The 288358-nt window shown below is 44.1% G+C and overlaps 3 protein-coding genes across 18 annotated transcripts; all 3 read right to left on the bottom strand.

Moving 5' to 3' along the window:
• Positions 1–69518: 69518 nt before the first annotated feature.
• Positions 69519–173222, bottom strand: NFATC2 (nuclear factor of activated T cells 2). Of its 7 annotated transcripts, XM_072879231.1 has the most exons (11): positions 164624–165145; positions 155084–156110; positions 153536–153704; positions 136165–136367; positions 133836–134008; positions 123182–123322; positions 108013–108068; positions 106954–107080; positions 104694–105389; positions 80066–80153; positions 69519–75659 (listed from the first exon to the last, which is right to left on the bottom strand). In XM_072879231.1, the coding sequence occupies exons 1-10, from the start codon at positions 164766–164768 to the stop codon at positions 80110–80112; spliced, it is 2781 nt and encodes a 926-aa protein (XP_072735332.1). In that variant the 5' UTR covers positions 164769–165145; the 3' UTR covers positions 69519–75659; positions 80066–80109. The 7 variants fall into 7 exon arrangements, with proteins under 7 accessions (XP_072735332.1, XP_072735333.1, XP_072735336.1 ...); XM_072879232.1 differs by lacking the exons at positions 80066–80153; positions 164624–165145 and adding an exon at positions 172935–173222; XM_072879235.1 differs by lacking the exons at positions 80066–80153; positions 164624–165145 and adding an exon at positions 172935–173222 and having other exon boundaries at positions 155084–155593.
• Positions 173223–186833: 13611 nt separating this feature from the next.
• On the bottom strand, positions 186834–251961 carry ATP9A (ATPase phospholipid transporting 9A (putative)). 3 transcript variants are annotated; one of them, XR_012045092.1, is made up of 29 exons: positions 251754–251959; positions 240437–240581; positions 239994–240107; positions 236462–236570; positions 229525–229583; positions 228870–228921; positions 228200–228294; positions 226870–226950; positions 225425–225500; positions 222204–222280; positions 221441–221601; positions 220530–220672; positions 219630–219742; positions 216623–216835; positions 211054–211215; positions 204952–205044; positions 204036–204119; positions 202977–203147; positions 200938–201036; positions 200564–200653; positions 200272–200416; positions 199691–199755; positions 198760–198915; positions 197232–197296; positions 196298–196406; positions 194959–195016; positions 192821–193024; positions 187883–191540; positions 186834–187743 (listed from the first exon to the last, which is right to left on the bottom strand). XR_012045092.1 is itself a non-coding variant. In XM_072878839.1 (28 exons), exons 1-28 carry the CDS (start codon positions 251819–251821, stop codon positions 191404–191406), a joined length of 3144 nt encoding a protein of 1047 aa, XP_072734940.1. In that variant the 5' UTR covers positions 251822–251959; the 3' UTR covers positions 186834–191403. The 3 variants fall into 3 exon arrangements, 1 of the variants encoding a protein (XP_072734940.1); XM_072878839.1 differs by having other exon boundaries at positions 186834–191540; XR_012045093.1 differs by lacking the exons at positions 186834–187743; positions 187883–191540; positions 192821–193024; positions 197232–197296 and adding an exon at positions 197388–197409 and having other exon boundaries at positions 194956–195016; positions 251754–251961.
• Positions 251962–263936: 11975 nt separating this feature from the next.
• SALL4 (spalt like transcription factor 4) lies at positions 263937–279270 on the bottom strand. 8 transcript variants are annotated; one of them, XM_072879521.1, is made up of 5 exons: positions 278929–279270; positions 268170–270704; positions 267197–267504; positions 265982–266080; positions 263937–265001 (listed from the first exon to the last, which is right to left on the bottom strand). In XM_072879521.1, exons 1-5 carry the CDS (start codon positions 278996–278998, stop codon positions 264942–264944), a joined length of 3072 nt encoding a protein of 1023 aa, XP_072735622.1. In that variant the 5' UTR covers positions 278999–279270; the 3' UTR covers positions 263937–264941. The 8 variants fall into 8 exon arrangements, with proteins under 8 accessions (XP_072735622.1, XP_072735623.1, XP_072735616.1 ...); XM_072879522.1 differs by having other exon boundaries at positions 263937–264502; XM_072879515.1 differs by having other exon boundaries at positions 263937–266080; positions 278929–279269.
• Positions 279271–288358: the final 9088 nt, after the last annotated feature.

The following is a 288358-nucleotide window of genomic DNA, read 5'->3' as shown; positions in this document are numbered from 1 at the left end:
TTTTTCTCCATGTCTTCATTCTTTCTCAGCCTCTTGTTCCCCTTTTTTGCTGCTCTTCTGCTTCCTCCAACTCAATTAAATGATTGGATTAAACAGGTCATCATTTTTAAAGCCTTCATTTTATTCTGAGGATTCTCTTGCATTACAGAATTTTGAACTTTTGGTGCAGAAAAAAATAAAGTACTGCCTGTTAGGAACAGGAATTGTGGTATTAATGATGGTAGAGAATTGAGTACTGCTACTTTCATTCTTGTGGAGCTCCTTCTATGTTACCCTCTGTGATGTGCTTTGAAAATATTGACAGTATTCCTCTAAGACAGCTAAACATGATCCTCATTTTACTGAGAAGTGACTTAGCCAAGTCACTGAGTCAGCCAGGCAAAGGACCACTGCAATCTTTTTTCTCAGCCTGTAGTTTTAACCCCTCTTTTCATGTGCTCTGCCTGCCTGGCTCTTCTTAATAGCATAATTAAAGCTCTCTGCTTCTAAAATGCAACTTTTTGTGGCTTTCTGTAGATATATTTTAATTAATATCTTTTTCTTCTCAGTAAAGGGCCAGATGAAGACTCAGACTATGGAATTTCTAGCTGTCTTTTTTCATGCTTGAACACTTCTGAATTCATAAGGCTGTTGGGAAACAGAGGCAATATTACCCTGATGTTAAGTCTGTCTCATCCTCCTGCGTGATTTGCCATCTTTTCTGCCAAAAAAGAAGCTGCTCTTGCCTCCTCAGCTTGTGACTGTGTGTGTATTTGTACGCAGCTGGGTCAGTCAGCTGCAGTAAACAGAACTAAGTACACTAGAAAGCACTGACACCTAGTGCTTTGGATAAAACAAGTTAATTCTTTGGCACCTTAGGCTTTGGAAAATGTTTTGTCTGAAGTGGTATGTGTCTTGAGTGGTTTACTCACTAAAACCTCCCTGGTTTAGAGGAGGGTTGTACACAGGTGAGCAAGGAAGAGCAGCAGAGATGAGATGAGAGGAGGAGAGTGTGAACTCCATGAGTGTGAACTCCTGGCTTGGAAAAAGCAACATGACCCAAAGTGAGACGCTGCCATACTCCACATCTACCTGTAGCCTGTGATGATCCTATTAATACATTAGTGAGGTGGCTGTCATTGCAGGATTGCTTTCTAAAACTCTGTTTCTTCTCCTTTTTTTGTTTGTGAGTCCTATCTGGACATACCTGGGCTTTAGATGGAAATTCTAATGAATCCCGTCTCTTTGTCATTGACATATTTGGTTTTCTTCCCTCATTCACTTGGAAGATGAAACCCAAAATTTGCTTTTAAGGGCAATCATAGTGAGAACTTGTGAAGTAGCTAAAAGCTGGGGGTTTGTAGTGCTGGAAACTTGCCTTCCTTTCATACATGCACTCCATTCAGAGAGTATTTCACTGTTTCTCTTAGAAGGCATCCTTTATATCTCTTACAGTTTTCCTCACTTCTCGATGAAGTCCCTTCTGCTAGTGCTCATCCTCTTTTAGCGGCCGTGTCCATACAGCCTGTTCTCCCCTGTGCGTCCCAGCTGAACCTCCCTCAGTGGGTATGAGTAAGCCGTAATTGCACTTCCCGGAGCTGCATCGTTCAGCTCCAGATAAAGATCCTCTTACTTCTCGCTTGAAAGATCATGAGATCAGTCCTCGCTCTGAGCAAGATAAAACCCAGCACATCTTTGTAAGTGCAGTGTCTGAATGCTGGGTGGGATGAATTTGAGTGAACGCAGCCTGCGCTGCAGACACACGGTTTTAAGTTGCTTCTCTGTTTTCTTGAGCGTCCACTTCTTGATACGTCAGAGCCAAGCTGTAACTAGACTTGCACTAATTGGGGATGAGAACTAGTTGGGCATCTGAAATGCTCAATGTATATTTACTGTGAATTCCTGACTAGGTGCTATGCCATTTATTTATTTATTGCTTTTTAAACTGCTGTACAGACAAGCTAATTCTTTCATCACCTCCCATGCCATGTGGCACAGGTAGAGAAACTGAGGCAAAGGCTGTTCAGGTGACGGGTCCAAAGCCAAAGAATGAGTCAGTGCGACCAAAATGTTAGTGATCAGAGCTCCCCACCAGGCACCAAACCCACTAGTTCACACTGCTGTTTGCTGAATTTATTCTAAGATATGTAGCAGAACTTCACATAGAATTGTATGTTGAAAAGTGTCAACAGTAAGTTGCATTACTTGCATAATTCTGAAGTATAATGTTAAAGGGTCAGATAATGAAGTGCTTAGTCAGGAAAAGTCTCCATTGGCATTTACTGCAATTTTGACTGAAGAAAACACTAAGAGAGGACCACAGGACAGGGTTTGGCAACATGTATGATTTTTATTGGAGAAATGAATGTGACACAGTAGGAGCTGAACTGGATCCTTCTGCAGCTTGCAAATGTTGTTAATCATAGTAACAAAAAGCCATAGCATTGACTAATTTGAAATATCCTGCCCACTGGCCCTGTGGTATACCATGTAATGGGTCTAGTGCTGTCAGATAATGACTGTGATGAATACAGTATTTAATATTTTACTTGCTGAGCTTTTTAAGAGATTTATAATGAATTCACTTCCTGCCCTAGGAGTTAACAATCTATACAGGGATGCTTATGCAGATGAAGCATCATCAGATCTATACTGATTTATCCAATTCTACTGGGCAGATGGAATGGTATAGCTTTAGGAGAGGTGAACTTAAGCAGACCACTCTGAATTAACAAGAAACCTATCAGCAACCTTTGGGGTTTTTTAGGTTTATAGACCACCTTTGAATATCTAGCAGCAGTGGAAATTGTTTATAATGCTAAAGATGCTGAAATCAGCATGCTGAATTTCATCCTACACTCTCCCTAGACTGGAGTCTTTTTGACATATGACTCATTCGCAGCCCTCAACATTCAATCTCCTTTGGTTTTGTTTTGTTTTAAATCTTCTAATTGTAAATCCAACTTCCAACTCTGAAATACGTGGTTGCTTTCTCATCTGCTTCTTGTTCAAGTGAAAATTCCTGTTCATGCACTTGGGCTACCAAGTGAGTGATCTTACCTGGAGGGTGGTTCAGACTCCTGTCACTTGTAAACTTCATGATATTGACTGTCATCTGGATGTAATACATTTTACTCTTGTAATGCTAGTTATTGGTGCTGCTTGGCTTTAGATTACATGGTATTTTAAAACTAAGAAATATGATTATGGACAGCCAACTTAAAAAAATTCCAGTCTTTTAAATAAACAACAAAAATTCTCACAAGACCCAAAACCTCAGGGGCTTCTCATACATTTTCTGGGTGCTCTGAGTGCCTTCACGTGCTTCTGTCTAATTTTTTAAAAACTTTATTTTGGGATTTTAGGTGCAAAATTATTTATCTAATAATTATGTCTATGCTGATCTATTTTGTCCCATTCAATTGCCAACATGAATGACTAGTTAGTTCTTTGACTAACAGGTAGCATACTAGGTAATCCTTTCTCTTACCTCTTGCCAGAGGGAGTTAGATTTTCAAAAGCATTTTTTAGACTGTGCCTCAGGTGCCATATCGTGAAGAAAGATTTACAGTTATTTCCTGAAATGTGCACGTACATTCAGGTGATTGCATTTTTTGGAAACTCGGGATTCAGTGAATGTGCAGCTTGATTTGTGCCCAGTGGCTGGAGCTGTGTGTGCAAACCAGTGCACGTATCTTCATAGAAACAGTTGACTACTCACTCCAACTCACCCAGCCACCATCGAGACACAAGTTGTCCCAGCTAAGCTGGGTTTGGGTACCCTCTATAGGCTACACTGAGAAGTTAAGTCTCCACAGGCTGATCCATCTACCTGTCTTAGGAAAAGACGAATTACCCTTCCAATGCACCTATTTTTCTTTTTTGAATGCAGAGGGAGCTTAGGCTCACTGCCAACCCTAGATGAGGTGTCTAACTTGTCGATGGGTGAAGAACGGTAAGATGTAGCCAGGCCTTGACTCTTTGAAGCTGAGGCCCTTGTAAAAAGTGCCCAAAGCACTTTTCTCTCAACTCTGCTGGAGGAAGAGAGGGAAAAGAGAGAAGGGGGGGAAAAAAACCCAGCAATATGTGTGTGGGTCAAATCAGGCTTGTGGTTCACTGCAGAGGTCTAATGGTCTGTAAGATGAAAAGCCTGTCCGAGGCTGGCAGTTAAATGAATGTTGATGGATATGAAGTGCTCATAAATTCTATGAAGCGGTCTGGGCAAACTGATGAAAAAGTTTCTAATGATGAATTAAAATGTTTCCCATTTTGGAAATCCTGTTTTTCACTACTAAATCTGATGATTTGCTGTGTGCTGGCATATACGAGGTATAGTTTAGAGAGGATTTTTGAAGCCTGTTAGGTCTGAATGAAAAAGGCAGCTCATTCTTTCTGCTTTTGAGAGACTTCCAATAGCTGAGAATTTATCTTGGTGTAATCCCTTCTGTTTTCTGTGGAGAAGTGGTTACAACTGGAACTGAGTATATTTGGCTAGAAGGGGTTGCAAATGAAATAGTGACCGGACCATCCTAGTCCTCAGTGGAGTGTGCCTCCTTGCTTCCAGGTACCTGCTGAATGTCCTAAGGCCAGGCAGAGGCAGAAGCCCATCAGCAGTCACTACCAATTAGTCTTTCACCGGTCAAAACAGCCTGAGGAAAGTCTGGAAAGAACAAACCTAATGTGTGCTGGTGCTATAGTAATGAACCAAGACACAATAATAAATAATCAAGCTCACAACGTATTGAGGCATTGGCAGACTTGGGTTTAGTATTCGATTGTCTAGGGCTGTCTTGCATTTTGTGGATGATTACAAAAAATGTATAATGGATGGGAGGGCTTGGAGCCTGCCTTTTTCTAACCAGAGTTAGATACAAACAAAGTATGGACTCTATGCAATGTATTGTTTTTAAAAATTACTAAAACATAAGGAACAAAGGCTATGAAAGCCTCTGATGACCTTGGAGAGGTACAAGGTATGTACAACCCACCATTAGGAATGTGTTTCTGTTGAGGGCGATGGTTTAAAACCACAGTCACATTCTTAAAGAAGAGAGTTATGAGCCCAGCTGGAATATAAAAGGTAATGAAAGCTTAGAGGGAATAGCATATGGAAGGTATAAGTGAAGCAATTTGGTATGAACTATGAAAAATAAGTCCAAATTATTAATGAAGCTTTAACTGTGTTGGGTTCCCATTCCTGTTAAAACAACTAATTGAAGGACACTGGAGTTGCTCATGGAAGTAGAAGTCTGATCATTAACAAATGAATCCTCTTTATTATTACTCATACACATGTAAAAAAACTGAGATGTAGGCAAAGAAGAAAAATAGATCAGGCCTGTGTCTCATATATTGCATTTATTGAAACCTCATCTCTGCGGGTACAGCAAACAGCTCCATCTTTCAAATGAAATATGCTCCTGTGGCTGTGCAGCTGATCGGTATTCATCAAACAGCAAGGGAATGTAGCTCGTATACAGAAATGTGCACCCTGGCTCCTTAGATCATCTCAGACAACTATTGGGCCGAGCTAAGTCTTTAAATTCATGTTTGCTTTGGAGTTTCTGTTTTATGCGTGCCACTGGACACCTAGAACAGAGTCACAGTCTTAACACCTCATTTGTCTGGAGTGGGGGTATGATCATGTACTGTGTGACCAAGAGGTCTCTGTGACTTTTGTGCTCTTACTGTACGATTATACTGTGAAGTGTCGTGATGCATTTCAGGAATTCATGAAAATATCATTCCATCTTCTCTAGCGAAAGCCATACTGTCTGTGTTTTTTTAGGGGGAGGAGGGCTTTTGGCTCTATGCTGAAATGGACTTTCTCTTTCTTGTTTTCCTTTTTCCCGATACCAGATTGCACTACATTTTAAAAATAATCTTTTGAAGGAGCATATGAAAGGAAAAGAGATGAGGCTGTGCAGAGAATTCTGCAAGGAACAGTGCTCATTCCCGTTCAGAATTACAATGAGGAAATGTCTCCGATACAGCTAATGATGTATAGAAAAGAAAAAAGCCAATGTCACCCCCTTACCCAAACCTTTAAACACAGACAAGGCCCTTCTAATTTACAAGTGCTTTTGTCAGAAAATCATGTATTTTAGGAAAGGTCACTGTCTGAACTTCAGAAGTTGTGGTTAATCCTTAGTTATAAGTGACATCCAACAGTTTTCTCTATACCCTGAGGTACCAGCATCACTAAGGGAGGGGAAGGGGGACCAGTGAGACAGACAAGCAGCTCTTTCTTTTTACATCTGGCGTTCCTGGATGTGCTTCCTGTAAGTTGTCACAACCAATAACCCTAAAGCCTCAGCTCTTGTGAACAGCCGTGCACAGTCCTTCATGTCCTAGAAAGTGTTCGGAGCCTCGCAGGGCCAAGCCTTTTGGCACGGTGTTAACGGCTGAGGCAATGAAGCCACGGCAGCTCGGCGGCAGAGAGGCGGTTGTGCTCAGGGGCTGCCGTGCGCGAGTACCGCAGGCTCTGCTTTTTGGCTGGTGGATTTTAGGCTAATTCTTGGATATGAAGGATCAGAAATATGGCAGCCAATATACAAAACTGGTTAATTGCCAGAGTACAGGCTGTAACTTCATGTAATCTAACACTCCCCAGGGGTTGGGTTTGAATAAAATAAGAACTGATGACTCATCCCTTCGTCTCAAACTCTGAATGAACCTAAGCATGAAATTAAAACATGAGTAGCTTTTTCCTCTAGTTTAATTATTTCCATATTTCTCTGTGAACCCCAATTCCTACCCAAGCTGGAAGTGGAGATTCTCTTAACATAGCAAAAACTGTGCTCCCAATCTAGCTGGAAGCAGACAATTCATAAAACTTGATAAGAAAGTCTGTTCTCAGGAGAATACTGCTCCGTTTATGTAGGCACCAGTGTCCATTTTCCTCTTCCATATGTAACTCCACTGTTCTAAGTGATTAATCCCAGAAGTGCTGAAAAGTTGATTTTTAAAAGGACTGGGTCATTTAGTGCCCCTGCTCTTAACAAATATAGCAAATATACTTATTTAAATACAATATGCATGGTGTGACAGTGGAAATGCAGCTGGAGGGACCTCAAGCAGTGCATACATGGGACGGCATGGTTAATTGTGTGTGTTTCAGAACAAAGAACTCAGATCATAGCCGTGCTGAGTAACTTCACCTTGGAACGAGCCTAAGCTAATTCTGAGGCCTGCCTGGAAAAGGTGAGTATTTGAAACCTAAGCTTTTCAGATGTGCCTGGATTTCGATGGGTTTGAAATCTCCATCTTCATGGTACAATGACTCTGTCACTGGGTTGAGTTCAATGCAAAAAAAATTCTATTCCAGACCACTGCAAATTATTGTTGCTTTGAAAAGGGAACAGCCACAATGAACCAGTCTCCGGGATGAAAACTCCAGGCATTGAGGAAATTTTTGGAAGTGTTTCTTGTGATCTGTGGTAGGAGTACACTGTATTTTGCACAGAAATATGTCTGTCTAATAAAAGAGTGAGATCTCTCGTAGTAGGTTACCAGAAATGTAATGTCATTTTGAATTTGATTTATGAAAGCAATAAAATGTTGCATTAGGGATATTTTATCATTTCAAATCATGAATATAATGCATCAATGCCAACACAGAATGGATTTATCATAATATTTCTTGCAGTGTTATGTTGGAAAGTATGTGATTTAGCTCCTGACATACCATAGAAAGATTCAGACAGCAGGAGGCTGCAGTGGATTTTGTATCAAATCTTCAACAAAGAAAAGAAATTTCTAAACTTTAACTACAGCTTGTTTAACCTAGGTGCTATTCTGTTTACCTGGAAGCCTAGTGAAGGTCTTATTGATTACACTTGTCACTTTGCTGGTCAAATTACGCTTTTCAAATTGTGTGCTCCACTTTTGTTCTTTTTGTCTTGTAAAAAGTTGATGAGGGCCAGTCAAAAATATTTCCTTACTGTTTTCTGTTGATATTTTGCAGGCTTAATTAATCGATTGCTGTTTCAACAGAGTTTCCAAACCTGTTTGAGATTGACAGTTTATGGTTAGCAGTGATTTTGTAGTTAAAATGGATAAAGGTAGCTACTAAAACCACATGGATTATTATACTTGATATTATTAGAAGCTGATCAGGATTTGCCCATCATTTTTAATAATGTAGTGCTGCAAAAATCTCCAATCGCATCTCAAGAGTTATTCAAACAATATTTCTTCTGATTTCATCGACTGTGTTTTCCTGATGAGTTTTGATTAAGGAACTTGGGGATTAACTTCAGTGATTGCAAGTGTGGAAGTATTACAGAAGTACTATCTGCTTTTCTGGCCTCCTCCCTCTTAGAACTTGATAGGGTATGCATGTGTTAATACTGCAGCTGTGATTTATCTTTTATAATTATTTGGAATTAAATGAAGTTTTCTGTGAATGGAAGCCATCCATGCAATTACTGAGTACAGTGTAATCTCCTTCAGAGGATGATTAGACTAAAAGCACAGTTTTACTGTCTGCCCACTTCTTGCTGCTGTTCTTGACTTCTTTCCTTTCCTTTGCCAGTAGTGCTCAGCTCTGAACATCTTGCTGTCCTAAATTCCTACCTCCAGTATGTCCTGGACAGAGATTTAGTTGTGTCTAAGGACATTGCCAATGAGTATTAGTGCCTAATTGAAAACTCATGCCTTTCTCCACACACTTCATGTCACCCCTTCCATTATGGGCATGCCATAGGGATGCAGGCACATCCTTCTCTAGGCTTTCCTTTCATCCCCGAGTTACCCTGGCCATAGTGCTTGTCTGTATAGCTTGTGATTTTTTGCCTGCACTGCTCTACTCTACTGTAAGATTTAGACAAGAACCTTCTCCTCAGCAATTTCTGACGTGCAGGGTAGTTCCTTTCCATGGAAATGCCTTCCTGGCACTGCTTTTGATTCCAAATCTCATCTGAAAACTTCTTTTATTACCTGTTTCATTTCCTTTTTTTTCTTTTTCCCTCTCACCCTCTTTTGCTACTATTATGCTGACTTTGTAACTCTATTATTTAAGCGTGAGGAGCATTTTAGGTAGAATTTTATGAAGGACATTCCTTGACATGCTTATAAAAAAATGCAACTTCCAAACAAGATTTGTAATCTTTGTATGCCATATCATATACACTGCATCGAGATTTCAAATAAGACTATGAACATCAAAATGAACAGGAGCCAGAAGGTGCCAGAGGGAAAGAACGGAAACCCAGCATTGAGAGGAAAGTGTGAAGTTCATAATGAGAGCAAAACTTTAAGCCTGTGAACATGTTTGTTATTTCTGCTCCGGCTTTGCCCAGTTTAATAAAATCTTGGAGAACTTTCAACCCTGCACAACTCCTGATTTTTAATGAAAACTGATGAAAGAGATTAGAGATCTATGCGCTTCTAATCTCTTTTGTAAAGTGAATAGTTTTCTACACATCAGAAACTGCTCCTGCATAAAAATGCCTATGAAAGGCAATTTTTAAAGAAATCCCCATAATATTTATTCTTGTTTTATTGGATATGAAGCTGCTAAATCTAATACTCTCTGGTTGTTCTTGGATTCATGTTTACACTGGAAAACAGAGATTGTCAAGGCATTTATCTTCATTTTCTGACTGCTATTGACCTGCTGTGGGCAAGTCACTGTCATGTCCCCCTGCTATGAGAACAGCATTACCTCTGTGTGCCGTGTAGTTTGAGTCTCTATAGCACCGCGATACTATTCAGCTATCGCACAGCATGTTGCAGCCAGGGGTGCTCAAGTCTGTGAAGCACTTTGAGCTCTGCAGATTTCAAATGGGTCCGTGGTACGAAGTTACTAGTGTCTCTTTTGCAAATAGGTGTTGGTTTGAAGAGGACAGGGAAGTCAGACTGTGGTGTAGTCAGTGGTATAAACATATTTTTCCCGCTTGTAGATTGGGAAAAGTAGTGTTTATTTAGTCCTCAGTGCCCCATCAATGGTGCTTAGCGATGTCCCTGGGAAGCCCCCTGACCCCGTGCCTGCCCATGCAGTACTGCCTGTTCCTACCGAAACTTCCCTGCTGCACTCTGAGCTCCACAGAGACCTCAGATACCTCACTCCTTTCCTGTCCTTGAGGCTGTGGAACTCCAGGGCCACCTCCCTTTTCTGCAGGCTGCACAGCGGCCTTGGCTTCCCCTGTGCAGTGAGTCCATGTGCTCTTGCACACGTTGCAGCTACTTGCAGCAAGGCTTTGCTTTAGCTGGTGTACGGCAAATCTGGACATGTGCACCAAAAAGCACCAGAGACACTGCTCCTGCAGCAGCCTGGGGTTAGAAATGGGCCGTACGCAGTATGGTGACCTGCCTTACGACAAGGTGACCCGCCTAGTGGATGAGGGAAAGGCTGTGGATGTTGTCTATCTAGACTTCAGTAAAGCCTTTGACACCGTTCCCCACAGCATTCTCCTGGAGAAACTGGCTGCTCATGGCTTGGACGGGTGTACTCCTCACAGGGTAAACAACTGGCTGGATGGCCAGGCCCAAAGAGTGGTGGTGAATGGAGTTTACTCCAGTTGGTGGCCGGTCACAAGCGGTGTTCCCCAGGGCTCTGTGTTGGGGCCAGTTCTGTTTACTATCTTTATCAAGGATCTGGACGAGGGGATTGAGTGCACCCTCAGTAAGTTTGCAGATGACACCAAGCTGGGTGGGAGTGTTGATCTGCTTGAGGGTAGGAAGGCTCTGCAGAGGGACCTGGACAGGCTGGATCAATGGGCTGTGGCCAATTGTATGGGGTTCAACAAGACTCAGTGCAAGGTCCTGCACTTGGGCCACAGCAACCCCATGCAACGCTACAGGCTTGGGGAAGAGTGGCTGGAAAGCTGCCCAGCAGAGAAGGACCTGGGGGTGTTGGTCGACAGCTGTCTGAATATGAGCCAGCAGTGTGCCCAGGTGGCCAAGAAGGCCAATGGCATCCTGGCTTGTATCAAAAATAGCGTGGCCAGCAGGACTAGGGAAGTGATCGTGCCCCTGTACTCGGCCCTGGTGAGGCCGCACCTCGAATACTGTGTTCAGTTTTGGGCCCCTCACTACAAGAGAGACATTGAGGTGCTGGAGCGTGTCCAGAGAAGGGCAACGAAGCTGGTGAAGGGTCTGGAGCACAAGGCTGATGGGGAGCAGCTGAGGGAACTGGGGTTGTTTAGCCTGGAGAAAAGGAGGCTGAGGGGAGACCTTATTGCTCTCTACAACTACCTGAAAGGAGGTTGTAGCCAGGTGGGGGTTGGTCTCTTCTCCCAGGTAACAAGTGATAGGACGAGAGGAAATGGCCTCAAGTTGTGCCAGGGGAGGTTTAGACTGGATATTGGGAAATTTTACTTCACTGAAAGGGTTGTCAAGCATTGGAACAGGCTGCCCAGGGAAGTGGTTGAGTCGCCAACCCTGGAGGTATTTAAAAGACGTTTGGATGAGGTGCTTAGGGACAGGGTGTAGTGGTGGTCTTGGTAGTGTTAGGTTTACGGTTGGACTTGATGATCTTAAAGGTCTTTTCCAACCTATACGATTCTGTGATTTCCAGCCTCCCAATTTCCAGTTCTGTTACTTCCGACAGCTCCAACATCCCAAAGGCAGCCGCAATGTGAAGGTGGCTGTTTCTTGACAGTTTCCCAATATGTACAGCAAATTTCTGTCTTTTGTGAAATCTTACTGTAGTTGTAGGCTTAAAAATACATATTGAGTCAACTGATCTTAGCGTAGGCTGAGCTCCTGTGATGTCTCCATGAGGTACTGCTCTGTATGGGCATTCAAACTTGGCTATTTGTGGAGTGCTTCCTCAGCACGTGAAGGCTACTGCACAGAGGCAAGGGTTCACCGGGAGATGTGACCTCCCAGATGAACCATCTCCAGTGACGTGTCTCTGCTCATTGCTGCTGTCCGTACCCAAAGCCCCAGAAGGCTGGAGGTGAGTTCCCATCTCTGTTGGAGTCAGTGGGAATTCTGTCATTGACTCCATCATCTTCTGTGGAGAAGGACATTTAGCTGCTGTAGTAATGACAAAATACATGTCAGAGGCCCTGTTTCATCTCCTTCAATATCTAAGAGGGTGTATATATCCCCAACAGGGCAACGACTCCTGGAACAAGATGTTAGTCAGAGTGAGGATGGCAGGCTGAAACCTTACATCATTTCACACTGCCTGATATTGGTGCTCATGGCTGGCCATCACGTTTAATTGAAAGCACTTGGCACACTCCTAAATAAAATATTAAAGCTTAAGGCTGAGAGGCAGAAGCACATAAGTGATGTATGAAAATGTTGATTGCCAATTTCCATGTTCCAGGTGTGATTCATGGGGATGCTGCCTGGGAAGCATTTATATCCAACCGTAACAAACATAAACAGAATGACACAGTTTATTAAGCCAGAGGCAAATGTAAATGATGAAAGGCTGCTGTGTGAAACTGCATTAAACATGTCCCATTACATGATGTAAACCACATTTTGTTGCTGCTTAAACATAATGCTCCTTTCATTCCTCTAATTCCTTAGTGACTTAAATTTCTATATTTTATGAGATAGGAAAATAATAAAATATGAATTATACTTGTGCATGCTAATGTTCTGTTATCAATATAAAAATAAGAGATAAAATCACATCACTGGGAGGGTGTAGACCTCTAAATATCTATTGTCAGGAAGGGAGAATCATTTTGCACCCGCAGCTGAATGAGGGGGACTAACCGCACCTTCCTGCTTGTAGATGCAATCACACACAGGCTTCTCGGGACTGAGGCACAAATGTGGACAGAGAGGGTAAAACTGCACCAGCAGAAGACTGGGACGCTGGAAGGTCAAAAATACAGCTCAAACTAAACCCTTGCTAGCGCGTTGCAGGTTTTTGTATTCTGAGGTAGTGTTATTGCCTGCAGTAAGAGAAGAGGAAAGGAGGCTGTTACCAGGTACCAGTTGAGCTGACAAGAATGATCGTGCAGTTGTTTTGTAAGAAGTGCACAAGAGATATCTTTGAACTTCTACAGATGCATGTAGTTTCAATAACATAAACTATTGATCACCCATCATGGACACAGCTATTGTTTTCCTAGGGTGGACTGGGCAGCCCAGCGGAATTCACCGTGCCAGATCTGTGTTTAGGGGTTTCTTTCTAAGCAGTCTTGCTGTTGAAAGTCCCTGGACCTGTTTTGACGTGCACCAACTCACAATTTGTTGGTGGACACATGCGATACCAAATGCAGAGCGTGACCTTGTACTGTTCTCTGTGGCTTGCCATATCAGTCCTACCTGAAAGTTTAATGCTATAGACACAGAAATGTGAGAAATGCTCAGAGTCCCTTGCTTTTTAGCAGAGTAATTTCAGTCTTCTGGCATGTAAGGGTTATTGAAAATCTTTTGCGGAGAGGATTCATATTTCCTGATACAAGGGAACTTAAATGCATTTAACAATTCACTGAGCTTCCACTGATGTTGCGTGAAGGGCATGCATTAGCTTTGTTCCACAAACCTTGCTTTCTTAAAGAAATGTTTTTTTCTAGTTTATGGAGATCTGACAATTTGGGATCAGATTTTTTCAAAATGTAATGCACAATTCTGAATGCAGAAATCATTCCTGTAGCGTGCACGGGCCACTGCCAGGCACCCGCTGTATGTGCCAGTGGGCCTGGTTTGGGTGGGATTGACGGCCTTCTGGGTTCCTCCATGCAAGGCAGTGAGGGGTGGTTTAGCTTTCTCTACTGCCTTGCTCTCTTCTTGTAGGCAGCTGGCTGGGCTGTTGTAGAAACCAGAAGAGTCTTGTGCCATTACCATGTTATTTCTCATTTTTTATGCATATCTGAATGGCAGTTATTACAAGATGCAGAGGAAGAGAATCCTCTAAAAGCATGAAGGAAGCGTTTAGTAGGTGGGTTTGTTCTGACTTGCTGTTTAAAAATGGAGCTGGGAAGGAAATTGATTTCCTGTCCTGAAAAATATTTTCACTGTGGCATAAAAAAATGTTTGAGCTGTGCTGTAGAGTGAGGCTGAAAGCCTTTCAAAACTTTGATGGAGGCCTACTTGCTTGGCAAAAGGCAGCTTCCCAGAGTGTAGAGCACTCATTTAGGTTGATCCAGAGAGGAAAGGAATCTAGATCTGTGTTCCAGACACCTCTGGCCAGCAGAGCAAACATTTCTCACTCCTGGGTTTCTCTGAAAGTCCTCCCAGGGTCTAAAATGTTTCCAGATGAAACATTTTCAAAATTTGATACATTACTCTGTTTTTTGAGAAACTGGCATTTTCTAAGGGTTTTTTTTTCTTACAGATAGGCTGAAGACAATCAAATTCTGTTGTCAAGCCACAGAGAAGAGAGACTCATTTTGGAGAAAGATATATTACTTCTGCAGTGAAAAGTATTCCCATTTATTCTACAGTATTTACTGTACTCTCATATCCCAGTTCTTGTTACTAGTGTGCATTCAGTGGAAACCATCAGCCAGTTTCAGTGATAAACTACTGATTTCAAAATATATGCAGTGCACAGCACAAGCAGCATAATTCATAGCACCAATTAAAAATATTTACAGTACTATATTTCCTATACAAATTTTGAACATAGCTTTTTCGTCTTTTTAGAATTGTGTTTTGCATAAATTTGATTACAATTTGCAGTTCACAAACGTGGGGAACAGCAATGTTGTCTAGAATGTGATATAAGAGATTTGGAGGCATCACAGATCGCCACTACTCAATTGCCCAAATCTGTTCTTACCCCAGGCTCTTATTTTTCAAGCATTTGGGCTCTTTTTGTAAGTAAACGCTGTCAGATGTGGTGGGAAGGACCCATCCCACCGAGCAATGCACTTGCTGATTACCAGGGTCGTGCTTGCTTTCTTCATGCATGAGAAAGAATTAGGTGGAGTTCAGGAATGGCAGAGGAGCGACTGAAGGAGAACAGGGTGCACCATCTCTCCCTGTTGTGGGAAGCCCTGTTGGGCCTCATGACAAAATGGCTTTTAAAGAGAGTTGTCTCAGAAACGGAAGAATTAAGTGCATCACAGACAAAGGTGCTGCAGCCTTAGAGAAGACCACCACATTCGTGGTACTTGCAGCTCATGTTTTAAACCAAGGCTATTTTCTCAAGGATTAATAGAGGGGGGGCTTTTCTCTCAAGTGTCCCCCTCTCTGACTGCTAAAGAGAAAGTATTCTCAGCCACTCGTGAGTCCTGACACGAGCAGAAACATTTAGGACAAAGCCAGTCAATGAGATTTCAGATTCATGCACCTTTGCATTTTAAGAGTTCTTCTTTTAAGATTTCAGTCCAAAATGTCGGAAGTGTTTCCAAGAACAGCTAACCTGAAGAGGTTTTCATAACCTTGGATGATACAAATCGTAACAGAAATTTCCTAGGATTTATAGCAAGAGCTAAACAAACCTAACAGCAATGCTTCTTACAGCATTTTCATAGAATCATAGAATAGTTTGGGTTGGAAGGGACCTTTAAAGGTCATCTAGTCCAGTCCTGCTGCAATGAGCAGGGACATCTTCCACTAGATCAGGTTGCTCAGAGCTCCATCCAACCTGACCTTGAATGTTTCCAGGGATGGGGCATCTACCACCTCTCTGGGCAACCTGTTCTGGTGTTTCATCACCCTCATTGTAAAAAATGTCTTCCTTATATCTAGTCTAAATCTACCATTACCCTTAAAACCATTACCCGTTGTCCTATCGCAACAGGCCCTGCTAAAAAGTTTGTCCTCATCTTTCTTATAAGCCCCCTTTAAGTACTGAAAGGCCACAATAAGGTCTCCCCGCAGCCTTCTCTTCTCCAGGCTGAACAACCCCAACTGTCTCAGCCTTTCTTCATAGCAGAGGTGTTCAATCCCTCTGATCATTTTTGTGGCCCTCCTCTGGACCTCCTCCAACAGGTCCAGGTCTAGGTCTTTCCTGTGCTGGGGACCAGTACTTTCCAGAGCTGGACGCAGTACTGCAGGTGGGGTCTCACCAGAGTAGAGTGGCAGAATCTCCTCCCTGGACCTTCTGGCCACGCTTCTTTTGATGCAGCCCAGGATACGGTTGGCTTTCTGGGCTGCGAGCGCACATTGTCAGCTCATGTCCAGCTTTTCATCCACCAATGCCCCCAAGTCCTTCTCCTCAGGGCTGCTCTCAATCCCTTCATCCCCTAGCCTGTATTGATACCGGGGGTTGCCCCAACCCAGGTGCAGGACTCTGCACTTGGCCTTGTTGAACCTCATGAGGTTCACATGGGCCCACTTCTTGAGCTTGTCCAGATCCCTCTGGATGGCATCCCATCCCTCAGGTATGTCAACCGCACTAACGTCAGCTTGGTGTCATCTGCAAACTTGCTACATCTAGATCAGAGCTGGAAAATAAACTTACTTTCACTTTAATCCCCTTACAATTTATGGTTGCAAATCCTTTTTAGGTCCTTTTAAGGGTAAATGGTCTTCCTCTCAGAAGTAATTGCACTTTAACACAGTGTAAAACACAGGCTTACACTTGTCCTTTCATAAGCCTGTCCCTCTTACTATGCGAGTCACACGCTCGGGTATTTCATTCATGGTTGTGCAGCACCTCTCCTGGCACCTGCCTCGCTTGGCTTTGTGGGGCTGGTGAGCATCTCAGAGGAGAGGCAGTGATACCAGCTGTAGGAGAATATTGCTGCCTCGGTGACTTCTTTGCTATCTTTGCCCACGAGACGTAATGAAGGGTCCAGGAGATGTTACGTTTGGAGAAATTTTCAGAAGCTGATTTTGCTCGGCTTCTTTTTCAGTGAGTATTTTTATGCACCTCCCATTATAGTCATTAGACTTGTGTGGCTGTTCAACCCCTACATGCTCCACATTTGTGTTTTCCTCCTACCTTTTTAAAAATAGATATTTCAGCGTTCTGCAGCATCACATTTGTTGCTGTGGAGACGATTGTGATGTTGCCAATGGAGATATGACTTCACTGACAACCTCTGAAGAAGGACAGAAACACAAAGACGCAGTGTGGCTTTATTTCTCTCCTGCTGCCTCTTTCCCAAGAACCCTGTTCTGCCATTGTCTCTTCCCCGTGCTTCTGTATGCTGCATCCCGAACTTCAACTGATGCACAAATCTCTTTTCTTTCTTAACCTGAGCTATATTTTGGCATAAATATAGACATGTAGTGGATGTAAATTGCCTATAATTAGAGGTAGGACACAGTACTGGTGTAATGATTTGTTGATTCTTGCGACACTCCCAGTCTCAGCTGTGTGGCCGTCTCTGCCTACCAACACCCTTTGGGCTATAATTCTGTAGGAAGAATCCACTGAAAGTACACGCATGGAGAAATTGTCTAATATTCAGGGAAAATGAAAGTAATTTCCTAGTTCTTTGCGTGGGCAATCCCAAAGAAAAGTGACAGGTTGGAGGGAGGGAAGGAAAAAGAGATGGGCAGAGTGACAAGCCATTATAGCTCACGCTGCTTATGCTGAATGTCTGGCAAAAATATAAACGTTGTTCCCCACCCTGCTGCTACCTCATGGTGTTTCTAAAGAAAATTGGTGGGAGAACAGGTTTGACTTGAAAAATGAGAGAAAGCCAGGAGAGAGTAGGATTTAGATCTGCAGGGTACGGGTAGGGGGTAGGGCCATGTGGGTTCTTCTACTGCAGGAGGCCAGCGGCAAGCTTCCCGTGGTGGAAAGATTTATATTTTGGTGATGCTGCAACATAGTGCCATGGTCAATGTCAAATTAAAGTTCTCTGAAGAGGAAAAATCCAGCTCCATTGAGTAGTCCGGGCCCTGTATAATTGTCCATGTAGTTTTTAGTTGTACAAAGTTTTGTAGAAAATTCCCAAACTGTGTAAACAAATGAGTCGTATTTGCCACTGGGGAAAATCAGTGCGTTAGAAATACAGAAGTATTTCTTCCTGGCAGTCTGAGAGTCCGCATCAGAAGTGGTTTGTGCTGTGATGGTAATTGGGTTTCAGCTGATTGCAGCAAAACTATGAATCAACTGCAGCCCATTTTTAATAATGAAGAACTGAAACATAATCAGAAATATAGTTACAGCACTACAGCTTTCAGTGATTACATGCAGCAACTGGTGCCTGCAGCCTCTCTTTGGACTCAGATTCTCTCTCTTGCCTTTTTTTTTTAGTTTAAGCATTAGAAAAAAATCCAATATTTAGAGCAGTTGATTTGGCATGAGATGAAACAGAATGCAATAATTAATATTGCTCTTTTCTGTGCTCCAGTGCAGTCTTATTTCTGATGTCCTGTTGGAGGAGAGCTTCCTTTCTCCGCTCCTACCCCAGGCCAAAATAATCAGCAGGCATCACCGGTAGCGCAGAATTTGGCAACCCATGATGTGCTCTTGAAATCACTTGTGAAAATGGTGCAGTAAACTTGAGTGCTGATAGTGGAAAAACAGTATTTTATCTCTCTTGAATAAAGGATGATATCATGTAGTATTAACAGAAGGATAAGTTACTATGGTGATGGAGGCTATATAAATAGATGGAAATAAATATATATATAGTGCCTTTTAGGTATGATCTGACAAGAAGATTGTGACCTGTTTCCATAGGACTTTATGGAGCAATGGTGTGTGTTCATATTGATACATTATGGAAGTTAGAAGTGATATATGAGAGACTTTATTTTCTATCAGAAAATACACAGCAAGGACTTTGTGTGGGAGAGCAGCACCTACTGAATCTCAAATTTCTCCCATATTTGCTGCAGGCCTTGTACCCCCTCACCTCCAGTTCTGAGGGCTGTGGTTATGGTATTAACAATTCCCCCGTCCTTTTTTCATCTTCTGCCTGTAGACACTGGGCTTTGCTCAGGTCAGCTCAGCTTAATAGGGTTCTTCCCTCTGCGACCTTCTTCCTGAGTTATTGCAGACAAAGCTCCAAAACTGATAAATTTCTGGCCTTTGTCCTTCTCGGTTCCTGCTATTTCTTTTGTTTTGACTCTGCTGTACGATGTTCCTCTGATTAGGATGCAAAGTTGTCTCGACTGTAAGCAGGAGGATATGATATGCTATTACCAAGAGCTGGGAAGCAGTGGATGTTTCTGATATAGAGGCTCCTGCAGAAGAGTGAGGCCATGCCAAAACCCTGCATAAAATCATGTCCTGGGCTGCAGCTGGATTTGTAACCACAGCTTTGCAGACTCTCAGGGGCTCTGGGTATAGCTTACTTAGCAGGCCAAATAAATGCCATGAAAATAGAAAGGGGGGGGGGGGGGGGGGGCGGGGGCGACATCTTTTATCCAAAAAAATGCAACCTTGAATTTTTATGGTTTGCTATTTTTCCCCTCTGCCCCTCCTTGTTTGGATGCTTAGGTTTCAAGGTAGACAAACATTTTCTGGGGAAAAAAGTATTCATTCTTTTTCCCCTACTTTCCCCACCTCTCCCTTCCTCGAGGTCACCGGATCATTTTCAGCTAACCCTCAGTATTGTTTTGCTTTTCTCCTCCCATATCCCCACCTATAGGCTAAGGTAGCTTGGCCAGTTGGACTCTTTATGTCCCTTATCTTTCTCTGTAAAATGCCAAAGTGAGTTATAGGAAGGATTTAGGCAGCACTGATGGTAATGTGATGATTACTTAGATTAATTTTAAAGCCTTTTTGGCTTTCAGAATTTTGCTCATGACTCATGTCTGTTCACAACATATGATTATAGAAGTTTTTAGAGCAATGGCGTGTGTGCAGCTTTGGAAGGCCTCTTGTGTTGATTTAAAGGAGACCTCTCAAATGAGGAGGTAAAAATCAAGCCTCAGATGAGACATCAGGACTTGATTTTTCTACCAGCTGGTATTTGTTTGTCTGCATCTGCCATTCCTCAGAAAAAGCTACTGGCAACGAGAGCTGTGCTGCGTCTTCGTGATGCATGCAGGGGAATCTGCTCCCTGTGTTGGTTCTGCAGTGCTGAGAAGGTGGAAAACTTGCTTTTGTCAATAAAATAAAAAGATATGACTCAAAGAGCAAAACAGGAGCTGAGTAAAGCTGTTCTGCCCTACCACTGTCAGAGAAAGATTTAAAGTGGGTTGTGAAAGAACAGTGAGCGACTGCCATGCACCCTCGCACCCCAGTCCACTGCCACTCACCCCACTTGCCCACTTGGTTTTCCACAGCTCCCCATGGGAAAAACAACCACGGGTCACTTTTCCAAAAAGTGGATGGTTGAAAGGGGACACATCAGCTCCTAAAGTGGCTGAACTCCAGCCCTGCTAATCTGAGTCCAACATGCCATCTAAGGGCACATATTTATCTGTGGATATAATCCCTGTTGTATTTCCCCATTCAGAGTTTTTGTTCTCTCAGAAATGCTCCCGGTGTGCTGTGCAACCAACTTTTTATTTGTGTGCTTCAGCCTCACTGAAGGCACCTTCTGCCTTAGCTGGGTAGCTGGTGGCATCCGCTATCTTTCGACTCACACCCAGCTATTCTGGGATCGCCAGCAGAGGTTGGTTTTCACATCTCGCTTCCTGCCAGTGTCTGACTCCTGATAGACGCGCTATCTTCACTCATTTTCATGCAAGACTCCTGAATGCCAGATGGGTTCTCACCAGCCCCGTGCTGAACCTTGGCAAACTGTTTCGTGAACCCAAGGTAAGATTTTGATTTAAGAGAGAAGACAGTACCAGGCATATTCAGCTTTCTTTTTCAATAGTACAGAGCCTGATTTGATAAAAGGTGTTTATTCAGTTGTGCATGCAGCTGGTGTGAATATGTACATGGACTGGTCAACAGTCAGTGTTTTGGCTACCTTGCAGCTGCTTTGGCCTTAGCCAACTAGCAGATTTATTCCTGCGCCGGCAGTCACTGGACATATGAATCAGACGTATATTTGCATTTCCTAAATTTAGCATATGCATCTCTGTATCCAGTCTGTGTGCACAATTTGGGCATGTTTTCATTTGCATTTTATCACATTTAACTGAGGGAGGTTTAGATCCTTTTGAGTTGAGCAGGACCTCTAGTGGACTGCTATGTCAAAACACTGGTATTTCTATAGTCTTCAACCGTCCTTGGAGGGGTTGCCTGCAAGGGAAGACTTCTCCAGTTATGCAAATAAAATTAAACAAGTCCACGAAAATACCTCTATTACATGGAGGTTTATACGTCAGGTATCCTCGTCGAAGGCTACTCTGGTGTAATCATATTGTCTTGAATACACAAACCAACTTAACCAATATAGTTTCCCCTGTAAGTAGCCTTTAGATATCTCTGATACTGTGTTTCCAAAATATCTATCAGTAGTTTGTTCCCATATCTTCTATTAAATGTACTTACTCAATATCAGACAGACTATATATTATGTAGGCATCAAGTGTCCTCCTATGGAGCCACCCATGTACGTTGAGAGGTCTGGACCAATGCTGTACCTGCACTGATGAACCCTGCCACAAGCACATTGGTTTTTCTTGCCATACACTTTTGATGTTCCCATCCCTGCTCAGGTCCCAGGGCCATAACCCCACCGTTCATTGCTGTGCTCCCATGCAGTGGAGCCGAATTTGGCCTTCGTGCTGTAAGCACAAGCGGTGCCCAGAAGAAAAGCAGAACAAGGTGGGAGCAGTCAAATACTGGAGCTCTTGTCTCATATTTCCATTTTTGCAAAGTTTTTTCTCAGTATCTGATTTCATTTACGCTCCTGAGAGTGGAAGAAAGCTCATAGGGGTCTGGATTGTTTTTGAGGAAGTTAATGCACAATTTCATCCACATTCACTGCAGTGGAAGCTATTTAAGCAAAGGCAGAATAAATGGCAATGTTTGGGTTCATCAGGAATTTACTCTGCTAAAATGAAAGCTAGCCTTTGGGGTTTAGTTCCAAATCGGAGCAAAGCAAGTTATGTTACCACTGTTGGCTTTTGATGCTTGTTGTATTTCTCTGTTTTATTCCCTGACAGAAGGAACTACGGAGTGGCGGGGTGTTTGGCACATGTCTAGGAGCTTGGGAAGCATCACTCTATCGTGCTACTGAGGCACTAGACCTTAAAGAAGATGCTAATGAAGCTTGAAATCACATTTGTGTTGCAAATGACACAATTTGTTCTGCCTTTATATAGAATTAATTTGAACTGTTTGTTGTTTTGTTCCAATTGTGCAGCTGAATAATGCTGCTGCTTTAGGTGGCTCAGTGCCGTGAAGATCTTATTCATAAACAAGGCAGGGTAAATTAAAAAATGCTATGTTGGAGGGATCATCTATTCAACTTTCTGACATTCATTTGTCAGCCATCTTCAAATTATCAAGCAACAAGGGAGTCCTGTTCTCCCTCGAAGCCTGAAGTATTGATGCTGATTTGTTCAGTTACAGGCAGATTTTTAATTACAACTACTTTAGATGATTACCTAAAGGGTTAAACCACCTCTTAAAGTTACTTCATTGGTTCTTTCGAGTAAACAGAACATAGGAAAGGGTGGGTTTTATTTAGTAACTGATTAACAACAAGTAAAGTGGCAGGCCTTAGAAGAAACAAGCCTAGGGTTCGTAGCAACCCCTTTCAGGACTTCCTGATTGCTTTGGCCACCTCGGCAAGAGTTTTTGAAGACCTTTTTTGTAGCGACAGCAGGCAGCCAGGCCTATATTTAGTTAGCCCAGAGGGAAGAAGAGAGTCCATCCACGTCCAGTGACCTTGTTACAAGTCTGACTGAGAATCACACAATGTCCCCATCACCTCGCTGAGCCTATGAATCTACGAGCAAAGCTTTTATGTGCTGGAGAGCCACAAGATGCGTGCTCAGGTATATCCAACAGCTGGGAGACCACAGCATCTCTCTGGGGTCTCACACTGGGTGGTTAACAAGGTCATAGAATCATAGAATACCAGGTTGGAAGGGCCCTCAAGGATCATCTGGTCCAACCTTTCTTGGCAAAAGCATGGTCTAGACAAGATGGCCCAGCACCCTGTCCAGCTGAATCTTAGAAGTGTCCAATGTTGGGGAATCCACCACTTCCTGGGGAGATTATTCCAATGACTGGTTGTTCTCACTGTGAAAAATTTTCCTCTTGTGTCCAATTGGAATCTCCCCAGGAGTAACTTGTACCCATCACCTCTCTTCTTTTCCACGTGACTCCTTGTAAAAAGGGAGTCTCCATCTTTTTTGTAGCCACCCTTTAAATACTGGAACACGATGATAAGGTCTCCCCTAAGCCTTTTCTCAAGGCTGAACAAACCCAGTTCTCTCAGCCTTGACTCACATAGCAGGCTTCCCAGTCCTTTGCTCATCTTTGTGGCCCTTCTCTGGACCCTGTTCACATCTTTTTGGCATAGTGGGGGCCAAAGCTGAACACAGTATTCCAGGTGTGGCCTGACAAGCACTGAGTAGAGTGGGATAATGACTTCTTTATCTCTGCTGGTGATGCTCTTGTTGATGCAACTCAGCATCCTGTTGGCTTTTCTTTGCTGCAGGTCATGGGCAAACAGGTAGTTTTACCTTGGCAGCTATGTCCGCTGTGAACGTGTTTCCTTGCATGGCTGAGGGCTGGGATTACTGAGCGGTCCCCGTGTCAGCATCACCTTGCTGCTGGTTTCAGGCTGTAGCCCCCTGCAAGAGCTGCACACAGCTCATGAATCCCAGGCTGCGTATCACAGCTGTGCTACCTTAGTGTCTCCCAGCCAGGTTTAGTCCAGTTCATTTGAAGGGAGGACTGGTGTAATTAGAATGTAATTTCTTTGTATGTGAGTCCACGGACAGGGAAAGCCCTGCAAACTGGCCTCTAAACACTATTAGCCCCTGTGTGACAGCATGTGAATATTGCGAGGCAGAGGTGTTTGAGCAGGTTTCCCTCATGCAGTGCATGAAGAAAGCAGCTCCTGTCTGGTTCTTCTCAAAGACCGTAACTTCGTGACAAATATCTTTCTAGGCATGTAGAAAAACTAAGATGATTTTTTTGTCATTTCACCTTATGTTGCTGAAAAAGTAGCAAGTCTTGGAAACACAACTGCTCTTCTGCACAGTGAAATCTTAGGTGAGTGTGGGTGAAAAGACAGGTTGGAAACCCAGGATCAAATCCTGATCCTGTTGCTTTTATTTCAGAATATATTTGAAATCTGAAGATCATGTTTTCTAGGCCTACAGTGTTTACGCATCTGTTTGGATGCAGTATTTGTGTGGCAGTGATGAAACCTGTAGCTGAAGTCCTTTATGGGTCGTTTACTGTCCAAACAGCAGTAAGTGTAAGTGGCCTGGTCAGAGGAACAGAACAAAACCAAGACTTGATGCATTATCGGTGTTTGAGGATCCCTCTGAATCACGGAGAGATGATTCTCCCCAGTGGTAGATTTAGGAGGCACACTTTAGTTGCGATTAGTTGCCTCTGACTTTATCTTACACAAACTAGACATCTCCTAGACAGTAGTCTTGTATCCTTTGATCAAAGCCAGATGAGCTCCAGAAGGACAAGGCATGAACAGCTTATTACCAGGTTGGGTCTAGTTCTAACAGATGTTAAACATCCACAAACACAGGTTTAGTCTGAGGTCGTGTTCCTTGGCCAAAGCAGCCTTGCTCTGGAACAGTCAGAAAAACTGGAGCTGGTTTTTATCAGCTAGGGAAACACTTAAGGCCCATTAGCACAGGTATTTGTGGGTCACTTGTTTTAATTCAGCTAAATGGTCTTAGTCTCAGAGTTGAATTTTAAAAGATTATTCATGACGATTTAGGAGCCAGTTCCCATTTTTAATGATAATGGATGTAACTACTTGAGGCATATTTCACAAACTTTTGAAAAAGGGATGTAAGTTTAGATCCTAAAATAGTGACAGCTCTATCTTCCTTCTGTATCTCACCACTTGTGATGAGCTAGAGAGGTCTTCAGATATGAGCAAGGTACAGCTGAAACTCTCTCCCCATGAGCACTCGCTGCAGGCAGTCGTTCTCACATCCACCAGAAGAGTGGATCCTGCCTTAGTCCAGCCAGAAGAAAAGCATCTCAGATGATGCTCACAAGTCAGCATCTGGCCTATGGAGAAGATTACCTTGCATTTTGCTGTGATCAGAGCTAAGCTGACAACACCAGGCGTCATACGTTGGAGGGTTGTGGGGTTTTTTTGTTGAGTGTCTTTTTTGCTTTTAATTGTATTTCTTATATGCTTGCTTTAAAGTTAGACCTCTGTGCTGCCTCCAGCCTGACATGAGAAATACCTTAAGGCTTTACTATTATACAGTTGGATAACAGCATGATACAGTAGCTAAATGCTTGAAGAGAAGTTTTCAAAAGGTTGGAAAGAAAATATACGTTTCATTTACTTATGCAGTAGGTAGATGATACACAGAGATTCAGATATTGGTAGCCTTCACATTGGATGTCCAGATGCTATTTGACAGTTTGAGATAAGCTCTTACATACTACAAAGTTTCAAGCAGACATGTATGCATACTGAGATTTCTGCTGCATGCACATAAGAAGGTGGGGGGTTTTGTGTGAGTTGTTTGGGTTTTTTTTTACTTTTTCACACAAAACAAGTTTTGCATGTCCTTGAAGAAGGGAACTATTTAAATTTCTCTGTGGTGGATTACAGCTTTTTTTCTCAATGAAAAACATTAAATAACAAAACTTAACACAAACTAAAGAATTACAGTACTCTAAAATGAAGTTACTTTGATTTATTTTCGAAGAAAGATCATTAGCTTACCTCCTTAAATATTATATTTGGACAAGGGATCATCCATTTATTTTTCTTGTATAGTTGCAATAACTTTAGTCCACCTCTTAATGCTGTTTTATACTCTCCTCATAACTTCAGATATCTTCATCCATTTGCACATGTAACAAGAACATATCCTTAGACAGTGACCTTCCTAAATGTGGTGCATATCTGGCTCAATTGGTATTTCCCGTACTTTCTGAAGAGATTTTCGGGTAAGTGTAGAGTGGTTCAGCTTCATCTGTGTACAGAGACATATCTTTTTTTGGCGCTCTGCAACCAGACGCTTCAGAACAGTCACATCTACAAATTATTTAACTTTCAAATGCTCATTAAATCTTTGGCTCTTTCTGCAGGCTGTGCAAGTGCCATGTACAAAATTCTAGAAGCAAGGTAGGAGGAGGAACTGGATAAAAATTGCTTTTCCTTCACCTTGTTATACCCTGCGATGCATTACTCCCTGGCCATGCACTGTCACTCATCTGAAGTGTCCTGTGCAGTTCCCAGGGAGTGCTGTAGCATGTAACAGCACCCTGTAATTAAGTTCATAACAAAGCTTGACTAGCAGAAAGGTTGGGCAACACTAATGAGGAATTCTCATTCAACTTCATAAGTTTTGTTTGCATCAGAGCAGTCTGAAAGGAGGCAGATGCCTTAATATGCTTGTGTGCCTCACATGGCTAAAGCAAGGAGAATTAGTGCGGTGTCTGATTTAAACCACAATTTTCACCGTCTAAATCTTTTTTTATTCCCGCTGCATAGTTTTAGCAAGAAAAGCGAGTGAAAAATTGCTGTCATAAAAGACTCATCTGCTTTCCATTATACTGACATTTAAGGATTGCACACATTAAAATGCTCCTATGTGCTACAGAGAGCGACAGAAAAAACAGGAGGTTGAAATTTATAACAAATGGGAGATTTTGTAATTCAGCCGCCCTGGGGTGGGCGTGGAACCAGGACTGGGAAACGATAAGATCTCCCGGCACCTAACCCTTCCCATCCCTGCTTACATCTGCACGTCAGGGAATTAAATTGCCAGTGCATAGGAAAATATTTTCTCAAAACACCCTTTACCCTCTGTCTCCTTCAGATTAAAAAAAAAAAAAAAAAAAAAGAAGTATTGATATTTTCAGCCCAAAGTCAGTGTGTTGTACTCCCTGCAGGCATAACCCTGAAGTCAGTGATTTAATGTGATCTGGTTTATCAGTGGCTTTTGGTCGGTACTGGAACGCAATTGTTAAGAAACTTTTTCTTTGAATTAGGAAAGCCAATTCCTCCTTTCCTTCTGGGCAGCTTCCAGCCGCTGATATCTTTTGGTTTTTCACAAGTTGAGGAGCAGCATTTTTTGTGAGTGAGATTTCTAAAAATACTGGTTGTTTTATAAGCGAGTGGCAGACAAACAGCTCTGCGTTCCTCTCCATGGCAGAGCTGAGGGGTGTCTCTCTGGGTACAGGAGCATTAGCATGGAGTAAAATGTGGTCTTACAAACCTGCCTTCCCAGATATCTTCAGATGACCCCACGAAACCACAAGCAAAGTTTGAAAATCTTGGTTTTATAACAACATCTCACATTTGTCTTGGCATTTGAACCACATAGTACAAGTCTGGGCCTGACAGTTTTGATTGCAATTCTGAGTGATTTTCCTTCAGATCTCTTTCTCAAAGTTTCAGATAACCATAAAACATCTAAAACCTATTTTTAAAAAGTTTATTATGGTCAAAACACAGAGTGTAAAAGCACCAACACTAGGCTTCTGTCTCTTATTCCCCAGCTACCACTTCTGTATCAAATCTATTCAGTTTACAAGTCAAAACCAGTTTTTTTTCCATCTCTATGACTTCCTGCTCAGCCTGTTTCTTGTAACTCAAGCTGTGTTTGCTCTGTTTCATGTAACTCTCCTGCCAGCAGTGAACCTGGGCTGGGGCTGTGCCTGGCTTGGGGGTAGCGCGGCATGAGAGTGAAGAGAAATGCTTGCTCTCCTACTAGTATATCACTTGTCTTTCCAAGGAGAGTAAAACCTTAGCTTTGTTAGTAAATTATATGTTTTATCTTAAGAGGGAAACTAAAAAGAGACACTAACAGGTTTTATAGGATTCAGCTTGCACTGTTTTTTCTGACCCCCGATCTTTAGCATCAGTCTAGCTTTGTATCAAATCCTCATCTTTGGTGTTTGGCAGTTACCCAACCTCAAGCTGCGAGAAGTTTATTGCTTTGTAGCAAAGAACAAAATAACTAAATACCCACATTTGAAAGTAAATATTTCAGCTTCTCATAGAAATAGAGCTGTGTGGTTCTGATTTCCGGCTCCTATCTGCTTTTCAGAGTTGAACATCCCTATCCATGCTAAGGCACACTGCAGTAAAGAAATGAATTTTCGTAGGCTCTCTGAAGAGAGTCGCTCGTTGACCCATAAAATTGTCAAGTCTAAAGGCTGAGGGGAGCTGATTCACCCTCAAAGTAACTTCAAATAATATATGATATAAAGCAGAAATTAGACAAAGTTCTGCATAGCAGGATCAAATACCAAACCCCAGCCTACATTTTTGTGGGTGAACTTTTGCCTCTGCAAATGATGATGCCCCAAATTATCACCCCGTATAAATGATGGGTTCAAACACATACCACTGAGTTTATGGCTCTGAAAGCCTTAACAGTGGGTAGCAGGAGGAAGTGGAGGAGGGGAAAGGAAGATGCTCACAGGGAATAAAAGTGAAAGGAATGAACACTTTCACTGAACCACAAATTGTTGGCCCTTTATGTCTTGCTGATGCATTAACGATCAATACCAGCTTCCTCCCTATAGCATGTATTGCTCTATGCTGTTGCCTATTGCTTTGCTTGCCCTGTTTTCTGAGGCTGCATGACAGGAGCTCCTGACAAGGACACAGGGAACCAGAATCAAAATTGAGCCGCAGTGTAAGTTGTGGCAATCTAGAAGAGGGTGAGTGGCAAGCTATAACATTTTCATTGTAAAAAAAAAAAAAAAAAAGACAAACAGTTCTATTTCAGCAAAGCATTTATCGTATGAGTCTCATTACACACAGAGGTAGGTTTCTTGGCTTCTGTGTTTAATATTTTAAGCCCATGCCTAACTTGGATGTACCTGGGCACAAAGAGACAAGAAGTGAAAATATCTTTGGAGTATCTTTACTGCCATTAATCTTTATAAACAGCATAATAAGACCTCATACTTACACAGATAAATGAAGAAAATCAGACAGGAAAAAGAGCATGTGGTTAAGTGTGCTACAAAAAAAAAAGTATTGTTTTTCTAGTTTGGGGTGAGTCCAGGTGAAACTTGATATGTAGCTAGTGTTTAAACTGCACAGGAGATCAAGGGTCCTAATTCTAAGTTTGGGTGTAATATCAATGAATTAATGCAGTGTAAGCCTGATGTGGGATGAGAGGTGTAGATTTAAGTTATTTCGTGCTTGAAGAGGTATTTGGTGAAGGAAGTGCTACTTTAACTGTTTGACAGAGACTGTGCTAGCAGATTTTGCAGGTTTAATGAGTTTCTCCAACGAGTATGTTCTCAAAAATATTTTTTCTGAACCCTGACTTTGCCTCTCCAGAAGACTTTCCCTCTGGGGACTGTCAGAGGAAAAACGAGGAGCTGTCCTGGCATTCGTTAGTGAAACACTCTGGCCCTTCTGTGAGTGGGGTCATTTGCAATTCCCCTGGTTTACAGGTTGCATTTGTTGCCCAGAAGTTGCCCAGAACATCACTTTCTGAGCTCTGAGTGGGTATGCTTCCCAGCAAAGCAGGATGTTTTGGAAATCGTTTATCTTCCTCAGATTCTCTCTTTCCCTACCAGCAATGCTTGCTGCATCATTGCAGTGGATATTGCTTGTTCTAAATGAGTTAGTTATAGAGGCAGGATAGACTCTCTTCTGGCCTTTTTGCTGTAACAAGTTCATCTTGTATCCCTGTCATCACAGGGCTCAATATTGGCAATCTAATGTAGCCTGTATATAAAATTCAAATATATATGGAAATTATATAACTCTCAAACACATGGACATCAGCTTTCAGGGTTTCGGACATGGGATGGCTTGGAATAAATAACATCGGTGTTCTCCACAGAAAGGTATTTTAAATATTTTATTTATGTTTTTATCCAGTCCCTCAAGGTTACAAAAAGATTTTTATAGGAAAACTATCCTATGTTAAAGGTTTGAAGATACCTGAAGGCTTCACAGTAAGTAATAGTGTGCATATTGCTACTGCTATTTAAATACTAATTGCTAAGGTTTATTGCAGAAATGTAAATGTTAAAGGCCAAATTTGTCCTGTCTCATACCATGCAAGTCTCATTAAATCTGTGATCAGAATCTGACCCCATAAAAAGGCTTTTGTTTAGTGATCCTAACCTCAACTTTTAAGACAATTAACTTGGCTCAGTATTCTGATTTGATCTGAAACAGGAACCATATTCCTTTGAAAAGGATTTATTGTATCCATTTGAATCAATAATGCTGTTAAAATAACAGTGGGAAAGAAAACTGAAAATATGATATGAGGTAAATCAATGAAAAAAGATAGTAAATTTTATAGAAAAAAAAATAGGAGGCAAAATTGACAGTCAAAATATTAGCCAAGGACTCAGTTCTGGTGCAGAGATGGATAGTGTAAGTATTTAATCAAAGTGGCTGAAAATCTCCTGCAAGACATAGATCACAGTCAAGTCTGAGAGGAGGCAGTGAGGGGAAGGAAATCTCTTGACAGCTTCTGAATGCCTTTAAGTGCACTGTATGGTAATAGTCTCACTGCTTAAAATATTTATAAAATGTGATACTGAAGGTTTGAGAACAGAGGCTTCCACGGCAGATAGACACATCCTCTTTTGGATCCTGTCTCGCCGGTGGAAGAGGTGACGGTCCCCGGTGCTTGTCACTGCCTCTCGCTGCCAGTCCTGTCCCCGTGGCTCCCCGCTGAGCCCTGGGCGAAGGGCTCCTGGGCAGCACCAGCCGGTCGAGCTTGTGCATCCGATGCGCAGGACTGGGCTCACCTGGCTGCCCCCAGCCGAAGCACACGGATTGCTTCAACCACGGATCAGCAAGAGGGAAGAGATCAAAAGGGAGGGAAAGGAGGAAAAACTCTCCTAGGCGACAGCAACAGGCAGCTCAGGTATGTCTACACAGAGGGATAATCATGGTTAGAGGTATAACCTTAAAAGGAGGACGCATGGTTTAGTAATGCCAGTCTGGGGCTTTGCCTTTAGCTCTGCTGCTGACAACTAGATGGGCAAATTATTTCACCTAGCAGCGAAATTTTCCTACTCCTTGAAAATGTTAGTAATAATCGTGACTAGTGCGTGGAGTTGTTTAAACTGTGGATGAAAAGCCTCATATATGAGCTGTGAGATGGCGTTATTTTTTATTATTAATAATTACACGTCAGAGTGATCACTTGACATCACTTATTACTAACAGCCACTTGGACCCAAAGTCCTTTTCCATGTGTATGCCTGCTCTGCAAGGTTCCGCTGTAATGAAGCAAATCTTGGCGACTTCCTGCATGCTCTTGCCAAACTCCAGCTCATAGGGAAGAGGCACCAAACAGGATAAAACCTCCAAGATTTGGTTCAGTAATAAAGTTTTGCAATTCCCTAGCTCCATGGATCCAAAGGCTTCGCAGTGCTTGAGTGTTTGGGTTTGAAAACCCTCTGGATTCAATTGAAGTCCTCTTGATTTCCTTAGCTTATAATTCTGAGCACGTCGGAGGGGCAGGGAACCGTGAGTGGACTGTGTGCAGAGCCTGGCTGGCGGCGGTGGCCTCTTCATTAGGAGAAGAGGGATGTGTAACGTCTCAGAGTACTTAACTCCAATTAATTGATTAGCTTGAGGTAAAATCCTAGCAAACACAAGGCTGTTTGCTGTTTTGAAGTCAAACACTGCCAGCTGTCTTCTGTTTGGAATACAAACTGTCTTAGGGGTTTTTTGGTGTAGTTTTTGGGATGGCTAAGGAGGAACTCCTGCGTTCAGCCTGGCCAGGGCACCACGTGCTCTGGGTTGTGTCCAGGGAAGCTGCTGCACTAGAAGTGACAGCAGATCTGTGGGTGCCAGATTCCCACCTTGCGGTGCCTTGTGTGCCTGAGGGTGGGTACATAACTCAAGGGAGCTCAAAGGGCCTTCTCTTGTGTTCAGAAGAAAAAAGCTGGAAAAAGAAAACAAGCCTAGTTGGACTTCGTGCCTGGCTATGCCACAGACCTCTCATTTGACTCCAGATGGGAATATTGTAATTTCAGGCTATAAGGTATTAAATTAAAGCTGCAAAGACCATCATTCTGATCTTTGTTCTCTTTTTTTTTTTTTAAACTCCTGAGGTTGTGACTGTGCAACATTGTCATCCAGCTCAGCTGTTTTGCAGTTCAAAATGTCCCTACACATACATTTGTACTCACTCATGTGTATTATTAGTAAAAACTGTTGCTCGTTTTGATACACAGAGATAGACTATGCAACTACTTCTACCAAAGCGTTAATATGATAGGACTAAATTCTGTCTCTAAAGGTAAATATCACATCTCCTGTTAACTTCACGAGCATGGCTTGTGAGCCTCTGGATGAGATCCACAGCATGGAATTAATGTACTGTAGGCAAAGGATCATTTTTACAGTATTAATTTCACCTGAGTAGGTAACTGATCAAATTCAAGTGTTTCTGTCAGTTTTTTCAATCACCTATTTTGTTTCCCTACTCTGTTCTCAGTTTTTTCCCATTTTTCCTACCAGATTGCACGGGGCTGTTAGTATGGAAAATATCCTTAATGCTGTTAGTGTCCTGTATTGCTGCTGTGCATTATGTATGCAGGGTGGGGGCACCTGCAGCCTGCTGCGCACACCTTTGCTGCATCCCTGCTTTCTTAGTGAGCTAAAATAAAGCCACCTCCCTTTCATCAGAGGAACGCTTGCCTTCGTGTGAACTCTTGCAAAGGCAGCAAGAAAAAGCAACAGCTAATTTCTGTGGATGGCGGTTTTCCAATTAGTCAGTGTTTCAGACGGCAGGCTGTGCAGCGCAGTCCTGCGGGTGAACAAGGTGATAATAATGTTTTTTCCATGCAGCAGTTTCACTGTCGGAGGGGAGCGTGGGGATGGGAGGGCAGGTCAGGACGCAGGCGTTCCCGCAGAGCCCTCGGCGGGACGGTCCCCCCGCTCCCTTGCTCCCGTGCTCACGCAGACTGACACCACCCAGGCAGTACCCACCTACTCTGCGTCGTGGCCTGAAATCCTCTGTATGTCTGCAGCTCTCTCTGAGGCTGGTATTATTTTTTTTTATGAAGAGCGAATTAATTCAGAAAGATAAAAAGAATGGAATTGGGTACGAATATGCCAATTTATGCATTTAGCACTCTCCCCAGCATTTTTGTTTTTATTATTCTTCTTTCCCCCACCCCCTCGAGCAACTCACGGTTGTAATGTTTCATTAATAGTTCAAATGGATGGCAAATTCTTCTAGTAGAATGGCCTCACAAATTCTAATTTCGTTCTTCCTAGGTACAACTGGTTTTTAAGTGCAGTATATGGGTTGATCCTTATTTAACCACCCATCTCACAATTTTTGATCTCTGAAGGTTGAGTTTTTGATATTAAGTATGATTATAAACCCTTGTTTTTATGAGGTTTCAAAAGCCCCAAAATATTTTTTGCCGTAATGTTCATTGCATTGAGATCTACAACTTCCTAACAGCCTATGACAAAATGCATGCTTGCAAATGGTAATTAGAGGCACAGTTTTATTTTATGAGCTACATGAATTCAAATGTCTGTGCTTACACCAACCCCTGAGTCACCGAGCAGCGAAGGGTTGGTGATAGCCTCTGATTAATCCCAGCCGGGCTGCCAGCCAGCGGCAACGTGGGCCTGGAAGCTCCATCTGCAATTTCCAGCCCGCTCAGCCGTGCAGGACCCCGGGGATTTCGCTCTGGGGGTCTGTTATTCCTAGGCAGAAGGCAAAGCAACCCATTGATTGCATACTGGTCTAGGGTCCTTTGTGTTTTTATGTTCCCAAATAAAATACTGTCCAAGTATGGATATTATTTAAACAGTTTTTAAGCACAAAAAGAGATCTGCTGTTTTTTCTTTGTTTTGTCTAATCTGCCTCACAAATGAGAAATTCTGGAGATCACAGTCCTTTCTGAAGATCATCTCACTTCTGACATCTAAGAATGTTGCTTGACCAGTTCTTTCAGACTGGTTCTTTCATAAAACTTTATTTCTAGAATCTTTTTTTCACCTTGAATCCTAGTAAGATGTTTTAGGCAGCTGCATTTTAATCTTTAGCATTAATTAATTTGGTAAAGTATAAAGTAGCAGAAGCATGGATGACAATATTAATGAAAGTAATAAAAACAGATTAATGACTAAATCCAAAGAAACAGAACCCCAGCCTCCCCGCAGACATGGATATTAATGAGATTTCCTTTGTTTCTCTCTGAGGGTGGGCAGTTTCTCCCACCTCACCAATCTCTGCAAGTGCCAAAGAGTTTGTTTACTTTGTGCCTGCTTCCAGTTAGAGCCGCAGGCAGAATCTGGTAAATACAGTGAAATATTGTTAGAAGCAGGAATTTCTGACCTGACAGTAAATGTGACAAACCAGTAATCTTTATAGGACTTTTTTACTCGGGGTGACCAAAGAGGAGAGAGTAGCAGCTTTGCTTTTGAGTATTTATGTAAACTGAAGCTCTGAGATTGCTTTGCTTGGGTAGGAAAGAGAGGCATACAGTTTTCTAGTGTCTGCCCAACTTATTAGGGGAATTTAAATATATGGAAATGGACAAAGGGAAGGAGGTGAGATAGGGAGATTCTGCCACACCAGCTGCTGGCCTGTTTGTCTGCTCAAATAAATAGGACCAACAAATGTCTTGAGGGCAAATTAAATAGAATCTCATTGCTCATGTTAGCAATGCATGGAAACATCTACTGGGTATTTGGCACTCTGGTTTTTCCTAATGTCTCATAGTTTGTGTTGAGTGCACCCTTCCCTCACTTGATTTCAAAACAGAGACAAGTCGCAGCCTTTCACAGTGATGGTGGGGCATAACACCTCAATGTTGGTCTGCCCGGAGCCTTTGTCCAGGGAAAGAAAGTGATGATGGACTGAAAATTTAAAAAAACCCCACTGTAGTATACATTTCTGTGTCCTACTTAGGGAAGCGGAGAAGGTTGATTTGCAAATTCCTTCTGTTAAGGACTTGTGATCCTGCAGCAAACTCAATTTGTATCCATAATGAAACCTTATAATGTTAGTGGCAGTATTAATATCAGTGTAATTAATAATACTATTTATATCATCAAGAGACAGTCACTAATTATGCAGAAGGATTGATATCTAACAGCAGATTAACTTCCTCTCACTAGGCAACGGCTTGAACTTGTTTTTACCCAAGTAACTCATTAAGGGAGATGCTCTGAAGCATTGCCATGGAGGGGAGAGAGCTGCTACAGGAGAGCAACCGAAATCTGGTCATCATCAACTGCAGCATTGCGGGCTGTGCAAAGTCTTATGGCCAAGGTTTCTGTAGTTGAAGTTAAATAAAGTTACACTTCTCAATAAAGCTCTCTCATGCCTCTGAAAGGGGACCTGGTTCTCAGGAGTGTATCAGTGTGACCAGCACATTTATATCCAAAACAGTTCTTTCCATTTGAGTTTGTCTGGAGCTGGATCACTCCTCAGTTATCTCATATGTAAGTCAAGTCCCTTCACTTGGTTGTAGGAAATAGTGGGTACCGTGGTAAAGAAAAAATGCCATTTGTAAAACCAGGAACAGAAGAGGTTCAGTCATTCCTAGCAAAGATATTTCTCTTGACAAGGTGGACTCCACATGGGTGAAAAAAGTGTGAACATTTTTGATTTTTTAAAAAATTTCATTACTACTTTATGATACTTATTTAAAGAAGCCTCAAACATTTTAACTTGTTAAATTCCTTCACTTTGTGTTTTTTTTTATATCAGGTGCTTTCTGCCTAGATGACTGGAGAACCGGTAGGGTGAGGAAGCAAGAAAAACTGTGCAAATACAGGCTGATCCACGGTGAGGATGAGAACTTTTTTCAAACTACTTGGAGCTCTTTGGTTTTTCTTAGTGCTACTTTAACTCAGGCTTCTGAGAAACTCTGAGGCATAAGAAGTCTTTGTTAAAATTCATTACTTCTTTGCCTTTATTTAAAGAAGGAGAAATAAGAGTCTGAATCACAGACTGCTGATGAGTTATATGGGAAGGTCAGAATTCATAGCAGCTGTAAAGAAGAACAAAACCGCTTTAAAACCTCATCCCATTCTGGTGATAAATAAAGAACATGATCTCAGTTATTTTTCTCTTCTATGGACCCGTTTCAAGTGAAGGTTTTTTGTTATATGCAGTTTCTTCTCTGAAAACAAAGTACACGGGTAATAAAAAATAGTCCTTCCTTTGGGTAAGCTTTAATCCATGAATTCTGACAACCCAGCAATCAAGGCTTCTTTCTTCATCCACAGGCTTATAGTTTATACCACACAAAGAGTTGTACATGTGCAGTGCACAGCCAGAACGATGTCTCATGCCCATTTGCTATATGCTAAAATGATGTTGCGGTAAGAAGACAACGGGGTTCCCAATAAGAGGTTGGAATGCTGTCAAAACGGCTGCTGAGTCAGCTTTTGCGAGGAGCTGGCGTTCTAAAGATTGCTTAAACTACTTCAGATAATTTATGCTCTTGAAATTTCAGACAGTGAAAACTAGAATTCTCAGATATTTCACCACTGACAGCCAGCCATGCCTTACCTTGGTCTTTCTAGTAACAGCAGTGTGTATTAGAAGGTAATGGGCTTTGGATTAGATAGTCATGGTGGAGGCAGTATCACCTGAAACCTGTCACAGCTTGATTCAGACTCTTGTGGAGACGTCTAGTGTAGTGCTACATCAGCACTCGGTGCTCTATAGATAATAGCCTTGTACAAAGGCAGAGCGATAGATGAATATCCCATTGTATCCCTTCTGGTACTACATGTTCTCTGATTTTTTTACTGAACTTATAAAATGTTATGGCAACATAACTGCTCTCTGACTCCGCAGCTTTGGGAGGGCGGGGGGAAGTGGGAGGAGAGAGAAAAGCTGTCCTTAAAATCAAGAGATTGAATTGTAAGTAGAATAAAGGGATATAATATCCAGATACTCACACTAGAGCTCTTGAGCAACCAGCAGATAATCCCACTACAGGGACACGCAGGGGCATAGCTGGAGTGAAAACACTAAAGGCCAAATTCAGCCCCGATACAACCAGAGGCAGCAAATTCGTGCCTGAAGCCTGGCGCCCTCCTAAACCTGTCGAGAGGGTAACAGTCTCTTGCTCTGCCACGTTAACCTCTGCCCCTGGCTCCACGGAGGACGGATGGGTGGGAGGCAGATTGTCCCACCCGTGACCCAGCTACTGGGGACAGTGCAGAGCTTCAAGTGCTTCCCAAGGACCGGCGGCAGCTCTCAGCCGAGCGGCAGGGCAGTACCTGCCAGCCCCTGCTGCTCCTCTGCTTCGCGGGAGCCTGCTCAAGTAGTGCTTGATTTGATTTGAAGGTTTCAATTTTCAAGGAAAATAGACTACTCTTTTGTAGCTGGAAAGAAACAGGTTTGCAGTGTGACTAGTACCCAGCACAGGATCAGCTCTTGCTGCTCTTCATCCTGAGAGACTGAGTTTAGGCTTGTTCAGAAACATGGGCATGATTCCAGGAATATGAATGTCAAGCTGGGCCGCCTTCTATTCAGAAAATAAAGACATATCTGAGTTCCAGTCTATTTATTGAATTAGAAAAACAATATAGCTCACACTTGCCTTCCTTCTTTAATGTTTCATGTTTCCTACTCACATCTTGGAGCGTGTTTCATCTCTCATCTCAGGCCTTAGTTTCACATTCTCCTGGGCAGCCGGTAGTCACCATTTAATCCTCCTTCACCTCCCTTTAGATGAGGGTATTGGCCCTGCAGCTGGGAAGGCTGGCACAGACCGTCAGCGCTGCCTGCTAGATGGAGTTAGGCAGGAATTACCTGAGGCTTCCTACAACAAGCGGATGTTTTTTTAAAAAAAGGTGAGTTTACAGATGATAGCAGAGTAACGCTTCTGTTTCTAGTTCCCAGCCTTGCAAAGCTCCCTCTGACCTGAACCTCATGTTTTGGGTTTGAGCCTGTGCCGGTTTTAGCTGAACATTAGCCTTCCTTTGCCACCCACCTTCTCTCCAAAGGGCCACCCTAGCACCTTCGTGGGGCCCAGGACAGGCACAGAATTTGCCAGCCAATGCTGCCAGCAAAGGCCACGGTGCCTCCTTTGGTCATGCTGGGGCTTAGCGTCTGGGAGCTGCTCCGCAGCCGTGCTCAGCTGAGGGCTGGTCCAAGCTCTCTGCGGTCAACAGAGACATTTAGGTGACCCTGGTGGGTACGGATCCAGCCCTGACTCATTAACTCTCAACAAGAGAAAAACACCTGCTCGTTCCTGTAGGTAAGCCCAAGTCTCGCTCACCACATAATTAACCTGGCCACGTAAGAGAAGAAGAACATACACAATAAACTGCTAAGGTTTAATAGCAGACATGACATTTGAGCCTACAATTAATGAGCTCCCGGTCTACTGCAAGCCCATCCTTTGTCACCAAAGATTTGCCTTCAAATTATTTGGCCTTTCCACAGAAGCCCATGGATTCCCCCAGTGACCATAATGCGCTGAGTAACGGCGCGGGTTTTACACACGCTCTCACACGAGGGAGGAAAAGCACTGCAGACTTCTATATAAATTAATTTTTCATGTAAATGCCTAGAACAATGAGTCTTCACCATGCCTATATAAATAATTAGTGCTGTTATAAGTTGGCTGGTTTCTTTTTAGTTGACTGTATGTATGTATTTATTGACTTTGAAAATGATGCCAAACTTTTCTGCGGAACCCAAGGAGCTGACTTTCCCTCTTGCAATGGGTTCCATGTGGCGAGGAGTTTATGAACAGGCTTTCCCCGAGTTACAGAAGGAAAAGGCTCCCCTCTTGTGGCTGCGAAGGAAAATTACATTTTTTGCACTGTATTCTCCCCTTTCTTAGTTATAGAGAAATATAAATAAGTTATAAAATTCCAGGCATCTTCACCTCATGCCCCAGCACAGAGCTTTGCCACTTCTGGTGTGCTGCAGCAGTGTTTGAGCTGCCTCTTCAATAGCTGCCGTGTTTGCTTCGGGGTAAAGGGAAATATTGGGGGGGAATTGATTTAAGTTATTTGAATTATAACTAAAAGTCATGATCTATATCAACAGTTAGAAACATTAGATTTAAAGAAAAGCTGGTTTGCATTCATAATTTTAAAATACTTTCTTAGTAACTGTTGATTTTTATCTGTTGGATTTATTTTGCCTGTTCTGTCTGCGCTCAGAGAGAAGAGTTTATAGATAAATGTTTAAGCCATTCTGTAACTCAGTAGGCATTCATTCAGATTATCAGGTTTCCTATTTTTATTATGTTAGAAATGGTGACAAGCATATATGATTTACAGGATGGCTGATTTCATTTCCAGTTTTTTGTGAAACTGCTTTTGAATAAAAACTTGAAATTTAATTTAAAAACCAAAAAAGCAGCAGCTCAAAATTATTAGTTAAAAGCTGTCTTTAAATACTTTAGACACATCAGAAATAAAAGAAGTAAGTTTAGCCAAGCATGTTCGACAATTAAAATGAATGCATTTATGAACGAAGGGAAGTAAACCGAAGCGCTTGTTTCTTGTCAATGTATCTGCCAAAGTTTGGGAGCTCAGGGGTCTCAGCCCTGCACTCCTCCGTTGTATGTATAAATTGAAAGAAGAAAACAAACTTTCTTGCTTTTTCAGCTCCTAGCTGGTTTCTCAATATTGAATTACCCACTCATTGGACACAGATAGACTGAAACTCAAATACACTGAATTTTCTTTTCTCTGTGTTCCTACAGAAGAAACGCTTACTACCCAAAGTAGAGCTCATTTACTCATTTAACTGTCCAGCTTCTGGGAGAATAAATTCCTTCAGGCCACTTGCTTGATTTTATTTACAATATCAGCAGCAAAGTTGTGCTATTTGAAAAGTATATAAATAATTTATACAAAATTTAAAATAGCTGATATTAAATTTATGCCTCAATTTAAGTGGTTATTATTTCAGATTTACTTTTAAAATTTGTTTATTTTTAAAAGACACACGCCTTAAATAATCTGCTTTTTTCCTTAGATCTGTATTTCATCTATTGTAGAGACACTTAAATTCCAGGAAATAATTTGATCCTGGGATTTGAACTGGACCTACAAGAAAACAGTAAAAGTTTCGGATTCAAGGCTATGATCTTGGACAACTCTCAAAAGGAAATATAGAAAAATGTAGCTCAGGAAAAAGGCAGCCTGAAATTAGAACTGTTGTTAATACAAATATAATAGAACAGATTTAGATTTTAGTTTTAACCCTGGTGCTATTTTTATACTATAAAGAAGCTAAAATGGGAAGTCTTTTATGTAATGAAAATCCAAATATAAACAATTCCTTTTTGATTTCTAAAGTAGACTTTTATGTTGAGGAGAACTTATGATTTTCAAATTTGCTGCATCTCTATTATTATTATTATTATTATTATTATTATTATTATTATTATTGTCATGAATTATCTTTAAAATGAGATGCATTTGGCCCAATACTTTGGCACATATAGTAGAACTGTTCACTTTTAATTATTAGTCTGTGGAACTAAACCCTGTCATTTTCCCTGTGTTGAGTAGATCTATTCAAAAAGACCTGAAAATGGGGTGGAGATGGTATTGATCCGTGGGTCAGGGCAAGAACAGAAGAAGTCACAGCGCTTGTGTGAGCATCAGTTCTCGTATCTGATGAGAACATGGGGTGCTGTATTTTTGTGTCCTGTTTGGCAACGTTCTGCACAGTACCATTTTGTACCATCGACACCATTTGGACTTCCCTCGGTGTCTTTCTGGAGCTGAGCTACCTTCGCAGGGCAGTGCCACCAGGGAACTGAGCATTCCTGTTCATTTACAAAACAGAAAAAATCTGCAGCTTTTGGAGCTGGAAATATCCCCAAATCTGTATGAAGTGTTTAGTCCACATGCATTATGCCCATCCTTAGCTACACTCAGGGCTTCTCAGGAGATCAGGAGATGCAGCTATAACCACAGTGTAGCCAGCTATTTATTCTTCCCTCTGATAAACAGATTCCAGAGAAGGCAATTTCAGCCTGCTGCCTGTGGCCTCTCAGCCTGATCTGCGCAAACACTCCACGAGGAGTGAAGGACACTTGAGGGCTCTGTCTGTGCGGTTTGCAGCTCACCACGGAGAGCTGCAAAGTTCCCGTGTTAATCCCCTGCCATCCAGATTAAGAGCTTTTCAGATCCTTTGCAGGTTTTATTTTTTTTAAGAAGTAACTTGTAGAGTTCTCTAATCACCACTGAAAATAGAAAACAGCAGCCTTTGGTGACGTGAGAGGTTAAAATGAGGGCCGTGCTCTTTCTTTGCTCTGTGCAGGGAAGAGCTGATGCACAGACCACCCGTGCAGAGCAGATCCCTCCCCACCCGTTCCTGCAGCTCAGCATCCACTTCAAAAGCTCTTTTTGGGTAAGCTGATGTATTTAAACCTTCCAGCTTGGAAGTTTGGTCTATACCATTTCTGTAAGTTAGTGGATTCTGAAGAAACTTCCAGACAATTGATATGCAAGGATGCGGGAGGTGATGGCAGCTGCATGATAACCTTTGTCTCTCCCCATCATATCCTGCCTACGTGTTGCTCTTGCTTTGACCCGGCGGTGCTGCTCCCAGCACGCATCGGGCCTTAGCACGAGCTGTGCGTTAGCCAAAACCTGAGCAGGAGTTGGGTGAACGGACACCGAGGTGCCTGTGGCTTCAGTGAAACTGCTGCCTGGGACTGCAGGGACACCTGGGGCTGGCATGGTTTGTGGAGTTCTGCATTGTATTTGCCTCTTCATGCTTTGTAAAGAGTGAAAACCATGCATGCTTGCTATCTCATTAGTGTACATAAGATAACCAGGGCTCCTCTGGGTTAAATGAGCTTCAGAAATGCATGCTTCTTTTCTGCTCTACATTTAAGCAATAATAATTTATGAATCTAATTAGGCTCTGGTTTGCAAGAATGATGAATATTCACATTCTAAATAGCTGAGAAATATTAAAAATGTATGACAGCTTTATTTGTTCCAGCTCTGAGGATTATGGGTGGACATTTTCCTGAATGTGCTGAGCTTTCTCAGCATCATTCAAGTGCTGAACTAGGGAAAAAGGGCATTCAGCCTGAAGGAGGGCTGCACCTCCCAGGCAGACCTGTCTGCAGTGCCCTGCAAATGCAGTCCATGCACCCGTTCCAAAAGCAGCAGCGACAGAATTGTGGCACTGTGGGTTTTAGAGTCTCTGTGACAACTTGTTTCATTGCCATAGCTAATATCCAAGTCATTTTCTAGTACGTGTATTTTTAGGAACTGGATTTCTTAAAAGCGAAGTTAAGGATAATGTTTTCCTAATAACCTCCCTCTATTTCTTATCTTACTGGTAACTTTGGAATTTGTGTATTTGAGCTGGAAGGATTTGATAACTCCTTTTGCATTTCACCTTTAATTTTATACCTTTTGCTCTGGATTCCTCTGCAGTAATGAAAGCAGATGGCTAGAAGTCTTGCTGCCCTTAATAAGGTGTTTAATTTACAAATTCTAAGTTGCCTACAGAGCTTCACATTGTAGGGAAAGTATGTAATTTATTTTTTTAATCTCCTTCTAATTACTTTTTATATTTTGCTTTGTTAGCAGAAGGGTACAGTGTTTGATTTGCTTGTGTTGCAGCGATCTTTACATAAGACCAAAACATAATTTTACCATCTAAATGACCAGTCAAGACTAAATTAATACCATCAGTTGAACACTGGGCTGTTGTAGAGCCCATTATACGAGAATTTAATTTGAAATGCATGTTTGTATGGGGGGGGCTGTTGGTAGTTTTCTTTTGTGTGCTTTTTTTGTTGATATCAATATAAGTATCATCAGGCTCAAGGAACTGAGAAACAGAGACAGAAACATCTTCTGAAGTCTATTGTTCTGTAGGGATCACTCTTTTTTTTTACATTGGTATTGAGTTTGGGGCACAGCTCACACTGAGGTCTCATTATCTCATGCTGAATTACCAAGTAATGTGTCTGTGGTCAGCCAGGATATAAAAGTCTCTATGTCATGATGCAGGTTTCTTTGGATTGGATTTGGTTTCCAGAAATCTCTTACGTACATACAAAATGAAAACAAATATTTCTGCCTTGTAGCTTATCGGCTGGGCAGTACAGAATCAGCATCCCGGGAGCTCTGAGCCTACTATTTATGAATGAAAATTAGGTCAGGCAACCTAGAACTCAGCATTTATAAATTTCAAATACCTTGGACTAAAAAATTGACAGTCATGGAAACTACCTATCTGCAACTTGAAAACAGAAGAAAAAAAAAAAAGTCCTTTTACCCTGTTTTTTTGTATGTTTATTATACACAGGGATGAGGTTCTGGATAAATTTAAGAAAATCTTATATTTTATTGGCTTTGTCCATTGTACGAACAACAGCTATTTCCTCACACTATGGCAGCTTGACTTTGATGCTCTGGTAGAGATGCAGCAGTGTTCCCATTAGAAACTGCCTTTCCAGCATGACACAACTGGTAGCAAGCCCTTTGCATGACAAAGCTTGGTTTACAGGGTCTCAAACTGGAGACCCAGTTTAGGAGACCCTAAACTGGAGCAAGATGTTGCCTCCAAAAGGGTTGAGCAATCTCTGAAAAGCATGTTATGTTGGACAAATCATGTTGACACCAAGTTCCGAGCTGACCAGGTCCCACTCGGCTGGCCAACACTGGCTGGCTAGCGTCTGTGAAAGGACAGGCTCTGATTTGATTAATTTTTCACCTAACTGGATCAGACAGACAAAATGGGAGCGTGAGGTAGGGTCATTATCCCTGTTCCATGGACTGGGAAATGGAAGACAGTTACTCATTGAAAGTCACACAATAGATGCATGGGTGCCAGATGCTGTAGATGCCAGAGATGGGATTTAAACCCAGATGTCCTGCATGCCAGCCCAGCGCACTAAATTCATAGTTATCCATCCTCTCAAAAATCCAAGAAAGCTTTCTGATTCATTCAGTATTTAGAAAATTTTGACTGCCATAAAGTGATACTTCAGACAACCCTACAATTTACTGATGTAAAATACTATTTTTACTACCCCGTTCATCTCCTTTAGGAATGAATGAGTTTAGCATTCTATGAGGTAAGTGAATAACAATTAGAGCAACTTTTCAGAAGTGGATGTTACAGCACATGTCTGAAGTGACTTGCCAATAACACCTAAGTCTATGTTAGAAGAAATAACTTCGATTCCACTCTGTACTGCAGTGATTTTCAGATATCCTTCATTAATATTTTGTTCCTCAGTTTTCCTCTGCTCTTTGATGCATTTTTTAACTTTGCACATCATTAAAATTGTATCATTTTCAGATTGATAAAAACATTTCCTTATGCCAGAATAAATGGAGCATCTCTGGTGCATACGGTTGAATTGATTTACTAGCAAATCAAGCACTAAAGGAATACAGCTTAACAAGGAAGCCACCACCTTCAAAAAAATGGGGGAAAAGAAAATCTGTAATTCTGAAGACTGCAAGTTTTGGAGCATAAATGACAATGGAAGTTTATGGAGCCTTTTGGATTAAACCAAAGGCCAGCTCCATTAAACCAAATGGAGCATTCCTAATCTAACATGTTGACAAGGACTCCCCTGCCTATTCCAAAAGGGAGTTTCAAATGAATCCAGATTTATCTTATGTTCCCAACAGGGGCTGGTCTGTCTCCAAAGGAAGTTATCCAGGCCAAAAATAAACAAGATACACATGAAGCAGTTTGTGCCACCAGGAAATCTTCCACGGAATATGTGGAGAGGAGAAGGAAAGCCAGCAGAATCATGGCTTAAGATGTCTTTCCTCTCTCCTCATTATGTTCTATCTGTATTTCTTCAGAGAATGTAAATCAAAGTTTCTTCCCCATAAGACCCCTTCCCCTTCTATTTACTTTCCTCGTCCTTGCTTCCCGAGAAGAGGGCTCCATGTGCTGCCTCTCCCCAACACTCAACTCCCTGTCCTGCAGTTGCAAGGAAGCAGCCACAGAGATGCTCAGTGCTGAAGTGCTGATCCTGCATCTGCTAATATTCATACTTGGTTATTGACTTCTGCAAGAGCAGGCTGAAGCTGAACAGCCATGCTTTTCCCAGGAGCGTGTGTGTATAAGTTGAATTATGTAATTCTAAAAAGCAAATTTAGCCTTTTCTGAGTGCTTTTACTGTGGCAGACACATAGTCACAGTAACTGCAACTACTGGGACAAGCACCTTTTGCATTTACATTTTGTCAAACTGGGACCAACCTTTTAATTTGCTAAGAGAGCCCAAGAGAGCTGTCCTGGTGGCATACGTTGTTCACTGCACCATGTCTGATCAGAGTCTGACATGGGCTTTATAATTTGCTGGAGCAGAGTCACTAAATTACATGCTGCTATGAGATATATAACCCTACGAGACATAGAACAGCTCCTTGATACAACAGCCTTCGAAGAGGCATGAGCTCAAATACCACTGCAGAGAACAAAGCTTCCCAGTGTTAGATAGGATATTAGAAGTTCTACCTCGTGAAACATTATAGACTCCATTTTCAAAGGAAATCCAAGTTTGTGCCCATAATAATAGCGTGTTCAGAACTTCCTGCCAGAGAGAAAGTCTGTCTAGCTACGTACAGACAAGCATCAGTGCACGCAAAAAGGAAGGCTGCAGAGTGTCTACTTTACAAATGCAACTCTAGGGTTTCAGAAGTGCATGCTATACACATGCAGGATGGAGACAGTTATGAGATGTTTGGCAGTGAGGGCCAGGGTATAAAATATGAGTCTCAGAAGGTTGTTTTATAGCCTGAACTGTAGATTTTGCAGCAGCCTTAGTATTCGGTTAGCTATATTTTGGAAATCAGAAATCTGCTCCAGAGATGTGTGTTGCCTTCCATCCAGTATTAACATTTAAATTTTGCGTGTGAATCTCTTGTTATTAACAAGATAGCAGTCCTGTTTGTCCATGAATCGTGTCATTTACTATCCCCAGTGATAACTGGATGATAATGGCCATATTCTTGTAGAGTTTGATACTTGAAGGAAATACGCTAACAGAATTAAATGTGAACAACAGATTACTATTGTGCACCAGTGAAAACTTTTGCAGAGAGATGATGTAGTATATTGCTACAGTGTAGCAAATTGTTGAAACACTGCACATAAAATAGGTAAATGATGACCAATGAGTCACTGATTAGAGTCACGTTGACTTTAACAGCAGTTGTATGTACACAGCCAAGGAAGAGTTTTTATCATATATATAAATATAAAGAGATACATTTACGTATCTCTATCTATCTATATGAATAGATAGATGTGTGTGCATTTATGTATAAAACCACACAAAACCACAGCTGCTTGGTCTTGTCCTTTTGCTATAACGTTTAACAAGACTGGTAGAGATTTTTATTCTGATATTACAGCATATTTGCTACATGTACCAAGGGGTTTTTTGTTTGGGGTTTTTTGTAGGTACCAGGAAGGTAATAGGTAGCTGCGTTTGGGGGTTCAAGGAGATGCAAAAATCTGAGGCTGGCCTGATCAAGACTTCAGCTTGAGAAAAAATATATAGCTGGATCACTCCAGCAGTTCTAGTGCAATGATTTTGCTCTTGTCTGTCTGTAAGATGTCTTTCGACTTGCTCTTGATCTTGGCAAGAAGCTCACATTTGAGGCTTTGTCTCTCCTTCCAAGGAGGAATATTTAGGCCAATACGGACACTTGAATCTCCCAGCCCTCATAGGAACTGATAAAATTATTGGCAAGTTCCATTACATGATACTGGAGAGGTTTGTTTTTAAAATTATTTAGAACTAGGTCATGCACGTGGGACTCAGGCTGGGTATCCCAGAGGGGAATAAGGAGCTTGTGTGCCTGGGTGAGTGAGCTACCTGCTGGATTGGAGATGGGGGGACACCACCCCTACACGCGCTGTCCACAGCCCAGGGTTTACAAACTGTTGCTCGCTTTGGCCAGCAGCACATTAGCCTCTCCCTGGGGAGGGATGATGACTCAGAGGGGTGTCTGAATCATCGGGGCTTCCCCTGGGCAAGGCAGGACTCGGGCACACCGCCCTGCCGCGTGTCCGGGCGGGGGGGATGGATGGGGAAGGAGCTGCTAGCTCCATAGACCTGCAGCCCCAGGAGCAATGTCCCTCCTGAAGGACCTTACACCTGCAGAGTGACCACAGGTGAGAAACAGGATGAAGGTGACACATGGCATTTGTAAGAGTTGTTCCTATGACTTTTTTTGGTGTATTTGCTTTCAGGGTCTATTTTCAGTTCACCGGGGCTGCAAACTACGGCAGCTTCTCTGCAAAGTCTGCAATAATGTGAAAACAGAAACAAGCAGTGAGTGGCTGCTGCAAACTACACTGGCCTCCTGGCATTTTCGGCTGTTTTCCACCCACCCTTGAAGATCATCTCTGGCCCAGAATGGAACTGTGAGCTGTACCACATGCTCTAAATGAAGTGCTAATTAAATACTTTTACTTAATGTAGACAACATTTCTTTGAAAAGACTGTAACATATTGCAGATGTCATGAACTCTCTTAGAGAATGATGAAGGGAGCAACGTACACATTGCATCCCTCTCTAGGAGGTAGGGATGTAACCGGGGACGTTACCACTGATAAGGCCTAATGCTGAAACAGCACTCGTCTGATCCAAATTCCCACACTTGTTCTCTCACAGGGACCTTGGTATCAGGAATACTGCAGGTCCTTCCACCTGGATGCACATTTTGACACATGGGAGATAACTGGTGGAGCTGTAGAGCTTGATAGATGCTCGGAGTCTAAAAGAAAACAGGTAAGAACTGGCAGATGTTGCAGAAAAGGACCTAAATCTCTGTGGGTGGAGGCCTCAGCCATGCTAGAGGAGCTGGCAAGTGGTTTCTGGCTCAGGCTGTCCCAGTGCAGGACAGAGCTCCACAGCAAAGTAACTGAAAGGCTCTGGGTTTAGCACATGCACTAACGTCCTTTCTGGCAACAGGAGAAAGGCTGAAAATCCAGGTCCAGAGTAGCTGGAAGGCTCTGCTAAAGTTATTGCCATTGAAATCATGGTCGATCTTCAGGTTTCAGGGTCAACAGGCATCAAGCTCAGAAGAGCCAGATCACCCAGCTTTTGGGATATGCTTATGCTGTTAATGGACCATATGTTCAAGTCCATTTCCAAGTCCAGACTTGCCCATGAGCAGCTTGCTTTCATGCAAGCTCTGGCGCAGGCTCAAGTCCAGCGCTAGCTCTGTCCTGAGGGAAGAGTTTGAGCAAAATGGGTGTCTTTGTACAGACCCAGGCTCTCACCAGTGCAGTCTGGGTGGATTAGACAAAAGCAGGGCTGTGCATACAGGGGTTCAGTTTTCCAGCATGAATCCCAAACTTGGATTGAAACACTTGATATGTATACCAGACCCAGATTACCACCAGACCCAAATTACCACCAGGCCAATAGCTAGCCAAAGAGACAGAAGCCTGTCACGGAGCTTGTCCCCACGTGCATGTGCTCATCACAGACATGGCTTCTCTCCTCATGCAGGCTCCAACATCAAGCTCTTCTGGGTCATCTTTTGGGGGAGGAGATTTTTCTCATAATCCATAGGACTAGAAATCCAGATTGTCCTTTCTATGGCAGTTAAAACCTTTGGGTATCTGAGGCGCTGCTACCTGTGAGACACTGGCACTTTGCCTGAGCTTGAGCACCAGGGATGGGGCAGAGAGAGGCCCCCACTGCGTGCAGAGGGGGCAGGAAAGGGAGCTTTTGGAGTATTTCAACTGCAATGGTCTGAATACACCCCACACACAAACAAAGCAAACAGGACGTAAAGAATAAACTAGGAAATCCAGTTTTCATGCAGTTACGGTTACTCACAGGGTTGGGAAAGATCTTTGATACTCCAATGTCAGGATGGGGGAAAGAACCTGATTAGGCAGAGATTCCAGTTGGGAGAGGAAGGAGTGTGAGTCAGGACTCCTGGCTTTAATTAGTTTGTGCTAATGAGCCTTGTTCGTGGCTTGCCTACTGGTACACCAGTTTGCTCTTCAAAATGGATGGTACTATCCTATCTCGTTGAGATCAAATAACTAAGGTGTGTTAGTGCAGGTGAAATAATATTTGTGTAGGACTTCGAGGCCCACAGATGAATGTTGCAATAGTGCCTATGTTTTGGGGTGTCATTGATGATGAATTAAATCTTACATTAGCACTGGATATGTGCAAGTTTGTAAGTGCAAATTGGAGAAGGAGCTCAGCACTTACAGGTTAACAGGTGAAAAAAAAGTCCAGTTCTTTCTGTTTTCATTCTGACACATTTTGCTTTGAACTGCAGCCAGCATGAACGACGTCCACCCTGATCCAGCAGCACCTCCCCACTGCACTCACAGTTTTGCCGCCGAGACTGTGTCCTGCAGGTCTCCCCAGCAGAAACGAAACTGAGTATTCATAGATCCCTAATTGCAAATTGGACTCCCTCTCTTTTTCTTTTGAAGATTGCAGGCTTGTAAAGATCTGAAGCTGGTTTAGCAACTGTTCCCTGCGGCAGGATTGTGCCTATTGTGCGATGTTAAAACAGTTATTTTTATTAAAAGAGTGAAGCCAGCATGTTTCCTGGCTGGTGGAAGGACCAGTGTGGACCGTAGTATACTGAGTTTCTGCCTGCAGTGCCCAAAGTCTGCAAGCAAAATTGAGTCGAAGGGTGCCGAGAAGGACATCTGGTCACCCTGGCAGCACTGCTCCAGTCACCCTCCACACGCTGTCCCTGGCCTGTCCCCACCTCAGCAGCTCTTCCACACCAGACAGTTACGTCTCAGCTATCTCCATGTCCACTTTCACCTTCTCATTCCCAGGTACCATGTGGGGAAAGGTGTGTCCTTGTGCCATTGACAGCAGCTGGTAGAAGGCATGGACACTCTGGCACCCCAATGCCAGGACCAAACCTACCTCAGGCAGCCCCATACTTGGGGCACAGGGAGCAAATTGATCCTTCACAGGAGATCTGGGGATCTGGACAGTTTCCAAACAAGTGACTTGCAAGGTGCCTGGGGGCTCTAAGTGAAGAATTAAGGGTACTGCCACTGTAATCAATATTTTGGAGTAGCACAATTCATTTATTAATCACCTCTTGTGGGTGGGAAGGAAGTTTTAAGGTGGGATTCGAGCGCACAGAGGGGTCAGAGTTGCTTTGGTAGCTGCAGTAGGCACCAGGACGAGCCCGCAGGGAGCTGGGGCTCTTGCAGTTCTACTGTGTGAAGATAATCCAGGAGATACCAGAGTCAAAAGCAGAGAAAATCTTCATTTTCAGAGTGACACAGCAATTAATTAGCGCTGTCTTTGCTCTCCTTTTGCTGGGGCTGATAACAGTCATGGCTGAACAATATGGAGATAGCTTCAAAGAATGTATCATAAGAAATATGCAGCATCTTACTGTGTAGAGAATGAAAGCTGCTCCTGTAAAAATGCATAGAATATTTCCACATTTCTTTCAAGATGGTTCTGCAATGTTGTGAGTGCTTTTTGGGGTTGGATGCTCTCTTGGGAGAAAAAGGAGGTAGGAATCCAAGATGATGAAGAAACAAGAAAAAGGGGGAAGAGAAAGCAGATGGCTAGGTGGAGAGCTTTCCTTAATAAAGTATTATACATTGAGGATGTGAATTCAATTCCCTGTTGCTATTTATCATGACCACATAAAATTCAAAGTACTTTGGTATTTAAATAGTTACAGATTCAGAGATGACTCATGAAGCAGAGCTGATATTTTATCCGTGGCCATGTTGGTGAATGGTTTTCTAATGCAAGGATCTTATTTCCACTCTCTCTACATTAATGGTATTCAGTTCACAGATTATTTTGTTGTAGATAAACGGGACAAAATGAAGAAAACTAGTGCTTCTGGGGCTATCTATTATTCCAAACGTAATTATTGTTGATTAAAAAACACACTGCTATACAGTATTGTAGAGATATTCCAAGTTCTCACTCTCCAGAGAGAATTAATCAAGAAAGATACCTTCTGGCTCTGCTTCAGTAGGAAACTTTGAGAGGAATTTTTGCTGCTGTTGGTGAGCAGGTCTCTGAGTCAAGTCTCATTTTGCGCATCTTTTTGCCAAGAGACAATGTGTCATTTGTGGGATAGCCACTGCAAGCATCCTGCACAAGGGAGGGAGTGTTTGGGAGTGCAGGGGAGTGTATCTAGTGGCATGAACTTAAAAAAAAAGAATCCTGCAAAGTTCAATTCTGCATGTGGAAATGGATATGATTTTCAATTTTTCAAGTTTAATTCTGGGTGTGGTAGGCTAGAATAGGCTGAAATTTGTATAATAAATAGGATCATTCACATGAAATTTTTTTGATACAAAATGTTCTCTCTTGCCCTGAAGACAACTAGCTACTCAAGCAGCCCCTCCACCCCTAAAGGAATTTGCAATGGTGCAGTGGTAGTTTTCTCTTCCCCTGAAAAAAGAGTTAAGTTTGAGTGAAGACAGATCCTTGTCCCAAGGAAAGTATTGCTGATGTTAGAGTCAGAGACCCCAAACAGAGGCTGCTTTTGGAAGATGCATGTTGAGGATTGTTAATGCTGGAGAGGGAACTGACTCATCACATCATCAATTCGGCTCCTCTGCCAGTACAGCACAAAACATCTTTTATCATCACACTCTCTCTTTCTTCTTCATTTCTTTTTTAAAGGAGTTTAAAACTGTTCAGCGTTCTTGTCTTCCCCTTTTCCAGCCTGTTGCTGTTCTCTGGCTGGTGGTTACAGTTTGGGGTGATGGACCCCCCATTTGCCCTGTGCAGGAGGACTCTTCCCATCCAGGCATTGTCAGGGACAAGCCAGAGGATGAATTTCTTGGCTTGGGCTTTCACTCCTAGCACTGAGCTGCGCACATACCCCTTAGCTGTAAGAAAACGAAGCTTTCCCATCTGAGTCCTTTTTTCTTTTTGCTTGCCTTAATCCCTCCTTTCTCTTTGTTGCAGAAAGCACTGTTTATCTTAATGGGGACAGCAAGAACGCTCTGGCCCCATAATTGCCACGAAGGCTACGGCGTGGTCCAGACGGTACCAGTTTGCACTGATATTCTTCTGGAGCATGCCAACAACAAGCGGCTGCTGTGAGAGCTGTAATTGCTGCTTTTTTCTGTTCACATCTGCATTTGATTTTCAATCAAGACTTGGTTGGTGAAAAGCCAACTAATCTACAGTGCTTAGGGGGTTTTTGTTTGTTTTTAAGGGGCTAGTTTGAGCCAAGTTTAGTACCACAGAACTAGTTTTTAATAGATTTTTTTTCCCCCGGAATTATAAGTACTTTTGGAGATACAGACTATTTCAAATGGATCTTATGGGGAAATTATTATTCACTATTAGTTCTTTGTATTAGTATCTTGTGTATGACTGTTATGAAGGGCCAAGCCCTTTCTGTGCCAGGTGCATTACGGCACACAACAAAATGGCAAATCACGTTCCCAGGCCCCGGTGGTGTCAGGGAAGCTGCTGGGGAGATGGGTGCCTCCAGCTTCGGGCTCCGGAGCCAGGCAATCAGAAAAGTTTGACTTTTGTGAGAACTAGGGGAGGAATTTCCACAGGTTTTGCATGAGGTGCCTGGCATTTTGTTTGGGCTGGTGTCACATCCTCTTCCATTTGCTGCTGTTGTGGCAGATGAAGAATTGGTTTTGCATTGAAGACACATGAAAAGTCACTGTTTAATCAGAAACTTCAAAGGAGGTGGAAAAGGATCCATCTGTGATTCAACCATCTTAAGCTTTGGGGAACAAAAAGAGGAAAATATCTTGGATCACAGTTTTTTCACTTTTTAATGGCAATTTTTCTGTGAATTACAGTAACAGAAAGGACTGACCTGTGACTAACCCAGTCTACACAAGAACTTCTAGTATTGCTTGCTGTCCTTTATTTATCCAAGGCTCCACTTGATACATCACACACTTTGAATAGAATTTTTTCAGTTGAACATACAGTTACTGTTGAAAGGTGCTGAACTAATAACCCTCTGAAACTACAGTTTCCTCTTATATGGGGAAAATTTGCTGGGGGCACTGGCTGGCTGAGGAAGAAGGCAAATTAATCATACTGACAAAGGAAAAACAAAAGGTAAAAGCAACTAAGATAATACAACAGTAGTGCTGGGAACCATTAACACTCACACCTCAGTGCTTTGTACCTGTATTTGAATGGGTGCTAGTGCAAAATCAGCGTAAAAATCTACCTCGGTCAGACTGTTTGTGTATTATACCCATACAGGCTGCGCTGACCGACTGACAGACACCCATACGGGCTGCGCTCACTGACTGACAGACACCCATATGGGCTGTGCTGGGGGACTGACAGACACCCGTATGGGCTGTGCTGACCGACTGACAGACACCCATACGGGCTGTGCTGGCTGACTGACAGACACCCGTATGGGCTGTGCTGACCGACTGACAGACACCCGTATGGGCTGCGCTGGCTGACTGACAGACACCCATACAGGCTGCACTGGCTGACTGACAGACACCCGTATGGGCTGCGCTGGCTGACTGACAGACACCCGTATGGGCTGTGCTGGCTGACATCCCAATGGGCCTGCTCCCTCTACCGGCGCCTGTTCCATGGGATGATTGTGACCTTTCAGCCTGTAGGAGTTTTACTCCTTTTTTATTATTTTTTTTTTATTTTTTAATGCAGATTTTGTGTAGCTGGTGATTTGTGGACTAACAGCGCAGGCTTTAGTGATGAAAATCCACGCATCCCATCCCCGCGCTGCCTTCCTCTGCTAGCAGGCGTGATGGGCTTGCTGCAATAGTTTTGGTTTGTTAGAGAACCGGTTTAAATAGTTGAAAATACTAAATGACTGTATGGTTGTACGGCAAAGTACAACCTTCAGCAGTCTATGCTTTCTTCTGCTATATGGCAAAAGCTTGAAAGGTCCCTTAATAATGGACAGCCCAGAGCTAAAATCTGGCATTCTTTTCTGGTTAGTTGTCTTTTAGCCAGCAAAGGTATTAACTACAGTCTCTGTATGGAAAACCTGCTAATTTCCCACCTACCTTCAGTTTTCTGGGTCAGTCCCAGTGGATGTATATTTAAAAATATGTAATAGTTGGAGGATGAGCATGCGGCTGCAGCGTTTGTGTTTAGCCAGCCAACTGATGAAAGTGGGCAGCTTTGTTTGTGTGGGGTATTAAGCACCGAGGGGAGCTGGATGCGCCCATCGGTGCTGCCAACAGCAGTGGCTGTGCGTGCGTGCCTGTCGCTGACACCGTCCTGCTGAGTGACAGGCTCTTCTCTGCCTTACGTGGAAAGGAGAACACACAGAATTTCAAGTCTCTACCTGTTTCAGTCTTTGGGGGACATTTTTAGGGAGCTTGGATAGCTTGATCTGCCTTCTGCAGTGCACATGGTGCCATCTATTGCTGCCTTCCTTGCAGCACCTAAAAACCTTCCTCTTGATATCGTTTGTGCTTATGTCCAGTATATTCGCCTGCATATCTGACCAAGGCACCAATGTAGGATGAGCAATTTTACGTTTTGAATTGAAATTTCTTTCCTTCCTCCATGCTTGGCCTTCAGAAAATGGTTTTCTTTTTTTTATTTTTTGGAAGGAAGGAAGGAAGGAAAAGCGTTGAACTTCTGTTTACCTCATTTTGTTTGAACAGAGCCCTGTGTGTTAACCCTCCTCCGCACAATGAAACTCTGTACAGTGAAAATTGGCTAAGTGGGTCCTTATTCAGGATCATTCATCACCATGGCACGGCCTCGTGCATACATGGCAGATTTACATCAGTGAAACTGAGGAAGAAAAACAAAAGGCCCATGATCTGAAGGAAGGGCTGGCATTATTTATGAAGCGCCAGTAATGTGCTGAGGATTAGATGAAGATCTAATCAGCCTCGCTTTGCAAGGGTGCTGGTGGCAGGGTGACATGCCACCCAATGCTGCAGCAAGGAGGACAACGTGTTCAGCAACGTGGGGCTCCTTAAAGGCATGTTGTGGTATGCACTTTGCACACTAGACTCTACCCTCCAGAAGATGGGGCATGCGTATAGGGAGTAAGTCTAATGGTGAGTACAGACACTAAAATTAGTTAAAGGAAATAGTGTTCCTGTTGCACTTGCTTATCTGAAGCCTCAGGACCTTCACCAGGCCAGGAAGCCACAGTGATAGCTTCAGATCCCACTTTGCTCGTTTTGTCCAAGCAAAATAAATGCCAACAAACGTCAGAGGGGATGCAGAGATGAATGGAGAACGTGCTGCTTGGAGTCAGCAATTCATCCTCCTTGAGGGGCTCAAATATATACCTTCCCTGTTGTGTCTCTGCTGTATTTCAGTGAGGGACCAGCAGCAGCTCTGAAGTTGTTACCCAGGAGCCCAAACCCACAAGCCGGGCTCAGACCGACTTCATCAAGAGCGTCGTTAGGATGCTGCTGGGCTGGGTGCAGGGTGCCTGGTGTCAGCTGGCACCCACTGCTCATTCACAAATTCTCAGCTTTTTCATAGCAATGGCAATACTTGCTCAAGAGCCAATTGCCAGGCCGTGAGGAAGCCTTCTCCCACTCCCTGTATCCTGGTGGTTTTTGTTAAAGGAGAAATTGCATCTCTTGGCACTGGGCGAGATGAGAGTTATTCTGGTTTCCGAGGCATTGCTTTTCGGTGAGTGTCTCCAGCTGCTGCACTCCCCTTCACTCAGGGCACTGACTCATGCTTTTTGCCATCACAATAAGTCTGTTTTCATAAACAAAATTAAAAGTGCACTGTGTTTATTCATTAGGGAGATTTGAAGTCTCTCAGCAACCAAGAAATATGCTTCGTGGGATGAACTCTCCCTCCCTCTTCCCCCCTTTTCTCTTTTAACAGCTAAGGGAAAGAAAAGGTTTGGGAAAACACTGGCTCGATGCTATCAGCGGGCTGATTCTGTGCTTGCTGATGTGCAACACCACGACTGAGGAGATGGTATTGACTATTCAGCCAGGGTTTGTACATCTCAGAGACTCGGTGCTCTAGAGAGGGATATTGTAAATTGCAGAAAGATGAACAGGAAAAAAATGGGACAGGTTAATAAACTAGGCTTTAAACAACGCTTCAGGTAAGCACAGCACAGATGAGGGGTCCCCGCTTGACAGCCAGAGAGAGAAGCTTGTCTGGCATGTGGATGGCTCTGTGCCAGCGGCTCTCTTACGGATGGTTTTGGGCAGGACTGGGCATGGGCATGGGCAAAGCCAAGCAAGGCAGGTTGCCCAGTGCCCTGTGCCAGAGTCCCGGTGGCACGGCCGGCTCTGCTGCTGTTCTCCCTGTCGTGTCCATCCCGACTCCAGCCTTCTCCTCTCCTTCCCACAGTGGGAACACAGCTGGACCCAGCCCCTTATCCTAAGTGGGACAAAATTCAATTTCCCTACAGTGCTGATAAGTTTTCAGTTGGATCTGCAGCAAGGTGAGAGGCTCGTGCAGCCTCACCATGCCGAGACTGCCCACTTTTGGGTGTCACTCCTCCCTGCTGCCAAGGCTCCTGCAATTGCTGCCATCTGGGATTACTGATGTATTGGTGACATTGATGTTTCTTCATTAAGGACTGGACTAATGCCCACAATATAATCTGAGAGAAAAGAAAAATCTTCAAATGGTTAAGCCTGAAATAAAATTAAATCAGATGGAAACCGTATGAGTGAGTTCATGGCAACAGGATGGGTAAAATGTTGGGACTGAAACAATCCCTGTGCTCTCACTTAGAACAAGTGTAAAGGCAAATAGCAACCGAGAGATGGCATTAAGCACGTGAAGAGTCAGAATCCAATTAAACTAGTAAATAAGCCCCTGTAATTCATATGAGTTTTAACTCAAGCATCCAGATCAACAGATTCTGCCCCTTGGTCAGCTGCAGTACTGCAGAGGGAGAAGTCCAAAATGCCAAGTTATGGAGCATTATTAAGATAGATAAATTCTAATGCGAGCTAAAGAAAATGAACTGGGTCAGAATCAGCAAGTCTGTGTAAGGACATGTCTTGCTCATATCAGCCCACCAATATAAATTTACTCCCTAATGTATGTTGCCTATTACTGTATGTTTTCCAGCATGCCAGCATGATGGAGTACCCGCTGCTCCTTTTGAAATTTGGTTTATGTTATGGAACCCAAATTAGAGACTTGCAAAGCATTTCCCATACTGAGTTCATGCTTCCATTCAGGTAGCTTTAATCCTGCAGAAGAGAATTTAGAAGAAATAAGTAACCCCCAAACCAGAGTGGAGCAGCGAGGGAAGCAATTCAATCGGCCAAGTATAATGTCAATATACACGGAGTGTAATCCCAGCCTCTAAAATAGCGAGATCTGGGTTTGAAAATTGATTAATAAAACCATGTTATTACAGGGTGGAAAATATACCTTGAATTTCTACTCATAACAACTACCCAGTGACTTCTTTATTAGTATGCAAATTTTGTACCCATAAAAGAGGAAATAAACGTGGAATTTGCTGTCTTTGCCCATTTTGGCCATTCTTGAAATCCCACTTTCTACCACATACCATAAATGAAGTGAATACCTTTCACTTGTGCTTTAGAGGGATCCATAAATCAGAAACAAAGGACAGCAGAATAACAGAGTGGTGTTTCTTCTTCTGGTATACCAGGTACCCTGTGCCAACAGCAACAATGTCAACGTGATCTGCGGTTTCCGTGCCAGACGATTCTATGGGACTTGAGTGCGCAGAGCCAGCCCTCACTTGCCAGCGCCCAGTCTTCCTCAGGGGTCATTCCTCAGTAAGAGATGCTGGCAGCTACCTCAAACTTCATGAATTTGGGGGAGTGGGAGCATGGATATTAGTCTGGGCTCAGACTTTTGATAACTGGATTCTGTCCCCAGTTATTATCACAGTTGCTGGAGCTGGGACTTTGGATGAGTCCCTTCCCCGTGCCTCAGTTTCGCCATCTGTACAAACAAGGTTATAATATTTCCTTGAGAAATTTGTGCTGTGTGGGTGAAAAAACACTGGATAAAACCAAGGAATTTTGTAATTTAAAATATTTAAAATTTTGGAATGGCTTGATTTCTGTGTGATTGACAGCAAGCACAGGGGGTCTTCTGGCTTAAGTTCCCACGTGAAAAACTGGATACACTGATGTGTGTAGGAGTTTATTGGCTAGAAAAGAGCCATGTCTTCAAAAGCATAACCCGATGGACTGTCCTGCTAAATAGTCACAAGCATGTGACTGTGAATGATTCTTCAAAGGAGACATCTTAACCTGCAGCCATCCTCTCATTGGTGTGTCTACAAATACTATTTCAGTACTCTTCTGTTTCTCTTGCTCTTGGATTCTTTTGCCACTGAAGAATGCTCTGGGTAAAGTGATGGCTAGGCAGAATAGGTAAGCCTAATTTCCAGCTCCTGCCGGGTTAGCCTCAGGCTCTGATTGATTATAAAACACCTGACAGGTGAATCTCATGCAGAATTGAGCTGTCCTCTTCATCACCTTCAGGTGGTTCTGCTCCTCAACCCCTACATCTTCCTGAGCCACCATCGGGTGCTGCTCTTTGCAAACTAGAGGTGTGTGGGTCTCAAAGGACTCTAAAACCTCTTCTAAAAAGTCCTGGCTTGTTTCAAATCTGCTTATTTCAGAAACTGAAAAAAAAACCCCAGATATAGAAGATACCTCATCGAACATATGAGGGGCTCCAAGTTCACAAATGGGTCTGCATCTGTGTTAGGGGTAGGTTCAAAGGTTTCCACCAGCCAAAGCTTCCAGCACATTTAGATGCGGTGCCTTGGAGTGTCAGTCTAAAAAATTCACATTCAAGCTCAAACCTATGTGTCACGTATTTGAACCACCCAGGTTTGGAGCAGGGAGAAGCCTCATGGTTATTTCTGTCGCTGCATTTTTTCCCTACTGAGTCATGATGCTTATCAGGCATCATTGCTCAAAAAAAAAAACCAAAACCACAACCAAAACACCCTTGTCCTCAGATTTTCTTTTCATCCACCAAATCCCTCTTATTTCCTTAAGTTCTCCTGATGGAGAGCTCACTATGGGTAAGAAAAATAAAACAACTACCCCTTTACCATTCATCTTATTTCAGAGGGCTTCAGGTTGGCCAGAAAGATCTGGGTTTGTCTGATATAACTTTAGGAAAGTGGATTAGTCCTGGACTGCAACCAACACAAAATGGATCTTGTTTAGATGTAGCTCCTTAGTTATAAAAAATACATATTTAGCTTAACCTGTTTCTAAAGAATGGAGGGATATTTAAAAAAAATAGTTAATTGTTGCTGAACCCACTCCCTGTTGTGTGAACCAGAGAAACTGTGGTCAGAGACTGTCAATTTGTGTAGGGTACAACAACTCCATCCTTGCTCTGGATTCCATACCACCTCTGGAGGCTGTGGCTGGTCCCCAGCCGCTTGGCCATCTGCTCTTTGCCAGGTAGGTTTGGTGTGGTTTTCCCAGCTGTGAAATGGGGCGATTGGCTCTTGGAGACTAACGGGTGTGCCATGTTGGGGAACAAAGAAAAAGGCCAGGAAGTCGCGTAGCCAATGCAGCAACTGCGCAAACACTGTTTTAATACGGAGCTGCTGCAATTAATAGAAATCTAATTAATAATCATCTATGATCATCACCTGCTGTCTGGTGCATGAAACACGATGGCAGAGATCAGCCCAGCAAAACCCCCGGCTTTCTATGAGGGAGCTAAGCAGCACAAGGTGAACTAAGCTGCATGGAAGCCTGGAGAAACACGGGTTGCCAGACAAAACAGTTTTCACAATCATGAAACACTTCCTAGTCATGAAACAATCAATCATGAAACACTTAAACCCCAGCGACAGGCACTGCAGCTGAACCAGAGAACCAACCTGTGCCAGTATCAGTCACTCCCATACACAAGAAGAAATCTTGGAAGTGAAAGTCAGCTCGTTCAGTAAGGGATGCAGAAGCTTCTCCAAAGAGGGAGCCAGAGGAAGAAGCATACTGCACCGGCAGTGAGGAGGCAGACTAAAACAGGGCCATCACGAGAAGAGGAGGAGGAAGAGGAAGAATTCCCTGCTTCCCCCCAAGAATGAACTCGGCAGAATGGTTCCTCCTCTTCCTCGAAGGGAGAGGAAGAACTCATAAAAGAGACGTTAACTACCCGATCTCTATCCCTGAGTGAGCTGCAAGATATGTGAAAGGATTTCAGCCATCATCCAGGTGAGCACATCGTCACCTGGCTGCTCCGATGCTGGGATAACAGGGCCAGCAGCCTGGAATTAGAGGGTAGGGAAGCCAAGCAGCTGGGATCCCTTTCTAGGACAGGGGGCATTGACAAAGCAATTGGAAAATGGGCACAAGTCCTCAGCCTCTGGGGATGACTCCTGTCAGGTGTGAAGGAAAGATATCCCTTCAAGGAAGATATTATATGTCATCCAGGCAAGTGGACCACTATGGAGAGAGTACCTGAGGGAATTAGCTGTGCTGCAGGTGATTTATGATGACCCGGACAGAAAGCAGTTATCCAAAGATCCAGATGAAGTCCTGTGCACATGATCCATGTGGCAGAAGGTTGTATGGAGTGCACCATCACTGTATGCCAACTCATTGGCAGTAATGACCTGGAAAGACGGAGCAGGACAAACAGTGGATGAATTGCCTGGCCACCTGCGGCAATATGAAGAAAGTGTCTCTTCCTCCCTTGTCTCGGCTGTGGAGAAACTGTCCCGGGAGGTGCAGCAACTCAAAGAGGATAGGTCCTACTTTCCACTTGTACAGACCAGTATCTCAGCTATTAGGAGTCAGCGTTCTTCTGCTCAAGAGAGAGGATATAGAGGGTACACACCACGGGGCACCCTATGGTTTTACCTGTGTGACCATGGAGAGGACATGAGGAAGTGGGATGGAAAAATCTACCTTGACCCTAGAGGCACGGGTATGTGAGTTGCAAGGAAAAACAATCACACAAGGGGGTTCTTCCAGGAAAATTGCTGCTCCAGTTTCCAGTGGGCAGTTCCCCAGACAGAGGAAAAGGGCTGATCTTACTCCTGATTTTAATGAAGGAACTCCTGACTCGTATTTACAGAAGTGGGTAACGAATACTATGACCAGAACTAGAGGGGCCCTGCCTCCAGCCAGGTGGAGGAAAGGGACAACTGGGTTTACTAGACTGTGTGGATCTGATGGCCTGGCACATCAGACCCACAGGAGTATAAGGCTCTAGTAGACACTGGTGCACAGTGTACCCTAATGCCATCAAGGCAGGATCAGAACCCATCTGTATTTCTGGAGTGACAGGGAGATCCCAACAGTTAACTGTATTGGGAGCTGAAGTGAGCCTAACTGGGAATGAGTGGCAAAAGCACCCCATTGTGACTGGCCCAGAGGCTCCATGCATCCTTGGCATAGACTACCTCAGGAGAGGGTATTTTAAAGACCCAGTAAAATAAAAGGGTCCTAAAAAGGGTACTGGTGGGCTTTTGGTATAGCTGCCTTGGAGACAGAGGAAATTAAACAGCTGTCCACCTTCCCCGGTCTCTTGGAGGACCCTTCTGTTGTGGGGTGCTGAGGGTCGAAGAACAAGAGGTACCAATCACTACCACAACAGGTGCCAATCACTACCACTACCACATTGCACTGGCGGCAATGTCGTACCAACTGAGATTCCCTGATTCCCATCCACAAGCTGATTCGTTGACTGGAGGGCCAAGGAGCAATCAGCAAGACTCGCTCACCCTTTAACAGTCTTATATGGCCAGTGCGAAAGTCTAATGGAGAGTGGAGACCAACAGTAGACTGTCATGGCCTGAATGAAGTCACACCACCGCTGAGTGCTGCCATGCTGGACATGCTGGAACTTCAATATGAACCGGAGTCAAAGGCAGCCAAGCGGTATGCCACAACTGATATCGCTAATGCGTCTTCTCAATCCCTTTGGCAGCAGAGTGCAGGCCACAGTTTGCTTTCACTTGGAGGGGCATCCAGTACACCTGGAATCGACTGCCCCAGGGGTGGAAACACAGCCCCACCATTTGCCATGGACTGATCCAGACGGCACTGGAACAGGGTGAGGCTCCGGAACACTTGTGATACATTGATGACATCATCGTGTGGGGCAATACAGCAGAAGAGGTTTTTGAGAAAGGGAAAAAAATAGTCCAAATCCTTCTGAAAGCCGGTTTTGCCATAAAACAAAGTAAGGTCAAGGGACCTGCACAGGAGATCCAGTTTTTAGGAATAAAATGGCAAGATGGACGTCATCAGATCCCAATGGATGTGATCAACAAAATAACAGCTATGTCCCTACCAACTAGTAAAAAGGAAACACAAGCTTTCTTAGGCATTGTGGGTTTTCGGAGAATGCATATTGCAAATTAGAGTTTGATCGTAAGCCCTTTCTATCAAGTGACCCGGAAGAAGAACGATTTCAAAAGGGGCCCTGAGCAACGACAAACCTTTGAACAAATGAAACAGGAGATATTTCATGTAGTAGCCCTTGGGCCAGTCTGGGCAGGACAAGATGTAAAAAATGTGCTCTACACCGCAGCCGGGGAGAATGGCCCTACCTGGAGCCTCTGGCAGAAAGCACCAGGGGACACTCGAGGTCGACCCCTCGGGTTTTGGAGTCGTGGATACGGAGGATCCTAGACCTGCTATACTCCAACTGAGAAAGAGATATTGGCAGCATATGAAGGGGTTTGAGCTGCTTCGGAAGTTGTTGGTACTGAAGCACAACTCCTCTTGGCACCCCGACTGCCAGTGCTGGGCTGGATGTTCAGAGGGAGGGTCCCCTCTACACGTCACGCAACTGATGCTATGTGGAGTAAGTGGGTTGCACTAATCACACAACGGGCTTGAACAGGAAACCCCAATCGCCCAGGAATCTTGGAAGTGATCATGGACTGGCCAGAAGACAAGGATTTCAGAATATCTCCAGAGGAAGAGGTGACACATGCTGAAGAGGCCCCACTGTACAATAAACTACCAGAAAATGAGAAGCAATATGCCCTGTTCACTGATGGGTCCTGTTGCCTTGTGGGAAAGCATTGGAGGTGGAAGGCTGCTGTATGGAGTCCTACATGGCAAGTCGCAGAAACTGCTGAAGGAGAAGGGGAATCAAGTCAGTTTGCAGAGGTGAAAGCCATCCAGCTGGCTTTAGACACTGCTGAACGAGAAAAGTGGCCAGTGCTCTATCTCTATACTGACTCATGGATGGCGGGAAATGCCCCGTGGGGGGTGGGTGGTTGCAGCAATGGAAGCAGAGCAACTGACAGCGCAGAGGTAAATCCATCTGGGCTGCTGCATTGTGGCAAGATAGAGAACCTGGTTGTAAAAGTATATGTCACATAGATGCTCATGTACCCAAGGGTCAGGCCACTGAAGAACATCAAAACAACCAGCAGGTGGATCAGGCTGCTCAGATGGAAGAGGCTCAGGTGAATCTGGACTGGCAACATAAGGGCGAATTATTTATAGCTTGGTGGGCCCGTGACACCTCAGGCCGTCAAGGAAGAGATGCAACATATAGATGGGCTCGTGATCGAGGGGTGGACTTGACCATGGACACTATTGCACAGGTTATGCATGAATGTGAAACGTGCACTGCAATTAAACAAGCCAAGCAGTTAAAGCCTCTCTGGTATGGAGGGCAATGGTTGAAATATGGGGGAGGCCTGGCAGACTGATTATATCACACTCACACAAACCCACCAAGGCAAGCGCCATATGCTTACAATGGTGGAAGCAACCAGCGGATGGCTGGAAACATATCCTGTGCCCCGTCCCACCGCCTGGAACACTATCCTGGGCCTTGAAAAGCAAGTCCTGTGGCAACATGGCACCCCAGAAAGAATTGAGTCAGACAACAGGACTCATTTCTGAAACAACCTCATAGACACCTGGGCCAAAGAGCATGGCATTGAGTGGGCATCTCACATCTCCTCTCTGCACCAGCCTCCAGGAAAAACCATACAATGGACTGTTAAAGACTACACTGCAAGCAACGGGTGCTGGGACATTCAAACATTGGGATATGCATTTAGCAAAGGCCACCAGGTTAGTCAACTCTAGGGGATCTAGCAGTCAAGCTGGCTCTGCCCAGTCAAAACTCTTACGTACTGTAGAAGGGGATAAAGCCCCTGTAGTGCACATAGAAGATACGCTGGGGAAGACAGTCTGGGTTACTCCTGCCTCAGGCAAAGGAAAACCCATCAGTGGGATTGCTTTGGCTCAAGGACCTGGTTGCACTTGGTGGGGGATACATAAGGATGGGGAAGTCTGCTGTGTACCTCAAGGGGATTTGATTTTGGGTGAAAATAGCCAATGAACTGAATGGTATGTTGTTAATTGCTATACAATACTGTATGTCATCACTTCTATGGTTACTATATGCCATATCAACAGTATTACAGTAAGAACCACCCAGTTTAATGAAGAATGAACTTTGATGAAACCAAGCAAAGTGCAGCAGTGATGGAACCAGAACTGGCTTCAGCCAACACCAACACCACACACCATCTCTCCTGCTCTGAAAGACTATTATGACAGATGGAGCTCAAAGTCATGGACTAAATGAACTCAATGGACATTTTAGAAGGATGGCCCATAGACTAAGGGAATGATATCTGTGTGTATATATCAAAAGACAGGGAAAGTGGTGGTGATTAATTGGAATATATTGGAAAGGGTAGGACCTGGGCATGACATAGATGGTATAGAATAAGGGGTGGATACTGTCCTGGTTTCAACTGGGATAGAGTTAATTTTCTTCCTAGTAGCTGGTACAGTGCTGTGTTTTGGATTTAGGATGAGAATAATGTTGATAGCACACTGATGTTTTAGTTGTTGCTAAGCCATGCTTACACCAGTCAAGGACTTTTCAGCTTCCCCTGCTCTGCTGGGTGCGCAAGAAGCTGGGAGGGGGCACAGCCAGACTGGCCCAAGGGCTATTCCATACCATAGGGCGTCACGCTCAGTACATAAACTGGGGGGAGTTGGCTGGGGGGCAGCGATCGCTGCTCGGGGATGGGCTGGGTGTTGGTCAGCAGGTAGTGAGCAATTGCATTGTGCATCACTTGTTTTGTGCGTTCTTTTATCGTTATTATTATCATTTTCTCTTCCTCTGCCATCCTGTTAAACTGTCTTTAGCGCAACGCATAGGTTTTAATTTTTTTTCCGATTCTCTCCCCATCCCACCGGCGGGGGGATGGGCGAGCGGCTGGGTGGGGCTTAGTTGCCGCCCGGGGTGAAAGCAGGCCGAGCGTGCCGGGGGCCGTGTGGGAGGGCGCAGCGTGTGCCGGTGCACCGGGGCTGCTGCCAGCAGGGCCCCTGCCTCCCTCTGCCCTGACTGCTGAACCCCCGGGCCTGTTTGCCGTGGCCGGACGCTGAGCCTCCGGCTGGCGCTGCAGCCCTGCGGCCGGCGCGGGGCTCCCCGCGGGGTGGGCTCCCCCGGGGCCGGGGGGAGGTTTGCCGGCCCCCTGCGGCAGCGGCGAGGGCTCGTCCCCTGCAGAGGGCAGCGGCATGCTGTGCTGCAGCAAACCTGCGCTCCCTCCCCCCGCAGCTGTTTTCTTGCTAAGGGAAAAAAAAAAAACAAACCACCAACCCTTCATGCAGCCTTAAGAGCAAATTTTATATAGACTTTGCCTCGGCCCCAGCCTGCAGCCTAGAGGGAGCAGCGCTATTGTGAGGCAAAGTATCACATAGCCCGTTCCCATATAAGAGCCTAGAAAATGTAAGATATGTGAGCATGGTTCAATTATATTTATGCCTTCCATTTATTTCTTATGTTATATGGCCTTTTTAAAGGTAAATGAAGCCAATACGGTTTCTTGCAAGAGCCCTTTATACATAGCCAGCACGAATCCTGATTTATAGACCTGTTTGAGTTTAGAGTTGGGAAAAAGAAAAAGCGCAAGGAAAGAAAGGCACTCCTGCGCTAATGGTAGACTGAGCTACTCACTGGAGACTTCAACTCAAAAAAGAAAAGTCTCTCTCCCCCCCACCTTTTCCTTTAGTGAAGCCTAACATGGAAAAGCTTAGAAATTAAACATCTGCTGGGCTGCGATTTCAGTGGCTTGCTTGTGCTGATATAATCAGGCATCTGAGAAGGCTTTCATCATACTACTCATCTTTCAGTAAGGTTATATAAAGGGTCCATGAAAAATTTACTCAGGCCAACCTAAACCTTCAGGACTTGTCTCACCAGTGATCTAGCCTTACTAAGCATTTGATATATTAAGTGTCCACAGGGAGCAGGTCAAAGCTGAGACCTTACTATCACTCTAAGAAAAATAACCTGCCAGTCAACAAAGCTTCACTTTGACTGAATCATAGCCAGTGGCATAGAAAATACATAAATTCCCATCACTGTCACATTCGTGTACTCTTACCGAGCACGGCGCAGAGATAGTATGGCCGATCTGTCACACTTTGTGCAGCCCACCGGCTGTGCTGGTGTTGAGGTCCCCGTACAACACCTGGGCAGACTGCTGTGCTGCTGGCTGGAGACACTAGAAATGCCTGTGCTGTGAAGCCACTTTATAAATAAGCCTGGGAAGTTTTGGGAATTAACAGTAACACTCCATGGCTCTCATGGTATGTAAATGAGGCCCCATTTCCCATGGATGTTTTTCTTATGCTGGAAACCCTTTAATTTCAATTTGGGATGGGGAAAGTTTGCTGGTAGTTGCAGTAAGCCTGCAACACGTACTCATCCTTCCTGCACACGCTTCCCAGAGAACGGATGAAAACTTAGTCCAGCTCCATCACTTGCCATGCAGCACGTGTGAGGTCATCACCACTGACTCCCATCCTTCCCCAGCCAGTTTGTAATTTTTCTTTCAGCTAGAAGCAGGTATGTGTTTTGGTATATAAAGGGCAGTGTTAAAGCAAGTGGCTTCAGATGCTGTAATACAGATTAGGGCAAACTTTGCAAGGAATCAGGCAGTAAGATGTGAGGAGGTCTGTTGTCTGTTTGAGTCGGGGGACACACACATAATTCTGAATATTTGATGGCTTTTGATGCCTCAAGTTCACCTGGTGTGAAAAGTTAAGGCACATGGGTTTGTGACAATTTCTGACATTGCAAAAAACTGTAAATCAGGGAGGGGGAAGCATGTAGCTGGCAAAAAAGTCATTGATATTATCTGTCAAAACTAATACAACTCAAACTTGACTCCTTCTGTGATTATTCCTAGGCTATCATTAAAGGCCTGCCACAAAATCACCGCATTCATCTCTGTTCTGCTCTGCAGGCACAAAGGCTGTAATATGTTCCCCTTGGCTGCGCTGCTCACTGCTACGCCGATGGCTCCCACCAAGGGCCGGGAGGGCACGTCGGTGCAGGCAGTCACTGCGGCTTTGCTGGAGGGATGTTTCCGAAAGCTGCTGTCCTAATCCACTTTAAAACTTCAGCAGTATTTTGGAATAGGCATTCTTGGTTGCTGCTCTCAGCTAGAGGTGGTGGATGGACTGGACTTTCCCGGGGGGATCTTTGAGTCATATTTCCTCTGCTCTTTCCTTGCGGCGCTGCTGGAGGAGAGGGCTCAGGGCAGCGGCAGGGCTCCCTGCACAGGGCCAGCACTGACCCGGCTGTGTCTCACCTCTGCCAGAGGCAGCGAGCCAGGGTACATGCTGCTGTCAAGCCCAGAGGTCCAAGGAGTTAAGCTGCAGTTTCTTACTATCTGAGGCCCAAGGCGCAGCCTAGCCCTTAGAGCGCCCTTAGAGCAGTTAATATTGCCTAGAAATAACTTCTCTAGTTGCACATACTCCCACAGTTGTGCGTAAATGCTGCAGCTGGCCGAGGAAGGTTTGTTACGTTTTTAGCTTGGTTTCTGAAGAAAACAAGGCTGGCATGGTGAATGCTGGCTGCTTGCCCCCTACCCCATCCCTGGCCTGAAAGTCCGCATCATCCAAAATAGCTGAGCAGAGCTGAGCTTTCACAGGTAGTTAGACAGCTAATAGACTGCAGTGCTCAAAAAAATATATCCTTTTACTAGTTATATTTCTCTATATCTGAGCAACAGATAATGTTTTTATTTTACGTGCTTGCCTTCCTTGCTCTGGTCTGCCTCTGTGCTCTCCCGCTTGATTTCAGCCACAATTTCGGTCCTACCGTCTACTGAATAAAGAGGTGCCTTTGTGCTGCAGTCACCTCTAGTGCCTGGATTTGGCCAATTCATGTGCAGTGCAGCTCCTGCCAGCCTCTCCCGCCTCCCCTTCCCCCCGGGCTTTTGGGTTAAGTGGTTCCTCACAACCTCAGCAATTTTGCTGTGCCAGCAGTCTTGCCCTTCAGTTTAGTAGGAGCTCAAATCCTGTGCTGTGGCCTTCCCTCCCCTAAATAAAAAGAATTCAAGCCCCTCTACAACATGAGCTCACTGAGATGATAGCTGCTCGCAGGAGCAGACGGTTCAACTAAGGCACAGGGGGTGAGCAGAGATAGGGAAGACGAGGACAGTGTTGGGTGGGGAGCTCATCTTTCCTGCAAAGCTCTCTTAGCAGAAGCCTGGTTAAGCATGGCCACCTGAGCAAGACAGTGATGATGTATTTCGAAAAGAATCTGGTATGGAGCTGAAAGGCAGCTTCTTAAATTGAGTAAATTACATTTGTATTTAAAAAAAAAAAAAAAAGAACTTGTAAATCGCATATTTACACAACAGAGCACGCGAGCAAGCGAGTTCTCACACGAAACCCAGATGTTCATTAGAAACATGAATTTTTCTTCCTTGCTGCTACCATGAGAAGTAAAACTGGGAATAAAGTCAGCTATGTTGAAGGGATATAAAGGAGTAAGTTAAGTCTACAAAACCCAGGAAATTTCCCGTTAAGACTAAAAATCTGGGGTACTGTTGTAGTCTTTTAATTTGGACCCAAGATATAAATTAAAGCCAGAGTATCAGGTCAGGTGCTCAAGTTCTCAGCCCTTCGCTGTGGAATTTCCAGGTTAAGTTACTTAAATTTTCCTGTTGCTGAATAAAGCTAAAATCCTGTGTGCCATATATTTGCTCATCATAAAATGTTCTCTCCTAGCCAGTAACAGCTTCTTTGTTGGCGAAGCCTGTCTGGTTTATGAGCTTCCCAGCCTTTGTACAGTGTACTGGGAGTTAAGAACTTCCACATGGCGCTTGCTCTGAGGCTTTTGTGAATAAGCAAAGCAAAGCGCTTGCTCTATATCCAACAAATGCATCAAATATGGTTTGAATTCTCTGTTTTTAAATGCAAAGGATAATATTGATTTTGTTAAGGTAAATGTCTTTAATTGTACGCTATATAAACTCTACTCTTACTGAGACATAATGGGCTCTGGGCATTCTTCCAGCACGGCAGTATGAAAATGTATCTTTTAGTGTCTCCAGTAGAGAAATGCAGAATTAAGATATAGATGAACAAAAATTAAATGGAGTACATCCCCAGTCTCTAAAAAGCATATACTGATGCAGAAGGACATTTACACAGATGGAAATTAATGCTATATTAAGGTCAAAACTCTGGAGTGCTTGTTGATGTGGATTGTTTAGTACTTCTTATCGGGATGGTGCTGGTGGGAATAGAAAATTAAATGAGGGAAAAACAGACAATAAGAGAAAATGAAGAAGTTCATAAAATTGTCACTGTATGAATCAATCTCTCTCATCTACAGAAACGGAATGGGCTCTTGATGCAAAGGGGTACTGGGCATCTCATTAACAAAGAAATACTCCATACTCTGAAATCCTTATGCACGTCCCATTTGTGAGTACTTAGGAGGGTGATGAGGACAAGAAGACTTATCAAGTGGGTGACTCACCCACTTCATATTAGTTTATCGAAGGCAATAAAGATGTTTAAGAATAGACTAAACACTCATGCAGCAGATGATATCCTTTCATTTATTGTTAAACTACCATAGTACAGGCAATATATAAAAATACTTTACAGATAGCAAAAAATCATTACATTGGAGGTTAACAATGTTGTTGTAGGAATGTGAATGATATAAACCCCTTTTGAATTCTTAAAGTTAGGCTTTTCAACACACAGTTTGATTAAAAAGACATCTGTTTGGATGATTTGAGTGACAATTGCTCACTCGTGTATCTATTAACATATGGTTTCACCTGAACATACAGGGTAGGGCTTCAGCAAGGAGGCTTGAACTTCAGGAAGGGGGGGATCACTTCATAATTACACACACTCACACACAGACACACACACAAATATGTAAGTCCCAATTAGGCCACCATTATTAAGACTGAGCTGTACCTTGATTCTCTGTTCCCAGGTCTCACACACTACTTGTGTAGTAAGGTACTGATCAGCATCAGTAAAATGACGGCAGTTTAATCCTGGAATAACTGATAATTCCAACAACACATCTGTGGATTTCTGAGCTATTACAAACACGTAAATCATTATTCATTTTTGTGACTCAGTCATTCCAGAACTTTCTACCCAATTTTGCTATTTTATGAGAGTTATTGAAAAGAAACTCAAAATACTAACTTTTCCCCAGATAACTACTCGTTTGCAGCCTGTATGATCTTTCACAGTACCAGCACCTTCCTTTGAAATTTATTGCAATGGGGGTCAGGTACCAATTTATTTTTTTTTTGTACACCAGGAACAATGAAAATGGCTAAACAAATCTTAAACAGACCATAGTAGATCAGATACTGACTGGTAGTTAAACCAATTGCTATCAGCTGTCACCCGCTGCAGTTATAAAGTAGCAGATATTAAAAAAGACAGATGTCAATCTTATGTCAAACGTTCAAAAAGGTCGATTATTCATTCTGAACTGAGATGAATAAAGAATTATAACTTTCCACGTGTGATGGCAGATAGATGCCTTACATTTACAGGTAAGAAATCGCTGCAATGTAAACGATGAGGAAAACAGTTGATTTCTGGAGAATTTGCAATTCACCTATTCTAAACCCAACATTGACATCTCTTCCTATTGCACAGGAATACGTAATATAAATAACAAACACTCAGAATTGCAGCTAAACTGGAACATCAGATGATTTTAAGTGGTGCAAAATTTATGAAGATCTGAATCAATTTAAGATTTGAAATTAAGACAATCATTTTCTTGAATCCCATCTGGAAGATAATTGTTCCCTATTAAGTAGCAATTTGGAAAGAAATGCAGGGGAAAAAGTCAGATTGAAATATTTAGAAACATATTTCTGAAGTGTTTAAAGCTGTCTTTGAAGTCTTTGGAAAATTTATCCAATACATCTTTTTTAGGACAATAACAATTCAACAACAATTGCATAGAAAATTAATACACTCAGAAAATGAAAATTGATCCTTTATAAATACTACCCTTAATCCAAAAGGTGTTGCATATTTGGTCAGACAAAAAGCATAGACACTTTTTTGTAAAGAAATGGATTACAAAATATACTTTAAAAAACATGCTAGCTAATTTGAGAACTGTTTTAGATATGTTATTAAGCAGCAGCATTTTATACAATAGAGAATAACATAGTGCTGGTTTTGGAAATATTCTACATTCAGAAAATGCTGTATTCCTACAAGAAGAATGGAAGTGATACATATTTACATGGATACAAATAAAGCAAGTGCAAAACCCATGGCTCTTCTACATTCTTTCTACCAATAAAAACACATACATTAGACACTTTCATTCCATCGCTGTTGTTCAGGTCTTACATTTTGCTCATTCTCATGGAGAAAAACAAAAACGGGACTTCATAATTCATTGCAAGTATCTTCACGAGCAATTACTCTCCTGGCAAACTGTACTTCCAACACTCATAACTGACAAAAAAAATCTTCCTGATATCTGTCCACTCCCATTCCACTCTCAGACTGTTTACATATCATGAATGATGATTTTATTCTACGTATTCATATATTTGATGCAGAAGTTTATAGAAGCTCATCCTGTATTTGCAGCCAAAGCTTGGACGGAAAAATGGAAGTAAAAAAAAAATGCACACACGCACAAAAATGAAAGAGATGAACTTTGAGTTCCAACAAGCCCCATGTACTTCGCATGGTATAACTTTGATGGAAAATGCATTAGAGTTGTTCACCCTGTAGACAATGTATTTGGAGGCCTTTGGTACAATGGCAGGAAGGCACTGTGGTGAAACATTCAGATAACTGAGGAAAGACAGAATTTCCTCATGTGCAAATATGGCTATCTTCCAGATAAAGTGAGAACAAATTACTCACAAAATGGTATTAACTCTTCCAAGACTAAGCTAATGCTTCTACAGAAAGAGAGCAAGTTGCATTAAGTAACAAAATATTAATACCAGAAAAACACTGCTCAGCAAGAACAGGAAATAATTTAGTACTGTATATTTTGAAGTTCTTCAGCCTAGCTATATAATTTTAACATATCGGTTTTCTTTTTAAAAAGAGACAACAATGCGTAACGTTATGTCTGAGGATACTCCTTTTTCTCCGGAAATAAATATAAAGTTGGTTAAAGCTGTATTATTTAGCTAACAGTTGCATGTAAAAGCGGATAGAGTAGCACAGCCTGACCTCATGTAGCTGTAAATAAAACCACTAAAATGTAGTCTATATTATATACATCTTATGAACCCTCGATCCAGTAACTGGCTTCATGTGCCTGCATAGGTCTGGCTGACTGCAGCCAATTATAGGATCGTGACCCAAGTTTGTCATGGGGTGTGTGTGTGTGTTCATATAGAATCATATGTATATAATATATCCATATATATATGGTTATATTATATAAAGATACATGTATATGCACCTACACAAACACACATTAATATCTATGCATTAAAAATGAGGAAGAAATACAGCTAATGCAAGCATGAGTAAAGCACTTGTAGCACACTAAAAAAAATCCTCTCCCCCTCTCTATAGCAAAGTGCCCGGCAGAACACATAAGAGCAGTGGAAATCTTATCCTTCAGTGAAAGAGCGGATGTTTCATGGGTGCATCCTGCAAAGTAGCTTCAATGGAGCATTGTAGGGGCTCAGGGGTTTGCCTGCCTGCGTCCCTTTGAAGGTTGAAAAACTTTTGCTATATGTGTCCACATTTTTCTTGTCTGCTTTATACATTTATGCGTTATAGTAAAAAGGGGAGAAAGATGCTTAAATGATCAGTGGGGGACAGCAAGAAAAAATAAAAATACAAATAAAAATGAGTCCACATCGTGAACATGCATACTGCAATGGCTCATTGCAGGAGAAGGTTGCTAGTGGATTAGGTGCGCAGTTATCTGACTTTGAGATCAGCCATTCATCTATATACAGAGGACTATTGACAAGCAGTTGCTATGGTCAATCACCAAATAAGCAGCAATATTTTTAGACTACGTCAGTGAGTCTACAGATTTGAAAAGAAGTTCATCTTCTTCTTTGATATTCTATTTAAAATCCAGCAAGATAAAAGTTTCTGTCAGTTATTTGGGAATTTTTGGTTTTCTGTGAATGGGGTTTTGGTTTGTTTTTTAAATTTCTCCTATACTTTACAGGTTGGATCAGGGAAAATAGTCATTTTTGATACTTCCAAGTGTGAATTCTGTGAAACCGGGAGACACGTTTGGTCTGTTCTTTTACTCAGCTGCAGCGAAGCACTTCTGACAGGCAACTTTTGGCCTGAGGAATTTTTCAAAATTGTCCAAAACATCAGGCTGCATTAAAAATCCAAAATATATGTCAGATTCTGGCAAACTGGCAGTTTTAAAACAATCCAGAATAGCTTATTTGAGGCATGTCAGCCAGCTGAAGTACTATACAAGTGGTGTTGAACGATCAGTAATTCCCCTGTGCAGAAGTCATTTCAGCTAGTCCAAGCCTCAGTTTTGTTTCTGTAAAAGTCAAGAATAAAAAAGGCCATTTTCACCTCTGCAGGTAACAGGCTGAGGCTTGGCTATCTCGATATTCATCCTGATGCAAGATGTGGAGCTCACAATATGAGCACCAGAATGAGGCATCCTCAGCCAGCGACTTTCTGGTGTTGCTAAAATAGGATACAGGGGACTCATTTTGTGACAAAAGATTTGGATTTCACTAAGTGGGCTACCGCCTGCTACCACTTGCCATCTTACACTAGCACTGCTGGTGTGTGTTAGCAGTACTTCAAGGGGAAAAAGAAACAAACTCCCCAAGCTGTGTTACTAATGCCAGTTTGGGATTTGCCATCGGGAAGAGCTCTGCTCTGGTTCTGGACCTAGGCTTGGTTGAATCCAGAGCTCAGAGCTGCTCCTGTGAAATTCAGATTTCAGTTTAAGATCCAAGATTATAGGTGAGACCTAGGTCAGGTGTTCTGGAAAGTCTAATGCTTCTATCTCTAACTCTAAAACTGAAGATCTTGCAGAGTTTAAGTGCCAGCTTTTATTGCCAGAAAATATGTTCTTCTCAATACTCCTGAAAAGACTGTGCTGAACCGAGCACATACTCTGCAGGGTTTGTGCAAGATCTTTCTTACACTATTGGGAAATCAATTATACAGCTGCTCTGCTGGTCTGCTGTATTCATATAACCTAATTCCTGCCATGAGCACGTGGACACATTGGTATTCAGCAAAGTTTACTGTGAAACAACTGAGAACAGGATAGATTCACTGTGTTTTCTAGAATAGAGCTCAGGCTCTGCACTCTTAAAAATATCAGCGTTCCTCATTTACAAAACCAGAAAAGATTACTACGTATTTCCTACAATATTATGGCTATCTTTTACTGTACATTGATTATCCACTCATGATGCCTTTTTATCACACTGTGGTAGCAATGACACACCAAAATGTTATAAACTTGCTAGCTGTACAACTGCAGATGGCAGCAGTTATCTCTTATTGTGATAAGCCTGTGTCAGTACAGTATATTCTAACACATGAAGCAAAACATAACAAACATACTAACTCACGTGGAAATTTAACCTTTCCAGAAATTGCTGGTAGCTTTGCAAAGCTAAAGAGACAAGGTGAATATAAGTAAGTGTATACTTTTTGTGGAACATATACCTTCTGTAAGATGCAATTATTTTCCTCTGCAGCTTGTGTGGTTAAATGTTACAGCTGCTAAATGAGACAAGTTATGAGCCAATAGCAGGTTCTATATGAAAAGAAACAGCAACAATTTATTAGAGAGAAAATATCTAAGATGTGTTCATACACTGCCTAAATATTAATAAGGATCAATCATTAAATCTTTGGATTTACTGTGACTCCTATATATTAATCTCTGTTTTATCTGGGTTTATTTTACCTTCGGACAGGTGTTACAACTGCTGAATTGCTCTTTTCACTGGTTCTCTGTGAGCATCCTTCTCCTTCAAATTCCTATCCAGTCTGACAAGAAAAATGAAGAAAACTCCTGGATTCAGCTGACATCTACTGTTTGAAATACTGATCACAGTGCTCAGAGTCAGAAAAAAATGGCTTTTGATCCCAGGTCGGATAAAGGCTGAGCAAGCTTGGGTTGCCTCAGTTTCCTACAACAATAAAATTTCTCAAAAGGGCTTTGAGACCTGGAGGGCAAGTCATTGTTAGTGAACTGCAAAATGTCATTATTCTTTTATGGAATATATTACTCTTTCTTCCCCCATTTCCCACCCCACCCAAATAAGCACTAATATATAACCTCCCTTGCTTTGTGCGGTGTTCAGGAGTGACATCTCCCTTCTCCCTTATTACTAAGATAGATCGATACATAGATAGATATTTTGCAGCAGGCTTGAAGAGTTTCCTCAGACAGATACTCTGTTATACAAGAACAATATGATCTTTGGACAAAAGGAAGGGTGTCCTTCGTGATGTTTACAGAGAGAGGTGGTGAGTTGCTTAATTAAGGCTGTCAGCTTGATGCCAATACATTGTTCCTTGCATTGAACTGGTGCCTTGAGATGAACAGTTAAGGAAGCAGGAGGTTGCAGGGGCATTGGAAGGATCTAAGAGGTCAGTTACGGAAGGATTCGGTAAAAGTTGTCTCACAAATCTCCTCTTCTATGTCTGATTTCTGGCAGGGAGTCCAGAAAATTCCTTCCTGATAATTTCGTTAACTGTGAAATAAAAGAAAGAGGAAGAAATGTTAGAGCAAGTTCAAAATCACAAGAAATAAAAGCAATCCTTGGGCAGTTTGCTATTAAACTGAAAATATCCCCTCTGTATTCACAACATAATTTTATTAGAACTTAAAACTTTTAGTCTTAATTACCCAGACTACATATTTTTGGAAGACCAGGGGGAAGGAGCAGAGAGAGGGGGTTTACGCTGTGTTCAGCATGCTTCAAGTACCATGAAAACACAACTGAGAAGCTGTACCATGTGTCCAGTACCTGCTACATCCCTTATGTACACAACACTTGCCCTCTTTCACAGACAGTTCCTTTACCCGAGGTAAAAAAAAAAAAATCTGTAAGTATCTGTGCATTTTAACATTTTCACTAGGCTGAAATAAGAATATTCTGAAAAGAGAAAGGCCAGACTTGGAGGAAATATAGTGGACAGTGCTGAAAACAGAGATTGCAATTCAGGTGAAAAAGTGTTGGGTTTTTTGTGGTTTTGTCATTTGTTTTTTTTTTAATCTCACTGTAGACCCTGTTTGCTCTACATTTTTGTTACCGTTTCTTTGTAGATTATAGCATAAGCAAACTTCCATGCACCACTATGATACTCTAAGAGGCTGGGACAGGCTTGTTAATAAAGCTCAAGAGATGACACTGAAGAACTTTGTTCTCTGTTTAAAAAAACAGAACAATATTACGTGTTATATACAACAGACATTCTCTCCTCTGTACCTTTCACACTTATTTGCCTAAAGCACCCTTTGGTACCTCCTGGAACAACATTTCTTTCTCTAGGCAGCGATTTCATTAGGAGAGACATGAGTGTTTTGGTGCAAAACTCCAGAACTGCCTGTTTTGGGGCTCCATTTCACATGCAGCTCCTTGGTGCTGTATTCACCAAGGCGGTCGACAGTTCGGAAACTACTTTGACAAATTGGCCTTAAAACCAAAAGACCAAATTTTCTAAGGTTTCAGAACCCAGATCTAAATGATTTCTCCCTGTTGATATTTAAGGGCTAAGTCAAGGACTAATTCAAACCAGAGAAGACCCTCACCCAAGACTGATTAATCCTCAGGTATGCAGCTGTAAGACTCCCCCATATTTAGGCCGATTTCTAACAAATGTTTATGAAAAATTTTAATTAACATAGTATTTCACCACTTCCCAACAATTAAAAAAAATGGTGCCCGATCACTTATTGTCTCTGGGAAGGGGAACACATGTATTAATTTTTAGTAGTTATGACTACTAGTTTGAAAGCTCCCTCCACTCTACATGCAATGGAATTTATCTCTGAGAAAGTACAAGATCTATGTTTTACGCAAAGCTCCATGTTATTACTGTACAGATGTCTGCTGCAGTCAGCTATGCTCCTCAAGGACTAAGTATTTGCACAGAGCACAGCACAGGTGCTTGACGGGAGGAGCAGGGAGCCAGCCCTCCGCATTTCCAGGTACAGTAAACTCTCTTGAAGGGACCCCATAGCCTGTGCCACACAAGGCAGTTTCCATCCCTCTGTGCTCAAAAATCCCACTGTTAACAGCCCAGAGTTTAGCTCTTCCTAATTCCAGCCAGGAAATGCCTGATATCTGTCAGATTAGTGCCTCTTAGAGAGGACATGGGCAAAACCAGCATGGCTGACAGCAGAACTCCTGTCCTCTCCTGCTGCCCAACCTTCTACCTGCCACCGTCACCTGCTGGCTTCGGCCAGCCGTTTGGGTGAATTCTTGCAAATAAAGCACGTATGTGGGGTGCTTGGTGTGTTGCTGCTCTGCAGTGCAAGGAAGCAACCAGTGGGAGGTGAGGTTGGTCCACTTTCACGGAGAAAAACCTCCTTCAGCTCAGCTAAAAGAGCTTCCTGTTTGCTCTACCCAGGAAATGAGAGGAGCAGGTCTTCAATGGAAATTTTTCACAGCCTCAGCTAAAAATAGCAGTGAGGTAAAAGAAGTGGGCACCCACTCTTACAGGGTCATTTCCTTTCTAAAAACAAGTGGGCTGAGACTGCAGGCCGATTTATTTATCGACACGTTTGTTTGAGCAGCCAGCATACCAAAAATACCGTGTATGAGTTTCCTTTCATTTAATACAGCCACCACTTATGGAAATATCGGAGTCAACAGTCGTCTTCGTCTAGGAAGGGTTAAATATTAAGTGAAAAATGAGCAGGTAATTAAAGGGAGTTTACTAAACCTACAGTCTTTTGAAGGGTCCGGTTTTCGTTCTGTTTGCCAGCCTGAGCTTTAGGCAAAGTGAAATCCATCGTGCAGCACCAGCAGACCACGAGCCCAGAGCTTGGCCAGTGTGGGGACCGCCGCTTGCCGGCTCCGGGCAGGTTGGACAGTGCAGTAAAGGGCTTACTCAGCCTGCAAACTTCACTTTCCCTTCTGTGCGCTTCTTGAGAAGTCAGCAGTGGGTTTTGCGGGCTGTGGTTATGGGGGGACTACAATCTGTAAAGAGCTAAAAAGTTGCAGGGGAATAGTATGATACATTAACCCCATAGACGGGCTGCAGGACCATGCTTGGGTGCAGCTGGACACTCTCTGTGCAAGCTCTTACAGGTGGCAAACTGGATTTTTCTTGTAAGCATCTGAATGACAAGGGAGCTTCCTGTTATCAGTTGGCCTGAATGTCCTGTAGTCACCCTGAATTTCACCTAAATCCATGTGGCGACGGGAGTTAGGTGCAGTTTAAGCTGGGCAATGCTAGTCTGGGAGCTCTAAGGAAAGGATGTCTAAGTCAATGGTTGTCCCAGCACAAAAAGTCCTAATCTACAACCAGAGCCCCTAAATCTAATGAATATATGAACCTAACAGGAATGGATCCCAAGGCGAGTACCTCTCTTCCAGCTTGGAGTCACCTCCAGACTGAGTCTAGAGAAATCACACATCTTTGGTGATCTGCTCCAGATTTGGGAGCACATGGATCCAGATCCAGGTGTAATCTCAGTGAGACTTGGGTTTCAATAGTAGCTTGAACAAAATCAGCAAACTGAGACATATCTAAACTTCAGAGGAAGCTGAGATCATGTGCTGAACTTGCTATTCTGAACTCCCATCTATCTTTTTTTGGTAGCGTGGTTAAAATGTATCTCAAGTATCGGTTCTCATTATTTGCTCATTTCTAGCCGAGAGGAAATGGAGATGATGTGATTAATAAATAAAATATTGTTATTTAAGGTGCCTGGCATGTGGCAACTCTGGAGCACACTGCTATTGATCCATTTAATGACAAAGAACTGATTAAATGGGGCAATGAGGACATATGCAAAGATAATGAAAGATTAAATAATTAAAAAAAAAGATATTGAAATTACAGCCGACGTCAGCCATCCAGACCAAGGAAATGCCTAGTTAGGCCTGAATCCCTTCAGCATATCTTCTGTTAGATACTGCTGTTCTAAGAGTCTTACAACAGCCTCGGTGCTTGGAGATCCCCAAGTTAGCTGAATACGAGAGGCTGGCTGAAATCATGGGACAAATGTCTGCGTTCTTCTAATCACTCAGCTTTGATGGGTTAGAGTCAGTCTCTTAAGCTTCAGGCCTCAAAGACATTTAAGACTCTAATTCACATCCTCTCAGATAGAAATCTGGAGTGTATTCACTTGCGGGATGATAGTGGGTTGTATTAAATACTGAGTTTCAACTAGTAGTCCAGAGACAGAAAACAGTCTCCAATTTTAGCTGGCAATGAGTCAGGCTCCTTGTAATTGATTATATACACGCACACACACTCATATGCATGCGTGTGCACACACTCACACACGCATCGGAGTAACTTTACTAGCGCTATTCCATGTATATGTCTGGAATAACACCGATGAAGTCAATGCTGTCACAGCACTATACCCGTGGCAGTGACTGGGGTCTTGTGCCCTTTGGGGATCCTGCAAGAGTGAGGGTCTCATCAGAGGAGGCCAAGCTCAGCTCCAGTGGGCTCCTCCCTGCACTGGATCCTGGACATTCCGTGTTTGCTCCGCTGACGCTGCCAAGAGGCAGTTTACATGCAAAGCCAACACAAGACACACAGGGAGGAACTGATGGCCTATCAGGGACTGAGAAGGAAAGTTGAACCCTGAATTTTTAGGGTGCCCTCAAAACGTCTCCAGGCAAACCATGGTCCTAACGTGGTTCTAGCTGCTGCCTTGGAATGACAGGATGCTTTAGCCCAGCATGCACAACCCCATCTCTCCTTCCCTGCCCACCAGGCCCCACCTACTTCAGGACAGCTCTGTGGTACACAAGTGGGGAAGAAAAAGAGTGAAAAAAAATGAAATTAAATAAGTAAGATTTTAAACCCTCTAAGCCAAATAAAAAGGGGCATGACTTTTTAATTGAAAAAAAAATAAATAAAGGTTAAGAGAAACACACAGCTGGAGAAAAGGCAGAAAAATACCAATTACCTTTCTTTTTGATTGCTTGGATCAAAGATCACAGTCATTCTTTTTCATATAATGTTTTGTATCCAGCTAAGGTGTGTATCTATCAGCTCTGAAAAAGATTTGCAAAACCATTTTTGAGAAAAAAAAGTAACCTTTGACCTGTGTTGCAAGGCCAAATGTTACAGTTTTCAGCTACTCTTTCATTTTGTGGTTTAATTTATTAAAAGGACATTTCAGCATATACAATACATAAGGCAGAACCTAACCGCTGACCTTTCTGTTTGCTCAGATCCAGCACTAGATTTTACTTTTTTCCCCTCTTTTCTCAACTGATATTATCTAAAAATAAGTATGCAAAAAATTACACTCCTAAATTGATCACAAAACATATGCGAAATGCTGGTAATTTGATCTGAGACTTCAGAGGCACAGGAGGTCCATGTGTCTTGTAAGTCAGGTCAAAGACTAGTCACTGCCTTTTGCAAAATTCAGTTATATTATCATCTTAGTGGCCCAAATAAAACATGACACATTTATGCCAGATCAAAAGTCAGTCCCTTTTAAATAAGAGATCTAACCACAGTGGCTGTGTAAATTAGACTTTGCCTTAATTGTGAAGAACAGGAAAGATATGCGCAAAGTAATTATGGAGGTTACAGTCTTTGCTTCAAACACAAATAAGGTGAAATTTTTTTCTCATAAAATGGCAATATTTAAAATTCTGTTTCATTTTTTTTCTGTCTGATCTTTTTAGATTTCTTTTGAATTCATGAAAGCATTTGGCACTTCTGCAAAACCATGTGGAAATAAAAAAAAATAATTGCAATATTAAGGAGGAAAAAGTGCTTCTTAAAAACTAAGTTACTTTTGAGTGCAACATTCAGAAGTGTCTTTGCTGCTGGATTTCAGGTGACTATATATAGAAAAGAAATATTTTACTTGGCTCCCAGAGATTGTGCAGCCACGTATCATACACTGGAACCTACCACTCAGTACACAGCTTATTTTATATTCTGCATTCTGGAAAATCAGCTTTTGCACATGCAAGCAGAGCAACTAATTGACTGGTAAATACAAACTTAGGTGTATCAGGCACAAGGAGCCCAAACCCAACAAACTGTGTTGGGGAAAAAATACTGGGTGTGCGTGGGGGGTTGTTTTATAAATCAACAGCAATGAAAGGCTTTTTTTTCTGGAAAATGGGAACGTATAACTACTAAGAGGTTCTTAGCTGTAAAGCTTTACTTTAATTACATGTCAGAAAAAGGTTTTACTCCTTAATGAAATAATGCCAATAGATGCACCCTGCAACTTTTCTTCCTTGTCCTGCTTGTAATCTATGTAGTCTATGTAAACTATAAACCTCTTCAACACCATCCAGCCCAACAGCAATCAGGTCACCTTCATTAATTAAGCAAACTCTTGGAAGAAGTTACTGATCTCAAACTAAGTGGCAATTCAAGTCCCATGATGCATTTTTGCTATAATAGTTTCAACAGACTCAAAACCCATCGGCATCTTTTCATTAATTTAACATCATAATATAGATATCTGATGGAAAACAGAATCTAAATAAAATGCATATTTTTGGCTAAAGCCTGTCCCAACTGAAATCAATATCTAAACTCCTCATGATTCACAGGATCTGGATTTCACTCATGACATTTAAATACCCTTCCCTTATATTTCAATATAGTTCCAGAGTGAGACGCAAAACTAAAACAATCAGTATCTATGGTACTATCCTACCCAAAATCTTTAACAGGAAGCTGGGTTTGCCTGTAAGAAAAGAACAGAAAATAAAGATAGCACTTCTGCTAAAAAAAAATTTCAGTGTCCTAAACGCACGGTACATCAAAACAAGAAGGAAATACTCAAAACACAAATCTGTCTGTGACACTACCCCGGAAATTTTAAGGATTTTCTAAGTACTTTCATTATTGTCAGTGTGCTTCCAGAAAAGATCAACAGCCTACCACTACAAAACAACTGCATTCAAACTGTCAGGAAAAAGCGTGACCTAGTGGTTAGAGCAGAAGACTGGACAGTGGGACTCCAGAGCTTGGACTTCTGCTATATCATCATCCTGCCATATGGCCCTGGCCAAGTCCAAAGTATCTCTGAAGGACCATATTTATTATAGGTTTGCTTTGGTCTTAAAAATGCAGAGACTGTGAAGGCCACACTCAGGGAACTTAAATAATACATGCCTAGCTAACAGAAAAAAGCCTGAAGTGATGATGACCTGCACAGAACAAGCCTATGCTAAGCGTGTGGATGTAGTAGAGAGCAATCATTTTCAAAAGTCCCTACACGCATGTTTTAAAGTCCTTAGGTAGTTGAGATCCCAAACTACCAAAGACATGAGGTGCTGAGCTCACTTAGGCACTCTAAAAATTCTAATAGGCAACAATTTAAGTTACCAACCTAACATCTTTAAACCCACAGATGCCAGTCAATGTTGGAGTGCTCAATACCTCTAAAAATTAGGTCCTAAGTATTTCTATTAGGAAATTGAGCCAACATAGGCAACAGAGAGCGCTTTGAAGACAGTGACCTGTTCTGACTGTATGGCATCTAAAGTCAGGAGAATAAGGAGCATCCCTCAGCCCTGGGGATGCCTTGTCCTGGGAGACACTGGGGTACCACTTGTGAGAAGCTGCACGGATGCTCTCTTCACTGACTGTGCAGGAAGTCTGGGACCGGTATCCCAAGACGGTTTGTAGCCTGAATAATTTATTTTAGATAAGCAACCTTTGATTTTGTTTATTCATGCATACTCCTCAGACAGAAGTTGTTATTCTGCAAACTGTTTCCTCCAGCTGAGTTCTCCTCAGTGTTACAAAGCAAAGTGGCCAGATACAAGGGAAGGAAAACAGAGCAGATTCCAGCAGCAGAGATAATGTGAAACCTGCGCTGCTCTCCCTGTACTACCCGCCGTGCATGAAGCTGTTGGGTGCCTGTCCTACTTTGCCATGCCTCGCTTCAGCTTGTTACACAAATGGTTACAATCTTGTAAATCAGTAATAAGTTGCACCTGAGCCTGTAAGTGATTAGTTAAAAATCATTACACTTCCATGGCCAGAGGACTTTCACACAGTTAATCAGTTAAGAAAAGAACTGGGTGTTAACTGTTTGTTTAATTCCCTGGAAGGCCAGTTTATTGAGACCCTGTAGCAAGAGGACTGAAATCTCATGTGCAAACAATATATGGGAGAATTATATTGCTTACAAACGACATACTCTCCTGGAGAAACAGGTGCCAAATGTTGCCCTGAAGTGAGCTGAATGGAGAAACTCTAAGGCTGCGCAGGTGCCATTTGTGGTGCTTTCAGTTATTTAATCTGTTTGATCCCTGTTTGAATCTATTGGAAATCAAAGAGTTAAGTTTTCTAGGTACCTTCTCCATGAACCAGGAAACTGGGCTTATGTGATATTTGCCGGACATACATGCACACACGCACGAGCTTTCTCATCCTGGGTTGTTAACTGGAACAGCAAGAGAAAGAGCAATTTTTGCTCCGGAGTGTGATTTCCTGTTTGCTTGATGGATTTCAGTATTTAGTCGTCAATTTTTTATCAGAAGATTCTAAGATAGGTGCAAACCCTGCCTACACATCGACTGGAGGAAGAATTCACATCAGCTGGCAATCTGGAAAGTGCACCTTCAGGCACAATTTCATGCCATCTCCTTCCTGCCTGGTTAGGCTTCAGCATATCACTGCGGGAAGCTGTTGCAGCTCATCTGCAGGCTCAGTCCCCCTGGTATAAAAATCCCCAAATTTAGAGGAGCTGCATCTTAGTCACTGCATGACTATAATGGGAAGAGGCACCCCATCAAGCTGGGGTGTTTCTTTAAATCTCATTCTCAGCACCCTTTTTCTGCCTGGTCCACAGCGCTGCATTTACTGAAACTGAACCTGAGGGATGGCGTTCAGGGTGGCACCCAGTGCCAGGCGCTGCCAATCTCATTCATGGGTTACCTGACCAAGGACTGGCTCTGAATATTAATGCCGACACTGCCAGGAACTATATGAATATGAAGCAAAAACGCTTGTAATATCAAATTTGCTAAGACTATGATAAATATCCTGTTTATTTATTAGATAAATGCTTTAAGTCTGTTTAGTCACTACACGTAAGGCATAAAGGGACTGGAATAAGATCTGATAGCTTTGTGCAGTTCTTCTACAAGTGTCAGCAGCCACTCTGGGAAGCGTACCTTGCAAGTGGAAAACTAGATCAGCCTGGGTGCAATGAGGAACTCCAGGCCACCGTGGATTTGGTTTGTAGTAGCTTTCCATAACAAAGTCTTTCTTTAACTGACTTTCTTTCTGCTCACATATATTTAGATATGACTTTCATTCTGCAGTACTCTGATGCCAGATAGTTTTGGCTGAAATTGTAAGGGAAGGGACACATGTTTGAGTCATGCAGTTGGCTCTCTCTAGTTGATGGTTAGCAAGTTACTGAGAAAAGATGAAGTGTGTATTTAGTTTTAGTTAACATGCAATGAGATCAAGTAAAATATTCCAAGTAGAATATGCACATAATAAATAAATATACAAAAACTTATACCAATAGGGGATGGAGTTCATTTTCTTAAACCGCATTAGTTGGCTAAACCAATACAGAAATATTAGGCTGATGGACTGAAGCTTAAGAAACACAAGGCAAGAGTCTTCATTTTGCCACTCCTAACTCTTGATCTAACTCTGTGGCAGCTGCTGCTGCTGCTGCTGCAAAGCACAAGGGTGAACTGCGCTCACATCTATTTTTGTGTGCGTGGTTTGGACCTTATGAATTTGCTACATAACTGCTGAGATAAGCAATGCCATTTGGCATTAAGACATATTTCTTTTAGATTAAAACCAGCAAAACCAAAGGAGGTTGGTGGTGATTTTTTCTACAGTAGCTTGCACCTCATGGTTTAAAAGCTGATGAAATTGGTAATAGATACCACAATGCCTCTAAAATAGTAACTGCCGTCAGGAAAGGCACACAAGCGATAGCACTATTTATTCACATGTCACTTTGCAGTTTCATCATTCTCCTAGACTTAACATATTTACTAAGAGGCAATATGAGTCATTCAGCAAAGTGTTTCAAAAACAGAGAGAGAAAAGCGAATGGATGGGAGAAAGCTATTTTTTACAAGAAATAATTGGGGGGTAGGAACCGAAGAACAGTTACAGCATGTTCAGGATTAGCTGAAAGTAACAAGAATAGGCAATGCTGCTGCTTTTTTTATTTCTGTCACAAAGGAACTACTAGAACAAATATTTAATTGAGGGGAAACAAACCATTTAACAAATATTTAATTAAGGGGAAACAAACCATATAACCCTTCCCTTCGGGCAGTTTTGCAGGGGATGAACAGTCAATAATGTAATCTATTTTCCTCCCTTTGAGCACTAGCGCTTATGTCTATTAATCCACAAAACTATTTACTGGCTCTAATTCTCTGGCATCTTATCTTCTGCTGTGTCTTAACTTTGCAAGCATCCCTGCTGAAGGACTTGTGGATTCTTGCAGAACCCGGGGCTCCCCAGCAAACCAGGTTTCCCTCTGAACATGTCTGAACTGAATTTTGAGCCTGGTTCTCAGGAGAAAACAGCCAGCAGAAAATCACTGTCCCAAGGTAACAGGGAAGATGCACAAGTGGCCTATGAACAATTTTGCCAGACAAACCAAGCTCTCCTCTGGAACAGACATGCAAATAACCTTCTGCTTGCAATTACTCTGCTTTCACAAACAACTTCAGAACAGCGAGTGCGAAGAAGGCATATGTTTCTTATGTGCCTTATTTTAAAGAGGATTATGGGCAGTAGGCACACTGTTTGTAGTGAAAAACACTGAGCAGGGGAACACATGAAATCACTTTTGCGTACAGATTATTTTTCTATCATGACTCCATATCCTTCAGCAAATGAATGTTTGGGGCCAGATTCTTCCCCCCCTTTGCCTTAGGCACTGAATGGTGAGCGCTGTTTTAGGAGCCCTGGTATCAGGACTTGCCTCTGCAGGCGATGGAAAGCCACAGGCACCGCTAGAGAGGTCTGTGGGTCTTGGCAACGGGAGTCCAGGACAGCTGAGTGCCTAACTTCGGGACTACAATTACAAGTCCCAGGTTAGCTGGAAAGAATCCAGACCATTAAATATTTAAGTAGTTATTGACAGAGTGTTACAATTCACATATAACAATGTCAAGGAGGTGCCACATACAAGATACTGTGTGTCTGCCCACATCCATCTGTTTGCTTTTATTTTGCACTTTGACTGCAACTCCTTTGAGGCAGGAACTGCCTTTTTTCCTTTGGAGTCAACACAGCATCTGCCACAATGGAGTTCTCATCCATGCGGGGGTTTCTAACATAAAATAATGTAACAATCCATAATACTGTGGAGTATATGTATAAATCAGAGACCATTATGAACCGAAAAGGAGAGCTAATTATAAGAGACACCTATAACTACAAAAAGGAATGCAAAAGGCTATGGGGAGCAGATACTGTAACTGTCTTTGCATCTCACCTCAAGGAGGCCAGCAACCTCTGACAGTAAATAGCTTGAGAGAATAAGAAAAATGTATATGCATCATCCATAGACTTAAAACTTTCAGTTTGACTCAATGGCACAAACGATAAAACTTTTCTTCTCAGTATGAAAAGAAAAGGGGGGATATAAATTACCAGAAATAGAACTGAACTCCTCGATGTCCAATAGCTGTTGAGGTGACTATCTTTAGCTGAAGTGCAGCTGGTGCTATTGAGGTTGGGCAATTCCCAACCTCACCACAATAGCAATAACCTACATTTGTTCAGAAATTAGCCCTCAATTATTTGCAGACCTCCCATCCCAATTCCAGACCAAGATGTAGGAACAACCACCCAAAGAGACTGCCCCAGGGAATCCTTCCCAGGATTTAATGAGCCATCCCAAGTTTTCCAACTGTGAGGTCCGAGAGCTGTGTGTATCCCCATGCAATCCAGGCAGGGGGCGAAATGCTATGCTCATTGCAGCATGCTGCAAGACACTGCAAGTACCTAGCAAGACCATCCTAATCACTCCTAAGTTCTCATCAGCTGTATGACAACATTCTCCTTTATACATGAGTTTGCACAGCCAGCTCACAAGCTCTGCATTTGTAGGTCATATTGAACCTATTAGTTTGTATTTAACCATCCATTGCTACACTTCCTGGGTGAATTCCAATCAAGCAACGAAGGCTTTGGAACCACATCACGATAAAACACCCTTTTGCCTAAAATAAAGATAAAACTTGCTTACGTTTGATATGATCTCATCTGACTACAGAACACATTCAGAAGCAATTGGCAGGCCGTCCCCTCGGCTAGGAACGCGGATTGAATGGGAATACTGTTTGTCCTGCAGTTGGGGAACTAGCCACAGACAGCTGGAAGACACAGTAGTAGCAAAGTTGAAGGCCAAGATCACCATAAACCTTTCTGAGCGGTCTTGGAAGGAGAGCGACTGCCAACACGAATTAAATGCCCCAGCTAACGGCCAGTATAATGAAACTGTATGAAGCCACCGGATATCTTCTGCAAAGCCAGATTTTTAAAGGTATTTTGGTAGCTAACTCCCAACTAAATCACAGTGGATTAGACATCTAGCCACTTTTAAAAAAATCAAATACACAAAGAGACAAGCGTGCACCACCTCTCAGAATCTGGCCTAGACTGTACTCAACATTTCCCTGACAGATGAGGTGGAACAAGTGTTGGGGAACACCAATAGAGGATGGCCTGCGATAGGAACTGGGGGTTGTCCTTCGCAATGCCAAGTAGAGATGGGAAGGTTTTTGTACTAGTAAGAGCTGACTCACTGGTGGGGAGGTAGTGCTGACTCCTTGAATGCTTCTTGCAGCCTCATCGTGAGGAAGGCTCACAGCATGTCTATGCAGTACCATGATGTGAATTCACCATCATCACCACCATGGAGCAACACTGCACAGCGTTGCCATAATCTCTTCTCTAGGACGTGGGCACTGCTCTGATGGCTGACTACCACCAGCTGCTGTGCTCTGCCCCAGGCTCAATGTGGAGGGGAAGGACAGCGGAGCAGCCATGGTGGGGAGAAACCCAGATGAAGCAACAGGATGTCTGTCCATCCTAACCCGTGCTCCCCCATAACTTGTGAGGCTTGGAGACTTGGCTGCGGGCTGTAGCATGCGCTATAGAGCCTGTCCCAGCCAGCTCCGTCTCCCGCGGTGTTCCTCGGCACTGCAGGACTGCCTGGCAGTGAGTGCAGGTGTAACACTTCGACCCACACAGGAATTGCCTGCTGGCCACAACATTGCTGAGCCCAGCAGCAGCAAAACAGGTAGGTGCCTGGTAAAGGGGAGGGAATATTCTAGGTACTACAAAAATGCCACATCAAGAAAGTTAAAAATTAAAGTAATTCACTGGTGGGAAAAGATAAACTAGCCAAGAGACTGGATCTTCCCCCTTTTCAGCCAAGAAGTTAAAATGCGCTCAAGTTTAAGTGGGTGGTTAAGCCATGGTGACTTCAGAGCAGGCTCATGCTACAGTGGGTGCTGGGAGAGGGCAGAAGGAGCATCGCAGAACTTAAAACTCCCCTGTTTTGTACTGACAGCAACCAGTGACCTTGGGAGAGCCCCATCAAGCAGAGATCAGTTACGTCTCACAGCCAAGCCAGCAGCCAACATCCCTGCAGGGCCTGTTGGCATGGAGGGTGGGGAGGGAGCGCACTCTGCTCCACCTGTGCCACGGGTCACACAACGGGGCTTTCCTCTCAGGGGGTCCCCTTGACATGACTGTAATCAACACTAAAAATAATAGCGCGGTTTATATTTGGGCTGCAAATCACCACTGTTAATAGTGACAGCCAGCAGACCCTCCAGAGAGGGCTTGGTCACTGCTGACCCTGGCTGAGATCTGAAGGATGATGAGGACAGAGAGCGCTGCAGCCTTTCAGCCATAAAGACAGAGGCAATTGTTATGGTTCAAGAGGATGACCATGTCCAGTGGGCACTCCCCACCTTCTCATCACCTGTGCTAGGTGCCCCAGAAACATCCCCCAGTTGCATTTCTTCGCCTGCTTGTGCGAGGCACTGAGCCTGGCCCTGCTGCTGCATGGGGGCAGCATCAGAAGGGGGGCAGAGAGCAACACGAGAGCGGCTGGTTTGGTTTGGGCTTTTTTTTCTTTTTCTTGATTCAGAAATGTCATCTGCATCCAGCTGTTCATATTTTGGAAATCTGCTGGGTTTTGTTTTCCTCGTATGATTCAGCATGGCTGATCCTCCAGCTGCAAAAGCCTCAGCAGACAGTGAGCTTGCTTAAAGCAACTATACATGAAAGCCCACGTCCTGGCCAGCACTTTCACTGCTGGGAGCACGCTGGGACTCCTGTCCAGTCCTGGGGACAGCTTCCTCATCACTCTAATGGGAACGGTGCTTGACTCCATCACAACCATACCAGATGAGAGTGTGGTGATCAGGAACTGTACAAATAGGTACCTACATCAAATGATGTGGCAAAGAAAATATTTTAGTTACAGCCAACAGCATCCTGACCCCAACTTCTGCTCCTTCTGAAAGCATGGCAATGCTTAAACCCTGAACTGCAGCATAATAAATACACTGTAAACGGATAAACTTCCAAAACACTATGGCGTTGCTATCCACTTTCACATTTTCTGCTTTTTTGTAGAGTTTGTTTTTTAAAATCCCATATCGTCATGAGTATAATCCATGTTATCTATAAAAAGACCATGATTCAGCAACAGGGCAGGTTATACATGAATGAGGGTAATGCCTTTACCCCTGCACCTTTTCCTTCCAGTATGCTTCTCCCATGCCCACTTCAGTTGCCTGCTCTCTCTCGAGGCCACAATAATCCCCTCTTCTGACCCCCTATACCAGAGCAGATGCCGCTGCTAGAGGTGGAAAACTGCCAGATCCAGAGTGCCTTGAAAGAGCAGGAGAGACTGCAGCATGTTATGAGGAGGTGGGAGTTTGCTGAAACTACTTATTTCCAAGGAACAAACTTTTAATGGGGTGTAGGTTACACATGTGAAAACATGGTGATTAAGTGAAGTTAAGGGACAGGGCTTTATTACTTAAATAATTCTTCCATTTGACAGCTGAATCCCAAGTCCCCCATTTTTATCCACACAACTCTAATTCCATGCTCAGTTAACTCAGTGACACAGACAAAATCATCCATTACTGAATAGTCAGGTAAATACAAACCACCACTAAATGTAGCCTGATCACGTAATTGGCCTTTACATGTCTTTCCCCTCCCGGGCAATGATGGTAACAAAGTTGGGTGATTAATAATCCCTAATGATTATATTTACCAAGTAAGCTATAGAAGAAAGTATAAGCGATACAAAAGTGTATTTGCTGCAGCAGAGGTGTTCAGTGATGTGCTGGGGGGTGCTTCCCTGGCAGGGGTAGGACGGTCCCGTGAGGCAGTGATGCAGTGCAGGGCCGTGCTCCTGCGACCCAGCCTCTGTGTGCCCAAAGCCCTGGGGGGAAAGGGGTAGACAAAAACCTCTTTAGAGAATCCCTAACTCCTGCAGATGATAAGCACATTGTAGCTGAAGTTAAACAAAGAAGAAAAGAAAATACATAGTGTGGGCTGCTTGTAAGGTCACTAAACCAGTGGAGAAGGGATTATTTTAATTTCCCTTTTACCTGGAAAGAAAAATAAACTGAAAAAACAAAATAACCCCACCACCTCTTTAAAGGGTTGGAAAAAAACCTGTCTGAGAAGGGATATAGTTGAAAACGCCTCGTTGAACGCGTGCTGTTTTCCATCCCCCATAAGCAGGCCTTAGTGTGTCTTTTACCATGGCTGGCCTGGATGCAGGCGTTTCACAGCGTGGGAGAGGCGGGGCGAGGAGCAAGAGGACGTGAAGTTTGCTGTGCTGTCCAGAAGATGAAAACACTAGTGCTGTTTATAGAGGGAAACCCAATTCGTCAGCCCAAATGAATTCCTGTGCTAATCCATGCAGGCTTCATGTTTTCCACCAGCCCCAGCCACTGTAAAGACTATCTTTAGGAGGCACAGTGTGTTTGGAAAGGAGCAGCTGGAAAGAGGGGACGTTTATGCCAGTTTGGAAGGCTTTCTGGTATGGAAAAAGAGGAATGCTCTCTTGGGTCTCCCCACAAAATTAAAGCATCTTCATCCAGAGCAAAACGATGCCAAGCACAACAAACAAAAGCGGCTTTCCCCAACTCTCCTGGGCAGCCTCACTCCAGGGTTCACAATGGTTTCCATAGAACTTGTTTTGCTATCATAACAAATTCGATCAATCCAGGCGTGATGGCGCGCACTGTTTTCTAAAGACAAGAAAATTAATTTCCTTGCTTATTTGTCTGCCAAAGCATTTTTGTCTAGGTGCCACAGACAGGGACTCCCCAGATAACTAGTGCATCTGCCTGTCGGCTGAATGCAGCATACATCTTGAAAAGAAAAATCCTCGAGAGGTTTTGGTCCCTGTGGCATGATGCGAGTTACCTTTGCTGCGGAGGCTGGGGGAGAGGCTGCCCTTGGCTAATCACTCTCATTCCTCGGCCTCGGCCTCTAGCACAGTGCGCCTGTGTGCGGCAACATGAGCTTCCTGTAATAAACCAGCCATCAACTGTGTGCATCTCTCGTTGCACACACACAGGAGGAAATGAATGTCTTGTTATATTGACCACAATCTGTTGAAATGCTAGTAAATATTACAGTCTAACTGTGATTAAGGGCTAGACCATTTGCACGGCCGGGGTACGCTCCTGACAGCAAGAGCTGCACTGGAATGTCACACGCGGGAGAGGTTTCTTCCAGCCTTTCCGCAGAGACACTTGCACTCAGCAGTGGTTTTTGAAAAGCAGAGATGTTTTTCTGCATGACAGAAAAAGTTGGAGGAGCATTTAATGCTACATGTAAACCAAGACCATTATCAGACAGCCTGAATTTTTGGAAAGTCTTAATCTTGATCTAAAACTTTCACTAGTTTTGAAGATGAGAAGAGCTATGAAATGTAATCAAGTATAAAACAAAGGTCCACAGATATTAATTTCTAAACCAGACATAATAGTAGTTTTGTGTGCTTTTTATTTTAATAATAGCCTATAAAATTTACACTGAAGATAAATTTGTATTAAAATCAATGGCACTTTTTTAAAAAGGAAACATGTCTGAAAACATAGTAGAAGTTATTTGAAGACATGAAGCTGCAGGATGACCTCAGGAGAAGAGCTCTCATGTAACCCAGCCTACGTAGCTGAAAATCTCACCCTAGGTTTGCTTGCTGGAAATCAGTATCTTGGGATGCTTTCCAAGGAAGAAGACAGCACCCCACTCAAAGAAAATGAACATGTGTGAAGAAGAAACCAGACAAGAAAAAATTAAATGTAATTTTAAGGAAAAAACACCCATAAAGCACAATGTAATTAAAAAATACAGCTGCTAAAAGTCCTCCTCCGATTTGCCTCAGCTCTGGTTTAAACTAAGCCAGTTTGCTCACTGGACCTGCCCAATGCCTAGAGTGGCCAGTGTTTGCAGACTATTTCCAGTTTTTGCAAACATCAATTTGGACAAAATTATAATTACTTCATATCCAGTGACTTGAACTGGGGGTCCCCAGGTCCTAAGGACAGATTCCTAGGTTGGTGACCATTTACCTATAGAAGTGCTGGGCCTTCTTTTTAAGTGGCTTTGGCAGACCCGTGAAACGTGATTAAAGCACAGGTACGGCGGTGCCCTGCGTGCCCTCAGCAGTGCCCTTCCCTTGGAAAGCAGTGGCCGAAGGCACTGCCTGTGGGCAAGTTGGATGCACCACAAGCACAGAGAGCATCTGAGGACAGGTGCCTTTCAAAGTCAGGACCTTCACAGACGCTTTCGGAGAACAGCCCTGCTGCCTCCTGGTAAGCATCGGAAACCCAAAAGTAGCTGATAAAGACCCAGCACGAGCACCAGGAGGTATTTGACCATAAAGGGAATGCAATGTCTGGTACATCATCCAGCTTCCTCTGGCCTTGTGGCTACGGAATCTCCTGGAACTGAGCTCTTACAAAATAACCGACACTGTGTTGCTCATAATGACAGATATTTAACCCAGGGAGGTTTAACTGTCACAATACCTTCACCATTGACTCCCATACTTCTGAAGTGGCTCCCCCTTCATTTAGTCATTCTCACTCTTTCCAAAGAAACTTAGAAACCACCTAAATAAACGAGCACCGATTGAGACACTGCAAATGTCATAAGAGTCATTCATGTGTCTCACTATTTGTCCTACATTTGACTCAATTCATTCACAGATGATGAAGTCATTCATCATTAAGAAACCAAACCAAACCACACCACAATTTGGGAATCTTTGACTAGACTCCCCTGGCAGAGATGATCAGAGGGAATGATTGCAAACTCACACTCCTCTAATTTACTGCTGCTTTCGCCCTGGCCCAAATTATTCTTTGCATGTTAAAAGCGAAGGTGCAGAGTCCTTGCACAAAGGCAGAGCAAGTCAACACATAAGCATTGAAAAAGGACTAAACTATGCTGTCACTTTGCTGTCACTTTGCTGTGATGTTATCTGACTATTTCTGCAGGGCCTCAAGGTTTTCTGGTCATGTGGTGCACACTGCTTTGGTGCACAAACAGGTCTGGCACACGACTGCCTCACTGCCAGCACCCTCCCACCACCCACGAGTCAAAGCGTGCCCAAATGCACACAGCTGGGTGGCAGCAAGGGACAGTCGCTTTGACCTTTACTTCCACACCTGACAATTATCCATGCGGAAAAATTCTCCCTCAGATGTAAACCCATCACTCACTTCAACATCCACAGGCAGAAGTCAATAATACTTTTCTCACTAAATCTAGTTCAACTACGATCTCACTCTAAAGAAATCGTGTTTGTTCAGCTGAGGGCAGAGTTTAGCCTATGTTTTGGAGTGCAAAGTTTCCAAATTAAAAAACCCAGAAAAGGACATGGCTTGATTAAAATGGGAACTGTGTGGATTAGGAGAACCTGAAGGAAGATGGGGAGTATGAGACCAGTTTCTCACTGAGTGAATTACTGTTGCTTTGCTGAGTCACATGGGCATCACTACTGAAGCCCTTTGATCCTCAGTGGTTTTACTCTAGTTAACAATAGCTGAAGATTTAACTCTTTTATACCTAACACTGGTTGAATCCAACTCAAGATCAAGTTTTCAAAGTCATTGTTTTCAGATCATTAGTCACGTGAATATAGAGAGATTAGAGTTTTAATTGCCAAACAGACTGTAGTATTTCTAGTAGACGTGCACCTAAACTGGAGAATATGAATGTTTGCGAAGTTGGGAGTACTTGGATTTAGGGGTTTTGTGCAGACCCCTTTTAGAGAGAGGATCCATCTGTGAAATTCACAGCTAGATGTATGCCCAGATTTCTGTGCTTGCAAAATTGAAGCATGGGGACTTGGAGTGATGATTCAGACAAAACTGCATTGTTTATACATTTTAGGCTGGCTTTTACCTTCCTCTGGTTTCTTCTTGGTAAACACAGAAAAAGTTATATTACAGAATGAGAAAGAGAACGAGTGTATAAGCCAGCAGCTGGTGGAAAATTCAAATTAGGAGCTAATATGCTGAGAAGGGAGTTTTACAGTCTTCAAGTATTTGCTCTTCTTCCCCTATCTGACTCTCCTGCTGGCACAACTACAGATGTGCTGCTTGTTTTTCAAATCAGAGAAGTAGGAATGACCTATTAGGTCATCTAGTACCTCTCGTAGCCAGTGCAGGATTGTCTTCTACATTTGTCAAGTCTGCTTTTAAAATTCCCCTAAAAACATACTGCCTCCAAATTAGAGCACAGAAGCCTCTTGGAACTGGTGAGTAAGCAGCACTATAAAATGACCAGGGAGTGTAAGGCCATACCAGCTTCTGCTGGGCAGAAAAGTAGCTCTCACTACTTAGAGTTCTCGTAAGAAAACTAACTTTGATGGAAAATTCAGATGATTCATCCTCAACTTTTTATTTTAAAATGGCCAGGGATTTATAAATAACAATAATTATCTTTTCATAAGAAACAAAGTATGAAAAGTAGGTGGAAGACAAATGGATTTTAAATTAATCACTTACAGGTCTTCATTCTTGTGAGAGAAAAGATCTATACAGACAAAAAGTCCCCCATCAACTACCCATGCTGCCTGGCAGGATGTGACCTTAACTGGAAAAGTTCTGCTTGTGAGAATAATGCTGAGAATCCAGCCATTTTTCTATAGTAGAAGACTTTATAACTGGCTTTCAGTTTGCACCATAAAGAGACTGTATATCTTTAAGATGGTTATTCTTGCCAGGCATTTTATTTCACAATAGTTAAAGAAATGTGCAGATGTTGTCCAAACTTTTCAAAGCAGCAGGGCTCTGCAGCTGCTTGCAAGATTTCAGAAGTACAGTTCAAAAATGGCTCAAGCTGCCTTTTCGCTAGCCATCGCAGGAGGAGCTGAATCCTCCCATGTATTATATTGTGCTTTAAGAGAAGAAAAGACCCCTACCCTTTTCCCACCTTTGCACATTCTTAACATTACCAAAATTTGTAACAAATGAAACTGTGAAAAGCAGCAATGCCAAACCCAGGCGTTCAGGGTTCATGAGTCAGGCCTCTAATAACCATAAGACTGGTTTTAAAATCATGCAATCAATCCCCCGCCCCCAAAGTTGCGTCATTTTTGTCTGCCTGGATTTTGAAAGACCAAAACACCAAGGTTCATATTTTTAATGGTTTGGTTTTTCTTGGATCGGACTTGAAAAGATCACTAAGAAAAAAATAACTCTCGTATTTTGCTGCAGTCACCTGCACAGGGACTTTTAAATCACTATAAATATTCCAAGACTCACAATGAAATTGCAAAGAATTAGCAAAAGCTTCAAGCTGCCATGTGGATGTAAGCCAGTTCACTGGCTATACTTACTCAATTACATTGTGCTAATTTTAAAGGGGAGATAACAGGATAAACTGTGAGGACAAATACATACCTACCTGCAGGTTCCTTATATAGCTGTCAGGGAGGGTACGGAGTTGTACCCTCTGAGGGGAGTTCCTCAGCAAAGCATCTTTCTAATAAATGAATCCAGCCCATCGCATCATCTTTCCTGGAAGTTACTAACACTAGGGTTCATTTTGAGGTGGTCAACATACAAAGCAAGCAGGCTGAGCTCGTGCAATTATTGCCCATGTGAAAATCCCTTATATTACATAGCTGTAGCTACCGCTACAAGTTTAGCCTGCTTAGCAGCACTGGCATTGCTGGTGAAACCCTTCTTCCAATGCAGACATAGTCATTCCAGTACAAAAGCCTTTCAGTGAAACAGCTGCTGGTGGTTCCCTGACTTGGCATAAGCTGTGCTGATTCCAGTGTTTTTACACCAACAGAGCTGTGTCTATACAAGAGCTTTTACCATAATAGCTGTGTTAGCAAAATAAAAAAAAAAAATCAACCACCTTAACCAGCACAGTTACGTGGTAAGCTGCCTAAGTGTAAAACAAGCCTTGTTAAAGGTTTCCAGAGAGCGCTTCTTGGGTTCAATGCAAAATGGTGAATTTAGCTCTAGAAGGAGTTAACCTCCTTTCCTGCTTTGCAGTTTAGTTATAAGCCATTTCCTATCTGCACATTTCTTGCTTCTCATCTCCAAAGCCCCCATTTTTAAAAAATGTTGTCAAAACAGTTATGATTTTGACTGAACTGAAAGAATTTCTGCGTAAAACACCCAGTGTCACCCCTCGCTGGCAGGAAGACCACTGATCCATTTTCCTTACATCCTGTACTTGCTCATACGACAGCTTTGCTCTGTCTCCAGACACTGCCCTAACAAATGAGGATGTTTCTAATAGACACACCTGTTCTCGGTGACAGGTAGCATATTATTTGCCAGCAATCAATCACTCACTTCTAGGAAGCAGGCAGTATTCTTTGATACATACAGTATGAAAGGAGTGAGTCTGGTGGAAAGACAGAAAAAGGAGAGAGTAACTCTACCAATCCCTCCCTTTAATGCAACACGTATTTTAACCACCTACAGCATAGCCAGCGCTGCCCCAGCTCTTGCATACCTGGGCAACAGCCTCACGTCCCTTTGGTACCCCCATGTCTGTACGAGGGATGCAGCTGGGGGGACCTGGCAGCCTGGGATCCCCTAGACAAGTTACAGTTTTACCAGTGACTTTTTGCATCACCTGGGGCAAGTCACTTAAAAGCTCTGTGCCCCGCTTCGTCCATCTGTAAGAGCTGGGGAAAAAGCTCATCTGCTTCTTTCATTACTAGAATTTGTGTTTCTGGTGCAGTTTCTCTGCACTAGATGAATAGTGTCACTGGACTGAAAACTGTTATTGTTGTTATCCCTTTAAATTGAAAGTGGATTGAAGGAATAAACGTAAATGTATGGTCTATTTTGGCAGATGTCTTCCAACAGATGGGTGTCTATGGTCTTCTTTATAAGAGCTGTCTGCTGTCTGTGATTCAGACCATCTAAGGAATGCCATGAGCGTGGAGTAAATGGACAGCAAGTCTGGGAAAGGACTTTATTGTGGTTTAGAAGCTTTCAATTCCCAACTGCATGAACAAGTTCTTTTTTTCAAGTAACTCTTTGCCAGTATTTCAAAACTATCATTGAAAATTGCTTGATGCCTTCTGAAAACTGAGTGCTTTCTGCTGATAACAGTCCACTGGTTTAGCCTTCAAACAGTGGCATGCCTTCCACCAGCAAATCACTAGAATTGGGGTTTATTGTCTTGGTGCATCAGTTCGTGGTGGGACCCTGACCATCAAGGCATGGAGAGAGCGTTCACGTACCCATCCTGCAGTGTCAGTTCTTGGCGGCAGTGCCCGTGGTCTCCTAATGGAGTCTGCATGTTCTTTTGAACAGGAAACGCTTTGTAATACAACTTGCCTGTGGGCACTTACTGCACCAATTAAAGATTCCTGAGCTCGAGAACAAAGAGGTGCCAGTGGAACTATGGTTTTAATCACTTGATTTATTTTCTTCCTTCCTCCACTGCTGATTTTGGATGTATGGGTTTTTCTTTTTCTCGCTTTGTTTTGTTTTGCATGTTTTTAGGCAGCAGGACGGCCGCTCAGAAAGACTGCTGGGGAAAGAGCAGTCTTGAAAAGGGGCTGGATTAGTCTGAATTTTCAAATAGCAAATTGTTTCTAGAGGTGAAGAAGAACATCAGATGCCAGCCTGCCATAACAATACAAATACTTAGTTCTTATTCAGGGATGCAGCTTTTTTTTCTGAGAATCCATGTGAGTTTTAGTAACATGAATGAATTCAGTGCTTAACTGTACTAGAGGGAAGGATAACAAGATACTTTTTAATAACAGTAAACTGAAGTACAGGGAAGTTAAATACTTTGCTGAAAGGCCAAGCTCAGACACAACCCAGGAGACCTTCCTCCTGATATACTGATCTTTCTACTTCCTGCCAACAGACTACAGGTTTTTGGGAGCAGAACCACCTTTTTGTTCTCTTTTCATACTGCCTCTAGAAAAGCAAGACTCTGGCATATTCCTTATAGCAGCCTTCCAGCACCTGAAGGGGCCTACAAGAAAGCTGGAGAGGGACTTTTTACAAGGGCACGTAGTGATAGGACAAGGGGTAATGGCTTTAAACTGAAAGAGCGTAGATTTAGATTAGATACAAGGAAGAAATTCTTCACTATGAGGGTGGTGAGGCACTGGAACAGGTTGCCCAGAGAAGTTGTGGATGCCCCATCCCTGGAAGTGTTCAAGGCCAGGTTGGATGGGGCTTTGAGCACCCTGGTCTAGGGGAAGGTGTCCCTGCCTATGGCAGGGGCGTTGGAACTAGCTGATCTTTAAGGTCCCTTCCAACCCAAACCATTCTATGATATGACTGGGGCACTGAGATCCTAACACGACACAAACCCACAATAGCAGTGATCCAAAAATAAAGCATGTAGTATACCCACGGAGTGCTGTAAAGTCCCAACAGAGAACAGAAAATCTGGAATAAAGTGAATCAGAGCTTCAAGAATGAGTCTGATGAATACATAGATTTGCTCGAGTGCTTGAGCAAAATGTTTTGTAGAACGTACATGCTTCACTCTTAGTAAAACTCTGCCTGAGCAGAAATGACCACACCTTCTATGAAAAGTAGTTCTAATTAAAAACAGAGAATGGCTTTTTTTGATGCAAATTGTTGCTCTAACTGAACCACAGCCCATTTGCAACTTTCAAATTCACTCCCGTCTAAAATGCCAGGAAACAGGAACAATTCACCCTCTACCCTGTATTGCTATTTTACTCTGTGCATGGACACATGATGAAAACGACTACAAACCAAACTAAAACATGCTCCTAAAGCCACCATCTTCTGTGCTTTCTGGGGATGAAATCAATACAGTGTTAAGGGAGAAAAGCAGCTTCTCTACAGCCAGGCAGGCGGCCGGACCCCTGGCCCTGCTAGTGTGGCTCCACTGCTTTAATGCACGGAGGGCTTAAAACTGCCTTCACCGTGCAGCTGAGGTTCTCCCGGCACAGGGAAATCCCCAGCTGGCAGCAAGCTGACAGAGCTGGCTTCGTGCCACCCCCTCCTCCCTCTGCTGTGCAGGGGCTGGGGAGGGCAAGCAGGATGCTCACAACATGCTAGCACCCCAGCCAAAGCCCTAAGGACCACGCTGGCTGCGAGAGGGGGCCCTCTGTCCTGCCTTCCCTCCTGGCTGTACTGACCCTCTCCTTTCATCCGCACATGCACGCCAGTCTCCCTGAGGAGCACACGGGACCAGCGCAGATGCAGTGGGCTGCTGTGTGCTGCAGAGAGGGTGGTGAGAGACCAAAGCCATCAGCAAAGAGCTCGGTCCCCAACTGCCGCTTACTCAGGGCTCACACAGTAGCTTTGCTTCTCAGGTCCCTGGGAGACCTGGGATTTCCTGGAGGTACACCCTGCTCAGGATTATGCCTAACAGCTACTGGCCTAAGGAGAAAAAAGCTGGTCAAAAAATAAAGGTTATTCCTGAACATGCAGGAAAGAAGGGATTTGAATTTAATTTCATGCCACTGTGGGGACAGACTGTGGATTTTCTTGTTGTCAAATGAAAGAACACAAAAAGAAAATGTAGGCACCTAACACACTTCGAATGGTCTTGGATGAGACCCCTGGTTAGGGCAATGGTTACTGCGGTGGAGAGCAAAACTGCACAAATTAACACATTGCTCGAGTGAAGGTGATTGAAAGTGTTGGGTGATTTACAAGCACCACATTGCACACCCTGCAGATCCATTTTCTAAAGAAATATCTGCTGTGTCTGAAATTTTGTGTGAAATACATGAGTTATAATAAAACATGTCTGCTGATCGGCAGTCTGATAAACCACTATGCAAGCATCTGCCTTGCTTTTCTCCTCCCCATTAAAGATTACTGGTGCACCAAAAATAATTTAGAGCTGTTGTATCAAGCAGACAGTTCTGAGCGTCAGATGTGGTTAGATAGTTACTATTTGAATAATGACAATCATTTTTCTTTGTAAAGTAAAAAGCATACAACACGACAGCTGAACAGAAAAGAACTAAATCTAAGGCAGGCAAGTTGGTAACATTCAAGACAACAGCTACACATCCCTTATTTGTATATGGAAAGAGCCTAACACCATACTTGACAATCTCAACAAGGCACTTCTAGATCGTGTCGCATCTGAGTACTTTAGGGTCTGTGATGCATTTATCCTCCTATTGCTCTTGTCACACAATCCTCGTATCTCTGTGTCACAGATGGGGAACTGTGGCATGTGGCAGCTGAGTGGCTTCCCCAGGGCTATGCAGGAAACCTCTGGCTCTGCAGCGTAAGCATGGGCAGCCCAGGGTCACTCTCTTTCTTGATCCTGCCCCACCAAGAGATTTTGGATGGTGCTGCAAATAACTAATTTTTTAACTGGGTTTGTGCTTTAAATAGCTAATCTGATTGCTGTGAAGGTCCTGGAACAACTAAGTTCTATTTGTCAACGTATTTCTGTGGTTGTTTGTGTAACTTTTACCATTGTTGGTGGTTTTGGTTATGAACAATATTAAGATGAGGCCTTGGCTGAAACATGCTGAGCACTCTCTCATCCTATGGCTTTCACTTGCATTTGAAGCTAATCACTGCTTGCCAGCATTAGCCTGGACACCAGATGGGTCCTGAAGGATCTCCTGACCATGGCTTATCTTCAGTCCCAAAGTCTTTCCAACAGTAATGAATCTCTGAGGCAGAGGTGTATAACAAAGGTTTCTCTGCCAATTTTTCATTAATAGTCCCTTCCTCTGGGGATTAATCTTTACACTATTTGGTATCAAAAAGTTATGGGTATGTGGTTTTTTTGACAGAGAAATATGGAGGTATATGGAGGAATATGTATATGAAGGTATACATATGTGTGGCAATGTCTAACCTGCATCAGTCTCCCTAATGGCTGCATTTCCAAATCCAACCTATATGACCTGATAGCTAGAGCCTTCCTTCCAGTAACCACGCATTTTTTAATTCTGTCTGGGAGGAGAAAGCTGAGAAGTTGCAGGGGGGCTGCATAGGCTGGACTGGGCACCTCTTGCTCTGGGGTAGCACCAGTAAGAGGAGAATAGGGGCAAATGGCTCCTTCTAAGAAAGCACATGGCAGGTCTCTACATCTGCAGTACGGTCAGAAATGAGCTACAGACATGCTGAAGTTACCATTAAGGTAACCAGTATGGATGGTACCGGTTGTGCAGCTACTGCACAAAGAGGTCCTCGCACTTGGCAAAACCCACCTGAGAAGATAGGCAAATACTTGCCATCACCTGCCTTAAGGTACACGCTGTTTTGGCTACACCGCTGGTGCTATTCAACCTCAAGAGCTTACAGCTTTGTGAGCTGTGGTCACACATTTGACTGTAATCCTCCTGTGGAGGTGGAACCAGTTCTTATCTTTACAAGGCAGGAGGTAAAGAGAGATTAAGTGTGCTAAGTCCCCAGTACTATGTGCCCTGTGGAGCAGTGAAAGCTCTGAGCAAAGAACAAACCATGGTCTCAGGAAGAAGGACAAATACTTCTTTTTTACAGCATGGAAGATAAGAAAATAATGAAGGGTCCTGCCAGTGGTGGCAGCAGGAAGTTGGAAGAGGTAAAGAGAAATAGCAATTGTCTTAGCTATGAGATGTTCTCTGGTCACTTCCAAGACAGCTCAAGAACTGGGACAGCATACCCACTGTGAGAGGCAACAGCTTCAGGAATGAGGAACCGACAGAGCGGGGCTTGTCCCAGGTCACTCAAGAAGTTCGTGGCAAAGCTCAGAATAGAAGCAAAGTCCAGAACACCAAGGCTGTGCATTAACCATGAAGGCAGAGGACAAGAGTTGACAAAAGGAGGTCACAACCATAGAAAGGGATGAAAGCTGGATGTCAGCAGAAATATGGAGAAAGAAGAACAAAGAAGAGGGAGGAGGAAGATGGGGGAAGGGAAGAAGAGCGAAGGGAAGCGAGAGACACTGAAACAGTGATTGCCTAAGAGTCTGTGCATCAGCGGCAGTGCAGCGCAGTCATGCCAAGCCTGGCTGGGGAACCATCATCTCAGTATCCATCCATGAAAAATCACAGCAAGACCTAACAGCTCACTTTATCACAGAAGAGCTTTCTGGATAAAAGGGATTTTAGGGTAAAGCCTCCATAATCCTTTGGGTTTGCTTTCTTTTAATACTATAAAGCACAAAAATAAACTTTCTAGTCAGGAAAAATATGGCTTTTGTTATGTTCTGAGTCACTTTTCCCCAGCAGCAAACAAAGTGGCTTTTCAATTCAAGTCCTGAACATTTCAGAATGAAATGTTTTGCAAAGTCCTAAAGGAAATCACAGTTCTCCAAGTCACACTTCTAACTAATGTAAACTCACTGAGGTCAATAAAGGGGCTGCATGTGGCCAATCTCGCCTGGCCTGACTTGGGTGGCATAATTGATAAATTAATCTCTAGTTGAAATCAATTCAGGATGATCCAGTCAGCCAAGCAGAAGCCTGGAATTTCATTACTAACTTGCTGCTACTCTGGCTAATGGCTCCTCTTAGCACGGAGGTCGAGTGCATCCCTTGTGAGCTATGCTATAGTCAGATGTTACTGGCCTGATTCAAAACCCAGTGAAATTAATTTTGCATCCATTTTGGGAGTTCATTTAAGTGGACTTTGGCTCAACTCTGAAGTTTGCTAGCTTTAACTTCAAGATTCTTTCTTTTTTATTTCTTTTACAAGGTTTGTACCAAGTATTTTTAGAAACATGGAAGAATCTCTCAGCTTCTCATATTAAAAGTACCTTAAAACACAGTGTTCAATTTTACTATTAGAAATATTATCTTGCTTTGTTGTCATGTCCCATTCCCTGAATGGGAAGTGGATTTTACTAGCTATTTTCTTGCAGATCCAGCAAATGTCCTAAATCAAATTCACTGTTAAAACCCAATTCAACACTCCTCTTCAGACAAGGGGACCAGTAAAAACTCTCCAGATTTTACTGTGATGGCACCAAAGCTATATCAACCACATTTCAAACACAGACTAATGGAGAAAACCATCCAAACTCTACTCTGCCCACAAAAGCAGCAATGAAGGCTGTACATGATACAGCCACAGAGCATACAGCCACAGAGCACTCGCTACCTAAGTCGAAGAAAGTAAAACTTTCATGGGCACAATTTCACAACTCTAGGTGAGTAACTGCAGTAAAAATCCCAAACTACTGGGTGCTTACAAAGCACATAACGGTGCACATTCACAAGATCAAGCCATGCATGCAATTGCCTAGACTGAGAGGACAGCAGCAGTGAATATATGTGAAAATCAGGTCTGTACTTCATGCATAAGAACACCCTATATTTGCAGCAATACATCCAGCAACCTCACTCTGCTCGACTAAAGTCAATGTCAGTTTTGCTACTGGCCTTTATGACTGCAGCGTCCAGCTGCACTATTAACTTTGCATTGATTTCCTCTTGCAGGGAACATACTTTAATAAAAGAACCAATCAACCCAATTGCCAATAGCTGCCTACCTAAGAATAAGCAGGATATGTTCAAAGAAAGCTTTACTCTAACTTATATTCATTCCTAAAGGCTAAATCTGCTGGGCTCACAACAAAGAAACAGCATTGTTTTACTTATCAATGTCCTACTGTTCATCTAGAACATCTGCAATAGTTTTGCCTGCAGCACTACCCCATTCATTACAGGCCTTGATAGACTGTTCAATGGGCTTTTTTTTTTGGTACAAAATGTACAAAAGCATTTTACAAAGTGGACTTTGCCCTGATATGAATAATAAAAAAATAATTTAAAAGTGCATTTTGTTTCAGATTCTCCATTTTCCAAACTAACGTTTGGCAAATGGAAACAAAATGGCAACAGCTTGAAACCTGACAGCTCACTCCATGGCACGAAGCAAGACAGAGGGCTTCTGCACAACACTTATGTTTTTTTTCTCCGTTGCCAAAGTGCATTGCCATCTACCAAAAATGCAGTTGATGAAAGACATGATCAAACAGCAAATATCCACACCCATCAAAAGGGGGCCATGTTGGTTTTGTGCAGAGGAACAGGTGGGATTTATAAGTCCTAAACTTCCTCCCTCCCTCCAACAAACCAACCCATACAAGAGAAGAGCGGTGCTTACCGTCATCCAGATATGCTTGGTCCAGATTCTGTTCCTGTTTAATAGTGACTCCAGCTGGTAACACTTCTTTCTGGTCACTAACCGGTGGTCCATTTTTTGCTGCTCGCTGGCCTGAGGCTGCCTGCTGCTGAATCACGGTAGGATATGAACTCGGACTTAACCTTTGTGCTTGACTGACCTGGGGCTGGCTGGATCTCGCAACGTTGGACGTAAAATTTTCGCAGCACATGATGTGCTGAAATTCTTGGTGACTTCCACACCTCAGCTGCTGGTTGGTTGGAGAATAGTGAATCACTGGAGAAGACTGCTGGTTGCCTGGAGAGTGGTGGAGCACTGCTGACGTTTGGCCTGGAGAACCAGCGTGCACCAGCACTGACCTATGGGCATCTGAAATAGCAACCGGTGTAGCCATCAAATTGGATTGCTGGTAGCCCAGTTGGCTCGGGCTAAGACTCTTGCTTCTTTGGTATATTACAGCGGCCGGATTCTGCTGATGGTATCGAGAATCAGGAGAAGAAAGGCCTGAGCGCAACTGCTGGCAAGGAGCCATAGGGGCCACAAGACAGGAAGGGGATTCGGTGACCATTGTATGCTGTGAATAGTAAGGCTGTGTTACTGTTCCCAGACCACTGTGTACTGTATTGCAGATTAAGGCTGGATCATAGTCATCAATGGGCTCTGTTTTGATTGATGGTACTAGAATAAAGCATGTAAAGGACATTATTCGTAACAAGCTGATGAGAAACAGAGAGGTTTTCCTTGAAGTAGTAAGAGATTTAAGCCATTTACAAGATTTGCATGTGCGAGCTCATATCTCGCAGGCATTGAGTTTAATAAATCATGTATATGCAATCATAGCAGAGTCTCTCTCAAAAGCACTCTCTACTAAGATGTTCATTAAAATCTTTAACCGTCTATTTAACCACGAATTTCTGAAAATTGAAAAAATCAATACTTCAGCTCATTCTGGAGCATAAGCAAAATAAGAAGCCATAGACAGGTGTTTCTTGTAGTACTTCTATCTCAAAGGAAGACTGAATAACTAGAAATCCTATGACATACACAACTTCTCTTTTTCTGACAAACATTTAACTAGTGACCAAAGGCACAGTTGAACTATTTTAGGGCTTTCTTTTTAGTTCCTTTGCTGCATGTAACTTCCCCAGTACTGAGAGCTGAAGTTCCTTCTGACACCATCATTTAAAAGACCACGATTTTAGTGAGAGTTGTGTGAATCTTGGTGTGGATAAATGATGGTCCTCTACAGACAAATTCTCACACTTCTAATGCGTTTTTTGTCAAATCCTCCCCAAAAACTCAGTACGGAAATACCATACAATGGAGAGCGTATAATGGTCATGCAACCGGGTAATTTTTTGGAAGTATAAGGTTTCCTTCTCTGAAGTGGTCTATTTCAGGGATCATATTGAGATACTATTGTACTTCTAAATAGTATTCCATAACAGAACAATTTAGCAACTATATGAAACCTTCACACTGGTGATAACCTATGCAGTTTATAAACTCATGGAGAGGACCAGGGATTTTCAGCCTGGAGGAAACTGAAATAAGAATGAGAATGAATGTTTGCCCATCCTTAGAAACCAGTCAAATTAAGACATCATTTTGAAGCTCGCAAAAAATCTGGTACTGTTATTTTATGCTTTCTGGTTTCCGCAAACACAATACTCTGATTTTCTCACAATATTTTTCTCCCAGCCAAAGCTGAGAAATTCTGGGAATCTCATTAGTAATCCTATTGCATTTATTGTGACATGACTCACCAATTCCCAAGAGGAAGAACATCAGAAAAGCATTTATGTTTTTCTCAGCCAGCCTCATTCTGAAGAATATATATTGCTCGTCTTCCTCCATACCAAGCCCTTGTTACTTTCCCAGATCTGATGTTATCTTACTGTCGTACACATCAGCTGGGGAAGGCAATGCTCATGGTTTTCACAGGGTCACATCATGTCACAGACTGAGTCTGCTCCCACTGAGGCTGTTGGCAAACTTCCATCAAGTGAATGGGGCAGCATCAACCCATTGCCAAGATAACTGTCTCCTTAAATTTATGGGAAATTCCTGATCATAAATCACACGCATCCTTTAAACCAAACAGTTGTTGAGTGCTTAGCTGCACTCAGCTGAATTAAATTAGTAAAGTTTAGATCCTCAAATAATGGCAAGAAAACAACATAGCAGAAAATAAAATCTTGCTCATGAGAACTAGGCAACTTGTTCTGTCCCTGAGAATTACCTGGGTGATAGGTAAAATGCTGGGGTTGGCTTCTTTTTCTTTTCCCATTGATGACATAAAAATTCACCTTCACAGCTGTGCGAATGTGCTTGTTACGGTACTCTGGTACTTCTACAAAAAGCATGCTCTGAAACAATGAAAGGTGACAATATAGAATTAGTAACTGAGGCTGACCGCAGATTCTTGGATGCATCTCCCCTATTACGCATCCAGGCATAAAGGAAGAGAAATCTTCCTGTTCATCCCTATAAAGAAGGGTATGAAAAGAAGAAAGTTAAAAAAGGGCAGATGGTGAAAGACTAGAAGATTTTTGGTACTAGGAAGCTGGTTTCTATGTACTGTATTCTCTCTGGTACTTGATGTTGTCCTGAACTTGGAGAAAGAAGTCTCAGCTACAAATAAAACACACAGAACGGTGATAAATATGGCAGCACTGTTAATCACACCGTGCTTGATAAACAACTATGTCTTGCAGAATTCCCTCTTTTTGTTAGAATAAACTTGATTATTCTATAGGCTTTTTACTTATACACAGCTGGATACCGCTTCCATGGAAATTAACAGCGAGTCTCCCGTTCTCTTCCGCAAGGGCAGGCATCGCCCATGGCAATGTAAGTGCTAGCTCCTAAATGCACTGAACTACTACAGTAAGGTCCCATTAAGCAAAGTGAACAAAGAGGCTCATTCCCTTGAAAGATCAATGTTCATTTTAAATACTATAGTACAAATCCTGTCCTGCAAAGTACAGAGCACCCAAGACTTCCATACAGGCGAAAGGAAGTCAGGACAGCCAGCATCCTGCAGAGGACGGGGCTGATACAATAGAGTCTTCTGCAAGAACACAAAATCTAGCACTTATTCAATTTGCTGTGGGTTACTGCTAAATGAATAGTTTCTTTTTGCAACACATTTACTGCTGAAGCATTTGACATTTGTTCATCACAGCAGTAAGATAGCTGCTCTTTCTGCTTTTGAGACGCTCTTTGAAAACTATCTCTTGAATACAACTTGCTGTCTGAGAAGCCCAAGGAGAGGACATCCAATGTTTTGCATACTTACAGGCTGGCTCTTATCTTTGTCCACTGTTGCCTCCATTTCCCAGATCTGCTGCCCATCTAGAAGAATATCACAATATTAATCTCACTGTATTTTTTTTAAATCATGAAGCTTGACTTAAAAAAAGGAGACAAATTAAGGGCATCAAGTTAGCAAAGCTCTCAAAATGGACTTAATTTCAAGCACCTTCCCAGTCCTAACCCAAAGCAACAGCATTTAATTTAAACACATCATTGAACACTTCTCTTGCCAGGAAAAGGCTTACATACATATTAAAATTAAATGTTTATGTAGAAATTAGCCAAACTGAGGAATGAAATATTTAGCACAGGTGCAACATCTGCTTTTTACCAGACTTGATTTCAGCCAGCTTGACTGATGGAGGGCACCAGAAGGTCAGATAACTCATTAATGGTCCCATTCCGTCAGCAGCTCAGCAAACTTTCTGCTATTTTAAGCTAAGATCACATGGCTCCCCACCAGTGTGGTAAGTGGTGGAATGGGTGAGGAGGTGGAGGAAGGACTAGCAAAAAATCCGGATCTCGTATGGAGTGCATGGAGATGGAAGCAAGCAAACTGAGCCACTTCAGGGCTGATTTTTAGAGGTGCTGCACAGTGAAACTGGCAGATGCTCTGAATTCTCACGGGAGCGTAGGTTTTTCTAGAAGTAGTTCAACAGGGACAGATTCTTACCATAATTGGGAAACCAGCTATATAGGGTGCTTTATTTCTGTTATGCATGCCCTCTTACTATTTATACTCATTTCTTCTATATGCAATATGAAACCTCAGCACATGATATCTAGCAATACATCTCCTCTGAACGAGGAACAAGCCCAACATCTCCGACAGCGGATCCGCACCTCTGCACTGCCAGCACTGCGGGCTGTGAGGGAGCATCACTGGCAGTCCTGCCTGAAGTCACTATAAAGCACCAAATATTCACCAGACTCAGTGTAAAAGCACCTCACTGTGTGTGCAACAACCTCTACCTCTCAACCACTGGAAGGCTTTCTGCTCTTAATTGCATCCATGCAGCTCGTCTCCATTCTGAGTTACACACAATTGTATTTATAGAGGAAAATAAAATTTGATCCCCTTGTATGGAATACCATCAAAGTAGCCCCCATGCTATAAGAATACATCAGTAGTGATGGGACATTTGTACACAGACTGGGTGCTTCATCTGGCTACAAATATTTCTTAAATCTCCTGTCGCCCACACTTCCCAGAAACATCTTTTAGCAATGCCTTCCTTTTTTTTTTTTTTTTTTTTTTTTTAGATTTTAATCTCTACCCCTTTGATTTTTATATTCTGCTGAGCCTTTTAGCCAAACAATTTGCAGAAGAAAAATACTGATGGGAAAAAAAATTGCCTCATACCTTTCTGAAAGCTTGATTTTAAAAAGAATAGGGGACACGTATCCAAACGAACCGACGTGACTTGAAATACTCCAGCCACAAGGCTGGTGTTTGCTTTAGAGAGGGAGAGGCAGCTCCCGGGTGCGTTTCTGCGGGGGTTCCCCAGACTGCATGCCCAGGTCTGGCAGGACAGGGGTGGAAGTCTCCTAAAAACAGTCCTTCTCACAGGACTTTTTATTTTTCCCAATTCTTGGAAATTCTGCAAGAGCTGCTTTTGTCCTCTGTTATTTAAGTACTTCTGCTTCTGGCAAAAAGGGAAATGAAAGAGTATTTTTAAATGCATTTTGCATTTTTTCTGTTGTTTTCCTCTTTGTTCTCTGCTCTGCACAGACAATAAGCTGACAGATGTGCTCGGCTCTCTGGGCAGCCTCTCCCCGAGAGGGACTCGAGCTGCTGCTCCGTGGCCGGGCCGGGCCCGCAGCCCCAGGGAGGGCCCTGCCTGCCCCGGCTCCGCGTCCTGTCAGCCCGGGGGTCCCTCCCAGCGTGCCCACTGCACCAGGCAGGACCTCGCCGCCCCAGCACCCTACACCTGCGACACCTCTGCTGTGTTTTGGCCCCTAAACACGCACGAGAGAGAGAAGGGTTTACCCTGAGTCCATCGCCAACAGCGTGCCCCTTCCTCCCTCAGGACAGGCTGGCTCCCCAGGGTGTTTCGGCAGGGTGCCCAGCTTGTGGTGGGGCAGGAGGGCATGCAGCGCTGGCTGGGCCTCCTCACCCCGCCTCCCCGATCCTGCCCGATGGGAAAGTGGAGGCAACCAGGGAATAGCTGGAAGTTTGGCTCCGTCCGCCATTTACCTGTGAGGAACAGCCTCACGGGGGGAGAGAGGGGAGAGAGAGCCCGGGCCTCCAGACACGTCATGCCACTACTGCCACAGCATACTGGTGCAAGCAGAAAATACTAAATAATCCTGAGTTTTTTCTTTGTTTTTAAGTGTTTCAAGTTCCTCCACAGCGAGTCAGTAGTCTTTTCCACGCTAACACATGGATTAGCGATGGACTGCCAGAGCGGAGATGGCCTAAGCTGTGTAATTAGAGCCGGCAAGGCTCTCGCCCGATGTGCTGTTTAGCCCTCACATCCCAAAGGACCGCTGTGCAAAGGAATGGAAAATAGTCCATTATTTAACAATAAGCATTTGCTTTGACCACTGCTCTGGACTGTTGCAGGTTAAATCTATACCCCTATTAATGCAGCTAATGCTTCACCCTGGTTGAAATGGTAAACATCTTGGGGAAGGGGGAAGCGGGAAGCCAGCAAATACTAAATGCATCGTCTGATGACAAGGCAGTAAATACTTAATGGGGGGATTCCTCTTCTAGGTGATCTTTGTGAAAAGAAACCATTATAGTATGTGTTAAGGAACTTCCCACATCCCCCAAAAAAACCCAAAAGATAATTTTTTATAGTTCTTTGAGGAAAAGAGGAAGGAAAAGGAAACAACAAAATATGTCATAAAATAAGAGCTCTGATAGAGACACACATCAGGAACTGTCTAAGCAATGCAATATGAAGATGTCCTGACAACAAGGACAGCCAAGCGGGAATATTTGACTCTGGTTTTCCTCCAGGCAGAATGTTTTCATCTTTGTTTCTGTACTGCTAAATTCAAACAGTCTGTGCAGATACAACAGCACTAACTTCATAAAGAAGGTAGAAATCCAAAGGATTTGTTGGTCCAAAATGCATAAAATAAAGGAGAAACGGGCCTCCAAGTCATCTGCCGTATTGAAGAGGCCTGTGAAACATATGCAACCACAATCACAGTGGATTTGATTTAGTAACTGAGCCACTGAAATTGCACTAAAAGCTAATGAAGCCAACCATAAAAATCAAATGATGTTTCGGCTGAGTCCAAAGTCTGTGGGGACTAAGAGTAAGAATGAGAATAAGCCCAACCAAACAAGAAATAAATGTATTTGGGGTTATCATTCTAATGATGATAGATGCTTCTGTTTGGATATATTCATGCTCATGGCAGCTAAACAGGTTTCTAACAAATCTGTCAGCAGCAGCAATCCCTGTTCTTTAAGCACTGTTGAATATAACCACTCTGCAGCTCACTCCCTGACCTTTATGCTTAAATACCATGATGTGGCTCCATCTGTCTCACTGCTTCACTTTTATAGTTGTGAATGTACAAACTTTAGTTCGAGACAATCAATATTTGCTTTTCCTTTAACCCCTCTGGATACGCACATTATGGTGAGCTTTTGGCAGAAGGATGAGGGAGGCTGTGAATAAAATGAAAAATACAACTGCATTCAGAAACCTCTCTACTTTAACCTATCCTTTTTGCTGGTAATGAAAAGAAATCTTTTGATTATGTGCAGTCAGAGAGTTAATGGAGAGCAGGAGGACTAAACTGAGAAGTCTAAGGCCCATCTGTAGGACAATTTGAGCAAATTTTGAACAGAGAAAACTTGCACCAAACTGTCAACACTTTTATCATCTTTAGAACGTGCATAAATGAGAATTTTTTTAGGAGGACATTAAAGTGGATGTCTGAAGAAAGTCATCAGCAAAAATGGGATATTTATTGTAAGGATGTGCTAAAAATCATAATGCTGAGATGATGGAAGAGCACAGCCCCCAGTACAAAACATGTGTCACGACCTGGGCACTCAGAAGCAGGCCCTTTTCTCCAGTGCCAGTGTTGCAATCCAGGTGGTGCCTAAACACTACGGATGCATTTTGCTTTGAGCAGGAGGTTGGGCTCAATGACCTCCCGAGGTCCCTTCTTGGCCTTAATTACCTTGTAATTCTGTCACGCCACAGACGGGACAAATGACTGGTCCCCTCCTTGCTTGCAAACCCAGAAGATCAAGCCCCAGCTTGACTGATAAATTAATCTAAAGTCTCCAAGTACAGATAGCTGTTTATTGCATATAATTAAACCTGCATTGACAGTGGAGAGTTAAGAAAACTGCAAAAGAGCAACAGCATCATTTTTGCTGCAGTATTGTAAGAATATGAGCACACAGATGCAGAGAGCGTGTGCTCTGCAAGTCGCAGTCAGCGCTGGGCTGTCCCCACAGCCATACGTGCCAGCCAGAGCACTGCAAGGATGTCCCAGTACATGCATGGATCATACTGGAGATTGGTGCCAGGTCCGTGTGTGTGGTGTATCTCAAATTGTACCTCCACCACGGGGAATTCAATCCACGCCCCTGAAAAGAGCAGTAGTTCCACTAAAGATGATAAAATATTTTTGGATTTAGACCCTGAGGGCTTACCAGCCATGGCTGCTTCATGCAATATTTTTACTGTTGTGGTTCCCTGCTCATTTAATGGTTTGTCTTAGTTGGCAAGTCTTTAACACCACAGGTCAGTGAAATGTTCAGGAAATAGAGATTTTTGTGCTGCTTCAGGGCTATGAGACTTAGCATTAAACCCTGATGAGAGATCTGATTGTGTCAGCACTCTTTGGAGGAATGAATGAGTTGTTGGAAGAAAGTAATTCTACCCTCTCTAACTCAAACTGTGATCATACCAAAAGTCTTGCTTCAAACTTTGGGGAAAATCAAAACGTCAGTCTGCATTAGGAACATTTTGGGTGATTCTCTGCAGCCCCTTATAGGGCTTTTTTTAATTAGCCAATTAAAGGTTTTCTGAACCCGTTACAGCCTTTACACATTATTCACGATCCCTTACTCATGACTCTGGGGTCAGTAACTAGCAGAGAAACAAACTTACTGCTTTATTTGAACAAGCATGACTGATGGACTGAGAGGTTCAGGAAATTTTCTTTGCAGTTCTCTCCAGCTGAAGACTAAGTATACTATTGTGCCGATTCTGTATGTGATTCTGTGCCTGCATGTGATTTTATGCTTGAAAATGTACATTGCTTTTCAGTCAAGCATTACACAAATTACTTAATGAACAACCTGTTACCTTTTTCCCAGGCAGCAAACCATGCTAGTTCCCCAAAGAAACTGAGCGTGGTAGCTAGTGGGACAGCTGCCCCGACTACACGTTTCTGTAGAGTTCCCTTTGGGCTTGCAATGAATTGTCCCTATTCACTGTGTTTCTTGGAAGGTCTTCCAAAAAAGCACAACGATTATCACTGTCAGCTTTTATCAGTAGATGACGGGCCTCTCTGGAAAACAGTCAAGGTTTTTTAGAGCCACCCCAAGAACAAAGTAAACAACAATGAATGCTTTCTAGCAGAACAGACACCACTTCTAGGATGCGGAAACCTTATGGGCAGGGGAACACTCACACAAAGTCTCTGCTGCTCTTTTCAGGGACAAATTCTGATTTCAGCTGGGAACTTACTCTGCTTCATGCCAGTGCAAGGTTGCTCAGCACCTGGTCCTAAGCAGTTGTCTCCTCCTAATCTTTTACTTCAGAACAGTTTTCAAACTTTAGCGCAAACACAGCATGAATGAATTTACAACTCACAAAAGTAGAGCTATTGAATTTTTCACTGAGCTTGATTTCCATGGATTTCTTTTTCTTTCTGAAGCAAGACTGCCCACTGCAGTTAATGAAGCTCTGTTTATGATAAGCTGAGCCCAGTGCCTTCATTTATTTCACTGAGGACATAAGTTTGAGTCACCAAGGCCAAAGATACAAGTCAAGGTCTGGGAGGTAAAAGGCCAATGGATTAGTCATCCGCCATCCAGCCCAGCCCCAAATCTGACATTTTGCACAGTGAGAACAAGTCTAGAGGAGATTTCTCCCCATTTATTGTTGAGGAATTCAATTCACGCTAAAATAAAACACAAATATCAGTAGTTGAGTAGTGAAGCAGCAGGGGCAGTCTGTCATTCCAGAGCTCTTCCAAAAGATTCCTGATGCCAATTCATCAAAATAGATTTGTTGTTTTTTTAAGATTATACGTGTGTTTGTGTGTGTGTGTGTATAAATTATTAAACAAAAGCTCCTCTCAAAATAAAACCACTGGGAACCTCCATGTAATAAAATGAGTCACACCAGGATGCGATGACTAAGTGGGAGAATAGGGAATTCCACTCCTCATGCCAGCTTTCTACATGATCAATTTTCTGTCAACAGGTGATGGGAGCTCGTCTCTCTGACTTTTGTTTATTCCAAGAATTATTATTATTTTTTAATATTCTCTTTAAACAATTAAGATCCAAAGCTGAATAATCAGGACCAGGCATACTTCCACTAGGCGCCCCCATAGTAAACAGTGAGCCAGGGAATCCAGGCCAGTAGTGGCTGCCTGTGTTAATAAGGATTTACCAGCTGTAAAATTCCAAAATCTTGTGTCATACGGGGAAACCTTCCAAAACACTGGATTCCACCCTGTCTCGCTGAGTCTCTAACAGCTATGGCAACTCCGTTTCTGCAGCCACACTCTTTTGCATTTTTGTGTGTGTGATCCTTAGATTTTTTCCTGTTTTGCAGTGTTTTTCTGGGATCCCCAGTTTCATGTCTGACAATTGCCCTGTGGGATTACAAGAACACCTGGGGCAGGCAGCACATTTCAGCCAGGAGGTAAACCTGTGGGGAGAAAGGTTTGCCAGGTTTTCAGCAGCTATAAATAATAGCAAGGAAAAGCAGAGGGTGTCCCATTTACCCTGAAACTTTCTAATTTGCACTGCAAAAAAGCGCAAGCTCTAATCCTCCTGATTAATACTTGTTACTCTTCAGTGTTCACAAATGGTGGGATTTGCTGACGCACCTTCCTCTTTTGCTTAGAAAGAACAAACAAAACAGAAACTCAAAGAGAACAAAACCTCCCTGACGCTCCCCAGTTCTGACATCTTTTGCAGAGAGAACTACCAAGCAGGCCCTGTGCTCCACTTTGCTGCCGCCTTACTTTGGTGCACTGCAAGGCATGAGGAGGGGAGATTAACCTGGAAAGTGATCACCTTTAGCTAATGCAAAAATCAGGTGGGCCTCCTGACAGAGATATCTGTAATTTAGTCCCCTGGTTCATCCCATCACTCTGCAGGTTTAGAGTGAGAAGATATGCATCCAGCTTTAAATGCTGGACTCCAGCCACAGACTCCGTGGAGCAGAGAAAGCGCTCTTTCTAAACTATCACGAAAATAGCAAGACAGCAAATTTATTTCATATACCTTCTGTAGAACCTCACATGTTGCAAACAAATTGAATAATTTAAGATTACAGTACCACTCTCAGTTTTGCTAACTCTATAACTATTCCCAGATATTTGTGCTTTTTTCCTTAGCCTTTCCCATTAAAAAAATCAAACAATAGTTTGGGTTCTTTTCCCCAGATGCTGGGATTTTGTCTCAGGTTAAGATGCCTTAAAACCCTACATTGTAATACATGTTCAGCAGTGGATTGCGTCTGTGACCGAGTTATGAACCTAGTTCTAAGATATGTCCCGTTCCTCTCAATTCTCCATAATTTAAACCCTCTATTTCAGTTCATTAATTCAGAAATTCAGTGAGAGAACTGGAGCTTGGAGCTTACATTAAATATTTAAAGTTGTTTACTGGGGTTAGATAGCAAACATCTCTTTTGGATGGATCTAGGGGGAAAAATGAAAGTTTTTAAAAAACTTTTTGGTGTCTTTTTTATCTTTAAGTTGCCAGAGAAAATTGCATCATTAATTTTGCATCATTAAGTTCAAAGAGATAATTGTTGCGAATAGTTTGCTATTTTTTGCATTTCCCGGGAGTTTTTTGATCATTCATGAAACTGTCAGACTACTAACAGGCATTTAGTTCCCTGTTTGGGGCACAGTGAGAAATTTCAGACTTGACACAACGGAAGACAGGAACATTGCTGTAGACAGTCTTATAATTTCCTTTCATATCTCCCACAAAGGACCATGATCTTCAGCCCTGGTTCCTCACTACCATCAAAACCAATATACCAGCCACCTTCTGTTCACATTATACATGCCATAACGCCATCCCATCACAGTTTGCTACAGTGAATTGCCCTGGCCAGAAGACTGTTCCATGTTTCAAGTCATTTGGCTGATTTTGAGCAGGTACATATCAACTTATACAATTACAACACATATGGGCTGCATAGAAGAGCACTTGCAATAGTGGCTTTACTTACGATAAAACGTCAGCCAGTACGTGACTCGGGATCCATGGGTCTGGGGCAACACTTACTGTGGACTCAGCCTCCCCAGGAGCTTCGGCTCAAAGTACAACATCACCCCTTCTAACTCCTTGCTTGTCAAGGCTGCCCCACTCTTCCCGTTGTGGCCTGGCAGTGTGTAGCTGTTCATTGCTCCAGAACTGATTGCTGAGGACTCCCATACCCCTTTAACAAAGGATTTACCCCATTTCACTGAACTCTCTGGATGCTTTTATCCCATACCCAAACACCCAGAAGTACTGAGCTCTCGCTGCAGCTGCAGGCCAGAAGGGAGTGATATAAGAAACTATAAATTCTTCAAACTTTTATATTTTTTAAATCTATTGTGCAATTTGACTGTATCTAAATATATCTTTAAAAAATCTTCACTCTCCCTAGCTATAAGTTGTGAATATAAAACCTTTCTGGGGAGCTGTGATTTCCTTTTAACTTTTGGAGGGAGAGGTACAGGAAGATTGATAGCGTCATTGGGCCCAACTTACTGTGCTTTATAAACAAGACTTTTTCTAGAAAGTGGAAATTCCAAAACCAGAAAGCACTGCTGTGCTTATTTGCTAGCTTGTGATGCAGCAGGAATACTGAAAAGTGCAAGTTTGAGAGCAAAATCCCTATGAAGCCTGCGTGTTTGCTTCTAAAAGTGAAAGCAATATGTTTCGAAGAAATTAAATTACTTGCCCAGAGTTAAAATAAAGCACGCGTCCACAATGAGAGTAGTACAAAAGTGCTGGAAATCAGAGAGACACTGTGAAGTAGTACAGCTATCATCAGAATAGTTATTATCATTATTGCTATTCCAGAGATAGGCAAGCCATTGCAAGGGATGTAAATGAATATACCGGGATAAAACAGGTACATGTGGCCATGGGCGCTTCTGAACACACAAGCCACTGCAGTTAGCATAGCTGGATGCGCAATGAGAGCTCATCTCCTACAGCGATCCCCGACAAGAGAGCAACACATAAATAGAGAAGCAGAGAGCCCCCAACCTCAAAGAGGATGGGCACGGGTTGGTGGCCTGATGCACACCTCAAGCAGCATGATGCTGCTCCTGCTGTGCACGAAGGCGTGAATGCTACTGCCGTACCTGAAGCAACAAACTCTGTGAATCATATTTCAGATATTTTAGTAAAGCTGCCAGGTACACCAAAGGGGGCACAGGATGGAGCCAGAGGAGGTACAAGATGGAACGAGAAGGAGGAAGGGAGGAAGAAAGGCTCGTGGGTCTTGGTATCCTGGGCACTGGCACAGGCCCTGCGGTTTGTTTCTGGGGTACGGAGGCAAGTGCCTCCGTTCAGGCACAGCATTTTGGGCACCATGCAGATGAAAGCCTCAACTCGCCACCAACACACTGAACACAATGGCCCTGATCCTGCCCTGTGGTGAGCTCTCCTGAAACCAGCAGACATTCAAGTATGGTCAAGCTCACCTGCTCTAGCTATTAGCATCCACTATTAGGAAACCACTGTCACAGAAATATCACCGAGGTGACAGACATGCAGGAACTCAAGAGAAAAAGAAACTAGAACTCCATTGCTTGAATCTGGAGCTGAATCTAGAATCTAGATTTACTTTTGTCAAATGGACTTTGAGTGTCCATGCTTCAGAGGCCTTGACAGCTGCATCAGTTCAAAAGGACCAAGAGAGCACCACCTCCTCTCTTTACACTGCATGGCCGAATTGAAAGATTTATGGTGGATCTACTCCAAAGATGTACGCTTTCTGTTTGGGTTGTTCCTCCACCACCCACATTGTCCTAGCGATGATTCATGATGTCCATGTGGCCACCATAAGAGTTTGGCAGGGGAAAGCACAGTCCGTTTGCACTTTTCTCCCAGAGAAACACGGAACTCGTCTATCGCTCACAGCAAAGCAGCAGTAACCAGTACACAAATGGGAGTAAACACAATGCAATCAACAACATCTGACTTGTAAATTATTACATGACAATTAAAACAAATAAAAGGGGGAATTCCAAACCTTTTCTTTTTTTAACTGCTTTGTAAGATCTGGGCCCCAACCAAACGCTAACACCCTTGACCTTTAGCATATTCCAAATCCTTGATAGCCGTAAGACTGCTTTTCAAGCTCTCTCTTCCAGATCAAAATTAAAAGAATACGTGCACTTCAAAAACTTCTATCTGTACAATCCGATCGAGTTGCTTCCCCTGACCTATTTTTATTTAGCTGGGCTCAGTTATGTGTCTTTGAGTTCAGATCTTAAAACTCGTTCAGCCAAACTCTGCTTTTGTGTGCTGGACTGACTCTACCGAATTCATGAGTTCCCCTGGCTTACAGCAGCTACGGATTACAATCTTTCATCAGGAAGAGATAACCTTAAAAAGAACTCAAAGCTATACTGCTTGCATGTTGGTAAACCTTATCATTAAGAAAATGAATGCTAGTTATGCATCAGCATTTCAAACACAAGTACCTTATCCCCTTGCTCGCACACAGAGCACTGAGCTCCGGGCCCTTCAGTTCGCTTCCTGCTGCCATTTCCTGTCGCAAGCCTAAAATGAGAGACTTTTACAGACTTCTCATTGGCGAGCTCATTGCAATAGTTCGTAGTTTGCGTAATACAACAAGGCACTTATTTTCATAATGACATCCCAGCATAATTTGGGGAATATTCTTCATTTTCTAGGTATTTCTAGGGGAAAATATACATATCTGTAGTGCTGTGTAACAGAGAGGTAAAAGCTGTTCATTATTGTTCTTAGAAGCATGTTGTATTTCAGTCACAAATATGAACAGTTCTATGTTTCTCTGCGTTGCTAGCAATGAGTGAAGAATTGCCTACAAGATCCAGAGGTAATTGAAATAGGTTTTGAGCGTCCGCCTGAGGGACAAAACCTAATTTACAATTGTGAGCCCCAAGAGCAGTTTCCTCAGCTTTGTAAGACACGCCAACTGCTACCTTCTCAGCACCCACTTCATTGCAGACACTGATCCAGACCCCAGACCCAAGGTACACCCAGATGTTGGAGCCTATGAAACAATTAACAGGAGAATGTTCTCACTGCACAAAGATACTTGCACAAAGGTTTTGGGGGAAAAAAGAGTCTTGCTACTCTCATCTTAAATGCTGGACAAAGTCAAGGAGCTCTACGGAGTATGACATGCCGAAAGCTATTAGATGCTTATCTACACTGCTGCTCTCACCCTTGTCATTACTAGTAGAGCTAAAAGTGCTGGCAAAAGTGGGAAATCAAATACCACTTCCTAGCACAGACAAGGCTTGTGAGCTGTTAAAATGAAACTCAAAGAAAACCATGTTTCCCCTTTGAGCTGATATATCTTCCTGCCTTTACAAAGGTGCGATTCTTTCACAGGGTCCCCGGGGCAGCGTCGCGCTCTGGAAGAGGGCGCAGCAATGACAGGGCCACGCCAGCGATGCACTATCCACCCACCGGGATGTTTATTGTGGCTTACTTTGCTTCTAGCAGCTTATCAGCGCTTTTTGCAAGGTGCTGCGCAGATCGGATCTGCAGCGAGCAAGCTCCCCGAGGCGAGCGCAGGATCCACCTCCTCCTTCCACCCAGTGACATTTCTAATTGATAAATCAGGCTGCAGAACTGGGCCTTTTTGTTCTGTGTTCATGCAGCCTAATGCAACGACAACTAAGCATGGACATGGTAATGATAATTAAAATTGTCTACAGGAAGCTGAAAGTCACAGGTGCATAAGATCCTAATTTTCAGGCAGGCTGGGACACTCATTAACCTCTGACAACCCAAGCACAAACACTTAATTCTCAATCTACTGCAGTCAGACAGAGTCAGATCAGCCCCTGCATGATTTGCATATCCAGCTCAGCTTCTTAACCTTCCTCACCTTAAGACGTACCTATTAAAGAAAGCAGTCTTCACCTTAAGAGTACTTCAGGGCATAACTGTAAGAGGTATTGCTGCATTATAAAACAGTGCATGGATACATAGAGAACAAGCTCGCCTCCAGCACGGAGCAGAGTCCCCCAGATAACCCATTGCAAACTACACAGACTTCTGATTCAGACCAAAGATTTGACTCTGGGCCTCCCATCCTCTAAATTACCTCTCTGCCAACCATTTATTCAAAGTCCAGCAGACTGAGACTGCCTGCAGAGGCCGAGGGGCGGCGGGGGAGGCAGGATATGGAACACCAGCGTGCAAATCCCTGCTCCAGACTGGGCACTGCCGCTGGGATAAGTCATGCCTCTCCACTACCAGGAGGTAAAAAAAGAAGAAAAAAAAAAAAGCAGTTTCCCCAGCAGTGAAGAAAAGCTTTAGATTTAGTGTGGAAACTGTTGTTGTTCTTTTTACTTTCTAACATCTATTCCAGCCAGGGCCTTCTCTGCTCTTATATGGAAATAGGGGCATGGCGTTTTCGATGTTTCCTCGAAATGGCATTAAGAGCTACCTCCTTTTAGTGTATCATCTCCTTTAGTTACTGCAAAACATTCTTGGGACAGGTACTGTCGCAGGCTGCCAAGCATGTTCCCATGCACCTTCATGATTCGCTGACATCGACGGAACAGTGGCAGCACAGTGGGAAGGAATTAATACACGGGCTTAAAAGGAAATACAGGGTGCCAAGAAAATTGCTCTGGCTGCACAGGCTCATCTGAACCTTCACAGTTCAGAGGCCCAGAGCCTTTCATTCTTGCTCTAAAATAGCATGTCTTGCTGGTGGTGTGGGAAGAAACTGGGACCCACAGCATGCTTTTTTCCCCCCATGTTACCAGCTGATGCCCGCAAACATTAATTTTTGGCATGATTCTTACTTTTTGCCAAAGGCATTACCCCATAAATCATGCACATGCTGTTCACTTGGGCGCTGCAATTTCTTAAATCCCTTGCAAGTCACTGGATATATCTCTTAAGCTGCCTCTACCTTAGTTTACCAACAGAAAACTTAGGATCAACATGTTTTCTTAACAGCACAAAGGGACTGTGAAGTTTACATGAAACAGGCTGCTGCTTTTTTGTACTGCAGAGTCCTTTGTCATGCTGAAATCAACAGGAGTAAAGGATGGCAGAGTCTGGCCCTTCATATTAGCAAAGTGCTTTTTTGATCCCTGGACATTGTTATTATCCTTGCAAAGCAAATTATTTACAATACAAAAATCAAGCCTAATGAAGGTTAAGTTAAACAAGTCCAGACCATTTAAAAAGAAACAAATGTCCATTTGCAAAAGCCTTAGAAAATCCAATAAAATACACATACTGCTTAGTGAGGTGAGATGAAATGCCTGCGTGCGTATATTAGAAAAGAAACAATTCAGCTCTGAAAAAACAGGTAACTAACTACAACAGAATGCATTTGTTTGCGTTTCCTCCTGTAAACAAGAAAACCTGGATTTCTGCTGCCCACCTTAACCATTAGATCATGCTAAGCATATTTTCTGGGGTCAGGTATTCTTTGAGTTAGAAATCAAGTGATGTTTATTATAGCATGCCATTATGAAAACACAATACAGAAAGCTTAGCAAAGGCAGTAAAGATGATGCTAGGCAACTAAATAACTCCCAGTAACCATTCTTTATTCCTATTACTTATATTCATCCAACACCAGTCAAGGCTTGGGACCATCCTGTACTGGTTCTGTGCAAGTTGAACAAATAAGTAGACAAGATGAGAAGAAAGAGAATCTACAATCTGCCACTCATTCCCCCCTTCATGGTTGCTCAAGAGCTAGCAGGGTTACCTGAAAACTTTGGCAAAACATGTTTTAAAACAAGCAGCTCTACTGGAAAAAAGTAGCATTGGGCTGTAACGGGGGACTTATCTCTTTGAATTGAATTTGATTTGTTTTGCTGCAGTCTGAGCCTTCCTTTTGTGGATTCCTCTCTCGAGGACCCACTTGGGACTGATTGTATACGGCTGTGCGGGGAGAGCTGGTGACTGCCCGCTCGGACAGCAGGACAGATGCATGCGTATGCACAGGCTTAGGCAGCTGCACGATTTAAACTGAGGCCTCAGCTTGTAATGGTAACGCTGGGGAGATGCAAACCCGCACGCAATGAAGCAGGGCAAATTTCAATGCTATGTTGCAGGGGTATGTGGTAAAGTTAGAGACAAATCCTTCAGAGAGCTAAGCAGCTTAAAACTGTTTTTTCTAAGAAGCAATATGGAAAACATCAATGTAAAAATATCTGAAAAATATAGAAGATGAAGTGATATATTATTGTAACTCAATATGTGTATAAAAATAATTTTACTTTGATACAAAAATACACATTATGCACATTTTTCCTCAAAGACTTCTAAAAGGGAAGCAAATGCAACCTTTGCCTATAGTTCACGTCAATAAAAAATGTTCATTTCAATTATGATTTCTACAGCAGCATTCACTAAACACGAGATTGAACAAGCATAGAGGAACACGTAAGGGTCATCTCATTTCTTTGATAACATATCCTGTTCCTGCTGGTTCCCAGTGTCTATATTCTTGTGAACCTTCCCCGTGACATGGCTTTGATTTACTCTTCAACAGTGCCTAAAAGGCCAATAATGCAAATATTTTCTCACAAGTCTAATTTTACTCACATGGTTAAGTCAAGCGATTTGGTTTTACTTACATGAACTTGATTGGATGGGATTACTCACTTGAGTAGAGTTACTCATAAGCACAAATCTTAGGATGAGACACGAGACACAACAGCACGACAGATTTGCCTTATCCCATTAGGGCCAGTTAGAAAAAAATCTGCCTTACCTGATGTTTTCTCTGTGAACACCACCTTGGACTCTGCCGTGAAATTTTGTCCAGTCAGGATCATCTGTTGTCCTCCATAAACGAGGCAGCTGTCAATATCTTGTCTTTCAACCATTGGAAGTTCATGAGCAGACCTTTGGGCTGTGGACAAATTGCAGACATGAATGAAACCAACTCTGTTTTACCAGGACTTTCCAAATCTTCCCAGAACTATCCACAGATCGATCTTGTCATCGTTACCATCCGTTGACTGCCAAAGCAGCTTCTCCAGGGTGCTAAATTTAGGTTTGAGAGGGAAAAATAAACTTACTCAAGGCATTTTATTTGGAAATATTCAGGAGCTGGCTGCAGCTTTTCAGCTGTGCTGGCCTTACTCCTTGTCCTTGAGAAAGGACAGCTTGGATGAATGAGCTGGAACTTGCCCATCTCTGTTTCCAAATAAATGGCCAAATTTTCAAGTGCAGGCACACTACAGTCCTGGAGCCCAAAAATTCCACCTGCAGAGAGGATTCCACTGAATAACACTGAATTCCTTCAGAAAAAAAATAAAAATAAACCTGTTCTACAAAAGCCCACCACTTCCTACAGAACAGGGACTATGCTGGGCCTGGAACAGTCTGTTTGCCAACAAAAGCACTGTCTCCATGCGCAGGCTCCAAGCCTTGTGCACACAACAAGAGGGGCAATCATGAAGCCGCATTCGCGACGGCGAGCAGGAGGGGTCACACCAGGACTCTGCTGCAGCCTGGGCTTTTTGCAAGCATGTTTTGCAGAAGCCTGAACATCTGAGGAGCAGGGCCCTGTGTTGCAGACTGAGTTTGATTATAAAAGGCAAGGAAGGAAAAGGTAGGGTGGAATCCACATGGGCATGTACGTGATCAAGGATTTCTAAGGTCTTTACTGTTCTTGGCCATGAACTTGGAGTGTGACTTTGGCACGTTATTCTCTCTTTCCCCAGCCAGAAAACCAGGATAGCACCATCTCTCCACCTACTTTCCTCTCATGCCATTAAAACAGCCATTTGCACAGTCAGAAAAGCTTCGGAGAATCCTGGTCACCATCCCTGCAAGCCCATTCCAACTTTTGGTAACAAGTGGCAGGAGCCGAAGAAAGTGAAGATGCAAGAATTGTTCCCTACAATGCAGACAGCTGGAAAATATCATGAGCTTCCCTGTGACCCGACCAGGTGGGCAGCAGTTTGGGTCTGGTGAACTGCGAGTTCATGACCTGCACTCAAACTCCTCCAGATTCATCCACCCCAACTGGAAAGGCCTCTAGAGGATGGCCGCTCATCTATTTAACAGCTGCCTTGGCTGGATTTTAACTTTCTCTGACAAAGAGCCTGCTCCCAAGAGATCCTGAGCACTTGTGTCTTCCCTTCACTGAACACCGTTGGCTGCTGAGCCAAAAATAAGGAAATGTTATCCTGTATGTTCAGCGCTGGTCCTCCCCTCGCACACAGGCAAGGCTGCGCTTTCTGTGACCTGGTCCCAGCACCCTTTTACTGCTGTGCAACCTTCAGAAAGCCAAAAACCCAACAGCTCTTGGCCGCGGTGAGAGCTGTACAGATTCTCTCACCGCATGAAGAAAATGCTATGCGGTGGGAAAACACAAGCATTAAACCTTTCAGACAGGTGTCCGTAGAAGAGGGGAGCAACTTCTCTAGCAAGGACAAGCTCAGCTGAACCCTTTCTGCCAGTCATGACATAGAGTTTTTGCTCTTGTTAAAAATACAGATAATTCAATATTTATAACTTTCTTGTGCCACTTGAGAGGCGTTTTTTAAAGTCTATTTAAAACAACCTTATGACTCATTGTTCCCTTCAAATATATAACAACAGCTGGGCTAAGATACTGCCAATTAAGAATATATATTCAGATTATTTTCACAGAAGCTGCTAATTTCTTTCACATGGCTGTATGATTAATTCCTTTCCCTAAATACTCAAATTTTTGATGAGTTCATAATTGGATTTATCACAAAGACAGATTTGTAACCTCAAAGGCTTAAGAGTAAATAGCCATCATCAAAAACATGTCTACAATAGTCAAGAGAAAATGTATTTAAGCTTTGCCCTGGACACTGTTTATTCCTATTCAATCCCCAAATTTCATTTCCAAAGCATCCCAAATCATCAAATTCCAGATTAACCTATGTCTCCTTCAGACTTCAGTGTGTTAATTGTGAGCTTTGTACCTGACATCCCACAGATCAGTGGTTCTCAAGGCTTTTTCAGGACGAGGAAGGGCAAATTTTAGCCTGGAAATAACCGTCTGACTCATCTTAATTACATTTGGATCTCGGCAAGTTGGAAATCGCTGCTGAAGACCAAGCCTCTGTCCAACTTCCATAGAGCGCAGTGTTTGTGTACGCTGCGACCTACCAGGGAGCCGGGGAGGACAGCTGGTTCACCGGGAATGTGCATCCCAGCTCGCAGGAAATGCCAAAAACCCTTCTGCCATCCTCAGCTGAGCTGGGGCAGCCTCAGCAGCACTGCCTGGAAGCCTGCAATGGGCAGAGGTGTTCTGCGGGCACCCCGATGCAGCTCCGTGCTGCCACGGCCCCGCGGCCAGCAGCAGCCAGGCTGGCGCAGAGCTATGTTCAGGCATGGCTACAGCACGAGCAGGCTACGGGCATCTCCAAAACGGCTTTCGTCCTGACCCCGACTTAGTCACCCCTGTAGGTGTAGAAAACCCATGTGTGCTTTATACGTGCTGCAGAATAATACCATTTGGAAGTGTTTCAGTTGAGTTTCTCAATGCAGATAGCGTGCTAAAGGGAAAGGTGGAGGAATACAGGTACCTACTGAGCGCTGGGTTTCCTCTGCCCCACTCTGCCTGCACTCTTCTCCTCCCACTAGGTGGTTTGCAAAGCCTTTTCTAAAAAAAAAACACTTTTCATTTTCCAAGATCTTTCCTTTTTTTACCCAGGCCTATAAGAAGGTTTCACCCCATTCCCCATTTCCACCAGTAAGGAGGCTTGAGGTTCAGTGTGGAGCTGCCTCAATAGGATTACTTTTTTTGCCTCTGCAAGAAATATTAATTGCCAATAAATCCCCTTCCTCTAAGGCTCATGAGGGGTGGACTGCATGCAATAATTTCACACTACTCCTTCTCTTCCCCCAGGGGCTGGCACTTCATAAAGTGACCTACAGCTACTGGAGTTTATGAGCTTTGAATAAACAAAACACTGTTGATTTAACCAGTTGGGGTGTTTACTTTCAATAGCAACAGTTACTGACATAAGGCAGCAAAGCAAATGCTATAGAAATACTCACACTTGGCCTGAAGCAGTGTGTCAACCTATTAACGGGGGACATTATTTTTCTATTTTATTTGACTGTCTGCAAATCAAGATGTCATGGATACACGGTGCCAAGAAATACAATGCACGCAGCGACACAAGAGAGAAAGGGAGCTGCTGTCTCGGAGCGCTGCACCACCTCCAGCAGCCTCAGCCTGGGAGGGAAGCAGCCCCCCTGCTGCCTCCCCTGCCCGTACCGTCCGGCAGGCCTGCTGCTGCCCACAGCCCACCCAGGCTCATGTGCACCCACTGCAGGGGCACAGGGTGCTTGTCGGGGGGTCAGCCTTTATCCCTTTCCCTATGCCAGCAGGTAGAGGAAAGGTTAAGACGGCCTAAACCTCTGGGCCGGCAGGCTGAATGCTTCATAGGGGATGCACAAGCCTGGAGGCTGACCGTAAGGAAGCGTGCCAAAGCAGGGCAAAGCTGTTTGTTGCTTCCCCACCTGCCCGCAGCATCCATAACTGTTCCTTTTTCGGCAGAGAGGCTATTTGGCTTCTAGAAAAAAAAAGGGGTATTTTGAGACAACTGACTACCTGGATAAATCTGTTGCAGCTCCAGATCTCCCCTAGGAGTGTTGCCCATCGCTGCTAGCAGATTCCAAGTGACAACCTCAGTTGTATTCCCTAACGTGCTCCGTAGGTGATCCCAGCTCCAGCTGAGAGCCTTTCCCTCCACACCACCCCGCTCTCCCCATCAGCACTCCTCCTGCGTGTATCTCCTGGGACAAGCAGTTCTAGCCCGGAGTATCAAGTTTCCTTCCACTGGCTTGGAAAGCTTCCAAGCGCTGCCTTGTCTTGCCCAAAAGCTGACTCGTTTTATGAGGAGCCTTAACTGAAGCTAAATATCTCTTAACAGCCTCCGGAGAGGAACTGTCTCGGCAATCTCTCTCCCTGCGTGTGCAAAAGAGAGAAGGCTGGATCAGGTAATGTAGGCAAAGCAAAAACACTAACGTGATCTGCCTCTCGTGAGGAACAGGCTTGTGAACTCGGCGCAGAGCAGCACGGGTCTGACCATCACTTCCCGAGCGAAGATACTCTACAGCCTCTGTGTATCAGCACACTATCCCAGTGCCTTCTTCTGCACAGTGGCTGGAGGCCTCCATGCAAATGTCTGCACAAACGGAGGCCAAAGAATCGCTGCTAGAGTGAAATCTGCCCCACGTCATCTTTCTGCCACCTGCAACACTAGATCCAGAGCTTAGGTTTCTGTTGTCCCTGTTACCAGTTCAGGAGAGATCTTATCCTGGGCGATCACAAGGAGGAGAAGTGAGGCTCACCTGCAGCTAGCGTCATCTCTGATTACCTCTAACTTCCATCACAGGCCAAGTGAACTAAAAAGTGTGGCTACTTAAAAGAGGTGGGGTCACGACCTGCACTCCCAGTGCAGCAGTCTCCCCAGGACAAATGCCCAGGTCCCTCTTTGGACACCCCTGTCCTTACCCTGCCCAGGGCAGTCCCAGCTCACCCCAGTTTGCTGGAAGCCTTCAAGCCATGACTCGCCACTCCTGACATGCCTTTCCAAACCCCCAAAGGCTCTTGGCTCCAGCCACTGATTTCTGTTGGATTTGAGAAGAGCAGATAGAGCTGCGTGTCTGATGTTGTGGGATCAATTCTTCCACCTCAGTGCAAACCTTAATGACCCAAGTCCATATCTCATTCCTCCTGTCACGCTGTGTTTATTTACTACGAGCTGCCTGCCTGAGGTAGGACTGATAGGAGCAGAGCTCCTGTGCCCAGTGCTTATCCAACGCATTAATGTCCTGAGAGACTTTGATCCCATTCATCACACACTGAAGCACCCTGAGCTCTCTGGTGGGAGGAGAGGCAAAGGCTGGGCAGCTGCAGTATGGGAGCCAGGGGAGGACCAAGTGCAGGAGACATCTCTAGCAGGCAGGTAGATATCAGTAAGGCACCCTAGAGAGCAGCAACCTTCTAATCGGAGGGATGGGATGAATTACCTCCTGGTAGGAGTATGGGGCAGTGGAAGGCTTAAGCGAGCATCAAGTAAATAAAGCAAATTTCCAACCCTCTTGATTAGATAGGAAACCTTAAAAATGGGATCTAACCGCTATGAAAAGAAGAACCCAGTAGGAATGACAACAGTTTCCAATTGGTTGCCAGCAAGACTTAATCAGCAGTTTCTGCAGAGCCATCCAAGAGAAAAGCACAAAAAATAGAGGGCTTTTCTCCACCTCCTTCTCTTCACATAATTTATTTTATTATGTCTTTGCAAAGGAGAAGTGACAAGCACTGATGGCAGCAGTGTCAGATAAGTATGATACTTTCTATGAACTGCAGCCAGCTCACCAAACCAGCGTGTGATTAATGACAGGAAAGCCATGGCCTCGGTTCACTTCTCTGTCGATCATCTCTGCGGGTATGCACAGCATTTCCCTTTAATCCCTTGTGGAGGAGATCTGCTGAGCTTAAATTATGCTCAGAAATCCATGCGCTGCATAATACGCTGGGGCACTTGCTTTTCCCAACAGCAGTATTGCAAAGACAGAAAGTAAACAGGAGTTTATCCTCATAGCAAGGCTTGCAGCCTGCAAAAAGGGCAGGCATTTTCCTTCTGTCTGACTCAGACTTTCCAGACTGAAATCTTTTGGTTGCACCTTAAAAGTGGCAAATGTTCTCAGAATTAACGTTTAAATTCTGTGCTTTAGGAGAGAGAAAAATTTTACTTTAGAAAAAGCAGCAGTTTTGGGGTCAGCTGTTTTTATGGCAAACTATGTGACTGTCTTGAAGTCAAAATGAAAGGGGGGAAAAATTCCTTTAATTCAACTGCTACTCTCATAATAATCATAGTTATGGTTAAACTTGCAAACGGGTATCTCCCAAGTGCAGAGAGACCATTAGTTTCTGCTTTTTTATCTCAATACACTAGGGCTCCTTCTTGCCTGCCATTGTATTCCAACCAGCACAGCTCCTGGCCAAGGAAAAGCTGTCGCTGGTTTGCCAAGACAACATTCTTTTACATGACTAGCTCTTTCCTCTGTAGTTATTAATGTGTCACATATCATAGGCTCAGATTGTCTAATATTATGGGAAAATCTACTAGAAGGAGAGAAAAATAAAGGAAACTTCCAGGGAAATTGATTAAAGGGAAATAAGATATTTGACCCAATTTAGTGGAACAAAATACGGTCAATAATAGAAACTATTTAAATTCCTCAGATGGACACACAGTTCTTTAGTAATAAGTTTTGTTTGTTTTGTTTTTTACCACCTCAGAATGTCTATTATAAGAACAAGATTTCAGACGACTCCTCTTGTGCCAAGTGCATTTTAAGGGATTCATGAGCACAGCTTAGTTTCAGCAAACATGGATTATACGAAACAAGAACTGTGAGACACTTTGGGAAGGTTTAACCAGGATCCATTAGAATAAAAACTGTGACACAGTGTGGATGATACTAAACCTTACACTCACATCTCACAGACACTTGCATAAAGCAGTTTTTGGATGCTGACAGCATGGAGCAAACCAAGCTGCCTCGCAGGTGCTTATGTGGCTACGCTGAACTCCCTTCAATGCCGCTCCTCTGCTCCATGGATGCTTCAGCCGAGGAGTAGAAACACAACTCCAGAGATCAATCACTCACCAAGAAATGAGTTTCAGCTCATCGTGAAAGGTAAATCATAGCAAATTAATAGAACTAATGTTACAGAAAATGCCTTAAAGGTTCGAAAATAATGATCAGGTCTGCAAATACCAAAGCTCTCCACGGGCAATTTGCCGAGTGGCTTGTTGTTATTAGGGCTGTATTTGAAGGGACAAGTTAACTCGGTAACCCTTCACGCCTGCGATTTCACCACCTTCTGTGATAGCCCTGCCTGACCCAGCAAGAGCTCACCTACACGAGCTGGTTTATGCCTGCGCCTAAAGCACAGACCTGCACAAGCAGGGATGGACACTCGGGCACGCACAACTGCAGCACGACTAACGGCACCGAGGTGTGCAGAGGTGTGCAGGCAGGGAGCCGGGCCAAGCAGCACGCTGCTGCAGGGACCCATCGGCTCTGGATCCCGGGGATGTCTCACGTAGCGCCTGTGGGGCTTGCTGCCATTTTGTGGACTCGGTGTGGAGCAAACCCAGGAGAAGGGATTTTTCTCACCTTTCCCACACCACACCTACAAGACAGTGGCTTTCTATCCCTAACTAAGTGATGGCCTGTTGCTACAATTATCAGAGGGCTTTCAAATGCCTTTGCCTCCTCAGTGGCTTCAGAACGAATCAACAGGCAACAGGATAAAAAAGCTGCAAGCTGCTGAATGTGCAGGCTTGTCTCCATACGAGGTCCGTTTTAAGGCATAACTGATCATTTAACAACATATCACCTCCTTGGTCCTCCCACACAGCTGCCTGGGGAGGAACTTGCTCCGGATGATGCTTTGAACCTGTGAAATCCCCTCCTAAAACCTGTCAAGTGCTGAATGTGTCACAGATGAGGTGGAACCAAATTGCCCCGTGAAGAGCAGATACTTCACAGTTCTTGCTTCATTGCAGCTAATGATCTGCTGACACCGGTGGGAGTTTTTAGCCGGGACCAGCTTCTGCTGAGGAGAGCGCTCAGATATTCTGTTGGTAGCAACAGCGCTCTCGGGGGAACCCCACTGGTAGGGAAACGGCCAGTTATCTTAAAGCTGCTACTTACTAAGGCTTTCCCGGCGGGATATTATTCACAGCTACCAGACAGGAGACATCTTACGGGAGAGCCCCTGAGGACATGGGTTCCCCGGTGGCCATGTCAAAAAAATGGAAAGCAAACAAAGGAAAAAAAAAAAAAGAGAATCCTAGCAGCACACCAAGGTGGGAGGTGGGACACAAGGAGAAAACGTCACGGAGCCCCAGCGTGCCCCTTCTCGGCAGGTCACCTGAGCTTACCTGAGACTGAGCTCTGCAACATGTGCAGATCGTCTGGGAGAAACAGATTATCACCTCGAGTGTGACTTAGCCTGCATTACTAATGCTGGCTGAACCAACTAATGTTTTTAACCATCTTCCCAGAACTGGGCTGAGATCAGGAAGTGCTACTGAGTTGCAAAAATGGAGCTAAATATGCAACATACATTCTAAATGGAAGAGGCTTATTACTCCAGATCACTTTATACTCTATTTCCATGAGTTCAGAAAAGCACAGTCCTTAACATATCTCTCCAAATTGCCAGTATATCCAATACTCCAAAAATAAAGCTTTCTTTTTTTTTTTCCCTTGGGGTACAAATACAACTTTTCTTGTAGGACGTTTGCTGTCTGCTATGCAGCCAACATTTTCATATTTTAATTATAAAAAAACCAGAAAAATAAGCCACTTATACTGGTATCTCCACTCCTGGCTTTTTTATGCCCCTAAGACTCATCAAAGCAAACACATCGCAGTATAAATGCCTAGACATCTTAAACAAGCCATTGCAAATAGCAGTCATTGCACAGGCAAATTAGGTGTGCCCATACAATTCGGAAAAATGCGATCTTATTCTGTAAACTGTGACCAGATTTCTGCTTGAACGCTCTTTGATGATGGGCACAAATACAATGTGCAATTGTGGAAGGGTCTTAGAAATGCCTGACTAACTCATATTTGCTTTTCCTGTAGGAGAATTTGAATAAGTGGGGTGTGATCTGGGGGGCTCCCTGCATGACCCAGGGACCATCCACCCGCTGCTCTGGGCTCGTGCTGTTCTTCTGTACCGTGGATGTACGAGTTACACCTGGAGTTTCCCCACCCGAGTAGCTCCCCATTGCAGGCAGGAATGGGCTGTTTCCACTCGGAAAAGAAGTTGAAGGAGAAGCCAGGTGATCCTTTGCCGCAATTCCCTTCCTATCCACAGAAGCTGCAGTTTGCTGAATGTTTCCTTTAGCAAATGGGCCTTTGTTTCAGCAGGGACACGTCTGGGGTGGAGGCCACTATTGTTTCAGCCATCTGGTCCCATAAAGGATTGTAACCATTTCCTATGGAGAAAGGTGGTGGCTACTCCCACTATTCTCCCTTCCCCATCACGGTGCACAGAGACTTCACTCAGCTGCTAAAATGCTCTGATAGGTGGTATCTTCTCATAAACATTGCCAAGAGATCATACGTACCCATCATCCTCTCCTTAGCGTTGCCTTGTTTATTCATTTCTACTGTTTTAAAAAGCTGCCATCAGTAATTCACTAGTCACCATTTCTCTTGATTTCCCATCCAAAATTGTCTCCTCTCTTATTCTAAGCAGTTGTTATTTAAGTAAAGCCTGCATCTCAATAAATAACTCACACATGAGAAACTCTTCAATGACTTTCTTCACATGACTTATGGCAAGACAGGTTCTGCTAAAGGGGTGAGTCATTCAGCAAAGGGAGAGGAAAACTGTTCATTATGTATTTGTGAAATCCCCAAACCACTGAAAAGGTACCATTTACCAACAAAAAGCATCACAGGATGCACATGAACCAGCAAAGTGGGTGGAGCCCTTCCAGAAATGACTGCGACACGGGGGGCACCTCATCGGAGGCCTCTCTTTCTCAGGATCCAGTACGTTAAAATGAGTGGGAGGTGCAGGTTTCTCAGCTTACATGCTTATAGGATTTGCCCCCTAGAAACCAAAACTGCAAGTTTTCTTCTGTCCCTCAGGGGAATACCAGAACAACCCGGGCTTTCCCTGCTTCAGCTGCAGCCTCCTGAGCTGCACACCCCTCAGCACTGACATCTAGAAAAAACAATAACCAGGATGCACCTGAGCCTCAAAATCTATCCTGTTTCTCCATTTCAGTTGTGTTCCTGCCACAGCTCAGATCAGAAGACTGTGGTCACTCCTTCAGCAGACAGGACTGGCCACAGTGCTAGGATCTGGCCCAGGTTTGAATTCAAAACCTCCGACCACCTGCCAGCTTGTGGATAACAAGTTCTGGTTGTGCCTCCACTCAAAATAAAACCACTCCAAGGAAGGCAGGCAGCTTGCACACTCATGCACAAACAGGGAGAATGTATATACGCCCCTATACGCACATCCACACTGGCTCCCTGCTCCCAGAAAAGACCTGCTACCCAGAAAGATCCAGCAGCAACACGCTAACAAATAGATTTGCAAAAGCCCCGGAGTCCCTCGCTGACCTCACAAGCTCTAAGCACCGTGAAGAGCCAGCTGCTGCCAAAGCTTGTTTCAGGAAAGGGAGTGCATATAGCTAAGAGCCGCAGGTCACTCAAACAGTGGCACAGACCTATCCAGCGCAGGAAGAGCAGAGCAGCTTGTGTTTGCCTATCTGAGTACGTCGGGTTTTTTCCCCTCAGTGCTAGCCGAGAGCAAAGGGACAAGATGATTATTGTTGCAAGAGACAGAGAAGGAGCAAATCTCAGGGGATACTTACAGCATTCGATGGGGTTCGATGCTGCTTGCAGAGAAATGATCCTGCCATTGGACTCGGGGATGTGCACACGGAAGACGAGCCGGACACGGGTGTTCTTCCTGCCAATGTCCGTCTCTCCCTTGCGCAGCTCGATGTCTGCGTTCCTCAGCTTCAAAATCCCCGCGCAGTCAATGCTGCCAAACAGACACGCCATTTAGCTTAACATTTCTGCTCTCAAACAGCTTGGAAATAGGTGACAGGCAAGAGGATTAAGCTGGTTTGCTCCTCGATCTCTGGGTTAAGAGCAGCTCCAAATACTTGTTCTGCTTATGATCCAGATATTGCCATTTCAGCAGTTACAGAGGAAGAAATCCCAGACACGCAGTGAGCGAGGGATGCTGCTGGACCCCTCCCCAAAGAGTCTGGGCCCGGTGGCTCAGCATGCTCCAGGCATGTCGCAGCCGAGGGCTAGGGGTGGCCTTTACTCTGGGGACAGCCGAAGCTACTCTCCAGACGTTAGAACCCTGAGTTTTATTTCCCTCCTGTGCTAAGCACAAGAGTGCTCATGGGAACGCCTGCCCCAGCCCCCAGGGCAGGGAGAGTGAACCAGAACAAGAAGTGCACACCGGGGCAGGCAATAAGCTGAGCCTGTGCCGGAGCTCTCCATGAGCTAGAGAGCATTAAAGCCTCCACCGCCAGCTCTCCAAACAGCTCAGTGCCCAGAGACTGCACAGCAACTATTGCCTGCACGTGGGCAAATTAGTTCAGCTCCACGGGGAATCACAGCAGTTGAACCAGGTAATTGCATGCACCATCCAGGCACGTTTTCCCCACAGTTTGTACAGGCAAGCATTGAAATCAACTCCAAAAGCAGGAACTCTCCCCTCCTTTTGGACAAGGTAGGTGCTTCTGCTAGAACTGGGCTCTCCAGCCCTGGCCCCAGGTCACCGTATCATCCTCCAAAGCCCTGGGATGTTGTTCCCAGCCAAGGCAATAGCCTGGCAATGCAGAAAATGGTTCTCTGCTCCCATTCACCATGTCCCTCCACAAAGGGAGGATGTAGGGAGCAGGATGGGGCTGAGTGGCAACAAAAGGATTAGGATTGCTTAAACCAGCATTGCAACTTAATATTGGTATAAGTGCAGGTTAACTTCTTAAGAGTTCAGTGTAACCTAGCAAACATGCCTGTCTACATTAAATGAATGTTCCAACTAATATTTACAGAATCTGAGATCTTCAGCTCAGCAATAGTCCTCAGAGGGTGCACTGTTATTACACAGGCACTGCCAAGTCATTTTGATATCAGTTTTAAAGACATACCATTTTTCTTCTTTTGATACGAATTAAAATCACATTTTGGGAGGCATAAACCCCAAGTTGTTTCCTGCACCCACACTGTTCCTTGCCATTGCATGTGTGCAGGGGTTTACTACTCTAGGGTTACTCGTTAGGAACAGACAGTCATGCTCCATTCAGCACTTGGCTGCTTAAGTTTGAGATGTGGACTTTTATTTATCTCCTTGGGTGCAGAGGGAAGGAGAGGCTTGAAGTAAAGGGAGGAATGAGGTATATTTTCTGAAAAAAGATATTAAAGAAAGAATGTGGATTTTGCGATGAAGTAGGGGGGCTTAAAAACATAGCTGCTCTGCCAGTTTTGTCAGTATCCTCCGACGGATGGAGATGCAGCTCTTCCCTCTGCAGAGCAATCACTCTCATGCTGCCTGGCACACATTCAAGCCATTCAAGCCTTTTCAGACTGGTGCCCACTTTATCCCTCTGCCTCCATAAAACTGGAAGAGTAATACAGAAAAGATGTGCCTGTACTTGCTTTTCTGTTAACCTATTACAACAGGAGAATGCGATTTCATTGCCAGAGCACTTGGCTGAATTCAGGAGAGATGTTTTCTATTCCATTAAATGTTGTAAAATGAACCGTAGACCTTTCCTCCGCTGTCCACTGCTCCTTGCTTCTTATTGCATCACTGCGGCATAAGGACTTGAGATTCGAGTCTCATTTTCCTTAGTGCCCTACAAAACCATTCTGACTTGGAAGATGACAGATGATTACAATATAGTCACCGCAGCAGTTGGGGTACAGAGCAAAAATGCCTGCACAGTCAGCTGATGGATGGTAAGTCTTTAAGCAGCTTTAACCCAAGTGCTTGTAACTCCTGCCCATGCTTTTGTAAAAAGGGTCTTACACTCATATATCATCCCAATGCTTTGGAAAGGGGAGTCCCTCCAGAGCAGACTTCGTTATTCATTTAAGTGACTCCTTTCCACAGGAGAAAGAACTTCACATGCCAATTTAATCCTCCTCAACTTTGCTAATAAAAAGAAATATGCTTACGTTGCTTTCATGTTGTTTTTGGGTTCCAATGGGATCTCTAAAACTTTGGTGTTGCCAATGATTTTTTCATAGCTGGTGGTGGTGACAGTTTTTCCGGTAATGCGATGGACTTGATAGAAAGCATGAGGTTTAAGTATCCGTTCGTCTGCTGTCCCAATGAAGATCTGAAGACCCAAGGGTTTGTTCTCCATGTAACCGTGAAGCTGGCAAGACATTAAAAATCTATTATCACACACAGGGCTTGCAATGCCTTCATGTCAGGAAACCAAACAGATCTACGGACATATATACAGATATGGACACATACAGAGACATAAAGATATGTGTAGTACAGACTTTCCTACTCTCAGAGATAGACATCCTCTTAAGAGTATTTGCTGAAGTCCTTGATACATAGGGAAGGGAGCTAATGGAAACCATGTCATTAATGGTTATAATACTAAATATATCAAGAAGAAAAAAAGAATGTGTCAAGAAGAAAAAATTCCAGACAAGCTCTCCATTACCAGAAATGTGTTGGTTGTCTCCAAAACAGACTGATAAATCCCCTCAAAAGGTATATTTTTGAGTACACTTGTTTAATTTGCAGTGATGGATTCCTAAATGAGGTTCAAAAGATTTTTCTCTGTGGGGTGGATAAAGCTGCAAAGCAGAGCTGACTGCCCGCACCTGCAGCCCTGGGCAGCGCTTCCTGCTTCCTGTCAGCAGGAAACACAGTAAGGACAGAAGAAAGTCTCTCACTTGCATTTATATACATGTTATATATGTGGTACTCCCATATGCGCCTTCTCCAGACCTTATCAAAGCTAATGGAAGATGCCCATTGACATAGGGGGCTTTAAATCAGTCCCTATGTGACATCCAACTTGCAAACCCTAGTTTCTATCCAGCCTAACGTTCAGTAAAATGACTTTGCCTCAGCTCAGCTTGTGATTCCTACTTCAACTGCAGTTAAAAAGTAAGGTTTTTCCCCCCTAAACAGGAAGTATCGAGCAAATGTGTCGCGATTTCGAGAACTGAAATGTTAAACGATGTATAAACATTTCAGAAATTGATGATCCCTGCCACATCCCTTTCTCTGGCCTTGGCACGTGCAGTCTTGCTCCAGCTCACATCCATTTCAAACCCAGCTGGAAGGACTGTCCTTCCAACCTCTCACTTTGCTCAAGTCACCCTGAGCTTCACACCTCTCCAGCTTCCCCTCTCTCCCTCATACCAGACGTAAGCTGCCTGCCTTCATCTTCAAAGCTCTGCTGTTCTCTTTGCCCTCTCACCTCTCATTTTCCACCCAGTTATCAACACCTATTCCCAAACTTCCCAAATCCAGCCCCAGACACCAGCATCAACTTCTTAAATACTCACAGCATTGCATTTTCTGCCCGTCAGTCTCCTCCTCCAGGGAGGACGCTCCCTTTTAATATCTACATCTCCACCCTACAAATTTCCCTCTCTGCAGAATTCTTAAATAGTCTTAAAAGAAAATATGTTCTTGTTCTCCTGAAATCACTTATGGGGACCATCGTTGATTCACTGCTCTTTCAAACTCATCCTTCCCCTAGTTGTTGGTTCACCTTCAGCCATTCCTCTTGCATTGCATTAAAATACTATCTGTACAGGTAGAGATGGCATTTTTGGTCTGTGACTGTACAGTACCTGGCACAAGGAGGTCATAGTTGACCTTGGAGACTGGGGCCTCTGGAGTTCAAGGACATAAACAGACTCTTCTGTACGAAATAACATTTTTATAAACAGCATTTGCTGCGAGAGAAGCAAGGAAGCCAGAATGCCTCCATAGGCCAGGAGACGAGGAAATTTCTCCTTCTTTATTAACATTCAAAATTACAAATCAAACCATTCTAAATTTCTCACATAACCAAAAATGAAAACCAGACATTTATCTACCGCATAGCCAGTGATCTAGCTGAAAGGGAACTTTATGGTCTGAGACATGCTAAATTTGTTTTCAATTATTCTGTCCACATACAAAACCTTGATGAAGCCATACAAAGCAAATAGTACGGGAAGATCAGAGAAAAGGAAGATTAAGCTAATGGTATTCATGGCCAAACCGTTTTTTTTTCTTTTTTCTTTTCACCAGTCAGCAGGAGGTATCTTTGCATAGAAAGATTAATTCCCCCCCTGGAAGGGGACCACATGCAGCATCAATGCAATCCTGGCAACCTTCCTTCAGTATGGCAAATGTAAAGCGACACTCACTCTTCTGAGCTATCGTTACTCATCTAGCACATATTTGCAAGGCATACAAAGACAGGGTCTATGCCCCAGAGACCTTACAACCCAAGGGCCCGAATTTGCAGCCTCCGCTTACATGAATAGCTCCATTGAAGTCAACAGGCCTTAAGTAGGGGTTGTGCAAGAATGAATTACAGAATCCAGCCCAGCCACAGCTCAGACACCTACGATAGCTCACTCGCACAAGCGCTTCGGGAGATTGGGAGGAAGGAAAATAGGGTACGAGGCTTTGTGCAAACATGCCAGTTGGCTCTGGGAGTGAGGTGGAGAAGGAGTGGAGCTGGACTCCAAGCACAAGGGTTGGTACTGGAGAAGCAGCGTTGCCAAGAATGTGATAAATATGATGGCAGCCATGGGGGGATTTAGAAATATATAGAGTGTATAGAAGATTAAAGGCGACAGAGGCCAAAATGATAGATCTACTGGGACAGGGATGAATGTAGGACTCGCCCCCTGTTTATCCTTGGAGGCCCATTAAGCCCAGGACCTCTGGGAGCCATACTGAAACTCATCCTAAGTATGGTACTTTCAAAATCCAAGATTTCCTGGTCTTCAATGAAAAGCCATTGTATGACCAAAAGCCATCTTGTCTTTACAAGGGGAGAAGGAGAAGAGTAGTTTTTAAGCACTGAGCATGTTTATTGTCATGCCTGACAGAGTAATTCTTTGTGGATCCAGCTAAGATGATGAGAGGATCCTTTGGACTGGAACAGTTATTACAGTGACAGCAAAGCAGCTTTTGCTCTACCCTCTGTCCTGGCAGAACAAAATCCCAGAGTTATAGGTGGGAGACTAGAACGGAGGAAAACAGATAATAAATTACAAAAGGAAATTTGCCCCCAGTGAGCACAGTCAGTAGCAGCTGTAACAGAACTGGCTACGTACACAGTTTTTAATACCGGCCACCTTTAAAAGTAATTTTAAGTGGTGTTTGCTCATGCACAGAATGAGTTCCCAAGGCAAAACTATTCATGGTCTTCTAATAATATGTATGTCTGTGGGTGCGTGTCTGTATAAGTGTATACATACTTAAAGAAGAGAGGAATTGATTGCCTGTTCATATGGCAAAGTTTGTATCATCTGCTGGACGAGAGGGTATAAAACACGTAGTAAAAGGCCTTCTGGTCCTCCACAGGACCATATTTTAAACCAATTGTTGGATCAGTGGAAGAAAGTAACATAATTATTTGGTAATTTATGGCATTATGGCAATGCTTTGGGATGACATCACTGTAAAATCAAAATAGCATTATAAAATGCAAATACAAAGAGAAAAATATATGTAAAAGGGTCAAGTATCCCCGTTTAAAAGGCTGTGTCCTTATCTTGAGTTAATTGATCACGTTTCAAAGGATAATATAGGTGATCATTTACCATAAGCATTTCCATCTACCTTTCACTTGCTAAGAACACATCAGGATGACTTAGGAGCAAAAAAATGAAGATGGACAACCCACAGAAATGCTCCAGGAACTTTAAAATCAGAGTTTTACACCCAGCTGTGCCACCAATTTACTACATAGCTTCGGTCACGTCATATAACCTCTCTGTTTATCTGTAACAGCGGAACAGTGATGCTAACCCTACTTTGCAAGGACAGAAAGGAGTTAATATTTTGTGCTGCATTTTTATGTAGAAAAAGTCGTCGTGAGCTAGAATGAAAGAACACATTAAAGCTATGTTTCAAATATATGTCTCTCCTCAAAAATGAACTACAAGAGACCATTACTCTCAATAAACACTCACCTCCACTATGCTAGGCAGCTGCTTTAGTATTTAACTGTAACACTGCTCTTTTCTTTGGCGGAGCAAAGAAGGAGTAAAAGTGACCCTTAAAGAACCTACAGAGAAGTGAAGACTTAAAACATTTTTTTAAATAATAACTTTGAAATTCATTTTTTCCTCCCTTAGCAGCACCCAAGCCGCTCAAAAGTCTCTGTTTTTCAGTCCTACTCTTCTGCTCATCACGCGGGAAGGGAGACGGCAGCTCGCCCTGCGGCTGCCCGAGGGGAAGGCGCAATGCCCTGCCACGGGAGCTTCGGCAGAGACCAGGACAGAGGAGCAGCCCCGCGCCAAGGTGTTCCCTTACTCTTCTTTCCGTGAAGAAAACAAAATCATCTGGATTTCAGTTTCAAGAGAGTGAGACTTGAGAAAGATTTATGAATACGGAACTCTGGAAGGAAATATTTTTGTGTATTATAAGGTGACCTATTCACAATAAAACTCCCCCAAACTGTATACAGATCGAGCTGGAAAAAACCCAACTCCTTTGAGTCACATTTGCCACAAGGGGAAAGAGAAGCCAGACATGATGTGTACCTTTCCATATTCTATTTTGGGATTTTAAGCTCCTATTTCTTTCAGTTGAAAGATTTTTCTTAAACTTTGCTTTTGCATAACTCTTATAATATTAACATAGCCAGACATGGGCTGGTCTGTGACGTGAGGAAATGCAAAGCACTTTGGCAGATAAACAAATAACATCATTCAGAAAACAAGGAGACTTTTCTTGTTTGGTTTGCTGCTATGATTGGGTTTCTAAACAAAATGGAAATGTGTGGCATGATTAAAATCATCGGCTCATCTCTGCATAAATAAAATTCATTCGTTCTGCACTCCATCCGTGGATCAATACCAGTCAAATTTGGGAGAGGGGGGTATTTAAGTGCCATTTTTGGGAAGGCACGTGTGTAATTCTGCACGCAAAAAGTGCCTTTAGCTGCTGAGTATCGGCAGCCCAGTTACCCGCCTGAACACAATTCCTGTGACAGTACCAGCAACCGCAGCCATCGAGACCACACATTAGGCATATGAAACAACACCTTTTTTTCCTGCACTATTTCAAAACTCAGGTCTTCTTACAAACTGAGCCCCCAGATCCAAATGTACAAGCACTTAAAGCGGGAGTTTGAAATTCAAATCTAAATCAGTCCCTACCCCAGTGTTCAGACAAACCAAACGCTGCATCTGTGCAGTTGACATTGCCTCTGGCTGTGGAGATTTAAAAACACAGGTTCACCTTTGCTGTGCTGCATGAATAGCAAATCTCTTTGCACAAGTGAAGCCTGCAACACTGCTTAGTTATGCTGTCTGGTAACCAAGTGATCAACTGAGAGCAGAGTCAGAAAGAAATCCAGTTCCTTAAAGATTCTGTAGGTGGTCACCTATAGATACAACATATGGATATACAGAGGGAATTTAGTAAAACCTTGGGAATTTAGATCTTTAAATCTTGGACATGTTTACTTGAGTTTAAATATTATTATATTTTATACAGACTTATATTATTAGCAAGAAGGAGGAGGATTCCCAGGAGATAAGTATGATAACTTTTTTATTCTTAAATGGGGAAGCCAGGGCAGAGAGGTGCAGTGATTTGCTGGGTCCTGCAGGGGACGAGCAGCCAAAGTGCAGTGAGAAACCCGAGGTCCCCATCCCCCTGCGCTCTGCCTTGCTGCAGGGGTTGCCAACCTCGTTCTGCAAATGGCACAAACATGTGGTAACACCGCTCACAGACCGCAGCACCTCGGTTTCCACTAGCATTGCAAGCTTCTGCCTTTGCCCTTTTAATTGATGGGTTTCAGAGCCAAATTTTCTTGGGGATTTCTAGTTTGTGTATTGCACATCTGAAAGTCTGCATGCAAACAGTGATGGGCTTTGCGAGACAAAAGCAGGAGCACCTGCAAATCTTACGGGCACCTTTGAAGAGCCCCAGCGAGAACCTTGCCCTGTGCGATACAGATGCCGATTGCCTTAGAGAGTAGAAGGGAATAATTTGTTTTCCATTCATCCCAACAGAGCTTTGCTTGTCAGGAATTTAGGTCTTTCTCCCCTGGGAAGTATAAAGCTGCATCTTTAAAGCTGATTGCACACATCTTCCTGTCTAGACAACGCAAGCTACTGCCAGAAGGAAAGTATAAAATTGGGGAATGAATTCACTAGTCTTGGTGATTTTATTTGCTTGAAAGTAATCATCTCTCTTGCTTGTTTTAGCTCACTGTAACATGAGGCTTAGTCCATTAACCGCTGCATATTACTTGCTATCTCCCTGTGGAAGTCACTCCAGCTTCCCCCTGAACGGGGTGTGCATGTGTGTGGTCAGCTTTGAGAACAGTGCCGGAATGATTCAGATAGACCATCCCCGGCTGGTAGTGAAAAGTGGGAAAACAGAGCTCGACTGGCAACATTTAATTAGAAGCAAATACAAAGCCGCGTGAGAAATCGCTTCCTCCTACTGCTTCCCTTTTCCTGCTGTACACAAGAAGATAAGAAAGCACTGAACGGCTTGCCAGGAGCGGCACGTGGTTGCGGCACCGGCTGCCCTAGGATGGAGCCCCAGCTCGCCCAACTCCCACCTTCCTCTAGAAACAGCGAGGGGCTGCAGAGTTAAAGCTGTCTCTCAAAGCTTTTGACACCACAAACGATTCCCCTGCCCAAACTCTTCATCAGGCCCGAGGCGGGTTTCCGTGCCAGCAAGCATTTTCGGGCACTCTGCAGTGGACAAGAGGAAGATGTGCTGCTTGTCGGAAGAGCCCCTGCTTGGCACAGCGTTACTGTCGCACCTATTCAGCTCCCTTCCTGGTGGAAGGAACTTTGCATCTTGGATTTGATCATTAATTCTCATCATTATTACCCTTTGACTACAACAATTTCAAGGATTTTTTGGAGGGTTTTTACTCAACAATACTCCTACCAAGACAGAAAATTTCACTGTATTGTCTCGGAGAGAGTGGCATATCAATAGCTGTCGGTAATTAAGACAAAGACCTCATCCAGACACCGTATCGTGTAGCGGCTTGCCTGCCTGCTTCAGTTAGAGCTGACATTGAGCAACAAAGTTGAATCTTGTCACATGTTTTTGTTCAATTTAATGTACTTGGGACATAGCAAAAGAATGCAAACCAGAAGGAAATCTCTGCCTTGGTTCTTTTTGCTCCTTACCAAAGCAGTCTAAAAAGGCCTCCAAAGATAATCCTGTGAACATCTGATTCTGCTAAATGATGAGTTTTTATTATACTCAATTTTAAGTGTTTCTTATTTTGGTGACAATTTTGTCAAAATTCCAAGGACTGAATCTCATTTGCTCTGCTGCTCCTTACAGTAAATGACAACCAGACTCCCAGTGTCTAACTAGGATTTTTGCTTTCACATGGGGTTAAAATACAGGTCTGGGACAGAGACAGCAGCTCTTGGGAGAAAGCAGTTGGGGGGGTTTGTTCCTGACTGTCCTGACACTGACCTTACATTGCAATGTAAGCAAGTTGTTTCCTCTCTGTGCCTCAGTTTCCCTACCCCTATGAAGAGCTGATCCTGTTTTTGAGACACTTTGACTATGTCGGCTGAAAGTTTAAAAGAAGAGGCACTACACATCTGCCTACTGCGCATGTACAGATATGGGGATTTGGAGATCAGATTTTCATAGCTGGGTGAAGATATGAATTTTTTGCTACTAAGAAAGCCAGCTGTGTAATTAAAGAGCTTCCGTGCACATTCATGACAAAAGATTTAAACTTCCGCCAGCACGACAAAACTCTCTGCCACAAGTAAATCAGAGGGTGCGAATCTGCTGATTTCGATAGAATCGCACTGAGAGAGTTTCTCGGCACAGGGCTCTGCCACCAGTTAGCAAAGTCGTTCCCTCGCCAGCTGTTGGAGGCACTGTGGGAACTGGCCTCAGCCCAGCTGGAGCAGAATGGAGGGTGGCAAGCAGAGCTGCTTTCTTATCACCTAACCTTGCAGCTTCCTCTGCCACAGGCAGTTCATCCTTCCCGCAGACAGGCAAGGCAGCGATGCTTCAGGTGCAGCCCCGGGAGCATCACGCTGTGCAACCGAGATGTGGCACAAAGCTTGAGAGCAACCGTGCTGAGAAGGGGGAAGGTGGGACAGGGGTAGCAGCAAGAGCATCTTGGAGTTACTCAGTTCGGCCTGAGATGATTGATTTGACTGCATTGAACCAAATACCCAGAGCTCAGCCCTCTGCCAGGGCTTAGTGCTGGGCCTCCTGTGAGGCAGATTTGGGGTCCAGGAGCCATACCATGGCCTTTGCTCAGGCACTGGCTATTTGACTGAATGTCAGCCAGATTTTGGAAAGGATCTTGGCCAAAAAGCATTTTTTGGGGGAAAAAAAAAGAAAGGGGAAAAAAAAAGAAGAAATAAAAGCAAGCCCCAGGAGCCTCTCTCCTCCCCTATTTTTTTCTCATGATGAAGCTCACAACAGGAGGCATGCTCAGAGAGAGAATAACTCAGGTCCGCTGGAAGCATCGGGGTTTCAACAGTTGTTTCAGAATGAAATAGAGACCCTAGAAAATTTTCACCGAGCAGCAGCAGGCAGGAGGAGCCCAGTCTCTCTCCCCCAAACAGCCCTTAGCCCAGCGAGCACAATGCTCCCCCGGACACGGGAGACCCAGGTGCGAGTACTCGCTTGGCGCGAGGCTCTTCCAATTAAATAGACATTGGTCTTGAGAGAGGAAGGGAGGAACTAGAGGCTTAGCTGGATGGTGAAGCCCGTGAACAGCGAGCTCAGATGTGAGTTTACAGGATGCTATCCACCCTGCAAGAACTTCTCCTGTGGACACCTGAGCATGCCCTGAACAGGATGAGTTACGTAGGCGTTACTGCTGTGCTGGAAGTGTCCACATTCATGGCAAACAGCCATAAATTTGAACTCTGGTTTACTGCACACTGACTCCCCCATGTACAGTCCTGCAGGGAGATCACACATGAAAGAGTAGCCTAAATCTTGCATCTGCCTAATCCAGGCATATTTCTAATCCAAGGAATAACCCAGGCTGCCTGCATCTCACAGGCGTCACTCTCAAACCGGTTGGTATACTCTCCTTCCCCTCACCTCTGCCAAAATTATGTTCCATCAAAAGCAATGTATTTTTAATTGGGCTCAAAAGTTTCAGTGAGAACTTTTCATTCATTTTTAACTCAAAGCAGGTTGGCCCATGGGAGTATCCCCCAGCTCCCTCGAGGTACAGGGTTCACTGATCATCTGCCCTGCACCTCTGCACCCCAGCTGCATCCCAACTGTACCATGGAGCGATCCTGCCTGTCCTTCTCTTAGGGGCAAGCTGCACTCGCTCAGCCATAACATCTGGGTGACAGCTTCCCTTTCACACGGGGGGATGCAGACCCAGTTTAAAGACTTTAAGTTGCATCCTCTGTTGCTTATCTCTGGTTAAATTCTCCCAGTAGCTAATTATCCTCACTGTTATCCAGCAGTTCTCTTCTTGCATCAGTTAAGAGAAAGCATATAGGTCAGCTCTTCCTCTAATCTTGGTTTATTAGCTATCATATTTGATATTCCCTGTTTTTCAGTCCAGTCTCACATCTAAACAAAAGCAAATTTCAGGCTCGTGCCTGTTTTCCTACACTACTTTTGATTTATCTAGCAATTTCATTTCCTCAATGGCTCCACTGAGCTTTCAGATAGATGGATCGCAAGGTACAGCCGCACTACCAGTATGCTAGCAGTGCAGTGCGAATGGTACTGACTGACCTGCCCTTGCATTTGATGGGATATTAGTTTTGAAGAGGATTTCCCAGATGTACCTAAAATCTGCGTTTTCAGAATTGCACGTCTATCCCTGCAACAACACATGTAACCACAACAAATATATCCACGACCCAACAGCTCAAAGCTCAAGAGGCACCTACAATCATCACAGTTGTGCAAACAAGCCCAGTAGTCCTGCAGGTAAATCAGGCATGAAACATGCAGGCAATCTGCCATACGCTGTTCTCGACTTGGGGGCAGAAATCCCTGCAAGAGCCAAAAGCCGCCGAGAGCCTGCGCAAGGCTCCCGCTCGCTAGAAAAGGGAAGTGAAGGCCACAGGAATGGTACAAAGATGTTGCACAGCACGAGTCCAGCACAGCCTGCCCACATGCAGGGCTTCATCCCGGACCTCGGACTTCCCCTTCGCTGAACAGGGGGAGTTGGGAAGATGGGCAGAAAAGGACAAACTCAACTCCTCCGACATGCCCTCAACAGTAAATCTTCCTGGGCAGGCTGGTTTGGGTTTCAGCAGGAGCACGTCTCCAACCTAGCCCTACTTGTGAGAGTGTGAATCACGGTATCAAACTGTGATTTGGTTTTGAGTTTCCATCAAAGATTCTGGTTTCACTAATACGCAGAGGAATTAATTGAATGTTAGAAGTCACATACAGTTAAAAATCAGGGCCCCATGGGAGGCCTAGGCTAGAAAACAATGTCGCCTTTGACTTAGAAACCACAAGAAAACACATACGCAAAATTCAAATATAAAAGGAAAGTGGAACATACGTTTGTTATTGTAAAGCAGCTCCTGTGTGCTCCATTAACTACTCTACCATTCCAACTTCTTTTTAATTTAAAAGGGGGGGGGGGGGGCAGTGAAAATCATCACAATTTTAAAAGTTAAAACCCAGGGGAAGGTTGGGTCAGCTGTGCTGAACAAGAGCCCCCCTCCGTACAGCTTTCCTGCATTAAAGAGGAGAAGCGAGGAGGAGACCAGCACATGCAGGTGTGTGATGGGTCAGGGGTACCCTGTGCCCTCCACTGCCCTCCATTTGTAGACCTGGTCTATTTTTGGATGTTGTACTAAGTTAACGAGTTGGGGAATGTATTTAATTTTTACCATTACAATCAAGCCAGTAAAGGAGATGTAATTATGGCTGTAGGATGATAGCTCATAGCAGATTTACCCCCTCCCCTTTGCCTCTGAAATTAAGCCCACAGGGGGACATCCTTTCCCGTGTTGCCTGCTGCCAGCTGAAGGCTGACTTGTGCCCTTCACTTGCCCGTTACTGCCATGCTGGAGGTTACTCCTCCTGAACCTCCATTACAGGAACTGGCAGCAGCTTTTGATGTCGTGCGTGCCAAGAACAGAAGAGACTGAAGACGTTGGCGATGTCCAAGACATCGGCATTGGCAGGGCTTTTGCTAAATAAATATAACTCCCAGGTGATTTTGGGATAGCGGCAGCAGGCAGGGACTCAAGTCTCAGTCGACTTGAGATTTCTCCTCCTCCTGCTGCGGGGAGAGATGGGGAAGGAGGAGTCCCTGATGCTCTGACTTGAAGGAGATATTCCCTCCTCTCTCCCAGCCCAGTCTAACCCACTGCGTTTGACTAAACGAAGACCCCAGAATTCAGCAGCAGCCGAGGCAGGTCGCGGGGATGTCGCCTTCCTGTCTGCAGGGGACCGGGGCTCTGGCGCGGGCAGAGAAAGCTGCCGCCCATCAGTGCACGGCGGCTGGGGAGCCTGTGCGAAGCCACAGGCTGAGCCCTGCCGGCGGCCGAGGGCCCGAGAGCTGGGCTCCCGCTTCCTGGGGAAGTGCCCAAACCGTCGAGGTGTTAAAGGTGGGTGGCAGCGGCCCCACCAGCCGCTCCAGCCACCGAGACTGCTCTCTGCAAAGGTCCCGAACAGTGCTTGCCCCGGACCCAGGCTCAGCCGGCTCAGTGCCCGTCTGCCCAAGCAGCTGAAACCTCTGGCTGCAGGAAAGTGCAGACTTTCTGGCTGAAGAGTGAGTCTGAACGCCCCCGAGTCGGGGACCACTGATGCAGGGTGTGCTCTGGGCAAGGTGCTGCCTTGCAAAACTGGGGCCTGAGTGACCAATGTCCTCAGCTGCTTTTGAACCCTGCAGCCTCAGGGTGTGCTGAACGGATTCGATTATCTGACACAAGCAGTGGAAAAAAGCAGGTTTGTTGATGAAGAACTGAGTTAATAATGCGGTGGAAGTGAGAGAAACAAAGTGAGACATGCAAATGAGTTACTGATTACTTATGGGCTGCTTTTCATTCAGAAGTATTTGAGCCTTTTGTAAAGATAAATTAGACAGGCAATACATCAGGGGAAGGATTTGCTAAGATGGCAATAAAAAAAACCCAAAATGCCAGAGTTAGGCACACTCCTTTGAGAAAATGACTACAAATTACTATGCTGAAGAGCCATGTAAAAAACCAGGTTCCCCAAGGATTGTTTACAGCAAGGTAAGTCCACAACACACAGATGCTTGGGGAGAAAAATAGAACTAATAACCAAAAAAAAAGAAGGAAAAAGGCTTATATTTACTCTTTGACCCCAAGACTAAGCTGAGTTCTCATAAACAGATTTTTAACAAAATAATATACCTCAGCCTCTCTACAGTCCATGGCAGATGCACATCTGAAATTGATGCCCCGTGTCACTGCTCTCAATTCTATGAGGTGAATGCAGCAGTAAATCACCTGTTTATCTAGCACCGATTACCTCCAAGGACCCCAGAGGACTGCAGAATGTGGGAAGATTATGATGTGAAATAGGTTTGTCTCATTTATACCCATGGGCTGCAACACGGGTAAATGCAACCACTTCTAATGAAACAAATACAGATCAGCTATCCACATAGAGAATATGTGGACAATAGTTTACATAAATCACCTGATCATCTTCCCTAAAAGTTTTTCCTTTCCCTTCTGCTTCCCTTGAAAGAAGGACAAGGGCTCTGCTTAGAACTCCCTGAAATATCACACAATCATGCAAAATATCATTTCCATCTTGAAAAAAAAATCTGGCTTCATGCAAAGCAGTAGGACAAAACCAGAACCACTAAGTTTAATGAATATCTTCAAAATAATATTTTTATGGCTTTTAAGAGATCATAGACTCTGCTTGATCATGGGGTGAAGCTCATCCAAACCCAGCCTTTGCTACTGAAAAGGCCTTTCCTTCTCATCACTGCCTTAAACAGTTCAAAGACAGGACAACCTTTGCTGAAGAACTGAAAATCTGTCTCCTCCTGAAGCAGAGAGGTTCTTATTGCCACTGTGGACAGTAGGTGAAAGACACCTATGCCAGCATCCAGTGCTACCACATGCCCTGTTTCCCCTTGACAACAGGATAGCGAGCAATGCCAACAACCCAAAATATTGAATTTCCTCTAAGAGGTGGGAGTTCCTAGAAGGATTATTGAAAACAATGCTGGGAGAGATCTCAAGGAATCACCTAGTTCATCTCTCCTGTCCCAAGTAGAATTCAAATATATCCACATCCTTCCTAGCAGATGTTTGCCTAAAAGCATGCAAAGATGGAGATTTTTACCCCTCTAGGCAGGGCATGCTGCCGCGGGGTGAACTTGGACAGAGCTACGTTTGTGTTTGGATGGCCACTTCTATCCCAATCACATCCATAAGCTCTTTGCACGGAAGCAGTCACTGCCTTTCCTAATGGACAGTCTCTTCCAAAGCCTTGACTGGAGCAGTTGGGTACAAATAAGCAGTTGTCCCTCAACATCAGTAACAAAGAGTTGGAAAAGAGGAAAACAATCATGCCTACCCCTCGTCTGCAGTCTCAGCAACCTGATGGACCTGCAAGACAGTAGGTGCATGCAAACTTCAGCTTTGTCCTTGCCACACAGGATTTCCTCACTGTCCTCAGTGACTTAACATCGAGGTTATACTCACACTGGCATTCAACTTACATCCCTAAAATAGAAGCCCGAGTTTCTCTATAGTTAATAGCAAGCTGCAGTTTCCTCCCAAGAGTGACTCAGAACACCTAAACTGGGAGCCTACGCTTCTCCGTGTCTAGATGGTCTCTGAAGTTAGATGGTGTGAACATTACATGAGATGCATGGCTTCTCTCTTCCTCCCCCAGGCAAACAAAGTAAATGCCTTCTTCCACGTGGCCCATCTAGCCAGAGGTTTTGATTAACCAGACTCTTCTCCTGCCATACTTGGAGTGCACAACTGGTGCAGAGTCTTGTGCACGAACTCTCAGGGCTAGACACGTGAAGAAGAGGAAGCAGAATCAGAAAGATAAACCACAAGATAAGGCCTGGAGGATATGAGATCTGCTGGTCTGTAGCTTCAGAGCACCCAAAAGAAGAAACTTGCATGCAAAATGCAGTTTTAAAAAAATAAATATTTCAGGCCAACACCATGCTGCGAAAACTAGCCAACACCTCTTCGTCCAGAAGGTTCAGGTGGACAATTAGTCACATGGAGGGTTAATTTAATGGGAAATTAGAAAATTCAGAAAAAAATGTAAAACCACATTATATTTTAGAAAAGGTAATCAAAATAGTGGAATAGCAGTCTATCGAAAGTGTTTGTAAAATGTACAGGACATAAATGAGACATTCAGCCTCAGTATAAATCCCACCGCTTTGGTGGGCCACTCCCACTCAGGGCAAGCTTGGCTTCTCAGTATTTAAGTCCAAGTGTTTGAGAGACAGCACTGGATTCAGAAAAGTTGCTATGGAGGGGTCCTAGTGCTCCAGAAAAATCCCAAGGGCGGTGCGTTCCAGTCTGTCATTTGAAAAGTGCTGTGGGTCCCCAGCGCCAGGTCTGCAGCCGGCAGGAAAACCCCAGCCCTGTCACCCCTGGGTCAACACTGCCATTCCTGCTGTGGGGCCAAACACAGATAGCACTTGTTGAAAACTAATTTAATTTAATTTCCTTACAACCAGTTGCCTTTAACTCATGCAAACTTTCCTCAACACAGCATCTACCTTTTAAAAATCTCTCCTGTTTCATTTTCTCTGTTTCTGTACTGTTTGCATCTGACAAGAACACGAAAGTTAAAATTCACTGAGGGGAAAAAAGAAAAAAAAAAACAAAAAAACTTTGAAGACAAATAACTTATGACATGAAAGCTTTGGATTTTACTAGCCTTCCCAAGTTTCAGTTGTCATAAACCATACAGGTGCAACTATCTCATTGCTCTGCACCCATATGAACCTTGTTATGTTAAAGTGAACGCAAACCCAACAAATACTTCCAGGTTTATAAAGAAACTGTCCATATTTTCCCCATATGCAGGCACAGCTGTGCAAAGGCACATCTGCTTGGGAAACTACCATGGATCTTTGAATTTATAGTTTAAGCCTGATGGCAAATTATGATAAAACTAGGAATATCAGTTCCTGTCTCCAACAGAAAATATAAATCCCTCTTTGATTGATATTGATTACAGGAAGGAAACAAAGCACTTATATTTCCTCATGTCACGAGAAACTCCTTCATTGCAATAAACATCCGGTTGATAGGAATATCTTGGGATGGTAAATGATACTATATTTGTAAGCAAACTGAGAAAAGAGCAAGTGCTGATTGGCCATATAGTTCATACATCCATGTAGCTTCAAACACACCACAGCAGGCTGTGAGTTTGTCAGACTCATAAACTAAAAAGATTGCATATATTAAGGTATGTCAAATGTGATTGCTTTTTATTATTACCCTGCACCCTTTACTCAAATATCCAGTCCATACATGTAAGTCCAGCTCAACCGAAGTAAACAAATGCATTGATTTAACAATTTATGGCTTGATTTTAAAAGGGGCTGAGCCTGCAGGGGAATATCCAACATATGTTTGAAGTTAAGCACAAGCCAACCCAGTGAAATTAGCGGTATTGATCACATGCTTAAAATCAAGCATAAACTTCAACATTTTCCTGGTTCATGCTTGCCATAGCAAGTCCTGAGTGCGACAGGAACACCTGTAGGATGCACCCCAACTTTGTCTAGCGAAAGCTGTAGCTGTGGCTGCTCCGTGCAGTTGCCGTGCCTCATTACCAGCAATATCACCTTGACACCTTGCAACCCCCACCAAAAGCCTGGCTTTCCTTCCTGAATGGTGCTGGCTGAAACTGGGAGGAAATCAGTGAGAAGACTGAAGTGGCCCCGAATGGCTCCAGTGCAGCTACTCAGCCGTTATTTTACATTAACCTTTGAAAAGTGAAGGAAAAGCCTTTCACCCTCCACAACAGAATAAGGGTTCAGCTCATCCACCTTCCAGGTCAGCAAGGGGCCAAATTTTGTTACCTCCATCACTGTCAGCTTGGATTTCATTCACTGATTTCAGCAGGGTGACTTCCCGTCTCACAAGCACAGCTAGGACCAGAACTGGACTCTCTAGAGCAACAGAAATGATCCCTCAAAATATAAAATTTTGTTTCTCTAGTGACATCAGCCCAAATCATAGGGGAGCTCCTGCCTAAACTCATTCACCCTTTCTCTGTAAAATTACAAAGCCGATAAACATGTCCCCTCTATATCTACAGCTTTATAGAGGCCAAACTTTTTCTTGAAATCGTCCCCACTGCTATGTAATTATCTTGCTCTGCTGTCTCCTTATCACACGGCTACTACAGCTAGTACTGGTTTCCCGTGGTGGTGTCCATCCAGGACAAAAAGAAGGCAGCGTTACCACAGATGATAAGCAGAACCTCGTGCAAGGTGGGACACGGCATCAGCAAGTTACATATAAACCAGGCACTAGATTGAAATGGATGTACTGAGTGCTTCAATTACACACGGGTAAAATTCTCTGAGCTAAATTTAAACGGGCTTAAAATTAGAAGTTCTACCACGTAACCAGAGGACAGAAAAAAGAGAGTAAAATTGCTAAGGAAAAAGCAAATGCATGAAAGACATTTTTAGCAAAAGGCAGCTGTTAACTCTGGGGAAACTCCAGTTTAACATCCATCGAGGTTAACAAAGGTTGCTTTGCCTTTCTTTAAACTTCAAGTGAATGTGTAGGAGTCGTGTACAGTTTGGCTGCACGGAGCGGCCAGGCGCCGAGGTTAGATACAGCCAGAAGCACAGGTACCAGCTCTGCCACATGGACTTGCTCTGCGGGAGCATGGCTCCAAAGCCCTCCCTCACCGCTGGCAGGAGGACGTGGTGCTGCAGATCCAACGCGATCTGCTAGTTATTTTAAATCTGAGTTTGGTAGGTCACTGAGCTACACTGAGATTGAAAGCCAGGCTTGATGTTTGTACATTCTGAACCTCACAAAAAGCCCTAGCTGACACAGACGAGTCTGTTCTCAAGATAAAACAGGCTCAGCTGGAATTCAGGACAGCTGGACATCTTCTGATGGAGCTGGGTCACAGGAGGGTTAACATATAGCCCAGAAAAGGTGGCAAATATTTTGCCTAAGTTTCTGAGCTTTCACAAGCTAATCCAAACCAACTTTACAAAACTCTAGGACTTCACCACAGTTCAACTTCAGACACTTTATGCACATCTACAAGCACACCCAGGTTCACATGGTCCTCCTCTTTCAGGGTCAGCCCCCAGCACGACTTTAAAAAATGAACTCATCCCCCACTTTTCCTCGACAGAGCTGTTCTCCAGTCCCTTACCTGGACAACGGGGTGGCCTCCAGTCGGCGCCTTGACGGCCCCTCGGCTTCCCTCCGTCTCGTAGTGCGCCCGGTGGTGCGGCTTCGGCTGTACCTCGATCCGCAGCTCGTAGGAGCCAGACTGGCTGGAGAGCGGCCACTCGAGGGGCGGGAGCGACTGGACGGGCAAACTGGGCAGAGAGAGACCACACCAGCTGAAACTCTTTAGCACTTTGTTTCTCAAAGCCCTGATCCTTTTTTCCTCTATGTACCCCACTGGGGCTGCTCTCACTGAAACATTTAGGAGTCTGCTATTAATTGCAATGAGAATAAGCTGTCCTGCTCACGTTTGATTACAAACTCTGCTGAACTTCAGGATGAACACCATAATTTCTGTGGGCCCATCTCCTTGCAGAAGAGAATAGAATATTTCTACTTCTTAAACAGAAATATCTGTAGCAGTTATATTTTTTCAAAGATCCCCCTCTTTTATCTAGCTTTTGCTGTGCATCTTAAACTTTGATCACAGAACATATATTGTGAAATATTAACTCCATTTACCATTACTTACCAGTTGCGTAAATTAATAATATTTATAATTTCCATAAATACTAAAATGCACACAAATAAAATGCTAAATATTTTTACCTGATACTAGTTTTCCTGTTATCAAAATACACAAGGGTTTATAACATGAAATCAATACACTGAAATGTACAACTAGAGCTTGCACTGGATTTTAAACAACTCTTATTTTGTTAGTACAAACTGCTGCCAGGACCCATCCAACAAGCCAAGGCAAGTCACAGCCCCTGTTCTCTCACTCGCAATTTGCGTTTAGCAGGTCGGGAGCAGCAGGGGATAACGTCAGCGTGGGGACAACCTTGCTGCCGAGCGGGATGGCAGGGCTGACAGGGTGCCAGTGGTGACTGCAAGTGGAGTCACACATTTGGCAGCCTCCATCCTGGCAGATACGCACCGCTCAGGGTCCAGACCTGCGTGCCGCCAGCGCCAGACAATGGAGGGAGTTGATGAGGGTAGCGCCAACGACTGAGATTTGGGTTAAACGACAATTAACAAATTAACAACCAACAATAAGTCACTTGGGGTTGACCAAATGCTCAGACTGACTTGGAGCAGCGTGCTCTATTTTGAATCAGGAAATATTTAAAGCATTTTCATCCTTGACGGAAATTTGTAAGTGAGACATTCCCTGAATTTAGAAGGGCAATCAAACCATTTTCTTTAAAAGCAGCAGGATGGAACGAGAGTGTTTAGCCTTTGTCAAAGGCTGTTTGCAATCTGCTTTTTAGACAAATAATTTGGAAAATTGAATTTGTCATATGCTGTCCTACCAATGAACCACTTTGATGATGTTTCTTCCAAACCCGGATTTTTTCACCTCTCGGAATCATAATGGATTGTGCTCCCATTAACCAGTGCTGTCCCTGAGCACTTAGCTCTGGTCTGCAGCAGGATCTGCCCAAGGAAACACTCCCTAGGGATCACTATGCATGACAGAGGGCATCGCACCATGAGAAAACTCACAAGCACAAGAAGCATTACATACCTGCAGATAGGTATTGCAGGCACTAGTTGCTTTGTCCAGGATGGAGGTACCAACAAAATTGATTCTGGGGCTGAGTTTCTCCTGTCCTCCTGCTCACAAGGCCCATGGAAGTCAACAGTCTGAAAGACGTGACATGGAATGCTGTTTTTGTGGGAAGGCATTGATGAAGGATCAGGGCTGGTTTTCCAAATTTTCGTGGGAACACCACAGGAAGGATCCGTAGGAAGGCTGTTCATAGCATCCATGGAAAGAGAAGCGCTGGGCAACTGCGTGTAAGTAACTGAAGAGTTGTCTTCTCTCAAGGGGATGCGAGGAGAGGATTGTGGAGAGGGGGTCCTTGACTGTCGTGGAGAAGTGGAAGGCAGCTGAGTATTGTAGAGCTCAGTGCAAGAGTACCTCCGTTTTGCACCTGGTGATGAAGACCTTGAGTTGGGACAGGGTGATGGTGAATGTCGTCCCAAGCAGGTTTCCTCCGTGATGCTTGTTCGTGGTGACATTATTGGAGAGGTTCTAGGAGAATAATGAGTATGGATGTTTTGAAACTGTGGACAAAGGTCATCACTAGGACCATTATTTGGTGAAACACATGGTGACGTGCAAGGAGATACATTTGTCTCTGAAATGAAACTTGCAGAGGAGCCGCTACTAGCTGGGCTCAAACACAGTGGTTCTCTGTAGCCCTCAAAGCCAGGGACAGGCAGGGTAACCCTTGGGCTAGTGGTAGCTGAGTTTGACTGATGTTCTACCAAAAGAACATCTGTGTCTCTGCTGCGGAAGGGACCCCCTGAATGAATCAGTTCATGATATGGAGTAATTTCAATCCTAGGGCTCGGAGCAGAGGCCCCTGCAGCGTTGGCAGGGTGTGTAGGTGTTGTCCCTATGCTATCTGGCTGTCCATATCTGCCCATGGGATCTGCAGAAAGGCTAGAAAAAGGCAGGGGGCATGGCTTGAGGCCACAGTCCAAGACATCATGAGCGTATGTAACTCCAGAGGGTGGGCTGTTGGTTTTATGTGGAGTCGGTTCTTCTGGAAAAAGAAGGGTCTCTTTAAGACTATAAATATTATTACAGAAGCTGAGCAATCATGGATTTAAAAAAATGCATATTTATAAACTGATTGTGATCTGATATTAGGTAAATATTTGTTTAATTCTTTTTAACTGCAATTAGTGCTTGTGAAAAGTACTGGATTAACAGCCAGGGAAGCTCAAGTGCTCAGAGCAGATGCAGCATGAACAGAAGCACTGCAAACACCTCCACACCGCCCGGCCGGGCTCCCTCTACCTGAGCCCTGAGCTAGAGGGATCACCTGGAAGGGTCAGCGACACGTCAGCCTCTCCGCCCATTTCACTGCTGGCCTTCCTACTCTTTCTGCCAAATACACCCCTTAGCGCCAATTGGGGTGTTGTGACTTTGGTCAGCTTTTGTCAACCAGGAGCTGGACTGAGACCATCACGTCACAAAACCACTTCCAAACAGGTCTACGTAAAACCAAAAGGTTGAGGAACAGCTTTTGGTGAAGGGAGAAAAACCTCTCTCATACAGCAAAGTCCAGCCAGAAGAGGCTTCAGGAAACCAAAGCTGAGCTCAAGCTCTTAAATTAAACAGCCAGTTCTGTGTGATGATTTGTTTGGCTCCATATCATGTCAACAAGTTTTGGTGACAGGTTTCACATGAGAAAGCACCAGATGATCAGAAAACACATTCACAAATATTTGTTAGAAAAGAGAGAGAGAGATAGAAAGGATCCAGCCCCATGTTTACAAGCAATCACTTCCCAATTTCAGCTCAAGGAACGTTTTGGCCAGAGAGGGATTATAAAATACACAATAACAGGTAAGTGTTCAGTGCAACCCTCTCTCCTGGTGCAAAAAATCCTCAATTTTCAGAGATTCTCAGTCTTGCAAACTGTCCCCAGGTTGCAGAGTACAGGGATGCTTCTAGGCAATACAGAATTCCCACTGGCATCGCTGAGCCCAGTTCTGGTCTCGTCCCAGCACCCCATCGGGTGCTTAATGCCAGCAGCATCCGAGAGAGCAGAGTCATGCCAAGTATCCCCAGGACAGACTGCTCAATGTACATCAGCTCCTGCAGCTTCCCCAGCCTGGGAGCTGAATATTTGTCATTACACAAAAGCATGCAAAATTTTATCAGGATTTTTATATGTTTTTAAAGATTTAAATGTATCCAGCAGGAAATACCTGAAAAAGCTCCACAGTTTGAGATTCACACTATCTCCTCACCCTTGGGCACAGATCAGTATGTGTCATAGGCGAAGAGGGTTGCATTTAAATATTTAAATAACTGTTCCAGCATTTTCTCCAACTCCTACACTATATGAAGCAGCATTTCCCATGAGCAAATAATATTGTACATAAAGCCAGGTAGGAGCTGACTGTGCTTTCTGCAAAAGTAGCAAGAGATCATAGTGAAACTTTTGCACACAGAGAGATTGTGATTTAATTTCAGGGGTTTCTGTTCGTTTTCAGTTTTAAATGCTTCTTAGTGTAAAAGCAAAATCCTTCACTGATTTTTGACTACTACTTTTTGTGCTCAATGTTTTGCACAACCTGGACAAAACTCCACAAAAAGAAAAAATGTAGCAGGAACTGCTGAGCCTTTGTGTTTAGCGGGAAACCCCGACCAGCCGACCAAACAAACCAGCACACAGAAAGTCTATGTGACGGGATGGGAGATGACTGGGAGAGTCCAGCTTGCAGATTTCTTAAGGTTCCCTCTGGCTTTTAATCCCAGCACACAGCTGTTTTGGGGATGGGAAAACAGCAACGAGTAACTGAATTTTGAGCCGAACATATTTTTAGCGTCGTTGATCTCAGGTATCAGAGCTCTGGCATTCACAGGAATAGCGTGTCATTCACATCACTCAAACTCTGACGCATCAAGCCTAGATATTGATGCTACGATTCACTTTGAATAAAAATCATCACTCCTCCGGACTCAACAGAGCAACACACCCCTCTGCAGTCACACAAAACATCACTCCCACCACTTTCAGAAGAATCATTCCCGTTTAAGTTGATGCAAGAGAGCAAAATCAGCACCAAGCAGAGCGAGGCTTGACGCCAGGACTTGAGGCAGGATTCGTACAGTGATCAGCAATCGCAGAAAAGCTCTCCAGGCTGAACAGCTTCACATCAAGGAACAGGCGACAGTTTCAGTTCCCCATTCAACACACCTACAGTGAGAGCTGCCCCACCGTACACATTAAACTGTGTTATCTGGGCCAGATACACAGACAACAGGTAAAAAATTACAACTCCTCACAACACATGTTGAGCGGCAAAGCTGGCATGTATAGATGTGTGTTGAGGGGAAAGCAAACATGTATTTGTATGTGAATGTGTAATTTTTAAAGCCTTCTGAAAAACAAACACACACCACCACCCACACTTTCTGCCTATTAAAAATTGGGCTTTAGATAACCCAAGTTTTCTTTGCTTTTCTCTGAAATATTGTGTTTAAACAAGCGCTTTCATCCTTGGTATTCACCCTCCAAAAGTATCCATGTTCCAGATATTAATAACAACACTCACACACAACAACAAGCTGCAACATGCCCTTGCCTCCATATAGACTCTCGCAGAGCACTCCCCTGCAGTGCTTTATGGGCCGTGCAAACCGGGATTGCTCACCCAGCGCTCACAGGCAGCGAGCGAGGCAGGCGCCCTTTGCCAAGCAGACAACACCCACAGCCTTCCGTAGAGCAAAAATATTTAGTTTCCCCCCACATGGCAAATTATCAATAAAGCAGGCAGCAACACAGGAATGTGGGCAAGACTGCAGACAAGAAAACCTCGGCTCGTTTGAAGAGTGCCTGGGGAACCGCGCCAGGTAGAGATGCCCAGAGGCTGAGGCTGCGTCTCGGGCAGGAGAGAGGCTGCCGGCCCTGACTCATCGGCACGGCTTCGTCAGGACCCGGGGCTTGGGGGGTTTGGGGAGATCTCCTGACCGAGTCCCAGCCCTGCATAACTTCAGAGGTACAATGAAATCACTGTCCTGGGTGCTATTGCCCACGCCTGTGACTCCACGGTCTGTCACCATGGAAATGCCGGCGATGCTACGATGCTACCACGCAAGGCTCTGACCTCACCGGGGGAGGGAAGAGGGGCAGTTGGGTGAAGCAGCAAGTGCTGCCCTCCGGAAGTAAACAGCTCTTCCATCGAAATCAGGAGAAATTCTGCTTTTTGCTTCAGTAGGAGGGGACTGGCTACCCCGCTCCTGGCCAACTCGGCTAAGGCAGGCTGGGGTTTGGAATCCACTCGAGGAAGGGACAGACCGGAGCCAACATCCCAGCTTCCCCAGGCGAGCACCACAGGAGGTTCGTTTTGTAAACAATGTCAAGCTCCTGCCTTTGAGAGGGGCAGTGGGGGACGAGGAGAGGTTGCTCCCCAGCAGCCCAGCTGCTTTCTCTCTGCATTTGCACAGACCAGCAGGAACGTGGAGCAGTCCAGGGCACGGGAACGGCTCCAGGCAGATGGCCCCAGCAATACCCATGCTTCTTCCTGAGCTGCCAAGGTGAGCTTGGTTAGGGTGGCAAGATCTGAGGACAGCAAACCTGACGCTGCTGGCCCTCTGCCACACTGGAGATGGCAGGAAGCAGCCCTGCAGCCCACCAGCTGGGCTGCCCAAGGAGGTGAGAGGACATTGCACCCCCTTACAAGAGAATAATTATGTGACGGATCCACCTAGCAAAGGTGTTTTTCAATACCTGAAGCAGCTTTGAAACCTTTGTGCAGATGCCCCAGAGGTACAGCTTTGCACCCAAGGTTATGCCAGCTTCAAGGGTTCATCTGTCCCTGATTACCGCATCCCAGAACACAGACTGAAATACTCCCACAAAGGACTGTCCTCTCCACTGCTTTTCTGATGGACATCTCGGCAAGCAGTACAGCAGCTTCAGCACAGCTCCTCCGGCACCCCTCTGCATGTGCAGTTACAGTGCTTCCCACCTCCCTTCACTCGAGCATTTCCCAGCCTGAGATTTCACTGCTACGTCATCCTCTGATTCAGTACCAAAAGATCCTTCTTGTTTGAAAGGGGGTTAAAAGGAAGTGAGCTTCGCACTCAGACAACACTAGCACCTCCTCACGTTCTCAGTCACCTTTACTGTCAGACAACAGCCTACTCCCCTGTGTCACCCAAGCCTCACGACTAGGGAAGTCCTACCTCCGAGCCCCCTAGGATCCCACCCAAACTGCCTCCAAGCTGCCAGCTCTTATTTCCCCCTTTTTTCCATAGCCTTTACCCAGCCACTAGTTCACTATACCATCTCTCCTCTTCCCACAATAGGGAATGGAAGCAGGACTCTGCATCCTACCCTACTGTAAACAAATGGCAAACCAGCTCCTATAGACAGACTCATGAATGCTGCAGGCAGCTCCACCAACCATCTGGTGGCTGGGCAGCCTCCCCAGATACCTTCAGGACTGCCCTTAGTACTGATTAGCTAGAGGAGTTAAAACACAGGTGAAAAAAAATCAAGGGATTTAAGTTTCAAAGGACTTAACCCTTGATTTAAGAAACTCCTTTTCACACACCTCTGAAAGGCAGAACGGAAAATCCACACCGGGTCCTGCTGGGCTCCAGAGATTTCCCAAGCCGGATAGGACGCACACCAGTGTGTGCACACATGGCTTTGCAAGGGCCCACCCTCCACTGTTTTTAAACAAGGTAGTAACTTCAAAGCCATTCAGTCAGCCAAATGTGACCTTGCCAATTAGCACAAAATTAGGGAATAACAGATCACCCGAGCAACTGCATTCCACCATGGGTTTGTACAAATCATCATCTAGGAAAAGCTAAAGATAGCCGCGTGCGGGACAAGGGAGCCAAGGGAGGGCACGGGGAGAAGTTCAGTTCTGACTTCACATCCGTTTGCTGCAGTGCAGCTCCTGGGATTTAAATGGAGTTCCTTATTTGCATAAGGAAAAGAGTCTGAATTTTTAAAATTAATTTGCTTATTGTCATTTGAAGGGGCCAGTCCAGAGCTTTTTTGCATTTTTCAAAAGCCGAGTCGTCTGTTATTTACACTAGCTGCTTGGAAGCTCAAAGTGAAAGTTGGTTTCCTGAGTGAAATCTGGTATTCTCTGTTACATGTGCATATTTGTTTCTTTACTGCAGGGCTGCCGCTGAACACTGCCTCCTGTGTTACTGAGCCAGTCACCAGGACTGAGACGCAAGCATTTTTTTTTTCCTTTTAATAGCTTTGTACTGGGAAGAAAAAGAAGGAACCAGGCAAATTATGCAGGGCTTGACACCTACAAGCTGTGGCAATGTCCCTGAGAGCCTGTCTACACACAAACAAGCATTTAGAGGAATATTAATATTTATAGATGCTCCCTGCTTCCTCTCTCCATATTATACATACGTAGAACTTGTAGATTCATATTACCAGGTGCAATGTAAGAGTCTGCTGAGCTACAGCAAAGGCTTGAGCCTACGAGAAAATACCCTTTCCCATTTGCGTTCTCACCTCTTGTCTTGGGGCAGGATTTTGTCTGGAATCTTATTTAAAGATGGGTTTTGTTTGGATTTTAAGTTTCAAAACACCCCTCAGAGGATCAGTTCTCAGAAGGGTTAACCTCAAATATTAAGTTATGTGGCAGCTTTACCCATCATCAGTGGTTCATCACACAGTGAACACAGAACAAAAATACATGAAGTGAGCTGCTGAAGCAAAGAAGTTGTCTGGCTTTTCAGTATTTTGTCTCTCATAGTGACCAACAACAGGTATTATGGAATAAGACACAAAGCAGTTATCAGAACTTACTCATCTGGGAGTCCTATTTGTAGGAGCTAGTTCAAATGCTCATGGACTTTCTGTCAATCTTCTCCACTAAGAAACAAGGATATTCAGCACCTTTCAAGTCTGAAATAAGCTAAAACTTAGGATACCACTAGCAATACCTCCACATGTATCTCTCAAGGGAATGCATCTAACACATTTTTTTTAAAGGAGACAGAAAACATCTTCAATGCCCAAGTGAAATCACAGTTTCAACCTAACAGCACAGGATACCCGCTTTGCCCAAACTTCCCAAAGCCTGTTCACCTGGGCACATCTCTGAGTTCAGCCTGCTGAAGGCAGATGTTTCTGGTTTGCAAATGCTGAGAAGACGACAGCTAAATAAAGCCTGGCAAGTAAGGGTAAAAGTAAAAGGCACATGGAAAATGGCACTTTGTACAGCACTCCTGCTTTTCGAAATGGTTGGCTTAGGGAGGAATATCTAATATTAATAATATTGACCGTAGGATTTTTATTTACCCTTTTTCCCCCTGTTGCTTTTATAGCAGTCCATGTTCCTGTTGTCTCAGGCACACATAAGCACTACTGAATGCCAACCGCTTTCAGTAAGGACGTTTCTGGCATTTCCATGGAAACAAGTTGTGATATAGATCCTACTTTTAAAACACAAGCTTAGGTGGATACTGACAAATCCCAACCTTTTAAAAAATTGTTTATCAGAAATAAGCTTTCATCCCAATCCATTCCTAGAGCCCCAAATTTACATTTTTTTCCCTAAAAAAATTTTCAAAAAATTTTTTAAAATCACTTTTAGCATGTTTACAGAGATTTGTTATTATAGGACTTGTCGTGAGCAGTGGGTGGAGCAGGCCAGACTCTGAGGAAACCAGAGCCTCTTTCAAACAGGCTTTGAATGTAGGAACCAGACCGAAGTGCTGGGATCCACAGACACTCCTATGGTTTTGGTTCCATTTTGAATCCTCCACTGAAAAGGACTTGTTTTCCCAACTGCAGTTCAGACGAGGCCAGAATCGCACATGAACAACGAGCATCATTTACCACCGGCATGTGGATAAAGCCTTTTCTCAAAATTTGAACATTTTCTGGTCTCGTGTAAACATGCTTTAATCTTTTGTACATTAAAGGTCACGGATGTATATTGGATTGCTTACAGACTCTAGCTGGTGTCTTTTCAAAGCGGGGGAGAATGTTCTCCAGATTACAATGCTAGTATATAGGGTTGTGATCTTTTTTTTTTTATGCTAATGATTTCCATCTTTGGAACAAACAAAATTACTACTAATTATGGTTTCCAGTCACTCAAATGTGGAGAAAGCAGGCTCAAGAAGGAAGTTACTTCTACTACAAGCATACACTGCTCTGCATTTATGTGGTTTGAAGATTAAACTTTCTACCCCCCACCTACGTACTATTATATTCTGTGGAACTTCCCACTTAAGGCTTCACAGCAGTACTCTCTACTATAAAGATGTGAAAAAACCCAGCATGTGAAGCTTTCACTGAGATTTAATGTATTTTCATTAAAATCACTGACCTTTCCCCATCGTGGATTTATTTTAGCATGGTATGATCTACATTAAGCCTTGAAAGAAAATTCAGCTTTGTACATTTGATGACACTAACCATCCTCACTCAGCTTTGATGCTGGTGCACATCTGTATATTTAAACAAGTAAACAAAGAATAAAACTCAGTAACAACTGTCCATTCCGCTCATGATACCACGACTCAGGCCTAACAGGTCTCCTTCTCCTGCACTGTCCCCTAGGAACACAACATCTCTTTCTTCAAATGCCCTAGAGAAATGCCACCTCTCAGCTCTGCAGAATCAAAACCAATGTATCTTAGAAACAATATCCAAGCAATTCTTTTCTCTGGGTCCTGTCTCTTTTGGCTTTGTCTGGTTTACACAAATCTGTATTTTATGGGATAGGAAGTATCGCTTTTTAGTATCAACAGATAGAATTATCATTTAGAAAGTCAGGGAACACTTGTCATAGTGCTTTAGCATCACAGACTTGCATAAACTCAGAAAAGTAGGAGAACAGTCTGCAAATCTTTCCTTTTTTTTTTTTATTTTAACTTAAGCTTATGGTGTTTGGACCTAAACTGGAACCTAGATCTCCCCAGCTCCTTGCCACCCAAGCAGGATGGTCAGACTCATCGCAGGTAACTAACTCCTTGGGGCTCCTAGACCCGGTGCTCAAGCGGCCTTTTTGAGTTTCCAGAACACCCTCTACCATGATGACGATGGTCCCAAGGAGACCAACCGAGCTGAGGTCTTCTGCTGCGTCTTTCACAGCTGCGCTCTCATACCCGGGTGCACAACTTTGTAAACAATAGGAAGGTCCCACGGCCGCTTTCAGATCCTCCATCACCAGATGGGGACCGAGCCACTTGCCGCCAGTGACAGCGACCGTTCGCAAGCGCCTGCTGGCTAAAGCAGCTCCGCAAAACCCGAGAAGCCCAGCCCGGCGAGCAGCACGCCGCTCGGCGTCCACCGCCACGCCGGTCCCGGGCAGTCAGACCGGGGCACACGCCCGGCTGCAGACCCAGCGAGGGGCCCCGGCGGGGCTGGCCCCGGGCAGGGCAGCGGCCCGGCAGCACGCCGGGTCTCCACCGCCCTCCGAGGGGCTGCCGGAGGGCGCAGGCAGCGCCCGGCCCGCTCCCCGGAGCCGCTCGGTCCGGCAGAGGCGGCCCCGCCGCCCCGTCGGGGCGCGGCACCGGCTCCTCCTGCGGCGGCTCCTCACCAACCTTCAATCGGCTTCAGGTAGTCGTAGTCGAAGAGGATGGAGAAGTCAAACTCCTCCTGCGGGCTGCCCTCCCGGGCCGGGCCGGGGCCCTGCCCGGGGCCCCCCTCCTGCGGGTCGGGCTCCGGAGCCTGGGCGGCGGCGCTCATCGCGGCCAGAGCCCGCCTGGCAGCGGCGGGGCGGGAGCGGAGGCTCGCCCGGGGCTGGCCGGCTGCCGAAAGGGGCCCGAAGTGCGATAACCGCCGCGAAACCCGTCCGTATCCTTCCGAGTGCAAGCGGAGAGGAGTTGAGGGAGGGGAAAAAAAGAAGGGGGGAAACAAGCAAAAAGCTCTCCCGGGGGTCGCTGAGGCGGGCGCGGCTGCCCCCGACGGCGGGGGGTGCGGGCGGCGAGCCCGGCGGCGGCACACGAGGACGATTGGCGCGACGAGCGGTGGCGGCTTCCTGCTCCGAGCAGCCACCTGCCGCCGGGGCCGCCCCCGGGGAGGAGGAGCCCGGCCCGGCCCGGAGCGCACCGCACCGGCCCCGCGGCGGGGCCGCAGCCCCGGGGGAGAGGGGGGTCCCTCTGGGGGGGATGCCTGCAGGCGTCGTGGTGGGAGAGCGGAGGAGAGGGGCCTGGGCAGGAGGGGAAGGGGAGCGGACCAGGGAGAAGCAGGGCTGCGAGGGAAGTAATGGCCTTGCACAGGGATGGGGGCCTCCAGAAACCCCGTTCGGTGAGCCGTCTCTGCCCTGTTACCCTAGGTTGAGCATGACTTGCTGTCTTGCACACAGCCTCCTTCTCCCCAGCAGTCAGGCCCCTTTCTGTTGAGGTTTCCAGGGTCTCCAGCAGCTCCAGGCAGCCCAGGTCCTGCCCTTGCCTTCTCCAGGCTTCGCGTGTCCTATGCCACGTGCTCCTGCAGCTCCCATCGCAGGCTGCTGCTAAGGCAGCAGCAGACAGGTTTCTGGGTGCGCCTCATTCTGTAATCACAGACTGACCTCTCTTAACTGGAGCACCTTCAGAAACATCAAGTCCATCATGCACAAGGCCTCTGTTCTCCTCCTGCCTTGCTCACAAACAGTGTTTCACAGAATGGGCTCTTGCCGCGTTCCCTGCTGACCACACTGCTGGTGCTGCCAGCTTCCCCAGGTACCCTCGGCCACCTTCGCCACATTGACTCTATTCATCAACATCTTCCCCAGGCCCTTCACAGGGTGCTGGTCGCTGCCTCCCAACAGCCTTCTACCCCTCCAATGGCTGCTACAACCAGCAATGACTTCACTCATGGGTAACTGGAGATCCTAAATTTGTGTGTTCAGAACATCTGTGGTCAGAAGACTCTGTTCCCTTGCTTACCTGTTTGTATGGTCCCCTTTATTAGTGTATGGATGGCTGTCACCGGGTCTGTGAGTTTGAAAAGTGCTCTTAGTCTGTAGACAGGGAGGGGAGGCAAAGGCAGAGGGACCAAGATCATTAAAAAAGTATTTTGGTGTTTACTTCAACTTGTTTTTATTTGCTAAGCCTGTTAGCACGACAGCACTAACTACATTACAGATCTGACCCTAAGTTACTTGTCTAAGGTCACAAAAAGTCTGTTTCATAGCACACATGAACCAGAATCTCTATGTTTAGGCTCACACCCTGTCACCTTTATCATTAACGTGGCCAGCCAAGTAATGACAAATCCCCTTCTCATCACACCCTTTTGCTCCATCCTTTGCCAGTCCAGAGTGCAAGAACTGGGACTTTTCCTGTGCTTTGAAATTAGTTTCTACATGGAGCTTCTGAAGAACCCCAGCAGCGAGCTCTGTACCAGCTGGTCACCCCGCAGCAGCTACTGGGAGGCGTTGGAGGCACCTATTGGTGAGCAGAAACACTGCACAGCGCTGCGGGGTGGGAAAGGGGAGCAAGGGGAACGGCAGAAACTGCTGTGGTGGCAGCGTGAAGGCAGGAGGGGAACAAGCAGACTGGAATTAGGCCTTCATGGCATTAATTTGTTGCTGGAAAGTGCCAAGGGATAGAGAAACCAGAGCTGCAGAAAGGGCAGGTGATCCTGCAGACGGAATGTGCCGGAGCTTTTACTGAGGTATTTACAGAAGGAGATGGTTAGCTGGACATACCAGGAACCCTACTGCTGTATTCACTCTATATATTTCCCACTGGAGTGCAATTTAAATGGAGAGGGAAAAGCCATTATTCTGTATTCACAGCCATTAGATTAATGAGTGATTTCACTGCAGTCAATGCCATACTTTAACTCAGCAGAGACTAAAAGGACAATATTTTTTCTCATTAATGCATAATATACATAGTAACACAATAGCTTCCTTGGACTAAACTACGTGAACTTTCTCCCGTACATGCTGCCAAAACAACCAGGAATGGCGCTTTGCTGGGTTTCCACATGGTCAGCACACAGCCCTGGGTGCGCGTGCACGCACGTGTGTCAGCGGTGTGAAAGGGTCATAGGCTGTCTGTCTCCTCTTGTGCAACACGATGCTGCTGCCTGACCCGATGTGGCTCCTTGCTTGGTGCAGGGACCGCTGAAGCCTATTTTGAAATGGATCCAGCGCTTGCTCTGCGGTTGAGCTAGAGACCACAGTTAAAGTCTACTTCATCTGCTGCAGCAATTCTTAATACTACACGAGGCGCTCGCTCTCTGTAGTTTCATAGTGTCTGGTTCGGCCAGAGACAGGGCTCTGCTGCCGCCGGGCACAGATGGGGAAGCCAGAGCAGCCGGTGATTAGCGGTCTTGGCTACCGGCATTCAGAAATGAGGCCACCCCAGAAAGCTGCAGATGGGGTTGAGCTCTTACCCTCAGGAACGTGCGTGGGGAACGGAGGCTGCCGGCCCTTGGGGAACACGTGCTGCTCTGTCTGAGGGCTTGATTCGTTCTGAATTGTTTAAATGTGAAGAAAACATATATTAAATTGGACTATTTATATATCTGTTCTAAAATTATGCTTACCGTTTGCTGGAGCGCTAGCCTTTTATCATTGGACCTTCTATTTAAAATTCATTAGAAAAACCAAATATACTTGCTGATCTTGGCTTAGCACTAAAGAGAGCTGTCATCCTTGCAGCTAACAACACATGGAGCACGATTGGATAGCATCATTTGTATTAGCCACAAAAAGAAAAGACATGAACAATAACATTGGCCTTTTTAAGTAAGATAGGGGTGATTGGCAGGAGAGCATGGGGAAACAACCCCAACTTCTGCTAAATCTTTATCCGATCCCTTATTTCCTAGGTCGCCTGCAATCCATTAAGCATGTGGAGTTTCAAACTTATCCTCAGCTACTCCTAGAATTAGTAATACTCCACAAATGGAAAATGTACCTTTTGCTTTCCAAGATGACCATGTCATCCGAAATAGTTTCACTGCTAATACGTGTAATCATAAATTCTGACACTGGCGAGCAATTAGGGTGACAAGACAGCAATGAGAAAAGTGTTAGAGAAACGTAGGAATTAGCTCAGCTTATAGGATTCAACTCTTTTGCCCAGTGGACAACTTGACAGATGTCAAGGAGCAATAGCCACCAGGAATACAATGGACTGGATTCCCCCTGCTCCCTTCTGCAGCTCACAGGGCACGTAAGGACATTGGTCCCATATGACCTCTACAGCATAACGTATAGGAATAACAGTTTCCACAGGCTTTGAGTGCACAGAGGTGTGAGTTATAATGCTATATTCTGTGGGCTGTGTTGGAACCTACCAGTGTGTTACTTTGAGCAGAAATGGTGCAAATCTACAAAATATAGATCTAGCCTAAATATTAGAGATGCGTTAAACCATTACTAGGTGCAGCCAGCTGCAGAATTCAGCTCTAGTGACAGCTGTAGTTTTTGGAGCCCTCCAAGGGCTGAGCGTAGTTTAGTTTAGACCCAAAACATGCTCTCGAGCCAACAATTAAAACAAAACATTATAAATTGTTTAAGTTTTAGCTGTTATAACTACATAACTGACAAATACTGCCCACGGTCTTTCATTAATAATTAGCAATGAAGAAAAGGCAGGGAAACTACTAGACTTAGACTGTGGACTCTTCAGCTCAATACATACACTCAGAAAAAGCATCCAGCCACTCCAAATCAAAGGAAAAACCCAAACAACGTGATGAACGCTTCCCAATGCTTGTTTTCCATTCGTGCTGGAGTGAAATGCTGAAATACGGTGTCCAAAGACCAGAAATACTAGTTGGTTTCCCTAAATCTCAATCTTTTTCATATCAGAAACACTTCCTTTCTACAAGGATCCTCCATTTATTTCTCCTGTTACCACTATCAAAAGGCCGACATGGCCACAACCCCCGGCCGCTGGTCACAACTCCACTTGGGCTCACAGCACCCACCTTAGCGATCTGGGAGTCAGCATTAACTCCTATTTTTTTTCTGTAAAGCTGTTTTCATGAGCCAAAAAGGTGTTTGAAGAACTTAAGCAAAGTCTGTCCTTGGCAGCATTAACAAAAATTACAGCCACGTATACTTGCAGCAGGCTCTGCACAGAGCAGAACTGGAAATACATTGTGCTGCCATTTCAGGGAACTGGAGAATGGAAGGAGGCCTTTTCCACATAGTTGGATCAGTGCTTGCCTTTGGCAGGGTTTTGCTTTAATAAACTTTAAAAGTATGTGAATACTGGACTACCTAGGTACTAGGGGACAAGGAATCCAAAAACAAAGCTAAGAAAGAGTAGTTTCTAGTGTAATATAAACTATGATTTAAAATGTACTTAACATATTTTTCGGTGGTGAAATTTACTGCAGATCTAATTTATCATTTACTATTTTCAGTTTCTACTTATACCATTCCATTGTATTCCCTGTACCAATAACTTCACTAATACAAGTGATCAGATGATGCTCTGAGCTGAAGAAAGTTTTAGATGTTTAGTCTCAGAAATACGGTGACTGTGCTAATTATTACATGGCCTACGTTACATAATTTACACTAGATCTGTAACACTGTAGTACCCTCATATTAAATGTTTTAAAAGAAAAAGAGGTAAAGTGGATTAAAAATGCTGCACGTCTATTTAGCAGCTAAAACCCAAAGAAAATACGAGTCAATGCTGTCTTAAAAATCTAAGTGTTCTAATGGTGTATGTGGCAGGCATTAGAAATTTAACAGGCAACTAAAACTTGCACATGGACTTAATCCAAGGTCTTTAAAATGAGCTCAGACTGTGAGTGACTAGTTGCTTGGTCTGGAGTGTGGGGAGTGCTATTAGAGGGGGAAAAAGAGAGAGAGAGAGGGGAGAAATATTCTGGTACTTCCTTTGAGAGACACACATGCACACATGCTACTATTCAATTTTGGGGTCAGGTTGAGTCAGAGATATTACCCCCCAATTTTAGGCTTAAAGTGGTTTGGCAAGAAAGGACAATGGAAAAATTGCTCATATCTCCATGTTCCCATTAAGTTCTGAAGTCTGCTGTGCAAACCAAAGGAATGCACATATCATAGTTTAAAAAAAAATAGATTAAGCCAGTAGTGGAAAAGAAGTTCTAGGATATTATTATCCTTGGCTATTTTCAAAAAATGAATGATGAAACATTTCAGCTAGAATATCTATTGGAATGTTATAAAAGAGTGCTCCAATTATGTCAGTGTCCCATCTGTGAATGTGATTCCTGCTCTGTACGAAAGACTCTGAAATCATTTGCTGACTGTTAGCTGGTGTAGCTGTGTCCCGCAGGGCAGGCTTACAGATAGAAAGGGGCTACCTCGAGTGACGGAGCATTAACAGATGCGGGACAACAAGATGGCACAGGGGCTCATGGTCACCTGATGAAAATCTCTGCTGTGGTAGTGTCTTGCTGACACTCGCAGAAGCATAGCTCAGGGAGCAAAGCTACTGAAGCATCTTTTTGCTACCAGGGTGCTAGGCTATGCAAAGAGTTCATTCTCCATTCTGAGCCCGCCCTAATCATAAAAGGGGGCTAGGGCCTAAAATTATTAACACATCATCGTTTACACACCCTACGTTAATGAGGCTCTTGCACTTTGTTGTGGGTGCCGAAATCCTCCCAAAGCCAGAGACTGATCCCAAAAGTGCCATGTGCTATTAACCCCTAGCAGTTTCATGCAACTCTTCCTTTGTGGCAAGGTTGGGAACAGGCTTGTGACACGAAGGTGAGTCAGTGCCAGGGTCTGCTCCCATCGCTCCTATGCCACTGGCAAGAGCAAGCATTTTGCATAAGGGAAAAATACATGCTGGGGCTCAGGAGCATACTCCCTCTGGAGCATCTCTGGGCTTTGTCGTGCAACTGACTGCACTGCTCATCTGGCTACTGTAGTCTCAAATATTTGATCTGGAAAAAAAAAAAGAAAAATCAGTGCCTTTCATTTTGGTCTGTGACTGCAGGGCTCTGGGGAACATCTACTCTGGGGAAAGCAGAGCTGCATAGCAATGGAATGAGTTGTGGTAGCTGCCATTGGAGTGCTGCCTGGTAGCTGCCATTGGAGTGCTGCCTTGTGCTTTGATCTACTGCTATCCTATAGCAGGTGAGAGCGGGACCTTGCCAGCACTGAGAAGAGAAAGAAGTCTCCTATCTTTCCCTTTCCTGCTCTCTCTGCAGCAAAATAACTTCTCCGGGGTGTTGTGAGAGTGACTAAGAGCAGTTGAAGCACTCAGGAGAGAGGGAGTTTTGTCTGGAGAAAGCCGAGGATACACGAGGGCAATGGCCTGATCCTAAGGCGGCATAAAGCCACTCAGAGTCGTTCTATTGGCTTGTCCGGGAGTCGGAGCTCTCGGATGATCCCCTTCGGGTGTACGTGTTAACGAGTGTGTTTTGGCAGGTGCCTGGGGAGCTTGCTACGGCAGGAGAAAACAAATAGCCGCTACTAAGGGCCCTTCAGACGAAGTCCTGCGATACCCGCCTCATCCCCCCCCAGCCCGCATACCCCCTCCGCCGGCCCCGGGAGCGCGGCTCTGAGTCAGCGGCCGAGCGGCGGTGCCAGCGCTGGCGGCGGGGCGGGGAGCGGAGCGCGGCGGGCAGGCTCGGCGGCTGCTCGGCGCTGGCCGGCCGGAGGGCGGGGGGAACCTAAAATGGAGCGAGTCGATGGAAAAGCGCTTCGCTTCTCCACCTCCTGCCCCCGCTCCACGCTGCTCCCCCGGCCGGTCGCCCTGTCAACATTGCAACTCACCTGCGCCTCCCGCCCGGCCCGCGGGGTGCAGCGCCGAGCACCCCGGGGGAGCGGGCAGGCCGCCTGGGCAGGCCGCTGCAGGGCCCGGCGGCAGCAGCCGGGCTCGCTGGTCCACGGGTGCTTTACGAGAGCCGGGCTGCGGGCGGCGAGGGGCTTCCTCGCGCGGAGCATCCTCCGCCTGGATCCGCCGCTGGTGGCCACGACGGCCCCGAGAGCCCCGGGCACGGCTGTGCCCGGAGCCCCCGCCCTGTCCGCTAGCATCGCTCGGAGGGACGCCCCTTCCCCCGGCTCCCTGCCAGCACCGCGCGGCCGCTGCCGTGCCTGCAGCCCCCTCCGCGTCCCCACGCAGGGCCGCTCCCGGCGCCGCGCCCTCCCCCGGGGCCCACAGCCTCGCTCGCCACCGCGGGGGCAGGACGGAGGATGCCGCGGCCCCTCCTAGACGCCTCGCTGGGGCCGGGGCTGTAGCGGGGAGACCTCCGCTGCGGAGGGGGGTGATGGTTCGGGCCGGAGCGGACCCTCGGGCGGGCGGCGCGGAGCGCGGAGCGCTGCCAGCGGGGCAGACTCCTCCTCTCGCCGCGCTTAACTCTTGCCTCCACCGGCACCGGGACGCGGCGGCGGGAGGGGAGCGCGGCGGCCGCCCCGAGCCCCCCCCCGAGCCCCCCGGCACGGCTCGCCCCCGCCCGCACAACCCGCGGGGCTGCCGACCCCGGCGGGAGCCGCGGGCACCCCCGAGGGCAGCGCGGCCGCCGAGCCGCCGGCCCCGGCCCCGCACTGCCGCGGGCTCCGCCGGGCCCGGGAAGGCGCCTGCGACGCCCCGAGCCCCCGACCTGGGCAGGCGGCGGAAGGGTTAAGCGGCCGGGAGGTTAGTCAGCGGGACTCCTGGGGTGATGGCTTGGAAGAGGAGAGTCCCTCTGGCTGAAGTTTAAAGGAGGTTTCTCCAGACAGATTTGTATCGCCTTCGCGGAGCGCTTCAACCCAAACCTAAAGCCAGTCCAGTGCCCTCCCCGAGGGACCTTCTCGCCATGAAACCCTTCTGCCTACTCAGCCGAGCCGCCTGCGGGCGAGCTAAAGCCGGCAGGACAAACCACCTGTCCGAGGAGCCACCTACAGAGACCCCCGGGCGAGGGAAACGCGCAGGAGGGCACACACACGGACAGACACACAGCGCAGGAGTAAGACCCTACCTTGATCCATAGACCTCATGATGTGGTGGTAATGTACCAGCCTGCAGGCAGTTTCTCTCTGCATCAGGAATGTAAAAAAAAAAAAAAAAAAAAAAAAAAAATCAAGAGCAGAAAAAAAAGAAAAAAAAAAGAAGAAAAAAAAAATCTTCTTTAAACCATGTTCAACCAGTGCCGCCCAGACAGAGGGAACCCCTCTTGCTCGCCTCCTCCGTAAGCGTTTGGAGGTGCAAAGAGGGATCCGAACTGGGCTGAGCTTGTTCCTGAAGTGAAGTCAGTTCCCTGCTCTGAGATGAGGGTTACTAGAGAGGGAAAGGCCACTTCCTTCCCTGCTCCGAGTGTTTATAGTCTTTGAATGCTGTAAAATAACGGGATTCCCTCACTGTTTCCTCCTGTTTATCCCAGTGCCATGGAAACCCCTGGATCGCCTCCATCTCCCAAACTGAGGGCTTTCCTGCAAACTTCACACTCAGGAATCCATGACGTCTCCCAGCTCCGGGCCAAGGCAGCTCTGCGGCTTTCTCAGTCTGCAGCACAAGCACTTAATTGTTGAGCAGAAAGTTAGAGAGCGAGAAAGAAAGAAATATGGATGATGTTAAAAATCCCAGTGTGTGCTTTTTAAACAAAACTTGCAGGAACTGCAAAGCCTTTCAAAGCAACGGGGCTTCTGTGCAGAAGTTTTCCTTCTTCCCAGCAGAGACAAGCTCGGACTGCTGCTGCTTTTACCTTTGAATAAATCATTCAGAAAACCGAAGTCCCCAGCTTATATTTATGTCTCTTAAATGCGCCAGCACCCTATTAATACCCATCTTGTTACTGGCACAGGTTTTGGCTTCTAATTACCACTGGCTCAAGTCTTCATACAGAAGACCAAAAGAAAAAAAAAAATCGGTTAATTTGTTTAGTGGCATTTCACAGACCTCTCTCTGTTTCTATTTTTAGCTCCATTTAGAAGAGAGAGGAGCAACCCCATGGATTTCCATTGATACACGTGGAGCTTAGCAAGAATGAAATAGCCAAGGAAGCCTCCGAAACCAAGACAACCCGTGTGTGTTTACACGTACTATGTATAAACAGGAAAATAAAGCAAAAGAAAACAGGAAAATAAAGTCAAAGATGTCATGAACCGTGTGCTGTCTCACAACGTATAGTTTTCACTAGCGTGTTAACGAGCATCTGCCTCTCGATACCGTGCTGGGCTCGGTACCTCCATGCAACTGGACTTACATATGTTTTTTTCCAGAAGAGATCGAGAGTCCACAGACCTAAACCGCTTCTCCGGGGCCGGCCACGGCTCTGCAGCCCCGGCGTTCGTCGACAACCCCACCAAACGGCGCGATGTCCTGTGGAGCCGGGGTGGCTGCCGGGGTCAGCCGGAGCCCCGGGCAGCCGCGGGAGTGAGTCACTGCAGAGGGACTTGGCCCGGAGCTGCACGGAGGGCTGGCTGGCACCCGCACGACATTTCCATTTTTCACTCTCTGAGTCCCAAAATCGACTCGAAGGAGGTATCACAATCAAACTTTCTGCTTCTCGAGTTTGTTGTCCTGCAGGCTAGCAACTGCAGGCAGGCCAGGGAAACTCAGCGCACCTCACTTTCCTAGCCTTTGTCATTTTTGGACGCGCCGAGGCGGAAATACCTTCCCCAGCTCCGCGGGCCCGTTATGCAACCGGCTTCCACCGACCCCCGGGGCGCGGGGGAGCCCCGTCCCGCCGCCCCGCGCCCCTCGCCTCCCCCGCGGCGCCGCACCAGCTCCCCCAGCCCCCGCCCGGCGGCGGCCGCAGCCCGCGTCCCCTCAGCCCCGGCTTCTGGGGACGCCTTTTTCCCCTCGTCCCCGCAGGGGCCGAGCGCCGAGACCCCCGGCTCTCCGCGCTCCTCGGCCGCTCTCCCTGCCCGAGCCCCGGGCGCGCACGGCAGCGGGCTGGCAGGGAAGCCCCGAGAAGCTGCGCCTGCCACTTAGCCTCGGCCGGGATGCTCTGCCCTTTAACAGCCCTCTCAACGGGCCGCTTCGAAGCCACGATGTTCAGGAGCGAGATGCTGCAAAAACCCCGGCGCTGCCCCGGCCCCGGCCCCGGCCCCAGGCGGGACGGAGCCCGCCCCGCGGCCCCCGCAGCTGCCGGCCCCTTTGCAGAGGGGTCCCGCCAAGCTAATGGGCCTGTTCGATTGGACCCGCTGTTCGCATCAGGTGAAGTAAAGTCGGAACCACTTGATTTCTGTTTCGAAACATCAAGGGGAAATCGAGGGTGGTGCTTTGCTCGAGAGCAAAGCAATTCTTAATTAATTATCAGTCGGGAGAGATCAGTAATTTCCACCCCCAGACTCCTCACTGTGGCACTCACTGGTGACCCCGGCATCGCGCGTTAGCACTGCACTGGGAAATGCAGAGAAGGGGAACTGGGGAAGGGGCTTTAGACGAGGGGAAGCACCAAAGCGGAGCAGGGAAGGGGCGAGCTGGAGGGGGGCTGAGGGCGAGCAGAGGGGGCAGCGGGGTGCAGGGGGGGGGCACACACAACCCGGGGGGGCCGAGGGCACCGGGCCCTGCCAAAGGGTATCCCAGAGCGAGCGGAGAATGGGCGACCCCGACGGAAAGCTTCGCCTCCTCCCACGCTGGGCTATAACCGGGGGAGCAGGCACAGCTCAGCGGTTATGGCACACAGGTTGGCTTCCCTAGTCTGGACCGTTTAAAAATACAATGTCTTTCTTTTAATAGCTCAGTTTGATCGGCTCCCGCTAGTTCACATGACAGGGTTTTCCTAAAATATCTTCTTCCACCAAGTTTTTTCCAACTTAAAAATGCTGAATCCTGCTACCCAAATTAAACTCAGTGCAAAGCGAAAAAAAATAAATAAATAAATAAAGGAGTGAAAGAGGGCTGGCGGCTGCCTCCGGACTGCTAGCATTCCCCAAACCAGCATATGACACAACTGTAAGATTTCCAAGGCTTTTGGAGAGTTCAGCGAGAGAATCGTGTCCTCCGCTGGCTGCAGCTTCCCCGCTGAGTTAAACTTTCCTGACGGAACCTTTCTCCATCTGGCTCCAGCTCCCAGCGCGTCGTGAGCGGCCGCGGAGAAGGGGATGTCGTTCCAGCCTTATATAACTGTGCGAGCTGGATGCGGGGGCAGAGACTTTCCCTAGAAACGAGAGATTTTTATATATATATAGTTATTTTTAGCTTCCTTTTTCAAAGGAAGGCCAAATACCTCCGACTTTCCTTTGCTTTCTTATTTTGGTATCACTAAGGGATTTTATTTTTGGAGGTAAGGAGCTATTAATAGCTAATATTTTTAGCTATTTATTCCCTCTTTAGGAGAATACTTCCTCTTCCTTGCAGGGGCACATTCTGGACCGCAGCCCCAACCCCCAGTAGCAGACCCACCTCCCCACCATGCCCGTGGCACCCTCGGGGTCTGCCAAGAGGACGCCCGGCTTTTGGGGGCAGGGGAGGGGGTGCATCTCCTCCCGGCCCTGGCCCCGGCCCGCTCCCTGGCTCAGGGGGCAGGTTTGGAAACCGACGTTCTCCCCGTGAGCAGCCCGGCCCGTCCGCAGCGCCGGGCTCCCAGCCGAGGAGGCTGAGCAGGGAGCTCCCTGCCCGGGAGGGGAGAGCCGCGGGCGGCTGGGCAGAGCGGGGCCGCCGGGGAGAGCCGGCAGCCGGCCCGGGGGGCTCTGGGGAGGCGGGGTCGCGGGGGGCCTGGCCCCGGGGGGTCCCTGGCTTCCCCCGGCAGCTGCCCGCAGCATCGCCCCGCCGCCGGGCAGGGCCGCTGCATGTCCCGCTGGAGAACGAGCGCGCCCCGGCCGGCTCGGCGCTGCTAATTGTCAATAAAACCCAAGAGTGTGTTGGGTTTGTTTTAATTTCTCATGCTCTCCAGGAGATAAGACATCAAGGCTTCCTGAGGATGTGCTCTCAGGCCATTGGGGCAGCTGCCCGGAGTTTATCATAATAGCCTTGACGGAGACATCTCTGTTTTCCACTTGCAAAAGGTATTTCAGGCTCACAGCAACAATAGGTATTTTTGACAAAAGCTCCTCACCCTTCCAAAGTAAATACTGTTCTCCCCGAACCTGCCACCACATACCATGCACTCCCCAGCGCAACCTCCACGCGTTTAAGACGTTAAGCAGAGCCGTGCCTGGACTCCGGATTGGCACACCCCGGCTGTGTAAATCCTCACTGCACCTAACCTGGCCTCCGGTGCAGAGCCCGACAGGGACCCAACAGTTCAACATCTGCAGCTCGGCCTGCTCGAGCACCGCAAACTGGCACCTCCCTCTGTTTTCATAACGGCCCTAGAGCATCATGACTACATGTTACCAACTCCGCGTATTTCTGACAATGCACTTTGTCTAAATAGCATATTCACTCACTTCATTAAGTTACAAACGAAGTGTCTGATCTTGTAATGAGCTCCACGTGGCCCGGGGAATCCACCCACATACAGCTCTCCGAGATTGGAACTAGAACTGCTTGAATTTTTCCCATCAAAACATTTTTTCCAAATGAGAAATAGCTTTTCATCTAAAATGAAAATTGGTTGAAATTTTCTGTTTTTTTCAACAAAACTCAATAAACTGAAAGGCTATTTTTTGAGTTAAAGTAGTTTTGGTTGTGTGGGTTTTTTTCCTTCCCCTCTAGGAACTGGCTTTTAGTAAACGGATTCTGTTTGTGAACATTAAAAATCATTTTTATAAGTGAAGAGTGATTTTTAAAAAAAAAATTACTTTTTCCTCAACAAAGGCAGCCTCAGAAAACAAAACCACAAATAAAAAAGATATTGAAGAAAGTGTAGAGGACATTCTTTCTCTTCCCCCTCCCCTTGAAAATTTCCTGTAAAGGAAAAAATAAATGTCTTTCAACTCTCTCATAGAACAATAGGGCCCCACTCTCGCTGTCTTTAGCCAGGCAGCTCTTGAATTAGTGTCCTCTTATGGGACCAGGAGGATGTAATTAATTCAGCTGGCCTGATACGATACCACCCCAGGCTGCAATTTCCCGTTTTACCTATTACGGTGTCTGTCTCCTAGAAATATGTAGGATTGCAGACAGACAGCGAAGCACATTTGCAAAGCAGTCACACAAGTTCGTAACCGCTTACATGTGGAAGGGTCCGACACCCTCACGTCGGGTTACAGGTGAAAGAAGTACCAGAGCTGCACCTGCAGCTGTAGGAAAACCTATTCTGAGCCTCAGCATCCTGAAAAACCCAACCTGAGGGGTTTGGTGTTTTTTGCCTTCTCCAGGGAAAAGCCAAATGGCTCAGCCTGCCGGGCAGCTCCGGGCGGCTGCCCGGGACCCGCACGGCCCCGCAGCGCGGCCCGGCCCCGCCGCATCCCGAAACATCCCTGCAACGGCCCAGCGTCCCACCGCAACTCCCACCTCGCCTCTGGGACCGAAATCCCCGCTCAGATCTACCCTGGCTCCTTCAATTTGCCGGGAGTCCGCAGTGATTCTCGGAGAGGGAATTTGAGACACGGAAATTCGTTTGCCTGAGAGAGAAAACGAGGCAGGATGGCCAGTTAGGTACGACGGAAGGGATCAGTCTTCCCGGGAGGCTTTTTTCACGCCCGGGCAGAAGGCAAACCCCATCATTCAGCTGAGTTTACGTGTATTCCCCGTGTCCACATGGGGAAGGAAGCGGCTGAGGCACGGCTCTGCCCGCCCCGCGGGAGCCGCCGCCGCCGGGAGGGCCCGCTCCGGCGGGCCGGGGGGAGCAGCCGGGAGGGCACGGTACGGGGAAGGCTCAGGGGATCGTCGCCGCTGCAAGCGGGATTCAGACGTGACAGCTCGGAAATAAAAGCAGTACATTGCTTGAGGTAGCGTAAGTGGCGCGAGGTCTACTCCAACCCTGGGGTTCGCTCAGTGCGCCCCGATTTAGCAAACGTGTGCGAAGAGGGACGTTCACACGCCATGGTCTATGCGCTTACCCAAACATCAAACACCGTTTTCAGGGAACGCTTAAGCCCTCCGGATTGGCACTGCCGTACAAACTACTACCACTGACTAGGTTAGCAGCTCCGAGGCTTTTTGCAGGCAAGCATGTAGGACAAAATTGAACTATAACCTTTTCTTAAAAATAAGGCTTATTAAACAAATAAGAACTCTGGATGAGGCTATAAAGACGTTAGTTTCTTGCCAAAGATATTTTCTCTTGAAGATTATAAAACCATAGGCTTTTGTTTTGTTTTCCAACATTTTAAGCTAAGGTTCAGAAAAACAAAGAAGAGACAGTCAAATAGAGCAATTACTCGCTGGAATAATTAGGAAGAACATTAGTCACACTTGGAAGTTGGAGAGGTGCTTCTCTATGTGGGCAAGGTGAGTAAACAACATGTTACCATTTACCTGTTTCTTGTAGAGCTTAAGCCACTATAACTGCAGTCATGAGGCCACGCTTTGGGAATAGATCTCCAACAAACAGCCATGCATGAGAAACGTTAATTCTTTAACTTAACCTTGGATTTTTAGCCCCATCAGAAGTTGCTACCTGGGAAATTCCCATTATTGGTCATACCAGGATTAGAACTGGCTTGTGAACCTCCTTCCCTTTGCATGCCACAGGAGAAAAGGGAGAGGGAGAAACTACACGTGCTGGCTCACACCAGGCAGTGGGGACTCATGGGTGGCTGCCCGCTCAGCCTACAGCAGCCCTTGAGCTGCTCTGTCCAGTGCCCTGCCTGGGGCAGGTGAACGCTGGGAATCCTTTCCTGCCTGCTCCGTTCAGTGGAGCTGGAGCCAACAGAGATCCCATCCCCTAAATTATAGTTGTTACAACAGTACAAGGAAATAGCTGGTCACTTTTGCACATCGCTCCCAGCTCACAGAAGAGTTTGTGGAATGAGAATGGCATCATGAATTAATCATTCTTCCCAGCTATTCAACTCACCTTCCCCTTCCAAGGAGTTACTGTAGAGAACCAAGGTAGGAATGTGAAGACATCTTTCTGATTGCTGGTGAGCATTTTTCCCTAGCTGTTCCTTTCAGGGGGGGGTTCAACATCCCCCCAGGTACACGTGTCCATGCACCAGTGGCTTCACAGTTCTCAGCATGGACCTTTCTGCAAGTACCGCACAGCAGCAAGCGCCTCTCCAGCAGGGCTGGGAGGGTGTTTGCCAAGCTTTTGGAAAAATTCATGGTTGAAAGCCAGTCCAGGAAGGGCTTAGCAAACCTAGACCAAGAAGATGACTATGAAACCCACCACGCTCACAGAATGCCTGTACTCAAATGCCCACACCTATTAACTCCTGTCTCAGCTGGAGGATACAGCTATGCTGGTGGGTAACTCCAAAACACACCAAACCCAAGTCACACTCCTTTCTCACTATATAAAGTGATTCTTTCCTGCAAGGTCGGAGTGAATTGCAGTTTAGAGCGATATTCTTGTATCTAAAGACAGCCTACCACCCACTATCAGGGCACTGGCAAAAATGCATGTATAAATAGATAGCATTAGTTTCAGTTACATTAGGACATAAGTTGGTTTATTATTAATAACAACAACTAACTAATCCAATTAGACACCTGTATGTTAGGTTCAGGATGGAAACACTGATGCAGTCATTCACTATATCATACGATGGCTAAACTAAATAAAGATAATAAAGAAAGGTTACGACTGTTTTGAAAAGGCGGTTTTATCCCTTTAATACCACCGCCAGGGCAGGGGAATCTGATATTATAACCTGAACACAATTTACAATTCATTACTTGGGCCCTGGCCACACCCAGCAGCTAATCTAGAATTTCACACATTTAATGAACTTCATACTTGAAATATGTGGTCTGTAAAATCTGATTTACACTGTTGTTAAAATAGTTGGTGCTTGAAAGAAAATATATTTTAAAGTATGTATTTGTGCACAAAGTTTGTTGTGGTTTTTTTTTCCTAAAAACCCCAAACCTGGTCATTAATTTACCCCAAAGCATATAAAACGTTCCCTACAGTGTAATTTCTAGTGCAGTATTTCTTTCAGCACCTCAGATTTACTCACTATGGTTCTTCAGGAGCAACTGCATTCAGTTATACAAAGGAGTAGAAAGCCCCCACAATGTAGTTGTAGGTACTTTAGTCGGTAAGTTAACTTGACAAGTCAGTTCATGATGGAGTCCAGGGTCTATAATTAGTCCTTACCTGCCACCATCATAAAACCGCTGCATTAGGTCAGTCCTTGTCTGGGCTGTACAAGAGGTACCTTGCAATCCCAGTTCATTCAAGCGTGTTAGCTTTTTATTGGATGTTAACACCTGATATTTCCTCCAGGCTCTGGTTTTACTGAAGACTTTGTGGCATTATGTTCTTTGGAGCTGGAATAGCAACAGGAGCTGAAAGAAAGAAGAGTGGGAACCCGTATAAATCACCACCCTGCACGGTATCCTGACGGTGACAGATCACAAAAGACACCTAGGCTGTTGAAGGAAATAGCTGTCGTTCACATGTGAAATACAAGATGTTTCTTTCTGTTGAAGGCTATTTATGGTGAACACTGCACCTGTAAAAATTAGTTCCACACTCCAGTAATGAGGACTCTCAAGAATTAAACGTGGACTTGAACAAAACCTGAGGATTGTGTGAGGGTGTGGATGAGCGTGACCTGACAGTTTACACCAGCCGTGGGTCTTCCACCAACATACCAACACAATGCACTTCTTTCCATCTGATTTTGGAAGGATTTTCTCCTTATGGGTTAGTGTTGCAAATACCAATTTCACTTCGGAAATTTGTTTTCTGGATCATTTCTCCTTGTATACAGGAAAGATCAGAAATCTAAATCTGATCAGCAGGAGGCTTGAGACTTCCTAGAAGCAAAACTGGGCAGCTTTGAATCAAGCTTTAGTCTATAGACAGTTGCCTGAGAAACTCTGGTACTAGTTTCAACCTAAAATGCAAACTGTCACTTTAATTAGTTTATCTTGATCCAGCTAAAAGGCAGCAACACATCTTGACAAATAAATAAAAGGATACCAAAGATTGGAAAGAGGCGTATCTGGAGAAAGCAAGATAGATGAGGGGTTGATAACATCTAACCTTGGTCTTTTAGAAATGTCTTCTTCATTTTACAGTCCAGCTGTCAGGGTGGAAAAGGTCCAAGTCCCTATGCCATACTGCGCATGATTGATAAACACTTCTTTGGAGTAGCTCACAGCAAACAACGATAGTGTAGATCCTGTTTAAAGCTGGCCTTCCCCTTCTCCAGGGATTTTACTTACCTTGGACACAGACAACTATAGATAAAGGGAAGAACCAGCGTAAGTTTCCAGGTCACATTTTAGGTGAAAAAATGTCATTGCTCTTGTTTAATTTTATTCACCTTCAACGTTAAAATCACTTTTCTGTTTCTCATTGGGCTTGGAGCAATTGTTCCAGGCTAGAATGAAGCCAAGATGGCATGCTAAATAATTAAAGCTACATTAACAAACAGCAGGATGTAACTGCTCCAGTTACATTTAAAAATTAAATTAAGAAAAGCATCTTATGTGCCTATCAGGTGATTTATAACTACATCTACATGCATAGGCAATGAGTACACCCACATGGAAATCAGGCACGAGCGCTGTGAGGGCTGACACCCACAATGTTGCCCAGGGGGAACTGGGGAGGTGAACCTCGGCCAGGCAGGGTGCTGCTCGGGTTTCCCCGGGCTTGCTAACCACCAGCACAGCTCTGACAGTGAGAGCTCGCCTCGCTCGCGCTGCAGGCTCACTCCAAGGAAGCCTTGGCCAGAGAGTGGTTAAAATGCTGGCTGCTCTTCACTAGGGCCCTGAAACGTTACAGCTCATGGTGTGCTGCTTGTCAAACATGAGGAGAACAGGATGGAGCCTAATAGATGTGCAGCTGGAGAGCAATAAACATTTCCAGCAACATGTCCAGGGCAAAGATCCTACCTCGGAGGGGCAAGAGGACTGCTGGCAGTGCCCCTGTCCTCGCAGCAAGATGACAAGCTGCTTCACCATCTGCTGCAGTCCAGAGTTCCCTCCTCAAAGGTCCTATCCTTTGACTCTTGGAACAAGATCAAAGCCGCAGGTAATAAAACACGGTAAGTGCAACCCATTTGAGCTCCCAGTTCCAAATCAGCACCCTGACCCGCCCAGGAGAGCTGAGTCACATGTGGGACCTTCCTGTCCAGAGTGACAGCGATGGCTCTGCCCGTGCTGGTCCAGGACGGCAGTCACAGCAGCGGCAGCTGTAGGACGCAGTGATTCACTGGAAACCACCGCGGGGGAGCAGAGACGCTGTCTGACAGAGGGAATGCCGATCCTTATAAATGTGCCTTTTATTCAAAACCTTAATCTCAAATTTACAAAGAGTGCAGAGGAATTCTGCCTCTGCGGGGAGCATCCTTTGCCTTTCCCACAGGCTCAGCGCCGAGCAGCGTTTCTTTCCATGGCAGTTACACCATTGCTGCTGGAGCAGGTAACATGCTTCATCGAGACCATTACGTAGCATTTTATATAACAGTATCACTGACGAATGGCTTGTTCTCATTTTAAATAGGAATCCCGATCAATAGCAATTTGCATCACTTGTTAAAAAGTCACACGTTGGTGAAATCTGCCACTGTACAAAATAAATCTGAAGTGACATGTCTTAAAAACAGAAGAGCCAGCACAGGACAGATCCGTGCCTAATGGCACAGAAATATAAACGCCTACAGCAGAGCTACAACACAGCTTTTTTTGAGCAGATGTGAAAAACATGACTAAATATGCTGCCCGATGCAATCTCAAGCACAGAAGATACCCGCTTCCCACGTGCCCACCAAGGTGCGTGCTCTGGGAGTACTTCTGAGCTGACTAAGCAGAATCGCACAGTACAATCAATTCACCTCTACTCATGCTCTTAATTTATATCGTGGGTAAGTCTACTTTTACCCTGGTAAACAAGTTTCTGGATATGGTTAAGCTACTCAGAGTGTACATTTAAAATAAAATCTGTTTCACATAAAAGGACAAATGAGAATGACTATTACTCCCATCTTTAATGCGCTAAATTCTTTTGCACAGATTGTTCTTGTTACTACTTCTTTCTGTGAGAGAATCTGAACAGCACACAGTATTCCTCCTTACGTGCGCAATTACAGCAAGCCAAGAGAGGGAGGCTTTAAAGTGGGAATGCAATGATTTTAAAGCCCTTTTTTGTAACCCACCCACTCAATAACAGCTCGGTCTTGGGCCACAAAGGGAGGAAGAGCAGCAGAGGGAAGGACATTCTTCTGAAGGCCAGATCCTGCAAGATGCTAATCATCTATAACTTTAATCACAAGCAGCATAAATTCAGAGATTCACCATGTAACCTAGGGAGCCTCACACCACCCAGAGAGTTTTAAGGCCAGGAAATGCCAGCTCGTGGCCCAAGGAAACCACAGCATCAGTTTTGATACTGACCTTAAATAGGTGCTGGATCAGGACTTCGTGCTGCTAGTAACTGCCGTCACACTCAAAGTTTTGACTCGCATCCCCTTTTTGCAGTTGCAGCGATGCTATTTCTGCAGCCAGCTGCTGCTCACCCTCTCTGAAACTCACCGCTTTCACATGCAGTTGCAAAACCTTTAGCACAGATGTAATTTGGAACTGCAGTTCCAGGTTTAAGATGGAAGAACCCGGCAAAATTTTTGGATTGGGGTTTATCAATACTCCATATAAGGAGGACAGTTTTTCTGAAGTTTGCAATCGCATTATTCCTAATTTAAAACCAGACATCTGAATACTCTGTGGAATAAGTAACTTTCCTATAGGATTCACTCCAATGTTTAAGGTGGGGAGAAAGCCTAATCATCAAAACAAGAATATTGTTCTGCACTCCATGCTCTGTCATGGACTTTGGATACAGCCCGGAGACCACAGGTTCCCTCTGCCCCCATCTCCTACCTGTGAAATGGGAACAGGAGCAGTTACCTTCCTCTGGTAAAGATTTAGCATTACAACGATATCTAATGCCACGGTAATGCAACAGTGAAGAGGCAGAGTAGGTGCACAGCTGCCATGACTCGAGCCATCAGAAGGCAAAGACAGAGGGCATATCAACGAGGTTTTCTTCTCTCCAAATGGTTTAAGGTAAAGGGAAGGTTCTGTACATCTTCACACAACATGTAAGGCTCAGGGCCATAGTAAGATACCCACCTACCAGCCAGCTCCTATTTTGGGGGGGTTTTTTTTAGAAGAAAAAAAAGACAAAAAGACACAGTACTGTATAACACAACCACAATTCGAAAAATAAGGCCAGGCATTCTTTGGTAAAGCCTAGGCTGAAAACTTATCCCAGGATGCGTGATCTTCCAAAAATCTGCCAACCCCTGCAGTGTTCAAACTTCTTGTATGACCACAGCCACATGAAGAATGAAATTAAACCCCATGGAAATCTTTGACATTTCTGCTATTATGCAATGTTTGGGTGAAAAAAAAAATTGCAGAAATTCTCCTTCCCTTTCCAGAGTGAGTTTAGAAAAACTATTTCTAGCTTTTTTTAATTACACATTTCACCATTAAAAAGAAACGGTCCATAAATTAAAAGAACCACTAACTAGGGCTTATGTAACCCATTTAAAGTGGGAAATTGGTAACACTTGGGAGTGAAGTCTGTTACTGTAATTTCTGGAGTCTACAGCATTCATTTGATGTGTGCAAACGTCACAATAATTGTTTATTTAATATTTGCATTAACTTTTTTTACAAAAAAGTTAATCATGAAAAAGGTTAAGATGCTAGTATCTGCATCCTATAGAATCTAAAATAAAATCTTTAATAAATGTTTAATGATCTGAGGGATAGTTTATCACTGCTTTAGTGAAAGTCTCCCAACCTATAGATTTACTTTAGCCAAGTCTTTTTTTTTTTTTTTTTTTTTGAGAGTGTTTACAGCTCTATTACATTTTTGGTAAAAAACTGTCGTACTGTGTTCCTAATCAATGTTATTGAAGTTTCCCCTGCATAGAATATTCAGTGTTAAACTCCTGCCTCTCCCTCCCGTTTCTGACCCAGAAGCGGGGCAGCCAGCCCTAGCTGTGGGCCGGCTGTTGTGCGAGCCAGTTACTTAATCTAACGTTCAAGTGATGAGAACATTCCAGAAATAGCTGTTCCTAATGCTATTGCATCATTGCTTTTCTGAGAGCAGCATATATGTTTCAAATGAAAGACTTTCTCCTAATTCACACCAGCAGGTACTGGCAGGAACGACCACCTTCTCCCTAATTGGGGTTGCATCAAAAATTGCGAGGACGGTTTGACCAGAACGTTCCTGAATGAGCTGAGTCTCGTGAAACTGAAACTGGCTTTACAAATTCCAGGGCTTGTTTAAAATCCTCGGGACAGTTGGGTACTCTGGGACTAACTGGTTGTAGAAAAGGCAGCAGGGAAGCGGCAGCCCGGGCTGAGGTTCCAGCTGGCGGTTACAGCAGCCAGGTCCTCTCGCCGGGTGAGCCGCAGTGGTGGCAGGACGGCCGCGGGGCCAGCAGCCTGCCCGTGCCCAGCAGCAGCTTCTGTGCTCCATGGAGCTAATCCACACCATCACATTGCAATGACCACTTGCAGAAAGCAATCTTGCAAGAAATCACTGATAAAGTGAAGGGCAGCAAAAGCTTATACCATTAATACTTATACCAGTATACTTAAAAAAAACCCCAAAACAAAACCCAAACAAAAAAAAAATCAACTGTCCCCCAACCCCCCCCCGCTTCCTGTTAAAGACTGTCAGAAAACTGTTTATAACAAAGAAATTAATGAAGCAGGTCTACACTGATCAGCAGAAAGTACTGACCATTTCTCAGCTATGCATTTCCCACGTAGACAAGTTAAAGGGCCACACTGCAACTTAACCTATATACTTACAATTCTGTGAAAACACGTCTTGGACTGAGCACGCCAGGACTAACTCAGGTGCATCATACATGGTGTATATGGATGAAGTAAAGAAGTTGCATAAAATTTATTTTTTTCCACCTTGGTTTACAACATTCCCTTTTAAGATTTTACACATCTGCAACATATAACTCCACAGAACAATAAATAATTGGCATTCATATTTCTCTTGAATCAAGAGTATTTACATGTTGTTTAACCAGATGACAGGTACAAAACATCAGCATCACAGTAAATATAATTTAGACACCAGAATCCGTTTCCCCAATTAAAAATTAAATTAACTTAACATTTATTCTTTAACAATTAAAAATGTTCTCAAAGGCATTTAAGTACACAAGTTGTAGTAGGCAGTAGTAATGGACCATATTGGCAAAGCTGTAGAACCCAGCATTTAATGCAAATCAAAGAGTTTACTAACTATGAAATAACTAATAATAAATAAAAAATAAAAGAGCCTATCCAGCTCACGTTGAAGATTTTAGTGGGCACTGGACTGGCCCCAGCAACTGTGGAGATGAGTTAAACCCAATCCAAACAGTTGTGTGCAAAGAACTTGTGATGGTGAGCTGCATGCAATAGTAGTTCACATACCTGGTTTAGAGCACGGCTTGTGCAAACCAAGGATTTATGATGCGTCAGATGGTGCAGCAGCTTTCTTCAAAAGCTAAAGCCCAAAGACAAGCTTCAGGGATTCACACATCTAACTCTCTGGGGCTCCCTGGCAAACTCAGCTCAGCTATAGCAAAATTTTCCTCAGCAGTTGCAGAGGACAAGAGAGGTTGTCACAGCGTTTAATTGTGATAGTTCAGTAGACCACAAAAAAACAACGCCTTTGGTGCTGCTCAGTTTGGTCCAGCCACAGCTGTAGCTCTCAGCACGTAGTTCTCAACACCAAGGGGACACCAGGGATGTCACTCATCACTCCCCAGCCCGGTTCTGATAAGATCCTGCGCAGATTTAAGCTGCTGCTGTTGAATAAAGAATGTTGCGTTTCAATTGCACTGTGAGCTGAGCAAAACAAATGTTTGCAAAGATAAACAGGACAAGCTCTATGGAGGAACCAAATACAGAAACAAAAGAAAAAAAATGGAGAGGGTTGTGACACACCTGGAATTACTGCAGAGATGCAAGAAGAGAACAGTGCATGTCACGAAACCTCCACGTTAACCACCGCAGCAGCGCAGCACAGAGATTTGGCTTCCCTAAAGCAGCCATGGGAAGCAAGAGCACACTGAGACACACACCGCTACCCTACAACATCACTTGAAGCACAGTCCCAAAGCACGCAAGTTATATGAACTGCTACAATACATAAACCAGAACAAAAAAAAAGAATAGGAAGAACACTAAGCAAGGCTACAAACAAGATACTACATAGAAGAAGAAAACAATGCTTCACTCCCAATAAGCACAAATTATGAGCATACTAGAGGGAAAAGATTAATTAAATTTCCAGCAGAGAATCCATTTATTCAAATGTACAGTAAGTATGAACATATGTATTAAACTTTGCTTTTAAAAACATTTTTTAAATAACTTAAGAGAAATAGATTGCAGACATAAAGTGCTAAACTTGAAAAATACAACAATCATTCCTCTTTCCTGCTGTTTGTTAGTTGGCAGTTTTAGTTTTCTGATTGCTTTAAAAAAAATGCAGTGTATACCCAGACAGAAATTACTTCCTGGATTTACAACCTTGTGCAAGAAAACTAGCTGCAAAGGAATATAATTCGCACCCCAAAACACAGCTACAGATTACTATGAATTCCACTAAATCTGCGTTCCTCATTAAAGTTATGATTCAATAAATATAACCGAAATCACAATTCATTCCCTTTCTTGGTGAAAGCTAATATTTTGCAAATATGGTCCACTCAGTGTAAACTGTATTGACTTCAGGAAACAGTGAATTCTACCATATATACGTCTCAAATATTTACATACAGTAGCATGGCACTGTTATTCTTGCAGGACATTTAACTACTAATACAGACTAGATGGGGACAGGGCTTTACAAAGATGTGTACCGCGATGTGTTTGCCAACGGACGAGAGGGACTTGACTTCCCAGTCACAAGAAGCTGCCAAAATAAATTCTTGATTCTTTTATTTAAATCTACTTAAATCAAATGCTGACTGGGGACTCCAGAACACCTGCATGGCTGACACTATCCAGGAGCTGTAGCACGTCACGATAAAGACAACATTAGGTATCTTCTTGGTGGCATAATTCACAAAAGGCAGTTAGCCCAACTCCCCCACAAAGGGGCTGTTCAGACACTGCTTTTCCTCCGCGAGGCAAATCACTGAGAAGTGTTGGACTTCTAGGGCCTCTCCCAACATGAACATGTGTGTCAAATGGGCAGAAATATACATTACTATTATTTTTAGGAAAAAAATTTAGAAGAGAAGGAAAGAAAGGCAAATTTTCAAAATATTACGAAAAGATGAGTACTAAGAATAATCTTTCCTTAGGCAGTAGGATGTTTGTAAAGTTGGTTGCTACGTATCAGGACTTCAAACAAGACTGTAATCAGAAGGCTGGCACAAAAGAAGACGGTGTGTTAGATTAAAGAGCATTTGCTGTTCTTATTCCTGAAGGATTCTGAAATATAATTTTCTAAATCAAGAGGGTTTCCCCCACATGAAGTAACAACAGTATCATATGGACTTGCACCTTCCACTCACTCCCAGCCACGCGCATTATGAAGCGCATCCAATTTTTCTTTAAATCTTCTGGAACTTGCTTCCCCTCCTCTTTGATATTTACTCACGGGAACTGAGAGCAAGGAAGGCAGGTCAGGTTGTGCAAAACATTCCCCTGAGCAATTACCACACATCGACCACACAAGCCACAGCTATCTTAGATCTGAAAATTCAAGATGTACCACTATGGGTCAACACAGACTCCAACTCTTTTAAAACAACACTCCCATTTTCCACCGATTTTCACACCAGACCTTTTAATGCAGCATTGTGCTGCTTGCGACAGTGGAACGCCTGTAGCAATGGCAACAGAAGCTGGCAGTCCATTAAAGAGGTTCAGCATGGCACAGAGACGACCGGGGAGCTTCTGCTCCTCACACCAGTGTGGTTGTCCTGACCTGGAAGGGCTGCCTTGAGAGAGAAGAAGGGAGCTCAGGCTCTGGGCTCTGCCATTCCTGGTCCCTCCGCGCAGCCAACCAACAATGGCGTCAAGCAGTGCCAGCTCCGACGGTGGTTTTTATGATGTGAGAATGAGACAGCAAGCAACTAATTTAGCACAGACTAAACAGTCATTAGATGAGGATGGCTTCCACTAAAAGCTCGTCCACATTTGATGCATGAACCCAATGGTAAAAGGTTCCCGTAACTCTCTATCTTTCTTCTGAGCAGCCTCAGTATGTGTTGCTCTCCTCACGGTATTATAGCGTGGGCCAATGCTTATTATAAAAACAGAACTCATATGGAGTTTTATTTTTGAAAATTAAAAATCAGTAAGTAAATTTGCTCTGCACACGAGCCTAATGCCTTCATATGAACCCCACTCCTGCCTCTGTGATTCAAGTTTGGTTTTTGGAGCAAGGCAAGTGCAAGGTTCTCAAAAACTGTCTCTCTGCAGGGAGCGTGTCACAAACAACATCCACCTAGGAGTGCCTCAGCTTATTTGCAGCTCATCTTCGCAGTTTCACCCTAACAGGAAACAGATTTCGTGTAGCTGTGAGGAGTAGCAGCTCTGTGACCTTTCCTTTTAGTCTCCAAGGATTCAAGACACGTCTGCCACATTGTCTGCAGAACAGTACGAGTCTCTTCTCACGTTGTCGACACGTTTCAAGTCTGATCAACTGCAAGTTTCTTTCCAAAGAGGATTTGCTTTAGTTTAGATAATTTTCTTTTATACAAATAAATACAGAGTAAAGCTATTATGTCACCAGCTCCTTTTAACAGGAAGCATAAAAGCTAAACAAAACTGAATTTCTTCATTTTGGACTACATTTCTCCGTATTTATCAATGGCTGGATACCTCCAAAATCACTAGGGTGACCACATTTCAACTGAAGGAAAGTCTCAAACACGCTCAGATTCTCAAGTGTGTGTAGATCCGACATGCTGGAGCCCCATTATGGGAACAGCATGCCATAAATCAGGAATCAGCTGTCAGCAGTATAGTGCATCACCTACATTAAGGGATTTCCAAGATGTAAGAAGAATGTAACTACTTGAATCAAAAAGATAAATAATATAAAACAACATAACACAATGCAAGGAACAGCACAGATACTTAAAAAAGTAACTTAAATTTGTCAAATGTAAATTCCAAGGTCAGTTAGCAGCTTTCAGATACTTTTAACCATGCACGAGAAACCCATCGTCATCACAGTTACATGCATTTGACCCCAGTTAAGTTGAACAAAAGTGACAAGAACTGGATGAACTAACAAGTGCCTCTACCCTCAAAAAAATTTTCATTTTATCGTTAGGTTTCTGTTCATGGTAGTTGCTAAGTCTTTTTTCAATGAAGCAGCATGTAATAGTGATTACCACATGATCCTTATACAAATATCAGACGTATTTGTTATAGTAACAACTACATGATTTTGTCTCTCAGCTATGTGCAATATTTGTCTCTGGTGTGCAAGGAAAGCAGCCCTAGGATGTCAGCTTCGAATAGCTTGGGGGAGAAAATCTTCGTCTCAGGTACTTCAGGACGTAGAGGGGAAGGCAGCTCACCAGAGTGATGACGGTGACTTTCCACAAGAACGACAAAGTTGCAATGAAGTAAACATCTGTAAAAAGAAAAGAGCACAGAGTCAATGAAGACTGTAAGTACACTCTGGGAAGAGGTGCAGAAAAGCAATTCAATCTACCAACTCTTCTTAAACAGCCTCACCTTCTCCACATGCAAGTTCAAAGCTCATACGATCCCTGGTTCCTCACTCTTCTGCCCTTCTCATAGAATGCTTTGGACTGGAGGGGACCTTTACAGGTCATCTAGTCCAACCCCCCTGCAAGAGCAGGGACATCTTTAACTAGATCAGGTTGCTCAGAGCCCTCTTCCACAAAAGATACAGCTTTCTGCACAACACTTTTCACTAAGGCATGTAACTCCTCACAGGCAAGTGCCCGTACATACCCCATCTGAAACTGGGCTATCCGTCTCCTGGCAATACTAAGCTTCCTTTAAATGGACTACTTGTCTTCTGACTCTAGAAGTTGCCCTCTGCTACTTTGCTGGTAGTCCAGCAAACGCATCTCTCGACTCAGTTATAGTGCCTCAGAATCATTGCAAAAGTAGTTGAAGCATCGTTCAAAATGGAGCTGGTGGACCCATATGCAAGAGGTACAGATCTAGCCCATTGGGAAGTTATCCTCATTGTTTTCAGAGTTAGCAAAGAGCTTTATGGAAGAAGTAGTGACATCTTGTGGCCCCTGAATGAACACTGGAACAAACCCTACAGATCTGATATTTGCAACTACACAGCTACTGGGGGAATCTGGAATTCCTCACCCTTTTTCCTTTAGGCAGGGAAAAGGATTAGCTCTGTTCCAGGGAAAAAAAAACAAAACCAAAAAACCCCCAAAATGACAAAAACGCCAACCAAAAAAACCCCCAAACCCACAAGAGAAGGGCCCCAATGCCCTAATGAAGCAGATAAAATACGGTAAGTTTTAGGAGGCAGCTACTTCACCCAGTTAAAAGATGAAATCTTTCAACCCAACAACAGAGGCTCAAATTTTTAGTCTCAAGTTCAATTCTCATATGGAAATAAAGACCACTATTACATGACAGCTGATGCATGGTAGACCTTTGAAAGTAAGGATGAGATTCACTGAGCAGCACAGTTTACTGACCACCTTTATCTTCTCTAGCATTTTGCTATGAGAAGGAACCATAAAATGTCTTTCAGGTGCCTTCAAATCAAATAGAGCTTATGCTGGCCAGAACCACTGACATTGTAATTACGTTGGCTTCATCAACAGCCTTTAAACTCAATTCATGTCCTTACAGTCCTGTTACTATTCAGGTCATAAACCAACTGATTGGAGAAAAGGCATTTAACCTTACCAATAAACTCATGTAAGAAGACCAGAGAAGCTATGTAGCAGGAGAGACTAAGCAGCTCAGCCACTATCATGAGCCAGTGCCATGTCTGGATCGTCAATGCCACCATCAGTAACTCGGTGAGGATCAAGGATGTGAAGGAAATGGCGACAATGTGGACAAATTCAGATTCAAAGAGGAGGAGCGCTCCATACATGATGATGCTACCTGCAAGGGAATGGAACATTTGGGTATTTTATTCAAACACCAGTCTAAGCTCTAAAACCCACTGCTAGGTCTCTGAAACGCTGAAACATAGTCATGTCTTGCGACTGTTTTTCATGAAACCTGATCAATGTAATGACAATGAATAGTTACTATTTAGGAGACAAAACTGATGAGAAGACAGGGAAAAGTTACAGCAGAGGTGCCCAGACTTTTATAACAGTCTATCATATTCATAGACACATGGAGATAGGAAATTAACACACGCTATTTTGGCAACTGGAGATTTCTAACATCATGAAACTCTATCCTCCCAGAAAAGCAGTTGGTCACTACTCAGAAGCTAAAAGATATCAAACACTTCTAAAACCTACTGCATTGCCTCAGTGCCCAGATGGAAGCAAGGTGTTGAAAAGTTCAGTGGATACAAGTTAGCCTCTCTTGGCACTACTTGGGCCAGGATCTCTCCCCTTTACACTTCCCCCTAAAAGGGAGTACACATTAAAGCAATGTTAATGATGCATTGTTTCGTGCTCCTATTCTGGCTAGCCAGGGAATGCTCACAACGCCCCGCGCAGCCACCTGCACAAATAACTCATGTTAGCAGCATGAGTAATCCGCACCAACATCCATCACATTAGGCTAGTTTCGGAAGGGAAAACCTGCAAGTGACTAGAGCTTGAGCCACAAAGTTCAAATCCAGCTGTGAACTTTCCAAAATGTAGGACTGCTCAAGTTTTCGGTCAGGCTCATCTCTGCTAGCAACTAGCCCAATTGTTTGGCCTGCTGTTTTCTAGTTATTTAGCACATCAGAAGTGAAGTCACTTTAACCAAATATTGTAACCAGATAGTGGTCTTAGCTCAAGAAGAAATCTTTCCCTTAATGCATCACCCTCTGGCTTTAGCTTTCCACCACTTGTGAGTTTTCTATAAATGCCTTGGCTTTGCCATCATATTGGTACAGCATCAGAAGACCATTATCCCTGTTGTAGGGTTCTACCGTATTAGATTTCAGAAGATAATGCCAAGAGAGCTTTTAGAATCTTGGTTTCACTCCCTCCTGAGGATGGTAATATCAATTAAATCAGTAAGAATTAGCTGCTTATTTTGGCACATGTATTTTGACTCTTGTTGACAAAGGAGTTTTGGAAAACAAGAAATTCTGTCACAGAATCATATTGCCATTTTAGCTTTATAGCTCCACACTATTTACATGTTTTCCATGATTCCCTGATTAACACCTACAGAAAGCATTTGAGTTTGAAGTTACCTGATAAAAAAAGACAAACTGAAAGAAAAAACCTTCTTAGACATATACCCCAATTACTACATCCACTTTTGGAAAACAGATGCATTGTAATTAAGGCATTTGCTTCACTGTTTTAGCAGCCTAATTAGAGTGTATGGGATATTATTAAGAACCTGAGCTCTACTCTAGTCCTTCATTACAGATGGCTATGAAGTAACCAGAACTATTGCCACTTCTAACAGACAGGGTTTAGATAAAATACACAAAGCTACAGATTCTGTATTTTGCATGCTGACTTAATAACCTGTATAAGCCATAGGTTTGAAAGCCTTTTTTAAAAGAAGGGAAGAGTCACACACTCTACTTTACAGATGGAGCAATTAAAACACTGAAAGGAACTTGCACAAAATTACAAAGGATGGTCCCAATGGGAAGAGGTACAACGCTTTGAACTTCTACATCGCTGCCTACAACAGGGTTGACCAGTTGCTGCCAATATTTAGTTTTAGATAATTTCTTCCTTTGGTAATGCTGCCAACATTTTCTGAGACAAAAAAAAAATATTTATTCATTATCCCAAGGATGCTAAATTCACTTCATGCCTTACTTAACTTCCCACAATACAAAAAATTTTATATTCCGTACTCATTAAAACATCGAAAGGCACAAGCAGAAGTTGATTTCTTACCTTGATAGATGCTTATTAAGACCCATATTAAAAATGTTTTGTATGATAACGGTCGTCCCTAGATGGGGGAAGAAAAAAAAAGACAAAGCTCCATTGGGTTTTCTTTTATGAACATTCACTTACAGATCAACCCAGCAATTAATAAAAGAGAATTTGAAGGTGTTTTGGAAAGAAAACAAAACAAATCAACCAACCCGGAGGTACTGTCTCTTTATTCTCATTTTTCATGATGCACAAAGGAGGCCTGGGACTGTGGAAGCTCACTGCTTGCACAGTACAGTACAACCTCTTCCTTACTGCACACAGGATTAATTCAATGCAAAGATGTCTCACGAGTTTAGTCATTGTACCATGAAATATAAGATGTGTGTATACACACATATATGAATACATTAATATATTTCTAGACACACACACACAAATCACCATCATATTGAAGGCAGATAGGTTTTAAAAAAAAAAAAAAGCATCTCCAGCCAACACAGCTATACCAGTACAAAAAACCCCTATGTTTAGACCAGGCCTAAGGATGGTTGGAGAATTAGTGGTTTATGACATAAGAGACAACATACAAGTGAAACCAGATGGAGACTTATTCAGGCTGTTGGAAAAACAGGCTTTGCTTCTGAGAGTATCTGTTTAACAGAAATCCTTGAGGGAAAGGATCTGTTGAAGACTCAGTCCACCCTTTCCTTCAATTAAGAAAGATGTTCCCAATCTGCATACCCCAGTTACTAAAAAAATTTTCCGGCGGGGGGGGGGGGGGAGAACCTAAGACAAGATTTACCTTCCTGCTATTTCTATGGTAAATATCAAATAAAGTTTTCTTTGTCTAAGGAGAAGGACCTGACTTTCATGCTAAAGCTAAAAAAATGGCATAGCTACCAAACATTTAGGTCCCTTTAGATCATCCTCAAGGCAAATTTCTATTCACGAAACTATGTGATAACCTCCTCCCTCCATCAAATGAGCACATCCCTTCCCCCCCATCCCTTTTTCTGGCTTCAGGATAGCGCCAAATCCCCGATAATTTCTCTTTCCCCTTTATTTTGGAACAAATCGGTAATATTAAATCCTTAGAATTTCCCACAGAATGGAACTTCTATTTCCCCAGCCGTTTTTAATAAATTGCATTTCATGTAGCATTCAATAACACACTGCCAGGAAATCTGGTTGTATCTGTTAATTCAAATTTGCCTTTAAAACAATTTTGCTTGAAAACGCATGATAAAGTTCTGTATCTACTGATAATATATTTGACTTTACACATTTAGACAGTTTCAAATCAAGACAGGGATCTTGCCTTAAACCAAAACAGACAAACAAGAGTCTCCCACACCTTAAGAAGATCTTTGTAGAGCTCTGGGTACAACATTGCAACTTCAGATTTAACATCCTTGTCCAGGACTAGAGAAAACACTGGAAACATCGTGTAAATTGTGGAGTACCTGGGAATAAGGTAGAAGACCAGTAAATTATCTAAGGTGTAGATAAGCAAACAGAAATGCTAGTCTTCAGAAAGGAAATACAGTATTCTTGAAGGGCCAAATGACATACATATTATAAAAACTTGCAAATGGAACACGCCAGAGTTTCGCAGGTAGGAAAAACCTGCAGGATTTGTTTTTTAAATGGCTTTTGATTAGAAACACTCAGACACAGATGACTGGTTCAAGTATTGCAACTGGTGTTACAGGGTTATTAATGGGAGCCAAGGACAGACCTGTCCCCACCCCAAAGTTTGCTCTACAGTTCAGGCTTGATCCTGTTTGCATCAGAAGGCAATGGAGATGAATTTACTGTTTGTTTTTTAATTACGTACTCGAAAGTCTATAAAGTCATGGGATTACAAGTGGAATGCTGGTATATTTTAGACAGGAATTGATTCCTCCTGTTAAAGAGGGTGGGTTGTCCCCCCTTTCTGACACTGCCAGGAGCTGGGCACTGGCTCTCACTGCTGCGCAGGCACCAGAGCATAATGACCACCCCTCTGCTTTTTAGGATCAAAGGAGTGCTTCCTGGAGGATGGCTTGCTTCTCATGTTCGGAATGTGACAAACTGTCCTTTTGGAAAGGCTTCTAGAAGCGCTTGTGCTGCCTCAGTAGCTTTGCTCAGCGAAGAGGAGCAGAAAGGGGACAAGGATCACATCCATCTTCTGAAGCAGTGTTGTGAAACATGCAGAGTGGAGATGTGCATGCCTTGCATGTTAATTAGCCCAAATCTATTCGTTATGCACAGGTTTTCCACACTATTAGTAAAAAGGGAGCTTTTACCCAATGATGAGAAAGCCTTGGTAGAGAGGAACTGAAGCAAAGTAAAATACTGATGAGAAAACAGCCTAGAAAAGAAAAGAAATAAGCTTTTCAGGCGTTAGGTACTGCAGTAAAAGTAGCAGCTTAAAAATATACTCTGTTCAAACTGGAACATACTTGCAGTGGGTTCTCCAAATTCCTGAAATGAAGACAGAAGAATGTAATATCAACCCTTTTTATTCCTACGCAAACCTTGGATGAAAGCTATGTTTAATAGCAAACACTGGAAAGCTGGACTTGGAAACCTTTTTGCAATGTAGTTCCACAGAAAAGAACATAAAGAGTTTCCTCCAAAGCCCACTGGTTTGATCAAAGCTGTTCAGATGTTGTGAAGGACAGGTGAGTACTCATTCATGCCTGGATGATGATGCCTTCACAACGTAGAGTTAACACTCACTAGTACAAACTCCAAAGAGTTCAAGATTAATTTTTTTTTTTTTTTTTTTTGTCACAAGTCATGGGTTTGTTCTCTGTTCTTGGTTTTAGCTGCACAGTAAGCTAGATTGTCCCCTGAGTTTGAACCTGTTGTCTCTATGCATCCCTCTCCAACATGTTTATTCTAAAAAGGGGAGAGCGCGGAACCAGCCTTCTGAAAAATATCAAGTATTTCAGTTAAAAAAAACTTAGTATTTTTAAGGAATGTATCAGTACACTATGGCGTGGAAATGCAACTCCCAAAGAGTAACCTCTGTCCTTAACTGTAACTTTCACTCAAGTCACCACAGCTAAGAATGGAATTTGGCTCATAAACTCTTAAAGTCTCTTTCAACTCCCCCTACCAACTGGCAATTGCATTTTTGTTACGCTGAGGCTCAGCACATATGAACAATGTAAATTTTGTGAATACCAAATCTGTTTCTAAAGTTCCCTTTGAAATGGAGAGGAACAGACCGCCTCCACGTCGCTGCAGCAAGCTGCCGAGCACTTGGAAAGGTTAATACGTGCTTCAGCAGCCTTCGCAGCAGAGCTCCTGCGAACACTCCACAGCACACCCGACCGAGCTTTCAGTAACCTCATCAGGGGCGAACACTCCACAGCACACCCGACCGAGCTTTCCGTAACCTCATCAGGGTCTCAGCCAGGTCCTCCTCAGTTGCTTAACTTTGGTCTCACTATTTGAAGGCCTCACCTAAAACACACCTGAAAAGAAGTGCACTTACTCAGCAGAGACCTTCCTCAAGAGCAGTGCCCTGCTTCAGATTTTCAGTATTTCCTAGCATTACTAAAAGACAGCAAAGACGTGCTGCATCCCAGCAGTGTTTTCTAAGGTAGAATATTGTTTGTCCAGTTTTGGAGAAGTTGCTGATGTTTGTCCGATACCAGGAACTTTCTTATGTGTTTTCATACCCAAGTAACAACCTCAAGTTCCAACCCATGAAACTTTTCAGGAGAAGAAATAATTGCATCCAAAATGAAACACAGAACCCTTACTTTTTATTCTTGCTTTTTCACCTCTCCATTGGAAAAGCCCTCATAGCAGTCCATTTACCTGCATTGTACTGATGCACAAGCTTCTGTGGATTACAAACTGACTGAGAGCTGCAGACCGTTTGTAACTGTTCCTTCCATGCACCATTAGTAAACGACCCAGATGTTTAAACTGAGTGATAGAGAAATCAGCTGCAAGTGATGCCTGTTTTCCTTCCTGTGTACAACAGCAAGTAAAAGCATAGTGAGAGCATTTCATTATTGGAAACAAAGAAATATCGTATTATTATTTAGTTACCACTGACAGAATTTCCAAGAAAATTTGCAATACATTAGGTGGGGGAGAATATTACCTCAGTACTTCTGCCTTCCACCGTGGCTTTTAAGCAAAGAGCAAAAATATGAGGAGAATTCCCATTTGAACCCTGGCCTCCAATTCTAAGCAGCCCTCTGGATTATGATTCACAACATGCATGTTAACGTGACACTCGTATCAAGTCAGTTTTGAACACAAATTTTCAGTCTCAAAAGTTCACTCAATTTTAATGTTTTGGCTCACTGCAAGCAGAGTCTTTCCACTGCCGCCAAATCCAGTCTTGTCACTCCAAGCAGCTCCATATGCAGGACACAGAGCTCTAACTCAGAGTTTGCTTTCTAAACTAATATAATCAGGTTTTAATTGTACACATAGGGTGTACGTTATCAGAGTAATTACAACTCCAGCATTTGGAGTACCTATGCGTGATTAAAAACCCCCAAACTAACCACAATGGTCCAAATTTAGGGAATCTGCCAAGAACCAAATAATAAACGACCTCTGTTAAACAGTAGTCTCCTTTCCAGCCAAATTATTTTTCATAATGGTCTGATGATTATTCTTGTGGAAGCTTCTCACTGTCTTGCACAAATTTCTGAGGATTCATTTAAGAGTTAGTTGCAAACTAGCTTCTGAATTGCTATAGGAAATCTTATTAAACATGAGGTAATCTCACCTTTCCTTCAACTCCAACACCACAGTCAGCCTCCTGAATCATGCTAACATCATTCCCTCCATCACCTGCAGGTCAGAGCACACACAAAGGACATTGCTAGTCAAGCAACAGAGGCAACTTGCAACCCCATCAAAGGCATCTGCACAAGACTGTAATACTAGAAGAAACACTGAATCCTACTAATAAAGCAGGATTTTAAACAGAAGTTGGGAATTTATATTCTTTAAGAAGTTTTTTTTATAGACAGACAGGAATTCAAGGCCACTGATCACTTTATCTGATTTGTAGGTGTACCATTATACCTATAATACTGAAATAAAGCTCACAGGTTAACAATGGCACTTTATCTGATCCGTGTTCAAGGTCCGTTTTGCAAAGATACCACCCCAAATATTTATTAGTAGTTTGTCATTGAAGTTTCCATATGTAAAATTTCATCTTATCAATCATCCCACAAAAACACTATTCCCTAACTCAGCACTTCCAGGTGTTATGAGATGACATGGGACCATTCACTCAAAAAAAGAAAAAAAACAAAGACGCCATCCTACATGGTCATTCCTCCCTAGCTAGTCCCTTACCTACTGCACAGGTGAGTTTGCCGGTCCTTTCCTGGAGCAACCGCACGATCTGGGCTTTCTGCGTCGGAGCGCATCTGCAGCACACGACAGCAGGGCACTGGCAAGCCAGCTCCATGAACTCGTACTCATAGTACTTCAGACACACCTAATTTACAGAGATCAGAAGCATCACCCAGGTTTGCGCTATGAAAGTTTATTTCAAAAAACACCCCAAACAAGCAAACAAAAAATCCTCATTCAGCCACAGTGTTTTGGGGCTGTTCCTGAACAGCCTGAGGCGTTTGGAGCCTACCTCCAGCGAGTCACCAGAAATAACAAGAGCGCAGTCGTGTTTCCGGCGGAAGGCGTTCAGCTCTAGATGGGCTTCTCCACGGTTAGTCACCTGGGGAAAAAGATGGCAACTGAGGAACGGTTTGCTTCATTGGGGTGAAAAAACAAGCAAGCAAGTCTCATAGGGAGCAAAAGTAATACGGACAGGCAGCATGCTGAGTTATTCAGAGCACACAGTCAGATAAACAAAAGCTCAGGGGATAGAAAGCTGGGTCAAAAGAATAAAAATATTCTGGGTTTACTGCTGGAAAACAGTTGCAATCTCAGCACCCCTCCTGCTCCAGAATTTGGGATCCCGAACAAGCCTTGAGAGAGGGGAAGGTGGGTGTTACTCACTAGTCTGAATATATGGATGTCCTGTGTCCGTGTCACCAAATGTGCGTTCTTGGCTGTACACGTGGCTGTCTCTAACTTATCCCCTGTCAGCATCCACACCTAAAATCCAAATATTTAATGTATTAAATACAAAATTTAACAACCACGTCTGCAGGACATCTAGAAGTACCACCTGCCAGTTCAGGCATATAAAAGGACTGTTAGAATATATATATAAATTATTTTTCTAAAAAAGCTCTATTTTAAAACATACAAGAAAATTCTTACAGATGAAAGAAAGCAAAACTTTTAAAGAGGCTGAAACGCAAAAGAAGTTACAAACCATGTATAACCTTTTTCCCACCTGCAATATTTCAAGATTCTGCTGATAAACCCACAAAATGCAAGCTAAAGAATGTGTATGCGTGTGTTAATGTGTCCCACCCCAGCTATTTCTCGTATGCTGAAATAAGCGGGCCTTGCTGCAGAAAGATCCCTCATGGCCCTGCCTGAAATGTGGATGATGCAACTGGGGTTAGCTCACTGCTGATGTGTGCGTCTGGAACAGGCTAAGTTGGTTGGGGTTTTTTTTTTTTTAGATTTTTTTTTTTTTAAATATACACTGCTCCTTTTATTTTGTGCTGGTGAGGGGGGGCATTAGAAAGCAATGTGAGCAGCAATACTCAGCAGCAATACCCTGTTATAATCTGGCAGGGAATTCCCTCAACAGTGTAAATATATCAGAGTTTGTTTTGTTTTTTCCACTGGTGTTTTTATTCTTTCAAGACACCGCCCAGGAATATTTAACAGAACTTCAAAAAAAGAAAAACACAAAACAACCCACCACCAAACAAAACCCAAAAAACACACAAAGACACACTTATTTGTTTAATAATCTGAGGTTGGAAAATGATTTGATTTTAACAAGATGGTCCCTGTAACGAATTACCAGACTGCCTTCACTCTTGATTTACTTCTTGCATGCAATACCCTAACGAACATACCATTGCAAGGAGTGCTCAGAAGTGCTGCACTCGCTGCGCGATGACACGCTCCACACCCTGACACTGACTCCAGCCAAGGTGAAAAGAAAAAATGAAACTGCTTTGGAATAACTGGCCTGGGCTACGTCGCAGGGGGAGAAAGCCATAATGCTGCTAAGGAGCTTTGTCTGATTCTGCTCATCTCACTTCTCTGCTGAAGTCCCTGCTGTTTACAAGGACGGATCCAAACAGAAAGAACTTTTGGAAGCCTCTTCCAAGCCTTGAATTCCACTTCCTACCTAAATCCCAAACACACAGCCCTGCTTTGGATTCACAGCATGGCTCAAGATTTTTGCTCACTTTGTTACTTAAAGCAGAGAAACCACAACCAGAACTTTTAACCTACTTTTCTTGCCCAAATCTGAATGTTTAGTCCAGTATTTTTTTTTCCTTTTGCAAGTCCAGGATCTGACTGACAAGTTTTCAGAGAGAGAAACTAAGGCACCACACCGCTTCCCTCACCACTGAGCACAGCTCAGGCCATAAGTGTCTGAGTCTCAGATGCCGGAGCCCGGAAAGCTGGAAAAAAAAATGTCCAGTCCCTGATTCTCTTGGCTCAGACCCCCTCTAGTGGCTACTGAAAACATGTATATTCACAGCCCAGTGCGTCAACCCCAGCACGGGAGTTTGTGCCCCAGGGACCAAACATCCAAACCGGTCTTGTTTCATGCAACCATCTGAAAGAAACAATTGCCCCAAAGTCTCCTGTCGCTACCCTCCTGCCTACACACGCGGTTCCTCTGCAGAAGGAGCCAGAGCATGTTAGGGAAGAAAAGCACAAAAGGTGACATGCTTTCAGGCGTTTTGTTAACATTTACTACTTCCAGCATGTTCTGTTCCCAAAGTGACGTTTAAAATGCCTCGGCCAGCCCCACTGTTCCCAGTCGCAAAGGGCACCTGGTGAAACGTTTACCTTGACAGGGCCCCCAAACTGTCTTAATTTACCATCTGTAGGACAGTACCACACACTCCAGAGGGTCTAGGTGTTCCTGCTAGGTAGCATTAGGTTTGGCAGACCTTAATGCCAGCATTTCTCAGTGTCTCCAGAGTGGGTCTGACGTCCGTCTGCAGCTGATCCTCCACACCGGTGAGACACAGCAGCTCCATCTCCATTTCCAGGCTCTCAATGACTGTGGCTACCTTCAGGGAGCGGTCATGCACACTTAGCTTCGCCTGGACGTAGCGTGCCTGAGGACAGAGCAGACACGGCCACAGTCACTCACACAGCCAGCCTGCATTTTTGTGGAATAAAGGGTTAACCAGCACAAGGGCTAACCAGTTAACCTCCCTCCGTTAACTGTCATTCAGGGATGCCACCTGTAACGGCTGGTGAACACGAGGCGTGTGTTACAGAATAAGGCGGAAAATATTTCAGGAAGTTTTTGTCATTTTGTTCCTGCCCTGTGCCAGCCAGGCAGCATGGTGCGCAGCGCGCCCTTGCGCACACCAGCGCGCAGCAGCTGCTGCAGTGACACCTGCAGAAAGCCTGGAAGCGACTCCCTCACACCACAGGTCTAACCACGGCTTCTGCGACGAACAAACGAGGGCAAGAGAGCATCCTAAACGCTTCCACCGTCTCACCTCTGCATTTAACCAAACAGTTCTCCTTCATGTTTTGCCTGCCTGGGGTAAGCAAATTAGTGCTGTGTGTAGAGACCCATCTAACAAACCCCACGCATAAAGCCTGTGTTTCCATGAAGCCTGGCTGGGTTATATTCTGATTGTTTGTAGTTTCCCTGGATGTCAGAATGCAACAATGAAAATTAAAAGCCAACACATTTCCCCACACAAACACAACTCGTCTAACAAATGATGAATATTTGCAGGATTTATAACCACAAAAGATTGTAAGGCAGGATTCAGGAACTGTTTTGGAGGGTCCTGGCTGGGATCCAATTTCATACATATCACTTAAAAAGCCACTTTGATTAAAAGAACAGCAAGAAATTGAGGAATGGCAACTCTAGCAGAAGGAGTAGGGAGATGAGAGGCGGCATTATCACAAGAGGTCTGTGAGAATCACTTCAGTGATTGTTTGTTTAAAAACAAAGGAAAAAAAACAAAATAAAAACTTACTTCGAAGTCTTGATACTGCTCTTCCGTCAGAGACTTCTTGGCTACGACAAGAACCCTCAGGCCTTCCCGAGCCATGTTACCACACTGGAAAGAAGTATCACATTGTAAACCATGAACTGCATCTCAAGTAAGATGATTTATGCACAGCATTGCAGAGATGGCAATGTAAGATAGCAGGTTAAGAAAATAACTGCCCCATTTGAGCAACCCCAGTGAGTCTATAACATCTGATAAAGTGCATGATAAACCCAAGAAGAAAAAAGGAGATTTGCAATGGTTTGTAATCTATCCCAGTGATCAGAAACAAAAGTGTCCTCTGCTATACCAGTGTGTCAAACAACCCCATTGATTTCATTTTCTCTGTAAGTAAAAGGACACAAGCCTTTGATTTGTAGACTTCACATCTTTGGCCCTAAACTCTTTAAAATAAGACCAAGGTATATTATTTCTTTGAACATTAGGGTTTTGGGGTGGGGAGAAGCAGTAACTGAAGCTACCACTATGAACTCTGTGTCAACATTACTACTAACTTGACAAACATATCCCAGTACAAAGCTGCCAAGTGTAGTTTTGAAATTAGACCTTTCAGTCTAAAATAAATCCAAACACAGGATCAAGCCCAGGACAAATTTGGTGACCTTGAGTGGCAATCAGTTTTGAGCAAAATCCATTTTATTTGCAGGACTTATTCTGCACTAAATATGTTGAGCTTGCCAGCTGACTGCCTCGTTACTGCATATATATTTGGCTGAAGACTAATCCAATGAATTGCCAAGATCAGAGACCTTCTGGCTTGCAGATGTTTTAGCAGTTATGTCCACTCTGCCACACTGACAAGCTTTGTCATGCGTTGCCCTGGAAGGAGAAAAGCACTCGCGTGAGAAACCCTCCCTAGGTGGGAGAGATGGCCCCATACCTCCTCTTCCAGCCAGTCGTTGTACTGCACGATCCCAGCCATCACCACATCAGCCCCCTTCATGTAGAAGGTGATCTCTCCTGTTGATTCATCCTGCAGATAAGAAACAGAAGAGTCTAAGTTGGGCCAATATCAGCATATTTGGAGTGGTCTCAGCAAACTAAGTGACGAGTTTTCTGCGCATGAGTCACAGTGACAGGCTGAAGGTCCATCTGGCTCAGCATCTTGTCTCGGGGCTGAAAGGAGATGCCTATTCAATTGCAACTTGGTTACTCGCAGCAGGAATTAATGCTTTAGTCAAGGATGATCAGCTTTTTGATTGGCAACACGTGATTTCCATGCAGACACCTCTCAATCCTGACTGCATGTGCCTTTGGAATAACTTCTAGCCCTCACCCTGAAAATTTACTTACCTGAAACAATAACAGATGCACGAAGCTTAACAGAGTAAAAATCACTCTAATTTACCCCCTCTGTTACATTATATGGCATAAGCATAATTAAAGTTTATGCTTACTGCAGAAAGGTTAGATTGCTGCAGGCCTTATCTGATCCAAGTAATTTGTAGGCTGCAAGGAAAGCATATTTACATTACCACAAATTAAAAAATCCCTTCTAACCAGGCAGATATTTAAGGAGGTCACAGCTATTAGTATTACAAGCTAATGGAAACCCTGGCAATTTCCTCAAAGGAGACAAAACAATGAGTAAGGAAAAAACTGCTCTGTAAACCAAGATAGCCACCAGGGATAGGAAGAAAATAAACTTAACATATGAAAACAAAAAGCCCAGGAAAGTCTGGAAATAGACAGCTGTGAACGAAGGGGGGAAAGTACTTTAGGAAAAAAAGAAATGAAAGAAAAGCACAGTGGACACTTTTTCATTCTCACACTATTTAGTATACGTGTCAGTCTGCCCCGCCATTACAGAAACTAGTGGTGAAGGTTCTCACACATGAAGAGTTTGAGTCGGTAGGTAAAAGCCTAACGTCCTGTGGCACTGGCAAAACAGAGTTTACATCCACAGAAAAAAAAAAAAGAAAAAATAAAAAAGCAGCACCTGATGTGAATGTTAAAAACACAAAGAGAAGTAAGTGTCTTTGCTAGCGAAATTAAGCATCAGCCAAGGATAATGAAGCTCCTTTACTGAGCATTTTTGCCAAGCTCATAGAGATATTCACAAGGAAGATTCTTATAATTAAGCTGAAGCATGGTTTTCAATGTCCTGAGACATCCAGCCTTCATATACCAACACCCACACATCCCACATGCCCAAAGCAAAATGCGTGTCACTCTACCAAAACAACTAGAATCTGCTTAAATAAAACACAAGCTTTTGGCAGTAGCCAAAGGTAAAGGTTTATCTTTTAAATTCTTTGATTAAAAAGTGTCTAACAACATCTCTGTAGGAAACTGAATAAAAAGACTCCACTTCCCGTGCTGCAGAACTGGCTTAAGATAGTTTAGATTTTTTGTCCAATATAAATACTGTATCAGCTATCTCCTTGCATTAGTCATTTCCTCTCACCGAGTTCAATAGGAGGTTAGTGCGTTCTCATATTATGGTAAGATCACACTATAAATCTACACAGAGATTTGCCAGTTATATTGTTTTGGAGAGGCATCTTTTTCCACCGTGGTCTGACTCTGGCCACGGTTCAAAGGCTTCTTTCAATTACAGATATGACAATAGCACTATCTTTGCTTTACAACAAAGATCATTCCACATGGGTAAGGGGAAAAATAACGCAAAGAAAAAGAAGAATGGAAAATATTGTGGTCAAACAAACAGGCCTTCTTTCAAGAAGAAGATAAGTCAGTAAGCAGTACGGTGAAGGGTGGCTGCTTTGGTAGAACAAGACTTCTTAGAACTGAAATAATCAGCTACAGAAATGACAGTTGATCACAAGTAAACAAGCAGATATTGCAAAAATATCCCAAACGAGGCAACATCTGCTACTCGTTTTCAATATTAACTACTAATTTATTTACTAAAAGTTATGTGTTGAAGGAGATCTTTTTATAGGAGCCAGAGCGGACAGGACCAGCAGGGGAGACGGGCGTCTCTGCCAAGGATTTCAGTAACAGCATTACTGGGCTGGACGCATGAATCACTTGCTGAAACTCTATACCCAGATTGTACAGGAAGCCTCGCAAGACGATCGCAATGGCTCCCACTAGCCGAAAAAACTGCAGTTTATAAGAATGGGCAATATCTGTATAGTTGAGCAGAAAATACTACTGTTTGAATCCTGCTCGCTACAATCCTGAGTGCCGTTTCATTCTGCAGCTTCTCCCTCCCTCCCCTCCCCAGCTGCTCACTGCATCTGTTGGCTTCTGGATACTTCACGCTACTTTCCCTCCCCTTACTTCTGTTTTTTAAGCAAGCAGCACCATTTTAGAAGATGCAAGGTGTTTACCTCTTCAGTGTAAGTTGTGGATCAAAACCAAAGAGTGCCGACACATGCATACATGTATGTTTAATAAAAGAAAATTTTACTTGACAACTACCTATTTATAAACTCTTCTTTTTTTCTTTTTTCTTTTTTTTTTAATGAAAATGAAAAGATTGAAAATATTATTCTGGAGTATACAGGAATGTGGCAAAGTAATACCCAGGCAGCCAGCATCTGCTACTCTGCAAAACCTGTTTCTGCACAGGGTGCTGATTTTAGTGGCTTAGCAGCAGCTCAATGGCTGCAAAATAAAGACACTCAATTAACAAGCACAACAAAGAGGGGCCAATGCTTCTGTTAACAGTATTTACAGTCAGGATCTGTCCCTGATCTTGCTCCCACTGACCACAAGTAGGAGGTTTGCTGGTTTTGGCAGCAGTAATATTCTAAATACAGAAATGCAAAATAGAAACCTTTTTCTTCCTAAAGGGGGAGACTATAGATCATAGATAATTTAAAAGGAATAAGCCTCAAACCAAGGAGGGGAAAAAAAAGAGGACTCCTTCTCACTTAGATGAGAAAATTTAAGGGCATCCACTTCTCTGCTGAGCATATAATCACAATTTAATGAAGCATACCCTGACTTTGATGCTTAGCCCACTTCTTACACCTTGGATAAACAACACCTCATCAAAAGTTTGCACTTAGGCAATGGGGGAGGGAGGTTAGTCCTCCCTCTTTTATTGCTAATATTTTTATTCTAGGTATCAAAAAGGTTGCCTGAAGCCTCCACATCATTTTCACTATAAAAACAACTAATCTGAAGAATTTACACTTGCTGTATTTAAATGGGTATGCACTACACTTGTTGCAGCTATCCCACAGAGCACGAGACATTCGTGGGAACACTAATGACTGTGTACGTTCAAATGCATTCAGTCGGATCTCTAGGTTCACAGATTTAACACACTGATTACTTTGTACAAGCTCAGTCTATCAGCCCACTTCAACTAACATTCCTGCCCTTGGGCATGTTTTAATATTCCAAAGCCTGGAACAACTTGAAATACAAATTTATCCCCCCCCCCCCACACACACTGTACTGTGGTGTGTGATTCAGAACTTAAAAGCAGTTCCTTGAGCAACAGGAGATCCAGGTCCAAAATACTCAGGTAAGATAGCACAAATACAGCCATTTGCATGAGCTTTAACAATTTTCAGTCTGCACTAAACACAGCTTGTCCTTCATGGGTTTGCAAAAATAATTACATGCACATATTACAGTTCCATCTTTATCACCAAATCTCTTGGTAACAGGAATACTGAAGTTCTCTGTAATATTTGTTGCTGTTGAATACAACCACTGCCTTGCTCCATTTTACATCATCCCTTCACGGTGCCATTTATCACAGGGGCTGAGCTCTTCCAGGGGTCCAGAGAAGCTGAGATTTGTGAAGCTACCAAACATCAGCCAACAAAGCAGACCAAATTAATCTGCTACTGATGAGGCTCACGTTTGCAACACTGGTCCTGACTGTTTCTAACTAAAAACAAAGGCTACTCCTCCTACTGTTATAACCTAAAATACATGAGGCAGAAGATATTTTTACACCCTATTTCCAGATATCCCAAAATAAACATGCAGCAACCCATTTTTACCACAAAGTAAATGGAGGGGGAAGAAGACGACAAAAGAAAAAACCCACCAATTTTACCTATTCTCCCCACCCTAAATAACAAAGCTGAAGATCCCATAAAATGACACAACAAATCATATCTTGCCCTGGATTATAGGTTTCATATTCATGTTTTAGATTCCTGGTACCAATTATCTGTCTGTACTCTCAGTAAAAAACACAAGGATGTTTTAACTATCTCCAAAATAAATATTCAAACTGCTTCACCTTGTTTGCTTCGCAGGCAAATGGAAGTGCCTTACCATAGCTGGCTTTGTTTATCTTACTAACATTGATTCTCTACCACTATCTTGAAAACTAATGATGATAATGGTGACAACTGATCTCAACTGTTTTTAACACCCACACTTTCTTCTTCTTCTTTCTTTTTAAGGCAATTTTTTTCTGAGAGGCCGATCTTATCTTGTATTTGTGTATAAAAAACCCCACAAAGTTACGCGTACAATTTCAGCTGGGCATGTATTTACTGTGTGCAGTGCCTGCTGCTGCTGATAAAGGTACTTGCAAAAATGCACCTTTTTACCTTAAATCAGCTATTTTCAGACCCTGTTCATGACACCATGTTCTCAGCATGGCTGCGGGCTCTGTTATACAGCTCAAAAAATATCTCCACAGTTCCCTGCAGCTACAAGTGCCTCCTCCTGCAGTGTTGTACTTCTGCAGGGTCTAACAGGAGTTTCAATGCCTGGCAGAGATCTGGGGAGCACTTCCACAATACCTCTAACAATATCCTAAAGTTATTTGTTGTGGCATCAGTCCAGGAACCCCTCCCTCCTTCCCACTTGCTGCCACCTCCATCACCTCCTCTTGTACCACCACAACTGCTTTGGAGACACAGTGTAAGCTGGACCCACAAACCTGCTTGGGTTCCTGCTCCTGGCTGGCCCTGAGGGGGGAAAGCACTTGTGACCTGGGTCGACTCACAGCCCCAGTCCACCGTATAGCCCGCCCAGCTCTGCCAGCACGACTGTGGCATGGACACAACAGGAAGGGCAGGAGCTTTTGGACAGATGAAAAGACAACCCCAGGGATGCAGAGCGAGGCTTCAAAGTCAGCTCAAGCTTCCCTGAGACGCTGCTGGTGCCGGCTCCCTTGGAGAGAGCAGTCCTGCCCCTACTGGGCTTCTCTTCCTCCTCGCTGTGTCGGCCACTGTGGGAGGGGACACAGAATTTGGGTCCCAGGAGACACAGTAACTGTGACTGTTTCTTTCGCTGGCAGTGCTAGCTTCAAGCTTTCCTGAAACAACAGCCTTACCTGAGAGAACATGACATCTCTACTGATTATCAAAGCTGTTGAGCCTTGGTTCAGCACACAGACAGCCAAAACATTTGGATTTTAGCTCTTCTGTCCCACCAGTCCCTCCTATGTCTCCTTCCACCTTGCACTTGTAGCAAAAATCCTGTCCCCACCTTGCACATGTAGCAAAAATCCTGTCCCAACATTTTCCAGCATCTCCAGGGCCCTCGGTTTCACAGTCAGAGGGAAATGCTCCATTGCATTGCCAAAGACGTGCTTTCACAGTTGGTGGCCATGCTGGCTGACGGACTGGCCAGACACCCGTCCCCAGCCTGACATTGCCCCCAGCAGTGCCCTACAGGAACCAATACGTGCAGACAGAGGAGCTGTACGGCTGAAACCCACCCCAGAGTACATAACGAATTAAAAACATGAGCGGGGTGGAGCAGCTGGAGGAAGCTGGAAGCTTAGGCTCCTTGTTATTTTGAACAAGGGACTAAAGATGTCTCAGGGCACTACAGCACTTACTGCCAAATATGGCCATGGAAAAGGACGTATCGCTAAACAAACCCAACAATGAGATGCTATTAGCTCAAAATAGAGAACCAGCTTATAGCCTGAGGTAGGAGGGACTCCAAAACTCAAGCCAGGAAGAACAGCACAGCTGAGAGCAAATGTTTCATACGTTGAAACATATGAAACATTTCACATGTTTCATACGTTGCATTAGCAGGAGATTCACAAAGACACGAGCACTTACTGGAAGCCACTTACCCGAACAATTATCCCCATGCGCTTGCTCTCGTAAGTGAAGGGGAAGATCTGGAGGATGGTGAAGTTCAGGATGTGGCCACCCGGTGTCCTCAGCTGCACGGAGGACTGGTCTCTGCCCACCAGCGTTAAACCCACGCTCTCGGTCCACTGTACCAGGGCCACCTGAGAGGAGAAGGCCATGGTGAGCGCGGCCAGCCCACGCCACGCCTCCGCTGAGCGGACAGCGGGTAGGGGCTGCAAAGAAGTTCGTTACTCATCAATGGTGCTATAGAGTGGATCCGTTCATATACGCAGGTGCTCCTATATGGGTCTTTCTGGTGGGCTTCTCCTGAAGTTAGAAGCTTACCAACAGTATTTTTGGGGTTTGGGCAGCCCAGCTCCTGTCTGATTCAGCTGCCAGGCTGTCCTAGACTCTCAGCAGGAGGTGGTCAGCCCCCCGCCTTCGACTGCCCCATCCTGAAGGACAACCCTTCAGCAAGGGCAGGCACAGGTACCCTCCCACCCAGGCCTGGGGTGCCCAAACCTCAGCTTGGGCACATCAGGTAGATCTCTTCACAAACATTTACTTTTTGAATGTGCTATTTCCCAGCTTGCTGTTTATGAAATCAGGAATCCAAAACGATGCACTCACCCTGAATTTACAGTATCAAAGCCAGAAATACTAATGCAGAGCACATTAAAAACTGACATTAAAAATTGACATTAAAACTGCAAAGGAACAAAATGAGCTCCGTGTTATACTCTATCTGTTTGGTAGTAACAATTCATCAACAACTTTCAACCTCTGTACTGATGAGCAAGACAGCTGAAGGCTGGCTCATAGACACTTCTCAGCAAAGAAACCCTTCTCCCCCAAAGTTTAAAAAAAACAAATCAAAAAACCCAAAACAAACCCCAGATTTTTCAAGGCACACACCAGAACTCATTTAATTGAACTTATGTGGGTATCATTCTGACCGCAGCTTCTAATATTTAAGGACCTACAACACTGAATTCTTTACAAGCTTTCACTAGATTGCAACCAGAGTCATGACAGAAGACCGAAGTCTTTATTTTGCTTCTCTGACAATCCCCCCAGAATCCCCTCCTCAGCCGACACATCCATCTAAGATTGAGCCTGCTGAGATATGGGGGTTTAACTCTAGAAGCTGTCTTGGCAGTAACGGATGGGAGCAGCAGCTGACGTGAGCCCATATATCACTGGCCTCCAGAAAGGATCAAGGGATACTTTCTCCAAACAGACACGAAATACTGAAGTATTTTGCAGTGACATTTTCAAAGGCATGAGAGTGCTGGGCACATGGTTGCTGCTGACTTGAAGGTTAATCATCCCTTGTGCCTTTCAGGTTCTGCCTTTACTGCCTTAAGTGACCACAAATACCTTAGACAAAAATGGAATTTATTTTGGGAAATCACATACACGAGATACAGATAAAAATGGAATCTACAAATACCTGCACTGAGTCAAGATTTTACTAGATGAATTGATACAATTGGGTCTATTTGGAGAATCTTTTGTGAACTCAGCTCCCTTTCATCCACAATTAGGCTTAAAAGACAACCTAAAATAAACTTTTACTTTCATAAAGTAGTCTTAAATCACCAGATAAAAAAAAATTAGTTGAGTTGGCTTTGCATTGCAAGACCTTTAAACTAATTTGAATCAATGTTTGTTTTAATATTAGCAAGTTTTTGCAGCCTTATTCACAAAGATTACAACAAATCAAAGGCTCTTTCAAGCTTATCTTTTTCAAAAGTTTCCTCAAGCCATTCTTAGTGCATTAAAGTGTGCAGTTAGATAATCCTCCTAACAGTCTCCCAGTGCAGAGATGGAGCTTGGGTTTCTAATACTCTGGTTAATAAATAATTATTGAGAACTTTTCACAGCATGATGTTACGTGATGTTCAGTGTGTGCAGCCCATGTTGGTAAGCTGCAAATGTCTGGAGATACAAATCTCTGCTTCCAGCTCAGCCTGTTAAAGCATCTCCTTTGCTACTTTCTTTCACAGACGCCTCCCTCCTTCCCTGACAGCGTTTCATTTAAATCCTACGTCAGGAAGCATTTAAACCTCCTGAAAGAAAAGCCTTGAGCAGAGGAACAAATGGATGCGCAGCACGTCAGAGGTGCTAGTCGTGCACATGACACGCTTCAAACTAACTGCATTGCATTGCGCAACGCCAGTCATTTCGGATGGCCCTGAGACCACAAAAGGGTACGTCAATGGGAGGGGAAGAATAATGAAAGAAATCCCCCTTTTCCATGCTGCTCCCAAGCAGGCGTGGGTCCTGTCAGCCCTTAATGGCCCTCCAGGTGAACTGCGTTCAGCCCCGGAGGGGAAGTGCAGCTGACCCCTTTGAACACACCACTTCCCAGACTCTATAGTACTTAATGAATAATTACTGAGAGAGAAAGTGATATAATTTTGAAGTGATCCTATCAGATGTTCTAAAAGCATTGAAATTACCATCCCCATTCAACAGGCAACACAATGGGCCCAGCCTCTGGGAAGTGCCGTGGCACCAGTGGACAACACTGATGGCAACAGAAGTGCCGATGGCTCTTCTGGTCGGGTCTGGGCACCCCGGGATGGGGAGCACGTTCCCAGCTCGGTGCGAGACAGAAGAGGTTTACTCTGCGCCGTGCAAACAGATAGCTAGATGTGCTCTCAGTCACAGCGAAAAGATGAGAAACATTCAAGATGCGAAAATATATTTACAACTTAAACCGAGGAGATTTAAAAGCAGGCATGAAATCCCTCAAACACCTTCAAGAGAGCCCTTGCTCCCTGATGAGGGGAAATCAATAAAAAGTCCCTCACCATGCTCCAGGAGTTTGCAGCTCCGTCCAGGTCAAGTCAGATACAGATCTGAGCACTACAGCAGAGCAGCTATAGCAGCTCGGCACACTATCCCCCAAACTTTGCTCTTTCCGACAACTAAATTACCCAAGCCACCACCAAAGTGGATATCGACTAATAAATTTCATTCTAAAGAGACAGATTGATCCTTCTGTGCCATGAGGTGCTCTACAAACGTCCCATTTAGGGTTGCCTAGGCAGGCAGACAACAGGCAGAAACCAATTGATCGGTGCACCCTTTCATGTCCTGGCAGCTGTGGCGGGTTGTCAGGGTTAAAGACTGTTTGCCCAGGAATCCCAGGCACTCTTATCTCTGATCAGATTATATCTATTTCATTTCCCCTGTTAGTTACTGTATGGCTACAGCTGACACGCTTGCAGAGCCCCAAGGCTGTAACCGATATCTGAATAAAGATACTTCAAGACTTCTAAATGGCAGCGTGCACAGGAAACAAATTTAGGAAATCCTGCTTTCTGTTACAGGAAATGAATCCTATGCCAACTGGTAGAAATTACTCTTGCTGTTAAAGTAAAGAGAATACAAGTTTTTGTACTCATTTCATAAACTGACCTTCCCTGCCATGGCAATATTTTATTGATATAGGATTTCAAAGGCTGGCTTTAACAGGAGTCCAAAGCCATTCCCCTACAGGGAATGTTATTTAACAGCATCGCTCTCTTCTCAAGGACTCGACTTCTGCTGATCCTGCGTTTTGTACCATCTAGTATGACATACACAGAGCACGTCTAAACAATATTTGTATATTGAAGACCTACAGACAAGATTTCCTCAGTGCAGCAAAGCATATCTGATTTCTAAACCCGCTGTAATTCTCTACTTAAGACACCACAAGAAAGGAAAAAAGAATTTAAACAATAATCTTGGAAGGATTAGTTATCATGCTATAGTAAAACAAACAAACAATAATGCCTTGGGTATTTGAGACAAATTGCTGCATAAATATTTTAAAGACAGAACTGTACAAAGTGAAAAAGGAAAAGAAAAATCACCGACTTCACTATATACCACAGTATATATGTAAACAAACAGAGGATCTGTGCAAAAATAGTCAGTAAATGCTTTTCGGGAAAAAAACCTTAAATGCAGATCACAAAAATTACCATCTGGAAGTCATTCAGAACTTGTTTCAATCCAAAGGCAGTTGATTTCTGTAAGCTGTCTTTACATGGGAGAGCAACACATTAGAGGAGAAAAGCAGGTAAGCAAAACACCGACCTAGATTATGTGGTGGGAGAGGACACACACACACACACACGTGCACGCACACTGCTCACCAGCTCCAAAGCCAGGGAGCACCAAGTGCTTGTTGTCACTGTAGGCACATCAATGGAGGAGGGGGGAAAAAACAAAGATGCAGCTTTTGTATCATACAGACAAGAACACATTACGTGAAATGAATGAATTGCCTACTTGGGAATAACAACACTATAGGGAATATTTTGAATGTACATGAAATGTGGAAACTAACTTTGTGTGCCAGTCTTTCATTAACACATGCAACAATTTCAGAATCCTCAATTTCATAGCCGGGCTAATGAATAAATTTATTTCTATGCAAACAATTTCTCACCTCTAACAATGAGGAAAGCCAGCTTCTCTTTTGATGTCAAAGGTGAAAAGGTTATTATCAGAGGCAAATCCGTTTCATTTGGGGCAATAAAAGGAAGAACCCTTCGAATGTAGTCAAATGGGCAATACAATCTCATACTGCCAGTAGGATTCTTATGGGAAGTTTCAAACTTCAGTATCTTTCAATGGCATAGAGGAAGTGTAATTGCACAAATTAATAGAAAACAAATCGGTTTACCTTGGTTGCACTAAAGAAGGTGTATCCAAGAAGCATAACTAATACATGAAACCATATTTTATTCCTCCTGTCTTCGTCACAGAAGGAAACAACACTCTAACTAGATTTTCCAAATTTTGCAGAAGGTGGCAAAGAGCACTTTAATTGTAAGTCCTGTATTGAACCTGATCTCTCAAGTGTCCAATAAAAGTTTCCAGCGAGTCTCTGAAGACCTGCAAAGTTTCTCTCTACTGTACCACCCTGCGTAGCCCTGGCTGGACTGGGTGCCGGCAGAGAACTGGCAGGGCACAGCTTTGCTCAGGGACAAACTCCTGTGGACTTCCATTACTCTGCAGAATTAGTTGGGGCTCTGGGTCTGTCCCGTCTGCACGGGAAGGGATGTGTCCTGGGTTAGCAGTGCTACCCAGTGTGACTTACAACTTTTCACTTCCTCTGGAAGTTTGAACACTTTGCAGATCAGGGACAAGCTGACTTGTGGGAGTGCTCGAACCCCCTCCCACAAGTCATTCTCCCCCCCCCCCCCAACAAGACAAGAATGCCTATCATTTACCAAACATGGTCAAAGGGACTCATGGCCTTGAACTGCAAAATATACCCTGGACAAAAGGTCCAGAAACATGAGCAAAACTCTGCGATGCAGAGGCTGATAAACAGCCAGATACTAGTCACCATGTAGCTCTGTAGCTTCAGGCAGAAAGGCAGATTTGGCTGAAGTATATCAGCTGAGAGGGCACTTATGGTCTATTCATGGGTTATCAGTGCAATAAATGCATTAAAACAGTATCCCCTTCACTAGACTGGAGTACTTTCACCAAATAATTTTTTTTCCAGCAACAAGCAAGGTCATATTTATATTTTTATACACCCAAATGGATACGGACCTCATCAGGACTGGAGGCCTGGTACACCCTGCAGGAGTCCTCATAGTGTCTCTCGGCTTCAGCCTGGTCCGTCACCCCGTTGGACTCGTACACCGGTGTCACGTTGTGGCACAGTGCGATTGCCTTCACCGCTTCATGCACTCGGCTGCTCATGGTTTTACGCACCTTGGTGGCTAAGGTAAGGCCCTTCACAGCAGGTGGGTCCTGAGATTGCTTATAAAAAAGGAAAGCAGAATAAAGTCTTATTGGAGGAAAAAAAAAAAGATTTAAATTAAGTTTTTACTTCAGTGAAGACCATATATGTAGCAGCTGTGCAGACTCTTATGTCCCTGGGAATGAGATGCACTCTTCATACACCTTAACTCAGACCATCACTGGGAACACACCCCAGCGTAATGCAACTTCTTTATTGTTGTTACTGGTGGAGTAAAGTGTCCCAAAAGATTTACCTACGTTTTTGGAACAGTACGCTGAGAAAAAGACCCTTTGTTGCAGATCCACCAAACGCTGATTGGTGAAAGACCAAAGTCAGAAGACTCAGTGAAACCACTTTTTGCTCCACAAAAGACCAGTGGCTCTGAAAATTTAGAGTCAATTGGCTTTCATGTGCAAGAGAATATAATTGCTGAAAACAGAAAACAGATGACTCGTATGGACCTAGAAAATCTTAATTACATTCATTTAATTTTTAATACTATTTTTAGTATCAGAATGGGAGTCTTCAGATAATTGCACAATTACTAAATTATCCTGGTTGAAGAAGGGACACACAGTGATCTAGTTTCCTGCTCTGTTAACCTTTAGTGTCAAGAGGACAAAAGTTTCACTTCCAGGTCAAAGGCCACAACATGGTAAAAATAAGAGCCAAGAATAAGAACTACAGTTCAAAATGAATCATTGCCAGCAAATGCTTCTCATTATAAGGAATCTCACTTGGTAACGATAAACGTTTTATGAGACATATCCTTTACCAGTGTAATTCCAGGTGCTATTTTCCACACTCTAGTGATCAGGACACATAAGATCTTCAAATTTAATACTGCTGCTCATCAGCACTGTTGCAACAGGCTTTTACCAAACCAAACAACAGCAAACCCTCAGCTGAAGTGCATTTAGACTGACATACAGCACTAGTCAAATACTGAACTAGTCACAATCACCAAAAGGTTCTTGACAAATATTGAATACTTTGGCAAATAATTAACCAGTAGTCAAGTTTTCTCCGGAGACTGAGTACAAAATGAGGGCAAATAGATCTGAAGTCTGAGGGGGGTTTTGTTTTGGTTTTGGGTTTTTTTGTTGTTTGTTTGTTTTTTAAGTATAGTTCAGTCATTTAAGGGTCTCAACACCAAGAGAAGAACCAAATGCTAAGAAAGCAGAGGAGGGAAAGAGAGAGATAGCTAGGAGTTACAAGTTACCCGAGACACATGCCAGTGAAAAAGATAATTACTCAAAATACCAGGTATTTATCTACTATCATATGCTTAGTTAAAAGCACATTGTAGCCTGACAGTCTGCCTAGGGAAAAGCTATGCCACCAACCAGATCACTGAGGTCAAGGAAACCTGCTGTGCGTCTTTCCCACCATGAACAAAATCAAAAAATAAAAATCCTATTTACAGTAAGTACATAGTGCCTTTTTCCAGGCAAGAATGCTGGCTTCATGTTTCACTTGGGGGGGGGGGGTATAGAAAGTGCACTTCACTCTAAAAATCTCTCAAGCAAAGCAAAAACAATGTGACATGAAAAACCCAGTTCACTGCATTGGGTGTGCATGCCCAAGGAAAAGCACAGGCACTTCGAAAATGACTTCTGCGGTTTCTGTAGGAATGAAGCAATTCCACAACTATTGAGAAATGAAAATGCTTGACATGTGACATGGGAGTAGTAACTCACCACTAGCATCTGCAGACTGTGTCTGTGGAATCACATTTTGCAAAAGAGAAAATCTAATTGTCAGTCACAAGAAAGTTATTTCTAGCTGCAGTTGAAAGAACGGTTGTTAGCAGAAAATGAAAAATAATGCTTCCATGATTACATAATTAGTGACAATTCTTAAATCTTTTATAAGTACCAGTGGCTGGAACATCAGCCACTGACAGCTGATTATTGTTTTTTTAAAAGGTAGTAATATTCTTAAGTAAAACCTCATCCCTTGTTTTAAGAAGGAAGTGCACGTATCTATAGGAAGTTTCAATTGATAAGCATCTTGTCTGCTGTAACATGCTAAGAAATACAGTTTGCTGACCCAGACAAGTCACATGGCATTACCTGGTTATCATACAAAACTGAAATAAGTCTAAGAGTAGAGATGAAAGCTTTTTAGATGCTGGCTCACCCAGTGATACTGAAAGAGGAATGCAAGGGAGACACTTCCCAAAACAGGATTTTCCTGTTCTATACTTTACATGTTGACTTTGCTGCCTTCTTTAGCTGCAGATACTTCTCAAAGCAGATGTCAGTTATGCACCATATAAGATCATTGGTGCATTAGTGAAAAAGTCCCACTTTTACCATTTTCTTTTTTAACCATCAGGCCTAAAGCAGCGATACTAGCACACTTGTTCTCTGCTACTGCTTACTAAGTACCTATGGTTCCTCTTCCTTTATTATTGCCCCAGTACTCAAACAGCAACTTAATCCACTGAATATTACCCAGAGCGAATTTTTCAACGAAGTAAACACTGTGGTTGCTGTAAATAGTGAATATCTAAATAAAAGTATGCTATTTTACAATCAGGCCTCGGTAGCAAGACACAGGCATGTACGCGCACACCTACAGATCTGTGCACGTGCTGTGGCAGCTAAAGACTGGTGGGTGTGAAACAATCTATGAATGTAATAAGCAATCATTATAATATTTATGTATTAAGCATCCAACGACCTTCAGACTTTTTCAAAAAAGTAATGGTTAATAGGCAGATCCCTGCCATATTAATTCACCATTAGACCAGTGACCCGGAAAACTGTTTTGTAAACAGAGTTAAGCAACGCAATTTAATTCTACCTGCGTGTATATACTGAATATGTGGCTCTGCACTTCATCCATGGAGTCCAGGCCGTAAGCTACCGTTCCCAGGTGAAGTCGCTTGAAGACCATCTCATTCTGCGTAAGAGTTCCTGTAACAGAAGCAGCACCAGACATGGAGCAGGAACCACCACGCCTATTCCCCAGCACACGTTCTCGTCCTTGCTGTACTCCAAATTCAAGAGAAACTGGGCCAGAAGCTGAATCAGTCACTGCACCACGCTCTCAGCACAGGCTGAGGCCAGCAAAAAGACAATATTAACAAACCTGAGGGCTGATTCTCCCGGGAAGTAGTGGTGCACATCACTGTGCCAGTAAGTAAGAATGAGATTTATCCCAAAGTTAATGCCAGCAAGAGCTGCGGGCATAATTCCGGTCCTGTTGGAACCAAAGAAAACTTCTGGAAACAACTTCCATGGGACCAGGATTTTATGTCAGACCAAGCTTTTCATTACAGCTTAGGTCTTCTGCATTCAAGCTCAACTTTAAAAGTGTAAGGACTTAGCAGACAGACTGATGGAACATTTCGGCCTACATGTCTAAGTGATCTTCAACTGGCTTTGAAAACTAACTCTAAAAAGTTGCTTTTAATTTTATTTTTACCCTCAGCTTTTGGTTTAATAGCACACTTGAAGTATTCTTTGAAGTAGCATAATATTCCTGTCCTATCTTACTTATAGTGCATTCAGAACAAAAAAAAATGCAATTCCCCCCCCACCCCCCCCCAAACTGATTAAATCATATTGTCAAAGTGGCAGGAAATACATATTGCTTCTAGTCCAAAGAAATCTTACATTATACTCTCTGGCTGGCCAAAAATGTAACAAAATCCAAACAACAACATACCATGACTCAAAACTGTATTTTCTAGATAGATACCTGTTTTGTCTGTAAGCAAATAGGATATCCTCCCCAGCTGCTCAGGAATAGTGCTGGACCGAACCACAGTCCCAGGGATTTTGGAATCTCTGCGGATCACCCAGCTGTAGACAATTTTCCCCATGTCCAGATTCACACGTAAACTATGCAGGAGGAAGGGGAAAAAGAAAAAGAAAATGTATCTTCAGTTAAACTTTGGAAAAAATCATTGTGAACGGCACAGTGCAACGAAAGGACACATCTTCCATGCTGAATTTGAGCTGCCAAAGAGGGCGTTTTGGGAGAAGTATATTCGAAGTCAGTGGTTGGGTGGCAAATGGGGAGAAGGACTGTGCATTGCTGCAGTGGTACTGTAATTCAAAGACAGATGATAAAATTATCTTGAGAAGAACAGATATAATTTGAGGGGAAGATGGACAGAGACAAGTAAGGACAGCGTGATTGATACACAGACAGCAGGTTAAAAATGGAACTGAAATGAATCCCAGACCTACACCGAAAGTAACAATCTACTTACTAATGTAGTGCAATTAAATATTAAAGTTTAAGTCCCCTCCAAAAGGCAATCAGGTCCTATTACACTACATGCTGTATAAATATCTCTCCTTTTCCATTTTTTGCTCTGCTCTTATCAAGGTAACCAGGCAGCCCAAACACGTGAGAGAAGGGGCCTTAAATGACTAATCCACAGCCTGGGTTAGAGTCACTGAACGGGTGAATATGCTAAACAAATTCAGCAGAAACAACAAAGCAATTCTTACGTTGATTAGTAATTTGATTTCTATTTCTAGATTTGCTTACTTGTCAAATGAGGAACAGATAAAGAGTTTACATGCTTGTTCATACTAGAAGCATGGAGGAGGATGCAAAGGAAACAGTATTTTGCTGGGAAGAATTAGCAATTGCCTTACCTAATGGGAATGATGTTTGAGAACAGAAGGAGAAATCTTATGATCTGAAGATACCAACGGCCAGCAAAGTGCTGAAGGGCCACCATGACAAGCGAGACCACCACAAGAGCCCCAAACAGGATCTTGGTAAGACAGTTCACTTCCAAATCAAAAAGACCAATCTAAAGAAATAAAATAAAGACATTTCAAACACACAAAAGAAGACGTGAGCTCAGTGTAACATTCACAAAGGGAATGAACTGCCATATCCAAAGAGCCATTCTCCACTAGTCGACGACTTCTCTTTTAAAACACTACAAACATATTTAAATTTATAAGCAATACTGTTGCCAGCTTACTAGATAAGAGTTCCATCCTTTGGAAGCTAAGCAATGCATGGAGAGGTGTGAAAGGACGCATGCTGCCAAAAGCTGCAGACTATATAAAACATCCCTGCGCCTTGTCTTAGCTTTGCTATAATAGAAGAATGCAGCAAAATAAGCTTTCCTATTCTAACTGGGACTATCTCATTATAACCATATAAAACAATGTTTTTACCAATCTTAAAAAAGTGAGAAGACACATGCAGAATAGGATCAAAAAAATAAGGAGAAATAGGTTCTGCTATGGTAGCTATCTTAAATCATAGGCTAGAAGATATGAATCATTATTCCTATGGAGTTGTCCCTATAGTGTGTATATATAGCATTTGGAAGGATTTTCTTTAAAAAATGGTAAATTTCTGCCCCTTTTTATTTATTATAAGACTGTTTCCTTACCATACCTTACTTCTTGGGTTTGAAGTATTCATCACGCTGCGCAGTTCCCTTCCAGTGTAGAGCACAACACCCACAACAGTACCTAAACAAAACAGAGCATGCATCAGCTGCAGAAAAACAACCCTGTTTGTTTTCTCTACAAAAGTACTTGTTGGATCCAAAGGCTTGACAGTTGGAAAGGATTTTTAGCAGGCTAATTTCAGAAGCAATAGCAACCAGAAGTTAAAAAAGCTGGTACCTGAAATATAAAACATATGAAAACACAGACTTTGAACAGAAGACATCCTACAGAAAGTCAGTAAGTCTTCAACCACACTGACCATATGGTTGGACCTGATGCAGCATCACAGACTGCATCAACTATTGTGCACGGAAAGAGAAGTCACCTGCTTTGCTCTCTCGACTTTCCCTGACTCCCTTTTGATGTCAGTTGTCTCTACCCACTATAAATAAAAAGTTGCTAAGGACTGAGGATTTCTTTGTTTTCCTCCCACCACTTTGAATCCCACTTAGGTGTGGGTAAGTTTGCCTTACACCAGATAGTGGTCCTTCACTGATTTAATTTTGACACACAACGCTCTGGGCTACGGTTCTTCTTTATTGGTGAAGGTTGCCACAATCAGAGTACAACCAGTGAATTCCAACAGCTTTCAAAGACAGAATTACCTTATTTTAAAATGTACAATTTACTTTAAGTATTTGTCTAATTGCTGTTCCCACCAAAAGGCGAATCATACCAACTGCTACCTTACTGTAACAGATGGAGCTGCTGGGAGCCTATCAGTGTATTTTAATGCTATGTCCCACAGTTGCTAAAGAGCTGAGAGCAACAAAGTTCTCCCTTTTCCTCTCGCAGAAACATAATACAGTTTAGCACCATAAATTACTGGGTTTCTACAGATTTCTCTTAAAGACTTTGCAAAAAGCCATAAAGAAAAAGCTATCTACCATCAAGAGTTTAAAAGCTGCTATTGCCAAAGCCTCATTTTTTACTAGAAAATTTTAGGGTCTGTAAAAATGGAGAACAACGATGCTGGAAAAAAACAAGCACTGCTTTTTTTGGCAAATACATTGCCATTTTATACTCTGCTATTCCCCTGCTCCCATTAATGATCAAAGTTTTAACAAGCTGTAAGTGAATTATTTTTAAATAAGACTGATTCAAGAGAGGTGGTTTCTAAGAATATGCTGGGAAAAATTCCTTTAAAACCCCCCCCCCAAACAACAACAAATCACTGGAGCCAGATGGCAGGTGGTGGTAAGATCATCACAATTCAAATCAGCAGATGGCACAGCTACTCCAAATCAACCACAGTCAGTCAGACCCATTCCTACTACAGCAGATGGAGAAAGCCACATAGCTCTGCTTCGTCTTACAAGCAAAGGCTGCCCCAGTGAGAAGGCATCACCACAACTTGACAGCTTTCACTTACAGAAGAAGAAAAATAATATCCACATCTTTTCCTAACAGAAATAACCTACAACATGCTATTTATTACCACCATAGGAGAAACAAAACTGAGTATTATATTGATCAAGTCAGTCAAAATGAGAGGGAAAACCTGCCAGGACTAGAAAACAGCTTGAAGGCACACTGGTATGTATAAAAAGAGCGTTTCTAGTTGTTTAATGGCCATTCAAAACAGAATCAACTGCATAAACCATTTGAAATTATGAAAATACTTTGCAAATGTTATTCCTATTAACTGAACTCACAAAGATGTCTATCTACAAATAACTTATTTGGAAAGGAGGATTAGATTCAAACAGTAAGTTCATTTGGGCAGAGAGGAGGTCATTGCATGCCTTGATACAGACACCAGGACCACCCGGGCCTTCTAAACAGCACTGAAGTAGCAACCAGGTGGAGCAGAGCGTGTGCTGAGCCCTGCTTCGGGGAAAGATGTCTGCACCTGCGCGTGTACTACACACAGCTGAGCGTACAGCGGAGGAAGAGCTTTTACCCTCAGCAGGCACGGGCTGTGAGCGTGCTGAGGGCAGGAGAGCATTCCCCTCTGACTTCAGTAGGGCTATTCACTAACACCTCCCTGTGTAAGGCTCAGCCACGGCGGTGTGAGATCTGCAACGGTTCAAGAGCTGGTACAAATTAAAGCTTCGATACAAGAGGCAAGAAAGCCCCCCCAGGAAAGGGGACTGCGAGGAGAGGAGCCATACAGGACAAAATCACAAGAAAAATGGCTTTCCATTTCTCCATCTATTTTGTTCAAAAGCAGGATGAGCTGAGACTCATGCATTAAGCAGCCTGATGGGTATTAGAAGCTGCCAGGCTGACTACATGTGTCTACACTCGGAGGGGCGGAAGGTAGGTTACCTCCTGCATGGCAATTACTAATCTATAACTAGATTACTAACTTGAGTAAATTTTAGTTGGACCTTGATTAAATTGTATTTGGACAACTAGTTTTTTTACAATCCCTTGGTCACAGCACTGTGACAACACTGTAATACATTTCAAAGAAGAGTCAGAGCAGGATTAGATAGGAACATACAGGAAGAAAATTTATTCACTGTTCTCTACTTTAAAAAGAACAAATCAATACCTTTTCAGTGCTTCAGAAAAAACCTTTTGAAGTTCATGTTCCTTCCCATTATTATTAATTCCATGTACACCTTGGTACCACACTGTCAAGTCTCTCCATTCAACAACTTTAATTCCAGAACTGTACTACAGAATTTCCCTCTCCTCCGGCTGTTGCCTGGCAAACTTTGCAAGCGCACTGGACAGGAGAGGAACAAGGCTTTTACTTTGACAAGCCTCTACAAGAGGGCATTGATTAATCTCAGGCCTTGGGAGCTTATCGTATATATAAGCCAAAATCTGACAAAGAATTTTTAAAAGTATATAAGATGAACTCAATGGAAGCACTTACCTGGAAATCTTTCATCTGAGCTTCTGTTACCAGAATCTATTTGACACCATTTCTGTTACAGATTAGGATGTCAATGTGGAGAGCAATTAAGTGCTATTCTGGTCCTAGATGCTAAAGAACTGCCCAAAGGCCACTCCAATTCTTTCTCATCTAGGAATGTCCAAGAGGCAATTAGATGTCAGCTCAGCTCCCCAGAGGTGTTAGGACAAGTGGGAAACCTCATTCCAGCTGCTAATTTCTCCAACTGACAGAGATTATTATTCCATTACAAAAAGACCTTTAAAAATTGTTAACATATTCCCTTAAAAAAAAATTTACACATGCCTCCATCTTACCTGATGCAATCACTGTGCTGGCCCATAGGGTGTTTTCTATGCTTAAACTTTCATTTACTGCAGGGTCACTGTCCTCCTACAATAGAATAAAAAGAAAAAGAAACAAACTTGTCTGTAATGCAGAAAAACAGTGGATGACAAAAGTCACACAGAGGTGTTTGGAGAGGGATGCTGGGAGAGTTGGTAGAGGGCTTCTTGATAGGATGGAGGATTTTCATAAACCCAGGTAAATCTCTGGTTGGGTTAAAAACATGAGCACTTTGTTTCAGTGGAACAGAAGGATTGGGGGGGGAGAAATCTATTAAGATACCTCTGCCTGTTGAAGGCCCCCAGGAATCATAAATGAGACGGGGATTTGTTGGCTGCTCTCCAGGGACTACAGTAAAATGTTCCCTCACTTGGCTCATGCAGATTAATAGCATTTCGCCTGGTACTGTAAGATCTCACTGAGAACCTGTTTGGACTGTTCAGTGATGCCTGGGAAGTTGTCTGATACGCACCAGAGAACAGTTACAAGAAAGCGCGATTCCTCTTAGGCACCAAAAGATTAATTCTACACAATTGTACCTTTGCATCAGAAAGTAAATTAATGTCTGTGCAGGTTTTGTACAAGAACTGCCTCCCCAAGCCGCACAAATTCCTCTTTCGTGCCAGCACTATTAAAGCAGATTCAACCGTGCCGCATAAAGATAAAAGGGCAAAACCTACTATTTTGAACTGAAATACCAGCAAACAACTTCTAAAAAGCTGTAACTGTCTCCTATTTGTTACAAAACCATTTGTCCTCTGAAAGCTCCCCAAGGGTATTCGATGAATCTCTCAAAATTTTCATAATCCCACTGAGAGGAAAAAACCCAACCTTTTGCCCCAAGTAGGCAATGCATCTTCCCAACAACTCAAAAGATGTATTTTTTAGTGGTGATATTTCACAGTGGCTCTGAGCTGCTGCCCTCTGAAATAGGAGGCAGATATAACTGAGTTGACATAGGCTGCATGCAACTGAAGGCAAAAAACCAGCTGACTGAATTAAGACTGCTATTGCCTGATCTAGCCAAGATCCCCTGTCTTTTCACAATTAGAGGATTTTAATCCTACAGAGCCCATGGTGGTCCAGATTTCCTTCTGAACAAGCACCATGAATACGTAACTACCAATCTCCATCCGAATGTTCAGGTCTAATACCTTCAGAGTAAGGTCCTTAATCCCAAACAGCCTATGACACTCTCTCCAAGTCAAAGCTTCAATAACCATATTTTTGTTTCAGATTTATTTCATAGATTTTATGAAGGAAAAAAAAAGAAAAGAAAAAAGGAAAGAAGAGACAAGGAATGGTAAGAGAGACTTCACTTTTTCTCCTGAAAAACTCTGGCATCCTGGTAGCATTCAGCAGGTTTGCATAGCAAACACTACATATATGATTTCAAGCGTATGTCAACAAGACTCACCCTTGTGAAGGTCCCTACGAAATTATGTATATCAATATTGGGTTCTTCTGCATATACATAGGATCGGATTTGCAGTAGGTCCTATAAAACAGACATGTTTGGCCAGTTAGACAATGACATTTTAATAATGTACAAATGTTTCTACCAAAATACTTTGAGCAAGAGTATCAAGTTAAGATAATTACTAAATTATATTACTTACTGGAGCCCAACTGTCTAAGAGAAAATACAATTGTTCTACCAGCCTCACTGAAGAGTATTTCTTGAACTGATACCTGAGAGACTCCTGGGAGTTACTTCGATGTTGGTGCCCCATAAAAGAAATTTCAGCCAGAATAATCAAGACAGCCTAAGACACTTATTACTTCATAGCAAAGAAGGTTTGGAACAGTCTTCCAAGGCAACCAAGGAACACCCTATCACTCAGTATTTAGTTCAAGATGCTACTGTCACTAGGAACAGTTCTGTGGTGACAAGAAGATACGCCAATTCTGCACAGTGTTTTCACTGCTGAGTCCTACATGTGCATAAACTATTCACTCCATGGAGAGAATGCCTTGCTTCAAAGCCTTTGTATAAAATAAACTTCTTGCACTTTTTACAGTTAGAATATCAATAAAACAGATACTTAGATTCCTCCCTCCTCCCCCCCCCCTTTTTTTTAAAAAAAAAAAAAAAAGGAAAAAACCACATTATCTACTTTAGCTAGAGATTTTGGGAAACAGCATGTTTGATGGAAGTTATATGCTTATTTCAGATCATACAGTGGAGGTTCCATGGTGACACTCCTCCTTTCATAAAGGCAAGCAACGAAAACTTAACTGCCTCTGAAGCCATTTCATGAAAATGCATGAATTGTGCCTCCGAACATACTGCAGTGCAAGGATTGAAAGGGAGCATTTGAGAAGTACCACCACCAAGGGTACCTATCCCACAACAAGAGCTATCCTGCAGTAGGTTACTGCAATGGTCTCTGGAGAGGAAAAAGAAAATAGGAGCAACCTACCATTTAGCCACCTCCTGCTGCAAGGTCATTCTCTAGCTGCCAACCCCAGTGCCACCTGCACAGCTTTGCAGTGACAGCCACGCAGCACCCAGACACCTAGCTCCACCTTACGTGAAATCTTGCCTGGAGCTCGGGAAGAGCTGGCTTACCCTTATATTCTTTGTTGCCAAAGCTAATCTGTAACATGCGCTGAGCCCTGTGCAGAACAATGCTGCATTAACCTGTTTCTCAAACAGCCCATTAACTGAAGCACCTGAACGTTTTTCAGGTAAAACAGATAACACGTGTTTACCAAGTAGAATATTTTGTACGAAGGCAGCTTACAGAAGCAGTTGGCAGTCTCTGAGTACAGGTAACAGGCAGCCGCAATTTCCAGTCTGTCTCACCATCCAGCTGGTCAGTGCGAAGGAAGCAAGACCCTGTGGATTTTCAACACCAGTCAGCGCTCTTTCCAGATCCGTCTTAGATACACCTATAGCTCATGAAATGAGCTGTGTATCTAGGACACCCTTCTTTCTTTGGAAACAGTATCTGATTTCAAGTAACACTCGTTAACAACGTAAGAATGATACTCTTGCATCACACGTTCATTTCCTTCCACTAGTCCAGAATATAGTGAGACTCTGCACTGTATCTTTAAGACATTTGAAATGTTCTCATTAGTCTTTATGTTTTTTAATGCTTCTGATCAAACATTTCCTTACCCCACACTTAAAACAAACCTGAATGGCAAGTAAAATGATTTACATCTATAATGCAAACCATTGTGCAACCTGATTCATTTACGCTGGATTCAACTACCTACGTTCTTTGCTTAGCAAACAAAAACAGAGTATAACATCCTGAGAAGTGGTGGTCCATAAAAGCATTTGAATTCTCTGTCTCTCTAAAATTTTACTATTATCTATTTCTTTCACATTTCCAAAAGATAATTTTCTCTAAACAACCAGTGAAAGGTTAATGGCTATTTTGACAATTGGTTCCAGATGTTTACCATTCTTCTCCGACGTCCTCAGGAAGATCATGTCAGCAGGGACCCGCTGGTTCTGTTAGGAGAAGAAAGGCCATTATTGTGCATACACCCCTGCACGCGTGTGCAGCCGCCTTCCACAGCCCCACCGTGACAAGCAAAGGGGGTATGGAGGAGAAAGAGGATTTCTTTGTCAAACTGAAGCTTGGTATTCATTTTGCTTTGAATCCTAAACTCGCTTCCCTGCAGAATTCCAAGTGCAGAATAATAACTGGTGCCAGCCCCCACTGACCAGACCGAGCAATAGCTAGGTTTACAAAAGAGCTAGTGAGTAACTCTAGAAGTATGAAGAAATTTTAAACTAGTGCTGGTTTCCTTTCAAGAAGTTCCATGCTAGAAGAAAGCATATATCTGGAGTCTACCACTACCATTTTTCTTTTTTTTTGTACTGTGTATTTTCAGACTCAGTTTTAGAGAACATAACTACTTGCAGAGAGTGTGTGAAAAAGGGGATGGGGGGAGAGGGAGAAACCCTGAAGAGTGATTCAATATTATAACTAGTGTTCAACACTTGATATTCTGAGCCTATCGTAAAACAAATGTGACTTCAAAATATCTCATTTTCTATGGTCTTGCAAAAAAAGTACTTTACAAAGAAAAGATACACATGAAGGCTAACCTTTTCAACAATGATGAGGTCGCCTACTTGTATATTAGAGCTCTTCACCTTCACGGTCCCTGCAAAGGAAAGATACCAGTGCATTAGAGCAGCAGCAGGACAGGGTTTGTGGGTGCTGTGTGATGCTCCTTACCTCCCTTCCTTCCACTTCACTATTCTGGATGAAATGTGTAACTTTTCTATCAAAAGAATTAGGCAACGCTGCCCTGTAAAGACTTACCGAGTCTACTGCTCCTACTGGGTAAAGCAGTAGGTTTCAATCTGCGAAAAGGGCTGAAAGCCTCTCGTCTAACAACTCCAGAGCTCAGCCCTGGACGCAGAAACCCCCCGGTCACTCTCTAGTGACAACTCTGAAACAAGCCCTTAAACTTTTTTGCATACTGCTTAACCCAGGAATTTGAAAATACTTTTGGTGTCAGGCAGACAACAGAGCAAGAACAGAAAAATTACAATAGGGAACCATCAACGCCTGACTCCTCTTCCCTAGGTGGCTGAAAATTTAAAGCTCAACTCTCAAGCCAAGAGCTGGAAGCCATAAGTAAAATGGGCCCATCTTAAAAACCAGGCTCATTTCCTTCCGTGCTGCAGCTCTTGTATCTGGCTCAGCTCGCCCACCTCTCCTTTGCCTCTCGGCAGACACAGCCTGAACAAGCCCTGCAGAGTATGGGTCCTACAGAAAACACGTAAATATTTATTTCTTTGCAGCTGTCAAACATTTCCCAGTTGCTTTAAAACAGGGGATTAATTTAACAATTGGCTAGTAATTTCAAATCATTAGCCAGCTCTAGGTTTGGCTTCTCAGACTAACTAGTGATTTATAATCAGTTAATTTGAACCCTGCCTCTATGTGTCTGTCTGTTATATTTCAACAAAAGCCTCTTTAATCTGCTGTGATTTGAGTGGAAGTGGGGGAGTCACGTGGAGCTCACCCTGGCATGGACAACACTCCTACTGTACCTCAAAATTCATGGGCTAACTGGCCAGATAGCAGCTCAGGAGGAAAGGAGAAGGGGGAAGGGAGGGGGAATAGAAATTAGCACAAAGCACAAAGGTCACTAGCATTTTACTACTGGCAGTCCCTTCATTAGCATCCTTCTCAGGATATGCTTCAGCGTTTCTACTCCAAATTAACAATGAAAGCCATTCTGGGCTCCCAGCAGCCTGCTGCTTTGGTGACACACTGTGTGCTTAACAACATGCTTCATCACTGCTGCTAATAAATGCAGACTTCCTTACATGCTGTAATTATTCCTACAAATTATAAGCAGTCATGGCCCATTTCACAAATATCTCATAGGTCTTTCGTGGATTCAGGGTTTTGCATTGCAAGATTTTTAGTTTAAAAAAGGGTAAACAAAACAAATACTGGGCTAAAGACATCTCTGCCAGGGCAGGAAGCATACCGGGGATTAAGAGTCCATTACGCAGAGGCTTGAAAAGAAAAGCCGCGCTCCAAGAGGATCCAAAAAAGCATCCCTGGCAGTCTTCTGTATGGGCTATACAAAGTTAGGTACTATGACACTAAAAGGGTCTGACAGATAACATCTCTTCCTCCCCTTTTAATACGGTTATTCACGAAACAACAAAAAGTGCTTTTGAATATTCTCCTGTGTAAAGGAGGAAAAAAAACCTTGTGTGCTCTCCCCACACAGGCATAGCAATTCCTAAACCACTGTGCAAAAAAGCTCTTGGAAGGAGAGGTGGAGTTGTTTAACCATATTTTAGGTTTTTCTCTAAAAGATCACAAGGATTTATTTGGTCACTATCAGTATAGGAAGCACTACCTGCAGGGCTCAAGAACAGAAACTTATTTTTGTAGTGCTTTCCTTAATGATGCAAATTCATGCTGGAAAAGAAAAATTCATGCCTGGACAAAGCTACAATGTGATGATTTCCTACCATTACGCACATAAAACGGCTTTTTGGACCATTATTCTGAAAACAGTATCATCTGCTTTCAAATTTTTCCAATACAAGAAAAAAAATCAAAGCAGCTGGAGCAGATTTCTCTTTTTCAGTAACCCCCAATCTCAGCTGTTTTAAGGTAAGAGAAAGAGAGGACCTTTCTAACCAATACACATTTTTATAACTCCTGTATAAATTAGATGCCCTTTTTAGGTAGCAAAGCTAATTCTGCTTTTCCAGCCGTACTCCTGGCCTCCCATGGATGACATCTCTGCAGTATGTACCATATGTCCTGCTAAGAAGGCGCAGGACCAGATGTTTCCTTTGACTCAGGACTCCCATAAAGCAACTTACTTGAATTAGTTTTATTTTGATCTTGGGAATTCTATAAATCCTTTTTCTTTCTGTGGGGAAACTACCTCCTAAACATTAGATGTTTTCTCATGCATGTTTAAGAAACTAGCTAACAACACAACTGCTTCATTTCCCAATATTGCTCTGCTATTAAAGTATTTTTGTAACAATAAATTACCGCTTTATAAATGCATCTAGAAGTGCTTCCTCTAAATACACACAGCTTTATTTAGCATTTACAACACTTCCAGTTTATATTTTCAGAAGTTAATCAGAATACAAGTCAGTGATTAACACAATTTAAAAACGCAACTCGTCTTGATCTCTTATTTAAAAAAAAAGAATCAATTCTTAATATCTGATTGGTATTTGTTTCATTCTTTACTGTATCCTGATTTATATATTTTTTAAAGACAAAAAAGTAGACACAATAAAATGCAAACAGTTTGTTTCAACTTCAGCTATAGCTTTTGGAATTATCACCAAATCTGCAGCGTGATGGATGTACCATAAAGCAGATTATTTAAAGTATTAAGTTTATTAGCTGGAAGAGATGCCTTTTTCTGCCATGCGAGCACTTAAGTCAAGATTTCACAACCGATCTGCAGACCTTCACTAAGGTACAGATCAAAACGCTTAATTTGGCATTAAAGATGAAGCCAGAGGTTTATTAAAACAAGTCAAATGCATCTGAAAAAAAAAGGATTGTTTGGATGTGCTGCACCAAACTTTTGGCTTTTGCAGCCTTATGCTGTATAAACTGTGGAGCAGGACTCAGAGGGTTTGGGAAAATATTGTTTTTATATGGCTGGTAAATGCCAATGATCTGTATCTTAAGTAGCACCCCGCAGTAGGAGGTCTCTTCCCATTTCTTTCTGTGGAGTTTCTCTCTATTATGCAGTGTTACCCAGGGAGGGGGGCTGTGAGAGAAGAAAAACAAACCAAGAATTTGCAAGCACAGTTCTAGCTTTCTATCAAGCAGAAAGTCAGCACACAGACTTCTGAACACAAGGCAGCTTGTAGGTTTATGAATAGGGGATTGAAAATTGATTATTTTTTATTACAATCCAAACAACTGTCCTTTAAATGGAGAGCTTTCTATTAAAAAAAATGCTTTCCAGAAGTCTGCTGGTTTCATCATTTTGGAACATAAATGCATCATATCGGTAGAAAGAGAAAAGAGGTTCAGGGGGGAGTTTTTTTGATGTTATGTAAAATAAAGGAACACAGAAAATACACTACTGTCTACTCTGCCTCATGCTGCCCTCCAGAAAGATTAGTCCCTGGAATTCAACAACCATATACAAAACAAAATGTGATCCAAAGAGGATTCTCCCTTTTTCCTCTACAAAGCAAGCAGCTTAATGAATCTTAAAAAGCTTAACAGGAAGAGTGCATGAAAAAAGCTTCACGTACAGGAGCAAAGCTGCAAATCCAAAATACCCCCCCGGGGTGGGGGACCAGGCTGGCGGGTGTGCTGGGGCCGGAGAGCTCCCGGCCAGCGGCAGGAGCTGCGCCCGGCCGCACCGCAGCTGCGGCTCTGCACAGGGCCGAGGAACCGCACACAAAGAGGCCAAGAGGATCCGCATTTGGGAAAGCACTTAAATCTGTGCTTACTTCTATCCCTATTCAAAACTGCACACTAGCATGTGCTTAAGTCTCCCTGACTTCATTCAGACCTAAGTATGTATCTACATCCGCGGGGTTGCACTGGGAGACCAAGGCTGGAGATGGGAAAAACTATTCTCCAGCTACCTTAACTGCAGCTTAGAGCAATACTCAGGAGAAATAAAAATAGCTTGGAGAAAGCTACAGCGCTCCCTTGGATCCATTATAGCCAGTCTTCAAGACAGCAGTGCTCAGTGTCGAGCCTCACCTAATCCCCCTCCCCCAAACCACTGGCTTTAGAGGTGACACTATTGTGAAGTTTTCAAAAAGTTATACAGCGGCATTTCAGAGGGCTTTTGTGCATCAGTACCCTTCTGCACTGCCCCTCTTCAGTACAGGGCTGTGCCAATATCCTGAAGCATGAACTGTACTATGCAACAAAAAAACAAAAAACAAAACCCAAACGAAACAGCCTGTAAACAGTCCAAGACAAGTCCTACCTGGAGTTTTGTCAGCCACACTGACAATTAATGGTTAACATCAGCTGCTCTCAACTATTTTCATATTTGCTGCTTCTACTTCTGACCTGATGAAGGGCTTCCATGAAGCTTGCCTACTTTTTCTAACTGTACTAATAGATAACAATAAAACAAACCCAACACTCTTCCATCCCCCAGCCATGGTGGGCTCACAAGGTACTTCCCTGCTCCTAGGTGATTCTCAGAGGTGCTAATGTTTTAATCAGTGGAGAAGTAGATGTTCAGGTCTCCTGAAAAGCTTGCGTACTGAGATTCAGTGAGACACAGAAAATTACTTTTCTCCCCAAACCACGAGACAATCATAAACAATTTTCTGTGTTTTTCCTACACTAAACTATACTGCTAGAGAGTCTCATTCCTGTTTCTGCACCAAATTTGTGTTAAATAAAGTGGCTTAAGATTTTTGGCTAGTGCCCAGCTGCCAATCCTCCTTGGTTTCTTTCACAAAATTAGAAAAGTTAAAGGACTGGGGGGAGGGAAATCATTCATGGGAAACGTAATAGCAATATGAAAAGAACTAAAGGAGAGGTCAGGGCCCTTATAGATCATTGAATAGAATCCAGAAGGCAACTCTTTTATATCTTTAAATAGATGTAGTACACCCTTCTCGGATGAGGCTTTTGTTGGTTGCCAAGCATTTTAAGTGTTGTAGTAAGAACACGTTATTAAAAGGGGATTTAATATTCAGAAACTCAAACTCCCTAGTTCAGAGTTGTCTCATAATTCCTGGCATGTGAAATATACAGCCTTAAGCAATTACATTTAAAAAGCAGCCTTATTCTTAAAAGTGCAAGTGTTGAAAGCAGCATATTTTTACTATACCTAGTTCACTGCATCTTAATTCAGGGGTATAAACTTTTATAACAAAGAAACTGGAAATGGAAAAAAGAAGTTGCTTAAATTCAGTTCATTCCCTTCTTAAAAACAAAACCCTGGCCTCACCATCATTGTCATGGTATTAGGAGTAACTCCATAGTGAGGCAGCATTAGATTTTTCAAATGAGAATTTAAGTGTCTTTGTTAGGTACGGCACAGCTGTAAACAATGGCCAGAGCCAGGGATCAGACACAGCTGAGTTGCAGCCTGGGCTCACTTACAAATGAGGTCTCCAAACTCCTCACAGTTCGAGGAAGGGGCTAAAGATGATGTATACAAAAGAAATACAAGAGAAGAGATTGCCGATACTGAGGAACTACATCAGCCACTGCTAACAGAAACACACAAAAGATGTGATAACATATCACACGGTCTCTTTTAGCAAAGGACTTGCATGATGTAAGTCTCTGTCTGGTACAACCCAGAAAAAACTATGAAACTCAACCGGTATTGCATGTTCAGTAAGCGATGGAACATGTCAGTATGTCAAGCAAGCCACCTTAAATTTAACACATGTACTCACCAGCTCCTTCAGCACAGAATACTTGGACTTAACTATGATTTGGGGTACCTGTGCTGAAAGGGTCCCCAGTCCTAGACACTAGAACACAGCCTGCCTTCACCCTCAGTAGTTGAATCTACCTCTGCATAACCATCTTCTGACAATTTCACAGACCTGGATGTAATTCTTCTAGTAAAGTGCTTTTGCAAATTATCTGCCTATGTGGATCCTCCTCCCTTTTTTAAGCACACATTTGTTGTTTCCATTAAAAAATAATATGAATTGGTAGCTTATAGGAATCCTTCTTACATCTCTCTCTCTTACCGACAGGGTGAACAAGCAAAAAACACATGCCGGGGGAAGACAGATGTACCATTACCAAAACTGGAAAACAAACAAACAAACAAAAACCCCAAACAACATATCATATCTACTATAGCTCCATTCTTGTTTTCTTCCTACTATGCTGTTTTTCCCTCTTCCTCCCTTCATCCATGCAACATTATGGAACGCTTCTCTCCAAGTCACAGCTTTGCAGGAAGGAAAACACATTTCCCTTCTGGAAACATCCACCTCCACAACCTAGAGCAATTCAGATCCAGTTTCATTTTCTTTGGTGACTCCAACCCACCGAGAAGGGACAATAATTGTGAAAGACGTTTTGGTCTACACTGGAGTTAAGAGCAAGCAGGGTTTAAAAATACCATGTCAGCTGCTTGGAAGGTCACCCCTGCCTGGTGCTGGCTGCAGTGAACTCCCAGCCCACCAAGCAGGCTCCTGCACGTGTAAACGCACTGGCTGCCTGCTCCCCACGCCTCGAGTCGCCAAGATGGTGCTCTGAAGTTATCTGAAGCAATTAACACACACACCCCTCGCATTAGCTGCGCGTCTCCCTAGGAAACCCTCAAAGCCCAGCATCCACCGCAGCCTGGTGAGGAGCCACCCACAAGAAGCCACCTGGACCCCCGAGGCCTCTGCAGCGGCAGGAGCAGCGGCGTGGCCGTGAAGCCACGTGCCTGCGAGCCCATAACCCCTTCCCCATTCCTTGAACTCTGCTTCTCCGACTGTCAGCAGCGTTTGATTGAGTTGCAACCCCCGGCGCTGCCGCGGCCGCGCCAGGATGCAGCGGGCGCGCTGGAGCCGCCAAGCCGACCTCTCGCTGTGAGCTTGCTGTAGATCTGCGAGTTCACTTCCTTGTCGCGCATGTAACATCTGATCTCCTCCGCGGCCTCTCGGATGACGGTAACAGCAAGCACAAATCCCTAAAAGGAGCATGGGGGGGGGGGGAACAGAATGGATGAAAAGGTCAGGAAAAATCACATCTGCCTCTAATAAGAGCAATATTTATCAGTACCAATGCCAACAATCTGCACTTCCTTATTCTATTTTCTCTCACTAAATCATTATAGGGATATAAGGGACAGCGTTGCTGTCCAGAACTCCCAATAGCAAACTGACAGCAGACTTGTTGCTTAAAAAATTATGATTGTGTTTCTTAGCTTTACCATGATGCTCTGCCAGTACCTCCCAAGCAAATCTTTGTAAAGTTTATCTGAAGAGTGTAAATAACATATTTTGTCTCTCTTCACAGGTGAGTAATCAAGACTGAAAGGGGTTACACAAAAGTCCAATGTAAGACAGGATCCCTCAAATGTCAGTACTCCCTCCACCACAGAGCCAAAGTTAGCTCACCTAATCTGGGAGATTTCTCTGTATAGAAATCAATATAGAAATTTATATAACCCCTTTTTAAAATATGTATACAGATATATACTTATATAATGCATGTGTATGTATACACACACTCAACCTACACAAATAAGCACTCTAAACATATTAAGGCAAACTACTCATAGTATAATTATACACTTGTCTGATGAGGGTTTCAGTCCTACTTTTCTGTGGATATGAGCAGTCATTTCATTTCCTCTTGTCATGAGGACAATGCCCACATCACATCCTTCACGATATAAAAAATAACTAAATTAATGCAAACCAATTCTTTATGGGGCTAGTACCACAAAGTCATTTTTTTGTTAAGCACTATTCAGCTCAGACTCACTAAACAGTTAAAACACTCCTCATCCATTATGGCAGAAAAATTAGCTTTTTACAACCTGTATGCTTGAAAATTGCAACCATGTACTGATTATCTCTGTCAGTAAGAAACTTTTTTATTTTAAGAAGGGGGCGGGGTGATGTTAGAAACTGAGGTTTACATGAAAAACACATGAAAAGGTCTGTAAATACCCACCTACCCAAACAGGAGATTTTGCCAGTGGGTTGCAATTTCCAACTTAAAATAACTTTATTTTTAGAAGGAACGGCTGTACACACACACCTCCAAAAAACCATGTGTACAAGTTGTTAAGCTGGGCACAAAGAACTTGTGAACCTGAACTCCACAACCACCTCAGGAAAGTCTTGCTGTGGAGCATTGCTAACGCTACCCAACACAATAACAATTCAAATCCTCACATTTTTTTAAACAAAGCAAAATGATGAAGAATGACCTAAGAGCTATTAAGACTGAAGGAGAGCAGTTTCTTTAATTATTAAAATACTGAGGTACACTTCACCTGCTGGCTCTCACAATCCTATAATAAAGCTACATAGTCCCTATTTCCAGTACATACATACACGTCATTATTAAAAAATGCAGACACATGAAGAGACCCAAGGATGGGCATTTACTTTTTTTAAAAAATGCCTGTATTCAATCTGTATCTACAAACATTGAAAATAAGAAGCCATTAATACAGTATTTTCAGAGAAGTGTTTCACCCCCCAGTGTTCAGGACCACAACCGTCTGTTTTGCACCACCGTGGAAGATCTCTCATTCCCATAACCAACAAATCAAAAAAAGAATGAACATTTATCTTCTATTTACAAGTTGCATTTGTGCGTTTAGCTAGAAATTCCTATCTGCTTTCCAAAATAAAATGTCAGTTATTTTCAGCTTTTGTTTCAGCTGTTTGAAGAGTCTTCAAATAATCACCCCAAAATATTCCCACATGTGCCGACTCACTGTGTCATCTCATATATCATTCCATCCCCAACACTCGTATTAGCAGCCAGTAATGAACAAAGACCTTTCTTACCCTGCTTTCTGGCAGCTCATATGCCAAATTCTAATTGCTCACCTGGCACACAAAGTCACAACTGCCTATACAAAACCCAGAAAGACAGATCCTCTGTGTGCATGTATACTTTATTTATAGGACAGGATCTCGTGAAACTAGCATTAGATTCACACAGCAAATGCAATACAGCACACACTGGAGAGAGAATTCGGCAAGATACAGGCTTTAACACGAACAGAATTCAGCAGCAATGTCCCAAAGCTGCCCCTTCACTTCCTTCTGGCTTTTACTGGGGATTTCACTGTACTGAAAGTCTAAAAGGCAGAAAAAATTCCTTTGCTCCTCCTCAGCTCCCTCAGTAGAGCCATGAATTTTTACCACCACCATTTCTCAAATCAGTGCACAACTAGTGTCTTAGAAAGAGCCCTGTGGTTTCTTAATCAATTTTCAGTTGGTTCTGTGTCATTCCTTTAAAGTAAAAAGGATATCTATCCTTGGAGATTTTCAAAACTCAGGTAGATGAGTTAAACCAACCTAAGTTTAAAGACAGCTGTGCTTTGAGCAGACAGTTGGACCAGACATCCCTCTGAACCAAAACTATTCTACAATACTATGAGCTGAAGTGCAGCAGAGAAGTTATTCACATAGAAAGAGAAATAATAATGTTATTGGGATAAAAGAAAAAATATATAGGTACCTATATTTAAGCATTTAAGCATTTGTAACTGGCTCATGCAGTGTATTTTAGAGATTTAAGCAGCCCATTCTATGCAACTATTCCTCTTTCTGTCCTTTGCACTGGAGTTTCTGCTTCAAATCTGATTATTATCGATTTCCTTTGATCGCAGGTGAAACACATGACTATCAAAAAGAAAAGGGCACATAGTTTACACGAAGGAAAGAGTATCTGCACCTTGAGCGAGTGCGAATATGTCTCCATATATTTATTTTTATATGTGGGAAATTTGTGGAGGGGTGTTTCTCAGTTTTTTCATTTGTTTTTTACAACGTGGTTTAACTATGAAGCAGCCTGTTGACCTATCCCAAGGCCACAGGTCAAACTGTTTTGGGGGCAGCATAATTTGCCATCATTGCACATATGGCCACTCATTACGGTCACTTTTGAAAGGTGCCCTTCAGTCCTTCACTGCAGTTGCCAGGCTGGTCTGGGCTCCCGCAAGCGCTGGCCCTTGCGTGATCACCCCGGAAGGGCGCAACACCCCACGCAGACCCTCCATGAGCACACCCTACGTTCAGATGCAGCTGTGAAAAACACACACATTGCCAGGGAAATATATTTGCTCTGGTCTCCATTAATTTTCTCATGTTAGTCATGATGCCCCGCAGCCAGTGGTGAGAGGTCTGCGCCTGTTGCGATGAACAAGTTGGGGGCAGAGTCCTCTCACATCCCTGTCAAACTTCTACAAAATAATCTTAAAGCCAGAACAGGCTTCTACACTACAACATGTACAGAGCAGGCCTGAAGAAGTAAGCTAACAAAATGATTTAAGGTGCAAACTTACATCCTAGAGAAAGGGCAGCACAAGGAATTTTGTCAAACACTGAAACTTTCTTGAATAAATAAGCCTTAAATGACCTACCAGAGGAACCCAGTATGTGTAAAGTGCGCCAAGCCTCATTTCAACGACAAATTGAGAGCAGGCCAAAAGCAAGAAATAAAGGTTGAAGAAGTATTTGAACTGGTTAAACAACACCTAAAAAAAAGAAAAAAAAGATGAGGGAGGAGATTAACAGAGCTCAGAAGTTATACATATTGAACTAACTAGCAGAAACATTTTTGCGTGCTCCTCTAGTGTCTAAACGCTAACTTAGGGCAGTCTTAAAGTCGTCCTGGACACTCAGGACAGATCCGTGTCTGGTTTGCTGCTCCCCTAAGGCAGCCTTTGCAGGAGGCCCACCAAACACAACCCAAACATTAATCATTTCCTCCAGCTCCAGGTTCTGCATCTGTCTACTGTAAAACCGCTGAAACCGGGGAAAGTGTTGGGGCAGGATGATGAAAAGAGACTTTCTTCACACTTACCCCAGGGAGAAACGTAAAAAAGTTGTATTTCTGATTGTTGATCACATTACGAGGGTATCTCTGGTCTCTCTTCTCTGGATGGCCGAGCCAAACAGTACGAGGCCTTGGGTCTCTCCTCCCGCAACATCTTAAGCACTCACAACACCTATAGAAGGAACACTAATTAATTAATGAGGTAATTTTTAACATGTTTCTATGACTCACACATGCACTCCAGACCCTCTCTGCCAGCCAGGCAGAACAGCTGAGCATCACTTTTTCACCTGTCACTCACCACCTCTCATCTGTCAATTATCCACTGTATTACGAGCAGCTTTAAAACCCAGAGCTTGACTTCCTACCAAATACAGCCACTACTAAAACATCACCCAACCACGTGTTCCAAGCTGGGCAGGCCTGCGGCAGTGCTAGAAATGTGCCTGCAGCAACGAGGGGTGGGGAGGCTCCTCGTTTTGCTTTCAAGAAAATGACACATGGAGAAGCGTGGACCAAGCTCATCACTACACTGAGTCGGTGCTGGCTGCTGGGAGAGCTTCTCCCTCCTGTGAACGGAAGGGCTTCAGGAAGCGAGGAGGTGTGGGGTACAGGCAGAAAGGTCCCCCCTTGCACTGATCCTGGATTGCAGGTTTTATGCCAGAAAGCACCCATGAAAAAAAATAGTAACAGGTGCTTTCTATTATTTCTTCTGTTTCCTTGTTGGTGTATGGCAACTCCCTCAAAAGGAGGCTTTTCCATTTTACAAACTGAACTTAAACAGGAAAGCATGTACATAAAGTGATCTTGTATGTACTAAAGAAAAGAAGAGATGAGACAGACAGAGATTCCTCCTTCCCTGCAACCCTTACTTCATAGAAATTTATACCTTTTTAACAGAAGGGTTTAATATTTGCATATTTGCATTTTTGCACTTTAAAAGTGTCTTGCCAAGGAATAATAATCTATAATCCTCTAAAAATGAAACCTTAACAGGAATCTGGAAATAGATACTAAATGATTACTGATTTTATTTTTACACAGTATTATAGTCATTAGCTCTGTTTATGTTAATGGCAAATTGTATGTTAACTACTAATGAATAATACACATTCTCATCAACTGAGAGAACGACAGAACACGCACTGTAGATCCAGCTACGCAGTCTCAGTGTGTTACTTCAGCTGTAGTAATTCGCATTTTCAGCTCTTCAGGCGACAGTCCCACTGCAGCACCACCGCGGAGGCTGCGAGTTTGGGCAGCCCAGACCAGCACCTGGACCCAGCACCACAAACCCAAGCTGCCAGAGAAACGGCTGCAGGGATCCTATTTTCATTCAGATTAGTCCAATATAACCTCTGATCTAATTTTTTTTCCTGCGTTATTGTCTACTTTGTCAGCAGTACCTGTTCTTGTTCTATTAAATATTGTCATGTTTCAATTATCCAGGAAAACAATCACTTTTTATATCTTGCAATGCCAGTTTTCAAAAAATTGTTCAAAATAAATAAAATATGAACACCTCGGCATGCTGATTTTTTACTTTTTCAACTCAGGCTTATATTAGAGACATTTATTTAACATCATTCCCGCCCTTTGCTAAAAGTTACATGGGAATTCAGGAAAACCACATCAACTTCACTAAAACTGATACAGTTACTACAGGATTCCCTGATACGGTTACTACAGGATTCCCTCTTCTCTCCGGGGGAGATGTTTAAAATCCAGGCTATGGGATGTGAGCTAAGCTAGCTCTCCGAGCACTTAAACCGCCAGTACACAACACCTCACCGAGGGTCCCCTCAGCAGCCTCGGCCCAGCAGGCACCCCCACCTCTCCCCGCTGCTGTTGGGGAGCTCTGGACTCACTAGAGTCAATAAATAAATCCCAACGATGGCACATGGTGCCTATATTTGAAATTATCCAAGTTCAAATCTATTAAAATCTAATAACAAAACTGTATTCCCTGTTTTGGAAACCATTGCGCTGCCTACAAACTTCAGGCTAAAGGCTGCTTTTCTCAACCAAAAGACAGTGGGATGAGGTGACAGGAAACACTTATTCTCTAGAAAAACGGGGAGGATTAATATGTAATTTGTTAAGCAATGGTAACATCAGAGAACTGCGACTTTCCTTCACGAGGCTGGAGCCCGCCCGCCGTGGCCCCCAGCCACCCCAGCCCACCCGGCACCAGCTCGAGGTGCCTCGCGGGGCCTTCACCCCAGCTGCTGCGGCCAGCAAAAACTCAGCTCTCAAACGAATTTTAGTGCATAAAACTGTGCACTGCTCAATGTAATGAATCCTTACTTGAGGCAATAAATCAAGCGGAGCGTCGGTTACTTTGTGGGAGATGCAAGGACTTATCAGTGATCCCTCTTGTACCTTGAGAAAGCCTCTCTGTTCAAAATCGCAGCATTGTACCCTCCCAAACCTTAAAAGGGTTATTTTTCTGTTGTCACTGCTTCTTACTGAAAGCCAATCTCTTCCCAAGCCCCCTTGTTCCTTTAAAGCCAGCCCTATTGAATTTCACTGACATTTGGGAAAGCCACTATCGGCCGGATTCATAACCAAAAGCTTCAGAGCTCTTATAAACATCTTTCCAGAAACCACCGCTAAGATCTGTTCTTGAATCATGGCATTCTGCCACAAAAGTTCAGTTAAATACACACCTAACTGAAAGAAATAACTATTTAAGGAAGTACACAAAGCATGTGGCTCTTGAAGTCACTGTCTTGCCAGAAGATACATGCAGCATGATGAACAGAGTTTACAACTCACCACACAGAAGGTGGCTTCCTGCAAAGATACCATTTTTTAATGTTTTATTCCCTGCTGGATGCAAATAAACAGAAAGAAGTGTTAAGTCAGTTCCTTCAGTAGATAAGAGGAATAAAAATCAACTTTGCTTCCAGAAGTAAAGGAAAGTTGTCGCCCTGTGATTCAGTGCTCCATGAGCAGGCGTAGACATTAACTTCACGAGGCTGCCTTGCAAGACAATTTCTCACAAGCTCTTAGAACTAGACAAAACGATTTTTGCATAATCAAATTACTGTGACATTATTATATTTCATGAAGAGTGGCAGATGAGCCCTGAAAAGGTGTGTTCTCTCTAGTCTGCGCTCAAGAACAGCCTAAGCCGTAAGGATACAGGTGCCACCCAAACACAGGAGAGAAGGTTCTCTGGCTCACAGCGGCTTTCAGACCGAAACGCTAACAAGATAAGCGGAGCACTACATAGCACCCATGCATCGGTACTGAAGGAACACGAAATCACAAGTTTTGGATGGTGCCAAATAGTCTCTCACCAGCTCCACACAAGTCAAACCCTCCACTCCAAAGCCAGAGTACTTGTAAGGTCCCCCAATTTCAGTAACAATCCCACCGCTTTCACCTACACGCATTTATCACTGACCATGTAGAGGTCAGCTTTATCAAAGCCTCTGCAGTTGCCAACTCTGACTTGCAAACTGTTCATTTGCTGAAGAAGAGAAAATTAGGAGAAGGCAGGAAAATCTGACAGAAATAAACACAGTAGGTAATGCGAACAGTTAAAAACCCTGATAGCAAGGCACACCTAGATCAAATTACTGGAATAAAATAATCGGAGATGCTTTCCTGCTCAAGTATATACATCAGACTTCCCACAGACTTTCAGCACCACTACTGCCATCTCTGCTTACCTTTAGACAGGGACCTTGCCTACCGTTATTCTGTATTTGTAACATTTCTCAGACAGTGGACTTCCATCTTTGACTATTCCCTAGGTAGTACCATAAAACCATAATTAACGTAAGTACCCTAAATGTAACCCACTTCAAAAAGTTACACTTGCCCCTGAAACTATCAATTTTTGTCAAATCTACAAACTTTTTTTTCTTGTTAAGAAAAACTAACTAGCAGATCTTTCTTCCCCAACAGTTGTGCATAACACCTGCATCTGAAGGCAGTTACCAACGTGAGACAAACAGTAAAGTGTTAAACACTCAAATTCATCAACTCTACTTCAGAAGTATATTTTATTAGCTTGATACCTTTTAATTGCAGTTTTCTTTTGTGTTTGCAGATGAAGACCTAAGACAAATAGTCACTTGTATCCCAAATATATTTTCATGGAAAATAGTGAAAATGGTGGTATTTGGATCGCAACAGAAAATAGATGGGGGGCGGGGGGTGGTGGGTGGTGGTAAAAAAGAAAAATAAAAGGCATTTTTCCTTCTTTCACGATGGAGAAAACCACACAAGGTTAGCTTTGATTCCATGTTTTAATGACTGTGAATTGAGAATGACCTCTATGATAAGGCTCCAAGTAAGAGGTTTTGCCCAAGGGAGCAAACCTGGTGTCCACATACCCCGTTTCATCACAACGTGCTTCCCAGTTAGAGAGTCAGTCGTCCTTGTAATCAGATATCTGAAACCAGTTACCTTTGTTTATTTTTTAGGTTGGACCTCTTCTAGGGATTGCACTCAACAGCAAAAATACCTACGCACCTATATCATAATATTTATAATAGGATAAGGCTCAAAGAGGGCACTAGTATAATTTAATATATTTTTTCCTTGTGCTGGGAATTTTTTTACAAAGTAAAATTCACCGATACACTCCAAAGAACTTTCCAAATATCTGGGCAGATCTTCAAACCAATACCTAAATCTCCAAAGCAGACTTCCAGACATTTTAATAAGTTCAATAACTTAGCAGCATTTTTTCTTCATGAATGTATAAGAAAATGGCAAATGAACTCCACAAACTAATCAGAACGTTTTACCTTAAGAAGAATGTGCTCTGCCCAACATACAATTATATTGCTTTTAGTTTTTTCTTTTCCAAATTACTATGAATTCACTAGTCTGTGAATGCTAACACCTAGCACTGCAAAATTGCTTGCACTTGTATGGTTCTAAATGAGACAGCAGCCTCCAATACTGACAGCACCTACAAAGGCAGGGAAGTAGAAGGCAATTGCACAAAAGTGAAATTACCCAAAATTTAGCACACATTCTGCAATCAAAGCCATGACCTCTTGTAGCATTGCCACCACAAAGTTACTTGTTGCTGTAAGAATTTTAATTTACAAATGCTGTGTTACTATAAGGTTTGAGAATCAATCTAAAAATAACGCAGTTCCAAGTACAAGCAAGAAAGGGCATGGGAGAATCTGCTGTGTAAAAATAACAGTTTTGTGAAATTCCTGCCTGGCTAGAGTCACAGTTTTCGCAACCCCCTGAATTACAGGGAAAGCAAACTGAAAACCTAATTAGACAAACAAAAGAAAAACTTCCTGCCTAGCGAGTTTTTGAAGGTGATTATCAGTAGTGTCAATGCTCAAGTAAAGAATATCCAGCATTTCTACTACGAAGGCTCCTACATAGCCTTTTAGCGCACGGTTTCTACGCAACGTAAAGGAATTTGTTAAAAAAAAAAAGTCCAACCAATGAACACAATACTACAACCAGCAGTAACAGAGTTGCACCTTGCAACGCTTTAACTGGGGAGCTTTATCAGGGCTCAGGAATCCCATTACCTCATTGTCCCAAAGTTGCGGTGCTGAGCAAGGAACTCACACACCCGTGGCTGAAAATCCTGAAATATCAGCAAATGCTGATCTTTATCCCATATACATTCAAAGATCACCAAACGGTCTTTGTTATGAACATACCCAGTCAGCTCCGGTGCTGGCATTTAACTCTTACCTATTCTGCGACCTTGTTTTTTCCTCTTGCCCCACAAACCACCCAGCAGCTGCCTGTGCTTTGCCTGGCAGGCACAGAGCAGAAGCCCACAGTCCAAACCCCAGGCTAGCAGGAATGTTAAGCAGCAACGGTTATCTCTGCACACTTATTGTGCAAGTGCCAGCCCTTGGCTTGTTGAAATAAGTTAGAAAAGGAGCTTTTGGTAAGAACACAGACATTTCTCAAGCACAGAACCATATGCTCATTCTTATAGGCAGATGTTTATCACCCCCCCCAAGATATTCCATAGCCATAATTTTTACATTTTTAAACTTTTCAATGATGTCTTAAACTTCATTAAGGAAGAATCATTACTAAGCTCATTAGTAATGCTTTGAAATCCTCTATATGACATCTGTGATCCTTACAAAGCGCTTTACAGAAACAGGAGTGGCCGTAATGGCAGATCACGTTTTAACAGACTAATGGCAGGTTTCATTAACCTACCCAGGGTCACATGCAGACAGGACGGTTTCACTACCTGAACCCTTTCTGTCATACACAGGCTGATGTTGAGTAAACACTGGCCTCCACAGCCACTTTTATTACTGCACCAGGTTGTGTTGGCACAACACATGGTGTGACACCGGTGAAAGCCCAGCGTTCACCCGCACTGCACAGCTGCTGCGCACTCACGGGAGCCAAAGCAAAAGCTCCCGAAGCTGACAAGGACTTGTACTGTGAGGAGAGATGGCCATGCCTAGGGTGCAAAGTCCTGAGCTGTGCCGCTAAATATCTGACTTGGGATGCCCACGTGCTGGGATGACAAAACACAACTCATACTGAGAGCAAAAGGGAAAGGAGACGCAGAAAGGCGTGGGTGGGGAACCTAACCAGGAACATTTCAGACAGTCTCCTTCTCCCTTTCTTCTCCTCCAGAAACTGAATAATCTTAACCGCAAAAAAAAATTCTGACAAATCAATTCAGTTGGGTACCAGCAATAAAGTACTCTGAGCACATACAAACAAGTACACCAACGTGTTTTCAGATTATCCCGGTGCTCATTAAATAAAAAGTCCTTTTGACTGGGGCTATCAGCTTTTTCCAGTTAATTTACTTGTTCCTCCCTGAAAGAATTTTACAGGCATCGCATAGTTCTGTGATCTACTGTTTCTTTGGATGCCATCCCTGTTCTTGGGTATCAAGCTTAAAGACCTGGATGAAGAGGGACGGGCTGCTCAGGCCATCCCATTACTCCAAAGTTTTCTGCTGAGGACAAGGTCAGTGTCACTGGAGGACATTGGCTGTTTCTGGCAGGAGAGAACTATTGGCATTATTAGGAATAATAAAATACTTTCCATCAGGAAATCAAAAGCCTATGTCCTTGAAAGGGAAAGACAGATTGTCTAGAAAAACAGCTGAAAGTTTATATTGCTGCTTAGAGATGCTGATAGAATTAGCACGTACTTTGCAGGAATGGGAATCGGAGTTACAGAAACGTGAGCAGTTTTCTATAAAAGTTTAGGAATATATATTCCTAAACATTTCTCCTCCATTTTGCAACTGAAGCATTGAAGAACAGTATTGCAATAGCCCCTGAAGTATAGTAAGCTAGCAAGTCACTGTACACCATGAACTTTTAAAAATTATTATCTTACAGAAAGAGCATGAAAAATATAGGAAGACAGCTTATATGGGGAAGCTTATACAGCATTGTGTTACTCACATTTGAAATCATAACTTGGCAAAAGTAATAATAAAAAACAAACTCACAAATCCCCAAATAAAATCACAACCACTCAAAAGCATCTCTTTCAATGTGAACTGTATCCGAAACTTAGTATGCTGTTTCGGATACAGCATACAGAGTCCTATAAGTGATGGGGCCCATAATCTGCACAGGGATCTACATGAATGGGGAAGTGGTGAAGAGCACACAGGTCTACTGTGTACTTCACTTGGGATGATATTTGTGTACAAAAACACATTCTTAGTGATGATATAAGAAGCAGTAATATGACAAATTGACTGACTGACAGATGACAAATGGTCAGACGCCAGATTAACAGCCATTACCAAGAAGCAGGTTTTATTTATAAATGCAGCACGTTTAACATGATGGAGAAGTACTTGAGAGTGCAAATGAAAAATGCTTTCATCAGCATTTTTCATTTAAAACAAACCTAATAGAAAAAGTGTCACATTTGTCTAATACTGGGGTAGTATTTGTCAAATTAGTGCTGAAGTTCATCAACATATTTAATCACTTCTACAAGCACATTTCTCAGATGATGCTACTACGTCTCTCACAGGCTGTGCTGTTAAGTCCTTGGCACCTTTAATATACAAACCAACCTTTCACATTTCATTATTTTAAAAGCATATAAAGAATTTTCCATTGATTAAAAAACAAACAAATGAAAACAAAACCAGAGCCATGCACAACCACCTAGCCTTTTCATGCACCTCCACATGATTCAAATATTCCCCCGTTTCAGACTGTGTGAAGGGCAGCTGGGGTGGCTCAGGAAGGGGCCAGGAGCGCTGCTATTCCTGCAGCCCACCCTTGCCCATCCACCAAGTGCCACAGTGCAGAACAGCTCGGCTGTGGGAAACCAGCCCAGCTCTGCACACGCCGAGGCACACCCACACGCAGGCAGACGGAGGGCAGGAGCACCCAGCTCTCTCTGTTGACTTTGAAATGGAATTTGCCATTTTAAATAGAGCCTAAGAGTACACACACGTACAATGGAACGGCCACATGAAATGTTACTGTAAAGCTCCTCCTTCCCCATCTCATTCCCCATTCTTCCCCCTGCATTTCTGGATCAAGGCCTTTCTACATTGCAGAGGCAGCATGAGCACAGCAGTTTGCCCGTTTCAAAAAAACGCCTTGCAGGACTGTGGACTGAGACCATAAGCTATTTAGGGAAAACTTGTGTCATGCACTGAACAGAGCATCTGGGGTGCTTCAGGAACTTGCAGCTCCCTTCCTGGCAGAGCTCAGCCCCTGGGAAGCTCAGACTCACTTGCCATTCCACCAACAGTCCCGCTGCAGCTAATGCTATCCTTCCCTCCTAATTGGCACATATCTCATAGTGGTTTTCAGAGTGCTGCAAAGCATTTGGAATTATATGGCTGAATTCAAGGCATGCAGCTGCAGAATTTAGAGCTTAGCCTTTGCAGCAAGGAAGATCCACATTAAAGTTGTGCTCAGGAACAGATAACCACTTCTCCCACGGGTTTATTAAGCACATGGTTTCTCTTCGACACACATCTCGGCTGCCTGTACCATCATTCATCTCTGCAAGGCTACTGCGTGAGTTCCTCCCTGGCTTCTCTTCAAAGTACGCCAGAGGCTGAGGCTGTAATGAAAGCCTTGCTTGGATGACACCTGCCCTTTGCTGCCTACATGAGAATTAAGCATTTCTTACTTTTTGTTAACATACATGAAGATTTCTATGAAGTCATTCAGTACATGAACAGAAATCTGTTCCCCATTCCAGAAGACCACCCTGACAAAAAACTCTGCCTGAGAACTTGCCCCCACTGGTGGGGGGAAACTCCCACAGTAGAAATTGCAGTCAGGGCTATGCCAAGGTGAAGTCTTTCAAGACTTGCTTATCCCTGGGTTTTCATGTGTGTCAAGGAAGATGACTTGGAAGTGCTTTTGTTTGGGTTTTTCTCAGAGGGAACAGAAGAAAGAAGGTCTTGATTATGGCTTAGGATTCCCAGGACTCCATCCTGGATGTGGCACCAGGGACCCTCCCTGACTTGCTGGCTGATTTCTCCTTTGGTTTATAATACTGTTTTGGATTTGCTGGACTTCAATGCTTTGTTATCCATGCTATCATTCGACCAAGTCACTAACATACCACAGGCTACTTACCAGTAAAACAAGAGCTCCCAATATATGGTAAGTCCCATCCCCAGAGTTACCAACCCCCAAATCCAAGTTATTCAGACTGCTGTTGAGAAAAATCCTAAGCAATCTTCCTTCACGCCTTCTTGCTGCCAAAATTTCTTGCTAGCAGGAAAAATCACCTCTGTGACTACTAATCAGGTAGAGTTCACAACCAACGAAACATAGCTTAGGTTAGATGAGGGCAATTTCTGTCAGACGCTACTAACCACAGTGTAATACCCAAGAGGGTCTTGGTGGAGATTAGAGAACTTTAGGAAAAGAAATCATTCAAGAAGCTTTGAGAAATTTCTCAGGCCTCCACCTCTCCTCGATCCCTTTCAATCATGTCACCAAATTTAATGCCACGGTGGCTGCACCTTGTGGAACCTGCCCAGTGATGCACGTGACACAGGCGCTGGGGAATTACTTGCTGCATCACACACACCTGCAGCTCAGAATCAACTGGCATGGATACTGCTACATCAATTACTCGAAACAATGTTGATAATAAGGATTAATTCTAATCATGAATAAACTATGTAGAACAATTTCAGTTAGAGGAATCTGAATCAAAACTATCAACCAAAAACATAACAAACAAGGGAAAAAGTATCAATTTCCTCTCGTTCTAACAGTTAGGATTTCCTTTGATATTTTGGTTTATTTTGCTAATATCAGTCACCACATTTTAAAAAAACAAATTATCCAGGGACAAAAGAAGCACTGCAGTAACTGACAGCCAGGTAAGTTGGATAACTTGCACACCCCACTGTGTACAAACCAACCTCTCTGGAGAGTGGTGCAATTTCCTACCAAAATAGTATTAAAGGATAATTTTTCTTATTTAACTTCCTGCATGGGAATATCAGGATAAATACATACATACATCTCCTTTAGGAACACATCCCACAGTCAGGATATTGCAACATCCCACACTAAGGATATTGTATGGCTTTAAGTGATACAGTTAAACAGAGCCTTCTGCATTTGGACAGATGCCTTTGTCACAGACCTATAAACACCGCTTCTGGTCCAACGCTATTCCTCAGCAAAGGCCGAGCGCTCGCCCAAGCGCCAGCCTGCAATTCTCCAGCCCCGCGCCAAGCGGGGGTGACAAACAGGACCCGCAGCAGGGCCGGTGCCAGGCAGCCGGTGACACAGCCGCCTCCCGCCCGGGCCAGCCCGGCCAGGCCCGCGGCCGTCTGCCGCCCCACTCCTCCGGGCCGGGCTCGGCGTCCCTCAGCCGCGCTCGCTGCTGCCCAGGCACCGCTTTGTCTGGCGGGCTCTAATGGAGAAGGCGATGCGGTGAGGGCCGGCGGGCGGATCCCTCCCCACCCAAGGGGCTGCCAACTGGCGGCTGACGGCTGCCCGCGCTCCCCCCAGCCCCGGAGCCCCCGGCCGCAGCGCTGCACCGCCCGGGCAGGATCCTGCCCTCCTCCCGGGCGTGCCACGGCAATGGCGTCAGGAACAACCTGTCAGCGCCTGCCTCTTCCCCCCCCCCCTCCTCCTCCCCCTCCCGGGCTCGGACGGCGGCCGCACAGCGCAGGGCGAGGCGGCTCCCGCCTGCCCTGCGCTGCGTTTCCGCGCCCCGCCCGCCCCGGGCATCCCGCAAAGGCCCCCGAGCGGGGGCCCCGCCGCCGCCGCCCCGAGGCGAGGGGCCGGGGGTTGCGCCGCCCGCGCGTCTCCCGCAACACCGGCGGCGGCCGGGCGGGGAGCCGGAGCCCCGGGCCCGCGGGCAGCGGGAGCCGCCGCCCCGCGGAGCGGCTCACCCGCCGCGGTGCTTGCTGTCCATCCGCTTCTTCTGCCGGACCGGCTGCAGCGGGATGTTGTCGGTCATGGCCGCGGCTGCCGGGGCGGAGCGGCGCGGGATGCGCTTCCCAGCAGCGCCTGGGTCCGGCCCGCCGCCGTCTGGCGGCGCCGCCGAGGGGGCCGGGCTCGGCGCCGCCGGGCTCCCAGCACGCAGGTGCCGCGCCCGCTCCGCCCGCCCCGGTGCGCCCCGCCCTCCCGGCCCGGTTCGCTTCCCGGCGCCCGCCCTGGTCCGCACCCCTCTGCTTCGCCTGCCCGCCCCGGAGCGCCCGGCCCGGTTCGGCCCCGCTCGGCCCCGCCCCGCCCCGCCCCGCCCCGGGCAGCCCTGCCCTGCCCTGCCCTGCCCTGCCGCCTGCCCCCCGGCCGGCCGGCCCCCGCTCTGCCTTTAGCCCCGCACCTGGGGCGCCGGGCCGAGTCCTGCCGGGCTGCCAGCGCCCGCTGCCCTCCCCGCGGCCCAGCCTGCGCCTTCCCTCCGTGCCCCGCGCACCCCGACTCCGTTTCCCAGCGGGTCGCTCTGGGGGGCTCAGCACCGCCGGACCGGCGCCGTTGGCCTTCCACACCCACCGCCTCCGCGCCCGTGGCCTCCTGTGCTTCCCCGCGGGTGGAAGGCCCCCGCGACGTCCCGTGCATCCTCTGCCTTTTGCAGCCAGCGCAGAGGTGCGAGTTACATCTCCCCTTCTTCATGCCATCCCACCACCCACATTATAAGCCTGTGCTTTACAGGGCTGCTGCTTGCACCCTTCTTGCTCGGTGACCTTCACCCACTCCTGGCAATGCTCGTTTCTGGATCCTGATTCAGGTTTCCTCTGTGAATTTAGGCACAAATTGCTCCAGCGTTTTTGTCCTGTTTATGACTTAAAGCTTTTCTTTACAATCACGGTGACTAAATCTTCATTAAAACTAAGTATACAAATCAGATTCCAATAAAGCACTGGGCTACAGAAGCTGAGATATGTGCTTGGCCTGATAAACTTTGTATTTTATCAGAGAGGGCTCCTGGATGCCACCACAGTCTTTCCCACCAGTTGCTTCATATTCCTGTCCCAGCTAAATTCTGCCCAAAGTGTCTTTGACACCCGTTCTGTCTTCTCCATCCACTCACCTTGCTTCACTCCAACTCTGCTACCCCCACTGCATTTTCCTCCTGCCATCTCCGTATCTTCATGTTCTTCTTTGCCATAAACAAGAAAGCAAAGGAATCCTTTAAGAACCACACACCCTGCTCACCTCTAGCCCATGTACCTGTTATGCTGTCGACCTTACTCTTCATCCAAATGTGAAAAACAAAATTCCCAGTCGCAAAGATGTATTTCATAAGGAGGATTAGAAACTGGTACTGCAATGGTCCTATTCAAATGAAGTACACTTTGCTAGTGATACTAGCATGAAAAAAATTGGTCAAGACAAATATTAATGTAACACTTCCTTCTTAAAATGTGGAACATTAAATTACATCTAGAAAACCACAAATAGGGAAGTCTAACAGGGTTAATGGTATCTCATCAGCCACCAGAAACTGCGCTGATAGTCTGGTGGAAGCTTGGCTAAAGTCAGCGTAGAAAACCAACAAGTGATTGAGAAAATGTCAGTAATAGTTACAAAGAAAAAATTGCTTCAGATTGTGTAACTAGTTGGGCGATGGCCCATGTCACAGTGTCACAGCTGGTCGATGGGGATCCAGCCCCCACCCTTTCAAATCACTTCCTCCCGCTTGGCTGCTCCCTTGTAACGCGTTCCTTTCTGTGTGGCTGTGCTCTAAATCAGCTCTGCAAAGGGACTGGTTTTACAAAAACCATCTGTCTGGGAGAGTTCCTTTATTTATTTATTTCAATCAAATCCCATTAGTAGCTGGATGCTGAGCGCAGCCTACGAACAGCCAAGCAGCACCAGCCAGAGTGCCGCAGCCTCCGCAGGGCACCGGCTCGGGCCCGGAGCTTCTTCAGCTGGATTCGCCTCGAGGGGAATCATAACGTGGGTGTTAGACATCTTCTGTAACCGAAGCCTTGCCTGTGCTGAGCAGTAGCTGCAACCGTGGCTATTGCGGGCAGGTGCCCGTGGGTGCTGAGAGTATCCAGCCGACAAGGTTACTGTTTTGCTAAGAGTGCTCCAGCCGCCGTGGACACTGCCCGTCTAAGTTTGCTCCTGCCACCTGCATAGCCACACCAGTGAGGGCAGCAAACCTGCTGTAGGCTGTCGTTCGTGCCAGCGTAGCTTTTTCCTGTTTGAAACCACCAAGATTTACACGGGTGCACCTATACAGATGGAGGAAATGCCCAGTGCAGATAAGGATCATACGAAATAGTCAGATCTACATATCCATCTCAGCATCTTACACTGCAGTCCCGGTCACCACAACCTCTTTCTAGCAGACGGCCAGCTTATTTCTCATCCTGTTGCAAACAGTCTGCAAACTCCTTCATTTAACAAATAACCTGCTTGGAAATCTTCAGTAAGCAAAGACTCACCATGCCTACTTAAACATGCAGCCGTATTTAGACCACTTACAATGTGTGTCTCATTTAGTTGTTGTAGCTACTCCCTACAGCTGCCTGCTGTCCTGGGCTGCCAGACCTCGTCTGCCTGCACGGTCAATCTAAATCGCTCATGGTTCTGCAGAACTAAAACACCCCAATCACAATGACTGAGAGCAGAGATTGAGTGGGTAAGGCCGAGTGTAAGTTCAAAATCACCGTTTGTTTTAACATAGTAAGAAGTAGCATGTACCAAATTCACTGTCTGTTTTTTTAAGATGAGAGATGTTTGCAAATACCTTAAAATGAGCTCAAGGTAATCTTAAATAATAGTCATTACTTTTCCCAGTGAAAAATGAAGACTATTAAAAAAAAGAAAACCAAAGAATGTATGTAAAAAAAGAAAAGAAAATTGAGTCGCATCAGAGTTTCTGGCTAGCTCTCTTTTCTTTCCTGTCCTCGCTGTGTTCTAGCTCAGGTTACCCTGTGGATTACATCAGCACAATTCTCATTTAATTTTTTTCTTTACAGTTGAAGCAGAGTCATCCTGACATTTTGTAATGAGGACATTTCAGCAACATAATTAATAGTTATACCAGTTTCAGGCACCAGTACTGAGAGTGTTTAGGCAGATACTTTCAATGCCATCCTAACTAGGGCAGTCTTATTACTTCAACTGTTTGTAGAACTGACTTTTAGACTGTATTTCAATATAGTAATACCATGTTTTGATTTCTTACTTCTCAATCTACTGTTCCTATCCGCTCATGGGGACAATTGAAGTAGAAATAGAAATCCCTTCTTCTTCCACAAATATTTCAGCTCATGAAACATATTTTCTCAATTTTTTTCTCATATTCAACTGCAGAAATATTTTTTTTAAATGAGAGAAAAGATATGATGATAGAATTAACTTCAAATGATAATTTAATAAAAGGAGCAACTGAAGAATCTAAACAGGATGTTGTTCTTGACCAAAACTGTCACAAGTGATAACACCATTGCCACAAAACCACCGGCCTAATGCTGTAACTGGCTGAAATGATAATCCTAGTCTCCAGCCTCAAGGCTCTACCTGTAACTAAAATAAAACTTATGAAATGTCACTGTTATTTGCTTTGAGGTGGAAGTGGCACTGAATTTTAACACAGCCAACATTCTTTTAAGCACCACATTTGGGCCCTTGGTATCTTTGTGTTTCAGACAGAAATGAATGACATCCCTCCTTTGTATAGAGCAGCTAAACTTCCTTCACATCATTTCTGCACATTAACCAATTCCGCCATCCAGGAACATGGGAGGAGAAACAACCGACTGTCATTCAGTGACTTTCAATTCCAATAATCCTGAAAGAGGAGCAAAGGGATGCACAGCCAGGTTTACATGTATCTGCATAATCAGGGATAAAGCATTTGGCAAACGGTGATAGAAATCAAGCGACAGTGATACTGGTGCCTGCAGACTTACTCCCGCAACATCTCGGGATTCAAACAAACTTTCAAAGCCTTCCTTATGGGCACTCTAATTTTCTGCCTTGTATTGTAACGCTTTTGATTTTTAGTTAGAAAATTACTATGAAAGATGGAGACTAGGCTGTAGCCCAATGGGCTAAACCCACTCCTTGACGTATTTCTTGCATAGCATTAGCTTTGCAATAAAGATTTTACATGTGATCTCACCATTCACAGCAGGCATGCGCTCCCCTGATTTCCAAGCCTTTGATTTTCATTTGCCTGTTGAGAAGGAATGCCCGAAGGAAAACCTCCAGCCTTAGACTGAGAAGTTAGATTTGTTAAATCAAGTGAGATAAAACCTATTTTGGTTTTTCTGATGCCAGTGGCTTGTTCTTCTGATGCTCAATTTTTGTAAGCACAGAACTTGAGGCTCACAAAGGAGCCCTGCAAGCTGCAGAATTCATACCGCACACCTGCTGATTAAAAGGAGCTGATTTATTTTTCATAATTTTATATCATTATCTATGTTTTTTCTCCCAGGACCTTTTTTGCCCAGATGATTAAATTAACACCACAGTAAACAGTGTTTTATTCTCCCCCCCCAATGATGTGTCACAGACCCAATTCTGGACCACTTGGCCTCCCCTGAGGCTGTCCTCTAGGGACAGTTTATCAGATGCTGTCAGTGTTTTCATCACTGCACATTATAGATCCCATTTCAAAACCAGAAACTGTTTATTGGCAAGTCCAAGGTTGAGCCCCCATTTTTAATGTGAAGGGTTGTACAAAACTACCAGGTTGTTGACTGGAATGATTTAATATCTTTTCCCAGAGCAGGTAGCGCAAGCACACTTGTTTTGCAAGTAGGATTATGTTTTATGCACGGAATAGTCCTGCGTCTCTTGTGGTCTGCCATTCAAGTTTGCAAAGACAAGTGAAAGTTCAATCTGGCAAAGCACAGCCTATGGACACGACTGGCTGGCGGGGCGTGCCTAAATCAAACCAGAAATTTCTATGTCCATGAGCCTTTGCTGTAGTGGTTCCCAGTGTTTTGGAGGCAAGCCTTCCTGCCGTATCCTTTTTGCCTTTCTCCCTCACTTCTCCATCGCACCTCTGTGTTACAGAGCACTGCCACCCCCTCGGCCCCACGGCTTTGCCTCCTCCTCTCTGCCTGTGACACCAGCTTCTCACCCACAGGTGATGCCTTCCAATGTGTCACCGGTCCTCAAACGCGTTCAGGTCTCTAAGCTCCACCGATTAAAGAACATGTAAATAAACTGTATTTTGGGGGTGTGCCTAGATTCGTCCAAGGACCAAATCCTAGTGCCAGTTTCTCACTCAAACAATGGATGGTGGTTTTGACAATCCACTTGCAAATTGTACTCGTTACCTATTTAGCACAATATGCTATAAATTTTATTCCAGTTCAGTTGTGCTACTAAATAAATGATTGAGGGTTTTTTTATGCATAGGATTCCTGTGGTTTTGACTGACGAACACTGTAGAAGATCAGAATAAGAATATTCTGTTTGACTTTTCATATGCTGGAAGATTAATTCAATTTTGGAACTACATTTGCTTTTGCTTACTTTGTTTATTTTTTTTTCCCTAAACATGAGCATCAAATTACAGGTAATTCTGACATCTAAGGAGATGGCTCAGACCATAGGTGTGTAACTGGTTGCACAAAATGCTTATGATTCCACAGGCAGTTCAAGTTGTGACATTATTCTTTGTACCTATTATTACCCGATTTCATAAGTGCATGCTTTACAAATACCAGGATGCACCTTTTTTGCCTGGAAATGTAGCCCATTGCACATGGTATTTTCAGCTTTGTTTCAGAGCTGTGTTTGCAGCTGCACCATTTGTAAGGAAGATGAGCGTGCAGGAGTAGGGATTTGGTTGCTAAGGGCTTGAAAACTTGCAGTCATGCAGTAACTGTGCAGCAGGCAGCCTCGTACGCCACGTTATTTCCCCATGCGACTGACTCCCACAAATGACAAGGAAAGAGGCGGATTTGCTGCGGTGAAACATCACTCTTTCTCAAGGCAGTACTGAAACAGGCTCAGACTATGACATTCAATCCCTCAAAATAAGAACAAACATGCAAAAGCTTCCCATTCCCGGGGCGCAGCGGCCGCACGCACGCAGAGTCATTGCTAGGAAGGGGCGTTTTAGTAAGAGAAACGCAAACATGAACTGGGATGCTGAAGCAAGAATCATTAGCAATATGGTATCGTTGTACATGTGCCCTAAGCCTACACAAGATGCATTCGTCTTTTAAATTTATCTTTTAAACGTCTGAACTCAGACAAGACTACTGCAATTAATTGGCAAGTTAAACACTACCAGATTATAATGCACTGTTAACACCTGCATCTCTGATCTGCACGGATGGCTTTGATATTATTTTTTCTTTTGACAAGTGGGCGATAGCGGATATCCTTTAAGCCTATATTTAATGAAGCCCTCCATAAATCCATCAACACTTGCTAAGGGAAACTACAATAAAGCTCATACTGCCATAGGCTCTGTTATCGAGAGAACATTTGGCATTCTCATAATGAAGTTTCAGAGCAGATACTTCTCATGTTGATCTGAGGAAGTGTACTATTTGTATAGGATCTTTTTCTTCCTCGCACAATTACATGTTGCAGATCAAGAAGAAAACAACCCTTCAGTCCCTAACTTTCAAAATAATAATAGTCAAACTGTCATTCAGGTAGGACGGCTGTCAAATATAAGAAATGAAGAAAGAAAGAGGTGCAGCTGTCTAGACAAATAAACTCACATTTTTATTTTGTTAGCTCTTGAAATGATTTTGCTATTAGCTGTAGCTGTTTTGTGAATTCTCACCATACTGATTTTTATTTGTGTTACACATCCTGTGGGTGTGATAAAAAAATGTAAAACTATAAACTGAGAATAAATCGGGATTTGTTACACATTTTATATTTGCAAATTTTATTGAACCCCCTCCCCCCCCCACATAAAGTGGTTATTTTGTCAGTTAAGAGTGAAATAATTGATGGGGGAACAGAAGAATAGGTAATGAGGAAACCTGATTTTTTCCAAATCTGAAAATCATGAGTTGAGAGGGGTGGAGTACTTTTAATATGTACAGAGATTTAGGTACCCCAAAGCAGCAAGCCACCTGAATGTGTACTGAACTTTAAGGACCTAAGTATCAAACTGGTTTCATGGAAACAACCAGTGTGTCAAAAAAAAAAAAAACCCAAAATGATATGTTTGGTATTCTGAACATCTAGACTGCATGGAGACAAATTTTTCTAAAACAAACTGCAAAGTGGATCTACAGGACTGTAAAGGGCTGTTAAGCCAATTCAGTTAATGTGATTTAAAAGCATCCTCTGTCATCAGGTACATAGGACTGCAAAGCCATTGAGGATCTAGGAAGATAATATGCAGAAAAGGTTTCAGAACAGACTCTCTATTACTACACTAAGAATACAGGTTATTTGTCAAGTAGTTATTTACCCCATATATTCCTCCTGCATCACCTTTCTGTTCACAACACTCCACGTTTTGTGCACCTGGCCTTCACATTCTCATGGTTTTGTACACCGGGTGCTTTGACTTTTGGGCAGCTTACAGTTTGCTTTGTTTTTTTTGTCTGGGTTTTTGTTGGATTTTTTTTTTTATTTGAAAGCTTAAATGAGCTGACTGACCTATAGACAAGATCATTATTAATAAAAATGGTATCTTATTTATGCTTTGAATCATATTTGCCCCTAAACCTATGTAAGCGAAAGCGTAAGAACATCTCTACACAACAATTACCAAACTGTTTTTAAAAAGGCTTTGTCGTGCTGTTCTCAGCTGCTTAACCAGACTGAGAAGGAACACAGAGGGGTCCTGACCTACCATGAGCGCTCAGGTGCGATATCTGCCCACCAAAGCCAGCCTCTGGCATTGACAAGGAGCCGGGGAACACCTCCCTGCAGGCAGACGGGCTGCAGCTTCTTCAGCTTTCCCTCCTGCTCCAGCAGCCCCTTAGTGACCATTGGTTTGACAGCATATTTTCAGCTGAGATGGCTTTCATGCTTCCAAGCCTATAGAAGCTGTGACCCAACTCCACTGTTAAAGAGATTCAAACACTGCAAGAGTGGATTTGTATTCCTGACCCTGCACCGATGCCCATTGCTGCTCGAGGTTGTGGTCTTTATGTTTCACCCTGTTCTTCCCTTTTGCTCTTGTAGTTCTAGGTATTGTGTTGGCATTATGGACAGTACCTCTGCTTTTACTTCATATATTTAGATTCTATGTTTGACTAAAAAAATAGCGCTAGGTACTGTGACTATAAAATAGCGCTAGGTACTGTGACTTTTACTTGAGTTGGTTTTTTAGTTTTCTTTAGAAAGAGACTTTTACACAAACCCTTAGTAATGTCTGGATTTTGCCTAAAGCAAGTATTGGAAAACAAGGCACACTATGAGACCCACCTGTTCTCATTCTGAATTGAGACATTTTCTGCATGAAGTAATTGAATCAGAGAGGTTAATCTTTGGACTGCAAGATGTGACAACCAGAGAGGCTAATAATGAAGCTTGAAAGGAGAGGGATGCTGCTTTAGATTGGCTGGGATGTCCAGCACATGATTCAGTTATAACAGGCATTAAAAAGCATGCTTTCCAATAAATCAGACAGCTTCGAGTATCAGTGCTATTAACAGCAATCAAAAGGCTGCAAAAACCAGCGCCCTTTATAAGCAATTCACTCAAAGTGCAGAAAATAGAAGATATGATAATGAAATAGATGGTAATAGGCAGGAGTGTGTAATTGCTGGTTCTTTTCTCTGCTTCTGAGTTATGTTTCCTGTCCTGCTGTGGCTGTGCAATGACAGACGCTTTTCTAGGTCAGTGATGAATGTGAGCTGAAGTCAAACATACGCAAGTCCAGTGCTCACCCACACAACACTAATGTAGAGCACTCACCAGTGCGCAGGAGCGGGGAGGCTATGGGAAGTGCACGTAGAGAAAAGCTCTCTCATCTGAGCACACCACACAAAAAGAGACCAAGAAAGTCTCAGCACCGTGGCAGTAACCTCATGGGATCACACAGACACAAAGAAGGCTTTCTGCCTAAGCTGTTATTTTGCAAACAGAAGCCATCATCTTTCCTGATTCCCAGTGTACTGCAAACCCTGCAGTAAGCACAATGGCTTTCAACAGGAAAAATAAAAAATTAATGCAACGCTCATCCCTTTTCCTTTGTTTCAGCCTCTCTCTGCCATCCCATCGGCTCCAGCACCTCAGCCAGGTCCTTCCCCCTCTGCGGATCCAAGCTCAATGGTCATTTACACTTTGCTCCACATTGTATTTAGCAGCAGCCCCGGGAAGGCTCCCACCTCCTCGCTGCCAGCTGCTGGAAAGGCAGTCAGCCTCGCTGAGCTCAGCCCAGAGAGCTGATTATCTACATGATTTTCAGGCAAACTCACTCCTCAAAGTTCCAATTGACTTTTTTGAAAGTTTTGAACAGAAAGGATAGGTCAAGAGAAATGTTTATTTAGAGGAATAGAGCTAATACATTAAGGTAAACCTAATGCATTTTTTTTTCCTTTTTTTTTTTTAAAGCAATGCAACTTTTAGGTTCAAATTTAACATTTTAAGTAAGCCAGCCTTTACCTTAGCTCATGCAAGTAGATATGCTACTTGACAAAAGCAACAGCCTGGGCAAATCCTCTATGCGATGAGCAAAGTAAGAAATAACAAATAAGAACAGGAGAGTCCTTTAGGCAAGAAGAGAGGCTAATGAGCAGAGACAGCGCACATACCGTGCTCACTTCTGCTCTCACACTAGTGTAGCTATATTAGCCTCAGTAAACTTGTTCCTAATTTACATCAGCATAGGGAAGAAGAGAATCAGCTGTCTTTTTTAATTGTTAAGATGCAACGTTACACTTGCCAGTGCGGTGAGTTCCACCATGCTGAGTTTCAGAAGGTGTTCAGCTTCTTGTACACAGGAGAGCAGCTAATTCCCAGCCCTGCTTGCTTCAGAAACAGTCTCCCCCCCAGCTACCTCCAGCAGAAATATCCCTATGGCACAACCTGCTTTCTGCTGAGGGGACAGTGGTCAGATAGGTCCTACCCGTTCTTCAAGTTTTGTGTTAAGATCCATGACTTGCCCACCTTGGCTTAGCTAGGGATCCTGCTACGCTCCAGCCTGGAGCTACCTTGTCACTGAGCTGTGAGATAACAGCTTTGGGCACAGCGAAAGCTTGACACCATGGCCTGGAGAGTAAAGCCTTGCAGTGACTCTGTGCCAAGTCACATAATTTCATTTTCACTGCTGTCCTCCTGTCCAAGGCAGGCCCTAGCTGCACCTAACCGATTCCCCCGAGCAACCCTATGCTGCAGGATATTGTACAACTATTTGCCAAAACCTCTAGTTGTCCTGATTTCCCAGCAGTTTCCTGACATTTTATTTCTAGACCAGAGCTCACGCTTTAATAAACTCCTCCTCCCTCCTCATCTCCCCTTAATTTCCAACCTGTTGACCAATACAGTTAAAGAAGGCAGAGATCTAAATACATAATTAGATTCTTATAGATGGCCATGAAAAGGCAGTTGGAGCCCCACAGCTTGGCACCTTTTGAGGTAAAGCTGTAATGTAAGCTCAGCCCTCATGGGACAGGCTCAGAGTCTACATTTAAAAGAGAGACCCCAAACCTCAGGAGCTGTTTGGATGAGGAGTCACCAACGTATACTACCAAGGTGCAAAGCCCCAGGACAGCAGGTTTTGTTGGCTTCCTGCTAGCAAAACTGCTCGTTTCCTCCTGCTGCTGACATTTTTGTGGCATCATGATACCACTTGGTATCAAGCTATCAGCGGAGAGCAGGCTTGTTATCACAGGTTCTTTTGAAACTCGGCCACTTTTTCACAATACCCATGGTTGGCCCATGCTGGAGAGCAGATTTCCCAGTTAGGGCAAGTCTTTAGATGTGATCCGCCTCTCCTGCAAGCCCAACACGTCCTCTTTCACACCACATTGCTTCTAGTGCTGCTGCAGTTAGTCCTGCACGGGCAGCGCATCCTGCATGGGGTGCCCAGCACCACCAGCGTAAGGAACCAGCCAGAAATCCAGCCCAAAGTTTGAAGGGACAGAGCAGCAGCTCTGGCAACAAGCCCAGCCAGGCACCCAGAGCAACACTGCTCTCAAAGCAGGTTATCATCTCAGCAGTTGAGAACAGTATCCATGCTAGCATGCGTGCACAGTTTATTTTTAATTTATCACCACTGAGAGACCTCTTGCTATACTCCTCATCCATTGCGGGTGAGATTATAATCCCTTGGTTTCCCTGAGCAGAGGAGGGTCATGTCTTCCCTTGCAACAAATATTTTGCCTCCTGGAACTATAGCACTGCTTTTAAACAACTGCATGCTCTGTGTAGACTAGTGCTGTATGCTTTCTACCTTCCCACACAACCACCATGTGTTGTTACCCTTCCTTCTGCTCCGATGTTTATCTTGCCCACCTTCCTGGACCACCTCACCCCTAGTCCTGCCCTCCCCACCCCCTTTTTTTTTTTTTTTCATTGCTCCAGAGCTTGTAGTAGAGCCTAGAGAACAAGGGTTTCCTTCCTGCCTTTTTTTCCACTCCCACGTATGAGCCTTGTGCAAGGGGCACCATCATCGGGCAGCACCAATGCTGGAAGGGTGCACCTTAAGGCTACACTGATTCTGCACCATTTTCCTCCCCTGTTACCTCCCAAGTGCAAAATGCATTTGCTAGTTTAGGTTGTGAGTATCAGAATCTCAACACTTTTCCATTATATCAGGGCCGTTTTGAGAACTGGTTTCCTTTAATAACTAACTTCCCCTAGAAGAGCATTTTTCTATGCAGCCAGCATCTTCAGGCAGTGGCAATTTGATAACTTAGTATTCCTTTCCCTTTCTAGGGTGATCACAGTACAGGAATTACTGCACTTACTACTGTCGTTCTATTTTAGTGTGGGAATCAACATCCCTGGCGAGTACCAATCCCTGTATCAAACCCCAACTGTTCCCCAGAAACTGATCTAGAGAATCCTCCGCTGCTACCTAGTTTCTGTTGTTTTAAGCAACAAACTAAAGCATAACCCTAGATCATGGATTTTAAAAGTCACTGGAGTGAGACAGCATGCTGCCTATTGAACTTGCTCTTCAGGAGACAAATGCAAATGCTTTGCCAGAAAAATTTAAGCACTAAGTGTGAAAAAGCCATCCCAAAATTTATTCTCAAAATGTCAACAGAAATGCATCAGTAGATACTCAAAACTACAGAGTTCTTAAAAGTCATACATTCACAACGCAGAAACTTGACAATTGGGATGCCTTTTGCATGGTCTATGTAACAATATCCATTTTACAGTGTAAACAGGTACTGGTATGTTCTTTCTTACAAGTCCAGCAGGAAAGGCACAACTCGGCATAGAGAGATCATAAGCAAGAATCAGGTGCAACGACATTACACAAACTTTTGGTAATCTGCATTTTTGGGGCCTTCCACAATGGAGACTGGACTTGAAGATTTCCTGCAGTCAACAATTAGACTTCTTTCCATCGTTCAGTCCTTCCATACCAAATGCTCACTTTCCAGTCTGGTTTAGATCCCATTACACATACAGTTCCAGCAGACGTTAGAGGAATAGTGAAAGGTCAGTCCAGTAAGTCTTCAGGTGCTTCCACTAATACATCAGGTTTTGGTTTCAGATAGTGCATGGAAGCATCTGCTTGAATCTCAGTTCATTACAGTGGTCATTAATAGAAAAATAGACACTACAACTACAAAAGGAAAAAATGAGGTAGATAACTTAGAATCCAGATGACTATCCCAGCAACCTTCATACAATACACATGGACCATTAATTACCATTTTGGTAGAATGCAAGTTCACAGACCACCAAGAAACTTAATGACCAGAGTAGGAATGCCATCCAAAAACCCACAAAACATTTAACCTAAGCATGAATACTTCATATTTAAATACAGGTTTACACAGACTGATCTTCTAAATTACCCAAATGAAAAAAATAAAAATAAAAAAGTCTCTTGCTAAGGAAACTAGTTCCCATGCCTAATTGCAACAGTCACCTGAGATTCCTTGCAGAGCTTTTAGACCTGACTTCCCAAGGCAAGTCTTCCCTTTCAAGAGAGGAAAAAAAAAAAGTATATACATACCCACCCATGCTTGTTTGGGGCTCTTGGTATTGAAATAAAACATCTAGGAAAAACTGCACATCTTTGGAATGAGGAGTTTTGGCACTACACTTGAAGGACTGTCCTAGTAGTAGTATTAAATAAGCAGCAGTCAACAATACAGAGAATTAATTTCTTAGGAGCAGTGATTAAAGAAAAACAGCAACTTTCTTTTCATAGAAATTCTGAGGCAAAAAATGAATTAAAAAAAATTTTGTAGTTTTTGTAGCCATTATAGTAAAAAGTACATTCAGAAACCACACAGAGCCAAAAATCCAAACAGAAAAACTATTTTTAAGAGGGTGGCAGACATTCTAGGATATTTACCCGCATTAACAGTTTTCATTTCTCATCAGTAAATAGAAGCTTTTCCATCAACAGTAGGTTGTTTCCACTCTATTCAAAACCCCCCAAGTATTTCACTCTAAACAAAGAGGTAAAGATTCTAACCTTTGGAATTTCAAGTTGTAGAAACTTCTGTAAGGCTGTACACATTAAAGTCACACGCAAGAACTACTTTGCAAGACCCGCATCTTTCCAAATAGAAGGAAATCCTATTCTTTATTATTTACTATTTGCAAAGCAATATCATGATTGTACTCTGGGCAACTCTTACAAAGACAACCATAAAATCATTTGCACGTCAATAGGAAAATAGGAGGCCGAAGTGGAATCTCTTAAAAATATATGTTTGTGTATATATATATTTGTTCTTTCTGTACGTCAACTTCACTAGAGTTTTTAACTAACAGCAATTTTGTTCTCCTCCATGAAGTGAGGGAACTGGTGTTTTGGCACATTGTCTGCAGCAGCACCACTGGCCTTCTCCGTATCAGAACCAGTCCCAGACTGGGTCCCATCTATTTTGGAGACCGTAGCAGTATTTATTGCCGAACCACCCCCAATGGTGACTGGAAGGGTAGGTAAGCCACCGCTCTGGATCACCGAGATCTCATTAGTCTTCATTGCTATGCCATTGCTGAGTACCGCTGCATACTGATTCCATACTGTGGGGTCAATGCTCACTGAAGGAGGAATTATATCCTTTGGAAACATTTCAGATACCTTCTTGGGATCGTTCCCCAGCAGAGCCATGGGGTTATCAATCGAAAGCCTTCTTCCCCGCCTGGCAGAGTTATTCCACATGTGAGTTCCTACATGGACCTTCCAGATGGGAAAAAAGTAAAGAGAATCGTTAATACTGCAGTTCTTTTATGGTATACCCAAGTTCTACTTTGCTTACAGCAAAGTTGCTCAAAAGAAGCCATGTATGCTCCATTTGCATTCAGGTAAGTATTTAAGCTGGCTAGTTCTTGTCTTTGTTCTGTTCCTGGCATGTGTAAGATACAGTCATTCTACTGCCTGACATCACCAAGGTTCTCTGGAGTTTACTGCTGAAGTGCTTATAGGACTGTGTTTTTAACTTATTGTAAGTGGTGTTGGAAGATGCTCCTGTCGTCCCCCCCCCCCAAAAAAAAAAAAAAAAAGCCACATTATTTGCTGTGGAATTGAAACATTGATATATTGAAAAAAAAAAATACTAGTTAATGCAAAAAAACCTCACCAAGTAAATTGGAAGAGAGGTTACACCTAAGCTAAAATCTTCCACACCACAAACATACTGCCAGTGCTTCCAGCAAGTAACTGTTCACAAACCGCAGAGTATTTTCCCTCCCTATCAGCATTTATGCAAAAGGACTGAAGAGCTTGAAGAGGTTCTCATGGGAAGTGAGAAGGCTCTGTGCAAGTGAGGGAGCTGTGAGCCCCTTACAGGGCAAATGGATTAATCTGACAATAAAGACAGACTTGCAGCACTTCTTCAGCAAGTGCTTAGACGCAATCTCCAAGTACTTTGTGCTATCTCGGGATTATCCTCTCAATTTTATCCCTCGTCATCCCGCATGGTGTTTCAAGCAGTGCAGTGTAACGCATGTGTTCTGTAGGCATCATTTTGTAGCATCATTTTGTAGCATTCAGTCTATGAAATGTTTACGTCTTGACACACCCAAATCCAAATGAAAATAAAGCAGGCTGCTTAGTAAGGGCTAAGCCTTCCCTACCATCCAAAAAAGGAAAGTCAAGGACAGTAGCAAAGACTTCTGCGGGTGATCTCAGTACATTGTTTAGCAAGTTGTGTGAAGAAACTCAGGAAGGAGAGACAAAAGTCAAAGATAACCATTTGAGGAACTAAAAGAAAATCAAAGTTGTCCCCAAAGGCAGGACAAATATTAGCAATAGTCTTTCCCCAACAAAGGGGATCACAACATAAGGATGATTTACCTTCAGGTTTCCTTTTGTTGTAAAGGCTCTCCCACAGATGGTGCAGGCAAATGGCTTTTCACCAGTATGGGTCCGTTCATGAATCTGAAGGGCGCTGGCAGAGGAGAAGTTCTTCCCACACGTAGTGCAGATGTGCTGTTTGGCGGGACGGCAGAATTTCGGTCGTGGCACGAGGAGAGGGGCAACACCAGGGGAGAGAGCTGGTGGGCCAATGAAATGGCTAGTGCTAATGGGACGCTCGCTGGGCATCTCCATTTTTATGAGGGCTGGTGGGGCTCTAACAAAAGCAGCTGGAATACTACTTCGACCTGGAAAGAAAGCAAAGATAACATTTATCCCAACCTCCTCCTGCTTCCAAGCTTAAACCTGGCTAAGATACCAGAAGCCCTGCCTTTGGAGCCGCACGTCCCTGAAGAGCATGCCTGCAAAGCCCTCCAAAGACACGTGGTAGGGCTGCTACTACACTTGCTAGGATGCTCTGAAAGAAGTCAGTTCATCCCTATTTTTATTGGTGAGCTTAGGAGTTAGAAAGTCTCACTTTCAGGTCAAATTTAGATCAACATTAGCCTCAACGCTAAAGAGCTCAAAAACCCCACAAAAGATTCCAGAGTTTTAATGTCACATTCTTGGGTTAAGCTGTTTTCCATGAAACACAAACATGTATCTTTAGAGAGCTATAGGTAGGTGTGAGGTGAGCCCATGAAAGACAGTAAGTGCACAGCCTCTATTTATTTTAAGGACCTCTATGCTACCCCTTGCAGGAGATGACAGCACTTAATTCTTTGAATTTTGTTGAATTTTGAGTCTGACTGAGTCAGAAAAACTTTACAGGGCATATGCCCCTATCCTAATAGAGGAGAAGGAAGAGAGGAAAGCTAAGAAGGTTTTGACTCCTGTTGGTCCTCTTAGAGATAGATTTCCTCCAGTCCTACTACCCCACCCCAAGTTATTGCCAGCATTTCATATTACTCACCATATTCTCCATTTGCAAAGTGTAACCCAGGTTCTTCTTTAATGACCTTTCGACCAATATTGCCGTAAGTTAAATCCAAAGCACCGACGACCCCTTCCATTTCTGCAGAAGCGTTCTCAGGACCCTCAGATTTGTTTCCCGTGCCTGTATCTTCTTGATTGTTGAAGCTAGGTGACTTTGACCTTATGCTCTCAGCTTGGCTGTTGGCTGGGGACAGAGCCTGGAGCGATGCAGACTCGGAGGCAGCAGGACTCCTGCCGTTCTGATAATCTGGATCTCCTGCCACAGAAGACGAATCATTTGTCATGCCATCACTTTCTGCTGACCCATTGTCACTAGACTTCAAGCTGCTTTGCCGCTGCAAGTTCAAAGCAGAGTTGACGATCTTCATTTGATTCTCCAGTGCTGCAATACCAGAGAAGGTGGCTGCCGTGGCTGGTGATTCTGATTGTGCATCGTACGGAGTAGGAGGTTTTGAAGAACTCCTAGGGCCATCCTGAGAGTCCAAGTCCTCTTCCATCTCTATGCTTTCCACGGTCTCGCCTGGGCGACTGATGTCTCCATTCTTCTCAGCCACAGTAGGATCCCCATCAGTAGCGTCACAGGTGTTTTCCGGCATTGGTGTATTGGGTATTTGTCCCCCCATATGCATGCGGATATGCTGCTGCAACACAACTGCGTTTGTAAACTTCTTCTGGCAAATAGGACACGAATGCTGCATCTTCAAAGGCGTATTGGCCCGGTGGACACCATAATGAGTTTTAAGGTTCCCTTTAGTGGAGAAGGCACGGCCACAGATTTTACACTTGAATGGCCTCTCTCCAGTGTGAGTACGGTAATGCATTTTGAGTGAACTCTGGCAGCTCAGCACTCTGTGACAGATCAGGCACTCATTGGGGTCAGCAGTGGATTTGTCGATATTTTCAACCAGCTGCTGAAGCTTCGATGTTTCTGAGCCTTGCTCGTTTGACCCGCTTACATGGAAGATGCTCACGCTGCAGGTAGCTTGTGGTGAACTCAAGCTCTGCTCTGTTCCCGATTCATGACCGACCGCCCCTGATGAGGAAGAGCCACCCTCACTTTCTGGAGAAGGCCTTGACTGCAGGTCACTTGAGAACGTACCAGGCAGAGACTCCTTAATGCCTGCTAGGTTGGAGACGGTCTGAGGTGCACTGGTGGCCGCAGAGGTAGGCAGAGTTGTTAGGAGAGGTTTGCTATCCACAATTAGGTTGGACTCATCCAGTGGCACAGACATCCCATACGGGATTCCAGTGCTAGTGGGAACATTGTCCAGGTGCTCAGGAACTGGGTAAGGATTCATCTTTATGTGGGGGTATTTGTCTTTGTGACGCTGAAAATGCACTTTAAGGTTTCCTTTGGTTGTAAAGCGGTTACCACAAATGTTACACTTGTAGGGTCTTTCACCGGTGTGGGAACGGAGGTGAATCTGCAGGGCACTGTCATTGCCAAAGACCTTGCCGCAGAATTTACACTTGTGTTTGAAGAACGGCTCTTCTGCATTCGGTTTGCTTTCAGACACACTAATGTTGGGAGGTTTTCCCTTCCCCTTCTTTGAGGAATCTATTACAGAAGAAACAGCCGAAAGCGGATTTTGGAAGATGACGGAGTTGGAGGACTGAGGTAGCAAAGGATTCGGGAACCGAGAAATGGAGCCGGGGAGGCTTCTGCTTGCCTCCGGCTTCAAGGGGAAGGAGGAGGAGAGCCCAGCAGCCAGCGAGCCGGCGGCCGCAACGCCAGTGTTAGAATGAGGTAGTTTTCCTTGCTTCAAGGATTCCAGTGATAGGCTCTGGCTTCCAGCTTTTTGTCCGATTAAAGCAACAGCAGCCGACAGCTGCTGAGACATGTGAGCGCCCAGAGCTTTTAGTGGATCAGTAGCAGCTGCTATAGAAGGATGCAGGGCATGGGGAGCCATCATGGCAATCTGAATGCGAATTTGCTCCGTCAACTGAATTTGCTGGAGTTGCTGCTGCTGCAAACACACGAGCTGCTCCAGGATCATGGGGATAGCATTGAAACTGGCTGCTGAAGAAGAGATGGCATCGGAGGTCCGCTGGTTAACAGCCACTTTAGTGCCCCGTATTGTCTGCAAAGTCACGTTAGTGTTTGGTACTTTGGATTTTGGTAGATAGCTTAGCCCAGGAGCTGCAGGCGTGACGGGGGGTTCTATTTTAAGGTACATTCCTCCTACCGACTCAGCATCCATTTTTCCTTCTCTCTTTTCCATAGAACCAGTGCAGCCCTTTGCCTGAATGTCCTTGCGTGTCCTGCTATCCATTCGATCACTTGGAAAGCTCCCTAGAGAAGCTTCAGAGAAGCTTTCAGGGGGTACTGTTCCCTCACTGTCATTCATGATTAGAACAGGTGGATTTTTAGTGCAATTTTTCTTATGCTCAAGGAATTCAGAGAGATCAAAGAATTCTGCACAGCATTTCTCACAGATTTTAGTTTCCTCCGTGCGACACCTTTTGGAACTCATTTCACCATCTCCGTCACCTGGGACGTCTTGTGGACTCCCTTAAAATAAAAGAAAGTCACATTATTAATAGCTAGATTTAGACTGAGTATGTCCTGTTCTTGAGATCACCGACTTCACCTGAATTGCAAGTTAAAGATAAAAGTCACTGGAATCAAGTTTGCAGATCGATCTGAAGTCCTGCTCTTTGTTTTGCTGCTAATTCATTTGCAGCCCCAAAGAAATCTGCATCTCAATTCTGTTTTCAAAAAACCCAATAATATAAAAGGAATCTCACAAGGCTTGATGGAAAGAGGTTTATCTCAAATCCCTTTATTCGGGTAAAAAAGGAACAGCGCAGCAAGTCAACTAGCACCTGCAAAACAGCTTAAAAGGAACACAACCCAAGGAAGAGAGACAAGGCAGCGTAACACTGAGCAAAACGTCACGTAAGCTTATTTTGTGTTTGTACTTCAGTTTGTAATCCTTAGTTAGCTATCTCACAGAAATTCATACAAGATTGTTAAAACAAGAACTTCAGAGCAGTTCTTAATTGTACACGGATCTATTAAATGACATTCACTCTGCCATTATGGAAGTAATTACTACCAAAGAAGGCTGACAAAAGCAAAAGTAAGTCCAATATTAGCTTTTAAATACTTGAAAAAGACACTTACATAAAAAAACACCTCTAAAAAGCCACAGAAGTAAAGAAAAGATTATTAACTTACAGAACCCCACACATAGGTACGAGCCTACACTGATGCTGGTGATTATTAGAAAGCAATGCAACAAGTCCTGCTTGCAAAACACACAAAGTCGTTTCAGACCCGCTGAGGACAGGGTGTTTAGCTGCACCCGCAAATCACCCGCTTTTAGGGAGGGGGAGGAAAAGCAAAGCTGGTCTGCAAGTCCACTCCTGCCCTTCCTCCACCACTGCCCCGCAAATTAGACTGAACATAACTCAGGGAACTATCAGAACGGGAAGAGAGGTTAAGAGAAATTCTAAACCAAAACAGGATGTTTTTGCTCAGTCTATCCATCCTTCAAACAACAAACTCGCACCCAGCTCAAGGCAGGCACGGGAGGCAGGAGCGTTCAGGAGCAAAACGTGAGGCTCATCAAGCTGAGGGGGAAGCGGGAAGGACTGCAGATGTCTTACAGCCCCCATCAGGTGAAATGTCCTGTAACTCACACTAGTTGGTCCCATTTTGATGGGTGCCAAGGGTACAGTAAGCAAGTACTTCACCTCCCACACAGCCAGCGGGGCACACTGCAGACCTCCACCACAGCAGAGAATTTGTATTACGAGATCTCTTCTATCTAGGTCTTGCATCTCCAGTAATTCATCTCGGGGCCCAGCTCCGGTTCCACGTTACTAGCCCACACCATTTTACAAGGGGAACCGAAGACTCTGCAAGCACAGGAGCTATTTGCGGCTTTCATTTTAAAGGTGTAACTGAACCACACATCTGATACATGTGTATATCCTGTACATGGCAGGGTGGAGGGGAAGCATGTCCAAGCAACAACTCAAGCACGCTGACTTACTGTTTCAAGGCAGTGTAAAGGCTCTGTAAGGGAGGATATTGCAAACCTTGACATTTGTTAGGTTAACAAGGGGATTGTATGTATAGTCAACAAATCAAACTTCAACTGTTTAATGTTGAGTGACAGAAAGTGCATGTGAAAGTTTATTTTTAAAAAACAACCAACTTGATCAATTAAAAAATGCAAGTATCAGAGGCCTGTTATGCTATGGTCTGCAGAGCAAGAATTCCAAATCTGTATGTATGCAATTCTGTTAATCACATACACTTCGGAGTTACAAGTCTGTGAACAGGGAGGAAAGGTGTTCTCAGCACAGCTATGATCAAAACTGTTTGGATCCCTCACATCTAAACAGGGAGAATTAAATACTTTTTCTCCCCCCATCCTTCAGCCCAAACAACTTCCACAAATGAAGGAAACCAGTAAAAGCATAGTTTTAGCATACATTTCCCACCCCAAATATCATTAAATTGATGCCTCTGAAGTTGATTTAACTCTATGGAAAAATATACAGAGAAATCTAGTCTGCAGACAAGTACAAGTAGTACATGATACAGAACTTGATCAACAAATAGGGTCAACTGAGGTCAAGAACGGATGTTTTTAAACTCATCTTTGCAAGAGTCTGAGCAGATATAATGGGAAAGAAAGCACTGCTGATGAAAAAACACAAGAAACTTCCATAGCTACTCTGTACACTGACTCAAGATGTCTTTACTTGACTGTTTCCATCCATCCAACAGTTATGTCACAGAACAGGCTAAAACATCAAAACCTCTTTTCCAAATCCTTTAGCATTTAGGGCTTTAACAGTCCAATTTCCCAGGCCGAACTATACAGTTTCCCTGTGTTCCAAAATAACCTTACATTTTACTTCAGAAAGCACAAAGCTCTTCCTTCCAGTCAGTCCTCCATGAGCACATGCATTTCACACTGCAGTCTGCACCTCCACAGTGGCCATGCAAAACGTTTCAAGTGGAGTAGAAATGTCCGTGTGAAAGACTGTTGCCCACCCCCAAGAAGATATTCCAGGATAACTACGTCTAGACAAGTCCTCAAACTTCAACGGCTTCAAAGCATCTGATCATTTATCTCCCTTCCCTTGATAGTTCCTTCAATTTTTTTCCATTCATAAGACCACGCTAAATTCAAAGCCTCCTTTTCCAAACTCCAGCACAGCCTATGCTCCCAATTTTCACAGTTCTGAGGAGCTCCAGAGATCACTTTTCTGGTCCTAAGCACCAGTTGCCACCACAGAGAAAGAAACTCCAGTAAATTGAAGGCACCTGAGCTCGGCAGCAGCAGGCAGGTTAGCAGCCCTGCCCCTGCCCGCTCTGTCACACAGTTTAGTTGCCAGTTCCCCTGTCTGACAGTAAGGCAGTAACTCAGGACTCCAAATAAATTCAATTCCCACCTTGTACCGACTTGCTGCATGACAAGTAGGAGAGAGTTACGCCTTATTTTCCCTTCCACCTTAGAAAAAGTAAGTATAATAGCTTCCCCTATCTCAAAAAGGTTTTGGTTTTTTTAAGATACAGTCAGTAGAAGCACTATGCTTGGTTATGGCACAGTAGCTGGAAGAAAGGAGAAATTTACTGTTTCTTTTCAGAAAAGCTGTTGGTTTTTTTAACTCTTCATCTTGATTTCTAGCTACATCCTCTCCCCAGCCTGGAAGGAGCACCAAGCGCCTGCAATCAGAGCACCTCATTTACCCAAACCCCCGTGCTGCCCTGCCCTGCCCTCCCCCCGAGCCCTCATCACTGACATGAACCTAACGGTCTGAAAACGGGGGTTTTCTCTGCAAAGAAGCCTCCCTGTGCAGCCAGCTCGGTCCACATACTGTACAAGGATTTACCGAGCAGCAGAGAGCCCTGCCACAACAATTGCTTGTGCACTTCACTTAACCCTCTCCAAAGGCTTCCCAGGGATAGGACTTCTACTGTTTTTTTTTATCTCCCCACCCCCGAATTTCAGGAATGTTATCTCTCAGCATCTAGTTATCCAATAAGTTAGAAGAATGCAGTAAACCCAGCAGGGGGGTTAGATTGAATCACTGGCAAATGGATGGAAAAAATCCACTATTGTGTAGGACAAGGCGGTCATCGACAAGGAAGGCTGATAAAATCCACACAGCTCGAATTAATTTTTTTTTGAGGGAACCAGTGAAAGAGCAGTGAAATAAGTCTTGTCTGGTTTGATGCAATTTCAGAAAGGGTGCTGTTGGTCTACCACTCATCTGAGCAATTAGTGACCTATTTATGGGGTTTTTTTCCAACTGTAATAAAATTATATTTCACTTGAATTGGGAGGAAATGGCCAGAGCTCAAGCTTTCCTCCCCTTATTTTTTTTTTTTCAGGAATTTATTATCTTTGGTGAGCTTACTTTTTCCACAGACTACATCTGATCACCTACTTTAACATTAACATAACCATGCACTTCCACGGTTAAAATTAACTCGTGAAGGATTAGCAAGTATCCACTCCAGCCCTAGACGTGAAAACCTCTGCCAGCAGCTCCCTGTTGCCCTCAGGTATCGTGCCTCCCTGTTTTTTTTTTTTTCTGTTCCCAGCTGAAAAGCTAGGACTTCCAAGAACTTTAACCTGTCCAAAAATTCCCTTCTTCCTCCACTATAAACGCCATTTAAACCATTTTCTTTAACGATGAAAAGTCAGTTCCTTGAGGTAAGCAAAACACACGGCTACTTACAGAAACATTCAGGAGCCCTCTATGTTTTCTACACCGAATTTATCAGCAGCATTTTTCTGCCCAAGGAGCCAGAAACGTGTTACACCTAACAATTAGAGTTTCACACGTTTTCGGGTTCTCTCTCGAGGCTTTTATTTTTAAACTATTATCTACCTTCTGATTCACCCTTTTGATTTTGATTACCCACCTACCAAGGAGAAGGGACACAATATTGTGAGTAAACGCATCCGAAGAGCAAAAAGCGTTAAAACTCGCAGGAGAAGTGCGGAGCAGAGGCGCTGGCTTCAAAGGGCGGCGGCGTTGCTGGCCGCAGCCCTCCGCGCAGGCCCCGCTCCCCGGCCTCCCGCAGTCGCTTCCAAGGGCCTCGGAAGGCGGCCGGTCTGCGGGAGCCCTGCGGAGCCCCGCGGAGCCCCTCTGCCGAAGCTCTGCGCGTTACCCGCCGAGCCGCACGCCCGGAGCCCTTCGCGCACACGCGTGCCGCGCCGGCGAGCGCGGGGCCGGTCGGTGGAGGGCACTCACGCCCCGCGCCGGCCCCGCGGCTCTGCCCGGCCCCCGCGGGGAACCGGCCGCCCCCGGGCGGTGCTGCCAGGCGGGGCCACCCCGAGGAGCACGGCCGGGGCTGGCCCCGCTCGGCCTCCCTCCCCCCCCCCCCCCCCCCCAGCATCCACCTGAGCCCACACGGCAACCCGGACCTTACCTACAAGGACTTCTTGTTAAGCCGAGGGCGATTCCCGAAGCTGGTTCACGAAGTAACCACCAAAAAGCCGAGGTTTCCCCCCAGAAGCTGCAGCAGCGGCCACCCGCCCTCGGCCCTACCTGCTCGGCGGCGGCCGGTCCTCCCACCGGCGCGGCCCGCAGCTGTGGAGGCGGCGGCCCCGGACCACACTTAACACTAGTACAGTGTTTAAGACCGAGCTAAACGGCACAAACCCCGCTGCCAAGGTCAATTGCATGAGAGTCCTAATTGTAAGCCTGACATCAACTTACCACCCACAGCAAGCAGGAGGAGGCAAAGGTTAGAGCAGCAGCTCTGTCAAAACGTCACATGCCGCCGAGCCCAGCACAAGGGCTTCATCACTACAACCAATATAATGTTTCACTTACGTAAAAGGAAAAACAAGCCGGGCATCGCCCCCGCCCCCCCGGCACCCTCACCCCTCGCCGCTGCTGCACCCCGGCCGCGCAGCCCGTGGCACGGCCGGGGGACGCGGCCCCCCCGCCGCCCTCTGCCCCGCCGCTCCCCGCCGGCCCGGCCAGCCTTCCCCGCGCCGGGAGCTTCGGGCAACCCACGATAAACAGTAAATACAAGAAAACCACCGCAAAACTTGCCTTTCCCCGTTAAACACCCCCCCCCCTCCACTTCAGCAGAGCTCAAAGCACGAACCGGGGATTTAAAGAAAGGAAATCTCCAATTCTGCCCTGAGAAAAAGTTGCAGTTTGATACTGTATTTTTAAGAATGAATCAGATTTTTAATGGCAGCAATCCAGCACAATGGGCATTTCCAACCCCTTTGTGAAAATGCTAATTTTCAGTATGTAGCTTTACTCTCCAGTGACCACCTGCTGATTTTTTGACCTGTTAATTGATCCCCAGGTTAGCAGAACCGTCTCTTAACACGCTGCATTGTTCACAGAGGTGGGTCCCAAATCGCTTTGCAAAAAAAGGAACGCTTGCAAAAGAGGAGATAAGGGCTTGATTTTATTATTTACGATTATGTATATACTCGATAATGTCCCAGACAAATCCCTGCGGTATTTCGACTTTGTTATGCAGCTTCATCACTTGCTATTTACGGGCACACCTGGAGCGGGAAACAGCAAGACTATTTTGGAGATTTGCGGGCGATAAGAGGCATCGGAGTCGCGGCCGCGATTTTTTATTTCTGGAAGCAGAAACGAAGGTCGCACAGGACGGGGCTCCAGTGCGGGGGGACCCCGCCGCCGCTCCCGGGCCGCAGCGGAGGGTCCCGGCGGCCGCGGCCGCGGGGCGGCGCAAGGCAGCACCGGCCCCCCGCTCCCCCCCCGCCACCGCAAGAGCCCCCCGACCGGCAAACGACGGCCCCATCCGAGGCGGCAGGAGACACCCCCCCCCCCCCGGCGGGGCGCGAGCTTCGCCAGGTCCCCCCGGTCTGTGCAGTCGCCGCCCCGGCTCCCGGCGGGATTTTCATCCAGGGTTTTGTTGTTAAAAGAGGAGGGGAGGAAAAAAAAAAAAAGCCCCAACAACAACAAAAAAGCAGCTGGCCATTGCCCCGGAGAGCGCGGTGTGTAGCGATCCGATCCTCCCCTCCCTGCACACCTCCCCCGCCCCACGCAGGGCGCATCAGGAGTTATTAACCCTTTTGTTTCAGCGCAGCCCCGGAGGTGGCTTTCCAGCAGTGGGCAGAGATTTACATGTGGAAACATCACCTCCATCCCCCAACCTAACCATATGCACAAAGGAAAACAGTCATGCATTAAACATGGGATTTATTGCCTTCTGGCCAGCTTGCTGTTTCTTAAGTCACCATTAACCGGACCCAACAATTGCACATTTCGACTCAAAGAAGAGGGGGGGGGGAGGAGGAAAAAATTAAGAGCCCGAACCTCCTGCGGGCTGGGAATAAGCAGCTCCTGTAACGTGCATCGGTATCGATCAGTTCCAGGGATGGAAAAACCCCACACAAACCCGGTCCCTTAGGAAGGCAGAGAACCCAAAGAAAGTTCTTGGGGGACACAGAGAAGCGTTTAGGCACAACGACCACAACAACTCCTAACAAACGCAGCAGCCCTGGCCAGCTCACGGCCAGCCTCCCCTTCCCCACCCGGGACGCGTCCTCCCGGCTCCACTCTCGCTCCGGAGCAGGACGGGCACCGCGGGAGCTTGCCCCGCTCCGCGGCACCAGGGGCGTTAATAGCGGGGGGAGAGGCCCGCAGCGGAGCCCAGGCAGCCGCAGCCCCCCCCGCAGCCCGGCTGCGGGAAGATGCTGCTCCGCCGACGAAAGCTCCGGCAGCCCCGACCCTTCCCCGCTCCCGCGGGGGACACCGTGGGGGCAAGCGAGTGTCCCTTTCACCGCCTCCCCCGCACGCCCACCCCCACCCTGAGCTGCGAACTAATTTGAAGGCAGATTTATACTTTCCTCTTCCCTTAGCCAGGCAAAGTGCTGCGAGCTCCCCGAAAAGGAGGGGCAGCGATTTGCGGTAGCGAAATCCCCCACACCGCCCGAATACAAAGCGCTCACGCACACCCCACATTAGCTCACCGGAGTTATTTTAGGAAGTCGGAAATCAAAGATGGCTGGAGGTCAAGCTACAAAAGGTCCAGGGCGATTGTGATCTCCAACAAAAATAGTCCGAGCGCTGAATTTTTTTTTTTTTTAAAGCCCCACAAAAATCCTCATACAACTACCGAAAAAGTGTTAAATAGATCGGGGAAACCAAACTCGAGCCATTTCCTACCCCTGCAAAATTGTTCGCAATTCCTTCCCCTCCCCTCCGCTTGCCCCCCCCAATGCCCTCCGCCTCAGGGAGCCTTTGGGGTTCACCTCCCATGAGGGGCTCACCTCCCATGAGGCTGCACCCCGAGCGCAGCGGCAGCGGGGCGGGCGCAGCCCCGCGGTCCCCACGCGGGGCCCGGCGCAAGCTCCGCGGGACCGGGGGGGGGGGGTGCGGGGCACTGGGGGGCCGCCACCCGGGCAGGGCGAGGGACCCCTCGGGCAGCTCCGCGCAGGGCTGCGCCCCAGAGCGGCCCAAAGCCGAGCTCTCCCCCCCCCCCCCCGGGAAATACCGCGGGGCCGGTGCCCCCGCGCAGCCCCGCGGAACAACACCGCGCTAGGGCTCCGCAGGGACGCGGGGACTGAAATGCCCCCAAAAGCCTGCGGGGAGCTGGGGGCCGGGTTCCTGGCAGAGCCCGTGGGGGGAAGAGAGCGGGGGGCGCAGCACGAGGGTGCAAAAAGCCCCCCGGCAAGCGCCCCGCGCCGCCCCGGCCGCCGCCTCCGCGCATCAGGAAAGTTGGGACCCGCCGCGGCTCCGCGCCCGCCCTTGCGCCTCACCACTTGCAGCATCTGGGGGCTGCTCCTCGGAGTTGATGTGCTGGGGCTTCGCCTGCTTCCGTCGCGACATGGTGCACCAGCATCGGGAGCAAAATAGTAGCAATTATTTTCCTCTTCACAACAAATTCCTAGAGTTGGGAAATTACCCCCATTGGGCGGAATGCGCATGTCAGAGTAATTATGATTATCAATAATGCATTGCGATTTATCATGGGTCCCTGACAGCTGATTGGCCTGAGTCCAAGGGCTCACAGATTATTCAAATAAGGTCCATTGATCAGGGCCAGCGGGGCACGCTGGGCGATGTAGTCCCAGCCCAGCCCGCCCGGGCGGGCGACAAAGGCGTGCGCCCCGCCGGGGCCGGGGCCGCCCCGGGCAGCCCTCCCCGGGCAGCGGGGGGCCGGACCCAGCTTTGGGAGTAAACAAACAGGCCGGCAGCCCGGCTTGCCGGGCCGGCGAGGGACGATACCTTTGTTATCTCACCTGCGCTTTTTATATTGTGCTTTAAAGACTTTTTCTCCCCCCCTTCCTCCCCCCCCCAAAGCAAGCAGAAGCCCGGGACAATGCTAATTCTTCCCTTTGTCGTGAGATAAGGTGGAAAAGGAAAGAGCACTGATTGCCCGAATGGACGAGCCCGGGGTCTCCTGGCGTTGTAGGCAAGTTAAGGGGCTTTAAAAGCGGATCCGGACGGCGCGTAATGATGCTTGCCGTTGGCTCATTTGTTTAAAGACTTCTTTTAAGTCTCACTTGCTGGGAAGCCGACAAAATTGAGCCAATTGTATTTTTAACAGCAAATAAAAACGCTAGACATGTAAAAGGTTCACGTGAAAAACTTGAAGCAAGTGAAAAACCAACACTTTGAAGGCGTTTTCCTGTACTAAGTTGACTGTGTAAGTACACAGTGGAATCATTTTCATTTTTACTCCCCTCTTCTGCTGTTGGGTTCCTTGTGAAAAGGCACCACGTTTAAATCCTCCCCCCCCCCAAGCCCCAGCTGGGTGGCCCGGCGTTTGGTGGCACACGGGGGTAGAGCCGGAGTGCCCAGCCGTGAGTGCGGGCCCCACCTCAGCTGAGCCTCGACTTGCTCTGCTGTGAAGCCCTGGGAGCAGAGGCATAGGGCATATGGCATTCCTCTGCCACAGAGCAGAGGCACCCCTACCTCCGATCCCCACCGAAGCCCGCTGGCCCTCGCATAAGCAAAAATGTGAGGGTCCTTGAACATATGGAGATGGGGATTGCAAAATCTTTGTGGGAGACACGGTGTCTTTTTGTTTTCATTTAGAAGACCCACTCCCCCCCCATCTATCTATGGAAAATGAAATGGATTGGTAAAAGACGTTGGAGAGAGAGAGAGATTGATTTGGTGAAGAGATTATTTTGTTGATTTGAAGGAGCAGGGCCCTGGGCGAGGATTCAGAAGGTCTAGGTTCGGTCAAAATCAGACTCAATACGCCATTGCATTCATCAGCAAACAATTTACCAGGGGCTGTGCCTCAGTTTCCCACTCGTGAACTGAGGATGACATTTCCCCAGCTGCAAAGCTGTTGTGAGGATAAACATCCATCCCAGATTATGTGGGATTCAGAGGGTGATGCGGAGTGGAAAACCCAAATCCTGCTAGACAGCAGGAAGGTGGAGGGAGGAACCAATGGCACCTAGTGAGGCCACACAGTCGCCACAGAACATTGCACATCACCACAGTCTCAGTTTACCAGTTACTTTACCTGCATTTTTACCTTACAAAAACCCTGGTGCTTGTACAACATTTATTATATTCTAAAGTTTGTGCCTGTGCATACAGTCATGCCAGGTGTCCATGGTAGTGCTCAGGATTATGTCTTTTTTTTTTTTTTTGTGATGCTTGAGAAGGGGGAAGCTGTAGTTTGCATGGGACAGCCATGAAAAGATCTTAACGTTGTAGACCAAGGTAAACAGTGCATGATGATCTAATTAGTTATATATCCTCTTGGGGTTTTGTTTTGTTTTTATAGTGTCTCGTAAGGGGTTTTATTTAGCTAAGGATAATACAAACCTTAGAAAAAATCTTCCACAGCAGAAGGTATCACCCTCCTCCTTGGACAATTATTGAACGTGGAGGTCAGGGGACAAATTTGGTTTTTCAGGCCACTTTCCTTTCCAAGCAAATAATGGTTTTACAAAGCCCTACTCATGATGCACTTTAATAGACATGCCACATCAAGAGAAACTCTGTATTTACTAATATAAAATAGAAGAGATTCATGGGTATTTAAAATCACTCTGACTATTTTTTTCTGGCGATTACTCCACCCCCATGTTGCCCAAAGAGCTTCTATATATTTGTTTGTTTAACCAGCAGTTTGAAATGCTCTTTGTTTCCAAAGTGTGTCCTGAGGAAATAGACTGTTAAACAAGATTGATACCAATTGATCCACAGATAGATATTTACATTGATGAATTTTCTCCTTTTACACTTGATGTGCTCAGTATAACTAACAGATTTTCATTTATTACACATAATGCTACCAACCCACACCAGTGAATTTATTAAACACGCTGTTTTATGTATCAAGCTGAGAGATAGACAGCCCTGTACAGTAGATCCATATTTAAAATAGATGACTCATGTGGAGCATTTGTACTGAATTTAAAAGAATATATTATATGAAATCAATGGAATTTTTGGTATTGATTTGAGAGGACTGGGATTTCACTCGGTATGGCTCTAACTGAAAGAACAGAAGATGTGGAAAGTGTTAGTTTAAAATGAAAAATAAAAAAGCAAGGGACATTGCTGTATTTGAGGCTGGGAAGACAGCAAAATTGGAGAAAGAGCACAACTGACTGAAAAATATAGGGAATAAGAGGAGGAATGTGACCAAGGAAAAACTCTCCTGATGATATTTTGCTGGGAAGGTGTTCCCAGCCGGTGGTGATTATAAATAGGCTACGCTGAATGATTACATCATATGCAAAAGGCATGTTGCTTGGCTTTAGCACGATCATATGGATTAGCATGATTGCAGCTTCTGGATTTGAAAAATAGCAGGCTTCCTTTTCTGGCTTGACATTTATTTATTTTTTTAAGAAAAGTCCAGAGGAACAATCTTCTACCACCAACAGAGCCGAGGCATCATTCTTGATAGGCGTACTTCCACCAGCAGCCCAGCCCCACCCTCGAAGCTGATAAAAGGGGCTTTTTTAGCGCCGTGCATTGCCAGCACGTGGAACTCATTGCCACAAGAAACTGTTGCCAGCGGCAGGAACCACAGCTCTGCCCAGCCCGGGAAATTCCTGCCTTCAGGAATGTCACTGCAAAATGATTAGGACTATGGAAAATCCGATAAGTATGTTTGTAGGGAGATATACATATATAATATATGTACACGCACATTTGTATATATGTATATATATATCTCCATATGCACACTAACTCCCACCAAGATAAAGAACATTGCCTTAAATCCTGTGCTGTCCTACTCCGATCAGCTCCGTTTATTGCTCGCAAGAACGCACAAATTACAAACTTAGTTAATCTGTTTTTCTAAATTCAGAATTTATATGTAAATAAAAATACCTTTTCCTAAGTTGCACCTATGTATTACCTGTATCTCTATAGCTTGAAGAGGGGAAAAAAAAAGTCTTAATATACTTTGAGGTACACCCATTCACTTTCCTCCCATATTCTTCCCCCTGTACCTTACTGCAGCTCATTGCAAGATGAATCTCCCAGTGTAGGCTCTCAGGGATTATCTCCACTACGTGGAAGATGACTTGACTGTTACCCTGTTGGAACATGTGTAGGAAGCCTCAAGTTTGCTGATATGAGGTTGACCATAGCTCTGTAGGCAATGTAAATGAGGGTAATTAACGTCCATTGTTGGGCCAGTTAATCAAGATTGAATGCAGAGACCCAGACATTCAAATTCAGAAGTGGTTAATAAGTACGTTAAATTGCATGTGGGTAAGTACTTATGACTCCTCCAGACTAGACTAACTGAATCCAAAACCAGGAGACACTCTCTTTGAACAGTTTTTTATACCATTATAACTGTGGTAATTAAGGGACATTTTTTTTTCCTACTTTATAAGGAAATAAAGTTTATTTTTTTCCATGATCCATCCATCCATCTTCCAAATGACTTTTGAACCTGCTGCCCACTTCAGTCAAAACTGGTCGTACAGTAGCAGTTTCAAAGCCATGAGTTCTTGCAAGCTGTGAGACAATCAGCATCTGGATAGGGAAGAAAGATCCAAATTAATGCCCTCACTGAAAGAAAGAATCATGGGTCAAACCTTACCCACATGGCAACCAGCAAGCCGGACAGGACATACGCACTGCTGGCTCATCAGCCAAATTGTTGCTCCAGATCTGCACACACATGCTGGCACCAGCCACCCACACGGGTTGTGGATATGGGACTGAGCAAGGAAAACACCGGGGAGTGGGAGAATGACGGAGCACAAACCTTTAGAAAGAGGCTTCCTTAGCCCACTGCTTAGGGAACAACTTGCCTCTTGACCTAGTGTTGCTTTTAGTACAGCTGCAGTTAAATATAGCCACAATATAGCTTACGTACCTTCCGTGTGGGAATTGTTAATACAAATACAACTACCCTCACTAGAGCAATGCTCCTACTTTACATGTATTTGCAGGCCAATATAATTAAGGGGCACACCTGCTCATGAATAAGCTTTAGGTTAAATTTAGAAACTCCCCTGAGTTTGCTTCCAGTTTTTTTATCCCAGTGCTAAAGTCTTGGATGCTAATTCTTTTGAACATCCTAAAGGGATTTAGGCACTGAATTCCATTGGACACTCAGTCCTAAATATTTAAGAGCCAAAATATTAAGTAAAACAGTAATGAAGAGCTGCAACAAAGGTATTAACAGAGCTTCATATTTTCCTCCCATCGCTAAACGCAGTGTCCATGTAGCAGCACCACAGAACCGTTATTAATTAACAACTAGTTGTTACGTGCGAGCAGCCATTTATATTGTTTTGAAACTTTCTGATAGCAGCAAGCCCTCTTGCTTTAGTGGTTGTGACTCTGCTTAGTTATCTGATTGCCCCATGCCCACTGTTCACTCCAGCTCCATTAGCTGGGATTGCTGTGAAGAGATTACATTATTTTGCATTATTATGTTTTAGGAATAATATTTAGACATTGGTGATGAGACTGAAGAGCGGAGGAGGAGCTCTGAGGTGGCAAGATCTTCACACTGCCATTACAGTATGGGAAGGTGAAGGAGAAAGAAACAACATAGGGGTGTAACAAGTAAAAAATCATAGTCCCCCTCTCTCTTGTAAACACAGCCTCTGGTACTGAGGCTGACAATGCTGCCAAATCTAAGATTTTATAAACACTATAGAAATACCACCTTCGTAATGGTATTCCTAATGCAACTAACGGACTGCTGATTCCCACGGAATCAGCAGTTACATCTAAATGCATTTTAAATGCATCTAAAATGCATTTTACCAAAGATGCATCTGACCAAAAATGCAGGAAGCAACTTGATTTCAAAGCTTAGCTCTCCCAAGCAAGGGAAGGAATAACATCGGAATTGTAACTTTTTGAAAGAACCACCAACTGGCTCCCCAGCCAGGAGGAATGAGAGGCATGTGGGCTAGGCAGGTAAACAAACAAATCTCTGGATGTTTGTTAAAATGCCCAAGCGTTTCATCCAGGCAAGAGTAAACATTATCAGCTCTATTTCTCACAGCATGAAAAGTGTCCTCGTGTAATATCTTGTATTAGATGACAGATGCAATCTGGAGAATGAGAGATCCAGCTTTGCCCAAGAATACAAACCAAGTATTTGAAGGAATGGATTAACTGTGTGTTAAGTGAATAGCATTCCCCCTACTCTGCAATATTTGTTCATTTTCAAACACTTACTTGCTTCTGAATAAATGTAAGATCAGAAGTAAGTGTAACTTGTCATTATGGTGCTGCCTTCACTGAATTTCATGACCCAATGATACATCACAGATAGTAACAGGAATCCTGTGAGATCGTTTCCTTCCAGACAAGGTACACAAACCTTTTTTTAGCACTAAGCTGTAATGGAGCCTTTGGAGATGTCTAATTATTATCCCTTTTTACGGGGGGATGTAGGGCCAGCAGTGGTGTAAGGGTGTCAGAGTAACCCCTGTGAGCCGGCAGCCCCTGCCTCCAGGGCATCAGGGCTGCCATTTGCCTATGGTAAATCGCCTTCATAATTAGGAACTAGGCTAATGGGGTTTGATTACAAGATATAATTTTTTCAGTGAATACCAAACCATATCTGAATGTGATGGTGAAATATTTAATCGGATGGCAATACTAAATACAACTTAGTAGGTAACAAATTAGGACAACCTCCCCCTGTATCCTTATCATCTCAGATAACCACGATTGAATTGCATGTAGTATTGCTTCATAATCAATTTGTCGATACATTGTGCCATTATGTTATCCTAAAAAGCAGCTCATGAAAGGCACATGGAACACGTTGCCTGTCCTAACAAAGGACTGAGCTTGGTTCCCTTCCCAGGTCTGTGTTCCTGATGGTCGCAAAGCAAAGCTGCTAGCTGGGCTCAAGTGGTCTGCGATCGCCTGCAGAGACGGCTTGAAACAGCAGCTCGCAGAAAGAATTATGAATTTCCTTGTTCATGTCAGTGAAGCACCAAGATCGAAACTGAATTATTTTCAGATGTCAAAATACCACTTAGCAGGGGTCTTTTACTTAATAAAATTAGCTCTCATTTTCTGCTTTTATGACTATGATTACTAAGATTATTTTTTTTTACCTTGTAGACCTAATTCCATTTCTTTTGCTACAGCAGTTTTTCCAATTACTTTTATCAGTTATATCCCAGTCCTAAATCTGGCTAGTTTCCATGTGGGTGAATTTGGTTCATGCCATACCTAATGAAGGACTAGCAACCAACTGTTAGTGGAGATTCAGAGAATTAGCAGGTTTTGGAGGTGCCATCTGGCCTTTGATAGCTCAGCTTTTAGTTAAAAAATAACAAAAATTAACAACTGAAAAATCCCCAACCCTCCTGTCTTCAACTGTTATGGTTGGAAGGCAATGGGAAAAAAACAAAACAAAACATTAACATTTAAGTTAATGAATAGAATGAAGTCAACACAAAAGTATCCCAATGACAGCCTGAAAGAAAGAAAGGACAAAAATCTGAGTTGCACTTTTTTTTGTGAAGTGTTAGCTTAGTTGTGGAATGATGAATTAAATATCTAAGATGATCAAGCTCAGTACTCAAGCCTTTATGCTAGGAGCAAGGCGGGAAATGGAGGGGATATAATAGTATGATCACTCTTGAACATCTGAACAATTTACTGTGAGTTGTATCCTATTTGCACAATTTATGGATCTTGTACTGAGAGTAAAGTATGGAAGAAAGTCATCCCTTCCTTCTCCTCGTTCCAGCTTTCCTGTAGATCAATTCTTGATCAAGACTCAAAGATGGTAGTATGTTCTGTCTGCCATAAGTAATATTATTTCAAGAAACTCTGATTTAAATGCCTATCTCCAGTTTTGATGAAATTTCCAATACCATTATTTTAAATGAATGATTAAAGGGATTTCGTCTGGCTTTTCAAACAGATACTGAAGTGCCACAGCAGAATGAGCCCACCAAAGTTAAGACTATACTTTTGGTATTATTCAGTATCTCTACTTAGTTTGGACAACTAAAAAATTACATTTGAATTTCTTTACACAAGAAGATTCACCACCAAAAATTCAAACTACAGGTATAATGCTATAAATCCCAGAGTGTTTATTCAGTCTGGATACTGTATAGCCATGTAGCTATATTACTGTATTTAAGAGAATGCATGTGCCTTTCTAAACAAGTCTTAAGTCAGACCAGAAAGTTCAGGCCAAACTGGGCTAAACAGACATTTTCTGCAAGGTGTTCCTGCTGTCAGACACCACTTTCAGCAAGAGACAGTATTGCTACTCAATTTTCTCTTTAAACAAAGGAAATGATTATTGAGTGTTAGTTCATACATTGTCTCCCCGGATGCTTGAAACAGACTTTAGTCTTCATCAAGGCAGCTTAAGTACCGCCCTTAAAACTGAAAGAGGGAGCCTGGAATTGGTGGGGAAATACATTGAAACTGAGCAACTGGCAGTTGGGACAGAGCTAATTAAATTTAATAGCTGCCCCCAAGTATGATTAAACACAATAGGACGTCTTTGCTGTTTTGTTGGCCAAAGTTACTTCAGCCAGCCAATTCTGGTATAAACTAAAAAAACCCCAAGCAACCAAAACAAAACCCCACAACTCTAAAGTATTCCTGCCTATGAAGCTCAGTTGTTTCGTTGTAACCCCACCCACACTGGCTGATCAAACTGTTTTAGGACCCGCTGGTTTTAACATCAGTTAGTTAACTAGAGTGATGTGTTTTCTAAACTCACGCTGATGCAACACGACTGGCTAGCAGGGCTATGACCGTCTGTAAAGTTCCCTTGACAGCTCTTTTACAATCTGCCTGCTTTTATACCTACGAGATCCTGAATACTGTCTGATTATTCCCTGTGGTAGTGTAAACGATGCACCATAGCCATGGTGCATCACCGAAGTATGTCAGGTCATCTACCTGCTGGCCCTCAATGTGCACTGTCCACTCAAGAGCACGGAGGCTCTTCAGGTGAGGCTTTTTTGTGGAGGTGTGCAGGTGAGAGTGGATTTGTGTGAGGCATGGGTGTCTTTCTGGTTGCTCCAGATGTGCCACGGCCACACAATAAGCAGGTGAGATGCCAAGCAGCTGCTGGGCCACGCGCTCCAGAGAGTTGCAAGGTGATGCACTTGTGCAAGTGGCATTGCTTTAGTGCTCTTGACCCCACTGCTGGGGGAGCTGGGATGAAGTGTTGGAGAGGAAGAAAACAAGTAGATAAAGCTAAAATAGTCGTTGTGTTTGGCTCAGCTCAAAAGTACTTTTTAAGGCCTTCTATAATTAGAAGCTTGGCAGGGAGTTAGCTGCAAGTAGGACTGAGGCAGGGTTTGGACATTAAATGAAGATCAGCCCGCTTCCCTTGCAAACCTCCCACTTTTCAGCTAGTTCTTGGCTGTAACTTGGTTATCCCTGATTACAAGTGTTCAACAGCTTGAGTTTTAATTTAGTTATGTTAGCTAAGGTGCAGTCTACTCTACAGACTTTAACTAGATTAAGAGACAGATCAGCTATAATTGGAGTCCCTGATTGAATTAGATTGGGATTACAAATATAATTGGATACTACCCTATTTGAGACACTTCAAAGGAAATATATCTTCAGAGCATGAAAGCTGAAAAATCAACAGACCTTTGGAAATCCTTGATCCTGTTTCCTGTGTGGACATAGCTAGTCCTGTGTCGCTCCAGTGCCGTCTGCAGAAAGATATTTTTTAAAAGACAATTGCACTGGTGGAAACTATAAAGCAGCTTTTTGACATAC

The sequence above is a fragment of the Ciconia boyciana genome, chromosome 14 (genome assembly GCF_034638445.1).
Source record: "Ciconia boyciana chromosome 14, ASM3463844v1, whole genome shotgun sequence".
Classification (NCBI taxonomy): Eukaryota; Metazoa; Chordata; class Aves; order Ciconiiformes; family Ciconiidae; genus Ciconia; species Ciconia boyciana.
The sequence above is the reverse complement of the archived record's forward strand: the minus strand, read 5'-3'. Positions and strand labels throughout refer to the sequence as shown.

Bases quoted from the DNA above. Each gene is read 5' to 3' on its own strand.
- ATP9A (XM_072878839.1), bottom strand. From the start codon at position 251,821: ATGACCGACAACATCCCGCTGCAGCCGGTCCGGCAGAAGAAGCGGATG. The intron at 203,148-204,035 runs GTAAGTTTTTAT...CTCTGTCCTCAG, and splicing joins AGCAGTATCAAGACTTCGAA to GCACGCTACGTCCAGGCGAA. The intron at 201,037-202,976 runs GTCTGCCAAACC...TTTGGATTTTAG, and splicing joins TGAGAAATGCTGGCATTAAG to GTGTGGATGCTGACAGGGGA.
- SALL4 (XM_072879515.1), bottom strand. From the start codon at position 278,998: ATGTCGCGACGGAAGCAGGCGAAGCCCCAGCACATCAACTCCGAGGAG. The intron at 270,705-278,928 runs GTGAGGCGCAAG...TTTTATTTTAAG, and splicing joins GCCCCCAGATGCTGCAAGTG to GGAGTCCACAAGACGTCCCA. The intron at 266,081-267,196 runs GTAAATCATCCT...CCCATCTGGAAG, and splicing joins CAACAAAAGGAAACCTGAAG to GTCCATGTAGGAACTCACAT.
- NFATC2 (XM_072879230.1), bottom strand. From the start codon at position 164,768: ATGAGCGCCGCCGCCCAGGCTCCGGAGCCCGACCCGCAGGAGGGGGGC. The intron at 134,009-136,164 runs GTAAGCATATTT...TCTGTTTGGCAG, and splicing joins AAAAACAACATGAAAGCAAC to CATTGACTGCGCGGGGATTT. The intron at 75,660-104,693 runs GTAAGCACCGCT...TTTATTTCACAG, and splicing joins CCAAGCATATCTGGATGACG to TTAACGAAATTATCAGGAAG.